Source organism: Dendrobates tinctorius, unplaced genomic scaffold, assembly GCF_039654945.1.
Source record: "Dendrobates tinctorius isolate UK_male_01 unplaced genomic scaffold, ASM3965494v1 ptg000098l, whole genome shotgun sequence".
Classification (NCBI taxonomy): Eukaryota; Metazoa; Chordata; class Amphibia; order Anura; family Dendrobatidae; genus Dendrobates; species Dendrobates tinctorius.
In genome coordinates this window covers 15273634-15561991 of record NW_027361766.1, presented here as the reverse complement: position 1 = coordinate 15561991, position 288358 = coordinate 15273634, and positions in this window count along the sequence as shown.

Here is a 288358-nt window from a genome sequence, read left to right as displayed (position 1 = left end):
TCTCTCATCACCTTGCTCATAAAAGGTGTCCCCTGGTCGGTCAGGATCTCCTTCAGCAAACCTGTCCGGGAAAACACATGGACCAGCTCACGGGCTATACTCTTCGCGGAGGAGTTTCTCAGGGGAATGGCCTCAGGATAGAGTGTGGCATAGTCCAGGATGACTAATATATACTGATGGCCTCGAGCAGATTTAACTAAGGGACCGACCAAGTCCATGGCAATTCTCTCAAATGGCACCTCGATAATGGGCAGTGGCACAAGAGGGTTCCGAAAATGAGATGTGGGGGCAGTTAACTGACATGTCGGGCAGGACCTGCAATAGTTTACTATTTCCCGGTGACACCCAGGCCAATAGAACCTCTGTACAATCCGCTCCTGGGATTTTTCCACCCCCAGGTGTCCCCCCAAGATGTGTGAATGGGCCATGTCCAACACTTTTCGTCTATAGGGGCCTGGTACTATTAACTGCTCTGCCACCTCCTCCCTTATTTTCGTGACCCGGTACAACAATTCCCCACTCAACATAAAATGGGGAAACCTTGTGTCTGCTCCCGGCTCTTGTGCAACCCCATTAATGACAGTGACATTGTTAAAGGCTTCCCTTAGTGTGGGGTCCCTATGTTGGGCAGTCCCAAAATTCTCCCCGGCCACCCCTAACTCCGGGATGTCAGGTACAGGGGACCCTTCCTCTTCATCCCCAACAAGGACACATAAAGGAAACTCGTCTGCCTCTGGTGGTGGCGATACCTCAGTGGGGTGGATTGGTTCCCTGCTCTTGCTAGCACACTCAGAACCCATCCCCCACAGATCCCAAAACAGACAGAAATCCCGGCCAATAATTATGGGATGCAAGAAGTCTCGAACAACGCCTACTTCATGCGACTCGGTGCCATGCGCCGTTTCAATCTTCACCCTAGCCATAGGGTAGTCCTTTGCATCGCCATGTATGCACCGAACACCAATCTTTTTACCTGGGAGTATGTTTAGAGGAAAACTGGCCCTCACAAGGGTCACCAAGCTCCCGGAGTCCAGAAGCGCCATTACTGCTCGACCGTTCACCTTCACGGGACACGCTTGTGGCCCCTTGTTAGGTAGCGAGTTCACACTGCAAGCTGGATATGCGTAGTATGAACTACGGCGTCCCATGCTGCAGTCCATCTGCTCGGTGGTCTGGGGACAATGGGCCGCTATATTTCCTGGCCCATGACACTTCCAGCAAATAACACCCGAGGGGACCTTGGGCACCGCCTCCCCCGCCCCTTTTGACCTTGGACGCACCACCCCTTTTTGTGACTCCACCCCCTACTGGGACCCCCAATACGGAATGGGCTGCTTCCCCAAGGAACCTTCCATCCCCTGGTATCTCTCGACCAGCCCAACCAGTTCATCAGCATTTTGGGGATCACCCTGGGCAACCCAAGTCTGTAGAGGTCTCGGCAGAGAATGCACAAACCGATCCATCACAACTCGCTCTACCATCTGTGCATGGGAAGCCGACTCTGGCTGCAGCCATTTCTGGACCAGGTGCAACAGGTCAAACATTTGGGAGTGCGGGGGTTTGTCCCGGTGATAGGCCCAATGATGAACTCTCTGTGCCCTGGTAGTCATTGTTACCCCCAAGCAGGCGAGAATTTCCGCTTTTAATTTGGGATATTCTGTGGCATCTTGTACCGTCAGGTCAAAGTACGCCTTCTGGGGCTCCCCCGTTAGGTATGGGGCCAGTACCTCCGCCCACCGCTCTGGCTGAAGTTTTTCCCTCTCAGCCACCCTTTCAAACACAGTCAGGAAGGCCTCAACATTATCCTCAGGGGTCATTTTTTGTAATGCGCATCTTACCGCCTTCTCGACGTCGGTGGGGTTGGGGCGCTCGTCCTGCCCTCCTGGATGGCGGTTGCCAGAAGCTGCATCTGCTACGGCTGCTCCTGCTGGCTCTGCTGGAACTGCTGCCGCTGCTCCTGCTGGCTTTGCTGGATCTGCTGTAACAACAGCTTGTTGGTTTCCTGCTGCAGTGCCTGGGACTGGACCAGGTGTTTCAGCAGGTCCTCCATGATTCCCAGCAGTGCTTGTTGCCCCGCTGCAAACTTCACCCAGGACATGCAGCAACTGTCTCAAGTCTCAGCTGGGACCGCTGCCCGCACGTGTACCACCAATTGTAGGGATGTGACTCACTAAGGTGCAGCGGGAGACAATCAGGAGACAGGTTCTTCCAAAGTTCATGAGGTTTATTTCTGTCATAAACCATAAAACAGCGTGTCACCAAAAATAGCCTCTAGCTTAGGCAAACAAAAACATAAACGTTATACTACATATATACTACATGCATGCAACATACATATATACTACATACAATACATTCATACAATACATACATATAGACATACAGTACATATAACATAGAGTACATACTCACCATCACTTGTCACTTTGATCCCCGAAGCCATTGTCATCTATGGAATAAATATTAAAATAACAAAGCACCAATATACTCACCCCTGATCCACAGAAGTCCACGGGTGTCCCACGACGATCTTGCGTGGAGAACAGCAGCATCAGCTGATGCTACCGTTCTCTACGGGCTCCAGGAAACCAGTGTCGGGAGGTAGGTATCCTTCCGCCCTGTATTCCTCCGCCACTGTAAAGAAAAAAAAAAAATTCCAGATGATGGGACTACTACTGTCCCATCATTGGCTAATGTGTCAATCACCGTCATGGTAGCAGGCATCGCCCGATGGGACTTGTAGTCCCATCGGATGATCCTGCACAGACCCCCGCAGCCTGCTCAGACCCCCGGACAGTCGGTATAGACCACTGGCAGGCCGGCACAGCCCCCCGGCAGGCCGGTACAGACCCCCGCAGCCTGCACAGACCCCCGCACAGCCGGTACAGACCACCGGCAGGCCGGCACAGCCCCCCGGCAGGCCGGTACAGACCACCGGCAGTCCGCTCAGACCCCCAGACAGTCGGCACAGACCCCTGGACAGTCGGCACAGCCCCCCGGCAGGCCGGCACAGCCCCCCCGGACAGTCGGTACAGACCACCGGCAGGCCGGCACAGCCCCCTGGCAGGCCGGTACAGACCCCCGCAGCCTGCACAGACCCCCGGCAGTCCGCACAGACCCCCGGGCAGTCGGCACAGCCCCCCGGCAGGCCGGTACAGACCCCCGGCAGTCCGCTCAGACCCCCGGACAGTCGGTACAGACCACCGACAGGCCAGCACAGCCCCCCGGCAGGCCGGTACAGACCCCCGCAGCCTACACAGACCCCCGGACAGTCGGTACAGACCACCGGCAGGCCAGCACAGCCCCCCGGCAGGCCGGTACAGACCCCCGGGCAGTCGGCACAGACCCCCGGTATATGTGGTATATATGTAGTATGCATGTAGTATATATGTAGTATGCATGTTGCATGCATGTGGTATGCATGTAGTATATATGTTGCATGTATGTAGTATGTATGTAGCATGTATGTAGTATGTATTTTTTTTTACTTACATTCAACACATAGGCCGTATGATGGGACTACTACTGTCCCATCATTGGCTAATGTGTCAATCACCATCATGGTAGCAGGCATCGCCCGATGGGACTTGTAGTCCCATCGGACGATGCCTGCACAGACCCCCGCAGCCTGCACAGCCCCCCGGCAGTCCAGCACAGCCCCCCGGCAGGCCGGTACAGACCCCCGGGCAGTCGGCACAGACCCCCGGGCAGTCGGCACAGCCCTCGGGCAGGCCGGTACAGACCCCCGGCAGTCCGCTCAGACCCCCGGACAGTCGGTACAGACCACCGGCAGGCCGGCACAGCCCCCCGGCAGGCCGGTACAGACCCCCGCAGCCTGCACAGACCCCCGGACAGTCCGGCACAGCCCCCCGCCAGGCCGGTACAGACCCCCGGCAGTCCGCTCAGACCCCCGGACAGTCGGTATAGGCCACCGGCAGGTCGGCACAGCCCTCCGGCAGGCCGGTACAGACCCCCGCTGCCTGCACAGACCCCCGCACTGTCGGTACAGACCACCGGCAGGCCAGCACAGCCCCCCGGCAGGCCGGTACAGACCCCCGGCAGTCCGCTCAGTCCCCCGGACAGTCGGTACAGACCACCGGCAGGCCGGCACAGCCCCCCGGCAGGCCAGTACAGACCCCCGGCAGTCCGCTCAGACCCCCGGATAGTCAGTACAGACCACCGGCAGGCCGGCACATACCCCCGGCAGGCCGGTACAGACCCCCGGACAGTCGGTACAGACCACCGGCAGGTCGGCACAGCCCGCCGGCAGGCCGGTACAGACCCCCGGGCAGTCGGCACAGCCCCCCGGTATATGTGATATATATGTAGTATGCATATAGTATATATGTGGCATTTATGCAGTATGCATGTTGCATGCATGTGGTATATATGCAGTATGTATGTATGTATGTATGTTGCATGCATGTAGTATGTATGTAGCATGTAGTATGTATTTTTTTTTTTTTTTTGTACATTCAACACATTAGCCGGATGATGGGACTACTACTGTCCCATTATTGGCTAATGTGTCAATCACCGTCATGGTAGCAGGCATCGCCCAATGGGACTTGTAGTCCCATCGGACGATCCTGCTCAGACCCCCGCAGTCTGCTCAGACCCCCGGACAGTCGGCACAGACCACCGGCAGGCCGGCACAGACCCCCCAGGCAGTCGGTACAGACCACCGGCAGGCCGGCACAGCCCCCCGGGCAGTCGGTGCCGACCATCGGCAGGCCAGCACAGCCCCCCGCAGCCTGCACAGACACCCGGACAGTCGGTACAGACCACCGGCAGGCCGGCACAGACCACCGGCAGGCCGGCACAGCCCCCCGGCAGTCCGCACAGACCCCCGGGCAGTCGGTACAGACCACCGGCAGGCCGGCACAGACCCCCGGCAGTCCGCACAGATGGCCGGCACAGACCCCCGGCAGTCCGCACAGACCCCCGGGCAGTAGGTGCAGACCACCGGCAGGCCGGCACAGCCCCTCGCAGCCTGCACAGACACCCTGACAGTCGGTACAGACCACCGGCAGGCCGGCACAGACCAGCGGCAGTCCGCACAGACCCCCGGGCAGTCGGCACAGACCCCCGGAAGGTCCGTACACCCCCCCGAGAGGCTGTACAAGGACAGAAAAGGGTTTTTCTTATTCCGATACCGGAAGTCCCATAGACTTGAATGGGACTTCCGGTATCGGAATCGGCGACCCCTGATACTTTTTTCGTATCGGGCCGATACCATCCGATCCGATATTTTAGGGTATCGGATGGTATCGCTCAACACTAGTTAAGATAGTATGCAAACTTGAACTTAAATTTTGAATTTTTTTTTAGTACTTCTTTTAGAATTTTGTTCTTGGTTTGGACTGACATTAAGCAAACTTAAACAATCAAATATTTTAATATAGTTCATCTTTTAAATTTAAATTTAATTTTTTGCATTAAAGGCATTGTCTTTTCTGAACCATGTCACAATATGGATTTCTTGTAAGTACTATGCTCTCTCAAGATCACTCAAGACCACTTTTTTCTGTTTCAGATAATGGTACAGAAAAGTATACATACTTGCCATATTTATTAATCTTTCCATAAAATAATCTAATCTTGGCAAATACTGAGCGTAATGTTCATTATTACATCATTGTAGTTTCAGCATGTAAAGCTGGTATCTAACATGAACTCGTATCAAAAGCCAGGGTGTACTGTGGTTACTGCCTGAGGCACATGTTTGGACAGATTAGTAATTACTAATGTGCCATTGACATCTTTATGCTCCACTTACACTTCCTACATAACTATTTGTATGGTAAACTACTTATTGTAATATATGGCTCTGTTCACATGTTCAGTTGTCATTCGTCTGTAATGGATCCAATAAAAAAAGGATTCGTTATTAAAGTGTAATGCCGCTGTGTTTGTACTCTGTTTACCTGGCGTTACTCTGCATATCTCTGCTTTAAACCTTCTAATGAGCTGGAATGCTGTTGTCAGTTACCTGTATGGAGGCTGCTCAGTTCTCGGCTCCACTGCGTAGCCGTACATGTGTGAATGTCTCCGCTGCGCTCCATGACCACCCGCGTGTGCGGTCCCTGGCTGCTGCTGTGGAAGCTACCCGTGGGTTGCGAGGTCCTTTGCAATTGTGCATGGCTTACCACGTGTGTCAAGGCTTGCAGCCACTGCCAGGTGTTCTTTGCTATGCTGATTTGTTTATCGCTGTGCTTAGGGTGCAAGTGGCCACACCTCCCCTGCTTTTATTTGGAATGGGTGTATGCTTGAATTGCTGTCCCCAGGCTATCATTGTGGGGCAGCTCCTATATAAAGTTCCCCTGCCCTGTGGGGCATTGCCTGAGCTTTGCATCAAGTTTCCGAGTCTTGCTATGTGTGTTTGGTGTTCTGCTCCTGTTCTGCCTGCCTGCAGTTCTAGGTGAGCTGATGCCTGCTTCCGCCTGCTCTGGGGGCTGAGTACCCAGAACTGCTTTTTCTGAAGTCTGCATATCCAAGCTTGTTTCCCCCTGCTCTGGGGGCTGAGTACCCAGATCCGCCTTTCCTGGAAGCTGCATTTCTGTCACAAGCGCTTCGGAGGTGACAGGCTATCATCCTGCGTCAGGCCTCAGAAGGTCTGAGCACCTGTCCATACAGACTGCTCCCTGAACCATCTGCCTCTAGGACCCAGCGTCGACCTCCTCCTGCCCTGAGAAGATTGGATCTATTTAGTTAGTGGCTCAGCTCTGACCCAGTGTGGGTAGTAGCTTCATTTCCACTTCTGCTTGCTCGAGTGTTGGACCTTCTCAGAGTGCTCCAGTTTGGTGTCTGGAATCCCTCTTCTGGGATCCCAATCTGGTGATTCAGCTAAGTGTTCCCCTGCTTGTCTTACCTTACCGTCTTTAGTTTAGCGGAGACTGCCTAGCGCGCATCTCCCTCCCGTTCCCTATTCAGGACAAGGCCCCAGGGAGATTCAGGGCCTCAGGTTTCGGCTCGGCGATTGGTGAAGAACCCTTCCCCAGTGTTTGGGCCCCCTTCCCCATTTCCCTTTATGTTACACTTGGTTTTCCCTCACCGTGCGTGACATTATTACCTGCCGCACTGTTTAGAGAAAAAAAAAAAACTGACACGTGGTTCATTTGTGCATGTGTTTTGTTAGTTTTGTGGGTTTTTTATTGTTTTTTTTTTTTCTCTCTCCCTTTGGACATGGATGCAGTCACTGAGTTGGCTGAGCGACTACGCTGTCTGTCTCTGGAAGTGACTGATATCCGTTGGGAGGTTCTGCAGCAGCAGCAGCTGCAGGTCGCCAGTGTTAGGGCCTCTGCTGCTGGGCCGGGTCGGCCTGAACCTAAGATTACTCTCTCTGACAGATTTTCAGTAGGCAGGGACAAGTTTTTTGTGTTTAAAGAGGCCTGTAAATTGTATTTCAAACTTCGTCCCTACTCATCTGGCAGTGAAGAGCAAAAAGTTGGGAATGTGATTTCTTTATTGCAGGGTGATCCACAATCCTGGGCTTTTTCCTTACCACAGGACTCTGTTTGTCTCCAGTCTGCGGAGAGATTTTTTTGGGCCATGGCCCTCATCTATGATGACCTTGACCGAGTTACCCTGGCGGAGTCTAGACTTCGCCGCCTCCTGCAGGGAAACCGGTCAGTAGAGTCATATAGCTCTGAATTCCGTAGGTGGGCAACTGACACAAAATGGAATGATGTGGCTCTTAAGAGCCAATTTTGTGAGGGTCTTTCTGAAAAACTAGAAGATGTTCTGGTTATGTATGAGGCTCCTGTGTCATTTGGAGCCGGCTATTTCGCTTGCTATACATGTGGATAGACGCCTTCAGGATCGGCGGGAAAGGCCACTTTCCCCAGGTCCCTCTGGTGGGAGTCGTTTTCCTGTGTCCGGGGATCAGCCTGGTGATGAAACTGTGTTGGGGGAGGAGGAATAACCCATGCAGTTAGGAGTGGCTGCCACCCTGTACTTCTCCTCTGAGAGTCGCAAGAAAAAAGATGTTTGCTTTTTCTGCAGGAAAAAGGGTCATTTTATTGGAGCCTGCCCTTTGTACCAAGGCAAAAGGGTACTCAGTTAACCCTTGGTGGTCTGGAGTTAGATAAGCAGGTCGTGCATTTTTCTTTTGCTTGCAGTTCCCGATTTGTCCTGTCAGCAGAGGTGGTGCTAGAGAGCAAGGCCGAGAACATTTTTGTTTGACAGTGGAGCTGGAGTCAGTATGGTGGACACTGAGTTTGTGAGAACTCATGGTCTTGCTTGCTGTACATTAGCTAAGCCTATTCCCATTTTCGTCATTGATTCAGGTCCACTTGCACATTAGACTCTCACACAAATTATTCATAATATAAAACTGAGGGTGGGGCTGACTCATTCTGGAATAATTCCATGCTATGTTTTAGAGGGGCTCCCCAGTCCAATTGTGTTGGGCCTACCCTGGCTGGTCAGACATAATCCAGTGGTGGATTCACAAGCCAGGGAAATCATTGAATGGGGAGATTACTGTCAGGAAAACTGTCTGAATGTTTCCCTCTCTGCAGTCTCTGCTGAAGTCTTCCCGGGATTTCTGCAGGGCTTTGAGGATGTCTTTTCGGAGAGGGGGAGTCAGGAGCTACCCCCGCACCATGCATACAATTGTCCCATTAACCTATTCCCCGGAGCTAAACTGCCCAAATCCAGACTGTATAATCTTTCTGGCCCTGAGAGACAGGCTATGAAGGAGTTCATTGCCGAAAGTCTGGAGAAGAGACACAATAGACCCTCATCTTCGCCCGTTGTGGCAGGGTTCTTCTTTGTGAAGAAGGATGGCGGCTTACGTCCCTGTGTAGATTTCCAGGAATTAAATCAAATCACCATCTAAGACCCATACCCTCTGCCTCTGATTCCAGATTTGTTCAGTCAGGTGGTGGGAGCTAAAGTGCTCTCCAAGTTGGACTTAATGGGAGCTTGCAATCTGGTTAGGATCAGAGAGGGGGATGAATGGAAAACTGCCTTCAACACCCCTGAGGGGCATTTTGAGAGCCTGGTTATGCCATTCGGTCTCACTACTGCCCCTGCAGTTTTCCAGCACTTCATCAATGACATATTTCATCACTTGGTGGGCAGGTTTGTGGTGGTCTATTTAGATAACAGTTTGTTTTATTCACCATATTTTGAAACACATCAGGGGCATGTTAAACAGGTATTACAGATCTTAAGAGATAACAAACTGTACGCCAGCTGGAGAAATGTGTTTTTGCCGAACAGGACATACAGTTTTTGGGATATTTGTTGTCATGTTCAGGGTTTCGGATGTATCCGGAGAAAGTCGGTGCTGTTCTGGACTGGGACCATCTTGAGAACCTGGAGGCCTTGCAGTGTTTTCTGGGCGTTACAAATTTTTACCGAAAATGTATTCAGAATTACTCTGCAATTGTTAAACCCCTTACTGACATGATAAGGAAGGGGTCGGATTTTTCTAATTGGTCAGAGGCCGCTCTGAATGCTTTTTCCTCCCTAAAAAACTTTTGCCAAGGCACCCCTTACTCAGTCAACCTGCTGCCTCTCAGCCATTTATTGTGGAGGTTGATGCATCGGAGGTGGGGGTGGGGGCTGTGTTGTCTCAGGGTCCGTCTTCTGGTAAATGGCACCCATATGCATTCTTTTCGAAAAAATTGTCCTCGGCCGAGAGGAACTATGACGTGGGCAACAGGGAGCTGTTGGCAATTAAATTGGCATTGGAAGAATGGTGCATTGGCTGGAGGGGGCTGCCCATCCTATTACAGTTATTACTGATCACAAAAATCTCGCATATCTGCAGTCGGCCAAGCGTCTGAACCCAAGACAAGCTAGGTGGTCGTTGTTTTTTACGAGGTTCAATTTCGTGGTCACTTTTCGCCCCAGGGTCAAAAATGTTAAGGCGGATGCTCTGTCTAGGAGCTTCCCGGGTGGGGGAGACCAAGAGAGTCCAGTACCGATATTGCAGGAGGGGGTAGTTGTTTTGGCACTATATCCTGAACTGGAGCCTGAGGTGTTGGAGGCACAGGGGGACATTCCTGTCTCCTGTCCTTCAGGGAAGCTATTTGTACTGCCCAATATGCACTGCAAGGTTATTAATGAACCCCACAACTCGGTGTTAGCAGGGCATCCAGGGGGTAAAGCAACTGCGGACCTTCTCTCTCGGCGTTTTTGGTGGCTGGGGTTGCAACGGGATGTGGTGGAACAGATGTCCGCAAGCAGTACTTGCGCTGGCTGTAAGGTATCGCGTATTCACCCATCTGGTACTCTCCTCCCATTACCCATTCCCTCCAGGCCTTGGACACATCTATCCATGGATTTCATCACGGACCTACCAGTATCTGCGGGTAAAAAGGTGGTGTTGGTGGTCGTGGATAGAGTTAGTAAAATGGTCCATTTCGTCGCATTACCAGCACTTCCTAATGCCAAGACTCTGGCCTGGGTTTTCATTAATGAGATTGTAAAACTTCACGGGGTTCCCTCCAATGTCGTGTCTGGTTGGGGAATACAATTTGTTTCCAAGTTCTGGAGGGCATTCTGTTCTTGACTGGGGGTACAGCTGTCCTTCTCTTCAGCCTTTCATCCCCAGTCGAATGGGCAGACAGAGCGGGTCAACCAGAATTTGGAGACATACCTCAGGTGTTTCATCTCTGAAACCAAGAGGATTGGTCATCTTACTTACCATTAGCTGAATTTGCAATTAATAATCGCCATCAAGAATCCACTGGCAGGTCACCTTTTTTCGGTGCGTATGGTTATCATTCACAGTTTGGTACCTTAAATGGGGGAGGGTCCTCAGGAGTTCCGGAGGAGGAGCATTTCGCGTCGTCGCTCTCTTCCATGTGACAGGGCGTCCTTAAGAATTTGAGAATTATGGGAGACAGGTACAATCGTATGGCTGACAGGAGATGTGTGCCAGGTCCGGACCTGAATGTGAATGACTTTGTGTGGTTGTCCACTAGGAATATTAAGTTGAAGGTTCCTTCTTGGAAGTTGGGACCCAGGTTTATTGGTCCTTATAGAATATCTGCTGTCCTAAACCCAGCGGCATTTCGTCTGGACTCTGGAGCTTCCTCAAGCTCTCAAAATCCACAATGTTTTTCATAGATTTCTTCTTAACAAATGTGTGAACCCCATTGAGTCCTCATCCCCACTGCCCCCCTCAATTTTGGTAGATGGCAATTTGGAGTTTGAGATTTTGAGGATTGTTGATTCTCATCTCCATCATCATTCCTTGCAGTACTTGGTGCACTGGAGGGGTTATGGTCCAGAGGAAAGGACGTGGGTGTCAGCGTCAGAGGTGAATGCCCCCCAGGTTGGTTAGGGCATTCCTTGCCTCACATCCTGAGAAACCGTGTCCTGAGTGTCTGAAGGCCACTCGTAGGAGGGGGGGTACTGTCACAAGTGCTTCGGAGGTGACAGGCTATAATCCTGTGTCAGGCCTCAGAAGGTCTGAGCGCCTGTCCATACAGACTGCTCCCTGAGCCATCTGCCTCTAGGACCCAGCGTCGACCTCCTCCTGCCCTGAGAAGTTTTGATCTATTTAGTAAGTGGCTCAGCTGTGACCCAGTGCGTGTAATAGCTTCATTTCCACTTCTGCTTGCTCGAGTGTTGGACCTTCTCAGAGTGCTCCAGTTTGGTGTCTGGAATCCCTCTTCTGGAATCCGTATCTAGCGATTCAGCTAAGTGTTCCCCTGCTTGTCTTACCTTACCGTCTTTAGTTTAGCGGAGACTGCCTAGCGCACATCTCCCTCCCGTTCCCTATTCAGGACAAGGCCCCAGGGAGATTCAGGGCCTCAGGTTCCGGCTCAGCGATTGGTGAGAAACCAATATAGGGACTCGGTAGGAGTTCTAGGGAGAGATTAGATCTAGCCTAGGGGTCTCCAAATCCCTTCCTTAGTGTCTGGGCACCCTTCCCCATTTCCCTTTATGTTACACTTGGTTTTCCCTCACCGTGCATGACAATATCCAAGCCCGTTTCCACCTGCTCTGGGGGCTGAGTACCCAGATCTGCTTTTCCTGGGGACTGCATATCCAGGCCTGAACCCTTGATCCTGTATCCGTTCCTGTACCTGACCCTGTCTGTGTCCTGTGTTATGTTCCTGAGGTCCCTATGTTTCTGGAACCCTGTACCCAGTGACTGACTTTTTGCTCACTGACTTTCTGTGAACATACCTGGGTTCATTTTGGAAGTTGGAGTCCGGTGTTTCTGCTGAGTCTCTTCTATGCTGTACTCAGCTAGTTATTCGGTGCAATCCCCGGCCGGCTCCAGTCCAACCCGGCGGTGCTTGCACCAGACCACTTGAGTTCCTTTTTAGGTCGCTGCCAGATGTCCGGAGCCTGACGACCGTGGCCTTGTATCCAGAGCCAGATGACCGCGGCCTGGTATCTGACGACCGATCCTAGATGTCCGGTGCCTGACGACCACTGCCAGATGTCCGGAGTCCGATGCCTGTGTTCTGATGTTCTATCCAAAATCCGAGCTCTGATGTCCAGCCTGTGACCTGAGTCCTGATGTACTGAGGTCCAGTCTGAGTCCTGATGTCCACCTGGTGCCCTGATGTCCAGATGTCTTGCCTGAGACCTGATGTCTTGATGTCCGGTTTGTGCCCGAGTCCAACATAGAGAAGCATCGAGCAGGGATGGGGCTCCCTGCGCTCTTCCTCAGCTCAAGGAGATGCGATCACATTGTTCTAATGGTCCCCAAGGAAACCCCTGGCCCCAAGATGGCTGCGGGGTCCTTCCAGGTCCTGGAGGGAAGGTGGCTTGTGAGTGCCAGAGTGTCAGACCAGCAATCTGATATAATACAGTAATGTCCCATACTGGGACAATGAAAAAAGGTTAAAAAAAATTAGCATGTGTAAAAATATTTTATTAAAAATCCCTAAATGAAGAAAAAAAAAAAAAAATATTTTTCCAATAAATACATTTATTTATGTAAATAAAAAAACAATAAAAGTACACATATTTGGTATTGCCGCATCCGTAAAAGACCCGCTCTATAAAATTGTCCCACTAGTTAACCTCTTCAGTGAACACGGTAAAAAAAAAATGAAAAATGAGGCAAAAACAATGCTTTATCATCATACTGCCAAACAAAAAGTGCAATAAAACGCACTAAAAAAGACGGATGTAAATAAAAATGGTACTGCTAAAAACGTCATCTTGTCCCGCTAAAAACAAGCCATGATACCGCTCCATCAGCAGAAAAATAAAAAAAGTTAACGCTCTCAGAATAAAGCAATGCAAAAATAATTATTTTTTTCTATAAAATAGTTTTTAATGTATAAAAGCACCAAAACATATAAAAGATATAAATTGGGTATCGCTGTAATCGTATTGACCCGAAAAATAAAACGGTTTTTCCAATTTTACTTCACACAGAATGGTATAAAAAAAACAAAAAGCAATTCCTGAATTGCTGGTTTTTGTTCATTCTGTCTCCCAAAAATCAGAATAGAAAGCGATCAAAAAATATCACATGCCCGAAAATTTTACTAATAAAATCATCAGCTCGTGCCGAATAAAACAAGCCCTAACATGACTGTCAGCCGAAATCTGAAAAAAATATAGCTCTCAAAATATGGTGATGCAAAAACTAGTTTTCACAATGAAAAGTGACTTTTAGTGTGTGACAGCAGAGAAACAGAAAAACCTGATATAAATCTGGTGTCGCTGTAATCACACCGACCTGAAGAATAAAGTCGCCTAATCACTTATACAGCACTAGTAACGGCGTAAAAAATAAACAAAACTAATTCTTCACCTATTGTTGATTTTTATCCTGCGCTCTGCACATAGCACTTGCACTGGGGTTTTTGTATATATCTGCAAAATATGTGATTCAGACAGAAACCCCCAACGGAAAATTCCCTATAAAGAGGCAGATGGAGTCACTGTGGACGCCATAGGACCTCTGATCTGGCGGTGTCCATCTTTTTAGGATTGCACAGTTTTGAGTACTTCTGAAAAGGACACAACTAAACAGAGGCCAGACGGAGTCCAGAGTACCTCTACTGCCTCTTTATAGTGAATGGATCCCTCTGGGGTTTCATCTGATACGTCACTTGGGATTTAGATGGAAACCCCAAATGAAGTGATCAGCGTAGAGTGACAGATGAATGTGATCCCAAAGGTTATGTAAAATGTTTTCAATAAAAGCTTCAACTCAATCCACAAAAAAGCGAGCTCTCACTCAGGTCTGTCATCTGTTAACGGAAATATAGAGGGCTAACTCGTTACTGGTAGCACAAAGGCTCAGGAAAAGCAAAATGGCTCCTTGCTACCTAAAAGAAATTTAGCAAATTCTCTGCTCCCAAATCGAAATGCCCCCCTCTCTTCTGAGCCCCAGTGTGCCTAAACAACATTTCGTGCCCACATGTTTGGCATTTCTGTAGTGACGAGAGCCTGCCTAAATTACAGGTGCATGTCTCCCGAAGCAAGAGCTGGAGATAAAGTACTGGTGACTGCAACGTACTGGTCATTACAGCATATTGGTCACTACAACGGCAGTTTGCAATTTTCACTCAGCAACATCCACTGCTGCCTGTTTCTGGAAAACACACATGGAGTCAAAATCATCACTACATCTGTAGATAAATTCTCAAAGGATTATAATTTCCAAAATGGGGTCACTTCAGGGGGGGATTCTGCATTTCTAGTGCTTAGGGGCTCTTTATATGGAATCCACAAACTACTCTAGGAAAGTCTGTGCTCCAGGAGGCAAATAGTGCTCCATTCCTCCCGAGCCTCTCTGTATGGCATACTAGTACTGTACTGCCACATATGTGGTATTTCTACATCCAGCAGAAATTGTGGGACAAATTTTGGTGCCATTTTTACCCATTTCCCAGTGTGAAAATGTAAAACTTATTAACTTAATGTTCACTTATGTCGGATTTGGCTGTTCTGGAACCTCAGTGGTTCTGTCAATGTAACATGGCACCCTAAAACAAGTGCAGCAAAACCTGCACTGTAATATGGTGCTACTTCTTTTCTGAGCTTTGCACTGTGCCTCAAAAGTAGTTTTCAACCACATTTGGGGTTTTGGTGAACTCAGGAGAAATTGCACAATAAACTTTGCGGTCCATTTTATCCTTCGCCCTTGTGAAAATACAAAATTTGTAGCTTGAAAAGATTTTTGTGGGAAAAATGTGATTTTTTTTTTTTCATGGCTTAATGTTATAATCTTTTGTGAAGCACCTGTGGGTTCCAGGTGCTCAATTCATAAGTTCCATAAGGGGTCTAGTTTCCGAAATGGTATCACTTGTGTGGGGTTTCCACTGTTTAGGCACATCAGGGGCTCTTCAAACGTGACATGGCGTCCGCTAATTATTCCATCAAATTTTGCACTCAAAAAGTCAAATGGCGCTCCTTCACTTCCAGGCTCTGCTGTGCACCCAAACTGTAGTATTCCCCCACATATTGGATATCTACGCACTCAGGAAAAATTGGACAACAAATTGTATGGAGCAATTACTCCTGCTACCCTTATGAAAATGCCAAATATGGAATTAAAATAGATTTATTTGGGAAAAATTAGATTTTTTTAATTTCCACGGCTCTACGTTATAAACTTCTATGAAGCACCTGTGGTTTTAACGTGCTCAATACACATCTAGTTAAATTCCATAATGGGTCTAGTTTCCAAAATGGTTTCCTTGTTCATGGTTTCAACTGTTTAGGCACATCATGGGCTCTCCAAACACGACATGGCAACCGCTAATTATTCCAGCAAATTTTACATTCAAAAAGTGAAATTGGGCTCCTTCCCTTCCGAGCCCTGCCGTGTGCCCATACAGTAGATTTCCCTCACATATGGGGTATCGGCATGCTCAGGAGAAATTGCACAGCAAAATATATGGTTCACTTTCCCCTGGTACCCTTGCAAAAGTAAAAATTTAGGTCTAAAGGAAATTTTTTGTGAAAGAAAAGTAAATGTTAATTTTTTTCTTCCACATTCCAAAAGTTCCTGTGATGTACCTGAAGGGTTATTAAACATCATGAATGTGGTTTTGACTACCTTGAGGAGTGAAGTTTTTGGAATGGTGTTATTTTTGGGTATATTCTGTCATATAGGCCCCTCAAAGTCACTTCAAATATGAGGTGGTACCTAAAAAAATGGTTTTGCAAATTTTGCTGGAAAAATGAGAAATCACTGGTCAAATTTGAACCCTTATAACTTACTATAAAAAAATTATGTTTCCAAAATTGTGCTGACGTAAACTAGACATGTGGGAAATATTACTTAATTATTTTGTGCAATATGACTCTACTTTAAGGGCATAAAAATTAAAATTTTGAACTTGCAAAATTTTCACCAAATGTATTTGTTTTTTTTTCACAAATAAACGCAAGTCGTATCAAAGAAATTTTACCACTATCATAAAGTACAATATGTCACAAGAAATTATATTCACTAAAGGGTTGAAACAAAAGCGCAATAGGGTCTTATCCGGGTAAAATGTACAAATACTGAAAGTATTATACTCACCTTCTCAAAGAGAAAGTAAAGCCTGCATAGTAAGTCAGCCTGCTGCACGTCCAACGGTCCACAGCGGAACCGCACCACAGTTCAATAAGGAATAAATTCTTGGACTTTAAGTGCGCTGCCAGACAGATTCAATAACCACACAAGGTTAAAAAAGTTAACCCTTTAATCCCTACGCGTTTCGAAGCATAACGCTTCTTCTTCAGGGGTTGATACATGACTACAGAGAGCTGTCATCGCATTTATACATACAAGATTCAAATTTGGCGCCCTCAAAGACACGAGCTGCGCCGCAAAGGTCAAAGATCAAAGTAATTCAAGCGTCAAGAGTTCATAAAGGTTAAACATTCCCTAATTAAAAAATAAATCTTTATTATATTTTGCAGATAAAAGAAGAAAAAAAGGAAAGAAAAAAAGGAAAAAGATGATAAAAAATGAGGAGGAACGGGAAGAAAATGAACCCACGACGTGAGGGCAAGAAAAAAGATCAAAGTCCAGCGAACACGCCACTACACCAAGGAGAGTGCTCGAATTTAAAAAAGAAAATATAATCCAACAATCGGAATGAATCTCCGAAATAAATATTTGTAAGAGTGATAATTAAATGCTACATGCATATGTATGATTAAAAATACGCTAAAAGGAATTAATGTATAGATAATAAATAAAAATAAAAATAAAATTATAAAATGTGTCACCTATTATTTTATTTCAAATTCCATGAGAAATCAGTGGCGTGGGTCAATGGGCAAAAAAACCACAATATCAAGAATTTTGTAGCCCCCAGTCGTTTAAAAAATAAGACAGAAACCCGAGTAATTACCAATAATTCACCAAGGGGCATTTTCCGTTGTGGAAAGAAAAATTGTGCTTGTTGCAGTAACATTACACATAGAATGAAATATTTCAGGTCCACTACTACAGATGAATCTTTTCCTATCCGTGATTTCCTTAATTGCACTTCTGAATATGTTATTTATTTAATTGAGTGTGACTGTGGGAGACAATATGTTGGCAGAACCACACAACCGCTACATCTTAGAATGAACTCCCATAGACACAATATTAAAAAGGGCTTTCTTTTGCATGGTCTATCTAGACATTTCTTATTGAAACATGACAAAAACCCTCAAGGATTAAAGATTAGTCCCATCGAACAGATTCCCTTTAACCATCCTGACAGGATGGGACAACTAAACAGGAAAGAAATCTTCTGGATTTATAGGTTGAACACTCTGAAACCTAATGGGTTAAATGAAATTTCTGAAGTGTTTCTTTGATATTCTCTTTTTTTCTGTTATCTGTAACTTTCACTAATTGTTTAATCCATTTATTGTCTTCTGTAATCAGATATATTTATGAGTTTTATAATTCATTTTATTGTACAATTTTATTATATATTTTCATTGTACAATTTCATTATACAATTTTTGATTTCATGTCTTTCCATACACTGTGATTTTGGTGTGTATCCCTCTCCTTCATGTTTCACACACGTGGTCCTTTCCCTTCTTTTCATTTGGAGTGATGGGTTAATTTCCCCCACATTTTCGCCTTGTGCTATTTATTTTCGCTTATTCGGGTCTATGTTCCCCAATCTTTCTTCACATAGATACATTTTAATCTTTTTCGTTGTTTTTCCAATATATATATATATAATATAAAAAAATTTTTTCCTAACATTACGTATATATATTTTTTTCCCAGCACAATTTTTTACACCCACACAATGGGTTAATCTCACCCATACATACTATAACCTTTCATTAATTTATTTTGGTTAATCGGGTATATGCTTTTTAAATCCTGTCTTCTTTTGAATAATTCCACCAATTACACGTTTTTTTGCATATTATAATAATATTTTTATCTATTCATGTATGCACATTGACGCAATTTTTATTTATACACATTGTGCTTTTCTTTTATATTTAATGCAATGTGTCATTTTTCTGGAAACTAAGGTGTTAATTTTCTCTATACTTTCCCTTGGTTTTATGATCATTATTTTTCATTTTTTCGTTTCGTACAATTTTTTTCTGTTGGTCTGGTTCATGCTATTAGAACCTCGTATCCCAAATAGACTTCTGAAATAAAATCAGTAATGCGTTTTTCTGTTCTTAATTTTTGCTTGCATACAGATTTTCTTTTTCTATATTAATTAATTCATGTTTAAGTGGACCTCGTTATATAGTTTCTCATTTTTAATATATATACAATATAAAATATATTTTTAATCCTTTAAAGTATTGCTTCTTTTTTTGTTTTTTCCCTTTTTTTTCCCCTTCTGCGGTATGCGATCTTGGTTTCTTCTGCTTGTGGTTTTTTTGCCCATTGACCCACGCCACTGATTTCTCATGGAATTTGAAATAAAATAATAGGTGACACATTTTATAATTTTATTTTTATTTATTATCTATACATTAATTCCTTTTAGCGTATTTTTAATCATACATATGCATGTAGCATTTAATTATCACTCTTACAAATATTTATTTCGGAGATTCATTCCGATTGTTGGATTATATTTTCTTTTTTAAATTCGAGCACTCTCCTTGGTGTAGTGGCGTGTTCGCTGGACTTTGATCTTTTTTCTTGCCCTCACGTCGTGGGTTCATTTTCTTCCCGTTCCTCCTCATTTTTTATCATCTTTTTCCTTTTTTTCTTTCCTTTTTTTCTTCTTTTATCTGCAAAATATAATAAAGATTTATTTTTTAATTAGGGAATGTTTAACTTTTATGAACTCTTGACGCTTGAATTACTTTGATCTTTGACCTTTGCGGCGCACCTCGTGTCTTTGAGGGCGCCAAATTTGAATCTTGTATGTATAAATGCGATGACAGCTCTCTGTAGTCATGTATCAACCCCTGAAGAAGAAGCGTTATGCTTCGAAACGCGTAGGGATTAAAGGGTTAACTTTTTTAACCTTGTGTGGTTATTGAATCTGTCTGGCAGCGCACTTAAAGTCCAAGAATTTATTCCTTATTGAAATATGTCACAAGAAAGCATTCTCAGAATCACCAGGATTTGTTGAAGCGTTCCAGAGTTATTATCTCATAAAATGACAGTGGTCAGAATTGTATAAATTGGCCTGGTCAGGAAGATGAAAACAGGCTTCGGGGCGAAGGGGTTAAAATAATCCTTGGAGGCAGATTTTCGTGCAGACAGTGTCCGACCCATAGCCTGGAACAGCTCATTTACATATACAAAATAGCAGATTTTTCTGGGATAAAACATTAGATAGCAGATATTAATGTATTATTTTAGTCATCTTCCTATGCACTGCATGCCCATATAAATGGCTTAGAAGGGTTGATCTTACTGACATATTCCCTTTAATTCCTTGGCCTGAAATTGTCATGATCCATGCTGGATCATGACAGATAAAATGCACTAGTAACCTTTTTTTTTTCTTGCACTGTGGTGGTTTCAGTTCTAGTTTTGCCCCCGGTGGCCATTAGGGTCATTGCATGCTGGTGGTTTCAATTCTAGTTTTGCCCCCGGTGGCCATTAGGGTCATTGCATGCTGGTGGTTTCAGTTCTAGTTTTGCCCCCGGTGGCCGTTAGGGTCATTGCACGTGATGTTTTCTTTGCTTTGCCTTTTGCCTCCGGTGGTCACTGGGATTATAGCAGCCTTTAGCCCATGATCATTTGACCATTCCCTTTAACTATATAGGGTCACATGGTCTATTAGCAGGTGTTGGTGATAGCATCTATTTGGGATTCCAACCACGGTGAAGGGAGCAGCTGGCTGAGGTGTGAAGCCACTGCAGAAACCTGTGAAGTTAGCAGCTGGCTTGAAGGTTGGAGCCACTGCTGAAATTGGTGTTGAACTCTAGCTGCCCAGAGTGAGATGGTGAAGGTGGCATCTGGCTCTGAGGTGTTGACCCACTGCGAAAAGTTAATTCGGTGATGCACTCTGCTGCCTAGGGCTGCAGCAGAGCAAGATAAGTCTTTTTGATGTTTCCCCTGTTTGTATTTTTCCCTGGTGTGTATTAGTACAGTGGTGGGGCCAGTGCCTGCACCACCCAGCTCTCTAGCAAGGGATAGGTGTATGGTGTGCTAGGGTGACAGGTATCCTGATCGGCACCTGGTGCGGAACCGGCCTAGGGATCATTAGGAGTGGAGGGACACTGACTCAGGGGAGTGCAGGAGGTCTCCACGTCCCCGTTCGCTATCGCAGGGCCCACCATTGTAGCTGATTCCCCTTCCCTCGCGTCTTGTTGTTTTAGTTACCGGCCTGCGGGTCACGTCAAACAGGACGGGTCCACATGACAGAAATGTAACTAGTACTCATACTCGGCCAGGCTCTTGTAGCCAGTCTTCTTTGCAGCAAACTGTTCACTGTGTAAGATAAAGGTTTTCAGTGCAAGAGAATGACATCAGACAAAAAAAAGCAAGTCCTCTGAAAGTTTGCTTATATTTATGCTGTTTAACTAACTATACCAATCTCATAGCATGCAAATACCGCACTCACTCCAAACATCTACCATACATGTACGGCACAAGTTGGAAGTGGCGCACACCCCATACTTGTCAGAAGATGGCCACAATTGTTAACCTGTTAAATGCTGCTGTCAAACTCTGACAACAGCATTTAACACATGCTGGCATGGGGGTGCATTATTCCATGCGTGTCCATGATGTGATTGCACGTTGTTGATGCATTGCTATGACAATTGGGGGTCTGTTGAAGACCTCTGTGCTTGTCATTATGATGCTCCTTTGAAAATTTACCTGTGGACAGGCTTCAAAGGAGACAATGATTTTTACTATATGCAGCAATGCTACATTGCAGTATATACCACAAACAATTAGACGATCGTAGCTTACATCACAGCTCCAGCATTTTTTTTAATTTTACTGCTGGAGTGGTGCTTTAAATGTAGTTCCCCTGCCCTCTGACTCATACTCATTTGCTGCTGGCTTCATTGTTTTCCTGCATTGCTCCCATCGGTATCCTTTAAAAAGTGACCTGTCGACAGCTCCAGTGTTTCATAGAGCGGCGCAGAGGTCACTTTAAAATACAATTCTACGAGAGTCTCATTCTGGCTCTCATAAACTTGTAATGACAGGTTGAGATGTAGCGTGTCACTTTCAGTCTATCAGAAGCTGTGCTCACAAGATGGCGTCGTGGGACCGGAGTAACGCCAAAAATGGCAAAGACACTGGAGGTTAAGTATATGACTGGGGGCAGGGGGCTTACATTTAAAGAACCACTTCAGTGCTTGAAAAAAAAAACACTAGAGTGGTGCTTTAAGAATCATATTTCGAGGTCATTTTTATCACAAAATGTACACCGTAAAAACAATTCCCAAAAAACAACGCCAAAATTGCAGGTTTTTCACAATTTCTCCCAACTTTATTTTTTTCCCTATTTTCCAATACATTATGTGGTAACATTAATAATGTCATTCAAAACTACAACTCATTCTGCAAAAAACAAGCCCTCATATGTCTATTCAAACGAGAAAAATTATAGCCAGCTCACCCAGTTAGACGTCCTTAGTGGTTCTGCTCACTGCCAGGAAGCCGCACGGAGTTGTAATGGGAGAGGCACACCCATGTTGCAATAGAAACAAAAAAACAGCAATAATTCCAGCGGATGCTTCCTACTTGGCCATAAAATCCATTTTATTTTTATCTTTTAAAATAGTTCCATGTGGCAGAAACCCAAATATATACAGGGGGTCAGAAGAAAAAAAGGGGCACACTGCTGCTTTATGCGTGCAGACTACGCGTTTCGACCTTACTAGGTCTTCTTCTAGGTCTTAAGTGTGAGCAGTGTTCAAGATAGTAATATACCCTGCTTCCAGGAACTTGATCCAATTACAAAATTTGGCTTAATTAAAATAGGGTGTATACCCTTACACAGGGATAAAACTTTGTTAAATACAAAATATACTACATATTTAAGCATATCGCTACAAAGTGCCCTTATTTTTCTCTAATACATTATTATTCACATCTTATATTTATTCTTAGATATCACAAAATTTACCATATGAACAAAAAAAAAAAAAAAAAAAAAAAAAAAAAATTAAATTAAATAAATAAAAAAATTATTTAAAAAAAAAAAAAGGAAATTCAAGTGTTTTTATATATATATGTATATTTACCACTGGAAAACCTGCCATTTAGAATTGACTGATTAAGTCCAACCTATTATTCAGTCCATTAGGTATACGGCTTTCCAGTGTAAAAATCCAATAACTTTCACGATTTAATAAAGTCCTTCTATTATTACCTCCCCGTAAGGATTTCTTTACTTTCTCTAAACCATAGAAGGACAAATCATTCAAATTTCCTTTATGTTCATACCAGAAATGTCTAGAAACTGCAGAGCCTCCTATCATATTCTCTTTTACTGCATCAGATAAATGCCTACGGATTCTTTTTTTCAAAGAGCCCGTAGTACATCCAATATATTGTAATTTACAACTATTACATACAACAGAATAAACTACATTAGTAGTATTGCAATTGATAAAACTATTAATATTATATTCTTTACCATTTTTTACTGAAACTATTTTTTCTGTTTTATTTACAAATCTGCAACATTTACATTTTTTAGCTCCACATTTATAAAAGCCCTTTAAATCAAGCCAAGTATGAGATTTTTGTTGGTCAACAATGTTATATTCACTAGGTGACAGAATAGACTGAATCGAACGCGCTTTTTTAGCGACAAATCTGATTTTATTTCTTTCTAAAATTTTATCCAAATCTTTGTCTTGTTTTAGGATAGGTAGATATTTCTTTATTTTAATTATATCTGTGTATTGTGGTGTATATTCAGTACTAAAAGTAATACTTTGTTCACTATTTCTATTAGAAAATTTTTTATTCTTATTTTTACTTTTATTTTGCAATAATTTTTTCCTATCCACATTATCCACTATTGATATTGCTCTTGTTAAACTCCAATCTGGATAATGTCTATCACATAATCTCTGACATGTTTTAACTTTTTCACTTTCATAAATCTGCTTATTTGAGCTATTTCTATGTATTCTAATTAGTTCTCCCACTGGTATATTTTTGATAGTGTGTGCTGGATCACATGAATCAGCATGTAAAATTGTATTTGATGCTGTCTGTTTCCTAAATGGAGCAATATCTACTTTCTTAGTTTCTGCATTTCCTGAAAGAGTGATATCCAAAAAATCTATTTTATGACTATCATAAATACAAGTAAATTTTAGATTAAATTCATTACAGTTAATATATTCGTTGAAAACATCTAATGATTTTTTATCCCCATTCCATACAAATAACAGATCATCTATATAACGCCCCATCCAAATGATGCGATTTTTAAAAGGATTTTGTTCATTATATAGGTGTTTTTCTTCCCATCTTCCCATGACTAAATTAGCCAGGGATGGTGAGAACTTCGCACCCATACTAACTCCTTTTGTTTGGAGAAAATATCTGTCACAAAATCTGAAATAATTATGTTCCAATAAAAATTTAACTGCATCCAACAAAAAATCTTTTATCTCTTTTCTATAATTACTATAGATTTCCAAATAGTAATGTAAACTTGCCATTGCTACATTAAATGGTATCGAAGGGTATAAACCGATGACATCACAGGTGACCCAAGAATAAGTAGGTTGCCATTCAAATGATTCCATCATACCTACAACTGCTTTAGTATCCCGCATAAAGCTGGGAATATTTTTTACCAAAGGTTGCAAATAAAAATCCACCCACTCACCCAATCTTTCCCCCAAACTTCCTATACCTGCCACTATGGGCCTTAGTGGTGGGGGAAAAATGTTTTTGTGAACTTTCGGGAGTGAATGATATATAGGTACTATAGGAAACTCAATATACATATATTCTTTTAATTTATTACTAATGGCACCAGTGTATACACCTTCGTCTAGTAATTTTTTTATTAACAAATTAAATTTATTCGTTGGATCTTGTTTTAATTCAATAAAGGAATCCTCATTCTGTAATACCATTAAATTCAGTTTTTCATATAAACCTGCATTAATCAGGACTATCCCTCCTCCCTTGTCTGCTTTTCTTATTAATAAATCTTGATTTTTTTTCTAACTCCTCCAAACCTATCCTTTCTTTATAAGTCAAATTATCTCTTTTCTTGGTTTTTCCAATACCATTATTTAAATTGATCAACTCTTTCTCTATCAGTTCTTGAAAAATATCCAAAATAGGCGGCCGGGATTTCAGAGGGTAAAAGGAGGGATTAGATATAGGAAAGTCCTGATTCAGTGTGATTTCTTCTAAATTCCCACTTTTTTTCATCGCATTCATATTCATTAAGGCGATCTGTTCATCAAATAGGAACAAATTATCTGCTTCTATATCCTCATCAATGGAGATATTCTGTTCTACCATCTCCTGTTCTTTGAAATGGCATTTCAAGGTAAGGGATCTTGCTAAACGATTAACATCCAGTATTGTTCTGAAGACATTAAACTGATTAGTAGGAGCAAAATTGAGATCTTTGGAAAGCACTGAGATTTGGGCCTCTGTTAGCAAATAACTGGATAAATTCCAGATTGGTTTCATTGTTTCATACGATTTTTCTTCCGTGTGTTGTAGCCCTTTCTTGCAGTGCTTCCTCCCTCCCCGCTTCCTCCGTTTTTTGGAAATGCCGCCTTAGAAGAATTTTCCAGCATAGTCCTTCTTTCTTCTCCGGATTCATCAGAGGATTCCATGTTTTCCTCTGAGGAGTACACAGTGGTTTCCAATGTGGTATTTAACTCTCGAAAGGTAACTCTTGGTTCCTTCAATATGGTTTTTTTCTTTCCTTTTAAATTTTTATAACTACCATATGATGATCGCATTGGTTTAACCCATGTGTAAACCTTATTATTTTTATAATCCTCTAAATCTCTTTCATATTTTTTCTTTTTCAAATCCGTAATTTTGGTTTCCAATTTCATCAGATTATTTTTAAGTTTATTATTTAATAATTTGAATTCCTCAGTAGCTGTAAATCTTTGCATGCTGTTCTGTAAAGTTTTAATCTCTTTCTTTACTATTTCCAACTGTTTATTTTCTTCCTTAATTATTAGTTGTATCAACTTTAAGGAACAGTCACTGAGTATTCCATCCCAGTCTTTGTGAAAGTTTTCATCATATTGCTGTGTAACTCTTTTTTTTATACGGAGGCCTCTGGGGACCATATTTTTATCATAATAGGTTTGTAAGGTATTTTGATCCCACCAAATCTTTAATTCCTTACACATTTTCAATTCCAAGTCTTTCATTAAAGTGGTCAGTTCCACTGATGTACTCATTAGATGTCCTGGGTTCGATTTAGACCCCTGGAATATAGAGGCAGATTTGTTCAACCTTGCCTTGTAATCTTCAATGTCTTCAAAACTTTGACCTGTATTTTCAGTCATTTTGGTTTAATAAGATGTGAGTCCAAAAAACTTTACCCCCTGTATAAAAACTGGGATTTATGTGCACGGCTAAATGCCTCAAAATACAAATTCAAACAAGAAAAATTATAGCCAGCTCACCCAGTTAGACGTCCTTAGTGGTTCTGCTCACTGCCAGGAAGCCGCACGGAGTTGTAATGGGAGAGGCACACCCATGTTGCAATAGAAACAAAAAAACAGCAATAATTCCAGCGGATGCTTCCTACTTGGCCATAAAATCCATTTTATATTTATTTTTTTTAAAAATCCATCTTTTTTTTTTTTTTTTGTTCATATGGTAAATTTTGTGATATCTAAGAATAAATATAAGATGTGAATAATAATGTATTAGAGAAAAATAAGGGCACTTTGTAGCGATATGCTTTAAATATGTAGTATATTTTGTATTTAACAAAGTTTTATCCCTGTGTAAGGGTATACACCCTATTTTAATTAAGCCAAATTTTGTAATTGGATCAAGTTCCTGGAAGCAGGGTATATTACTATCTTGAACACTGCTCACACTTAAGACCTAGAAGAAGACCTAGTAAGGTCGAAACGCGTAGTCTGCACGCATAAAGCAGCAGTGTGCCCCTTTTTTTCTTCTGACCCCCTGTTTATATTTGGGTTTCTGCCACATGGAACTATTTTAAAAGATAAAAATAAAATGGATTTTATGGCCAAGTAGGAAGCATCCGCTGGAATTATTGCTGTTTTTTTGCTCATATGTCTATGTGGACAGAAAATTAAAAAAGTTAAGGCTCTGGGAAGAAAGGGAGGGAAAAACGAAGATGCACAAACAGAAATTGGCAGCGCAAGAAGGGGTTAAATATTTTACTATTGAGAGAACAAATAGCTAAGAAGCTTGTTGACTTATGGTTCTTTTTTGTTTGCCATGTTTTTTGTCATGTGTCTGTTGTTTCACAAAATGTCACTTTGGGAAAATGGAAATATATGAATAGCATACTTTGCCTGGCTGTGACTAATGCAAAACAGTTGTTATTACTTGTTTTGCACAAATGTCAAGAAAACTGAAAAAAAGCCTCAATAATTTATTATCAATTATTGCTTAGTTTGGAAAAGTTTGAATTTAAGCATAACTCCCATCACATGTGTTCAGTTCTTTACATTAGGTACATTTCTGCTTAAAGTCCACATGCATGTTTTCTTGTCTCTAAGGCTATGTGCACATGTTGAGAATTTGGATGCAGAAATTTCTGCACCATTTCTGCATCTTTTGGCAAAAAAAAAAATGCAGCAGCAAAAACAAGCATTTTTTTAACAGCAATGAATGCTATAGAGATAGATAATGTAGATAGACATATTGTTCTTCGTGATAGTGGCAAAATTTGTTCGATATGACTTGCGTTTATTAAACCAGAGAGTTATGTCACATAAAATAGCTAATAAATAACATTTCCCACATGTCTGCTTTACATGATCACAATTATTGATCACATTTTTTTATTAGCAAATTATAAGGGTTAAAAGTTGATCGGCAATTGCTCAATTTTCCACCAAAATTTACAAAACCATTTTTTAGGGACCACATCACAATTAAAGTGACTGAACGTAAAACCTGTCCATTTATAATGACCACGGACAACATAAATATCCCCAATTCAAATCAGGACTGCAAGATCCCATTCAGCTGCATCACATCTAATGTGGTGTACCCAATTATTTGTACTAAATGTCCAACTGGGGGTTTCTATGTGGGGGAGACAGGGCAAAAACTGAGAACAAGGATGAATTCTCATCGCCACACAATAAGAGAAAAAAGAATGGATCTACCTGTGACAAAATATTTTTGTATGCCTGATCACAACACCATGGACCTGAAATTACTTATGTTGAAAGGTAAATTCAAATCTCAGACAGGAGGGTCTGGGAATATAAATTTTTGACAATCTTTGACACACTTAGTGCAGGAATGAATGTGTCTCATGGATTTACATCTTTTACATCAATTAAGGAATTTGCTCCTCAGATCTTGTGGGGGCATCACACAACACAGAACCAGACCCCAATGAGAGGACAATAAAACTTTCACTCCTTATCTACGAACTGTTCCAATATTTATGGACACAACTGTTTAGCACTCTCCCATAATCACAGTTCTACTTCACATCACTTGTCTTATCTATTACATTATTTCTTTCTGTGCTGTGCTTAAATATGTGATTCTTCAGATTTTGTATTAGTCTATAGGCCTGATGAAGAGACCTGCGTAGTCTCGATACCTTGCAATTTGTTACCATCTTTACAGTTAGCCATTAAAATGTATCAACCACTGAGGACTCTCAATTCCAAATATTTTCTATCTACTGGCTAACACAATACAAAGATATATATCTTTCCTGTATCAGGTGTGACAGTCATACTGGATCTGGCCGTAGAAGGTCATTGTTATTAGCTCTACAAGCCCCTTCTTGATTTTTGCATCTCTGTTATGGAGTGATTTCCTTCTCCTTTTAAGACACAACAGCTACCTCCACCTACTTCAGTCTTTTCAGCAAAGTGCTGGTGTTAGCTCAATTTCCCTCTGTCTGGTTGGAAGTACTAGCAGTCGGCTACTGTCTTCTTGGAGTAATCTTGGAGGATTGCTGGCATGATATCTTGGTGGTCTTCTCAAGCTAAGTGTATCCCCTCATTTATCCACCCTCTCTGTCTTTAGTTGTAGTGGGGACTGACTAGCAGCTACCCCGTCCCCTCCCTATCCAGGGTGAGGCAGGGATTAGGTTCCTGCTCAGTGATAGGATAGGACCTATTTAGGGACGTCAAGTGAGACAGGGTGTTGTTAGATCTGCTTAGGGGTCTCCACTCCACCCTTCCCTATTGCTTGGGCTTCCCCTTCCTTCCACTATCTTTTTGCACCTTGCTTCTCTTTCACCCAGCATGACACATACAAGCTTGATACACCATGATCTTAGCATGGAGTAACAAGCTTGCTAGCTCTGGTAACCTGCATGTCGTCATGACGACATTGGGTGTTCATGGCAACAATTGGGCCCCCGCGATGACATAGGGGGTACTCAGAGAGCAGAGGGAGCACCTTTCCTCTGCCTGCCTTCTAAATGCTGTGATCTCCATCAATCACACTATTTAGTGGGTTAAACTGCTTACCTGTTAAACTTCTGGCAGTGAGTGTGGGGTGTCAGCTGTCATATCAGATGAACACCCGGCAGCGTTTTATGTACAGTATATAATGGGTTAGAGCATAATTTGAATATAGCATAATGATAAGATAAGCTTAAGAGTGCTGATAAGAAGGGGCCACTTCATGGTTAGAGGGAGTTCAGTGTCAGCCACTGAAGTGTGGAGTAAGTTCAACTTCATGTGAGGTGATGAGTGGCTAGGAGCAGCATGCACCAAACGTTCAGGGCAGTGGTCAGCCAAATGGATATCGCTGATGGACATTCCAACAGAGTCTGGAGCCTAGGGCTCGGGCCAGATACCAAGGAGCGGGCCTGGTCTTCTGAGATCAAAAGGTCAATGGATTTTGAGTTACATGGGGGGGTAGGTGGCTGGTCCCAGGTGCACTGCCAAAGTGAACAATGAAACTCTGGGACTGGTGAAGTCAGTGGGCTGGTAGTAGTCCAGAATGAAAGTGTGGCAGAACAGAAAAGGAGTTGTACTAAGGAGGACGGAAGCCTGCATTGCTGTGCCATATTCCTCCTGTATAAACCTGATGAATTTGGACTGTTTAATAAAAGTTTGAATGCTTCAAAGAACCTGGTGTCCCATGAATTGTGTGTGGTGGCTCCTGAAGATGGATGCCTGAAGGGAGCTGAGACCTGCAGCATACAAGTGAGTGTGATGCATCCTACACGCTACAGCACACTGGAACTGGGGCACCCTTTGTCTGTAAAGTGTTAGAGTGCAAACCGACAGCAGTTTGGTCAAAGCTAACACTCTTCAGAACTTTACCTGCACAGCTCCTGTGCGTGCAAAATCATCATGACGTGTCCAAGGTCGATAATTACTTACCAACCTGGACTTATGGTCCAAGGTCTTGAAGGGATTAAAGATGACACATTTTCATTATATTTTAGACCAAAAAATATACATCGTCATTTTTTACATTTTAAAAATGACAAAAAGTAAAATAGTCTGATTCAAATGTTTGGGCACCTTTGGAGATTTATGTGCTCAGATAACTTTGACCAAGGTTTAAGAGCTTAATTAGCCTGTTGGAGTTATGACTTGTTCACTATCATCCTTAGGAAAGGCCAGGAAATGTAAATTTCCCAGCGTAATAAAAACCCAACCTACTCTAACCTTGTGTCAAAACACAGCAGCCATGAGTTCTTCAAAGCAGCTGCCTAAGCCTAGCCCTCTGAAAATGATGGAGACCCACAAAGCAGGACAAGGCTATAGGAAGGTATCGAAGTGTTTTCAAGTTGCCCTTTCCTCAGTTTGAAATGTAATTTAGTAATGGCAGTTAATAGGAACACTGGAGGACAAGATAAGGTCTTGAAGACCTATTAAAATTACCCCTGCTTGAGTGCAAAAGACCTTCAGAAAGATTTATCAGACTCTGGAGTGGTGGTACATTGTTCTACTCTTCAGAGACACTTTCACAAATAAGGCCTTCATGGATGAGTCATCAGAATAAAACATCTCCTGCATCCTCCCCAAAATAATCAACATCAGAAGTATGCAAAAGAACATTTAAACAAGTAATGTCGATCAATGAAGTTAAAATAGAACTTTTTGGCCACAATGATCAAAGGTCTGTGTAGAGAAAAAATGGCACAGAGCTTCAGGAAAAGAATATCTTGGCAACCATTTAGCTTGAGTGGGTCAATAACGCTTGTGGTTGTGTTGCAGCAAGTGGCACGGGGAACATTTCACAGATAGGGGGAAGAATGAATTCAATGAAATTTCAACAAATTCTTTATACAAACATAACACCATTTGTTAAAAAGCTGAAGTTGGAAAGAGAATGATTTCTACAAATGGATAATGATCCTAAACACACGTGAAAATTCGCAATAGACTACCTCTAAAGGAGCAAGCTGAATGTTTCACAATGACCCCAACAGTTCCCTGATCTGAACATCATTGAAAGTCTGTTGCTAGACCCCAAAATAGCAGTGCATGCAAGATGACCCTGGAATCTCACAGAAGTGGAAGAATTTTCCAAGGAAGAATGAATGAAAATCCATCAAACAAGAATTGAAAGATTCTTGTCTGACTATAAAAAGTGTGTACAAGCTATGTAACTTTCAAAAGGGGGTGCTACTAGGTACTAATCATGCAGGTGCTCAAAATTTTGAATTTGTCAATTTTCCTTTTTGTAATTTTTAAAATGTTAACAATGAAAATCTATGTACATTTTTTTTGCCTAAAATACAAAGGAAATGTGTCATCTTTTACTTTGGGTCTTTTAGAGATTATTTCATCTTCAACTTGTTTAACTGTACACAATAACAGTAATTTTGATCATGGATGCCCAAACTTTAACATGCTCCTTTAAAGACATTGTGGAAGACTGGCTCACTTAGCTGCTTCCCGAGGTAGACACAAGAACACGTTTTGTTAAAGTTCCTCGGAGGTTTATTGCGTCATAAACCAATAAGCCCAATCTAGTAACAGAAAAACAGCCTTTCTGGCTCAAATGAAAGTAAAAAGTTCATATAAGGTCTTTCCCAGTATGGTTCCCTCCTTCTGAGACAACACATACGGCAGCTCTCCCAGGAGTTTCAGTCTGGAGGCTTCTTTACTCCGAACCACAGAGAAAAAAAACAGCTGTCACGCTGCTGTAATGCAGATAGAAGAAAGCTCCACTAGATGGCAATGGAATGGATGGAGGACTTCACACAGCAAGAGCAAACCTGCAGTGAAGTAGCAAAGCCACCACCAAGTGGCAGCAGAATAGTCAAACAAGCCGGGTCGATATTAGTCTGTAGAGCAGTACCAAAGGAATAGGCAAGCACAGAGTCAGAAACAAGCCAAAAGGGTCAGCATCGGTCAGGAGCAGAAATGCCAAAGACAAGAGACAAAACAGCAGGTCAGAGTCCAAGTCAAGTCAATTACCAGAGAGTCAAAACACGAGAAGAGGAACACCTAGTCGGAACTTTAAGAGGGGACTAAAGAGACAGGGGTACAATTAGCAAATCAGCAGGACAAATCAGGGCAAGCAGAGTCAGATACACACGCCATAGGCAGAAACTATAACTGACACCACCTGCAGGATGCAGTGGAGAGAAATAGCCAGCCAGAAGCAAGAATGAAGCAGAGAAAAGTTAACCCTTGATATGATCAGACCGGGAAAGAGAGACAGGATTCAAAACCCGGCCTGATTCATGACAACGGCTTTTCATTTATCTCCCTTCAGCCACACCCTGGAGTTAGAGATATGGTGGATAGGTGTCCCGCCCATCTCTGACTTACCCACCATGAAATCAAGATCCATATAGTGAATGGATTGCTCTCAGCTCTTATCATGCTGGAGGAAAATGCATGGCTTTCACATCACGTAGGATAGCAACCTTTGCGACACACATCTCTCCTCCCATACAGCACCAACGTCACAACATAGACAGACATTCATACATTGAGGAAAATAATTATTTGATCCATTGCTGATTTTGTAAGTTTGCCCACTGACAAAGACATGAACAGTATATAATTTTAAAGGTAGGTTAATTTTAACATTGAGAGATAGAATATCAAAAATAAAATCCAGAAATTCAAATTATATAAATTATATAAATGTATTTGCAATTTTGTAGTGAAAAATAAGTATTTGATCCCCTACCAATCATTAACGACCCAGCCTATTTTGACCTTAATGACCTGGCCATTTTTTGCAATTCTGACCAGTGTCCCTTTATGAGGTAATAACTCAGGAACGCTTCAACGTATCCTAGCGATTCTGAGAATGTTTTTCATGACATATTGGGCTTCATGTTAGTGGTAAATTTAGGTCAATAATTTTTGCATTTATTTGTGAAAAAAATGGAAATTTGGCAAAAATTTTGAAAATTTCGCAATTTTCAAACTTTGAATTTTTATTCTGTTAAACCAGAGAGTTATCTGACACAAAATAGTTAATAAATAACATTTCCCACATGTCTACTTTACATGAGCACAATTTTGGAAACAGCATTTTTTTGTTAGGAAGTTGTAAGGGTTAAAAGTTCACCAGCGATTTCTCATTTTTGCAACAAAATTTACAAAACCAAATTTTTAGGGACCACCTCACATTTGAAGTCATTTTGAGGGGTCTATATGGCAGAAAATACCCAAAAGTGATGCCATTCTAAAAACTGCACCCCACAAGCTACTCAAAACTACTTTCAAGAAGATTATTAACCCTTCAGGTGCTTCACAGGAACTAAAGCAACGTGGAGGGAAAAAATGGACATTTTAATTTTTCCAACATAAATTTTCTTTTAGCATCATTTTTTTTCATTTTCACATGGGAAATAGGATAAAATGGATCCTAAGTTTTGTTGGGCAATTTCTCCTGAGTACACTGTTACCTCTTATGTGGTCATAAACCACTGTTTGGGCGCACGGCAGGGCTCAGAAGGGAAGGAGCGCCATTTGACTTTTTGAATGGCAAATATTCTTGAATATTTAGCGGTTGCCATGTCGCGTTTGGAGAGCCACTGTACGCCTAAACATTGGAGCTCCCCCACAAGTGACCCCATTTTGGAAACTAGACCCTCCAAGGAAGTTATCTAGATGCATAGTGAGCACTTTGAACCCCCAGGTGCTTCACAGAAGTTTATAATGCAGAGCCGTGAAAATAAAAATATTTTTTTTCCTCAAAAAATGATTTTAGCCCTCTATTTTTTATTTTCACAAGGGTAACAGGATAAATTTGGCCCCCAAAAGTTGTTGTCCAGTTTGTCCTGAGTACGCTGGTACCCCATATGTGGGGGAGACCACTGTTTGGGCACACGTTGGGGCTCGGAAGGGAAGTAGTGACGTCTTGAAATGCCGACTTGATGGAATGGTCTGCGGGTGTCATGTTACATTTGCAGAGCCCCTGATGTACCTAAACAGTGGAAACCCCCCACAAGTGACCCCATTTTGGAAACTAGGCCACCCAAGGAACTAATCTAGATGTGTGGTGAGCACCTTGAGCCCCCAAGTGCTTCACAGAAGTTTATAAAGCAGAGCCGTGAAAATAAATAAAAAAATTTTTCCTCAAAAAATGATTTTTATTTTCCCAAGGGTAACAGGATAAATTTGGACCCCCAAATTTGTTGTGCAATTTTTCCTGAGTGAGCTGATACCCCATATGTGGGGGTAAACCACTGTTTGGGCGCATGTCAGGGCTTGAATTGAAGGGAGCACTGTTTAACTTTTTGAATGCAAAATTGGCTGGAATAAATGGTGGCGCCATGTTGCGTTTGGAGACCCCGTGAGGTGCCTAAACAGTGGAAACCCCTCAATTCTATCTCCAACCCTAACCCCAACACACCCCTAACCCTAATCCCAACCCTAACCACAAGCCTAACTGTAATGCCAACCCCAACCCACCCCTAACCCTAATCCCAACCCTAACCGTAATTCCAACCCTACCCTAATTCTAAGCCTAACCCTAATTCTAACCCTATCCCTATTTCTAATCCTAACCCTAATTCCAACTCTATTCCTATCCCTAGCCCTAACCCTAACCCTAGCCCTAACCCTAGCCCTAGCCCTAACCCTAACCCTATTGGAAAAATAAAAATATTTTCTTTATTTTATTATATGTCCCTACCTATGGGGGTGATAAGGGGGGCGATGATTTACTTTTTTTATTTTGATCACTGCGAAAGTGATCAAAATAAATGAATGAATCTGCAGGTCGCAGATTCCTGGCGGGCGCACTGTGCATGTGCCCGCCATTTTCCAAGATGGCGGCGCCCATCATCCGGGACGGCGGCAAACCGGAATGGCCAGAGGGACTTCGGAGCCACTGTGCAGGGTGAGAGGGGGTGATCGGAGGGTGGGGGGACTGGAGGGAAGGCGGGGGAACAGATTTTGACAGCGGCTGCTGATCGGCACCGTCAGATGGTGGCAGCAGCCGATCGGCGCTGTCAGTCAGTTGGGGGGGTCGGTTCAGTGTCTCCAGCCATGCCCGATGCTATTTCAGCATCGGCCATGGCTGGATTTGTAATATTTCATCAAATTTCATTGATGAAATATTACAATCGCTCTGGCAGTTTCACGTTTAACAGCCAATCAGAGCGATCGTAGGCACGTGGGGGCTAAGCCACGCCCCCTGTGGTTAACTGTAAGGTGTCCTCTGTGTGCGTCACCTTTCAGTGACCCCGGTCACCCGACCCGCAGGGGGGCAATCAATTCATGACGCCACATAGGCGTCATGGGTCGTTTTGGCATGACTTTTCATGACGCCTACGTGGCGTCAAAGGTTGTGAAGGGGTTAAGAGTTTTGGGTCCTACAGACCAGTTAGAAGCTCCTAATCAACTTGTTACCTGCATTAACCCCTTCCCGAAATGCACCGTACATGTACTGCTCTGCGGGAGATTCACCCAAAGAGCAGTATATCTACGGCGGCACGATTGCGCAAGCTAACACTGAGTGCTGCGGCAATCACGTGTGGGTGTCAGCTGTATGTGACCCCTCTAATGCCACTGTCAGTGGTGACAACAGCATAGAGTAGCATCGCGCAGGGAGTGAGCTCCCTACGTGCTTCCATCAATGCAATGCAATCATGTTGGCCTGATGGTTTCCAAGGAGACCCTCGGTACCAAGGTGGCCATGGGGTCCTGGAGGGTCCTGGAGGGAAGATGGCTTGTAAGCACATGCTCACGCTACTGTGCAGTGTCAGATCAGTGATCTGACATTATATAGTGATGTCCCATCTTGGGACAATGCAAAAAAGTTTAAAAAAAATGACAAAGCGTAAAAGTTTTTTTTTTAAAAATCCTTAAATAAAGAAAAAAATAAATATTTTTCCAATAAATACATTTATGTAAATAAAAAAACAAAAGTACACACATTTGGCATCGCTGCGTCCGTAATGACCCACTGTATAAAACTGTCCCACTAGTTAACCCCTTCAGTGCACACTGTAAAAAAAGGCAAAAAACAATGCTTTATCATCATACCATCGAACAAAAAGTGCAATAAAACACGATCAAAAAGACAGATGTAAATAAAAATGGTACCGCTGAAAACATCACCTTGCCCCGCAAAAAACAAGCTGCCATACAGCTCAATCAGCAGAAAAATAAAAAAGTTATAGCTCTCAGAATAAAGCCATGCAAAAATAATAATTTTTTTCTATAAAATAGTTGTAAAAGCGCCAAAACATAAAAAAAATAACAACAGCAGGGACTAGAGAGGGAGAGGAACGTGCAGTGTGTGCCCAGTGACTACAGAAAGAGTTGCAGTGTGCCGGTAACTACCAGAAAGCAAGGTGCAGAATGTTCCGTGTCCATGAGTACAACACACGTGCCCCATAAGAGTGACTGGGGACAGAACAGACACTTACACCCTGACTGTGCCACTAAATATTTGCCGAGCCACGTTGGGCTCATACAGGACTGTGGCCTGTACTCTTGTCAGACACTGCAGCAGGGACCAGTGAGGCCTACAGTCCCAGAGTATCCGTACAGCATAGGCCCACACCCAAGCATTGCCACCGCTGACAGAGATCGTGAGGAGAGACGTGCAGGGGCCACGTCGGGCTCAGACAGTGCCGTGACCCACGCTCCTCCGGCCACATCAGTATATGGACTCAGCACCGGAGACCGACCGCTGCCGCCAGAAGATGGGGCATTGATGCCCACAGGACCTTCCTGGAAAAGACACCGCGCCAGCCGTTGCTAGCGCTATTGAGTTCACAGCAGGAGTTACGGTTTGAGGAACTCCTGACACAAGGACAACTGAACTGCTGTTATCTGAACTGTTGATCTTCACCTCCCCATATCCTTTGCCATTTATACTGTTTAACCCTTTACCTCCCTTCATGGAGTATTCCCCTGTTAAATAAAACTGTTAACCCTTGCTCTGCCTCCTGTCTGTCACTGCATCCCGCATACCTGCTCACAATGTCACTCGGAGATTTAGATGGAAAGCCCAAAGTAAGTGGTCCGCGTATAGTGCCAGATAAATGTGATCCCAAACGTTATGTAAAATGTTCCCAATAAAAGCTTCAACTCAATGCACAAAAAAGCAAGCCCTTACTGTCTCAGGTCCATCATCTGTGAACGGAAATATTGGGGGCTTCCACGTTACTAGTAGCACAAAGGCTCTGGAAAAGCAAAATGGCTCCTCACTCCCCCCCAAAAATTCAGCAAATTCAGCAATTTTCCCAAATCCAAATGCCCCCCCCTCCCTTCTGAGCTCCAGTGTGCCGAAATAACATTAAGCCCCCATATGTTTGGCATTTCTGTAGTGATGAGAGCCCACTAAATTTACATTACTGTTTCTCCAGACGCATGGGCTGGGCATAACATAATGGTGATTGCAACATACTGGTCACTACAGCGTACAGGTCACTACAACGGCAGTTTGCAACTTTCACTCAGCAACATCCACTGCTGCCTGTTTCTGGAAAACACCCATGGAGTCAAAATCATCTTTACATCTGTAGATAAATTCCCAAAGAGTCATAATTTCCAAAATGGGGTCACTTGAGGGGAGATTCTGCTTTTCCAGCGCTTAGAGGCTCTTTATATGGAATCCACAAACTAGTCTAGGAAAATCTGCGCTCCAGGAGGCAAATAATGCCCCATCCCTCCCAAGTCACTCCTTATGGTACTGTACAGCCACATATGGGGTATTTCTACATTCAGCAGAAATTGTGGGACAAATTTTGGTGCCATTTTTACCCATTTCCCAGTGTGAAAATGTAAAACTTGGGGCCAGGGCTGCCACTAGGAATTTCGGGGCCCCATACTGGCAAAATATTCCTGTCCTGTGTCTCCGTTATGCCCCGTGTCTCCATTCTGCCCCTTGTCTCCATCCTGCCCCTGCCCCATGTCTCATTTCTGCTCCGTGTCTCAATTCTGCCCCTGTCTCCATTCTGTCCCATGTCTCCATTCTGCCCAGTGTCTCCATTCTGCTCCGTGTCTCCATTCTGCCCAGTATCTCCATTCTGCCCAGTATCTCCATTCTGCCCATGTCTACATCTTGTCCCGGGTCTCCATTCTGCCCCTTGTCTCCAATCTGCCCATGCCCCTTGTCTCCATTCTGCCCCGTGTCTCTATTCTGCCCCATGTCTCGGACGTAGGTTCAGTTTATGCACCGGCAGAATCCTGCCGCTAGGGCCCGGTGAGCAGATGAGATGGGGCATGATGCAGGCCCCCTCTGCTCATCGAGCCCCATATGTTCCCCAGTTATGACCTCGTAAAGTGACAGTGGTCAGAATTGTAAAAAATTGGCCTGGTCAGGAAGGTGAAAACAGGCTTTGGGGTGAAGGGGTTAAAGACTAATGTCTTACATAGTCACCTTTATAAAAGACTCCTGTCCAAAAACTTAATCAATCAGTCAGACTCTAACAACTACAACATGGGCAACACCAAAGAGCTTTCTAAGAATGTCAGGGACAAGATTATAGACCTGCACAAAGCTGGAATGGGCTACAAAACCATACGTAAGGTGCTGGGTGAGAAGGAGACAACTGTCGTGCAATAACAAGACAATGGAAGAAATACAAAATGACTGTCAATCGACATTGATCGGGGGCAACATGCAAAATCTCACCTTGTGTGGTATCCTTGATCATGAGGAAGGTGAGAGATTAGCCTAAAAACTACGCAGGGGGAACTTCTTAATGATCTCAAGGCAGCTGGGACCACAGTCACCTAGAAAACCATTGGTAACACATTGTGCTGTAAAGGTTTAAAATCCTGCAATGCCCGCAAGATCCCCCTGCTCAAGAAGGCACATATGCAGGCCCGACTGAAGTTTGCCAATGAACACCTGGATGATTCTATGTGCGATTAGGAGAAGGTGCTGTGGTCAGATAAGGCAAAATTGAGATCTTTGGCATGAGTAAAGGTACTGTCACACTTAGCGATGTACCAGCGATATGACGTGGTCAGGATCGCTGTTACATCTCTAAGTGGTCGCTAGTGAGCTGGGGACGGGGGTCGCTACTTACCTGTCACACCAGGCGATCCTGCGTCCTCCCGCCCGGCTCCACGTGTCGCTCGTCGTCACAGCAGGAAGCCCAGCAGGAAGCTGACGACGAGAAACAGTTCTGGACGTTCTCGCGCGATCAGCGATAAGCAGCAGGGGAGTGGGTTGTAGGTAAGTATCACACACAGCGCTATCGCTAGCAATATCGCTATAACGTCACAAGTTATAGCGATATTGCTAGCGATATCGCTAAGTGTGACAGGCCCTTAAATGAGTAAAAATTAAATTAACTCGCCGTGTTTGGAGGATGAGAAATGCTTCTTATGACCCAAATAACGCCATTCCCACTATCAAGCATGGAGGTGGAAACATTATGTTTTGGGGTGTTTCTCTGCTAAGGGCACAGGACAACTTCAATGCATCAATGGGAGAATGGATGGAGCCATGTACCGTAAAATCCTGAGTGACAACCTCCTTCCATCTGCCAGGACATTAAAAATGGATCATGGGTGGGTTTTTCAGCAAGACAATGACCCAAAACATATAGCCAGGGCAACAAAGGAGTGGCTCAAAAAAGAATCACATTAAAGTCATGGAGTGGCCTAGCCAGTTTCCAGACTTTGATCCCATAGAAAACTTATGGAGGGAGTTGAAGGTCCGAGTTGCCAAGCGACTGCCTCAAATTCTTAATGATTTAGACAAAATCTGCAAAGAGGAGTGGACCAAAATTCCTCCTGACATGTGTGCAAACCTCATCATTAACGACAAAAAAGTCTGACTGCTGTGCTTTGCAACAAGGATTTTGCCACCAAGTATTAAGTCTTGTTTGCCAGAGGGATCAAATAATTATTTCTCACTGGAAAATGCAAATAAATTTATATAATTTAGGCTAGTTTCACACTTGCTTTTTTTTGCAGCGCGTTTTTCCCGCAAAAAAACGCATTGAAAAAACGCATACAAAAGCATACAACTGCTGCGTTTTTTTCAAGCATTTTTATGAGCATGCATGAAAAAAACGCAGCGTTTTTATGCGTTTGTATGCGTTTTTAGTGCGTTTTTACCGCGTTTGCGTTTTTTTCCAACATAAGGGTGGCCCCTCACACTAACCCAAACCATGACTTTACTAACCCTAACCCTGACCCTAACCCTAACCCTGACCCTAACCCTAACCCTAACCCTGACCCTAACCCTTAACCAAATCATACTTAACCCTAACCCAAACCCTAAACCCTAACTAACCCAAACCCTAAACCCTAACTAACCCTAACCCTAACCCTAACCCTAACCCTGACCCTAACCCTAACCCTAACCCTGACCCTAACCCTTAACCAAACCATACTTAACCCTAATCCTGACCCTAACCCTGACCCTAACCCTTAACAAAACCATACTTAACCCTAACCCTGACCCTAACCCTAACCCTAACCCTGACCCTAACCCTAACCCTAACCCTGACCCTAACCCTTAACCAAACCATACTTAACCCTAATCCTGACCCTAACCCTGACCCTAACCCTTAACAAAACCATACTTAACCCTGACCCTGACCCTAACCCTAACCCTGACCCTAACCCTAACCCTAACCCTGACCCTAACCCTAACCCTAACCCTGACCCTAACCCTTAACCAAACCATACTTAACCCTAATCCTGACCCTAACCCTGACCCTAACCCTTAACCAAACCATACTTAACCCTAACCCTGACCCAAACCCCAACCCTAACCCTGACCCTGACCCTAACCCTAACCCTAAACCCCCTTAACTAACCCTAACTCTAACCCAAACCCCTAAATTCCATGGTTAAAAAAAAAAACGCATATGCAAAAAAACGCATACATGAGCATGCCAGTGCGCACATATGCGCATCCATAGGCTATAATGGCCATTTTTAGCGCAAAACGTGCGCATATGTGCGCATGCGCTTTTTTGCAGGGCCAAAAAATGCAACATGCTGCGTCTGGAAAATCCAAACGCACACCCCAAAAAAACGCAGCGCATGAAAATCGCATACATGCGCTTACAAGCGCGCAGGTATGCGCACCCATGTTAAATATAGGGGAAAAAACGCATGCGCACATATGCGTTTTTTTCCAGCGCTAAAAAACGCAAATGTGAAACCAGCCTTATAAATGTGATTTTCTTGATTTTATTTTTGATATTCTATCTCTTAATATTAAAAGTAATCTTCCCTTAAAAATATAGACTGTTCATGTCTTTGTCAGTGGACAAACTTACAAAATCAGCAATGGATCAAATAATTATTTCCTTCACTGTATAGACAGACCAATAAACATATAGGCAAATAATTGCACAACCCCTGACATATTGAGGAGCTTATTGGACAGCTTTTTATGATTAAATAAATAAATGACGTGGGTCCTCCCATTTTTTGTAACCAACAATGGTAAAGCAGACAGCTGAGAGATATTATCAGGCTGGGAAGGTCCATGCTTATTGGGTCCTTCCCAGCTTAAAAATATCAGTCTGCAGCTGACCCAGATGTGGCACATCACAGGAGATGCACCAATTTTGTCTCTTGCCAGGATCAATTGCCTTGGTACGTTGATAATCTGGGTAATGGGGCTTGGGGTTGATGTCAGTTGCAAATTGTGCATAAACACAGCTCACATGAAGCCCTGGTGTTAGCAATGGAGAGGTGTCTATCAGACTCCCCCATTACTAACCCAATAAGAAAAAGAAAATCTCACAAAGAGAAATATTTGTTATTCAAATAAGGACCCACATTTCCTCATTCACCATTTTATTGAAAAAAAAGATGTCACATAGTGTGACGGATCGCACAGGTAAAGGGGTGTGTCGCCTTCACTCACCTCTGGGGAGGAGAGAGAAGGACCCAGCAGGGTTCGGCTCTCTGGCACCACCACTTGCCCCAGGTCAGCCAAGGAACTGCACCGAGGGCAAATAGTTGCCGGAAAGGCTTCCCTCATAAGTATGAGTTATTGAGGTGCTCCCAACGAGGGGGATATACATCACCATCCAGGCTGAGGATATATATATATAAACCTCCCGGCCATCACTGTCAGGGCTCCTCACTAACACAGTATGGTATGCTGCCACCAGTTCCTCGTTCAATATAAACCCCGTCCGACAGCAAGCTTATATCAGGTCACAAACCAACCCAGGTAGTGTATAATATAACTAACTGAAGAGCTGGCTAATATCTCCTAGGCTGCTCCCTCCCACACTCTGCGCCCACCCCTGGGCTGGGCCGCCTCTCCCCTCCCATATCTGAGTGAATGCTTTTCCGACCAGAACCATTAATGCCCATAACTTTCTGCCCGAAGGTCCAAACGGTACTGCACCGGCGCCACTGGGTTCTGCTGGATTTTATCTGTGCCTAGAGACCAAATATGGCTATTGTATTTTTATTTCTGGCCAGCTATGCTTTGTAACTCAATAACGCAGAGTACTAGATGTGGCTGGATGTTATGGGCTCGTAGGCGAAGGAATGTAGATTCCGATAATGTGCTCGGCTAGGCTCAGAGATATTGCATTCTGTTATTATACGTCATTTTCCAGATTCAACAACTCAGAGCCTTGTTATGACCTGTGTTGCTTGAGTTAGATAAAGGAGTCCAGTTTGGTTGGTCCTGCAGGAGAGTTCACAGCCCTGTGATAATTGGTGGGGACACAGAGCTTCAAAGGGCTTGTTCCTGTAGTTAATTAAACTAAAACATTGGATTGCTCTTTATGGCCTGGGGGAATGCAAGGGTGGGGGCACATTTTAAGATTGGAGGGAGATCTCCTGAATCTTTTATCCAAAATGGAGTCTCCCTTACATGCAGTTCCACCAAGTCGATGTAGTCCAAGACACAGAATAATCAGGAATGTCTGAAGAGCAGAAACGTTACTGATATCACTGCTCTTTAGAGGGAGGCATGACTTGGCACTTCTGAAGAGTGGTAACATCAGTAATGTCAGTAATGTCACTGCACTTCAGACATTTCTAGTAACTCTGCAATCTGGACTACGTTGGATTCGGTGGACTACGGCAGATCGGTGTGGGAACTTTTCTTTCTAATTAGATAGCAAACGAGGGACAGTGTCTTGTGTTTATTTATCTCTGTTTATGTTTTTCAGGTTTCCACTGGACTATTGCGACCCCACGTTGAGTACCAAGCAGTGCTTGAGTGCTCTGATCCCTTAGCCTCGCAGTGCTGAATTTGGGAGAGTTCTCTTTGTCTCTGTCTATCTCTCCTCCCATTGATTAGTACCGATCTGCCGGAAAAATACTTGGTTGCTTCATTGACATACAATATGCTCCCCTCTCGTACTGAGCAGTCCAAAGTGCTCAACACGAGTACCAAGCACCTGAGCAGTTTACTACTCACTCATCACTAATCTCTATATATTATCTAACTCTATATCATTCACTGTTGTCTAAAAATACATGCAAAAATGCTGCAAAAACACAGCAAATATGCAGCAAATCCACAACCATTTTTAGACCTGCATTTTTATAGCGTTTTAACTGACTTCATTGAAGTCAATGGGTGAAAATACGTTGCAAAAAAAGATGAAAGAATTGACATGCTGCAGATTTCAATCAGCACCAAATATGCATGTCACAAATAACGTCATTGTGTATGTGTCGTTAACTCAGTGGCCTGCTAACGGCTCGAAGCAACGGTCTACAGTGAACACTGGACTGCAAATGTTAGGGTGATGGAGGCATGGTGGTCGGGGCAGTTAGCAGTGCTAGCAGCCACAGATGTCAGCGGTGAAACATTATTTTTTTTATTAATTATTATATTTTACAGAGTTTCCCTTTAAAATCTATTACTAACAGGCAAATTTGATTCAAATTTTGGCAGATTTGGTTATCTCTACTTTCTGGCATTAAACACCAGAAGAGCTTGTAGGTCCTTTAAATACATTTTTCATATGTGCTTTTTACAAAGTTCATTTCAGTATCAACACTTGCACCTGTTCTCAGCTTGATTGAAAAGATGTAGTGATATCACCCATGGACCAAGATCTCTGTAGCTATGTAAGGGTGTTACAAAGACTGTCCTGTACGAGCCCCTGAAGATAACAATTGTAAAGTATGTACTGTGGTATGTGGTTACATGTAGAGTTGAGCGAAACGGGTCGGTCATATTCAAAAGTCGTCAACTTTCACTGAAGTCGGGTTTCGTGAAACGAAATCTGACCATAGCATGAGGTCGGCCACGAGGTCGGTGACCAGAGCGCCAAAGTTGCATTTCAAAAGATGCTTCCAGCGCCCTTTTTCAGCCAATGATAGAGGATGCACACTGTGGGCAACGCGATGACATAGGCATCGGTCACCACCATCTTTGAGAAGGGCATGCAAGTGATTGGCTGGCTTTGTGTGGCGTGACAGGGGCTATAAAAGGGCGTGAACGCCGACCGCCATCTTACTTATGCCGATCTTAGCATAGGGAGAGCTGCTGCTGTTGATGATTCTGTAGAGAGAGCGTTAGGCAGGGAAGAAGAACCCAAAAACTGCTTCTGCTGTTAGCGATTTCCACTTACAACACAACACTTTGTGTGCAGTGACAGGGGAGGCTCTATTTTTGTGCATCAGCTCTGTTGGTTATTAGGCTGCCTTATAAGGCTCCCTGATAGCTGCATTGCTGTTTGCACACTGCTGTGCAAACTGCTTTTTTAAAAGCAAAAATACATTTCTTCCTCTTTTCTGCACAGTTACCAAGCGTTCATTTTTCCACCCTTTTGTGTGCACTGTGCAGCAGTCCTGCTTATTACACTGCCTTCGTCCATACTTGGACTGAGAGCATCATTGTCAGCATCCTCAAATATCTAGTGAGATCCAAATTCTCACCAATCCTATAGACACCCTTCACCTTGTCATACACCATCCAATTTAAGCCTGTTACATTGAGGTGTAATCTCTACTGGGCCAGAGACAATAGTTCAGCACCCTCAAATCTATAGTGAGATTCAAATTCTCACCAATACTACATACACCCTCCACCTTGTCATACACCATCGAATTTCAGCTTGTTACATTGAGGTGCAATCTCTCCTGGGCCAGAGACAATAGTTCAGCGTCCTCAAATGTCTAGTGAGATCCAAATTCTCACCAATCCTATAGACACCCTCCACCTTGTCATACACTATCCAATTTCAGCCTGTTACATTGAGGTCTAATCTCTCCTGGGCCAGAGACAATAGTTCTGCGTCCTCAAATCTATAGTGAGATTCAAATTCTCACCAATCCTATAGACACCCTACACCTTGTCATACACCATCCAATTTCAGTCTGTTACATTGAGGTGTAATCTCTCTTGGGCCAGAGACAATAGTTCTGCGTCCTCAAATCTATAATGAGATTCAAAATCTCACCAATCCTATAGACACCCTCCACCTTGTCATTCACCATCCAATTTCAGCCTGTTACATTGAGGTGTAATCTCTACTGAGCATGAGACAATAGTTCAGTGTCCTCAAATCTATAGTGACATTCAAATTCTCACCAATCCTATAGACACCCTACATCTTGTCATACACCATCCAATTTCAGTCTGTTACATTGAGGTGTAATCTCTCCTGAGCCAGAGACAATAGTTCTGCGTCCTCAAATCTATAGTGAGATTCAAATTCTCACCAATAGTAGATGCACCTTCTACCTTGTTTTACAGTACCATATAGCTGGTGGTATTTTGGGAATATTTTCACAAAAATTAGCAAGTATGGTGGAAGGTACCATGGAAGTGGGCGGGGGTTGCCAGCTGGTCCCGATAGTGGTGGTGGTGGTGTTGCATCTGTTGGTAGTGGCAAAAGCACAATAGCACCTAAGGCAGGAGGTTTTGAGCCTGCATCATCGTCTGGCTCCACAAGGCCTCAAAGGCTCTCTTTTCTACGAGTAGGTAAACCACTTTTAAAGCCGGAGCTTCAGGAACAAGTTTTGGCTTACATTGCTGACACAGCCTCCAGCTCTCTCTCCTCCTCTTCTGAAGTTTCAAAAAATAAAAGCACTAAGTTGTCATTGGAGGCTCTTGGTCAGGAACAACACCTTTCCTTGTGTCCTTCACCCCTACCAAAAGTGAAGGATGTGGCAGGCCACACTACCGATTACTCCATGGAGCTCTTCTCACATACTATGCCTGGGTTAGCAAGTCAAATCGTGAATTCCCCAATCCAAGATGAACCTGACATGGAGTGTACTGATGCACAGCCACTGCTAGATTTTTCTGCTGGTACATTAACTCAGAGCACTACATTGTCCTCGCAGTGCACTGAGGCAGAATCAGACCCTGTTGAAACTCAGGTGCCCCTTCTCGCATACTATACCACCTTACACGGTGACACAGAGGAAGGTGCACATGAAATTGAAGAGGAGGTGATGGATGACCCAGTTGTTGACCCAGATTGGCATCCATTGGGGGAAGAGGGTGCCACTGCCAATAGCTCAAAAGAGGAGGAGGAGGATCCGCAGCAGGCAACGACATCGCAACAGCTGTTATCTGGCATGACCGTAGCAGTCCAAAATTGTGTTACAAAAACCAAAGGAGTTGCAGGACAGCTTGGCCAGACAGTCAAATTAGCACAGCGTGCAAGGTGTCAAAATGTCTTCCATAGTAGGAAGAGTGCAGTGTGGCACTTTTTTGAACAAAATCCTAATGATCAGGCAAAAGTTATCTGTAAGTAGTGCACAAAGACCTTTATCCGAGGGAAAAATCTGAGAAATTTGAATACCAGTTGCATGCTTAGACATTTAACCACCATGCACTTGCAAGCGTGGACGGACTACCAAACCTCACGTACCACATGTGCACCTGCTCGAATGAAGATAGTCAGCAATGCTACATCGCTTCCCCCACTGTAAGCCCACCAGTTAGCACACCACCAGAAGAAAATGTCTAGGTGTCGTCGCAAGGGCAAAGCAGTCATGGAATCACAATGTTATTGCTACGAAAGACTGAATCTAGGCCATCAGCAACACCACCAACACCATCTCCATCACCAACCCTCCCTTAGTCCACCATGTCTACCGCTAGTTCCACCATATGCAGCTTTCAAGTCCAGCTCACCTTACCAGAGACTCTGAGTAGGACAAGAAAATACTCATCCTCTCATCTGCGTACACAGGCTTTGAACACCCACATTGCCAAACTAATCTCGTTAGAGATGATGCCCTACCGGTTGGTTGAAAGCAAAGCTTTCCGCGAGCTCATGGCCTACGCAGTACCACGCTATGACCTATCCAGTTGGCACTTTCTTTTGCGAAAAGTCATCCCAGCCCTCCACGTGCATGTGAAAGACCGCATTGTCCATGCACTCAAGCAGTCAGTGAGTGGAAAGGTGCACCTCACAACAGATGCATGGTCCAGTAGGCATGGCCAGGGCCGTTATGTGTCCATCACTGCGCACTGGATTAATGTGGTGGATGCAGGGTCCACAGGGGACAGCGGCGGTGGGACAGTGCTACCTAGCCCACGGTATAGGAAACAGTTGGCTGTAGGCGTTCGACCCTCCTCCTCCTCCTCCAGAAGCGAAAGCTCGTCCACAGAGCGCAGTCGCACGAGCACTCCATCCGCAGCTGCCAGTGTTGCACACGAGGTGTCCCACTATCGAACAGCTAGTGGTAAGCGTCAGAAGGCTGTGTTGAAGATCATGTGTTTGGGAGACAACAGACACACCGCGGAGGTACTGGCCGACTACTTGCAGCGACAAACTGAGTCATGGCTGGGCAGTCTACATCTTGAGGCAGGCAAGGTAGTTAGTGATAACGGACGGAATTTTATGGCAGCCATAGCCCTTTCAAAACTCAGACACATACCTTGCTTGGCTCACACCTTGAACCTGGTGGTGCAGTGCTACCTCAATAATTATCCGGAGTTAACACCCCTGCTCCATAAGGTGCGAAGACTGTGCTCGCACATCCGCCGGTTGCCCGTACACTCCAGTCGTATGCAGAAGCTGCAGCGATTGCTCCACCTTCCCAAGCACCGCCTAATTATTGACGTTGCAACAAGGTGGAACTAAACCCCGCACATGGTTCAGAGGCTGTGCGAACAGAGGCAGGCTGTAATTCATTTGTGGGAGGATACACGGGCAGGCAGTTTGCAGGCAGACATGGAGTTGTCTGGTGTGCAGTGGTCGAAGCTGAAAGACCTCTGTAAAGTCCTTCAGTGTTTTGAGGAATGCACACGGCTGGTAAGCGCAGATGACGCCATCATAAGCATGAGCATCCCACTTATGCGTCTGCTCATGCAAACTTTGACGCACATTAAGGAGCAGGCGTCTGCAGCCGAGGAGGAAGAGGAGGAGGGAAGCCTTGATGACAGTCAGCCATTGTCTGCTCAGGGAAGTCTCGTGGACAAGGTGGAGGAAGAAGAGGAGAAGGAGGAGGATGATGGGGATGATTATTTTGGGGAGGAGGATGCTTCTCAGGGGGCAAGAAAAAATGTTGGCGTGGCAAGGTCAGGTACAGGGTTTGTGCGTGACTGGAGGGATGTGGATTTGCCAGAAAGTGCTCCTCCACCCAGCACTCGCAGTGCATCATTGACACAAGGAACATTGGCCCACATGTCTGATTATGCCTTGCAGATCCTAAAAAGGGACCCCCGCATTGCCAAAATGATGAACGGTGACGACTACTGGTTGGCCAGCATCCTGGATCCATGCTATAAAGGCAAATTCCAAAACATCATGCCACACGAGAACCTTGACCTAATATTGGCTAATAAACAAGCAACTCTGGTAAACCGGTTGGTTGAGACATTCCCAGCACACAGCAGCGGTGATGGTTCTCACACGAGCCGTACGGGCTGGGGGCAGCTTGGCAGAGGTGTTCGTGGTGCACACAGCAGAAGTGGCGTTGGAGACGGGTTTCATGACAATGTTGTGGACTGATTTTTCCAGTACCGCTCACACAACTGGTAATACTGCATCGATGGAAAGTGACAGGAGACAGCAGTTGTCAACTATGGTTACAAACTACTTTTCCTCACATATCGATGTTCTCCCGCACAGGTCATTCCCCTTTGACTATTGGGCCGCTAACCTGGACACCTGGCCTGAATTGGCACAATATGCCTTACAGGAGCTCGCTTGCCCTGCTGCTAGTGTGTTATCTGAACGAGTCTTCAGTGCTGCTGGATCAATCCTGACAGAAAAAAGGACCCGTCTGTCGACCCAAAATGTTGATGATCTAACCTTCATTAAAATGAACCATGCATGGGTTTCAAAGAATTTTGTCCCACCATCCCCTGCTGACACGTAGTTTGCCAGAAAAATGTCTTGCTTTTGTCCTCCCCTTCCGTGGACTTCTCCAATTACTCCATTTGCAGCTGCTGAATGTCCAACTTCAACATTTGCCAATTTTTCCACCTCCCTAACTGGGCTGCCTCCCCACACAGGGCCGGGGTCACCACCTGGCACACGCACCAGTGTGAGTGCCGTTGCCCTGGACAGGTGGGTGGGCACACTCTTTGGCAATGGCACTGGCACAAGGTCCCTCCTAGTAGAATCAAGTGTCTGATGGTGGGGGTGCACACCCGCTGTCAGACACACCGGTGTACATGAGGGGCCCTGTGCCAGTACTGCCGCCCATGAGTGGGCCCTCCCTGCTTGCTCAGGGCACCAGCACTTGCAATACTTACCTCTCCCTGCTCCACCATTGTGTAGTCTGGCCTGTTAAATACTTCACTGGGACTGCCAATACAAATTTGGTGAAATGATAGATGATGGTTAAGACGTAGCTATGCCCTGTCCTGCTGGGCTCTATCTTCAGATGATCAATGGCTTCCATTTGTTATGGACGTCGACTCACACTGAGATGCAGTGGTGGTTTATCATCAGCTTTCACGGTTTTCCGACTCACAGACGTGTGACATTCCTGCCCACATTTTTAAATGTGTCCTCTCATGCTAATCCAAGAGAATCGCCTACGGCCTGTGGCTTGTGTCTTTTGCACTCCAAAGTTACCTGACAGATCATGATAGGCAGTGAGGACAATGTCTACATCTGTCCCTGTGATCACAATTTGATGGAGATGAGTAACGGTGATGGGTTCCACGGTACTGCGATACAGCAAAACTTTCTTCACAAGAACTGCTTTCGCTGTCTCCACAGACAAAGTAATTGAGGGTCAGCATCGCCTCTGAGAATTCTCCTGGGTGTTTTTACCGTGATTAGTAATTCCAAAATTTTTGCAATGACTCGACTTTCCGTCTGTACTTGTTTCCATCTCGTTTCCTCTTGCGGAGAGTCTGGACTGTGTTACTGAGACTGAATTAAATATGAAGATTGAAAAATACCCCAACAGTGTATACTGGTGTACGTTTCGAATACATAACCCTTTTTCTACTTTTTAGATTCTTGTCTAATCCATACTGAGGCTGTGAGTGTCTTTGTCGGACTCCGGAAATATACACGCAGATTTTTAATGTTTAAACTATGCTATATATACCTGCTATCCAGTGATACTGTGCCCTTTCTCAACTTTCTACAATCACGTCGAATCCATATTGAGCCTGAGACCGTCTGAGTCTGCCTCCTGATATACAGACATAGGTTTTTAATGTTTAAACTATGCTATATATACGTGTTATCCGGTGATACTGTACCCTTTCTCAACTTTGTACAATCACGTCAAATCCATACTGGTCCTGAGACCCTCTGAGTCTGCCTCCTGATATATAGACAAAGCTTTTTAATGTTTAAACTATGCTATATATACCTGGTATCTTGAAATACTGTACCCTTTCTGCCAAGAAGTCCTCCTCCACCCACCACTCTAAGTGTATCATTGACACCTGGAACATTGTCCCACATGTGTGATTATTTCTTGCGGCTCTTCTTGTTATATTGTGGTGTGATTCATCCTGAGCATGTGACAGTCTGTGGGTTACTCCTGCAATTTAGATGTACATTTAAAAATTACCCCAACACTAGTGTATACAGCTCTTCGCTTGTGATACATTACCCATTTACTGCTTTTTATATTCTGGTGTAATCCAAACTGACCAAGTGAGAGTTATTTTTTGACTGTGGAAATAAATACTGAGATTGACAACAATGACCCCCACACTGTGTACAGCTGTACTCTTCAGATCCATTACCATTTTACGGCTTTTTATATAGTGTTCAGGACGTTACAGGAATGTCCGTAGGAAATTTGGTACGACCTCATGCTGTCAGAATATTATGTGCTCCATGTGCCTCCAGCCCACTGCCACTTCAACCTGAACTTGATAGAACCTCACACACTAACACTGTCTTACTAAACTAAGGAAATACTCCTCCTTTTTGCTTGACCTTTCCCCTCCCATGCTGGACTGGTTCTGAACAATTAACTGTATCTGTTCCTGCTGTCTGTTGCTAACCTTTCACTCATATTCCAGCACACAGCTTGCATTACTTTTCTACATTAACACTATGCTATCAATATTTATACTAACACACTAATAGGCCGACCACTGCCTATCTAAATCTATCTAACTACTCTGGGTCCTAATGTTCCTGTCTATCACTTCCTGTTTACTAACTTATATCCTATTATTTCCCTAAACCTGAGCTGAGTGTACAGAGTTACCTTAGGCATTACCAATACAGTACCCACACAGCATCAGTACTTATAACCTTCCATTCCTTTCACAAAAGGCAGTGGTCGGCCTATTAGTGTGTTAGTATAAATATTGTTAGCATAGTGTTAATGTAGGAAAGTAATGCAAGCTGTGTGCTGGAATGTGAGTGAAAGGTTAGCAACAGACAGCAGGAACAGATACAGTTAATTGTTCAGAACCAGTCCAGCATGGGAGGGGAAAGGTCAAGCAAAAAAGGGAAGTATTTCCTTATTTTAGTAAGACAGTGTTAGTGTGTGAGGTTCTATCAAGTTCAGGTTGAAGTGGCAGTGGGCTGGAGGCACATGGAGCACATAATATTCTGACAGCATGAGGTCGTACCAAATTTCCTACGGACATTCCTGTAACGTCCTGAACTAGGCATTGGGAAGTGTGGGGTGGAGGCACATGGAACACATAACATTCTGACAGCATGATATCACACCAAATTTCCTACAGACATTCCTGCAACATCCTGAACTAGGCATTGGGAAGTGTGTCTTTTTACCTTTTATACACAGGAAGACGGACTGGGAAATGTTTGAGGGAAATATAACAGATCGCGAGAGAGCTATGGGGCCAGACGGAAAATCCATAGGACTCACAGGAGGATCAAGTGTAGGGATTGTCTGAGCTGAACATCAACCAAGGCTTGAAATCTATTACAGTGGGGCAAAAAAGTATTTAGTCAGTCAGCAATAGTGCAAGTTCCACCACTTAAAAAGATGAGAGGCGTCTATAATTTACATCATAGGTAGACCTCAACTATGGGAGACAAACTGAGAAAAAAAAATCCAGAAAATCACATTGTCTGTTTTTTTTTCATTTTATTTGCATATTATGGTGGAAAATAAGTATTTGGTCAGAAACAAGCAATCAAGATTTCTGGCTCTCACAGACCTGTAACTTCTTCTTTAAGAGTCTCCTCTTTCCTCCACTCATTACTTGTAGTAATGGCACCTGTTTAAACTTGTTATCAGTATAAAAAGACACCTGTGCACACCCTCAAACAGTCTGACTCCAAACTCCACTATGGTGAAGACCAAAGAGCTGTCAAAGGACACCAGAAACAAAATTGTAGCCCTGCACCAGGCTGGGAAGACTGAATCTGCAATAGCCAACCAGCTTGGAGTGAAGAAATCAACTGTGGGAGCAATAATTAGAAAATGGAAGACATACAAGACCACTGATAATCTCCCTCGATCTGGTGCTCCACGCAAAATCCCACCCCGTGGGGTCAGAATGATTACAAGAACGGTGAGCAAAAATCCCAGAACCACGCGGGGGGGCCTAATGAATGAACTGCAGAGAGCTGGGACCAATGTAACAAGGCCTACCATAAGTAACACACTACGCCACCATGGACTCAGATCCTGCAGTGCCAGACGTGTCCCACTGCTTAAGCCTGTACATGTCCGGGCCCATCTGAAGTTTGCTAGAGAGCATTTGGATGATCCAGAGGAGTTTTGGGAGAATGTCCTATGGTCTGATGAAACCAAACTGGAACTGTTTGGTAGAAACACAACTTGTCGTGTTTGGAGGAAAAAGAATACTGAGTTGCATCCATCAAACACCATACCTACTGTAAAGCATGGTGGTGGAAACATCATGCTTTGGGGCTGTTTCTCTGCAAAGGGGCCAGGACGACTGATCCGGGTACATGAAAGAATGAATGGGGCCATGTATCGTGAGATTTTGAGTGCAATCCTTCCATCAGCAAGGGCATTGATGATGAAACGTGGCTGGGTCTTTCAACATGACAATGATCCAAAGCACACCGCCAGGGCAACGAAGGAGTGGCTTCGTAAGAAGCATTTCAAGGTCCTGGAGTGGCCTAGCCAGTCTCCAGATCTCAACCCTATAGAAAACCTTTGGAGGGAGTTGAAAGTCCGTGTTGCCAAGCGAAAAGCCAAAAACATCACTGCTCTAGAGGAGATCTGCATGGAGGAATGGGCCAACATACCAACAACAGTGTGTGGCAACCTTGTGAAGACTTACAGAAAACGTTTGACCTCTGTCATTGCCAACAAAGGATATATCACAAAGTATTGAGATGAAATTTTGTTTCTGACCAAATACTTATTTTCCACCATAATATGCAAATAAAATGAAAAAAAAAAACAGACAATGTGATTTTCTGGATTTTTTTTTCTCAGTTTGTCTCCCATAGTTGAGGTCTACCTATGATGTAAATTATAGACGCCTCTCATCTTTTTAAGTGGTGGAACTTGCACTATTGCTGACTGACTAAATACTTTTTTGCCCCACTGTATATTATTTCTAAACACTTTTTCGGTGATTACTTTGTATCTCCGTTCATATTGCAGCCACACACACAAATGATACACCATTTGAAAGGTAAACTTGCCCCCTTCAGCAACAAAATAGCCAAATAAACCACACATCCACAATTTGATCACAAAATACAATTTAAACATTAATTTTCATAAACCTGCAGTAAGGAAAAATGACCTGCAGGTGGCACCACAGTACCCCAAAGCACACTACCACAAAGCTGCTTACAGACATCACAAACAAATCCAAACATTTGCCTTGGGGGCTTTCCAGCTTGCCGAACTGCTTGCCCAGTGTATTTCAGGCACATTGGAGGATTGCACACTTCATTACAGGTGAGTCACATATGCAAACACATTTGCATACATGCACTGCTTTTTCGGTGATTACTTCGCCCCACACACACACATGTTCAGTCACATATGCAAACACATTTGTATACATGCACTGCTTTTTCGCTGATTACTTTGCTCCACAAACACAAATGATGCACCATTTGAAAGGTAAACTTGCTCCCTTTAGCACGAAAAGAGCCAAACAAACCACACATTCATGATTTTATCACTAAATACAGTTTAAACATTAATTTTCATAAACCTGCAGAAAGACACAATGACCTGCAGGTGGCACCTCAACCGGAAGACGTTTTTTGGCCTCTACTTATCAAACCAATTTATTGTATTACCAATCTACATACATAAATACCTGTCTGTGTTCATCATCTCATGAAATACATTACATTTGACTAGCTTGCTTTTTCTGAAATTGACAGTGCCCCCGACGACAAATGTACCGAAAATTTCGCAAGGGCCAAGCTAGTAAGCTGTATTGATGAAGCTAGAACTGGAGGGTGCTGTGTCCAAAACTGTGTAATAAAAACTGTTGTATCTAAACTGTTCAGTAAAGTTGAAATTGTTATAATGGACCGGGTGTCCCCTGTTGTGTGTGACTGATCCTGGACCTAAGGACGTGGATGCAGTGAAGGCCTCCGGCCTGCAAGTGAGTAAAAAGCAAACTTCACAGCACACGATATATGGACTGGGACACTGTTTATTTTTGGGGTGCCAGGGTGTTGAAAAGCAGCAGTTCGCCAATGGCTATCGCTCTGGGCATCTTGCAACTATGCAGCAGCCTGAACACACACTGCAGCTCAATTGATGGCTCAAACAAATATATTTATTATGGAATTCCCCTTTAATATTTAATATTTCTACCTTACAAAAAAGGCCTCACACACAAAGCAGTATGTGTATGATTGTACAGCATACATAGTAACTGCTAACATACATACCAGTGTGGATACCTAAAAAAAATAATACTTGGAAAAAATTCTAGGCAGGTGGAAGAAATGCATCGCGTTAAGAATTCTTTAAAATAGACAAAGTACACTTGCACAAAGTTTTTGAAGGAACTCAGTGGTGAGGTTGTCCTAAACATCTTGGAGAACTACCCACAGATCTTCTCTGGATGTAGGCATATGTAAATTCTCCTGTCTCTTCTTATAATCCCAGACAGACTTGGTTATGTTGAAATTAGAGTTTTTTTGGTGCCATATCATCACTTTCAGGACTCATTATGAAGATAGTTTTTATTTACATCGGTTGTTTATTTGGGGTCATTGTTCTGCTACAAAATAAATTTGGAACCAGATGCCTCCCTGATGATATTGCATGATGGGTAAGTATCTGCCTTTTTTTTCTCAACATTGAGCAAATTATAAAAGATTGAGGAGCGAATTACCAAAACCTGTATTCTGTGAAATAGAATTCAATTCCACTTGTAGAACTTTACTCAACTCTTGAAAGAAGGCCAATCAACTCAACAGTGCACAAAACATAGGAATTGGAGTGCAGAATAGTGGCAACAGGGGACTCTTGACTGATGAGTAAAAGTTAGAAAAAATTGGCTGTATCAGAGGGTACTTTGTTTTTTTTAAAGGGCTGAAGAGTAAACTATAGAGCATACAGTGACTTGAAAAAGTATTCATATCCCGTGAACGTTTTCACATTTTTTACACTCAAACTTAAACGCATTTTAATGGTATTTTATGTGATATACCAACACTATATAGCATATAGTACTTTTGAAGTGTAAAAGAAATGATACATGGTTGTCACAATATTTTAAAAATATAACTCTGAAAATTGTGACCTGTATTTGTATTCAGCCCCCTGAGTCAATGCTTTGTAAAACCACCTTTCACTGCGATTACTGCTGTAAGTCTTTTGTACATCTAGAGCAGTGTTTCCCAAACTCCAGTCTTCACAGCCCTCAACAGATCATGCTTTTAGGATTTCCTTAGTATTAACATGTGGCAATTTCTGATGCCTTCATAATAATTCCATCACCTGTGCAAAACTAAGGAAATCCTGAAAATATTATTCGTTGCGTGGCTGGTCTTGAGGATTGGAATTTGAGAAACAATAATCTGGAGGATGAAATTTTTGCCCATTCTTATTTGCAAACTAATTCTAGGTCAGAGAAAATGGATAGAGAGCATCTGTAATTTTCAAGTCTTGCCACTAGAGTTGAGCGACTTTGGTCGGATCGGGTTCATGAAACAAAATTTGTTTCAAATGAAACTGGTCCGACTAGGGCAAAAAAAGGTCAGAGTTTCGTCCGAAACCCGACCCCAATGCAAGTCAATGGGAAATAGAAGTCGGCATTGAGCGGATGACATTCATCCACTCAATGCCGACTTTTATTCCCCATTGACTTGCATTGGGGTCGGGTTTCGGACGAAACTCCGACATTTTTTTGCTCTAGTCGGACCAGTTTCATCTGAAACAAATTTTGTTTCATGAAACCCGATCCGACCAAAGTCGCTCAACTCTACTTGCCACACATTCTCAATGAGATTTAGATCTGGACTGTGATACATGAATATGCTCTGAGCTAAACAAATCTATTGTAGCTCTGGCAGTATGTTTAGGGTCGTTGTCCTGCTGGAAGGAGAACTTATGCCTCAGTGTTAAGTCTTTTGAAGCCTCTAACAGGTTCTCCCCCAGGATCGGCACACATTCTCAGGCTAATTTCACACTTGCTTTTTTTTGCAGCGCGTTTTTCCCGCAAAAAAACGCATTGAAAAAACGCATACAAACGCATACAACTGCTGCGTTTTTTTCAAGCATTTTTATGAGCATGCATGAAAAAAACGCAGCGTTTTTATACGTTTGTATGCGTTTTTAGTGCGTTTTTACCGCGTTTGCATTTTTTTCCAACATTAGGTGGCCCCTCACACTAACCCAAACCATGACTTTACTAACCCTAACCCTAACCCTGACCCTAACCCTAACCCTAACCCTAACCCTGACCCTAACCCTAACCCTGACCCTAACCCTGACCCTAACCCTAACCCTGACCCTAACCCTAACCCTGACCCTAACCCTAACCCTTAACCAAACCATACTAACCCTAACCCTAACCCTGACCCTAACCCTAACCCTTAACCAAACCATACTAACCCTAACCCTAACCCTGACTCTAAACCCTAGCTAACCCTAACCCTAGCCCTAAACCCCCTTAACTAACCCTAACTCTAACCCAAACCCCTAAATTCCATTGTCCAACTAATGGTAAAAAAAAAAACGCATGCGCAAAAAAACGCATACATAAGCATGCCAATGCGCACATATGCGCACCCATAGACTTATAATGGGTGTCTTGCTGTAAAAAAACGCATTGTGCGCGCATGCGTTTTTTTGAGGCAAGTCGGACGCCCAAAAAATGCAACAGGATGCATTTTGTGCGCCCGAGCGCATACCGCAAAAAAACGCATGCGCGGAAAAACGCATACAAACGCATGTGTATGCGCACATAAGCGCATCCCATGCAAAGTATAGGAAAAAAAACGCATGCGTTTTTTAGCGCTAAAATCCCGCAAAAAAAACGCAAGTGTGAAACCAGCCTAAGAGACCTGTCAATCTTGGGTGGGGAGATGCTGCCATAGACCAAGACCACACTGTAGACTAGTCGAACAGGTGGGTCCCTGGTGGCTTCTAAGTAATGTTTTTTCCTTAAACTGATCTGGCAGTGGAGGATGAGGAACCTGAGGAGTGTGTTAGCTTTCCTGCACAGTATTCAGTGCAGCTGTTCTCCTCTTGATGCTCAGGAGGAACATGATGTGTTTCCGCAATAAGCCCTAATACATGGTGTGTCTCCAGCACTATACAATTAGCAGTAACTTCTCCAGCACAGTAATACCCAGTGCTAAAGAGATTAGGTAGTGCTGCTGTGTCAGCTGTATGGGTTTTAAGAACTGGCATAGCAGAATTACTTAATCTCATTAGTGCTGAGTACCACCATGCTAGAGAAGTTACTGCTGATGGTATAGGGGAGGTGACACATGATGCAGCATTGTTTATGCAGGACGCACAGTGTGATCCTCCTGAGCACTAAGAGGGTAATACCTTCACCGAATACCTTATAGAGAGCAACCAGAATCCCAAGGTGCTCCCCTCTGCTGCCAGAGCCCATATTCCTATGGCATAGTGATGGAGTATGGCTCTGATCTCAAAAGAGAACAGCCAGACAAGTAGACTAAGGAGTAAGCAGTGGTCGGGAGGTCACTTAGATATTTTTTTTTTTACAGCACTAAAGCCATATCGCTTTAATAAGTGATTTGCAAGGTTAAAAAACTTTCAAAGCTGGTTAGAATGAGAAAAACAAATGGGAAAGTCTAGATGCTCTTTAAGGAAACTACATTATATGAATAAGCTATAGTATTCTTCTTCTTCTTCTTCTTCTTCTTATTATTATTATTATTATTATTATTATTATTATTAAAGCTCCTTAAAATTAATATAAGAAAACAGCAAAATGCATATTCCATTTAAAAGGACAGATACTGTATATAAGTCAATACTGAGATCATCAAGTCAAGAATGCTGATTTATTTCATGTCCGTTTCCTATACATAGATCTGGCCTGTACAACGTACCAATGTCTCTCACAGAGGGAGGTGAAAACCAGCCAGGAGCATTAGTGCATAATGATTACAAGCTGTAGGCAGTGCACTTACTGGGCTAGCCCACTATTTGTAAACTGGAACATCTGTTCTCCATGTGGGACCTCAGATTTCAACTGACTTTTGTTTTACTTTTCTTTCTCGCACAATAAATATTAGAAACCTCTTTCTCCTTTGTTCAGGTTTTTTTGCTATAATGCCTTAAGAGACCTAAAGCCATTCTTTGGACTATGAAATGATAATCAGTTTTCTTATCTTTAGCAAAAGAAAATATATCTACTCATTTTTACAAGACACCACATCAGATGTTTAACTATGTGTCGGGCTTCCTTCCATCTTCAAAATATCTAAAGAATTGCCATAGCATCAAATTAATTAGAATTAGACCTCTAAAAATAATTCTATAAAACACTATATTCAGAGACATAGCTAGGGTGTTCAGCACAGGGTGAGGCGAAACATCTGAGTGGGCCTTAATCAGATATTCATATACAGTGGCGCATCCTAATCGCGGGTATAAGGCAATGTTTCCCACGTTGTCTCAGCCCTGCAACAGAACATAGTTTCAGGACTTCCTTAATATTGCAGAGGTAAGAGAACCTGCAGCAATGTCTGATGTCTTGAAAATAATTCCTTCATATTGGCAATACTAAAAAAATCTTGAAAACATTATTTGTTGGGGGGCCATGAGGACTGGATTTTCGGAAACATTAATATAGGGGGAACTCAGGAGACAATCATGCTGTTTCTGAAAAAATCACTTTACAAATGCCATGACTGATATTACTAGCATCTGGTGACTATATGGATCGCCCGCCAGGGAAGTGGGGATACTCGGTACTGGGCCACTCTTAAAGGGGCAGTGTCACGGCAGCAATGATCCGGTCTGTGGCCCTGGGCATCCAATAAAAGGGGAGATAGTGAAAAATTGATAAACAAAGTTTGTAATAAAGTGTTTGTGACGCCACCTGTGATATTTGGTCAGGGGACCGACGCTGCAATGCAGATCCTCTGGGATGATGATGGAGCAGCAGAGATGATTAAGCTTTCCATGGGTAGAGCTGTGTCCCAGGGCAGTTAGGATATTAAAGGTAATGTTAGTAGTGAGTGTGGTGCATGGGCAGGTGACGCAGGAAAGATTCAGAAGACACTGCAGGGTGCAGTTTCCTTTACCTTTTATTGAGCTGTGCAGGTACAGTCTGGGGCTCAGATTACAAATGGTTCTGGAGCCGGTCAGCCTGGAAGCAATTTGGGAATTTCCTTTGTCAAGTGGATTATGAGGCCTCTTTTCTAGCACTATTCTCTGAGGTACTTGCTGCTGTAAACTCTATTCAAGTCCCTCTTTTTGTCTGATGCTTAGGTAGAACTCCACTCGCATGACAGGCAGTTGTATCCTGCTTCAGAGGTCACTCCTGTCTGGCATCTCTGGCTCACATGTGCTGCATTGTCATCGAGTATCAGTTTGGGACAGAGGATCTATGGTGTTATGCCCTCAGATTCTGCTGCTGGGGCTTTAGTACCCACACATCCTCATGCTCGGGGACCCGGCCACTGGCACTCAAGCCTGGGGTGAGCTCAGATGGAGCGTTTATCCTCAGCTCCTCTCCACATGTCCTCTCTAAACCTTGTTCATGCTCTAACTCTCACTAAATTCCTCTTCCTGGCTAGAGAGAGCAGCTCCCCTGAAGTCAGGTTTAGAGCTCCCCCTGCTGGCCTGGAGCAGGAACTGTGTTGTATGCTGGAACTACCTGACAAGAGGATTCCTACATTGTTTCCAGGCATGACATCACTCCCCCCGTGGAGGTAGGCAAGGCCATTGTGGCAACTGGTCTCCTGGGGTGCCACACATACATACCAGGTGACATATACCCGTCCTGCAGAACATATAAGAGATTACAGGACACTTATAGTAACCCACAGGTGACATGCTTTGTGATGGAGTAGTTCACATTACCCATTTATTCCATCAGACCAAAACTGACATTCAATAACTTTTTCAACCCAGTACTCATGTGTAAATTTTACAACAAAGACATATTTGATTTGTAACATTTCCATTAGCATCACCATTTATTTCCAACCTGCACAAACTCCTCATCTTACTGTCATCCCAATGCTGAATCACTGCTGCTGTATGTGTCCCTGTTACTGGATCTCCTGTGTAGCACAGAAACAGGGCGCCTCTTAGTGTCCAACATATAATACCCACCTCTGCCTCTTACAAAATAAAATGCCTCCTTTGTGCCCTCTAGAATCTAGATGGTAAAATGTCCCCCATTGAAAATAACCATGCCATGTGCAAATGCCTTTGAAACAATGCTCACATTTTGCCCCCTAGAAAGTATTGACGACCCCTTCATTTACAGTCACAATACCATGAGTATCCCTATAACTATAATGCTTGTTAAGTGCCAACTAAACATGTAATAATGTTCTTTGACACCGCCATGTTAAAATATAATGTCCCCTGAGTGCTCTATGTGCAGTCATGATGTCATCTCAGTCCCCTACACATTCAGAAATAATATTTGAGTCCCTCCACTTATAGTTATAATGTCTCCTAAATCCCTCATGTGCAGCTCCCCTATACACAGTATGATGAACAATAGCTCGGCTATACACAGTATGATGGATCCACAACTCTCATTTACACAATATAATGTCTTCACAGCTCCCCTGCACACAGTATGATGTCCCCACAACTCTGCATATACTGTGTGATGCCTTCACAGCTCCCCTATGCATAATGTAATGCTCCCATGGCTCCCCAATGCACTGTATGATGTCAGTACAGCTTCACTATACACAGTATAATGCCACTACAGCTCCGCAATACACAGTCTGAAAGGTTTTCAGCTCACCTAAGTATAGTATAATGTCCTCACAGCTCCCCTATAAACAGTATGATATATACACTACATCTCTTCTATATGCTCACACAGCTCCCCCATACACAGTATGATGGACACACAGATCTACTATATACACTATGATAGGCCCACAGCTGTCCGATACACAGTATGATGAACTCACAGCTCTCCTACACACTGTATGATATATCCACAGCCTGTGCACAGTATTATGTCCCCAACAGCTCCCTATTATACAGTGTGATGCCCCCACAGCACCTTATGTACAGTTTAATGTCCCCAAAGTTCCACTATACACAGTATGATGTCTCTATAGCTTCCATATGTACAGTATAATGCCCCCATAGCTCGGCTATACAGAGTAATAAGCTTACAGCTCCCTTATATGTGGTGCCCCTGAGGGTTCAGTCACCACAGAGGTACTGCATCTCATCCAGAGGTGAGGTACCCCACTCTCAGGTAAGGAGGGAGCACCACCCAGGACTCTAACACCTACACCCAACACAGACTATAGCAGCAGGGCACCCTGGACGAACCCTAAGGAAGGATGGTCTCATCCCTGGCTGGGTAGAAAAGGTGTTGGGGTAGTGGGTGGAGAAGGTAGGAAAAGGGGAAGAGCTTAGAGAGCAGGAAAGAACAGTGCAGAGAGAGTGAGTCAGACAGGAGAAGAAAGTGAAAGTAAGCAGACCTGCTGTGAGGCAGCTCCCCTGTCAGAAGGAGCTGCAGACAGAAAGCTGAAAAGGACAGTTCAGAGAGTGGAAGGAAAGGAAGCAGATGTGCTGACAAGCAGCTCCCTGGGAGGCTTAGAGAAACAGACAGAAATAAGCTTCCAGAAGGCAGAAGGGGTCTTAGGTGCACGGGAAGTGCGGATGCCACCCATGGGGCCTGTTCCAGTATTGGAGAGACCAGGTTGCATGGGGGTGCCAGCCCCTAGCCTAGTGGAGAAATCATCAGACTCAACTAGCAAGAGGGAGGCAGAGGCACCTGTAGGTGTTTCAGCCACAAGCCACAGTTATCTTCGCCGGAAAGGCAGCCATAAGGGAGCAAGGGGACGCAGAGAGGACGTCACCTGACAAGGTCCGTGGCTGCTGGCCTGGGACACTGACTGTGAGGTGTTGGGCAGGAGAGGCGTTCAGCCAACACAGTGAGATGGCCAGGAGAGGCATATACTGAAAGGAGTCCTGGGAAGGTGAAGCCTGATCTACCTGGGAGGTTGCTGGACCCCTCACCTGGAGGACGCAGCACCAAGTGGGCATATGCGCACCAGAACAGTGAGTAAAGCTTTGGAACTGCACCTCACTTGTGTCCTATGATCATTCCTGCGTCACCTGCCTGCATCATATCTACCTACCTCACCTTTAACATCTACATCCAAACTGCCCTGGGATACAGCTCTACCTGTGGTGAGCTAGTCCATCTCTGCTGCCTTGTCACCATCCCAGAGGATCTGCATAGCAGCGTCAGTCCCCTGACCGAATACCACAGGTGGCGTCACAAACACTTTATTATAAACTTTATTTCCCTTGTAAATATCCCTTTAATTGGACGCTCAGGGCCATGGACCGGTTCACTGCCGCTGTGACACATCCCCTTTAAATACTGGCCTGGTATCGAGTATCCCCACTGCCCTGGCGGGCGAGCCAACTACACAGTATAATATCCTCACATCTCTCTTATACACAGTATGATGTCCCCATGGGTACTATATACACAGTATGATGCGCCCACAGCTCCCCTATTCACAGAACAATGTCTTCTCAACCTCTTATACACAGTATGACATACCCATGGCTCCAATACACTCATTATGATGGATCCACAACTCCAAAATACACAGAATAATATCTTCTCAGCTTCTTATACAAAGTATGATGGCCCCAAAGCCTTCCACACAGAATGACGTCCCTGCTGCTTCCCTATACACAGTGTGATGTCCCCACAGCTCCCGTATACACAGTATGATGCTCCAACAGGTCCCCTATACCAAGAATGATGGGACCACAGCTCCCTTATACATATTATAATGTTTATGTAGCTTTCCTATGCACAGTATAATGCTCTCACAGCTTCCCAATGCATAGCATAATGCCTCCCACAGTTCCCCTGTATGCAGTATGATGATCCCATGGCTCCCTTATACACAATATGATGTAGTATGATTGCCCAACAGTGCACCTATAAACAGTATGATGGATCCTGTGCTCCAAATACACAGTAGAATATTTCAACAGCTCCTCTGTGCACAGTGTAATGTCTTCTCAGCTCTATACCCACAGTATAATGGCCCCAAATCTCCAAAATCTCTTCTCCACTGCTCCCCTATACAAAGTATGTCCCACAGCTCCCCTATATCCCTATATACAGTGTGATTTCCCAACAGCTCCACTATACACTGTATGATACCCTCACAGCGCTTGTATTCACTGTTTAATACCCCCACAACTCGTCTATACACTATATGAGGACTTTATAGCTTCTCTATGCACAGGGCAATACCCCGACATTTCCCCGGTATACACTTCAATAGGCTCCAAGCTCTCCTAAGTACGAAATGATGTCCCCACAGATCCCCTAAACACAGAATGATAGGCCCACATCTTCACTATACACAGTATAAAGCCCCTGCAGCTCCTTTATGCACAGTATAATGCCCCCACAGGGCAGATTTACTGAAAAAATAAACCTTCATGGGAATGCTTCAGTAATGGTCTACTTTTCCTGTTAGTTGGTGTTTTTTCTTACCATTTGAAAATTACTCTATGGACAGCAGTTTTTTCTTAGTTTTAAGCTGCTATTTCTCTCAGATTGGCAGAGGATTTATCTAATATATAAAGCTCAAAGTGTGTATGTATGTGTGTGTGTATGTGTGTATGTCCGGGATAGGCATCCGCACCGTCGCAGCTACAGCGACAAAATTTGGCACAGTCACACGTCTGGACCCCGAGAGCGTCTTAAGCTATGTTGTGAGGTGAAATTTTAACCCCGCGCGTTCCAATTCACCAAACAATTTTGCCCCCGTCTACATACTGGGGAAAAAGTGTGTGCGCGACAAGCCCCGGCCCTCATTATGATGTCATAATGCCCCTATTTGCATACTGGGGAAGCAGTGTGTGCATATCAAGCCCTGCCCCTCATTATGATGTCACAATGGTTGCCATGGCGACGCTGATGTCATCATAGGTTGCAAGCCCTGCCGCCGCTCATTATGATGTCATAATGGTTGACTATGAGATGGAGGATGTGTGATGGGTAGTGTTGAGCATTCCGATACTGCAAGTATCGGGTATCGGCCGATACTTGCTGTATCGGAATTCCGATACCGACTTCCGATATTTTTTCAATATCGGAAGTCGGCATCGGAATCGGAAGTTCAAAGTTGATTGACAGCCTGACGTCATCATGATGCGCGGTGTGTGCGCATCATGATGCGCCGTCATTTCGGGCCTTCCGGGGGTCTCTGCCGGCCTGCCGGGGGGCTGTGCCGGCCTGCCGGGGGGCTGTGTGGACTGCCCGGGGTCTGTACCGGCCTGCCGGTGGTCTGTGCACCCTGTGGGGGTCTGTACCGGCCTGCCGGGGGGCTGTGCCGGCCTGCTGGTGGTCTGTGCACCCTGTGGGGGTCTGTGCCGGCCTGCCGGGGGGCTGTGCCGGCCTGCCGGGGGGCTGTGCCGGCCTGCCGGGGGGCTGTGCAAGCATCGTCCGATGGGACTACAAGTCCCATCTGGCGATGCCTGCTACCATGACAGTGATTGACACATTAGCCAATGATGGGACAGTAGTAGTCCCATCATCCGGCTAATGTGTTAACTTAAATGTTAAAAAAAAAAAAAAAAAAAATACTACATACATACTACATACATACTACATGCATGCTACATACATACTACATGCTACATACATACTACATACATACCACATACATACCACATATATACCACATACATACTACATACATACTACATACATACTACATACATAACACATATATACTACATACATACTACATGCTACATACATACTACATACAATACATTCATACAATACATATTCCTCCGCCACTTAAAAAAAAAAAGTCCCTAGTCTCACTTTATGCCATTGCTGCGTGGGAATTTCCCACACAGCAATGGCATAAAGTGAGACTAGGGACTTTTTTTTTTTTTTAAGTGGCGGAGGAATACAGTGCGGAAGGATACCTACCTTCCGTCATTGGATTCCTGCAGCCCGTAGAGAACGGCAGCAACAGCTGATGCTGCAGTTCTATACCCAAGATCGTCGTGGGACACACTCGTGGACTGCTTCGGATCGTGGGTGAGTATTTTTGTGGTTTGTTATGTTAATATTTATTCCGTAAAAGACAATGGCTTCGGGGAACAATGTGACAAGTATTGGTAAGTATGTTACTCTATGTTATATGTACTGTATGTCTATGTATGTATTGTATGAATGTATTGTATGTAGTATGTATGTAGTATATATGTGGTATGTATGTAGCATGTAGTATGTATGTAGTATGTATGTAGCATGCATGTAGCATGCAGTATGTATGTAGCATGCATGTAGTATATATGTAGTATGTATGTAGCATGTAGTATGTATGTAGTATATATGTGGTATGTATGTAGCATGTAGTATGTATGTAGCATGCATGTAGTATGTATGTAGCATGCATGTAGTATATATGTAGTATGTATGTAGCATGTAGTATGCATGTAGTATATATGTAGTATGTATGTAGCATGTAGTATGTATGTAGTATGTATATAGTATGTATGTGGTATGTATGTAGCATGTAGCATGCATGTAGTATGTATGTAGTATATATGTGGTATGTATGTAGCATGTAGTATGTATGTAGCATGCAGTATGTATGTTGCATGTAGTATATATGTAGTATGTATGTAGCATATATGTAGTATGTATGTAGTATGTATGTAGCATGCAGTATGTATGTAGCATGCATGTAGTATATATGTAGTATGTATGTAGCATATATGTAGTATGTATGTAGCATATAGTATATATGTAGTATGCATGTTGCATGCATGTAGTATATATGTAGTATGTATGTTGCATGTAGTATATATGTAGTATGTATGTAGTATGTATGTAGTATGTATGTAGTATGTATGTGGTATGTATGTAGCATGTAGCATGCATGTAGTATGTATGTAGTATATATGTGGTATGTATGTAGCATGTAGTATGTATGTAGCATGCAGTATGTATGTAGCATGCATGTAGTATATATGTAGTATGTATGTAGCATATATGTAGTATGTATGTAGTATGTATGTAGCATGCATGAATTTTATATGTAGTATGTATGTAGCATATATGTAGTATGTATGTAGCATGTAGTATATATGTAGTATGCATGTTGCATGCATGTAGTATATATGTAGTATGTATGTTGCATGTAGTATATATGTAGTATGTATGTTGCATGTAGTATATATGTAGTATGAATGTAGCATGTAATTTTTTTTTTTACATTCAACACATTAGCCGGATGATGGGACTACTACTGTCCCATCATTGGCTAATGTGTCAATCACTGTCATGGTAGCAGGCATCGCCCGATGGGACTTGTAGTCCCATCGGACGATGCCTGCACAGCCCCCCGGCAGGCCGGCACAGCCCCCCGGCAGGCCGGCACAGCCCACCGGAGCCTGCACAGCCCCCCGGCAGGCCGGCACAGACCACCGGAGCCTGCACAGCCCCCCGGCAGGCCGGCACAGCCCCCCGGCAGGCCGGCACAGCCCACCGGAGCCTGCACAGACCCCCTGGCAGGCCGGCACAGCCCCCCGAAAGGCCCGTACAGACCCCAGAGAGGCTGTACAAGGGAAAAACAGGATTTTTCTTATTCCGATACCGGAAGTCCCATAGACTTGAATGGGACTTCCGGTATCGGAATCGGCGATACCGATACTTTTTTTTAAGATCGGCCGATCCATTCCGATCCGATACTTTGAAGTATCGGACGGTATCGCTCAACTCTAGTGATGGGTATATGGGCACTGGACTATGGGATGGAGGATATGTATGATGGGTATATGGGCTCGGGACTATGGTATGGCGGATGTGTATGACGGGTATATGGGCACTGGACTATGGGATGGAGGATATGTATGACGGGTATATGGGCACGGGACTATGGGATGGAGGATATGTATGACGGGTATATGGGCACGGGACTATGGTATGGAGGATATGCATGATGGGTATATGGGCACGGGACTATGGTATGGAGGATATGTATGATGGGTATATGGGCACGGGACTGTGGGATGGAGGATATGTATGATGGGTATATGGGCACGGGACTATGGGATGGAGGATATGTATGATGGGTATATGGGCACGGGACTGTGGGATGGAGGATATGTATGACGAGTATATGGGCACGGGACTATGGGATGGAGGATATGTATGACGAGTATATGGGCATGGGACTATGGGATGGAGGCTATGTATGATGGGTATATGGGCACGGGACTATGGGATGGAGGCTATGTATGACGGGTATATGGGCACGGGACTATGGGATGGAGGCTATGTATGACGGGTATATGGGCACGGGACTATGGGATGGAGGATGTGTGATGGGTATATGGGCACTCGACTATGGGATGGAGGATGTATGATGGGTATATGGGCACTCGACTATGGGATGGAGGATATGTATGATGGGTATATGGGCATGGGACTATGGGATGGAGAATATGTATGATGGGTATATGGGCATGGGACTATTGGATGGAGGATGGGTATATGGGCACTCGACTATGGGATGGAGGATATGTATGATGGGTATATGGGCACGGGCCTATGGGATCGTGGATGTGTGATGGGTATATGGGCACGGGACTATGGGATGGAGGATTATTATAATTTGTTATAACTAACCACAGTTAGTTACTATGTCCGGGCAGCGCCGGGCTCTTCAGCTAGTATTATATATAGCTAGAGATGAGCGGCACATTGATCCACAGGGGACAAATTTGAGTCAAATTTCCTGAAATTTGCGATTTCATGGGAATTTTAACACAGAGAGATTTGATTTGTGGCTGGCAAAAAAAAAAGTATTTTCTTGTACTGTTTCTCACATTGCAGAAGCATCAGAGCGTGAGACTATGTCTTTTTGCATAGCAACGCGGGCTTCATGATAATGAGAAAATTCAGGGAAGGCAGCAAATTTGGATTTCAAAAGATCTTCTCTGTTATATCAGTTATCTTTAAAAATGTTCACAATATATGATATGTATGACTTTTGAGTGAATTAGCAAATATTTTTATGGTACAACAATATGATTTATTAATATAAGCAAGTTGTTCCTATAAGTTGGCTGTATAATGAAATAATAAACATGCTATTTTGGCTAATGAAAATGTAAACTGTATTCCTTGTGACGAAGTATTAGTTGTCTATCGCCTGAGGTCAAGTATTGTAAACTCGTAGGTGTGATTGTATGAATCTCACTCTAAGAAATTTCTGGTGGTTTCCAATAAATAAAGAGTAAATATAACCCATGTGAGTCACTGTGAGAAGAAAACTTTCTTTGTTTTAACATCACATTCTTTTCAAATAACTTGCACTATCACCAAACCAAACAGGTCTAGCCATGGCAGAGTCATTTAGTGCTCAGAAACCAACCTGTATTGGCCAAGGTGGTCAAATCAAGACTTACGCCATAATAATATGACTGGCAAAGTGGTGAATAAAAAAGAGGGAGCCTCATAGCAAAAATTCAAAGACTGCTTACCCTTCTGTTTAATCACCCTGAGACAGAAGGGTCTGACCTATGCCACTTTTGTCTACTTCTTTACAATCCTTAAAGCATAAAAGTTGTGGGGCTTTTTTTTTCTATTTCAAATGTGTTTATTGCATTTCATTGCATTTCATTGCATTTCATTTTAAAAAATTTTAAAAGAGTAAGGGAGGGAAATAAAAAGTTGTTTTAAAAGTTATTTTAACCCCTTAGTGACAGAGCCAATTTTGTACTCAATGACCAAGACAATTTTTACAATTCTGACCACTGTCACCTTATGTTGTTATAGCTCTGGAATGCTTCAATGGACCCCACTGCTTCTGAGATTGTTTTTTTGTGACATATTGTGCTTCATGTTAGTGGAAAAATTTCTACGATGTGACTTGCGTTTATTTATAAAAACAAATGGAAATTTTGCAAAAATTTTGACATTTTTGCAATTTTCAAACTTTTAATTTTTGTGCCCTTAATTCAGAGAGTCATATTTACATCAGCACAATTTTGGAAGCAAAATTGTTAGGATGTTATAAGGGTTAAAAGTGGACCAGCGATTTCTCATTTTTCTAACAAAATTTACAAAACCATTTTTTTTATGGATAACCTCACATTTGAAGTGACTTTGGGGGCATATATGACAGAAAATACCCAAAAGAGACAACATTCTAAAAACTGCACCCCTCATGCTGTTCAAAACCACATTCAAGAAGTTTACTAACCCTTCAGGTGCTTCACAAGATCTGAAGCAATGTGTAAGGAAAAAAATGAACATTTAACTTTTTTTTCACAAAAATTTTCCTTCGGACACAATTTTTATTATTTTCTCAAGGGTATCAGGTGAAAATGAACCACAATATTTGTTATGTAATATCTCCTGAATACACCAATACTCCATGTGTGGAGGAAGACCACTCTTTAGGCTCACGGCAGGGCTCAGAAGGGAAGAAGCACTACTGTATTTGAGGTTTTGAACGTAAAATTTGCTGGAATCAAGAGAGGATGCCATGTTGCGTTTGGAGAGCCCCTGATGTCCCTAAACAGTGGAAACCCCCACAAGTGAAGCCATTTAGGAAGCTAAACCCCTCAAGGGACCTATCTAGATGTTTGTGGAGCACCCTGAACCCGAAAGTGCTTCACATAAGCTTATAACGTAGATCCGTGAAAATTAAAAATCAGTTTTTCCACAAAAAACATATTCAGCACCAAATAAGGTAGCAGAAGAAAATGGACCCCAAAAAATGTTACATTTTTCCTGAGCACGTTGATACACCTTGTGTGGAGGAAGACCACTGTTTGGGAGAACGGCAGGGCTCAGAAGGGAAGGGAATCGAGAGCGGACGCCATGTCGCGTTTGGAGAGCCCCTGATGTGCCTAAACAGTAGAAACCCCCCACAAGTGGCCACATTTTGGAAACTAGACCACTAAAGGGACTTATCCAGATATTTGTTGAACACCTTGAAACCCCAGGTGCTTCACATAAGTATATAACGTAGAGCCATGAAAATTAAATATCACATTTTTTCCATAAGAATCATCTTTTAGCACCAAATTTTTTATTTTATCAAGGGTAACAGGAGAAAATGGCCCCCAAAATTTGTTGTGCAATTTCTCCTGAGTATACCAATAACCCATGTGTGGGTGAAAACTACTGTTGAGGCACAGTGTAAAGCTCAAATGGGAAGGAGCGCCATATTATTGATCAGATTTTACTATTATGGTTTGAAGGTTCCATTACCCTTTGGGAGAGCCATGAGGTGCCAGAATAGCAGGACTCCTCAAGTGAATCCATTTTACAAAATACACCTCTTTATGAATTAATCTAGTGTGCAGTGATCATTTTGTCACCATCGTTGGGTCACAGAATTTTATACCATTGGGCAGTGAAGAAAAAATAATTACATTTATACCACAAAAATTTGGTTTTAGCCCCTGATTTTATATTTTCACACAAGAGGTGGGTAAAATTGGCACCAGAATTTGTCCCAGAATTTCTGGTGAATATAGAAATACCGCATATGTGGCTGTACAGTACTGCATAGCCATACAGAGAGTCTTGGTAGGGATGGAGTGCTATTTGCCTCCTGGAGCGCAGATTTTCCTAGAATAGTTTGCAGACTCCATATACAGAGCCCCTAAGTGGTAGACAGCAGAATTACCCCTCAAGTGATCATAATTTGGAAATTATACCCCTGTCAAATGTGAATGCTAAAGGTGGTTTATGCACACTGTGGCTCAGAAGGGAGGGGGGCACTTGGATTTGGGAGTGCAGAGTTCTCTGAATTTCTTTTGGGGGGCAATAAGCCATTTTGCTTTTCCAGAGCCTTTGTGCTACTGTAAGGAGGAGGACCGCACCGTGATTACCTACTTGCTAGGGCTGGAAGTGTCGAGGCTGAATCCCTTGTTGCCTCGGGGAAGCAATAGTGAGCCAGATGAACCTCCTGACCTAGGGGGGTGGGAGGATATAAAGGAGAAAGTGCACGCAACTGCGAGCAGTTTGGCGCCAACCCAGGGCAGCACACAGTCAGGCGAGTGGCACGCCCTGGTTCCCAAACAGAGTACTGAAACTGTGACAGACCGCACTGAGAGGGTCCCCCTCCATCTGCAGAGGGACCGCTGCACTGAGGGGAGCCGTGCTCTCAGCAGCAGCCAGAGAGAGAAGTGCCCAGTCCTGCGAGCACCATCATTGTGCAGATCAGCGCCTGTTAATTCACCCCCACCAATAGTGGGGAATAGAGGGAGACAGAGAGAGGTGCAGTGTACCGGTGACTACAGAGAGCAAGATGCCAAATGCTTTGGGCCTGTGAGTACAGCGAACATGCCACATTAGAGGGACCGCGTACGGGACAGACACTTGCACCCTGATTTTGCCAGTGTATATATGCCAAGCCACATTGGGCTCGTACAGTGCTGTGGCCTGCACCTCGCAGCCACTGTCGCATATGGACTAGGGGCTCAGCGGAAGGTACCGGACACCAGCCGCTGCCACCAGAAAACGGACCATCTTTACTACAGGACCCCACCGGAAAAACCCTGCGCCAGCCTTTGTTGGCATTATCATCTGCTCCGTAATTGCCGCAGCCTGGAAGACGACTGACAGGCTAAGTTGATATAACATGAACTGCCACTATCTTTTCCTCTGTTTGCATTGACACTGCACATCTTTTTTGCATCTGAACTGTTTTTGTCCTCTCTTTAACTGTTTGCCTCCCTGCGTGGAGTATCCCTCTGTTAAGTAAAAATGTTAACCCTTGCTCTGCCTCCTGTCCGTCACTGCATCCCGCACCTGCTCACACTACCAGTAACATGGAAGCCCACTATATTTCTGTTAACAGATGACAGACCTGAGTGAGGGCTTGCTTTTTTGTGGATTGAGTTGAAGCTTTTATTAGATACATTTTTCCAAACATTTGGGATAACATTTACCTAGCGCTCTACGCTGAACACTTACTTTAGGGTTTCCATGTAAATCTCAGAGTGACTTGACAGATGAAACGCCAGAGGGATCCAATCACTGTAATGAGGCAGCAGAGTTATTCTGGACTCCGCCTGGCCTCTGTTCAGAGGTGTCCTTCCTTTCAGAGGTGCACAAAACTATGGTGGACACCGCCAGATCACAGGTCCTTTGGCATTCACAGTGCCTGCATCTGCCTAATTATAGGGAATCTTCCACCAGCGGTTCTGTATGAATCACGTATATTAGAGATGTACATGGAAACCCAGGTGTTAGCCCTCAGTGTAGAGTGCAGGATAAATGTGTGCTGAGCCTTAGGCTGGAGTAAGACACAACGTATAAAAATACGGACCTTATTTTACGGTCGTAATATGCAGAAATGTTCCCTGAACAGTGATCCGTATGTCATCCGATGTCAAGGTGTGGCTGCGTTTTTTGCACATGTAAGCATCTGTATGACATCCGTATTGCATCCGCATGATAAGATTTTCTCGCCGGCTTGCAAAATGGACATATAATGGAGCCCAATGACAGGTTAAAACACAAACAGAAGAATAGATATAGACACATGGAATACAGTACATATATATACAGTGGGGCAAAAAAGTATTTAGTCAGTCAGCAATAGTGCAAGTTCCACCACTTAAAAAGATGAGAGGCGTCTGTAATTTACATCATAGGTAGACCTCAACTATGGGAGACAAACTGAGAAAAAAAAATCCAGAAAATCACATTGTCTGTTTTTTTTTCATTTTATTTGCATATTATGGTGGAAAATAAGTATTTGGTCAGAAACAAAATTTCATCTCAATACTTTGTGATATATCCTTTGTTGGCAATGACAGAGGTCAAACGTTTTCTGTAAGTCTTCACAAGGTTGCCACACACTGTTGTTGGTATGTTGGCCCATTCCTCCATGCAGATCTCCTCTAGAGCAGTGATGTTTTTGGCTTTTCGCTTGGCAACACGGACTTTCAACTCCCTCCAAAGGTTTTCTATAGGGTTGAGATCTGGAGACTGGCTAGGCCACTCCAGGACCTTGAAATGCTTCTTACGAAGCCACTCCTTCGTTGCCCTGGCAGTGTGCTTTGGATCATTGTCATGTTGAAAGACCCAGCCACGTTTCATATTCAATGCCCTTGCTGATGGAAGGAGGTTTGCACTCAAAATCTCACGATACATGGCCCCATTCATTCTTTCATGTACCCAGATCAGTCGTCCTGGCCCCTTTGCAGAGAAACAGCCCCAAAGCATGATGTTTCCACCACCATGCTTTACAGTAGGTATGGTGTTTGATGGATGCAACTCAGTATTCTTTTTCCTCCAAACACGACAAGTTGTGTTTCTACCAAACAGTTCCAGTTTGGTTTCATCAGACCATAGGACATTCTCCCAAAACTCCTCTGGATCATCCAAATGCTCTCTAGCAAACTTCAGACGGGCCCGGACATGTACAGGCTTAAGCAGTGGGACACGTCTGGCACTGCGGGATATGAGTCCATGGTGGCGTAGTGTGTTACTTATGGTAGGCCTTGTTACATTGGTCCCAGCTCTCTGCAGTTCATTCACTAGGTCCCCCCGCGTGGTTCTGGGATTTTTGCTCACCGTTCTTGTGATCATTCTGACCCCACGGGGTGGGATTTTGCGTGGAGCACCAGATCGAGGGAGATTATCAGTGGTCTTGTATGTCTTCCATTTTCTAATTATTGCTCCCACAGTTGATTTCTTCACTCCAAGCTGGTTGGCTATTGCAGATTCAGTCTTCCCAGCCTGGTGCAGGGCTACAATTTTGTTTCTGGTGTCCTTTGACAGCTCTTTGGTCTTCACCATAGTGGAGTTTGGAGTCAGACTGTTTGAGGGTGTGCACAGGTGTCTTTTTATACTGATAACAAGTTTAAACAGGTGCCATTACTACAGGTAATGAGTGGAGGAAAGAGTAGACTCTTAAAGAAGAAGTTACAGGTCAGTGAGAGCCAGAAATCTTGATTGCTTGTTTCTGACCAAATACTTATTTTCCACCATAATATGCAAATAAAATGAAAAAAAAACAGACAATGTGATTTTCTGGATTTTTTTTTCTCAGTTTGTCTCCCATAGTTGAGGTCTACCTATGATGTAAATTACAGACGCCTCTCATCTTTTTAAGTGGTGGAACTTGCACTATTGCTGACTGACTAAATACTTTTTTGCCCCACTGTATACATGTCATTGAGACACAAACACATATATTTCATGGAGTTCTACATAGCAGAATAGTCACTAAATCAAATGCCGGCTTCTGCAAAATCAGTACAAAACACGACATAAAATGACACATGGTTTACATACTTACATTGCATTTCATTTATTTTTTTTATATGTCTTTGACTAATAATTAGATTAGGGTATGTGTGTAAAAAAATTGGGACATCTAGGTTTTAAATTAAGGGGTTAATTAGTTGATTGCACTAGCATTGCACTGCATTATACCTATACTGAAAGCTTCTGACACCATGCTGTGAGCATGGTCTTTCTTAGAACAGGGGTGGGCAATTAATTATTAATTTTCCTGAGGGGCCACATGAGAGACCATGACTGTTGTTGAGGCCCGAACCAATATGCCAAAATTAATTCTACTCAATATTAATATCAATATATTATAATTATATTATTGATAATTATATTATTAATTGTATCACTTAATATTGAGCAGAATTAAGTATGCTGACATCCTCCTAAATATCGTTTGAACCCAAGTACAGCCCCTTCTGTATATTGTATGAGCCCCCCTTACATACTGTAAGAGCCACACACAGCCTCCCTATATACAGCATGAGCCCTACACAGCCTCCCTATATATACTGCATGAGCTCCACACAGCCTCCCTATATATACTGCATGAGCTCCACACAGCCTCCTTATTTACAGCACGAGCCCCACACAGCCTCACCATATACTGCACAAGCCCCACACAGACTCCAAATGTGCTGCATGAGGCCCCCATGAAATGATGTCACACGCTGATAGGTGGAGGAAATGGCCAGAGGCCCCTCCTCCATCTATGCAGTTAGCGGCGCCTATGGAGGCAGTGAGCGGGTGAGCACGGTGCGGCCAGGGAACCGCAGTTTTCCAGCCCCTCGGCTGTCTCGGTCCGCGAAATGGACTGAGACAGCCAAAGGGCCGTATGTTGCACGCGGGCCGCACTTTTCCCAGGGCTGTCTTAGAAGATTCTGTCACGGGGACGCCGATCTGAAGGGAGAGGGAGCTCCTGTCCCTCTGCCTCCCTCCTGCATGCTGCGATCATGCTCAATCGTGGCATTTAGAGGTTTAACAGCCAGGGGCAGCACTGACACCGCTCCTGGCCATTAGTGGTGACGTTCAGCCACTGTCAGAGCTGATCTGCTGCACTGATTGGGCATGAGGTGCTGATATTTCAGTATCTCCTGTGCGATCATGTTGTGATAGCTCAGTCAGATTGACTGACCAATCACAGCGATCTGGGTGCAGGGACCGACGGCATGGGTCTCTGCACCCCTTCCCGAGCCTCTCAGCTGTCACAGACAGCTGTCGGCACTGAACTGTCACTGCGTGTTTACACGCACTGATAGTTTAAAGGGAATCTGTCACCTGGTTTTGGCTGGCTATTTAAGTGAGGTCTGACCGGTCCGATGGGCGGTGTTTCGGATCTTTGCTGCCTACCCCACCTTGGCCGCCGTCCGCAGTTTTTTCATGAATAGGAGTAGGTGTCCGCCATCTTTTGCACATGCGCTAAGCATTGGCTCGCGCACGCGCAGTATGCTTTGCCCAACTGCAGGCAAAGCCGAAAAGCCTTAGGCTACTTTCACACATCAGGTTTTCGGCGTCAGGCATGTTCCAGCGTCGTGCCGGAGCGCCGGATCCGGCAAATGTTTTGTAAAACCGGATGTGACGGATCCGGTTTTCTGCCGGATCCGTCTTGCGCATGACAGCCAAAACCGGATCCGATTCATCCGGTTCATCCGGTTTTCGATCCGTTTTTTGACGGATTACGCTGGATCCGGTTTTTAAAAACGCCCCTTGTGGCCTTCCGAACGGGATTGGCTACTGAAAAACTATATATACCGTGTTCCTACAGCCCTTCTTTGACAGGTTGTAGAGGAGAAAGTGCAGGTTGGAGAGAAGAGCAAGTGACTGGCGAAGATGGATGTTGTGATTGGAAATATTTTGAAGAATTTGGCGGATTTTACAGCGGAGGCGAATCGTTTGAGGGTGATTGTTCTGGAGAAGGAGAGAGCGAGACAGCAGCGCATCAGGCATCGTAGACGACGTTTGTGGATCCACCCCATCACAGCCAAGAGAATGACGTGTGGGGTCTATTCTACACTCTGCATGGACCTTAGACGAAACCCGGATAAATTTTTTGGATATGTTCGGATGAAAATGGAGAGTTTTGATTACTTGGTGGAGCGCATTGCACACCTCATAAGAAAATCGGACACCTATTGCCGCTTCTCTGTTTTACTCGCAGAGCATCTGATGGTGACTTTAAGGTAAGCCACATTTATTGGATATGCTCGCATCAGAGCACACTTTCACTGCAATCTTGTTGGTGGTAGTTTGTATCTCCAAGTGTTATAGCTGAGTTTTGGTATGTAATGCTGTTATTTTAAACTAATTGATTGTTTTTTAATTCCCCACAGATTTCTTGCAACTGGAGAATCCCTTTCGTCACTGCATTTCCAGTACAGACTCGGGATTTCCACCATATCTGGAATAGTGAAACACACATGCCGTGCACTGTGGGACTCCTTAGCTGAAGAGTTTTTACCAGAGCCCACAACAGAGAGGTGGATTGAAATTTCAGAAAAGTTTCAACAGATATGTTAGTTTCCGAACTGCTTGGGCGCTGTGGACGGGAAACATATCCGCATTGTAAAGCCAGCCGGATCGGGATCGGAATATTTCAATTACAAGAAATATTTTTCAATTGTCCTCATGGCCATCGCTGACACGGAATACAAATTTATTGCTGTTGATATTGGGGCCTATGGCCGCTCCAATGACTCTCAAGTTTTCAAACTGTCTGCCATGGGGTGTAAACTGTATGGAAACACCTTCCAGTTCCCATCCCCTAGACCGCTGCCACAAACATCTGGTCCACCTATGCCATTTGTCTGTGTAGGGGATGAAGCCTTCCAGCTGTCAGAACACCTTTTGAAACCGTACGGTAGCAGAGGATTGTCAAGAACAAAACGCATTTTTAATTACCGCCTCACAAGAGCAAGAAGAATGGTTGAATGTACCTTTGGTATTCTGACAGCCAAATGGCGGGTCCTATTGACTGCGATCAACCTCAATACAGAAACTGTGGACGAAGTGATCAAAGCTTGCGTGGTACTCCACAATTTTGTTATCTGCAAGGAACCCATTTCCATTGAGGACACCTCTGAAGAAACCACCTTGCAAGATTACCATGACATTACCACTAGAAGTTCTGTGACGGTTTCAGTAATGAGGGACAATTTTGCACTATACTTTATGTCACCTCAAGGCAGAATACACTGGCAGGATGAGAGAGTGTGAAAGATTTGTGCCCTTAACCAAACTTGTGTACCTTCTGTACCAACAGTATATACCTTTGCCAACCAAAGTTGGCTATCTTGTCATGGTCTTACTATTTTTACCTTTAGGCCACAGGTGTGTACCTGGTTGTGTTTTATGCAAAGTATTTCACCTTTTAACAAAAGTTGTGTACATTGTTAGGAAATCACCAACAATAAACACAACTTTTTAGGTGAAATACTTTGCTTCAAACACAACCAGGAACACAACTGTGGCAAAAAGCTAAAATTACCCACAGTTATATACCTGGTTTTGAATACCTTTTTACCTTTGTATTTAACCTTTTTTTTAAACATATTTCGCCGCAGAAAGAAATGACAGACAACCAGTGTAAACGATAATTTAACTTTTATTTAACATTTTTTTTTTTTGTAAACTGTTTTTAAAGTTAAAAAAACTTTTTTAATAAAGGTTTGAAACCAACTGGTCATTTTTATTACAAAACACACATTATAAATTGGTGTAGTGTTGGGTGGAAATACTGCTGGATGGGCTGCGGGACACTTCGACACTGGGAGTGTGGAGAGAGGACTAGGATCGTGGTGGGGAAGGAACAGTTAGAGGTGAAGGTGTGGAAAAAGCTACAGAATGTGTGGACATGTGGGAGGCAGAAGAGGTGGTGGGTGATGGAGTGGAGGGTTGGGCAGGGACTGTAGGAGCAGATGATGTTGATGGAAAGTTGTATGGGGAAGGAGTTTGGTACGGGGAAGGAGTTTGGTACGGGGCAGGTTGCAGGAAGTGGGGAGATGTCTGGTACTGGGGAGGTTGCTGGTACTGGGGAGGTTGCTGGTACTGGGGAGGTGGCTGGTATGTAATAGGAGGGGAAGGATGGAAAGTGGCTGGAGGGGGTGCAGGTGGAGGAACTACTGGGGTGGGAGGAGGAGGTTGGGAGGTAACGTGCTGGAGAGCACTGTGGCACAAATGCATTACATGCATCTGCTGGCTAGGAGAGAGCGTTTCCATGCACTCCACAACAGACCTGAAAAAGGTGTGGTTTGGCGAAGATCTTGCTTCTGAATGCATGGTTTGCAGAAGTGTCTTCACCTCCAGAATGCTGGAGTTGATCTGCTGAAAGCCTGCGGAGATTTGCTCTGACAAGACTTTTAGACAGTTCTGGAAAGATGCATTCAGATGCAAGAACTCTGGCGCATAAGTCTTTTCCTGACCCCTCTGCCGCTGCCGCCCAGTACCCGCAGGTGTACTAGAGGTGGCAGGGGCAGAAGGGTGGGGTAAAGGGAAAGCGATCTCCTCACCAGCAGCTTCATGTAATGTAGGCGGCCACGATGCTCCTGTGCTGGTGGATGGGACAGATGGGTCGATTGTGTGGGAAGGCTGGGAAGGTGCAGATGTACCGGGGCGGTCGAAGTGTCCCTCGGTGCCGGTCTCCTCAGGGATCGCCTCAGAAGGGTCCAATTGTGCAGGCTCCCGAGTGCTGCTCACCGTGCTGTGGAATAAAGAGAAAAAGAAACAATTAAAATAGTGACATGGCATGGCCCTGGCTGAAAAAAAATTGTTACATCTAAACATTTTTTTTTTACATGTGGTGTGTAATATTTACCTTCTGGTGACCATTGTATCCCGGAGGAACGACAGGGCTCGTGCGTACTTGTACTTGCTCCTGCATCCTCCAGATCCACTCGGGGCCCACATCTCTTTATTGAACTCCCTCTTGAAACGATCCCTCACAGACTGCCACCACTTCACAATTCTGTCCCCTGAAACGAGAAAGGACAAAGTGGTTAGTATACAACATCAGTGTTTCCCAAACTCCAGTCCTCATGGTCCCCAGGGGTCATGTTTTCATTATTTCCATAGTAAATAGAAATCCTGAACACATGATCCGTGGGGACCACGAGGACTGGAGTTCGGGAAACACTGGTTTACACCAAGCAACCGGTACTGTATATACTTACGCTCTTTAATCTGGGCCCGAGCATCGAGGTCCTCCCAGCGGTCCACAAGGAGCGAACAGATTTCCTCCCAGAGCCGTCGGGTAACAATCAGGTCAGCATGGCGGCGGTCAGCCATATTCCATAGCGGCTCCCTTTCTCTGACGAGATCGATGAGGTGGTCCACATCTATTCCTCCATCCTCACCGTCAGAGTCGGGAGCACGCTGTGAAGGCTATTAAAGTAAAATAGAAAAATAGCAAAATTAGTCACCACACTTTAAGACATGAAATAAAAAGTGTACCAAAATTTAACTTAAATATTATACTTACACGCTGGTGACCGCCGCGTTGCTGTCGCCGACGACCCTGGGAGGCACTGCGAGGACCTCTTGGCCAAGCACCAGATTGGGAAGATTAGAGAAGAAAAGAAAAAAATGTATGTGTTTGGATGTTGCCATATTTGTTTGATGTGTGATGTCTGCGGTACATTGTTTTCTATGTGTTGTGTGTAGTGTGATGTTGTGTTTCTGCGTTTGATGAAAAATTCTTACCAATTGTGAGCCCACTCCAGGTGTCTGTCCACCCCTTCATTCTTCTTCTGGGAGCTCCTCTTCAGCTTGTGATTCCTGTTTTGAAATAAAAGGCAATGAATAGACATATATTACAGAGATGATGGATTTTGGAAATAAAAACTTACCGTCAAATGCTGACGATGCGAGGGAGGGCTCCCAGAAGAAGATGTGGTGTCCTCTTGCTGGCCAGACTCCATGGCTGTGGGTGGTGCTGCTGCTGCCAGTGCTGCATCTCTTGGGTGGCTGTTGAATAAAGAGAAACAAAGGGCCAATGAATATCTTGATATTCCATGGCCCTAGTTTTGAGGAATGGGGGATTTGATAATTACCGTCTCTCATCTGCTGGTGGACTCCCCTCCCGTTGTTCGGCATTCTCCCTTTGCTGCTCCATTTGTGGTGGTGGTGGTGCTGATGGTGCTGCAGTGGTCTCCTGCCTTCTCCTGCGCCTGGTTCCTGTCTTGGGTGGCATGTTGGGTGTGGCTGAGGGTCCCACTGGCATGCTTTTATATATGTGTGCTGTGGGCAGAGCTACTGAGCATGCTCAGACCCAAAAAACCGGATCCGGCTTTCACCGGTTCCGGCGCATTGCGGCGCTCATAGACTTTCATTGTGTGAAAAAGCCGGACGCACCGGATCCGGCGGGTCCGGCTTTTTCGCCGGAGACAAAAAACATTACAGTAGCCGTTTTTTCCAGACGCCGGATTGCGACACATTGCCGGATCCGGCGAAAACCGGACGAAACGCATGGCCATCTGGCGCGATCCGGCGCAAATGCAAGTCAATGGGGGGGAAACCGGATCCGGCATTGATTTCGCCGGATCCGGTTTTTGTCAAAAGAGCCGAATCGCGCCTGACGGCGAAAACCTGATGTGTGAAAGAGGCCTTATTGCGCATGCGCCGGTTAACTAAGCCCCGGAAGTATTTTGCTGTGTTCCGGGGCCTAGTTAACCAGCACATGCGCAGTAAGGCTGACAGATTCCCTTTAAATGCATGACGGGCATAGCCCATCCAGGTGTGGGAACTGACATCCTGCCATGACGGGCTATGCCCATCATTAGACATTAAGGGGTTAGAGTGAGAGAGCTCCCTATCTGCTGCAATCAGCACAATGCGATTGCATTCGCATTGCACTCATGGTTTCCTTGGTGACCCCTGGACAAAACATAGCCACGGGGTCACACAGATACAGAGGCCTGTAAATTCTTGCTGAGAGCAGGAGCTGAAATGCCTCGTCCTGTGTGTGAGATGCTGATCTAATGCTCTGCAATGCAAAAGCATTACAGAATACTAGATCAGCAAATAAGCTGCTTTTTCAATTTTACCACCAGTTGAACAGCATTAAAACAAAAACACAATTCATGAATTGTTGGATTTTTGTCCATTCTGACTTCCAAAAATTGGAATAGAAAAAGATCGGAAAATGTTATGTGACCGAAAAAAGTACCAATAAAAGTACCCACAGAAAACAAGCTATCACATGACTGTGTCGGAAGTAATATATAAAAAAAGTACAAATCTCAAAATGTGGCTATACAAAAACTTAGTTTTACAAAAAACTAGTGTGTGACAGCAGCAAAACATAAGAAACCAAGATAAATCTGGTATCTCTGTAATTGCACCGATCCGAACAATAAAGTCGTCACATCACTTATAACGCATGAGTAATGGCGTAAAAAATAAATAAAACCAATTTTTAACCTGCTGTTGGTTTGTTCATTCTCTCTCTTAAAGATCGCAGTAAGGCTCGGCGCACATTTATCCTGCGCTGAACACTTATAACGGGGCTTCAGTGTAAATCTCTGAAATATGTGATTCAGATAGAAGATTCCCTATAATGAGGCAGATGGAGGCATATTGGACACCGTCTGGCCTATGATCCTACAGTGTCCGTCTTTTTAGGGGTGCATTAAAAGCAAGGTCTGCCACAGTTTTGTGCACCTCTGAAAAAAAGAAGTACGCAGCTGAATAGAGATCTTATGGAGTTCAGAAAAACTCTGCTGCCTCATTATTGTAAATGGATCCCTTTGGGAATTCATCTGATCAAAGTAAAAAGTAAAAAAGAAACATGTCCAACAGTGGGACTAAGTAAAAAAGTGAAAAGTAGTAAAATAAAACTTGACATGTAAAAAAGTAAAAATAAAAAACACACACACAAAAAATTACACACAAATCACGAAAATCCGTTTCGCCACTCAAAACGCAGCATTTGAAATAAAACAAAAATAACCAAAAAAGTACACATAAGGGCTCATACCCATATGTGAGAAAAAAAACGTTCCGATATCAGGACCGAAAAAACGGACGAGTGTCATGCAAGTGTCATGTGAGTACAATGCGATTTTCACACCCAGCATCTGATTTACATCCGATTGCAATGCGATTTTAACATGAGCTTTTACATAGAGCAGTTCTATGACACATACACATAAATATGTACTGTATATATATACATACATACACTGAATATGATAGATAGATAGATAGATAGATAGATAAAAGAAAAGCCGGCAATTTGTGTGTGCGCTCAGTAAAATCACACTGACAAGTTAGAAAAGAATAGGTACATACACATAGAATACATATATATATGTATTTATACTGAATAGAGAGATAGATAGAAGAAAAGCAGGTAATATATCTGCCGGCTTCTGTAAAATCATTGCAGGAGCCAACAAGATAGAAGAGATTGTTTACATACAGTAAAGACAAATGGAATAAGTAGATATATAGATGTCAGTGACAAATACAATTAGGCCAGTGTGTGTGCAAATTACTGTACATGTATTTAATTAAGATTATTTTTCTGAAAAAAATAGCATGGGCTCCAGCTCAATTTTCGTAATCGGCAGAAGGTAAGTCGACGGCTGGGGGCTAAAGTTTATAGCGTGGGAAGGGGTAATACGGCATGGGTCCCCCCTTTTTGACAACCAACCTTGCTAAAGCAAACAGTTGTGGGGCTGGTATTCTCAGGCTGGTAAGGGGAAATGGATATTGGCCCCCCAAGCCTAAAAATAGCAGCCCACAGCTGCCCAGAAATGGCAAATTTATTAGATGCACCAATTCTGGCACTTTGCCTCGCTCTTCCCACTGGCCCTGTAGCGGTGGCAAGTGGGGTAGCAGTGTGGGGGTTGATGTCACCTTTGTGACATCAAGCCCCAAGGTTAGTAATGGAGAGGCGTCAATAAGACGCCCCTAATTCTAACCCCATAGTCAAATTTTAATAAAAACACAGACACCCAGTAGAAAAATCCTTTAATTGAAATATAGACACAGAAGACTCCTTTAATATTCTTAATTAAATCATACGTACGACCTCACCTATTCCCGCAATGCCCTGATCTCCTGTAATAAAAGTAAAATAATAAACCAACAATATACCATACCTGTCCATCATTGTGTCCCACACCGTAATCCATATCTGGGGGAGAAATAGTTTTCAACCTAGACGGTGCTAAGATGCGACCGTTACAGCGGAAAACCACTGGTGAATGAGCTGCTGGGAGCGAAGCTTCAGTGACTAGCGGTAACATCACTGAAGCTGCTTTCCCTCACAGCCTGAACTGCGGTGACCTCTGGACCGTGGGAAAATGCCAGTGATGAGGGTACCGCAGTTCAGGCTCAGTGTATTCACAGCAGATCATTCCAAGATACATTCCTTAAGGGGTCTTGTTCCCAAAATGGATTCACTTGTGTGGGGTTTATACTGTTTAAGAACATCAAGGGCTCTCCAAACAAGACATGGCATCTGCTCTCAATTACAGCAATTTTTGTGCTATAAAAGTCAAACGGTGCACCTTCCCTTCTGAGACCTCCCGTCCTCCCAAACAGTGGATTTTCCCCACTCAGACTACTTTTACACTTGCCGGGTTTTTTGCAGCCGATTTTTCGCGCCGTTTTTGTGGGCCGTATTGCTGTGAATTTTGCTGTCTCCCACAAAAACGAGCCGCAAAAATCCTTTTCGGATCGTCGTTTTTCCCTGTTATAACAAATTGCAGAGAAAAAAACGGCGATCCGCAAATACGGTGTACCGCAAAAACAAGCTAACGTTATTTTTGCGGTACCATTGATTTAAAAGGAGGCCGTGTTTGTAAGCCATGAAAAATATCGCGCAATATCGATATTTTTTCAAGGCCGTATATACGGCCCTCACGGCCATATGGCGCACGTCGCTCCGATGTATTTTTGTGGGCCGTTTTTGCGGCCCCATAGAAATCTATTCTGGCTGCAAAAACAGGCCACAAAAAATGGCAAGTGTAAAAGAACCCTTATAGGGTATCGGCATACACAGGAAAAACATTAAAACAAATTTAATTTTAAATGTAATTTTATAATTATATATATGTTATATACTGTATAAGTTCCTGCTCTTGGTGAGTGACAGTCTCTCCTGCTCATACAGAGATAGTTATCAATCACTCAATAGGACCACCCAGTGGACTCCTAAGAATAGATACATCAAGGTTGTAATGGATACAATGCAAGATATATTCTTTTTTCTAAAATATACAAGTACTTCTCACTACATTAGAATATAATCAAAAAGTTAATTTATTTCAGTTCTTCAATACAAAAAGTGATACTCATATATTATATCAAAGGCTGCTATGAAAGCGACTTGGGCTCCCATAACACCTCAGCAGTGCCACAGGCTGATTGCCTCCATGCCATAACGCATTGATGCAGTAATTGATGCAGAAGGAGCCCCAACCAAGTATTGAGTGCATTTACTGAACATACATTTTAGTAGGCCAACTTTTTGGATTTTAAAATCATTTTTCAAGCTGGTGTTATAAAGTATTCTAATTTACTGAGATAATGACTTTTGGGTTTTCATTGGCTGTAAGCCATAATCATCATGAAGGAGATAGAAGATATTTTTGAACCCCTCTCCATAATCTTTGAAAATTCTTGGAGAACAGGAGAAGTCCCAGAAGACTGGAGAAGAGCAAATGTTGTTCCTATCTTCAAAAAGGGGAAGAAGGTGGACCCAGGCAACTATAGGCCGGTGAGTCTGACTTCTATACCAGGAAATATCTTTGAGCAAATTATTAAACAACATGTATGTCAGTACCTGGATAAGAATGAAGTGATTAAAGAGAGTCAGCATGGGTTTGTAACTAATAAGTCATGTCAGACTAACTTAATTTCCTTCTATGATGGAATCACTGATTGGGTGGTTCAAGGAAATGCTGTAGATATAGTATATCTTGACTTCAGCAAAGCATTTGACAAAGTATCTCATACAATCCTTATTGAAAAAATGACTAAGTATGGAATGGACAAGGCAACTGTTAGGTGGATTCATAACTGGCTTAGTGATCGGACCCAAAGAGTGGTCGTAAATGGCTGCACATCCAGTTGGAAGAATGTCTCAAGTGGGGTACCACAGGGCTCTGTCCTGGGCCCTGTATTGTTCAACATCTTTTTCAACGATTTAGATGAAGGAATTGAGGGTAAACTGATTAAATTTGCTGATGACACAAAGCTAGGAGGGATAGCTAATACTAGAGAAGAGAGAGAGAGGATTCAAAAATATATAAATAAACTGGAGAAGTGGGCAGCAACTAACAGAATGGTTTTTAACAGGGAAAAATGCAAAGTACTACATCTGGGCAATAAAAATGAAAAAAGCATATACAGAATGGGAGGAATAGGGCTAAGCAACAGCACATGTGAAAAAGACTTGGGTATACTAATAGATCACAGACTGAATATGAGTCAACAGTGTGATGCAGCAGCAAAAAAGGCAAATGCAATTCTAGGATGTATTAACAGAAGCATACAGTCTAGATCACGTGAAGTCATTATTTCCCTCTACTCCTCTTTGGTCAGACCTCATCTGGAATATTGTGTCCAGTTTTGGGCAGCACATTTTAAAAAAGACATCAACAAACTGGAGCAAGTTCAGAAAAGAGCGACCAGAATGGTGACCGGTCTGCAAACCCTGTCTTATGAGGAAAGGTTGCAGGATTTGGGAATGTTTAGTTTGCAAAAGAGAAGACTGAGAGGAGACTTAATAGCTGTCTACAAATATCTAAAGGGCTGTCACATTGTAGAAGGATCATCTTTATTCTCATTTGCACAAGGAAAGACTAGAAGCAAAGGGATGAAACTGAATGGGAGGAGACACAAATTAGATATTAGAAAAAACTTTTTGACAGAGTGATCAATGAGTGGAACAAGCTGCCACGAGAAGTGGTGAGTTCTCCTTCAATGGATGTCTTCAAACAGAGGCTGGACAGACATCTGACTGGGATGATTTAGCGAATCCTGCTTTGAGCAGGGGGTTGGACCAGATGGCCCAGGAGGTCCCTTCCAACTTTACGATTCTATGATTCTATAATTCTATGATTCTATCAACATTAACAGAAATAAACACTTGAAATCAGTAGCGTAGCTACTGGGGGGGCAGAGAGGGCCGTTGCCCCGGGTCCAGTCACATGCAGGGGGCCACTGGGAGACATGGCCAGTATCTGAGGTGTCAGGGAGAGAGCAGCACAATGCCGACTCTCCTGTCTCACGGACTGCACAGCGGCAAGCTACAGAGCCTGTCTGTGCACTGTAAGGTTCTGCAGTCTCACCCAAGGAGCTCCTTCCTGGCCAGCAGTTTCTGCCATGCAGGCTCTGGTTGTCTCAGCCACGCTGGGTCCTAGTGCCCTCTGTGTGCTTATACTGAACACTTCCTGGTCCTGCCTCAGTCGCTGCCTGCAAACTTCATGGTAAGTGGGGATGGAATTTATTAAATTCATTCAGCTTAGGCATATCATGGTCACTGTGGGTGAATGTGAGAGGATGGGGATATTTTGGGGGCTAGGGCACTGTAGGTTACTGTGAGAGGATGGGGTATTGTGCAGGCTGAAGAGGAGGAGGAGTGGAGCGCCCCCAGGGCAGGTGTGGGGATCACTCAGTACCGGGCCAGTGTCTTAAAGGGGAAGTTTCACGGTGGTGGTGACCCGGTCCATGGCCCTGGGTGTCCATGTAAAATAGGTGGAATGAAGCTGAATAAAGTTTATAGGTAGATAGTTCGTGATGCCACCTGTGGTAACTGGTAAGAAAGGGGACCAGCGCTGCAGTGCAGATCCTCTGGGACTGATGGTGTGGAGCAGCACAGATTTAATAGCTCTCCACAGGCAGAGCTGTAGTCCCAGGGCAGCCGTAGTAGATGTTGAGGTAGATGATATAGTGTTAGGCACAGAGATGTAGCAGTGCTGAGTGGGTTGGCACAGGACGAAGGCAATGACACAGCTGAATGCAATTCCGATACTTTACTCACGTTTCTGGCATAGACAGGTGCCCGCTTCAGTGCCGTGCTCTCCAGGTCAGGGGCTCAGCCAACTCCCAGGCAGATGGAATACGCCCTTCCAGCACTCCCTTTCAAATGTGCCCTTTCTGAACGTCTCCTTTCTAGAGCTAATCTGAAGTACTTGTAGTTCTGAATTACACTCAAGTTCCTCCTTGATGTTACTTATAACTCCACTCGCATGACAGGCAGCTGTAGCCTGCTTCGGGGACTCCTTACAATCATATCCTGGCTCATGCATGTTGCTGCTGTGTCTTTAAGTCTTAAGGGGCTTTTACACATAGCGATATCACTAGCGATATCGCTAAAGCGTCACCGATTTCGTGATGAAGCAGCGATATCGCTATGTGTGATACTTACCTCAGACCGGCTCCCCCGCCGTCTGTCATTGATCGCGCGAGATCGTCCATGTCCATTTCTCGCCGGGCGCTTCCTGCTGGGCTTCCTGCTGGCGCCGACGAGCGACGCGTGGACGCAGGCGGGAGAACGTCAGGATCGCCGCATCTGAAAGGTAAGTAACGACTGCTGCTGCGTCGCTACATTGCTGTGAGATCTGCCTGTGTGGCAGCTCACTAGCGACCATTTAGCGATGCACCAGCGATCCTAACCGGGTCATATCGTGGTCAGGATCGCTGGCGCATCGCTAAATGAAAAGGGGCCTTTAGGTGGGAATAAAGTGGTCACAACTTCTGTTCCTCCGGTTTCTGCTGTAGGATCATTAGTATCGCACACAGCCTCTGATACCGGCTCCCGGCCTTGGCGCATGAAACTTAGAGAAGGGATCCGTTCTAACCCTTGTCCCCAGTCTCTCTCCTCCTTACGTTCTGCTCTTATCTACCTTCCTTCTGAACAACTGATCTTTCTTTCTTCTTCTTTCCTTGCCAGCAGCTCCAGCTCACAGGAGGCCGCTGCAACTACATCCTTTCCCTCCTTTACCCAGTGGGGAACTGTCTTTCTCCCCTTCTATGGGGATTCCGACTGCAGAGAGATCCTCTCTCTGCTTCCCCCTGTGGAACTGACCTAACTTCCTGTCAGCTTTCCTCTCTAGTGTTTCTAAGCTCCACCCACCACCCAACACCCTTCATGAAAAAAAACAGCTGCCATAAAGTGTGCTCTGCTGTTCTAAGGTGTCTGTGCTGGATGTAGGTGCTGGGGTCTGGTCAAGTGTCACCATCTTACCTGGGGAGTGGGATACTACACCTCATGAGGAGGTGCAGTATCTCTGCGGTGACTGAACCCTCAGGGGCGCCACAGGGGCAATAGGGCACTCGGGGTGAATATGAGAGGATGGGGTATTGTGAGGCATGGGGGACAGAGCACTGGGAATGAATGTGATAAGATGGGGGTATTGGGGCTAGGGCATGGGGAGGTTAATGTGAGAGGATGGGGTATTGTGGGGGAGGAGGTACAGGGCACTGGGGGTGAATGTGAGATCTTGGGGATATTGTGGGGGCTAGGGCACTGGCAGGTTTCTGTGAGAGGATGGGGGTATTGTAAGGGCTGAAGTGGGGGAGGGGCAATAGGGCACTGGGGTGAATGTGAAAGGATGGAGGTATTTGTGACTGAGGGGGGACAGGGCACGGAAGGTGAATGTGAGACGATGGGAGTATTGTGGGGTCAAGGGGACAGAGCACTGAGGGATGCATGTGAGAGGATGGGGGTATTATGGGGTGGGGGGGCAGAGCACTGAGGGGTGCATGTGAGATGATGGGCTGTTGGGGTGTGGGAAGGGGACAGGAGGAGGTAGGGGGCATTTTTTTACTTGTGAGCTCATTAATACTTTAATAATAGATTAATATTTCAGTATTAGTATAACAAGGGCACAGACAGACGGCCGTATAACTCATGCGAGGATCGCACCGCAATCTTCGGACTGGCTGGTATCGCTCCTGACGTGAGCATGATGCATTACTATGCAGCTGTCACACTCAGGTGTGGAAAGCTGATGGTCAGTCCGAGGATTGCGATGCGATCCTCGCAGAAGTAGGTCCATCTGTCTGCCCTCGGACAAGTATAACCATACAGTAACCACAAGCTGCATTCTATGTAATAATTTAATAATAAGCTATTTATTTATTATTACTATAAAGTTATTAAAGGCTCGGGATAATTGTCTGTAGTCACTCAGACTACAGACCACAAAATCATGATGGGGTGCACCTGCCGTCATGAGACCCCAAGACTGCTGGTGCGATCAGGCGGTCATGCTACCACGTTTGCTATTTGCACATTTCAACTAGATACGTTTGACTTCACTCAATAGAAGAAAATTGGGAGAAGCCAAAAGAGTCGTCACATGACCCCCTGCTCACATCAGCAATGCTGGGCCATTACTACTGTACATAGGGTGACTCAGTTAAATATTACGTGGGCATTTAAGAAGCATTATTATTTATAGTGTCACAAGTAGGGTAACTACCGGGTGGCAGACGGTGCTGAGGCGGCTGTCAGTCAGCGCCAGGGTGAGGTTACAGCCACCAAGCTTTATAAAGTTAATTTCCTCCCGGCAGAGGGGCTATCAGTGCAGGTGCCGCCCGGTGTCAGAATACTATTAACTATTATACTCTGTATTGGAGGAGCAGTGGGGACAAAACTCTATGTATAGGGGAAACCTGGGGGAGATCATACTGTATGTGCAGGAGCTGCGGGTCCATCACACTGTATATAAGGGAGCTGTGGGCCTACCATACTGTGTATAGGGGAGCTGTGGGATCATTACACGGTGTAGAGGGGAGCTGTGGGATCATCATACTGTGTATAGGAGAGCTGTGGGATCATCATACTGTGTAGAGGGGAGCTATGGGTCCAGCATACTGTATATAGAGAAATTACACATGGGGAACTCAGGGGACATTATTAAATGTTAAGTGGGCACTTAAACATTATTGTTATAGGGGCTCTCAGTATTGCGACCATCAAAGTTGCACATGGAGTATTATTACTCTCTAGGGGCAAAATGTGGAGGGCACATGCACAGGAAATTAATATTTTCTAGGGGGAAATTTTACCATCTATAGAGCACAAAGGAGGCATTATTATGATGTAAGGGGCACAGTGATGGCATTTCTATGTGGGGCAGTAAGAGTTTCACTTTTTGTATTGAAGAATTGAAATAAATTAACTACCGTATTTGATGATATTCTAATTTAGTGAGAAGCACTTGTATATGTTGATGTGGTACTCTAAGAATGATTAACATGGCTGTTGTCACATATTTCTAGATGAAATCCATCTTTGGCAAGAGCTAAGAATAGTTGCAGCCTAAAGAAACACTCCTTAAGATGCATGATGGCTCAGTGGTTAGCTTTGCAGCGGGGTCCTGGGTTGCAATCCCACCATGGACAACATCTGCAAGGAGTTTGCATGTTCTCCCTGTGTTTGCGTGGGTTTCCTCCCACATTCCAAAGACATTCTGATAGGGAATTTAGATTGTGAGCCCTTCGGGGACAGTGATGATAATGTCTAAAACGTTGTGGAAATAATGGTGCTAAATAAATGTGTAAAATAAATAAAAATAAAATGTATCTCATCTGCAAGACTGAGGAGCAGCATCATGAACAAGCATAATTGATCTCCTCACTCAGCCATTGTGCAGGGCTGAAGCAGCTGACTGAGCAGAATGGGATTTTTTTTTCGTCCACTGCTCCAGTACTACATAATTAGTAAGAAGCTAAAAAATGATAGTGTTGGCCCCCTTAAAAATAGTCTGGGTGAAATGGTGGATGAGGAAAAAGCCAATATGCTAAATGACTTTTTTTCAACAGTATTTACACAAGGAAATCCCATGACGGATAACATGATCAGCGATAAAAATTCTCCATTAAATGTCACCTGCTTAACCCAGCAGGAAGTACGGCAGCGTCTAAAAATCACTAAAATTGACAGATCTCCGGGCCCGGATGGGATACACCCCCGAGTACTGTAGGAATTAAGCACAGTCAAAGATAGACCATTATTTTTAATCTTTAAAGAATCCATAATAACAGGGTCTGTACCACAGAACTGGCGTATGGCAAATGTGGTGCCAATATTCAAAAAGGGGACAAAAACTGAACTTGGAAATTATGGGCCAGTAAGTTTAACCTCAACTGTGGGCAAAATCCTGGAGGGTTTTCTAAGAGATACTATACTGGAGTATCTGAAGAAGAATAACCTCATGACCCAATATCAACATGGGTTTACAAAGGACCATTCCTGTCAGACTAATCTGGTAAGCTTTTATGAAGAGGTAAGTTCTGGACTGGACTAAGGGAATGAAGTGGACGTGGTGTACATGGACTTTTCAAAAGCTTTTGATACGGTGCCACACAAAAGGTTGATATATAAAATTAGAACAATGGGGATAGGAGAAAATATATGTAACTGGGTTAAGAGCTGGCTCAGGGATAGGAAACAAAGGGTAGTTATTAATGGAGCACACTCGGACTGGGTCACGGTTAGCAGTGGGGTACCACAGGGGTCAGTTTTGGGGCCCTCTTCTTTTTAACATATTTATTAATGACCTTGTAGGGGGCAGAGAGAGTAGAATTTCAATATTTGCAGATGGCACTAAACTCTGCAGGGTAATCAACACAGAGGAGGACAATTTTATATTACAGGAGGATTTATGTAAACTAGAAGCTTGGGCTGATAAATGGCAAATGAGCTTTAATGGGGATAAATGTGAGGTCATGCTCTTGGGTAGAATGAACAAGATGTATAATTATGTGCGTAATTGTAAAACACTGGGCAAAACTGTCACTGAAAAAGACCTGGGTGTATGGGTGGACGACAAACTCACATTTAGTGGCCAGTGTCAGGCAGCTGCTGCAAAGGCAAATAAAATAATGGGATGCAATAAAAGAGGCATAGATGCTAATGAGGAGAACATAATTTTACCTCTATATAAGTCACTAGTGCAACCACACTTAGAATACTGTGTACAGTTCTGGTCTCCGATGTATAAGAAAGACATAGCTGAACTGGAGCAGCTGCAGAGAAGAGCGACCAAGGTTATTAGGGAACTGGTGGGGTCTGCAATACCAAGACAGGTTATTGCACTTGGGGTTATTTAGTTTGGAAAATCGAATGCTTAGGGGTGATCTTATTACAATGTATAAATATATGCGGGGACAGTACAAAGACCTTTCTAATGATCTTTTTACTCTTAGACCTGTGACGGGGACAAGGGGGCATCCTCTACGTCTGGAGGAAAGAAGGTTTAAGCATACTCACAGACGCGAATTCTTTACTGTAAGAGCAGTGAGACTATGGAACTCTCTGCCATATGATGTTGTAATGAGTGATTCCCTACTAAAATTTAAGAAGGTACTGGATGCCTTTCTTGAAAAGTATAATATTACAGGGTGTATACACTAGTTTCCTTGATATTGCTTTGATCCAGGGAGCTAGTCTGATTGCCGTATGTGGAGTCGGGAAGGAATTTTTTTCCCCAATGTGAAGCTTACTGTTTGCCACATGGTTTTTTTTGCCTTCCTCTGGATAAACATGTTAGAGCAAGTTAGGATAGGATATGGGTTGAACTAGATGGACTTAAAGTCTTCCTTCAACATTAATAACTGTGTTACTATGTTACTTCATGGTCACTCAGTCTCTTTGCCCAGCTGTAAAGTTCTCAGACTGACTGAGCAGAACAGATTTACAAATTAGCCTGGCGCATGACTGAAAGTGAAGGAAAAACGGCACCCTGCTCTGTGGCTAAATGAGCAGATCAGTTATTCTTGTTCATTATTCTGCTCCTTATCTTACATAAGAGACACGTCTAAAATGTCATTACTTCAGGTTGCAACAAATCCTTGCACATGCGTAAGGGTATGTTCCCACGGTCAGTAAATGCTGCGGATTGGACTAACATCCGCAGCGTCTAACCCGAGCATCCATATGTTACAGCATAGTGCATGGGATTTCAAGAAATCCCATGCCCACTATGTGTGCAGGGAAATCTCCAGCTTCCCTGTGGAGATGCACATGCAGCGCATCTTTCCAGACCAGTGCAATGTATTTGATGCGATGATTCCACACGGTTCAATGAACACATGCGGAATCACCTGCATTCCAAAGCTGGCAGCGCTTTGGACGCAGCGGACATGTGCTGCGTTCAAAGCGCTGCCGGTTACTGACCTGGGAACATACCGTTAGATAAATGGCAGTCTAAAACATGTGACAACGCTTATTTTGATCACATTCTCAGAGAACCCCTTTAATCTCATTAGGTTTTTCTACTCTACAACATTTTGCCTACAGATAGAATTGTGTATTCAACGTGATAGAATCCCTTTAAAATTGGAATCTTAGAGCACAAACCTATAGGAAATAGGAAGAAAAAAAAATTGTAATATAAAAAAAAATGTAATATAATTTAAAATTTTAAAATTCTGCTCCATTCACGTACAGTTGCGTGAAAAAGTGTTTACCCCTGTCAGCTTTCCTATTCCTTTACATGCTTGTCACACTTAAATGTTTCAGATCATCAAAAAAATTTAAATATTAGACAAAGATAAGACAAGTGTGGTGCCCCTGAGGGTTCAGTTGCCACAGAGGTACTGCACCTCCTTCTGAGGTGTGGTACCCCACCATCCAGGTAAGTTGGAGGCTCCTGACCACATTCCAACACCTGCACCCATCATCACAAAGTAGTGTTACAAAGCCACATTGCGGCTCCCTGCTTGGAGTGTAGCAGAGCACCTTTGGTGGCTCCCTGCTTGGAACACAAAACATGCTGGGAGGCGGGTGGAGTTAGAATACATAAAAGAGTGGGAAGGTTTAGGAGCTGAGTTCAGTTGAGAGTTGAGTGGAGCAGAGGAGATCCCTGGGAGAGGGATGGAAGAAGGAAGTGCTGCAGCAGATCACAGTGACCTGGGTCTGCTGGCACGAGAAAGGAAAGAAGGAGACAGACATTGAAGAGAACCCTGATTTTCCATAAGAAGGAAAAGACTAGTACGGAACGTAGGAGTAAAAGGGAACAGAGGACGTAGGTTAGAAGAGAACCCTGCCTAGAAGTTCTAAGCGCAAGGCCGGGGCCTGGTCCCCGAGGTTGTATGGATACTAAGGGTCCTACAGCAGACACCGGTGGAGTAGTGAGCTATAAATGCACTACTCCCATCTAAGACTTGAGGGCACAACAGCAACTTGGATAGGGAGCCGGGACTTAGGAGTAAGGAGTCCCCGAAGCAGGCTACAGCTGTCTGCCGTACAAGTATAGTTCTTGGGAACATCTGACAGGAGGAACTCCAGTATAACTCAGTACTGGGAGTACTTCACTCAGAGGCACTATAGAGGAGATATTCAGAAAGGCACATGTTGGAGGAGTGTTGGAAGGGAGCATTCCATCTTGCTTGGAGGGTGACTGAGCCCCTGACCCGGAGGACACAGCACAGAGGCAGGCACCTGTTTGTACAACAGACTGTGAGTAAAGCTTTGGAACTACAAGCCCTTGTGTCCTCTATTCAATCTGGCACCAACACCCCCAACACCGCTACATTGCTGCACCATTCACGTCTCCCAACTATCATCTCCACTACACTGCCCTGGGACTACAGCTCCACCTGTGGGGAGCTTCAACATCTTTGCTGCACCACACCACCAGTCCCAGAGGATCTGCATGCAGCGTCGGCTTAACATCTCAATTGCCAAACACCACAGGTGGCATCACAAACTATTCATTTAATCCACTATATTCCACCATTCAATCTCCCCTATTAATTGGGCGCCCATGGCCACGGACCGGGTCACTGGGAGGGCGACCCAACTTTGGCATCACGAACAGGATGATGAGACCCGATGCCATCGGGTTCTGTATGCCTAAGGCCTGTTTCACACTTGCTTTTTTTTGCAGCGCGTTTTTCCCGCAAAAAAACGCATTGAAAAACGCATACAAAAGCATACAACTGCTGCATTTTTTTCAAGCATTTTTATGAGCATGCATGAAAAAAACGCAGCGTTTTTATGCGTTTGTATGCGTTTTTAGTGCGTTTTTACCGCGTTTGCGTTTTTTTTCAACATTAGGTGGCCCCTCACACTAACCCAAACCATGACTTTACTAACCCTAACCCTGACCCTAACCCTAACCCTAACCCTAACCCTGACCCTAACCCTAACCCTTAACCAAACCATACTTAACCCTAACCCTGACCCTAACCCTTAACCAAACCATACTTAACCCTAACCCAAACCCTAACTAACCTTAACCCTAACCCTAACCCTGACCCTAACCCTAACCCTAACCCTGACCCTAACCCTAACCCTGACCCTAACCCTTAACCAAACCATACTTAACCCTAACCCTGACCCTAACCCTGACCCTAACCCTTAACCAAACCATACTTAACCCTAACCCTGACCCTAACCCTGACCCTAACCCTAACCCTAACCCTGACCCTAACCCTTAACCAAACCATACTTAACCCTAACCCTGACCCTAACCCTGACCCTAACCCTAACCCTAACCCTAACCCTGACCCTAACCCTTAACCAAACCATACTTAACCCTAACCCTAACCCTAACCCTGACCCTAACCCTAACCCTAACCCTTAACCAAACCATACTTAACCCTAACCCTGACCCTAACCCTTAACCAAACCATACTTAACCCTAACCCTAACCCTGACCCTAACCCTAACCCTAACCCTAACCCTGACCCTAACCCTTAACCAAACCATACTTAACCCTAACCCTAACCCTGACCCTAACCCTAACCCTAACCCTGACCCTAACCCTTAACCAAACCATACTTAACCCTAACCCTGACCCTAACCCTTAACCAAACCATACTTAACCCTAACCCTGACCCTAACCCTTAACCAAACCATACTTAACCCTAACCCTAACCCTGACCCTAACCCTAACCCTAACCCTGACCCTAACCCTTAACCAAACCATACTTAACCCTAACCCTGACCCTAACCCTGACCCTAACCCTAACCCTAACCCTGAACCTAACCCTTAACCAAACCATACTTAACCCTAACCCTGACCCTAACCCTTAACCAAACCATACTTAACCCTAACCCTAACCCTGACCCTAACCCTAACCCTAACCCTGACCCTAACCCTTAACCAAACCATACTTAACCCTAACCCTGACCCTAACCCTGACCCTAACCCTAACCCTGACCCTAACCCTTAACCAAACCATACTTGACCCTAACCCTAACCCTAACCCTAACCCTGACCCTAACCCTTAACCAAACCATACTTAACCCTAACCCTGACCCTAACCCTAACCCTAACCCTGACCCTAACCCTAACCCTAAACTCCCTTAACTAACCCTAACTTTACCCAAACCCCTAAATTCCATTGTCTAAACTAATGGTAAAAAAAAAAATGCATGTGCAAAAAAACGCATACATAAGCATGCCAATGCGCACATATGCTCACCATAGACTTATAATGGGTGTCTTGCTGTAAAAAAACGCATTGCGCGCGCATGCGTTTTTTTGAGGCAAATCGGACGCACAAAAAATGCAACAAGTTGCATTTTGTGCGCCCGAGCGCATACCGCAAAAAAACGCATGCGCGGTAAAACGCGTACAAACGCATGTGTATGTGCACATAAGCGCATCCCATGCAAAGTATAGGAAAAAAAAACGCATGCGCTATTTAGCGCTAAATTACCGCGAAAAAAAACGCAAATGTGAAACCAGCCTAAGACTTAAAGTTTTTGAAAATGTGCAGAAGACCCAATTTAATAGACTGTAAAATGAACGCTAAAAATGGCCGCTGGCGCGGTGAAGAAGGGCGTGACAACAGGGGAGGGCCTAAGAAAAGACCGCTAACTGTCCTGGGCCTCCCCTGCCTGAATTACTATGCGATAGCAACAACGCCCACCCCCCGAGGGGTTCGTATGCTGGCTTGGCATGGAGGAGTTGGAAGAAGACGCCGCCCCCGAAGGAGGAGCGGAAGCCAGTGGCGGGAAAAGAGCTGAGACAGGAAGAAGAACACGAGAACGCCATCTTGGAGGGAGACGGGAGGAGGCCTGCGGAGCACGAGGAGGTTATGCTGGATCTCCCCGGCGCCATGGCTGAGGACTCCAACCCAATTCCCGAGATGAACCGCCAGCAGCTGGAAGAAGAGATTACCCGGCTGACGCACCATCTGCAGCTGAGGCAGGTGGCGTTATGGAGGATGAACTGGCAGCACACCCAGGAGGGACCTACACCGGCGGTACCCGCAACACCGATACCCGTCGCTGCTGCACCGGATCTTCCCCAGGTATACTCCAGGGAAATTGCAACCGCTGCCATACCACCAGCAGCACCCATAGCCCCCTCTCTGCCGCCACCACCGGAGGGGTTGTATGAGGCCTTGAGAGCCGAAGAGGAGTTTCCGTCTGGACCTGACGCAGCTGCGCAGGTCCCACCGGAGACCCCCGTGGACCGGGAGTCGCCAGCTACTGCCCCAACTGCCACCAGGAACTGCACCGTGCCTGCACCAGAGCAGAAACCACACCGCCAGGAAGCGCCAGGTAGGCCCGTTGCCCCTGCAGTTGGGGAAGCCACTGGGTGCTCGCCAGCTACTGCGGCCAGACAGATAGTGCTGGACTTGGTTTGGGACCGGGATATCAGCCCCTGGGGGAAACACCGGAACCCCTGACGGTGGTACCACGGTCCACGGTGGGCAGGAGCAGGTCCCGGGAGGAAGATAAAACATGGGCCTCTTGTCAGGAAACCCTCCGCCAGCTGGCAGCCGAGCAGAGGGAGCGGGAACAACAGAGGCTGGCTGTGCTGGGCCCTGATTTGGACCGGAAGCAGCAGGTCCGCGCCGGTCACTATGGTCCCCGGGACTCAGCAGGTTAGGGACATGTCCTAAATGTGAACCACGAGATGGGGTTCGGCTTTATCCATGACCCCAGCCGAGTCTCCAACCTATTCTTTAACCGGAGGGATGTGGAGTCCCACTTGAGGATAGGACACCCTGCCAGAGACCTATACCCGGGAGAACACGTCACTTTCACCCGGCATGAAGGGCTAAGAGGATGGTACGCCATGAACATAAGGCAAATCCCAGAGGATTTCATTGAGGTCCACAAGCAGAAGAAGCCCGCTGCCTCTCCGACTACAGTCATCGAAAAGACAGTGTTTGTACCTGTCCCCACAAGTCAGGCTACATCAGCACCAGTCCCACAACCGAGAGATGCCACCCTTGTTGTACCTCAGGTAGCAGTTACTTCCAAGGTTCCTGATGAACCCACCAACCCAGAAAAACACCCAAAGCATATCCCCTGGAAACAAATGTTTATTCAGCATTACAAAAATTTTGTATGTTCCTGTATTGTCAACTTTGTTTAACTTGCAGCCCACGGACGTGCTGTGTTTAATGGGGGAATGTGGCGCCCCTGAGGGTTCAGTTGCCACAGAGGTACTGCACCTCCTCCTGAGGTGTGGTATCCCACCATCTAGGTAAGTTGGAGGCTCCTGACCACATTCCAACACCTGCACCCATTATCACAAAGTAGTGTAGCAAAGCCACATTGTGGCTCCCTGCTTGGAGTGTAGCAGAGCACCTTTGGTGGCTCCCTGCTTGGAACATGAAACGTGCTGGGAGGCGGGTGCAGATAGAATACATAAAAGAGTGGGAAGGTTTAGGAGTTGAGTTCAGTTGAGAGTTCAGTTGAGAGTTGAGTGGAGGAGAGGAGATCCCTGGGAGAGGGATGGAAGAAGGAAGTGGAAGTGCTGCAGCAGATCACAGTGACCTGGGTCTGCTGGCAAGGGAAAGGAAAGAAGGAGACAGACATTGAAGGGAACCCTGATTTTCCATAAGAAGGAAAAGACTAGTACGGAACGTAGGAGTAAAAGGGAACAGAGGACGTGGGTTAGAAGAGAATCCTGCCTAGAAGTTCTAAGCACAAGGCCAGGGCCTGGTCCCCGAGGTTGTATGGATACTAAGGGTCCTACAGCAGACACCGGTGGAGTAGTGAGCTATAAATGCACTACTCCCATCTAAGACTTGAGGGCACAACAGCAACTTGGATAGGGAGCCGGGACTTAGGAGTAAGGAGTCCCCGAAGCAGGCTACAGCTGTCTGCCATACAAGTATAGTTCTTGGGAACATCTGACTGGAGGAACTCCAGTATAACTCAGTACTGGGAGTACTTCACTCAAAGGCGCTATAGAGGAGATATTCAGAAAGGCACATGTTGGAGGAGTGTTGGAAGGGAGCATTCCATCTTGCTTGGAGGGTGACTGAGCCCCTGACCCGGAGGACACAGCACAGAGGCAGGCACCTGTTTGTTCAACAGACTGTGAGTAAAGCTTTGGAACTACAAGCCCTTGTGTCCTCTATTCAATCTGGCACCAACACCCCCAACACCGCTACATTGCTGCACCATTCACGTCTCCCAACTATCATCTCCACTACACTGCCCTGGGACTACAGCTCCACCTGTGGGGAGCTTCAACATCTTTGCTGCACCACACCACCAGTCCCAGAGGATCTGCATGCAGCGTCGGCTTAACATCTCAATTGACGAACACCACAGGTGGCGTAACGAACCATTCATTTAATCCACTACATTCTACCATTCAATCTCCCCTATTAATTGGGTGCCCAGGGCCACGGATCGGGTCACTGCTGCCGTGACACATCCCGCTGATACCGGCCCGGTACCGAGTACCCCACAGCCCTGGGAGGGCGACCCACAAGCAACACAAAATACATTTTAATATGATAAATTAACAGTTGCTACCTCAAGAAAACCCATCAGGAGCAAAATATTATTCCCATTCTACATAATCTATAACTATAGCTTTTACTAGTGGTTCAGCCGCTCGATCGTTGTTCACATTCACGTCACTTGGCAAGTGAAAAGGTTTTAAATACTAGAGTAGGGACTGTCCCACAAGGGTTGCCATGATGTGGCAGGATGGCTTGTACATTATTTTGATCAAAATTATGTTTACTAAATACCCTTATTATTATTATTAACTCTATGCATTATTTGCAGTTTGTTTTTTACTTTTTAGTTCAGGATATTTGTGTTTTTTACTTTTTGCTTTCTCTGGTTAATGGTCATGTGTTAATATGCACTTACATTGTGCATACACATTAACTTACTTTTCTCAGTTCAGATTCGTTTTTTAGTCATTTCATTGTGCATTCAGTGCATATATGGGTGTGACCGCCCTCTTTCTGAGCTGGGAAAACCATCCTGTCTGGCCTAAGCTTTTACTAGTGGTTCAGCCGCTCGATCCTTGTTCACATTCACGTCACTTGGCAAGTGAAAAGGTTTTAAATACTAGAGTAGGGACTGTCCCACAAGGGTTGCCGTGACGTGGCGGGATGGCTTGTACATTATTTTGATCAAAATTATGTTTACTAAATACCCTTATTATTATTATTATTACCTCTATGCATTATTTGCAGTTTATTTTTTACTTTTTAGTTCAGGATATTTGTGTTTTTTGCTTTTTGCATAATCTATAACTCAGTAGCGTTGATGTCTCTTCACACCTGTCACGTGAAAAAATGCTATTAACCTGCAGATGTGGGGTTATTCTGCAGGGTAAAAGCAAAAGCATTCTGAACCTGCCCGGCACCAGCCATTAGAATCTCAGTGACAGTAGAAAATGGACTTTCAGTCACTGCTCTTAGGGCTCATACTCACATGCGAGTCTGTCGCATGAAAACCTGGCACTGCCACCGGCACTCGGACTGGAGCGTGCGGCTGCATAGAAATACATGTAGCCGCATGCTCCGGTCCCAGTGCCGGCGGCAGTGCCAGGTTTTCATGAGAGAGACTCGCACGAGAATTGTGCGAGTCTCTCGCAAGCGAGTATGAGCCCTTGTGCTGAGCTGCTGTCAGTCAGAGACGGGGCGCAGTTGCAGACTGAACCAGCACTGGTGCCACACCCATGCTACCAGGATGAATAAAGTCTATTTCCTCCCCATCAGCGAGAGTCTAAGGGTATGTGCACACATTGCGGATTTGGCTGCGGATTTTTCCGCGCGGTTTTAGCTTAATCCGTAGGTAAAATGACCTGCATTTTACCTGCGGATTTAGTGCAGATTTCCAGCGGATTTTCTGCAGATTTGGCATGCATTTTTACACCTGTGGATTCCTATAATGGAATAGGTGTAAAAACGCTTCGTATTCCGCACAAAGAATTGACATGCTGCGGAAAATAAACCGTAGCAAATCTGAGCGGAATTTACCGCAGCATGTGCAAAGCGAATTTAGTTTTCCATAGGTTTACATGGTACTGTACACCGCATGCGGATCCGCAGCCAAATCCTCAACGTGTGCACATACCCTAAATGCCGACCCCAGGCAGGTTCAGAACTCTATTATCCTGCAGGTTAACCCCATATCTGCAGGTTAATAGTGTTTTTTCACGTGACAGGTTCCCTTTAACATGGAATGACTCAAGAATGTAGCTGTATGAGGTGCAGATAGGAACACATGGTACGTGCGATATAAATATGTAAATGATTTTGTATTGGAGCCCAGAAGGGCATCATGTTATCAAAAAACTATTAGCATGATATTTAAATTTTTACAATTGACTTTTTTATGTTCACCAAAAGTAAAATATTTAGTAAACTAGAATGATCAATAAGATATTTTTAGCAGTGTATTAACATCAATTGATGTTTTAAATTTTAAAATATTTTTGTTTTTTTTCAAATTTTTAGATTTGACCTAAAATATAGACAGAAAACAATGGCATCTATTCTCCGAATGCACAAAAATAAAAATCTGACTTACAAATACGCAAGTACAAAGTTATAATGGTACATCCATCATTTTAAGTAATATCCTTGACAATGCAGGCATCAATCTTATTTACACTTCATAATGGGATTATTTAAAAGAAAAAATACTGACAAATACCATTATCAGTCACTTCAATAACTACAGCCATTTATATTAGACAGATAAGGACGTGTCTGGAAAAGCCAAACATATGGAGCAGTCAGAATTACAACAATCCTATAAAACTGCCTCAGTTCTTATCACATATAGAATGTCAGGCTTTGTGCTCAATGAATAAACATTAGATTGAAAACTCAATTTCCTTGTTTCTGAACTCAAACAAGGTCTAATAATTGGGCGGAAAGAACTTTTGGAAAACTTATCCTAGAAATGAAAGATTTAATTAAACAATGAGTAGAGTTGCCTTCACTCATTTTAAAGGCTCGCAAATCCGTATTTTCGGTCCTAGTGCTATCCATGAAAAAATGGACACCACATGGACAGCACTCAGACCAATGTACTTCTATAGAATAGAGGGTTTTTTGATGGATGAAATCTGCATATGAAAAAAACAGCATTCCCTAGTTTCTGCCATATTTTGGGATGAGATTTGTCTATTCAAGCAGAAAACAGATCTCACATGGAGCATCCATACGGTACAGTATTCCTTTTTTACAGGTACATTACAATTCTTTAACATGGGGAAACAATAAACGGGTTTGTAAATTGCTAATAATTGTTGCTGTAAAAAACAATCACAGCACATTTATTCCTTAAAGTCATCCAAGTTTTCTGATTACATTTTTTTATACGCTTGTGTGAACACAGCCTTAGAATGCAGCATATGTTACCTGGTGCTGAAGCAAACAGTCTTGCAGAAAAGAAACAGATTAATTTCCCATTACTGGCCTTAAATGTTTGGCACCCTTTTACTAAGTGGTGGTCCACGGCTGCAGGTTATTATACAGAAACTAAATGCACTGTACTCAGCCCTTCTCTAGGTCTACCGACAGGTCTCTGTCTGGCTCCCGGTGTCTGCTGTTGGCTGCAGCACTGATTTCACACCAACAGCGCATTAGCCAATCATTGAGCTCAGTTGCTCCAAGAGGAGCATTTCATTCACAATGGCAAAGCCACTGATCTCACTGATTGGCTGCCACGTCATCTACGTAATGTCAGCAAATGCCACAGACACTGTGAGACTGTGGGAGGGCCCTGCGGAAGGTGAATTCAGTGCGGCTTGCTCCTTTATAATTGCCTGCAGTCGAAGACCAACTTTTACTGAAAGGAAACAACCCCTTTAAAGATGTTGTTCACAACTTTATCATTGATGACCTATCTTAGGATAGGTCATCAATATCTAGCCGGTCAGGGTCTGACACGCAGCACCCGCCCCGACCAGCTGTTCTTGGTGTCGGTGGCGGCCTCTGGCCGGAAATGTTCATTTGTGGAACTGCTCGATTTTCTGATAGTGGCCGTGACCAGGTATTGCACATCTGCCTCCTATTGATTTGAATAGAATCAGAATATGGAGCAGCTCCGCAATGGAGTATTTCCGGAAGGCTGCCGCTGACACCAAGAGCAGCTAATTGGCGGGTGTGCTTGATGTCGGATAGGTCATCAATGATAAAGTAGTGGACAACCTCTTTAAGGAGGCATTACCTGTTCAAAAAGGTGAGGCGTAGCAGTAATTTGTAGACAGAACACTGGAATTAAGCACCTGCTGCAGCCAGTAGGCTTATAGCGAGACACAAGCCAGAGATGAAGAGGATGAAGGAGGAAACAATTGAGCTTCTAAGACATAGAGGGACAGTTTCTTCCCTTAATTGTAATATTAACCCCTTTCTGACATCGGGCATAATAATACACCGATGTAGGACCCCCTTTGATGTGGGCGCTGAGCCCACATCTTTCCTGGGACATCTCAGCTGTTTTAAACAGCTGATGTGCCCAGAACAGCCGGGGATGGAATCGCTATCCATCTGCGGCTATTAACTAGTTAAATGCCGCTGTCAAATGCTGACAGCGACATTTAACATGCCATTCCGGCAATTATGGCAATGATCCCGGAAGTCCGCCAACCGGTGAACTCCGTCACGTGATCGTTGGTCACCGGTGGGTTGGCATGACAACCAGAGGTCTCTTTGAGACCTCTATGGTTGTCAATGCTGGATTGCTATGAGCACCACCCGGTCGTTGGCGCTCATAGCAAATCAGTAAATCTGCTACATACAGGTGATCTGATCATCGCCTGTATGTAGCAGAACCGATGGAGAGTATTGAAGCATGCCAAAAGTAAAAATTTTTTTTTAAAAATATATAAAAGTTTAAATCACCCCCCTTTCTCAACATTCAAAATAAAACAATAAAAAAATCAAACATATATTTGATTTCGCCACATTCAGAATCGCCCGATTTATCAATAAAAAAAGGATTAACCTGATCGCTAAACAGCGTAGCAAGAAAAAAAGTCAAAACACCAGAATTACTTTTTTTGTTGAGGCGACATTGCATTAAAAAGTAATAACGGGCGATCAAAAGATTGCATCTGCGCCAAAACGGTATCATTAAAAATTTAGCTGAGCGTGCAAAAAATAAGCTCTCATCCAGCACCAGATCATGAAAAATGGAGACGCTACAGGTATCGGAAAATGGAGCAATCTTTTTTTAACAAAGTTTGGAATTTTTTCTCACCACTTAGATAAAAAAGAATGTAGACATGTTTGGTGTCTATGAACTCGTAAAGACCTGGAGAATCATAATGGCAGGTCAGTTTTAGCATTTAGTGAACCTAGTAAAAAAGCCAAACAAAAAACAAGTGTGGAATTGCACTTTGTTTTGGAATTTCACCGCACTGGGAATTTTTTTTCCTGTTTTCCAGTACAGTATATGGTAAAACCAATGATGTTGTTCAAAAGTTTTTCTCCACAGCAGCAAAGTAAACAACACCAGGTAAATAGGACTCCAGCAGTGGCTATACCACATCCAAAGGAAAACTCCACACACCTAGCTGGACTGCATAGAAGTAAACTCTATAAGGCTGAGTTCACACGTGGCGTTTTTTTCGCGTTTCCGCGGCGGTTTTAACCGCGCAATTTTGCCGCGAAAACGCGAAAAATAAGCATCCCATGCATTCCTATGGGATTCCGCAATGCTGTGCTAATGCTGCGGTTTTTACCGCGGCGGAATCGTTTCGAGGTAAAAACCGCAGCATGCTCATTAATTTTGAGGAATCGCGGCGATCCCGCACCCATAGGAATGCATTGTTCCGCTTACTTCCCGCATGTGGCTGTGCACACCATGCGGAAAGTAAGCAGAACATTTGCGGATGGTACCCACGGTCCGGAGGAGAGGAGACTGTCCTCTGGGCTTTGGGTACCATATCCCTGTAAAAAAATAGAATTTAAAATAAAAAATATTGTTATTCTTACCTTCCGACGTCCCGCGCAGCCGTTCCCAGTAAACCTTTGCGAAAATGCCCGCGATGACGTCCGTTCTCGCGGGATCGCGAAGTCTCACGGTCTTTCGCGCGATGTCTTCGCGAATTACCGTGAGACGTCGCGATCCCGCGAGAACGGACGTCATCGCGGGCATTTTCGCAAAGGATTATTGGGAACAGCTGTGCGGGATGTCGGAAGGTAAGAATAACACCATTTTTTATTTTTTTTTTACATTTTATCTTTTACTACTGATGCTGCATAGGCGGCCTCAATAGTAAAAAGTTGGTCACACTTGTCAAACACTATGTTTGACGAGTGTGACCAACCTGTCAATCAGTTCTCCAAGCGATGCTACAGATCACTTGGAAAACGCTAGCATTTTGCAAGCTAAATACGCTTGCAAAATGCTAGTCTTTCCGCGGGAAAATCGCGGGAATTTAAAATGCGATTTTCCCGCAGACTGGAATTCCGGAATTCTCGCGGTAATTTCCGCGAGAGTTCCGGTACGTGTGAACGTAGCCTAACCGCTGATTGGTCATGTGACTATTTAAAGGGAGGTGGGAGTGCTTACCAGCCAACATCGGCTGACCAGCCTAAAAAAAGCTGCCAGAAAGAGACTGACATTAACTCTTGCTGAACCAAAGGAAAAAAAAAACTATATTTAAATTCCAGCAGACCCAGAGCTGCTACAAATCCCACATTGATTCATGACTCAAATATACACTATATACACATTATTAGAAGCACTTCCCTGTACAGTTGCATACAGACTGTATATAAAGGAGAGTAGAATACTTTGTTTAGTGTTCAGGTGTAGCCACATGCAGATGAGAAATACACGACTGCAGGATCAGACTATATCATCAAAAAGATCTGGTTACTTTAGATTTGCGTCAAATTGATGCGTTCATGCACAAAGGCGTTCACAAACCTATAGGGAAATTTTAATCAAGAATATTTTATTTTATTTTTTTAGATGCTTCAATCTCAACAAAATTTATGGGACAATAATACTTACAGTATTCTACTGTATACAGCTGCCAGTTGTTTTCATCTTCTTTCCATATGATGAAATTGCACCTTTACAGTGCAGACGTTAATTTGTTGTAATAGTATTTTTTTTCTATTTTTTTGCAATAATGATTATCATTCTCGAAACTAGTAGAAACAGAATAAAGCTAAAGGTTGTGGCCTCTTGAGGTTTTGTGAGAACATCCGTTCCTTAACTGGAAAGCGTTCTCTAGTATTCACTGTGGATCTCATTTATATATAGACCATGTAATCAAAATATAACTGCAAGAAGATGTTCTTATCTCATTTCAAATATGAACAAAACTATCTCTAGACATTTACTTTAACTCTTGCCAAGGTCAGCTCATAATTGCAAACCAAAGATTAAATATCACACCTCTAGTTTAGTTTTCAGGGATCCTGATTACCCCAAGGTATGACAGTCACTTTCGTTACAATGACATGGCTGAATATGACTTTCCATTTTTCATAGCCTGTCATTAGAGGCTATTAGCTGCTTCCTCAAAGTTACTGTGACTTTCACACCAACACTTCCCTCCATAAGCCAATAATAATGTAAGGAAAGGTAAATTTTCATCTAATCTTTCAATATGCGTAATTATTAATCTATTATGGTATATCTTTATGAAAAGTCTATATGGTCGTCATGGCTCTTGTCACAGTTTCACCCTTCAGTGTGTCTGGGATGTACTTACTGACAGCTCAGCCATCCAGATTGGTATAGAGGCGTGCTGAAGCTTTCAGGACTTTGATTGACAGCTCATTCATCCAGTCTGGTGCAGGGGCATGCTGAGCTGTTAGTGTGTAAGGATCTCATTTCACATAGCGAAGCACCAGCGATCCCGACAATGATACGACCTGGTAAGAATCGCTGGTGCGTCGCTACATGGTCGCTAGTAAGCTGCCAAACAGGCAGCTCTCTTCAATGACACAGCAATTCAACGGCGATCTGTATGACGAACTCGGCGGTCGTTGGTACCTTGTCACACAGCAGATTTTTTGACAACTCCCGCCTGCGTCCCTGAGTTCTGCGTCGCTGAGGTCGCTCGTCGGCGTTAAACACAGCGATGCGCGCTGGCCAGTGGGACGCCGATGATGAAAAAATGGCCCAGGACATTCGAGCATGATCAGCGATATCCAGCGGGGGGTCGGTTGCCGCTATGTGTCATATGTAGCGAGATCGCTGGCGAGATGGCTGTTGCATCACAAAATCGGTGACTCTTCAGCGATCTCGCTAGCGATCTCGCTATGTGAGATGGGGCCTTTAATTGACAACTTGGCAGTCTAATCCAAGACTTGGAGGCGTTGGCTGTCTCCAGGTGTTCATTGTCCAAGGTGATTGCCAGGTTATTTATCAGAGCTGTTTCTCCCAGACCTCTGCCAGAGGTACATTCAGCTACTATGTGGTTTGTCTCTCTGTGCCTTTCTTTCTTTAATAGATTTTTCGTTGCCTGACCCTTGACCTTGTTCTGACATCCATCTGCTTAACCAACCCCTTATGCTCTAATCCTTTAGCCTCCCAGTATTCTGACCTTGGAATGTTACCTGACTACGCTTTTGTCTCTTCCTTCTTTTTATGACATACCCTCCTTGCTTCTGACCTTGGACTCCTTGACTACTTTCACTCATGACATGTCCATGAGAAGTGACTCAGTATCACAGCTCTGTGCTACATTCTTGAATTAATATCTACCAACATCAATGTTTTTAGAAAGAATTTTGTTTGATCTCTTTAATCATTGTTTGATTACTTAACAATAAATCAATGCCTGAATTTGCAATGTTCTTCATATATAAATCACAGAATACTCATCCTTCAAAGCAGCCCAGTAAATGTAAAAGACAATGTATTTAAATGCATATTTATGATTTCTCAATTTATGTTTGAGCACAGTCTATAACACATGCTTAATGTATGCATTACATATGCTGCAAGATTTATCATCACACATGGAGGTTAAGAAAAGCAGAAAGGCAAGTTCCCTCTCTTTCTGACAGAAGATTGAGGAAACCACAAAACCAGTATAGGAAGGTTTATCATATCCCTCTAAGGAGACTTCATGATCTTTTTCCAAGAAGGATGTTGGGGTCTTTCCAACATAAATACTTATGACCTTGGTTATATGGTATGTAATGTTTAAAGATAAACTATATAAATTATAGTCATCAACAACCCTCGCTGAAGCCATTTTTAATATATGATGTAATTTTTTAAAAAAAAGTATAAAAAGAGAAATAAAAACAAGACATTGTCCCTTCTTCACCAATTTATAAGAAAGCAAAGTTCCCATGCAGGTCCAGTGTTGTCCAGCGTTTCCCACAATGTTCCCCAATTTATCATTCAAAGCTTAAGGAGCCTTGTTCTGAAGAGCCAAAGGCTTTGAGCAGCAGCTACTGCCGGCTGTGAAGGGCAGTAACATTACTGATGTCACCACTCATCAGTCGCCGGGTCTTGCTATGCTCCTCGAGACCCAGTGTCAATTAGTGAGTAGGGACTGTGGGTGCCTACCTGATAGCTCTAAATAGGGGGCACCCTAGTCTATCCCTGTCCCTTGGATTACCCCAGATTGTGGAGATGCTGATACCTTGTTATGCTCCTATCTTAAGCCTGATATGTTCCCCCACTCCAGGGAGATGGGAGGTTAAAGTGTATAGGATTACACTAACGAAACAGACAAAGAAAGACAGGCAGGGATGAAAGCAAACTACCATCATACAAATATACTCACAAATCACAGAGTTGAATACAAGGAAGGGATAGGTAGGAGAAAGTAAACAGGACTGGATGAGGATACACATGCAAACCAAACAAACACAGAAATCTCTTGAACAACTATCCAACCGCCTACTACAACAACTGAATTACTCCTCCACTACCTAACAAGGAAGTAAGAATTATTACTGGCAATTTCCAAGTGCAGTGGCGAGCATATATACCAGAGGGGAGTGGCCAACAGAACAGCTGAGGCAATTCAGGATGAGAGCTCCAAGAGATCAAATGAACTGATTAACCCATGCACTGTTTAAAAGAATGGGGAAGCAGTTTTAATAAATGGATAGTTCTGTGTAACCAGATAAGGCGATAGTCTGGCCTGTTATGAATGGGTCACCGAGGAGGCTAGCAAGTCCAGACTAAGCCACAGAAAACCAGAGAGGTTGGTAACTAAGCAGATGCAGACCCCTGATCCTGTCCATACAACTAGCAGTAGCCGTGGAGTGTACCTACAATGGTCCTAGATGCCTCGGCACAGCCGGAGAGCTAACTAAGCCTAAAGCAAGAAAGGGGAAATCTAAACTGCCCCGGAGCAGACCCCAAAGGAATAGATAGCCACCAAACATATATTGTCGGTGAGACAAGATGAAAACACAAACGCAGGCAGAAAAATAGACTGAGCAAATGATGGGGCCCACACTGACTAGACAGGACAGGAAAGGAAAGACACTGTCTGCAATCACGCAAAAACCCTGCAAAAAGTCCAACACGTCTGATGCAAAAAACACTATATCAGCATTCTGGTATATTCTGAAAGCAAAGCAAAAAGAGATCAATATAAAAGGGAACAAAACAAACTGGCACATGCAGTAACATATGAGCGGTGATTCAGCACAGCCCCAGCCGGAGCTAGCTGACCCGCAAAAGCAGTGATAAACAAAACTAGATCACATGCAAACAGAATAACAAATGAACCACTTAGCTGAACATGCAGGGAAAGAGCAGGAGACATCAGACCTCAGGAGGCACAGGAAGAAAATCACCAGCAGGGATAGAGGGAGTCAGCTGTCTTAAACCTCAATCAGAAACCCCAGATCTCCAATCATTTTCCTCATTATCAGGTGACAAGTCTCTGTCAATCAAATCAGCTCCATTACCTCCAATAACCACCAGAGGGAGCCCAGAAAGACAACTCTCAATCTGACCAGCTCCACTATCTTCAGTAATCACCAGAGGGAAGCCAGAGAGAGAATTCACAACAGTACCCCCCTTGAGGAGGGGTCACCGAACCCTCATCCACGCCACCTGGCCGGTCAGGATGGGGCCGGTGAAAAGCACAAACCAATATTTTGGCATGAAAGTCAGAAGCAGAGATCCAAGAATTATCCTCCTGGCCATAACCCTTCCATTTGACCAGGTACTGGAGTCTCCGTCTAGCGAAACGAGAATCCAATATTTTCTCTACTTCATACTCCAAATTACCTTTAACCAATACAGGGTCAGGAGGCGCCGCCATGGGAACAACTGGCTCTACAAACCTCTTCAACAAGGATTTATGGAACACGTTATGAATCTTAAACGTAACTGGAAGAGTGAAATGGAAAGAAACGGGATTAAGGTTTTCCAAAATCTTATAAGGTCCAATGAATCTTGGCTTGAATTCTGGAGATGCAACCTTTGTAAGAATATTCTTTGAAGACAACCAAACCATATCACCCACTTTAAACCGGGGACCAATGGTTCTATGCCGGTTGGAAAACCGCTGGGCTTTTTCCTGAGAGTGGGACAACTTATCCACCACTTGTTCCCAAATCTGCTGCATTCTCTCTACCACAGAATCCATACTTGGGCAGGCCGAAGATTCCACCTGCCCTGAAAAAAATCGAGGATGAAACCCAAGGTTACAGAAAAAGGGCGACATCAAAGTGGCAGAACTAGCCTTATTGTGTAGTGCAAATTCGGCCAAGGGCAAAAATGAGACCCAGTCATCCTAATCAGCAGATATGAAAAATCTCATATAGGATTCCAAAGTCTGGTTTGTTCTCTTAGTCTGCCCATTGGTCTGAGGATGAAATGCAGAGGAGAAAGATAACTGAATTCCCAGTTTGGAACAAAAAGCTCTCCAAAATCAGGAAACAAACTGGAATCCTCTGTCCGACACAATGTTCACAGGAATCCTGTGCAACCGAACCACCTGTTGTAAAAACAAGGGCACCAACTCAGAAGAAGATGGCAACTTTGGGAGTGGTTCAAGATGGACTATCTTAGAAAATCTATCACAGATCACCCAGATAACAGTCATTCTCTGAGATACAGGAAGATCAGAAATAAAATCCATTGAGATATGAGTCCATGGCCTCCTGGGCACCAGCAGGGGCATCAACAACCCACTAGAACGAGAACAGGGCTTGGAACAATAACAAGTCCCACAGTACTGCACAAAATTCCTGACATCACGAGATAAGGCAGGCCACCAAAAAGACCGACTCACCAAATCTCTGGTACCAAAAATACCTGGATGACCAGCCAACGCGGAGCAATGAATTTCAGACATTACTCTTTTCCTCCACTGGTCAGGGACATACAATTTTCCCATAGGGTAACGTTCAGGTTTGTCCTACTGAAATTCCTCCAGGGCATGTCTCAAATCGGGTGAGATGGCGGAAAGAACTATATCCTCATTTAGAATGGTAGTAGGCTCGGTCACATCAAGAGAATCTGCAAAGAAACTTCTAGAAAGGGCGTCCGCCTTAACATTCTTAGTGCCCAGAAGAAAAGAGACCACAAAATTAAAACGTGTGAAAAACAAGGCCCACCTAGCCTGTCTAGGATTCAAGAGTTTGGCTGATTCAAGATGAATCAAATTCTTGTGGTCGGTGAGGACCACAACTTGATGTCTCGCTCCCTCCAACCAATGTCTCCACTCTTCAAATGCCCATTTCATGGCCAACAATTCCCGATTCCCCACGTAATAGTTACGTTCAGATGGGGAGAATTTTCGAGAAAAGAAGGCACAGGGATTCATCTTAGAAGTCACCGGATCTTTTTGGGACAAAACGGCTCCTGCACCAATCTCAGAAGCATCTACCTCCACCTGAAATGGGAGTGAGGAATCAGGTTACCGCAGAACCGGAGCAGAAGTGAATCTTCGCTTAAGCTCCTGAAATGCTGAAACTGCCTCTGGAGACCAATTCACCACATCAGCGCCCTTTTTGGTCTAATCAGTTAGTGGTTTAACAAAACTAGAAAAATTACTTGTAAATTTACGGTAGAAATCAGCAAAACCCAAAAACTTCTGGAGAGCCTTCAAAGAAGTGTGCTGAACCCAATCATAAATAGCCTGTATCTTGGCCAGGTCCATTTCAATAGCTGACGGGGAAAAAATGAATCCCAAAAATGAAATCCTCTGTACACTAAAGAGGCACATCGATTCCTTAACATACAGAGAATTTTCCCTCAAAATCCGGAACACGGTCCGGATATGTTCCACATGAGAATCCCAATCACTGAAAAGGATCAAAATATCATCCAGATAAAGGATCAAAAATTTGTCCACAATGTCCCGGAAAATATCATTCATAAAAGACTGGAAGACAGAAGGGGCATTAGTGAGCCCAAAAGGCATCACCAGGTACTCAAAATGTCCCTCTGGAGTATTAAATGCCGTCTTCAACTCATCCCCGTGCTTGATGCGAATGAGATTATATGCCCCCCTGAGGTCAAACTTGGTAAACCAACAGGTACTTTTAATTCTGGAAAATAAATCAGAAATCAGGGGTAACGGGTACTGATATTTGACAGTGATTGTGTTAAGGGAACGATAGTCAATACATGGCCTTAATGAACCATCTTTCTTGGTCACAAAAAAAAAAACAGCATCTAAAGGTGAAGAGGATGGTATAATATGACCCTTCTCCAATGACTCCTTGATATAAGATCGCATAGCATCTTATTCGGGTACCGATAAGTTGAAAAGCCGACCCTTGGGAAATTTACACCCGGTCATTAACACAATTGCACAGTCATAACTCCTATGAGGAGGCAAAGACGCAGATTTACTCTCACTGAATGCATGAGAAAAATCAGCCAAATAGTCAGGAATATCATGAGACTGGGGAGAGGTGGAGAAAACAGGAGTGTCACTAAGAACACATTGACAACCCCAGCTCACCACAGACACAGATTTCCAATCTAAAACAGGATTATGAGTTTGCAACCAAAGGAAACCCAGAACAATAGTATCATGCAGATTGTGCAACACCAAAAATTTACAATTTTCCTGGTTGTCCGGGGCGACCCGCATTATCACCTGGGTCCAAAACTGGGGTTTATTCTCCACCAAGGGAGTAGCATCAATACCCCTCAAAGGGATAGGAGTCCGCAGAGGTATCATGGGAAAACCACAACGTTTAGCAAAGCCCAAATCCATCAGATTCAAAGCTGCTCCTGAATCAACAAAAGCCTTAGCGGAAAATGTAGACAAGGAGCAGATCAGGGTAATCACCAAAAGGAACTTAGGCTGTACACTGCCCACCGAAAATGTGTGAGCAAAGCACTTTTCTCGTTTAGGGCAGACAGCAATAGTATGAGAGGCGTCCCCACAGAAAAAACACAACTTATTATGCCTTCTAAACTCCTGACATTGTGCCCTAGACAAAACCCTATCACATTGCATGGGTTCAGAAGTTCGTTCGAAAGGTGGCAACGCCTCTCATGTTGTTTTACGTTAACGTAAACGCTGATCAATTTGAATGGCCAATGACATAGAGTCATCAAGACCAGAGGGAACAGGAAATCCAACCATAACATCTTTTACGGTTTCTGCCAAACCCTTCCGAAAGAGAGCTGCTAGGGCATCGTCATTCCATTTAGTAAGGACAGCCCACTTTCAGAATTTTTGACAATTTAACTCTGCAGAATCCTGACCCTGGATCAATGCCAATAAAGTTTTCTCAGCTTGATCAATAGCATTAGGTTCATCATACAACAACCCCAAGGCTTGAAAAAACGCATCCATATTAGCCAGAATAGGATCTCTGGGTGTCAAAGAAAAGGCCCAATCCTGGGGATCGCCGCATAGCAGGGAGATGACAATTTTAGCCTGCTGCACAGAGCTCCCCGATGAATTAGGTTTCAAAGCAAAAAATAATTTACAATTATTCTTAAAATTCAAAAATTTAGACCGATCCCCAGAAAACATCAGGAGTAGGGATTTTTGGTTCAACAGCAGATGATTGAGCAAGATAGGCAGAAATTCCCCGCACTTCAGCAGCGAGCTGCTCAACACAATCAGACAATTGCTTAGTCTCCATTTAGACAAAAAATATCCTCCTACAGCCCCAGAAAAAAAAGAGGAAAAAATATATGAAAAAAAAATTGTGACACTTTTTTTTTTTTTTTAAATTCTTTCCTTCTTTAGAGTACCCTAGTGTCTACAGTTAGGCTGGTGATTCTGTTATGAATGGGTCACCGAAGAGGATAGCAGGCCCAGGCTAAGCCACAGAAAACCAGAGAGGTTGGTATCTAAGTGGATGCAGACCCCTGATCCTGTCCACACAACTAGCAGTAGCCGTGAAGCGTACCTACGATGCTCCTAGATGCCTCGGCACAGCCGGAGAGCTAACTAAGCCTAAAGCAAGAAAGGGGAAATCTAAACTGCGACGGAGCAGACCCCAAAGGAATAGATAGCCCCCAAACATATATTGTCGGTGAGACAAGATGAAAACACAAAAGCAGGCAGAAAAATAGACTGAGCAAACGATGGGGCCCATACAGACTAGACAGGACAGGAAAGGAAAGACACTGTCTGCAATCACGCAAAAACCCTGCAAAAAGTCCAACACGTCTGATGCAAAAAACACTGAAGTCACACGACTTCGCCCCCCACTATATCAGCACTCTGGTATATTCTGAAAGCAAAGCAAAAAGAGACCAATATAAAAGGGAACAAAACAAGCTGGCACATGCAGTAACATATGGGCGGTGATTCAGCACAGCCCCAGCCGGAGCTAGCTGACCCGCAAAAGCAGAGATAAACAAAACCAGATCAAATGCAAACAGAATAGCAAATGAACCACTTAGCTGAACATGCTAAATGAACCCCAGATCTCCAATCGTCTTCCCCATTATCAGGTGGCAAGCCTCTGTCAATCAGATCAGCTCCACTACCTCCAGTAACCACCAGAGGGATTCCAGAAGAGGACTCTCAATCTGACCAGCTCCACTATCTTCAGTAATCACCAGAGGGAAGCCAGAGAGAGAATTCACAACACTGGCGCCTCTCTGTTGCGGTATCACCATGACAGTGCCCCCCTTCTAAGAAGGACCTCCATAACCTTAGAACCAGATTTATCTAGGTTTGAAGTCTGAAAATACTGGACTGACCTGATTGCATGAAAATCAGATGCTGGTACCCACATTCTTTCTTCAGGACTGTAACCGCTCCAGTGTACCAAATATTGAAGAGACCAATGTACACAGCAAGAATCGATAATCTTCGTTATCTGGAATTAAAGAATCTCATCAACAATGAGTGGAAGTGGCAGTGGAAATGGTCAAGAGGAAGCAATGTATTTTTTGAAAAGTGATCAGTGAAACACATTATGAATCTTAAAAGTGGGTGGCAAAACAAGGCAAAACGCTACTGGATTAACAACCACAGCTATCTTATAGAAGCCAATAAATTTGAGTCACAGTTTCCAAAAAGGAGCCTTCAACTTAATGTTCTTTGAGGACAACTACACCAAATCATGAACACACAGGCCCACTTAACAAGCATATCCGATCAGCCATACTCATATATTTAGACCCTATCATCTTCAAATTATTAAGAACAACTTGCTATACTGATGTAAAAGATGAATAAAACCATTCCTCTTTTCTTATTGAAGGAACAGAATTGAGGATGAAAACCGTATGCCCCGAAAAAATGGTGATATGCCAGTAGATTCAAGACAATGATTATCCATAGTGAACTCAGCTAGAGGGAAATAAGAAACACAAACCTCCTGATTCTCGGACTCAGAGCATCTAAGGAATGTCTCAAGATTCTGGTTCAATTGTTCAGTTTGCCCATTAGATTGAAGATGAATGGAACCTCCTGGTCACAAACAATATCAGTTGGAATCCCATATAATTTCGCGATTTCCTTAGTTAAGACTTGTGCCAAAGTCTTGACACTCGGTCAAGCAATAAGTGCAATGAAATGAGTTATTTTGCTGAATCTGTCCACCATCACCAATATTATAATGCTACCTGCTGATATGGGTAGATCAGAGATAAAATCTACAGATACATCACGCTATGGTCTACAGGGAATCACCAAAAGGTTGAAGAGCCCCAGACGGACGAGTATTTGGCGTTATAGAATGCGCACAAGTACTGCAGGCAGTTACATACTCTCAAACATCCTGGTGCACACTAGACCACTAAAAATGACAAGTAAAAAGATCTGTTGTGGCTTTACTACCAGGATGTCCGGCCAAGACCGAATTATGATTCAAAATTTTAAGTTTGATCCCTTGCTGATTTTGTAAGTTTGCCCAATGACAAAGACATGAACAGTCTATAATTTTAAGGGTAGGTTAATTTTGACATTGAGATAAAGAATATCAAAACTAAAATCTAGAATATTACATTGTTTTAATTATATAAATTTATTTGCATTTTGCAGTGAGAAATATTTATATTAATAATAAATTTCTGGAAAAGATCTCATTGCCGAGATCTCTATCTGAGCATGCGCTGCCCCTGGAGGCAACCGCATCACAGCAATGGATGAGCGGGGCCTCCGGGCTTTCACAAAATGCTGGCGCAGCCCCCGCACCACAGAGCACTGCCAAACCTGATGCACCAGCCTGGGAAGGAAGTGTGATCATCACCCGGTGTCGGATCGCTGCAGAATTGCCAGACTCCTGCTGCCGCCACATTACTTGTAAGTATATTCTGTCTATAAGACGCACCCTCATTTTCCCCCCAAATTTTTGGGGAATAAAGTGCATTTTATAGTCAGAAAAATGTGGTATGTATTTGATCTCCTACCAACCATTATGCGTTCTGGCTCCTACAGACCAGTTAGACGCTCCTAATCAACTCATACCTGCATTAAAAGACAGCTGTCTTACATAATTAAATCACTTCTAGAATTGCCCCCATATTCAAGAAATAAATACCATAACTATTGATATAAATCACAATGTCCCACTGAAAAATTGAATCAGAATGAAGGACCAATAGGTATAAAAAGCTATATTTTTATTCAAAAAGAATTAGAAAACGTACAAATAGAGAGATGCACATATCAATAAAGGGACATTGTAAGCCCATTTTTTTCACATATATCAAACACCAAATAAATACACTATTATCAAAAATAGTAATAGGTGATAAGTAAACAATAGCTGCAAAATCCCTTAATCTATAAAAACATCCACAAAAAATGTGAAAAAGTGCAATTTGTTATAATAAATATCTATAAATTAGTACAATGAGGATTCTCATCAGTGTGGGGGCTCTCAGGTTTATATTACCCCTATAAATTGCCAAAAACCGCAAGGAATCTGAACTGTGGCGATGCCCATGAATGAATATGAAACTGGGCCACCGTACTAAACATCCCTATGGCAATATCAGTCTTTGTTAGCGGCATTCAAGTCCGCTCTCACAATATGAATCCATGCAACTACATAACTGCATTAAACATGTAACAATGAAACAGAATAATGTCATGGAACAAAGCAGCTATTACCGATGGTTGATAAGGAGTCTCCTCGGGCGTCCCTCTGCCCCGACGCGCGTTTCGCTTTTGCTTCAACGTTGAAGCAAAAGCGAAACGCGCGTCGGGGCAGAGGGACGCCCGAGGAGACTCCTTATCAACCATCGGTAATAGCTGCTTTGTTCCATGACATTATTCTGTTTCATTGTTACATGTTTAATGCAGTTATGTAGTTGCATGGATTCATATTGTGAGAGCGGACTTGAATGCCGCTAACAAAGACTGATATTGCCATAGGGATGTTTAGTACGGTGGCCCAGTTTCATATTCATTCATGGGCATCGCCACAGTTCAGATTCCTTGCGGTTTTTGGCAATTTATAGGGGTAATATAAACCTGAGAGCCCCCACACTGATGAGAATCCTCATTGTACTAATTTATAGATATTTATTATAACAAATTGCACTTTTTCACATTTTTTGTGGATGTTTTTATAGATTAAGGGATTTTGCAGCTATTGTTTACTTATCACCTATTACTATTTTTGATAATAGTGTATTTATTTGGTGTTTGATATATGTGAAAAAAATGGGCTTACAATGTCCCTTTATTGATATGTGCATCTCTCTATTTGTACGTTTTCTAATTCTTTTTGAATAAAAATATAGCTTTTTATACCTATTGGTCCTTCATTCTGATTCAATTTTTCAGTGGGACATTGTGATTTATAGCTGTCTTACATAGTCACCTTTATAAAAGACTAATGTCCAAAGATTTAATTAATCCAGGAGATTAATTAGCCCTTGCAATGACAGAGCAAGGAAAATCTTCACTGTTTAATAGGATGGTGAAGCAATTATAATTAGTGCAGGGTTTTGTGTGACCAGACTCTATGATCTTCTGGCCCCAGTGTGTCGTGGTATGCCTGTGACACCCGACGACCGTGAAGACCGTATCATTACTGCTCTTCATAGTAAATGTAAATTTATTGTTTCACAGCAAATCAATTCCTCAATACTGGATAGCCTCTGATAGTTCATAATATATGTTTATAACATTCCCAGGAATGTAATGAACCTCTTTTGAGCACTTTTATGCAAAATAGAGCCTTGATAACATCCAAATGACATAAACTTATCTGTCTAGGGTCAAACAGATAGCAACCATTACACTGCAGTGGCAGACTTTTTAGGTTACTTAAATTATACAGATGGTCCAAAAATGTTCCCTTTTTGGGACAGATGCATGCCTTGCTGCTAACGTGTACGGGTGTAATATAGGACTATAATAAAAAGGAAATTTGCCAAAAAATTTATTATTTTACAACAAACATTTTGTGGTACATAGTTGTGTTTACACTTCTCAATTACTCTATTGTTACCATCCATCTTTCGTGTCTCCCCTATTTTCTCATAGATTGTAAGCTTGCGAGCAGGGCCCTCATTCCTCTTGGTATCTGTTGATTTATGTAATTATTGTCATGTCTTTTATTGTCTGTACAAGTCCCCTCTAAAATGTAAAGTGCTGGGAATTTGTTGACACTATAGAAATAAAATTCTCATTATTAAAAGTGGAGATTTTTCTTTTGTCTTTAAAAAAATTAAAAAATGATTTACCTATCTCAAAAGCCAGGAAACACACTTTATCTGACACTTTCTTGGACTGTTGACTAGCAAATGTGATGCTAAAACTTAAAGAACTGAGCCTGGAAATTACAAGCTGGTAAATTTAACCTCTTCTGTTGGCAAAATCCTTGAGTTTTCTAAGAGATGCTATCCTGTGAGATACATTCCTTCTATTCTATCTCAACAAAAATATACTTTTGACCCAACATCAATATAGGCTTATGAGAGATCAGTCGCTCTCTCCGCTTGTCTCTCAAGGTTTTGTGTTTCTATTTTATTTTCAATTAATATGTTTTATTTCTTTTTTTCATATTCTTAAAGCAATATGTTACATTTAACCTCTTAACGACTGCAACTTTTCACGGCAGCAGTTAAGGGTACTTAAACCACAACGCCACTTTTTAACGGCACGGAGGTTTAAGTGTATAGCGCCCCGATTCAAGTCATTTTTGCTGACCCCGGTTTTGTGATTGCTGTTATTAACTGTATAATGGCGACAGCAAAAAAAAAAAAGTCTGATGGTCTGATGTGCCATTTAATTTCTCTTTCCTCTGATGTGATCGAACATCAGAGGAGAGAGAAATAGGGTCCCCGATCACTCCTCTTACTTCCCGCTGCTCCTCAGCCCTCCTGCTTCCCCCAGTGGGTGCCACCATCTTCTTTCGGGAAGAAAATGGTGGCTGCATGCACAGTGCGCCTGTTCGGCCCATTCATGTGCAGCAAGACATTTCTTAAGTGCTGTTCCAGCTATGGCCATTAGATGTCATAGTTGCCCTTTTTTCCTATTCATGGATGTAAAATCCTTTCCCTTTAATTGTTGTTCTGTTCAGAACCACCCCTTCTGGTTTCCCTGGCTTGAAGCTTGTAGCCATTTCTCCCGGATCTCTCAGCTACTCTTTTAAGAATAGGTCACCGAGGAGGATGGCAGGAATAGGCTAGGCCACCAGGAAACCGGAAAGGTTGGTAACTTAGTAGACGTGGGGCGTACCTATGATGCCCTAGATGCCTCGGCACAGCCGGATAACTAACTAAGCTTAAAGCAAGAAAGGTGAAATCTAAATTGCCCCGGAGTAGAACCCCAAAGAACTACATAACACCCAAACATATATTGTCAATGAGACAAGATGAGGCACAAACACAGGCAGAAAATAGACTGAGCAAATGATGGGGCCCAAACTGTCTAGATAGGATAGGAAAGGAAAGCCACTGTCTGCAGTCACGCAAAAGCACTAAAAAATCCCACACGTCTGATGTGCAAAAAACACTGAGGTCTCACGACGTCTCCCCCACTATATCAGCATTCTGGTGTGAACTGGCAGCAAAGCAAAAGAGACTAATATAACAGTGGACTGAACAAACTGACACAAGTTGTAACATATGGAGCGGGGTCCAGCACTACCCCAGCAAGGAGCACGCTGAACCCTCACAGCAAAGCAGAAAGAGGCAAAACCAGATCAGATGCAAAGGATTAGCAAATAAACAACTTAACTGAAAAATGCAGGATCGGGCAGGAGACAGCAGACCTCAAAATGCACAGGAAGAAACTAATCACCAGCTGCAACTGAGGGAAGCCTGCTCACTTATATCCTCCCAGTCAGTAACCCCTGATTTCCAATCATCATCGTCAGGTGGAAGACTTCTGTCAACCCGGCCAGCTCCACTACCCGCAGTAACCACCAGAGGGAGCCCCGACTCAAAAGTCAGATCAAGAGAATTCACAACAGTACCCCCCCTTGAGGAGGGGGTCACTGAACCCTTATCCAAGCCACCAGGCCAATCAGGATGGGCACAGTGAAAAGCATAAACCAATCTTTTGGCATGAATGTCAGAAGCATAGATCCAAGAATTATCCTCCTGGCCATAACCCTTCCATTTGACCAGGTACTGGAGTCTCCGTCTAGCGAAACGAGAATCCAATATTTTCTCTACCTCATACTCCAAATTACCTTTAACCAATACAGGGTCAGGAGGCGCCGCCATGGGAACAACTGGCTCTACAAACCTCTTCAACAAGGATTTATGGAACACGTTATGAATCTTAAACGTAACTGGAAGAGCGAAATGGAAAGAAACGGGATTAAGGATTTCCAAAATCTTATAAGGTCCAATGAATCTTGGCTTGAATTCTGGAGATGCAACCTTCGTAAGAATATTCTTTGAAGACAACCAAATCATATCACCCACTTTAAACCGGGGACCAATGGTTCTATGCCAGTTGGAAAACCACTGGGCTTTTTCCTGAGAGTGGGACAACTTATCCACCACTTGTTCCCAAATCTGCTGCATTCTCTCTACCACAGAATCCATACTTGGGCAGGCCGAAGATTCCACCTGCCCTGAAAAAAATCGAGGATGAAACCCAAAGTTACAGAAAAAGGGTGATATCAAAGTGGCAGAACTAGTCTTATTGTGTAGTGCAGATTCGGCCAAGGGCAAAAATGATACCCAGTCATCCTAATCAGCAGATATGAAACATCTCAAATAAGATTCCAAAGTCTGGTTTGTTCTTTTAGTCTGCCCATTGGTCTGAGGATGAAATGCAGAGGAGAAAGATAACTGAATTCCCAGTTTGGAACAAAAAGCTCTCCAAAATATGGAAATAAACTGGACTCCTCTGTCCGACACAATGTTCTCTGGAATCCTGTGCAAATGAAACACCTGTTGTAAAAACAAGGGCACCACTTCCGGTTCCAGTGCCAACGTGGCTGCAGCGGGGTGAAGGAGCTCCGCACTTCAGCCTGACAACGAGCGACTTAACTTGACCAACGGCCCATGCTACTCACAGGAAAGGTGACCGCTGACATCACTGCATAACGGAGGCACCATGGACCACTGGCTCCAAAGCACGGGCCGCGAGAGCAGAGCCGTGGGAGCACGTGAGATGGCAGGAGAAATCACCAAAATGGCGGCAGCCACAGCAGCGCCACAAAGCGGGAAGCACAGGGGTAAGGGAAACCCAGAGGCGCAGTTGAAAACAACCACATCAGAGCGGGGAGAGACAGGGGGAACCCGCATTAGTCCCAAAGGAGATCGCCGGCCGGAATCACAGGGCGGGGAAGGCCCTGTGACAGGGACACTTATACAGGGAGACCGCAGGGAGCTGGCAAGAGCGGTGGCTGGATATCTCATGGGGGACATAAAAATCACAGTGAAGGAGGCAGTAAAAGACGCTCTAGAAGAGATTCATGAAATATCAGCGGAGCATGCCAGCAGGCTGGAGCACTTGGAGCAGAGGGTGTCAGATATGGAAGATAGGATAATTCAGCTTGAACAGGAGCTGGAAGTGTCCCGAAAACAGGGCACATGGCTGAAAGACAAACTTGAGGACCTAGAAAATAGGTCCCGAAGAAATAACTTGCGGTTAGTGGGGCTGCCCGAATCTGTCACATATCAACAACTCAATGACATTTTTGAACAAGAACTGCCTACAGCCCTAGGTGTATAAGCTAAGTGCAGGGTTGAAAGAGCACACAAAGTGGGCCCGCCTAGAGGGAACCCGGCGAGAGACACGCATCTAAGTGGAATGGAACGCAATGATCAACGCACCTAGAAGCCTCGCCAGGCTATTGCGAAATATTTGGACTTTAAGGATAAGGATAAAATTCTGTGCCTTTTTAGAACCAGGCAATAACCACTCATACTTCAAGGGCATAAAGTTGTCATCATTGAGGATTTTTCACCCGAAGTTACTATAAAACACAGGGCCTTCAGTGAGGTCTGCAGCCTTCTTTACAAGAAAGGCATCCAGTTCCAGCTACTTTACCCTGCTGTCCTCAAAATGAGGCACACGGACGGCTCCTTTAAAATTTGGGGGGACTCCAGCGAAGCCATGAGGGAGCTCATGCCATCATCCACGAGATCTCTCAATGGACACCATGACGAGGAAAGTGAAAGTGAGGAAAGCGGCAACCATTTAGTTCGCCTGAAGAAATGAGAGTTTCACTGGGAAGACTTATCTACAAGGACATCTCCAGACAGGAGGATCTCACTGGCGTTTTCTGCTGATGCTGCACTTTAAACGCTGCATGATTACTCGAAAGGGAAGAAGGACTAACGAACTTTTGAGAGTTGTTACAGCACGCTCATCCGGACACGTAGATATACGTTGATTGCACTCTATTTGTTTCCAATTTTTATGTCTTTTATATTTCCAAAGTTTATTTTTCTCTTTTTCTTTTTATATCTATTGCAATTCTGCCAAGTTGGTCAGGCTGAGGAGAAGGTAGTGGAGGGTCACGTTGGAAAAAATGGAAGTACTAGTGATATACATGGCAAGGGGGAGGGATGGGTGGGGAAGGGAATGTTGAAACTGTTTCACATGTTGGGGTATTCAGTTTGGGGACCAGGTGGATTTGGCTTGGTATGTGCTGTAACATTTCAGATGCTTTCGGCAAGATTTGGTTCACTCCTCATAACACACCTGAGGGCGGACTTTGGTCAACCTGCCCAGTATTTTATACACAGGCAGACCGCTTGTTATTGAGCCACATCTCTATCACGAATGGTTAAGAGCATAACATGGAATGTTAAGGGTCTCAAGACCCCAGAAAAAAGGTCCTTGGTACTCAGGCACCTGAAAAGGTTACGTGGTGACATAATCCTGCTCCAGGAGACACATTTGCCTCAACATGACATGTTCCGCATGCACAAACTTTGGGTGGGTGAGGTTTATGGGTCTGGAGCCAAGGGAAGACAGGCAGGGGTGATCATTCTGGTCAATAAAACTTTTCCACACAAATTGGTAACATATCAACATGATGATTAAGGAAGGCATGTCAGAGTGGTCATAGAAGCTCCTAGCGGAACATTAGATATTCATAATGTTTATGCCCCCAACTCGGCTAGGAATGTGTTTTTCTGAACCCTTTGCACCTCAATTATGACTTCTGATGCGCATAACTTTATAATTGGAGGAGACATGAATGAGGTCATGCTGGATTATTTGGATAGATCGAGATGTGATCGAGAGGTGGAAGTAGCTCTACCATGGGGGGGAGCTCTCCTCTATGCAATTTTGCAACTGACCTAATGACCAGAGATGTGTGGAGGCAACAACACCTGGTTGAGCGGCAATACACCCACTACTCACACCCACACAACTCATGGTCCCGTATTGACATGTTCCTGGTTAGTGAGATCCTAAATCCCAAGGTTAAAGAGGCTGAGATAGGTGATCTAGTAATTTCCGATCATGCCCCAGTTGTCCTGACTTTATTCGATGTGCACCCAAAAGGCTCGGACATAATATGGAGGTTCCCTCATTTCTGAAAAAAAGAAAAAGACTTTGCCAAACTGTTGGGAGAGTGGTGGTCAGAGTACTTGCACCACAACCACCAATCTGCAACGGACCACACACTACTCTGGGAGGTGGCTAAAGCCGTTCTCAGAGGTAAAATCATAGCATACACTTTAGTGATAAAGAGGAGAGTGACTGACCAATATATAGGGACAAGTAACTTTGTCAGACAAGCGTACAATAAGTTCCAAGAGCACCCCATTGAGGTCAATAAAAGAGCTTGGTTGGAAGCGAAGTCAGAATTTGACACGGGGGCTAGAAAGAAGGAGATGTTGGGGAAGTCATTGAGGGATGCTGAGTTCCATAGGTTTGGTGACAAAGCTGGATGCATGATGGCTAACCTAGCCAAAGGTAGATGCCCAGGGACTTAAATAGCAGCACTTAAAAAGGCAGGATGACTCCATAACGACTAACCCGCGAGAAATAAACAGCATTTTGGGGAGGTTTTACGCTTTTCTGTACGAACCCCGACGGTCTGATCAGGCGCAAGGAAGGAGATGGCTGGAGGGTATGGAAATCCCATCAATCTCTGAAACTGATTTATCAGAGCTAAACAAGGAAATGACAGATTAAGCGATCTCTAGGGTTATCAGGGATCTAAATATTCATAAGGCCCCTGGGCCGGACGGGTTTGACGCCAGCCTCTATAAAATTTTGAAGGACCAGATTGCCCCGCATTTTAAAAATCTTTACAATGATTTTCTAAGAGGCCGAACCATTTCTGATCATATGAACACAGCTTATATTAAACTCATCCCAAAAGGCGATAAACCCACGGATAACCCAGCCAACTTTCGCCCTATCTCTTTGATCAACCAGGATCTAAAAATCATGGCAAAGATTATGGCAGACAGACTGGCAGGGATTCTTCCTAAACTATTAGGACCTGAACAAGCGGGATTTGTGAGGGGGAAATTGGCGGTAGTGAACATAAGACTTTCAATGATGGTGCTGGAGGCAGTGAGGTTGGGAGACCAACAGGGAGGAGCTCCGGCCATGGTCATGCTAGATGCAGAAAAAGCATTTGATAGTGTGGGGTGGCCATGGTTGGAGCAGGTGCTGGACAAGTTCAGCGTGAAGGGAGGATTCAGAAAATTCTTGTCATCGATCTACTCTAATCCCAAAGCCAGAGTTCACACACCGGGGTTTTTGTCAGACATAATATCATTGGGGAGAGGCACAAGACAGGGCTGCCCCATTTCGCCACTACTGTTTAATTTGGCCATTGAACCACTTGCCAAGTTTATTAATGCGGGCCCCAGCTTTCAGGGGATTAAATTGGGTGAAAGAGAGATAAAATCTAGTTTCTTTGCGGATGATATTGTCCTTTATATGGCAGACCCAAATAGATACCTTCCTAGATTGATGAGGGAGCTGGATACCTTTGGAGAGATATCGGGGTTTAGACTTCATATAACTAAGTGTGAAGCTTTGTTTCTTACTCATAGGCCTCAAGGAGTTGGCCAACTAGAACGGGGCCATGCTTCCATACATGTCATACCAATAGCAAGCAGGATGATAAAATACTTGGGGATCTTTTTGAGAAAAGACACTAGAGACATCTACAGACTTAACTTTGCCCCCATTATAAATAAAATAATACAAGAACTAACAACAAGATGGAAAGATTTGCCACTGTCGCTCTTGGGAAGGAACTATTTGATCAAGATGATCAGCTTTTCCTGCTTACTATATCCCCTGCAAACACTGCCCCTCCTTTTAAGACACGTAGATATAAATAAGCTCAACAAAGCCTTTTCTGTCTTTCTATGGAGAGGGAGAAAAAGTAGAATTAGCAAACGTACATTGATGCTACCAAGGGATGAGGGGGGATAGCAATGCCCAACATTAGAGGGTACAATCTGGCCTGCATCGCCAGACACATTCTTGATTGGCTAAGACACGCTAGCAAACATTCAGATTACACATTGGAGTCCAACTAGTGTAAGCCCTGAGACCTCACAGCGATTTTGCACTCCTCAAGCGTGACATTAGACCCGAGGGTGAGAGACTCAGTGATCCTTCGGCTTGGAAAGCCATAAGATGCAAACTAGGTATGTCATGGAGGATATCTAAATATTTGACACCATGGGGACATCCTGACTTTCATCAGGGAAAAGATAATGCTCTGTTTAAAATCTGGAGGGAAAAAGGAATTAGAACTATGGGGGACCTGATGCAGATTTCAGAGAATAGATGGTTAACGGCAGATGAGATTTTTTCCCGGGTGGGGACTTGACCCTTCCCATATCTTACAATATGCTCAGCTGCGACATCACTTATTCCCCAAATTACGGGACATACATAAAGAATGTTGTTCTTCTGAACTCGACAATCTTCTCTCAAGACACATATCTGACGTGAATATCTCAACCATCTACCGGACCATGGGGAGGGCCTTACTACCATCAGGCCCACAAGAGCTGTTCAAGAGTTGGGAAACGACTGCAGGAACTGGGGGTGGGGGAATCGATCCTGTCTGCGTAAGCATGTAAGCAATGAAAGGTGGAGGGATACTCACTTCCGAATGATGCACAGAGCCATATTAGGCTTCAATCTACCGGTTACACAAACTCACAAGGAGAGACGACAAGCTTGCCCAAAATGTGACACCCCCAGGACAGCTATGTTCCACAGTATATGGGAATGCGATCTCGTACACACTCAGTGGGAGGAAGTTAGGACTTGGGCGAGTGGCTTGATGAACATACACTTCCCACTAGACAGGTTGTTATGGATTTTCCATAAGAGCACTGATTTAATGCTGACTAAGTCAAACACACAGCTATTGCATACAGTTGCAATCTGGTATAAAAGACTTATTTTAAGACAATGGTTGGAGGGGAGCACGCCGGGTCTCGGTCAGTTGTTGGTGGAATTAAAGAGGGTAATGACTCTAGAGAAAGTAGAAGCAGAGAGCGACAAAGGCAATAAAATGACAAAATTTTTCTCAAAATGGAAGGATTTCATTCTTCAACAATTCTCCAGAGAGGACATTCATGTCCTGGTTTCACCCTTCCGGAACACTTCCTGGTACAACCTAGAGGACCTGCAGGGCATGTTGGGTGGCTTGAGATTGGGGGTAGATCCGCGGTAATGAAACAGGGGGCAGGAAAAGTAGAGGGAGAACCAGGTCGAGATATGTAAAGTTCATTTTTGATTCAGAAAGCATTACTTGAATAAACTAGAGGGAAGGGGGGAGGAGTTATAATGTTGTGATATTTGGCAATTTCTACCAGCAATTCTGTAGTGTTCATATTAAGCGGGTATTTGTAAAGCCACTTATGAGATGTACTACTAATGTTTGATTTTTTTTTGTACTTATATGTTTTGTCTTTATTTGAAAACTCAATAAAAAGGATGTATGAAAAAAAAACAAGGGCACCAACTCAGAAGAAGATGGCAACTTTTGGAGTGGTACAAGATGGACCATCTTAGAAAATCTATCACAGATCACCCAGATAACAGTCATTCTCTGAGAGACAGGGAGATCAGAAATAAAATCCATTGAGACATGGGTCCATGGCCTCCTGGGCATCGGCAGGGGCATCTACAACAAACTAGAACGAGAACAGGGCTTGGACCGAGAACAAGTCCCACAGGACTGCACAAAATTCCTGACATCACGAGAAAAGGCAGGCCACCAAAAAGACCGACTCACCCAATCTCTGGTACCAAAAATACCTGGATGACCAGCCAACACGGAGCAATGAATTTCAGACATTACTCTTTTGGTCCACTGGTCAGGGACATACAATTTTCCCATAGGGCAACATTCAGATTTGTCCTCCTGAAATTCCCCCAGGGCACGTCTCAAATTGGGTGAGATGGCGGAAAGAACTACACCCTCATTTAGAATGATAGTAGTCTCGGTCACATCAAGAGAATCCGCAAAGAAACTCATAGAAAGGACGTCCGCCTTAAAATTCTTAGTGCCCGGAACAAAGGAGACCACAAAATTAAAACGCATGAAAAACAAAGCCCACCTAGCCTGTTTAGGATTCAAGCGCTTGGCTGATTCAAGATAAATCAAATTCTTGTGGTTGGTGAGAACCACATTTTGATGTCTAGCTCCCTCCAACCAATGTCTCCACTCTTCAAATGCCCACTTCATGGCCAACAATTCCTGATTTCCCACGTCATAATTACATTCAGATGGAGAACATTTTCGAGAAAAGAAGGCACAGGGATTCATCTTAGAGGTTACAGGATCTCTTTGAGACAAATTGGCTCCTGCACCAATCTCAGAAGCATCTATCTCCACCTGAAATGGGAGTGAAACATCAGGTTACCATAGAACCGGAGCAGAAGTGAATTTCCGCTTAAGCTCCTGAAATGCTGAGACAGTCTCTGGAGACCAATTCACCACATCAGCGCCCTTTTTGGTCAAATCCATCAGTGGCTTAACAATACCAGAAAAATTGCTTATAAATTTACTATAGAAATTAGCAAAACCCAAAAACTTCTGGAGAGCCTTCAGAGAAGTGGGCTGAACCCAATCATAAATGGCCTGTACCTTGGCCCGGGTCCATTTCAATAGCCCCTGTGATCTGTCATGGTTGCCGCCAGTCCGGTCACCTTGCCAACCGGTGCCTCAGTGGCTGGGAAAACACTCACACCTCGTGGCCGTAGGAAGCGGCTCACTAGAATCCGCAGCGTTTTCCTCCAAGTTATCCTTCAAGGGAGCACTTGAGTTTGGTTCTTCCACGCAGGCGGTGGAGGTTTGCATGGATTCCGGAGCAGAGGGCAATTTTATGTCATCTGTCTTCGCTCAATGGCACGCAATACCACTGGTTATGATGTCTAAGGCTACTTTCACACATCAGGTTTTCGGCGTCAGGCGCGATCCGGCGTCGTGCCGGAATGCCGGATCCGGCAAATGTTTTGTAAAACCTGATGTGCCGGATCCGGTTTTCTGCCGGATCCGTCTTGTTCTTGACAGACAAAACCGGATCCGTCTCATCCGGTTCATCCATTTTTCTATCCGTTTTTCGACGGATTACACCGGATCCGGTTTTTAAAATTGACCCTTGTGGCCCCTCAAGGCAGAGTACACTGGCAGGATGACAGAGTGTGAAAGATTTGTGCCCTAACCAAACTTGTGTACCTTCTAGATCAACAGTATATACCTTTGTCAACCAAAGTTGGCTATCTTGTCATGGTCTACTATTTTTAGCTTTAGGCCACAGGTGTGTACCTGGTTGTGTTTTATGCAAAGTATTTCACCTTTTAACAAAAGTTGTGTACATTGTTAGGAAATCACCAACAATAAACACAACTTTTTAGGTGAAATACTTTGCTTCAAACACAACCAGGAACACAACTGTGGCAAAAAGCTAAAATTTACCCACAGTTATATACCTGGTTTTGAATACCTTTTTACCTTTGAAATACCCTGTATTTAACCTTTTTTTTAAACATAGTTCGCCGCAGAAAGAAAAGACAGACAACCATTGTGAAACGATAATTTAACTTTTATTTAAAATTTTTTTTTTTTTGTAAAATGTTTTTAAAGTGCAAAAAACTTTTTTAATAAAGGTTTTAAACCCAATGGGCATTTTTATTAAAAAACACACATTACAAATCTGTGTAGTGTGGGGTGGAAATACTGCTGGAGGGGCTGCGGGACACTTCGACACTGGGTGTGTGGAGAGAGGACTGGGATCGTGGTGGGGAAGGAACAGTTAGAGGTGAAGGTGTGGAAAAAGCTACAGAATGGGTGGACATGTTGGAGGCAGAAGAGGTGGTGGGCGGTGGAGTGGAGGGTTGGGCAGGGACTGTAGGAGCAGATGATGTTGATGGAAAGTTGTATGGGGAAGGAGTTTGGTACGGGGAAGGAGTTTGGTACGGGGAAGGAGTTTGGTACGGGGCAGGTTGCTGGAAGTGGGGAGATGTCTGGTACTGGGGAGGTTGCTGGTACTGGTGAGGTTGCTGGTATGTAATAGGAGGGGGAGGATGGAAAGTGGCTGGAGGGGGTGCAGATGTAATAGGAGGGGGAGGATGGAAAGTGGCTGGAGGGGGTGCAGATGTAATAGGAGGGGGAGGATGGAAAGTGGCTGGAGGGGGTGCAGGTGGAGGAACTACAGTGGTGGGAGGTGGAGGTTGGGAGGTAACCTGCTGTAGAGCACCGTGGCACGAATGCATTACATGCATCTGCTGGGTAGGAGATAGTGTTGCCATGCGCTCCACAACAGACCTGAAAAAGGTGTGGTTTGGCGAAGATCTTGCTTCTGAATGCATGGTTTGCAGAAGTGTCTTCACCTCCAGAATGCTGGAGTTGATCTGCTGAAAGCCTGCGGAGATTTGCTCTGACAAGACTTTTAGACAGTTCTGGAAAGATGCATTCAGATGCAAGAACTCTTGCGCATAACTCTTTTCCTGACCCCTCTGCCGCTGCCGCCCAGTACCCGCAGGTGTACTAGAGGTGGCAGGGGCAGAAGGGTGGGGTAAAGGGAAAGCGATCTCCTCACCAGCAGCTTCATGTAATGTAGGCGGCCACGATGCTCCTGTGCTGGTGGATGGGACAGATGGGTCGAATGTGTGGGAAGGCTGGGAAGGTGCAGATGTACCGGGGCGGTCGAAGTGTCCCTCGGTGCCGGTCTCCTCAGGGATCGCCTCAGAAGGGTCCAATCGTGCAGGCTCCCGAGTGCTGCTCACCGTGCTGTGGAATAAAGAGAAAAAAAAACAATTAAAATACTGACATGGTATGGCCCTGGCTGAAAGAAAAAAGTTACATCTAACATTTTTTTTCACATGTGGTGTGTAATATTTACCTTCTGGTGAGCATTGTTTCCCGGAGGAACGACAGGGCTTGTGCGTACTTGTACTTGCTATTGCGTCCTCCAGATCCACTCGGGGCCCGCATCTCTTTATTTAACTCCTTCTTGAAACGATCCCTCACAGACCGCCACCGATTCACAATTCTGTTCCCTGAAACGAGAAAGGAGTGGTTAGTATACAACATCAGTGTTTCCCAAACTCCAGTCCTCATGGTCCCCAGGGGTCATGTTTTCAGGATTTCCATAGTAAATAGAAATCCTGAACACATGATCCGTGGGGACCACGAGGACTGGAGTTCGGGAAACACTGGTTTACATCAAGCAACCGGTACTGTATATACTTACGCTCTTTAATCTGGGCCCGAACATCGAGGTCCTCCCAGCGGCCCACAAGGAGCGAACAGATTTCCTCCCAGAGTTGTCGGGTAACGATAAGGTCAGCGTGGCGGCGGTCAGCCATATTCCAGAGCGGCTCCCTTTGTCTGACGAGATCGATGAGGTGGTCCACATCGAGTCCTCCATCCTCAACGTCAGAGTCGGGAGCACGCTGTGAAGGCTGTTAAAGAAAAAGACAAAAATAACATTAGCCTCCACAAAAGAAATGAAATAAAAAGTGCAAAAAAACAAAGCAAAAATATTTATACTTACACGCTGGTGACCGCCGCGTTGCTGTCGCCGACGACCCTGGGAGGCACTGCGAGGACCTCTTGGCCGAGCACCAGATTGGGAAGACTAGAGAAGAAAACAAAAAATGTTATGTCTTTGGATGTAGGCATTTGTTTGCTGTGTGTGGTCTGCAGAACATTGTTTTCTATGTGTTGTGTGTAGTGTGATGTTGTGTTTCTGAGTTTGATGCAAAAAACTTACCAATTGTGAGCCCACTCCAGGTGTCTGTCCACCCCTTCCTTCTTCTTCTGGGAGCTCCTCTTCATCTTGTGATTCCTGTTTTGAAATAAAAGGCAATGAATAGACATATATTACAGAGATGATGGATTTTGGAAATAAAAACTTACCGTCAAACGCTGACGATGCGAGGGAGGGCTCCCAGAAGAAGATGTGCTGTCCTGTTGATGGCCAGACTCCATGGCTGTGGGTATTGCTGCTGCTGTTGCTGCTGCCAGTGATGCCATTTCTGCTGCTGCTGCTGCATCTCTTTGGCGGCTGTTGAATAAAGAGAAACAAAGGGCCAATGAATATCTTGATATTCCATGGCCCTAGTTTGGAGGAATGGGGGATTTGATAATTACCGTCTCTCATCTGCTGCTGGACTCCCCTCCTCAGCATGTTCCATTTGCTGCTCCATTTGGGGTGGTGCTGATAGTGCTGCTGCTGCAGATGTCTGCTGCCTTCTCCTGCTCCTGGTTCTTGGCTTGGGTGGCATGTTGGGTGTGGCTGAGGGTCCCATTGTCTTGCTTTTATATATCTCCTGTGGGCAGAGCTACTGAGCATGCTCAGACCAAAAAACCGGATCTGGCCGCCGGATCCGGCTTTCGCCGGATCCGGCGCATTGCGGCGCTCATAGGCTTTCATTGTGTGAAAAAGCCGGACGCGCCGGATCCGGCGTGTCCGGCTTTTTCGCCGGAGACAAAAAACGTTACAGTAGCCGTTTTTTCCAGACGCCGGATCGCGACACATTGCCGGATCCGGCGAAAACCGGATGAAACGCATGGCCATCCGTCGCGATCCGGCGCAAATGCAAGTCAATGGGGGGGAAACCGGATCCGGCATTGCATTTCGCCGGATCCGGTTTCTGTCAAAAGCGCCAGATCGCGCCTGACGGCGAAAACCTGATGTGTGAAAGAGGCCTTAGCCAGTCACTGTCAGAGTACTGAACGGCGTGACTCTGCCCTCACAGATTACCCACCAAACGGCTCCACTGATACTCTCGGTGTCTCCATCTCATCAGGAGACAATATCCTTTCTCGTCATTTCCGAGGGTATCGAACAGGTCCTTCTAGGGGTCCCCTGGTTGCGGTATCACTCTCCCCATATAGAGTGGTCCTCGGGGAGAATTCTTGGTTGGAGTAAGTCATGTGAGGGTAGACGTATGAGGGAGTGCATCCAGGTTGCCTCCACTGAGGTCCCCGCAGATCTTTCCTCGCTCCCCAAACACTATCGACAGCATGCAGACGTGTTCTCCAAAAAGGTGGCGGAGACCCTTCCACCGCATCGCCCCTATGACTGTCTTATTGACCTCTTGCCAGGTGCTGAGCCTCCCCGGGGTTGAGTCTACCCCTTATCTGTCCCGGAGACAGAGGCCATGTCTGAACACATCAGGGAGAATCTGGCAAGAGGATTCATTAGGAAGTCAGTGTCACCAGCAGGGGTGGGATTCTTCTTCGTCCAGAAGAAGAATGGTGAACTGCGTCCCTGCATCGATTACAGGGGTCTTAACGCTATTACCATTAAGAACAAGTATCGTTTGCTCCTGTTATCGGAACTGTTCGATAGACTACGGGGATCGAGAGTGTTTACTAAACTTGATCTGCGGGGGGCTAACAACCTGATTCGCATCCGTGAGGTGGATGAATGGAATATGGCCTTTAACACCAGGAACGGGCACTATGAATACCTGGTGATGCCCTTTGGGCTCTGTAATGCCCTGCCGTCTTCCAAGACTTTGTGAACAACATCTTCTGGGGTATGCTCACCTCCACAGTTGTATTCTATCTGGATGATATCCTCATCTACTCTCCAGATATTGACTCCCACCGGAGAGATGTTTGCAAAGTTTTCGACCTCCTACGGGTGAACTCCCTCTATGCCAAGTTGGAGAAGTGTGTGCTTGAGCAGGAGTCCTTGCCTTTCCTGGGCTATATTATCTCGGCCCAGGGATTGGCCATGGATCCTGCCAAACTACAGGCAGTGATGGATTGACAGGATCCCCATTCGCTCAAAGCGGTGCAGCGCTTTATGGGGTTCATAAATCATTATCGCCAATTCATTCCCCACTTCTCGACTTTGGTAGCCCCCTTGGTGGCTCTCACCAAGAAGGGTGCAAATCCCAAGTTGTGGTCAGAACCTGTCCCTAGGCCTTCTCCTCCATTAAGACCCATTTCGCTAGCGCTCCCATTCTACATTTCCCCGATGTAGATAAACCCTTCATTCTGGAGGTGCATGCCTCTTCCGTCAGTGCTGAAGCGGTCCTGTTTCAGAAGGACTCACAAGGTCGGAAGCACCCATGCTTCTTCTTCTCCAAGACCTTCACCTCGGCTGAGAGGAACGATTCCATCGGTGACAGGGAGTTTCTAGAGGTTGGCCTTCTCGGAGTGGAGACACCTACTGGAGGGGGCTCGCCACCATTTCCAGGTGTTCACTGACCACAAGAACCTGGTGTATTTGCAGGCGACCCAGCAACTAAATTCTCGCCAAGCCAGATGGCCCTTGTTCTTCTCCCGGTTCCATTTCAGCCTCCATTTCCTATCCAGTGAGAACATCAGGGCCAATGCTCTCTTCCACTCCGTGGTGCCATCGGAGGAGCCTCGGCTGATCGTCCCGTCCGAGAGCCTGAGGACCGTGGCTTCGGTTGCGCTTGAGTCAGTACCTCCAGGCAAGACATTTGTCCCTGCCTGTCTGTGACCGGAGGTCCTCTCTTGGGCTCATTCGTCCAGGGTGGGTGGACATTTCAGGACAAAACGAACCTCTGAGCTTCTGGCGAGGATGTACTGGTGGCCGCATATGGCCCATGACGTCAGGGACTATATTCAAGCGTGCGTCTCTTGCTCCCAGAATAGGTCCTCTCAGCAGCGGCCCGCTGGGCTACTTTACCCTCTGCCGGTAGCGGACAGCCCTGAGAGATGGTCGGTTTGGACTTTATGGTGGGACTGCCCAAGTCCAGTGGCAGCACGGTCATTTGGGTTGTCACCGACCATTTCTCCAAGATGGTGCACCTGGTACCTCTCTCCCGGTTACCTACTGCACGGGGCCTGGCAGCGATGTTTATTAAGCACGTTTTCCGCCTGCACGGCACGCCGGACAAGATTGTCAGCGACCGGGACCCCCAGTTTGCGTCTCCGTTCTGGAGAGAGCTCTGTAGCCTGCTCAGAATTGAGCTAAATCTCTCCTCGGCCTATCATCCCGAGACGAATGGGTTGGTAGAGAGAGCCAACCAGAACCTGGTCACATATCTATGACATTTTGTCTCGGCCAGGCAGGATGACTGGGCATCCTTGCTACCGTGGGCGGAGTTTGCTTTGAACAACGCTGTGGCCGACTCCACCGGCCAGACCACATTCCTCCTAAATTACGGCCAGCATCTGCGCATCCCTGTGCCCATGCCCATGTCCTCCACCGATTCCAGGGTGGAAGACTGGGCGGTGGAGGCACGTGACATTTGGGATCGCACTCAGGATGCTATCAGGGCCTCCAAGGAGAGAATGAGGGCCTCCGCTGACACGCACTGGCACCCCGCTCCGACCTTTGCTCCTGGCGATTTAGTGTGGCTCTCCTACCGTAATATCAGACTGCGGGTCGAGTCCGCAAAATTTGCACCTCGCTACATTGGCCCCTTCAAGGTCCTTGAGCAGATCAACCCTGTGGTCTACCGTCTGGCCCTGCCACCACACTTGGCTATCTCTGTCACCTTCCACGTGTCCCTCCTTAATCCTGTCCACATGTCCCGGTTCTCCGAGTCATCTGCCGGGACATCAGACCTATCCTTGGATGAGTTTGAGGTTAATGCCATCATGGGATGCAGGATGATGCGTGGTAAAAGGTTTTATTTGGTGGACTGGAAGGGCCATGGTCCAGAGGCTCGGACCTGGAAACCAGTGGAGAACATCCGCGCCCCACTTCTCATTGCGGCATTTGAGCGTAGCGAGGCTCAGAGGGGAGGGGGCCCTAGGAGGGGGGGTAATGTTAGGCTTGGGGTTCCTGTCACTGCACAGCAGGAATCCCGAGCCTTGCATTCGGCAGTCTCCCATTCCTCTCCGGCCACAGAGGAGGCTGCTCAGCAGACTCGTCGATCCAGGTGCTCTGCTCAGACCAGCGCTGTAGGTTTTGTTGCTGCTACCACCTCTGGTCCAGCTATAGCAACGCATGCTGGTCAGCAGCGAGCTAATCCAGGGACTAAGTCCTCCTTTTGGTCCACTGAGCATTCCCGTGGGACAATCTCTCATTGGAGATCAGAGGTCACATGCTCAGGTCCTTCTCCAGCTCAGATTGGACCATCAGGAAGGTGAGGAAGGTCACGGAAGGACGCGGCTATAAAAGTTTCGCATGGTCGCCCGGCCATGCCCTAATATAGACTGCATTACCAGACTATGAGGAGTGAGTGTTGTATGCATGTATGAATGTCTCTTGTTGTGAATTCGCTTTCTGGCCTACCTCTGGTTACTAGTGAAGGTAGTGGATCTGATTGTATTGACAGAGAGGTCACGAGTTCTCTTTCTGGGCTCCCTCTGGTGGTGACTGGAGATAATGGAGCTGATCTGATTAACAGAGGCTTGCCACCTGATAATGAGGAGGACGATTGGAGATCTGGAGTTTCTGACTGGATTTAAAACAGCCGACTCCCTCTATGCCTGTTGGTGATTTTTTCCTGCCTCCTGAGGTCTTTGTTTCCAGCTCAGTCCCTGCATGCTCAGCTAAGGGTTCTTTTGCTATTGTTCATATTTGATCTGGTTTTGTCTATTTCAGTTTTGTATGGTCAGTCAGCTCCGGCTGGGGCTGTGCTGAATCTCCATCCATATGTTACTGCTTGTGCCAGTTTGTTTTTGTCCCTTATTAGATTGGCCTCTTTTTTGCTCTGCTTTCAGAATATACCAGAGTGCTGATATAGTGGGCGAAGTCGTGCGACTTCAGTATTTTTCTATCAGACGTGTTCTCATTTTTTGCAGGGTTTTTTGTGTGATGGCAGACAGTGTCTTTCCTTTCCTGTCCTCTCTAGTTAGTGTGGGCCCCATCGTTTGCTCATTCTATTTTCCTACCTGCGGATGTGTTGGCAGAGTCTGAGACTGGCATCAGTGTCCACTGGTGGCTCTGCACGCCACGGTGCACTTGCTCGACACTCCACCATAGTCAGCGTCTATAGTGGCATCCGCAGGTGCGACGCCACGTGCTCAGAAGGTCTAGAGGGACTCTGACCCAGTGTCCTTGGGGCAGAGTTCTGTGACTGCATTCTGTGTGCTCTGTCGCCGAGCTGTGTGAGCTAAACAGGCTCCAGCATTTATGTTCTGCGGTAGTGTGGCTCTGTGAGGTAACAGAGGTCGTCCTGTACACACCGGATGACGTTAACCTGCGTGTGTTCTTCCTTTATACCGCCATATAGCGTCCGCCATTACCGAGCAGCAGTTACCATCTCTGCATGGTGGACCTCGGGCTGTGAACGCACCTAAACCCCTTCTTTATTATTTGGTGCGTTCCGCCAGCCCGTAACAAGGGGTGTGTTGGAGTTAGGGTTGTAGTTAGGATTTTGGTTAGTGTTGGGATTAGGGTTAGGGGTGTGTTGGGGTTAGGGTTGTGATTAGGTTTATGGTTAGGGCTGGGATTAGGGTTAGGGATGTATTGGGGTTAAGGTTGGAGATAGAATTGGGGGGTTTCCACTGTTTAGATACATCAGGTGGTCTCCAAACGTGACATGGCACCACCATTGATTCCAGCCAATTTTGCGTTCAAAAAGTCAAACTATGCTCCCTCCCTTCTGAGCTCTGCTGTGCGCCCAAACAGTGGTTTACCCCCCACATATGCGGTATCAGTGTACTCAGAACAAATTGCACAACAAATCTGATGTTCTAATTTCTCGCTGTTACCCTTGGGAAAATAAAATATTGTGGACTAAAAAATCATTTTTGTGGAAAAAATGTTTTTTTATTTTCATGGCTCCATGTTATAAACTTCTGTAAAGCACATGGGGGTTCAAAGTGCTCACCACACATCTAGATAAGTTCCATGGGGGTCTAGTTTCTAAAAATGGGTCACTTCTGGGGGGTTTCTACTGTTTAGGCACATCAAGGGCTCTGCTAATGCAACAAGACGCTTGCAGACCATTTCATCAAAGTCTGCATTCCAAAACGTCAATACTTCCCTTTCGAGCCCTGACATGTGCCCAAACAGTGGTTCCCCCCACATATGGGGTACCAGTGTACTCAGGACAAATTGGACAACTTTTGGGGTCCAATTTCTCCTGTTATCATTGTGAAAATAAAAAATTGCGGGCTAAAAAATCATTTTTGTAGAAAAAAATTATTTTTTTATTTTCATGGCTCTGCACTTTAGTGAAGCACTTGGGGGTTCAAAGTTCTCCCAGCACATCTAGATAAGTTCCTTGATGGGTCTAGTTTCCAAAATGGAGTCAATTGTGGGGGGAACCACTGTTTAGGCACATCAGGGGCTCTCCAAATGCGACATGACGTCCGATCTCTATTCCAGCAAATTCTGCATTGAAAAAGTCAAACGTCTCTCCTTCCCTTCCAAGCTCTGCCGTGTGCCCAAACAGTGGTTTACCCCCACCTATGGGGTATTTGTTTCTCAACAAATTTTGTGGCTCATTTTCTCTTTTTACACTTGTGAAAATAAAAAAAAAATTGGTTCTGAAGTAAAATGTTTGTAAAAAAAAGTTAAATATTAATTTTTTTCTTCCATATTGCTTCAGTTCCTGTGAGGCACATAAAGGGTTAATAAACTTCTTGAATGTGGTTTTGAGCACCTTAAGGGGTACAGTTTTTAGAATGGTGTCACTTTTGGGTATTTTCTGTCATGTACACCACTAAAAGTGACTTTAAATGTGATGTGGTCCCTAAAAAATGGTTTTGTAAGTTTTCTTGTAAAAATGAGAAATCGTTGGTCAAATTTTAACCCTTATAAGTTCCTAACAAAAAAATTTTTTTTCCAAAATTGTGCTGATGTAAAGTAGACATGTAGGAATTGTTATTTATTTACTATTTTGTGTGACATCTCTCTCTGATTGAAGGGCATAAATATTAAAAGTTTGAAAATTGCAAAATTTGAAAAATTTTCACCATATTTCCATTTTTTTCGTAAATAAACGCAAGCTATATTGAAGAAGTTTTACCACTAACATGAAGTACAGTATGTCACGAAAAAACATTCTCCGAATCAGCGGGATCCGTTGAAATGTTCTAGAGTTATTACCTCATAAAAGGACAGTGGTCAGAATTGTAAAAACTGGCCTTGTTTATTAAGCTGCAAATTGGCTTTGTCACTGAGGGGTTAAAATAAAAACTTGTACCCTACTTGTCTTTGTAGTTCCTCAATAATGTACATTCTTTTCATCTAGCTAGGATGATCCTTTTTCCTTTGTTACATGCACACCTGCTTTTTTCCACCATTTATGACTGTGAACATACTTCAGTTCCCAACAAAGGGTTTGTTTGTAGCTAGTAACCATAGTAAAGCAGATGCCACATCACCATGCAAGTAGGTTTGATGCTTTAAAAATTTTATATTTTTTATCAAACTTATTTTCAACTTGCTTCACTTTTTACCTGGAAGAGTTAAATAAAATTTACATTACTGAAAATTAGTGCAAACACAGCGATATACAATGGACCGATTCATCAAAGCTTTTACACCAGTATGTTGTAATAGCTTTGAAAGTCATATCATTTTGGAGCAACTGGTTGCTGCGTTAAAATGATGCTACTTTTGGTTTTGTCCCACCAATTTCTCCCAGCTAAGACAAAATAAGTGGAGATGGGGCAGGACAGGGGTTTGGCTAAGCCACAAATCTTCTTTTAGCAGGAAATGAAATAGGATTTGTGGAGAGGTACACACAAAAGTGTTCGCCACTAGTCCAACGCTACTGCTTCATGGAGCGGCTGACTTCAGCCCATCTTCTCATCATGACCAGCGTGAACAATGCCAGTATTGGGCCTAATAAGTCTTAGTACTGCCATTTTCTGGCATTGAGTGCTTGATTAATCCTTTGCAGGGTTTTTTTTAACCTATTCATGACATGGCAATTTTCTGTTTTTTCGTATTCGTTTTTTACTCCTCCTCTTCCAAGAGCCATAACTTTTTTATTTTTATGTCCACATAGCAGTATGAGGGCTTGATTTTTGGGTAACGAGTTGTAGTTTTTAATGAATGCCAATTGCGTAGAAATTGCAAGAAAAGTGCAATTCCACAATAGTTTTTTTTTTTTATTTACAATGTTAACAATATGTGATTTTGGGCAGTAAGGAGATGATGTCGGTTCCAGATAGGTAGAGATGATACTGCAAACCGTATGATTCTATCAGTTGTCCCAGGCCGAAGGAATAGATGGAGAAGAGTAGGGGTCCTAGAACTGAGCCTTGGGGAACACGACAAACAGAGGGCAAGGTGCGGAGGTGATATGGGAGAGGGAGACACTGAATGTCCGGTCTGTTAGATATGACGAGATCCAGGATAGGGCCAAATCTGTAATGTCAAGAAATGAGAGAATCTGCAACAAGAGGGAATAGTCTACAGTATCAAAGACAGAAGACAGGTCCAGGAGGAGAAGGAAAGAGTAGTGTTGCTTGTTGTTGGCTTGGTTTCAGTTGAGTGATGCAGTCGGAAGCCAGATTGTAACTGGTCAAAGATGGAGCAGTAGCAGAGGTGGACATGTTCTAGTAGTTTTGAGGCATAAGGGAGAAGTGATATTGGGTGATAGCTAGGCACAGAGGATGGGTCGAGGGAGGGCTTTTTGAGGATGGGTGTGATTGAGGCATGTTTGAAGGATGAGGGGAAGTCACAATTTGTAAGCGAAAGGTTGAAGAGATGTGTTAGGGTTGCGATGAAGACTGGCGAGGTTAGGGATGAGAATGGGTCAAGCATGCAAGTGGTGACATGTGATCAGCGTCGGACTGGAGCACCTTGGGCCCACAAGAGAAAATCATTCTTGGGGCCCACTATGCAGCTACATAGAAATAAATACAAGGCCACCAACTGTGCGATATAACACGCTAATATCAGGGTATAACATAAGGTAGAACACGTCTTAATGACGGGTTGGCGCCCACATTTTGGTTCAAACTCAATGATAAATGTTCCCTGGTGTTTATTAACCACTAGGCCAATGTGTTATAGCACCAGTATAGTGGAGGGGATTTTATGACATCTCATCTATACGCTGAGAAAATCCACGGTGGGAATTGACCTATGCAGTTTTAAACGGGATCTGTCACCCCATTTTAGCCCTATCAGCTGCCGGCACTGCCATCAGGGGCTTATCTACAGCATTCTGTAATGCATTTTGTAATGCTGTAGATAAGCCCCCGAAATAACATGAAAGATAAGAAAAAAAGAGTTAGATTATACTCACCCCGGCGTTCGGTCCGGTCCAATGGGTGTTGCGGTCCGGTCTGGCGCCTCCCCATCTTCATACGATGATGTCCTCCTCCTTGCTTCTTCCTCTGCTCCTGCGCAGGCATACTTTCTGTGCCCTATTGAGGGCACAGCCTAATACTGCAGTGCGCAGGTGCCAGACCTCTCTGACCTTTCCCGGCGCCTGCGCACTGTAGTACTTTACTCTGCCCTCAATAAGGCAGATATAGTATGCCTGCGCAGGAGCCGAGGGAGAAGCAAGAAGGAGGACATCATCACATGAAGATGTGAGGCGCCGGACTGCGACACCCACCGCCGCCACCCTCGGTGAGTATAATCTAACATGTTTTTCCTATCTTTGAGGTTACATCTGGGGCTTATCTACAGCATTACAAAGTGCATTACAGAATGCTGTAGATAAGCCCCTGATGGCTGTGGCCACAGCTTATGGAGCTAAAATGGGGTGACAGATTCCCTTTAACAAATTCACCACCGATTTCATCCTTTGCAATACAAAGAATCAGGTCAGTGGTAAAGGTGCGACATTACATAGTAGTAAATGCAGCAATATCTGCACAATGTCTGTGTGGATGTTTTTGCTGTCAATTTGCTGTTTGATTTCTGCAGAAAATACATTATGTGAATGCCCCCTGTTCTAGTGGTGGGGGGTCCTATATCACTTATATCTGACATTGGAATAATATCAAAAGAGTTTTCCCTCAAATCCCCCTATATACTTTTTACAGAAATCTCTCTGCCACCTATAAGGCCATAACTAGTGTTGAGCGATACTTTCCGATATCGGGAAATATCGGATCGGATTGGATCGGACCGATACCCCAAAAATATCTGATATTGCCGATTCCGATACAGGAAAACAATGCAAGTCAATGGGACAGAAATATCGGAATGAAAATAAACCCATACTTTCCTTGTAGGTTAATTCTACATGAAGGAAAACAACTAAGAATATTGTAGAATGTATTGGGGGAGGTGGAGGAGACCTTAAAGGCATAGAGGTTTAGCCAAATCAAATGGAATAGCAGGAATTATTTTTTGTTTTTTTAAGACGTTCGGAGTTACAAAGATATTGACTATGTTAAGCTTTTTTAAATTTTGTCAGATATTTATGTTTCACTACTTCCATGCTCATCACCTTCTTTTTTACTTCTCCCACACTTTCTCCTTCATCATCCTCAGTAGCAGCATCTTTTTCATCAACTTCTTCTTCACCTTATTCATCTTCTTCTTCTTCACCTTCTTCCTATTATTCTTTTTTTTTACATTCTTCATATTCTTCTTATTCAACTATTATTCTTCTTCATATTCTACTTCTTCATCTTCTTCATATTCTTCTTCTTCATCATATTCTTATTTGTGATAGGCATTCCTGTAGTTGTTATCTATAAAAGTTTGAAGATTACACCTTCTGTTCTGCCTGTCACAAAAGATTTACAACAGGATTTGTCCGCGTTCAGTTTTGTCTGCAGCAACAGGTATTTTCCAGGGGCACCACGAGGAGGAACGGACTCACCCCCATACACTGCTTAGTCTTCTTCTGCTTATAATTTAGACAATATCTTTTGCTCTGATTTTTAGTCTTATGCTTAATGTTCTTCTGCTTTTTGTTCTGCAGCTTCTTGTTCTTCTGCTTCTTGGTCTTCTGTCTCTTGTTCTTCTGTATCTTGGTGGTTGTCTTCTTGTTCTTTGTCCTCTTGGTCATCTTCTTCAGGGTCATCTTCTTGGTCTTCTTCTGGGTGGTCTTCAGGGTCGTCATCTTCGGGGTCGTCCTCTTCTTCGGGGTGGTCTTCAGGGTCGTCGTCTTTAGGGTCGTCGTCAGGGAGATCCAGAGTGATTACCAAAAACCATTTCAAAAAGCTTGAACTTGGAAATGTAGCAGAAGGTACAAGAAGGCTGAGGAACTGCTGAGAACCAGCTGACGGTACTGGAACCTGGCTGAGTAGCTGAAGGTACAAGAGCCATTGGAACTACCGAGGACCAGCTGATGGTACTGGAACCCGGTTACTAAGCAGGAGGTACCTGTGCCAGAAAGCACTACCAATGACCAGCAGACGTTGGTAGAACTCGGATACCGAGAAGGTGGCACCTAAGCCAAAGACTCTGCCTGGAACCAGCTGACATTACTGGAACCCAGGGGGACATATTCAAGATTGACTTCCAAAGACCCAGCTAATGGTACTGGAACTCAGATAGGCAGCAGAAGGTACACATGAAAAAAAAAGTTGCAAGGCCGGACAGAGTTACCGAAACCCTAGTGTCCTATTGGCACTACGGAACCAGCCTTCGTTGCCAGATCCCGCAGCCCACATAGGAAGCACCTAAACTGCAGGCACCATAGAGTCGGCTAACCCGACCGCAACACGACAGGACAATGTATTGGAGGCAAAGTGACGTTGACACAAACCCGAAAACAGCTGGCATGCTCGAACCAGGCTGGGCAGGAGGGAGTACCTGTGCCAAAGACACTTCTGAGCAGCAACTGGCGGTGTTGGAGCCCAGGGTAAATACTAGAAACAGAGTGGAGGCAGAGGCGTAATTGGAGCAAGTTTAAAATCTGTAGTAGTGTGAATGTGGACAGAGCAGGCGAAATTGCTGGACACACAGCAGGGGATCAGCTGATGTTACTGAACCCCAATAGCACTGGAGCATGTGTTGACTGTGCAGACGGCACTTCTGATCAGCAACTGGTGGTGTTGGAGCCCAGGGATTACAGTAGAAACAGAGTGGAGGCAGAGGCGTAATTGGAACAAGTTTAAAATCTATAGTAGTGTGAATGTGGACAGAGCAGGTGAAATTGCCGGACACACATCAGGGGATCAGCTGACGTTACTGAACCCCAATAACACAGGAGCAAGTGTTGACTGTGCAGACGGCACTTCTGAGCAGCAACTGGCGGTGTTGGAGCCCAGGGATTACAGGAGAAACAGGTGGTAGAAACATGAACACAACAGGAGACCTGGATACTGTTGCCAACCAATTATTTAATCTGGAAGAGGACTGGCAAATTCCTGCGAGATCCAGGCCTTGTTCATTTTCAGAAAAGTAAGCCGGTCAACGTTATCAGAGGATAGTCGCATGCGACGGTCTGTTAGTGCACCACCTGCGGCACTAAAGACGCGTTCCGATAATACACTAGCAGCATGGCAAGCCAGCACCTCCAATGCATACTGGCTAAGCTCTGGCCATGTATCCAGCTTAGAGACCCAAAACTAGAAGTGGGAAGAGCCGTGTGGGAGAACACTGAGAGGGAAAGACATGTAGTCTGTCACCTTCTGATGGAAACGTTGCCTCCTGCTGACTGGAGCTATCTGTGATGGTGTAGACACTTGTGGTGGGGACACAAAACTTTGCCACATTTGGGCCATACAGGTCTTGCCTTGTGCTGAGGTGCTGCTTCTGCTCCCTCTTTGTGCAAAGCTTCCTCCACTGCCTCGATTCACTGAGCTGCTTTGTAAAGCACTAGCAGAACTGCTCTCGGGTGGAATGGAGAACATGATAGAATGCACCAGTGTGTCTTGGTACTCCCGCATTTTACGCTTCCGGTTCAACGGTGTTATGAGGCTTTGTGAGTTGTCCTGGTAGCGAGGATCTAGGAGGGTGTACACCAAATAATCAGCCATGTTGAGAATGTGGGCGATGCGGCGGTTGTTCCTCAGGCATTGCAGCATGAAATCAACCATGTGCTGCAGACTGCCAACTGGCCAAGAAACGCTGTCCCCTGCGTGAGGCGTCATCTTTGCCTGCTCTGCATCACCCCACCCTCGCTCTACATACTGACTACTAGAGCATTGTGTACCTCCCTCCTCTGGACAGATGTCTTCCTCCTCCATTGACTCCTCCTCATCCTCCTCACAAAGTGTCCCCTGCCTAGGCCTTTGTGAGGAACCACGTTGTGCAGACTGTCCAGAAGCAGATGGCGTTTGTGACTCCTCATCCTCCACCTCTTCCACAACCTTGTCCCTTAGTGCTTGCAGTGTTTTTTCAAGCAGGCAGATAAGTGGGATAGTCATGCTGACTAGTGCATCATCTGCACTCACCATCCGCATGGAATCATTGAAGGCACACAAAACGTGGCAGATGTCCTTCATAGAGGCCCACTCAGTGGTGGTGAAGTGTGAACGGCGCGCAGTGCGACTTGTGTGCACCTGATGCAGCTGGTACTCCATTACTGCTGCCTGCTGCTCACACAACCTCTCCAACATATGTAACATTGAATTCCACCTGGTGGGTAGGTCACATATGATGCGATGTTCCGGAAGGCGGAATCGGCGCTGCAGAGCTGCAATGCGCGATCTTGCCATGCTGGAACGCCGCAAGTGAGCGAACTCTATGCGGACCTTGTGCAGCAGTGCATCAAGATCCGGATAGTCCCCAAAAAACTATGCACGACCAAGTTGAGCAAATGTGCCAGACATGGGATGTGAGGTAGCCTAGGCCCAGAGCTGCCACCAGATTTCGGCCATTGTCACACACTACCATGCCTGGCTGGAGATACGCTGGCACAAACCACACGTCGCTCTCCTGCTTGATGGCATTCCAGAGCTCCTGCCCTGTACAGACTGGATTCCTGCAATCCGTGGATATGGCAGAACACGTACAGCGCCACTCTCAAGATCTGTACCCGGCTCCACAACATTTACCCAATGGGCAGTGAGGGAAAGATATCGTCCCTGTCCATGGTTACTGGTCCACGCATCGGTGGTCAGGTGGACCTTGCTACTGACGGCGTTTAGTAGTGCATGTTTAATTTTTCCCTCCACATGCTTTCGCAGGGCAGGGACGGATTGCCTGCTGAAATAAAAGCGGCTGGGCACGTTGTATTGTGGGACTGCCAATGCCATGACGTTACGGAAGGTGTCAGTCTCCACCAGCCTGAATGAGAGCATTTCAAGGGACAGTAGTTTTGCAATGCCAGCATTCAGAGCCTGTGCTCGGGGGTGGTTTGCCGAGTATGGGCGCCTTTTCTCCCATGCCTGTGCTACCGATGGCTGTAGACTGGCCTGGGAGTGTGAGGATGACAGGGAACATGGTGCTGTGGGTGGAATGACACTTTGTCTCTGTACAACAGTGCCAGAGGTTCTTCCATGGCGATCCTGTGAGAAAGCCGAACCAGCTGTGTGTGAGCTGGAGGAAGAGGCTACAACACGAGCTGAAGAGGTGGTACGTGGCACTGTAGGTTGGCCTAGGTCTTCAGTGTGTCTTTGTAACTCCACCACGTGCTTTGTCCGCACATGTTTCCACATATTTGTAGTATTGAGGTTGCTGACACTTTTCCCTCTTTTCACTTTCTGATTACACAGCTTGCATTTTACAAAGCAAATGTCATCTGCAACTGTGTCAAGAAAGGACCAGGCACTGCAAGTCTTGGGAGCGCCGTTTTGGGTTTTGGAAGAGGCATGCTCCTAATGGGTGCCAAAGTGGAGGCTACAGGCAACCGAGTCTGCCCCCTCCCTCTCCCTCCTTTTTTGGCCGTTCGGGGAATCTCTTCCTCAGAGCTGCTCCCACCACCTTCCTGTACCTCACGCCATGATGGGTCAAGGGCCTCATCATCTACACTACCCTCTTCAAACGACTGCTTCTCCTGGGTAGTCTCGACAGCATAGTATGCACCAGAAAGTGGCACCTGAGTCTCATCATCAGATGCGTACTGAGGTGTGCTGACCATAGGCACTGGCCCACCCGCCTCTTCAGATTCAGAGAGACAAAGCTGTTACGCATTACTGCATACTACCTCTTCTTCAAATTCTCGAATGCTGCTTGGCTGGCCCCCTCTTTCCAAGCCAACAGATTCAGAGAACAGAAGTAGAGATGGCTCCTGTCCAGGGCTCTCTGATTGCCTGGGCAATTTGGCAGGTGGTGAAGAGACAGATGGGTGCTCTTCAGAACTCTGGACATGAGAGGATGTGGAAGTCATTGAAGTCGATGTGTTAGCTGCCATCCATCCGACAGCGACTTCAATTTGTTCATCCCGCAGCAGTGGGGTACGGCGAGCTCCTACAAAGCTGTGCATAAAGGACTGTTCCCTGGTAAAACTGGGGGATGCTGTGTCACTGGTGCCCACAGCAGGCACAGAATCCCCACGTCCTCTCCCTGCAGAAACTCCATGCCCAAGACCACGTGCCTTACTCCCTGCCTTCTTCATCTTGGTAGACTGATAAAGATAGGCAGAAAAGTATGGGCTTACTGTGCTTATTCCTGAACAGCTGCTAACAGGTATAAGAAACACTAATTTTATAAAGTGTGGACTAGACTTTAATATGAGCTAATGTGGCCTACACAACTGTAAAGTGGAGTGTTTGGTGAACTTTATTAACTTTTTTTTTTTCACAAAAAGACACTGGATGTGCCCAAATATGTAAAACCGATGGTATCACAAACTTTTTGTAGCTATTACAATGCAGGAAGGTAACCTACAATGCAATAGGTGAGGCTCCAAAAAATAGGCTAATACTAATCTGGCTGGGGCTGCAGGGCACAAGCCAGCAGAAAGGCTCCTCTATCTACTCCTATATAGTGTTTGCAAATATTCTAGCTGGATACAGATGGAACCACACTAATAGGAGAAATCAGGAAAAATGAGCTGCACTAATTCAAAAAAGGACAATGTATGAGGCAGTGACGCACGCAGAGCGGACTACAACCGGAGGTGGCTGCAGAACACACTACAGCGTGAGCTGCACTCACACACAGAGACCTCGCAGACAGCCGTGAACAGCGCTGCAAGGCAAAAGAAAGCTTCTCACACAGCGGTTGCTAAAGTACCCTGGGTAAAGCACAATAAAGCAAATCGCTAGCTCAAACTGTCCCTCAGAGTCAGAACATCAACGTCCTGTCCCTAAGTAAATTCACAGTAGAGTGAACCCAAAATAGCGGCGGCGGCTTTTATAGTGCATCATGACATCATTTCAGCAGCCAATCACAGCCATGCCATTAATTAGCATGCCTAACATGCATAACAGAATGTGCCCACACTTCTTCGGATTCCTCATTGGCTGAATAAAATCAAACTGGCTCATTGCATTATGGGAACTTCTGATTCCGGTATTCGATATTCTAAAAGTATCGGAACTCAGTATCAGAACTCCGATACTGCGAATATCGGCCGATACCCGATATTGCAGTATCGGAATGCTCAACACTAACCATAATGTTTCATGAAGAGCCTCATTTTGTTAGTAGTAGGGAAAGAAAAGTTTTAGTCAGGGGTGATAAAGGGGGAGAAGGGCTCAATCAGGGTAATACAGGGGGAGGTGGCACAGTCTGGGGTGATAAAGTGGGAGAGGGGCTCAATCAGGGTTATACAGGGGGAGGTGGTGCAGTCAGTCAGGGGTAATACAGTGAGAGAGGGGCTCAGTCATGGTGATACAGAAGGAGGTGGCGCAGTCAGGGTGATACAGGGGGAGGTGGCACAGTCAGGGTGATACAGAGGGAGGTGACACAGTCAGGGTGATAAAGGGGGAGGTGGCGCAGTCAGGGTGATACAGAGGGAGGTGGTGCAGTCAGGGTGATACAGAGGGAGGTGGCGCAGTCAGGGTGATACAGAGGTAGGTGGCACAGTCAGGGTGCTACAGAGGGAGGTGGCGCAGTCAGGGTTATACAGGTGCGAGTGGGTGCAGTCAGGGGTGATTCCAGGGCGACGGGCTGCAGTCAGGGGTGATTCCAGGGTGAGGGGCTGCAGTCAGGGGTGATTCCAGGGGAGGGGGTACAGTCAGGGTGATTCAGGGGTGATTCTGGGGCAAGGGGGTGCAGTCGGGTGATTCCAGGGTGAGGGGGTGCAGTCAGGGGTGTTTCCCGGGCGAGGGGGTGCAGTCATGGGTGATTCCGGGGGAGGTGATAAGTCAGGGTGATTCAGGGGCGAGGGGGTGCAGTCAGGGGTGATTCCGGGGAGAGGGGGTGTAGTCAGGGTTGATTCTGGGGCGAGGGGGTGCAGTCAGGGGTGATTCCGGGGTGAGGGGGTGCAGTCAGGGGTGATTCCGGGGGAGGGGGTAAAGTCAGGGTGATTCAGGGGCGAGGGGGTGCAGTCAGGGGTGATTCCAGGGTAAAGGGGTGCAGTCAGGGGTGATTCTGGGGTGAGGGGGTGCAGTCAGGGGTGATATAGAGTGAGGGGTGCAGTCAGTCAGGAGTGAAAGGAGAGATGAGGTAATGGGGCCCTGATTTATCCCTAAGTAACTTAGCCCCTCCCCCTCTCTCACCCCAGACTAAAGCCCCCCCCATTTACACTTACTTTTAGGCTGGCATGGGGCCCTCCTTCAACCATTGCAGCTGTAATCGGGAGTCATCTATCTCCCTCTGCTGCTTACACTGTGGGGAAGGGGCATTATAGGTGACAGCAGCTCATTACCTGAGCTGTGCTGTACGGCTGGGGAGAAGAGGACACAAACTTAAGCTAACACTGATTGGCTGTGCTGTGGCCAATCAGTGTTAGCCTTGCCAAGAGCTGCTCCACTCTCACTGCTTGCTCATCGCAGGGAAGAGCAGTAACATTAAAAGTCATCAGGACACAAGAGCGCTCACTACTTACAAATAGTGCTCCCCAGTCTGCAGCAGCCGAACATGTAACGCCCGCCCGCATTGCTCACTGAGCAGCTCTGAGCAGTGAGCATGGAGCTGGGAGTAGTGGTGGTGATGTCACGCTGGAAGGAGTCCTGCTCTTGGCTCCTCCCACAGAGCAGTGAATATTAATTTTTCTTTAGTAGCGGGGACAGCAGAAGCCGGCTTCTGCTTCCTGGCACCCCCTGTTACTCCGCTGGCACCGGGGGGCCCCATAGCAGCTGCCCACTGACTGGGGGCCCCTGGAGCAGTGGGGGCCCTAGACAACTGCTGGCCGGTATGCCATCAGCGGCCTATGCTTGGGCCCACCAGAGAATCCTCCGGTTCTCCGGTGGGCCAGTCCGACCCTGCATGTGATCTTGACAGAAGGGTGGAGAGCTGATCTTCTGTCATAGTGGGGAACCTGGTTTTGGAAGAACTGGGCTGAGCAGTTACGAGGAGGGGTATTGGGGCTGTTGTCCAAAGCTTTCTCTGATGTTATCAATCTTCTGCTTAAAGAAAGAGGCAAAGTCTTCAGCAGAAATGAGAGGACTGGGAGGAGGTGCTGGGGGATGGAGTAGAGAATTGAAAGTGTTGAAAAGCTTTTTAGGGTTGTGAAACAGGGAAGATATGAGAGATGAGAAGTAAGTTTGTTTTGCAGCAGTGAGCGTGGACTTGAAGCTGGTGAAGGACACTGTCACGATCCATGCTGGATTGTGACAGATAAAAGCATATGCAACCTTTTTTTTCCTTTAAGCTATTTGCTTAAAGTTAGTTTTGCCCCCGGTGGCCATTAGGGTCATTACACAGTGGTGTCTTTAGTTCTAGATTGCCCCCGGTGGTGGCTAGCGTTATTACACGGGAATCACTAGCAGGTGTTATTGCTCTTGCTTTCCTATAAAGGAGTGTCAGGTGTGTTCACTTACTGTTGGTGATATTGGTCATTTCCAACCATCCTTGGTGAAGGAAGGAGCTTGAGAAGAGTTCCTTGCAGCTTACTCAGAGTCCTGGTGTGGAAGGAGCTACAGAGTGGAGTTCCTTGCAGCTCTGACAAAGCTTTGGAGAAGTAGCAGCTATTCAGGAGAAAAGCTGTACTCAGGTGCTGGACTCTGTTGCTGGGAGCAATAGCAACAGAGCAAAGCTAAGTGGTGTTTCCCTGTTTGTATCTTTCCTTATGTGTGTTTTAGTGCAGCGGTGGGATTAGTCTCTGCACCATCCAGCTCATTAGTAAGGGATAGGTGCAGGGTGAGCTAGGGTTTAAAGGTATCTTGCTCGGCGACAGGTGAGGAGCCTGTATAGAGAACGTGAGCAGTGCAGGGACACTGGCTCAAGGGAGTGCAGGAGGTCTCCACGTCCCCATTCCCAAGAGCAGGGCCCACCGTTGTAACTGTTTTCCCCGGTGTTCTCCTTTACTCTGTAAATTCGCCCTGCTGGAGGCAGTGTATCCTTCTGCACGTGACATTGTTTAAATTCACCCTGCTGGAGGCGGTGTATTCAGGGTCACGAGTGTCTTAGAAATTCGCCCTGCTGGAGGCGGGGTATCCAGTCACACGTGACATCACAGACTGCTTGTATGCAAAAAAGTGCTCGGCATAACGGGATCTCTTCCATCTCCGCTCAGCAATCCCAGAAGCTCGTCTCAGTTTTTTGGTCAGGCTGGTCAGCCACAATTGCCTGTTGATTGTACGAGTTTTGCTGTGCATGAGGGGGTGGCCAAATCGAGTGTTACTGTTATTGTGGTGTTATAAAAAGTGGCATCAGCATTTGTGTCATGTAAGGAAGCTATGTCTGTAAGAGGGAGAAGGGACTCAGAGAGTGAGTGTAAATTGAGGTGTTTGAGATTTCTGTGAGGGTGAGTGAGTTTGTGAAGTGGGGGTTGTGCACTAGGAGAGGAGAGGGAAGAGAATGTCAGTAGGTTGTGGTCAGACAGGGGGAGGGGTGAGTTAGTGAGATTAGTAAGGGAACAGAAGATAAGGTCCAGCATCTGGTCATCTTTGTGAGTGGCCGCAGAGGACCATTGAGTGAGGCCAAAGGAGGCAGTCAGTGATAAAAGTTTAGAGGCAACTGAGGTGGAAGTATCGATGGGGATGATTAAGTCACCCATTATGATAGTGGAGATGTTAGCACAAAGGAAATGAAGTTGCTAGGTGGTGAAGTGGTTGAGGAAGGTGGAGATGGCTAGTTCTGGGGGGTGGTAGATGACAGCCAGCTGGAGGTTGGAGGAGTAGATGCGAATGGATTGCACCTCAAAAGAGGGTAGAGTAGCAGAAGGTGGAATTGGGATAAAGGAACAGGTATCAGACATGAGCAAGCCAACTCCTTCACCACATTTGTTTCAGGGGCAAGGGGTGTGAGATAGATGGAATCTGCCATAAGTAAGTGCAGCTGGAGAGGCTAAGTCAGAGGGTGTGAGCCAGGTTTCAGTGATGCCAAGGAAGGAGAGTGTGTTAGTGATAAAGAGGTCATGGATATACGACAGTTTGTTGCAGAGAGAGCGTGCGTTCCATAGTCCTCCAGGTAGGGGAACCGGGGGAGTGGGGCTGGATGTATGGGTATGAGGTTATCATGGTTGCGAAAACTTGTGGAGGATCATGACAGGGTGTTAGAAATGAGTGTGGAGATGTGTTGAGGAGGGGAAGGATTTGGGGATATGTCACCAGCAGTGGCGAGTATCAGACAGAGCGTTAGAAGGTGGGAGCAGGATAGGACATGATGCGGCTGTGTGTGTCTAGAGAAAAAGGATTGTATGTGGAGGAACAGTTGTGAGGAGGAGTTAAGATGGCTGGGGAGGATGGAGGGAGATATGACTACTTCCTTACTAGGTGGAGGGAATACAGGAGATAGTAAGAAAGAAAGTAGTATGGGGATGAAAGTGAAAAGAAACAGAAACATTGTAGTGGTCTTCTATTCCATTATTTTACAGTTCATTGCAGTCCAATTCGAGTCTAATTCAAAATATTGTGCTTAAAAATATGTAATTTGAAAGATGCGTGGATCAGACTAATGTCTGGACCAGACTCACTGGTCTGAATATATCTTCAGCTAAGGGCAATCAGGTGTGAGGGGGTAGGTGGATTGAAATGGTCAGACCAAATGCACAGTTAGACAAAGGTCATAAAAGAGAGGGAGGGGTAGGAGTGTTCTAGAACAAAAAGAGGAATAAAAAGATCATGGCAAAATAAATGATAGGTAAGAAAAGCATGCCAGAGAGAGATTGTATGTACTTCACACAGTCAGATGCCAGGGAAAGTTGAGGACATTGAAATTCTTCTGTTCTATCATTGACAATTCTTTCCTTCTGAACATCCAGCCACTGGATTTTCCTACCCTCTTTCTGAGTCCATTAAAATCTGCCTTTCTGAAGTCCAAGCTTAGAGTCTGATTCCTCGCTGGTCCTCCTCTTGTAATGCAAAATTTAAGGATAGTAAGATTGCTGCCTCCTAAATTCAAAGCCACTTTTACTTACCATTTTCTCCCTGTTTGTAAGAATTAGGTCCAAGATTGCAGATCCTCTTTTGCTCTCTTCTACCTTTTGAAAGATAAAGTTGTCAGGAAGAGAAGATAAGAATTTTCTGGACCCATTACTCTTGCCAGAGAGAGATTTCCAACAAATATCTGGATGGTTAAAATCTCCCATGATCACTATGTTGTTCTTTTTTGAGATCAGAGACACCTGACATAAAAATAGTTTATCCATGTCTTCAGTCTGTCCAGGTGGCCTATAGTAAACACCTACAATAGTGTACTTTCTGTTCTTCTCTCCTTGTATTCTTACCCAAACAGTTTCTGCAGAGCTATCAATCTCTGAAGCTTGGATCTCTGTGGAGACGTTTTCCTAACATACAATGCAACACCTCCTCCCTGTCATGATCAACATGTGGCTGGACACACCGCCTCCAGCAGGGCAAATTTATGACACACGCAACCCTGGATACACCGCCTCCAGCAGGGCGAATTTAAATAATAAGACGTGCAGCCGGATACACCGCCTCCAGCAGGCAATTTCAGAAATACACGTAAAACCGGATACACCGCCTCCAGCCAGGCAAATTTAAATAATAAGGGGAAACACCAGGGACACAATAACAATGGTGGGCCCTGCGATAGGGAACAGGGATATGGAGACCTCCTGCACTCCCCTGTTATGAATGAGTCACCGTAGGAGGCAAAAACAGAAATACTATCTTAGACCAGAAAACCAGAGAAGTTGGCAGCTATCGGATTGCAGACCCCTGAACCTAACAACAACAACTAGCAGTAGCCGTGGGTGGTTCCTATGGTGCCCTAGACCCCTCGATCACAGCCGGAGAACTACATAGCCTAAAGACAGAAAGGGAAATCTAAACTGCACCAGAGCAGACCCCTAAGCAATAGGCAGCCCTCAACATATAATGACGGTGAAGCAAGATGAAAAAACACTCACACAGATAGAAAGATAGGCTGAGCAAATGATGGGGCCCAAGCTAAGTAAATAGGACAGAATAGAAAAGCTACTGTCTGCAATCTGCCAAAACCCTCTCAAAAACAAGAGCCAACAGACTGATAGGGAAAAAAACCCTGAAGACGCTAGGCTTCAAAAAGACTATATCAGTACTCAGTTATTATCTGAAGACAGAGCAAAAAGGAAATCAGCTCACCCAGCAGGGAAAGGCAGAAATCCAGAAAAACAAGGCAAAACAAAACCAAAACACAAATGCAAAAAGTAGAGCAGAAAACTTAGCTTTTGAGGAGCAGGAATCAGACTGGTCTCCAAGAATCCCTCAGAGTAATCACCCGCAAGGCAGAAGGGCGTCGGCTGCCTTATATCCAGTCAGCAATCCCAGTCACCCAGTCATCTTCATTCAGCTCAGGTGCTTTGTAATCAGCCTCACTACCTTCCTTCACCAGAAGAGGGAGTTCATCAGACCTCAATGGTGAAGGGGAAAATGAACTCACAACACTCCCCTGAGTCAGTGTCTCTACACTCCTACCGATCCCTAGGCCGGTTCCGCACCGGGCGCCGCTCAGGATACCTTTAAACCCTAGCTCGCCCTGCACCTACCCCTTTCTAGTGAAATGGCCGGTGCAGAGACTAATCCCACCACTGCACTGAAACACACATAAAGGAAAGGCACAAACAGGGAAACACCACTTATCTTTACTCTGTTGCACTAGCTCCTGGCAACAGAGTCCACCACCAGAATGCAGCTCTCCTCCTGAAACGCTGCCACCAAGCTCTCTCAGAGTTGCAAGGAAATCCTCTCTGACTCCTTCCACACTAGGGCTCTGACCGTGCTGCAAGGAGCTCTCTCCAGCTCCTTCCTCCACCAGGAATGGTTGGAAATGAATACTATCACCAACGCTGATTGCAACACCTGTGACTCTTTTATAGCAGAGCCAGCAATCACACCTGCATTACAATCATGTGCACTAAACTAAAGAAACAGAGTGCAATCACGCTCACCACCACCGGGGGCAAACTTAGAACAAAGGACACCACAGTGCAATAATCCCAATGGCCACCGGGGGGCAAAAACCACGCTTAAGCACACAGCTTAAAGAAAAAAGTTTGCATGTGCTTTTAACTGTCATCATCCAACCTGGATCATGACACTCCCCTCTTGTTAATCCTGTTTCTAATAAATGAGTTGTAGCCTTCAAGGTTTGTATTCCAATCATGTGTATCATCCCACCATGTTTCAGTGATGCTTATGACATCATATCTCTTTCCCTGTGTTAGCAGTTCAAATTCTCCTTGTTTGTTTCCGATGCTCTGTGTATTTGTATAGACACATTTTGGTTTGTAGTCAGTTTATGTTGCTGCTCTATTTTCATTCACGATTTGTAATTTTTGTTTCTTCATTTCCACTTCTAATAACAGGCTAAGAATTCATTAGCTCCTTTTTTTTTTAATTAAGTAATGGCAAGTTGAATATGCGCTACTATGTTCTTATAGCCTTCTCATGCTTTGTGGGCCTTGTGGTGTAGTGACCACTGTGTCCGCTAGGGGGCGCTGTGTGGGCGTCCTAAGAGAGAGGATGAATGGCAGAATACTGGATGACCGTTGTGCATCTTTGAGAAGTCTCCAGGTAGCTGATGAGTCGGGCGTGACTAGTTACCTACAAATCCACTCAGCGGTGTGGTTAAGGGCGATAGTGTAAAGAGTGTGAGAATGGTTCAAGGACCTGTGATGAGGTCATAGCCATGTGACCCAGTGGGCTTGGCTACGGACCATATAAGGTGGCCAGGGTAGGTCACATGATTGGATGCTGGGACCCGGTTGGTCCGTTGTGGAAGGTCCCACTGGGAGATGTGTCTCCTTTCCGGACAGCACATGAATGCTGGGTTGAATGGCTGCACGTGCCTGATGATTCCCTGGAGGGAATGGATGTCTGCAGCATGATGAAGGAACAATGAGGAAACCCTAACGTGGGTGAGATATCAGAGGCTAAAGAGCCTGCATATGCATAACCTGTGTGACCACAGGGATTACAGAGCTAAACTCTGTCATGGATGCTGATTCTATGAACTGTATGTTACTGGTGTGGGTTTAGGTTGCTCAATAAACCGCATGGACTATAATTGTTTTATGAAAAACCCGTGCCGGATCTGGTGTTGTGGCGGCTAAGCGAGTATCCCCTACCCGAATGACAGCGCTACCTCACAGCCTCCATAATTTTCATTTCCAGAGTGCTAGGTAGCTGATGGACAGCTGATAGAATCACACGGTTTGCAGTATCATCTCTACGCCGATGTCACGCAAATCTACCTATCTGGACCTGACATCATCTCCTTACTGACCAAAATCCTACAATGTCTGTCCACTATTTCATCTTTCTTTTCTGCTCGCTTTCTAAAACTGAACATGGACAAAACAGAATTCATCATTCCCCATCTCAGTCTATCCTTTCATCAGACCTATACATCAACGTCAATGTCTGCTCACTTTTCCCAGACCTGTGTGCTCGCTGCCTCGGGGTGATCCTCGACTCTACACTCTCTTTCAAGCCACATATCCAAGCCCTTGCCTCCACCTGCCGACTCCAAATCAAAAATATTTCCTGGATCCGCACATTCCTTGACTAAGAAACTATGAAAAACTCTCATGCATGCCCTCATCATCTCCCACGTCGACTATTGCAACCTCCTACTCTCTGGCCTCCCTTCTAGGACTCTTGCACTACTACAATCTATCCTAAACTCTGCTGCCCGACTAATGCACTTGTCTCCCCATTATTCCCCAGCCTCTCCTCTCTGCAAAGCCCTTCACTGGTTTCCTATTGTCCAGAGCTCCAGTTCAAAACCCTATGACATACAAAGACAACCACAACCTGTCTCCTCCATACATCTGTGACATGGTTTCCCTGTATTTACCTACACAAAACCTTTGATCTTCTCAAGATCTCCTTCTCTACTCCCCTCTTATCTCTTTTTCCCACAACCGCATATAATACCTCGCTCATGCTTCCCCTATACTCTAGAATTCTCTACCCCAAATACATCAGACTTTCGCCTACCACTGACACCTTCCAAAAGAACCTGAAGACCTACCTATTCTGGAAAGCCTAAAACCTGCAGTGATCCTCAGTCTACTGAACCGCCGCACAACCGGCTCTACCCTCTCCTAGTGTATCCTCACCCATCTCCTGTAGACTGTGAGCCCTCGCTGGCAGTGTCCTCTTTCCTTTTGTACTTGTGTGTGTCTTGTATTGCTCATGTTTATTGTGCTTGTCTTTGTATGCCCCTTTTTCACATGTAAAGTGCCATGGAATAAATGAGTAATAATAATGTCCAAGAAGAATGGGTGATTTTTCCAAATCAAATTCTCACTGCACAATCAGTAACAATCCTGAAAAGAAGGAAGAATTGGACGTATTTAACCCCTTCCTGACATATGATGTACTATCCTGTCCAGGTGAATCGGGCCCGTATGATCGCAGATGGGATAGTACGTCATAGCGATCAGCTATGCTCACGGGGGGAGCGCAGCTGATTGCGGCCGGGTGTCAGCTGATTATCACAGCTGACACCCGGCACTATGTGCCATGAGCGGTCACGGACCGCTCCCGACACATTTACCCCAGCACACTGTGATCAAACATGATCGCAGTGTTCTGGGGGCATAGGGAAGAATCGCAAAAGGAGGGGGCTCCCTGCGTGGTTCTATGAGACCCTCGTAACAACACGATTTGCTCACGTTGTTCCAAGGGCCTTCTCCCTGCAGGCCTCCGGATCCAAGATGGCTGCAGGGGCCTTCGGAGTTCTGCAGAGAGGTGGCTTCTCAGTACCTGCTGCCAGCTGGTGCTGAGAAGCCGCCTGCACTGCCTATCAGATCGCTGATGTGACACAGTGCAGTGCAAAGTGTCAGATAAGCAATCTGACACTATATAGTAATGTCCCCCCTGAGACAATGTAATAAAGTAAAAAAATGTGTAAAAATACTTTTTAAAAAATTCCTAAATAATTAAAAAAAAAATCCCTAATAAAATCTTTATTTTGTAAATAAAAAAACAATAAAAGTACACATTTAGTATCGCCTTGTCCGTAACGACCCGCCCTATAAAACTGTCCCACTAGTTAACCCCTTTAGTGAACCCCTTCACAAAAAAAACAAGGCAAAAAACAAATGCTTTATCATCATACCGCCAAACAAAAATTGCAATAACACGTGATCAAAAGACGGATATAAATAATCATGGTACCGCTGAAAACGTCATCTTGTCCCGCAAAAAATGAGCTGCCATACAGCATCATCAGAAAAAAAATAAAGAAGTTATAGATCGCAGAATAAAGTGATGCAAAAATAATTATTTTTTTGTATAAAATAGTTTTTATTGTATAAAAGCGCCAAAACATAAAAAAAGATATAAATGAGGTATCGCTGTCATCATACTGACCCGAAGAATAAAACCGCTTTGTCAATTTTACCACATGCAGAACGGTGTAAATGCCTCCCCCAAAAGAAATTCATGAATTGCTGGATTTTTAGGGTTCCAGATCGCACTAAATATAAAATATAATAAAGTGCGATCACAACCAGGAGTCCACCGTGCAGAGATGGTAAACTGCTACTCAGTAATGGCGAACACTAGCTGAACACCGGCGGAGTAACTGCTGACTCGGTGTGCGCAGGAGCAAACTCTGCTACAGCACAGAGTCGCAGAACGCGACACCGAAGCCTGTTACCTCACAGACTACTGCTTAGGGAACTGCTACTGCGGTGCCAGGGATTAACCCTAGAGAAACGCTGTGCCCTGTTAGCAGTCACAGGGTGCAGCCGACATTTGTGTTACCGCATTGCGTGCGTACAGCTCCCCACTGGCGGATGCCACTAGCCAGCCTAAGCTTAGCGCTGGAAAGCACAGTAACTGCGCACGGTACCGTTGAGACGGACACTGCAGTGTATGCGGTACAGAGGTGTCTCGTGCAGATGACACTCTCTGCCATAATGTATGAGAGAAGCTGGAAGCATTGCGGTGCTATGCAGTGCCACCGCTCGGCGCTGGACTCAGGACTCTAAACCCTACCAACATGGGTATCAAAGGGAAGGGGTTTCATAATGAGTCATTCAGCGGTCCACAAGCATCCATCATCACACACATCACTACCAATTACTGTCTATACTAGAGCATGGCCGAGCGGCCACGCGAACCTTTTATAGCAGCATCCTTCCGGGACCTTCCTGATAGTCCAATCAGAGCTGGAGAAGGACCTGAGCATGTGACCTCCGATCTCCAATGAAAGATCATCCCACGGGCATGCTCAGTAGACCAAAAGGGGGACTTTGTCCCTGGAGTAGCTCGCTGCTGACCAGCATGCGTTGCTATAGCTGGACCAGAGGTAGCAGCAACCAAACCCACAGTGCTAGTCTAAGAAGAGTGTGGGGATCGATGAGTCTGCTGAGCAGTTTCCTCTGTGGCCAGAGAAGAATGGGAGACCGCGCAAGGCAAGGCTTGGGATTCCTGCTGGGCAGCAACCCGACGCCTGACAGGTTTTTGTTCATTCTGCATTCCAAAAATCGGAATAAAAAGCGACCAAAAAATGTCATGTGCCCAAAAATGGTACCAATAAAAATGTCAACTTGTCTCGCAAAAAATAAGACCTCACATGACTCTGTGGGTCAAAATATGGAAAAAGTATAGCTCTCAAAATGTGGTGATGCAAAACCTATTTTTTGCAATAAAAAGCAACTTTTAGCGTGTGACAGCTGCCAAACATAAAAACCCGCTATAAATAGTAAATCAAACCCCCTTTGTCACTCCCTTAGTTAGGGAAAAATAATAAAATAAAAAAATGTATTTATTTCCATTTTCCCATTAGGGTTAGGGTTAGGGCTAGGGTTAGGGTTGGGATTAGGGTTAAGGGTTTGTTAGGGTTAGGGCTGTAGTTAGAATTGGGGGGTTTCCACTTTTTAGGCACATCAGGGGCTCTCCAAATGCGACATGGCATCTGATCTCAATTCCAGCCAATTCTATGTTGAAAAAGTCAAACGGTGCTCCTTCCCTTCCAAGATCTGCCATGCACTCAAACAGTGGTTTACCTCCACTTACGGGGTATCAGCTTACTCAGTACAAATTGCACAACAACTTTTGGGGTCCAATTTCTCCTGTTAACCTTGGGAAAATAAAAAAATTGTGGCAAAAAGATCAGTTTTGTGGAATGATATTTTTTTATTTTTATGGCTCTATGTTAGCTTCTGTGGAGCACTTGGGGGTTCAAAGTGCTTACCACACATCTAGATAAGATGCTTGGGGGATCTATTTTCCAAAATGGGGTCAAATGTGGGTTTTTTTAACTGTTTAAGCTCTCCAAAAGCAACATGACTCCCGCAGAACATTCTATCAAAGGCTGCATTCCAAAATGTCACTACTTCCTTTCCAAGTCCCAACGTGTGCCCGTGCAGTAGTTTTCTCCCACATATGGGGTATCAGCGTACTCAGGACAAATTGGACAACAACTTTTGGGGTCCAATTTCTCCTGTTACCATTGGGAAAATAAAAATTGGGGGTGAAAAGATCATTTTTGTGGAAAAAAATATGATTTTTTAATTTTACTGCTGTACATTATAAACGTCTGTGAAGCCCATGGGGGTTCAAACTTCTCACTACACACCTAGATAAGTTCCTTGGGGGGTCTAGTTTCCAAAATGGTGTCATTTGTGGGTGGTTTCCACTGTCTAGGCACATCAGGGGCTCGCCAAACGCAACATGGCTTCCGATCTCAATTCCAGACAAAAAAGTAAAATGCGCTGCATCCCTTCTGAACTCTGCCATGCGCCCAAATAGTGGTTTACCCCACATATAGGGTATCAGTATACTCAGGACAAATTGCACAATAACTTTTGCGGTCCTGATACCCTTGGGAAAATAAAAATTGGGGGTGAAAAGATCATTTTTGTGGAAAAAATAAGATTTTTTAATTGTACAGCTGTACATTATGAACTTCTGTGAAGCCCTTGGGGGTTCAAAGTTCTCACCACATATCTAGATAAGTTCCTTGGGGGGGGTTAGTTTCCAAAATGGGGTCACCTGTGGGTGGATTGCACTGTTTAGGCACATCAGGGACTCTCCAGACGTGACATGGCGTCCGATCTGAATTCCAGCCAATTTTGTGTGGAAAAAGTCAAACGGCGCTCATTCCCTTCCGAGCTCTGCCATGCGCTGAAACAGTGGTTCCCCCACATATCAGGTATCAGTGCACTCAGGACAAATTGCACAGTCCAATTTCTCTGTTACCCTTGGTAAAATAAAAAAAAATTAGACCTGAAGTAATTTTTTTGCGAAGAAAAGTTAAATGCTCATTTTTTTTAAACATTCAAAAAATTCCTGTGAAGCACCTGAAGGGTTAATAAACTTTTTGAATGTGGTTTGAATGGTGTCACTTTTGGGTATTTTCTATCATATAGACCCCTCAAAGTGACTTCAAATGTGATGTGGTCCCTAAAAAAAATGATGTTGTAAAAATGAGAAATCATTGGTCATCTTTTAACCCTTATAACTTCCTAAAAAAATGTTTGTTCCAAAATTGTGCTGATGTAAAGTAAACATGTGGGAAATGTTACTTATTAAGCTTTTTGTGTGCCATATCTCTGTGATTTAAGGGCATAAAAATTCAAAGTTGGGAAATTGCGAAATTTTCAAAATTTTAACCAAATTTCCGTTTTTTTCACAAATAAATGCAAGTTATATTAATGAAATTTTACCACTAGCATGAAGTACAATATGTCACAAGAAAACTTTGTCAGAATTACTGGGATCCATGAAAGCGTTCCAGAGTTATGTCCTCATAAATGGTCAGTGGTCAGAATTGTAAGGCTGTGTGCACACGCTGCGGATTTTGCTGCGGTTCCGCAGCGGTTTTGGCCGCTGCGAACCCGCAGCAGTTTCTGCTGCGGTGTACAGTACCATGATTCCCTATGGGAATCAAAAACCGCAGTGCAGACGGTGCGGAATTTTCCGCGCGGATTATCTGCGGTTTTCAATCCGCAGAAAGAATTGACATGTCAATTCTTTCTGCGGATTCTCCTGCGGTTTGCCATCTCCTCTATTGAGGAGATGAAAAACCGCAGGACAAAACCGCAGAGCAATCCGCAGGTAAAACCGCAGGTCTTTTGACCTGTGGTTTCACCTGCGGATTTTGCAAAATCCGCGCGGATGAATCCGCACCTAATCCGCAGCGTGTGCACACAGCCTAAAAATTGGCCTGATCATTAACGTGCAAACCACCCTTGGGGGTAAAGGGGTTAATATACTGCTGAAACAGTTAGAATTCAAGATGTGCAAAGAAAGCAGAATTTGGTGGGATGCAACAACTATCAAATCATACATTTCCAAGACTATGATACCGCTTGGTTTAAGAATTAATAAGGAATGTACAAATACTTATTCTGAAGAATTTTAAAAAGAATGGGACATTATACTTTCCACCTGTTCCATTAAATTGATGGCGGCCACAATGATTCAATGATGTTCCCTACCAATTGCAAGTTTGGATTTTAGAAAAAAAAAAAGTAAAGGATAGATGTCCCACAATAGATAATGTAGAATCAGCAAGGAGTGGGAATTTAACTCTTTAATGACCGCCGATACGCCTTGTAACTGTCATGATCCCAGTGCAGGTTTTTGAGCTGCACACCGGGGGTTAATGTCTGGAGCTCTGTGCAGGTTTTGACCTGCACACTTGGGGTTAATGATTGTGGCCTCTTTCTGGTTCTGGGAGAGCTTCATAAACCCCTTGGTAGCTTCAATCCCTGCCAGTTATACTTTTGCCTTTGGCCTAGTGTGCTGACCCCCGTGTGCCTGTTTGTTGCTATTGCTTGTTTATATGGTTCTGACCCAATTCTGTTTCCCGTTGTGAGTTTGCCTGTTGATTTTGTACTGCGTTATTATCTGTGTATGACTCATTGCCTGTGACCTGACTACTCTCTGCTCACCCCTCTGGTACCTTGCAGCTATCTCTGTGTGTGACTCATTGGCTACGTCCTGACTATTCTCCCTGTCTATGCCCCTTGGTAACTTTGTCTCGCAGTTACTCTGCTAGGAATTGTCTTGCAGCTCCCAGCTCTGTGGAGTTTAAGCCACGCCTCTAGCAGTCACGTGCTTCAGGTCCTGCGGCTCTGAAGTACACATCTATTCGGTTGCTGCCCGCTCCACAGGTAGCTTTGAGCACTGTTCGCTTTACTCAGGACATGTGCACTGGCTCAGTGAGCAAGTTCAGTGCGGTGTCTTTGACATTATAACTGGCCTACCATTTTTTTTTTCTCTCCTCACTTCTGCAGCATGGACCCAATGTGTGCTTTATCTGAGCAGGTGAAAAGCTTGACTCAGTCACTGCAGAAGCTTAGTTTGGAACACCAAGCTCTGGCCCTGTCCCAACAGCAGGTGGAGGACTCAGTTCAGGGGGTACTTTCAGCAGGCTTCCAGCAGGTGGGGAATAGAGATGTCATTTTAGTCCCACCTGAATCCCCGGTTAAATTGCCAGATATATTTTCTGGTAACAAGGATGATTTCAGGGCATTTAAGGAGGGCTGTAAGCTTTTTTTTTCTTTGAGACCCTGCTCCTCTGGGGATGAGAAACAGAGGGTGGAAGTGGTGATGTCCCTGCTTAGGGGGTCCCCACAAGCCTGGGCATTCTCGCTTTCCTCTTCTGCCCCTGAGAGAATGTCTGTGGATGCATTTTTTGAAGCCTTAGGGCTTATTTATGATGAGCCTGATAGTGTGGTTGGCTGAGGACAAAGTGATGAGTGTCTGTCAGGGGGAGCACTCGGCCGAATGGTTCTGTACTGAATTCAGACGTTGGGCAGCGGAGATTTCCTGGAGTGATGCCGCCCTTCGGGGGCTGTTCCACAGAGGCCTGTGTGAACGTCTGAAGGATGCTTTGGCACTCCATCCTCCGCCTGACTCCCTGGAGGATGCCATGGTCCAAGCGGTTCGCATGGATCGCAGGCTGCGGGCTAGAGGCATTATGCAATGGGAATCGCCCTTATTCTTCAGTGGAGATGAGACCCAGACTCTTCCTATGGCTATGGAGGTGAGCGCTGTCACCTGTGAGGGAAAGGAAAGAAGACACCGCCGGGAAAAGCAGTTGTGCTTCTATTGTGGGAAATCTGGACATTGGACGAAGGACTGCCCCTCCTGTTCGTCATCCTCCAAGATGGCGGGAAACGACTAGGTCTGGGTAGTAATCGAGGAGGCTACCCAGACCTTCAGGTACAATTTTCCTCGTGCAAAAATGGTGCTGCAGGTGGAACTGGAACTTGGTTATGGTCCTGTTCAGACTACTGCTTTTATTGACTGCAGTTCGGCTGTGAACCTGATTGATACCAAGGTTATGACTCTTAATAAGATAGGGACAGTCAGGCTTCATGATCCTGTTAAACTTGTGGCAATTGACTCATCTCCTCTTACCCAAGATGGTATCTGTTGCAGGTCTGAACTGTTTTCTCTAAAAGTGGGTTCCACTCATGTGGAGAAACTAAGTTGTCTGGTGCTAGATAACTTGTCTGCAGGACTGGTACTGGGGATGCCTTGGCTTCAACGCCATAATTCTACCATTGATTGGGTTACAGGGGAAATCACTCAATGGGGATGCAATAATAAATGTGGTAACCGGGGACATCTTGTTAATGCTGTTAAATCCGTGTCTGTGTCGTCTGTCGATCTGGAAGGTATTCCGGAGTACCTGAAAGATTTCGAAGACGTTTTTTCCGAAAGTGAGGCTGAGGCGCTGCCACCACATAGACCCTATGATTGTGCCATTGATTTAGTACCCGGAGCCAAGTTACCTAAGGCTTGATTGTTCAATTTGTCTGGGCCTGAGCGCCAAGCCATGAAGGAGTACATAGCTGAGAGTCTCCGCAAAGGGCATATCAGGCCTTCTGTGTCACCTGTGGCAGCAGGGTTCTTCTTTGTGAAGAAAAAAGATGGTGGTTTGCGGCCGTGCCTCGACTTTCGGGAACTGAACAAGATAACGGTTAGGAACTCTTACCCGCTTCCCCTCATCCCCGACTTATGCAACCAGTTAGCTGGGGCCCAATGGTTCTCCAAGTTAGATCTGCGGGGGGCCTACAATCTGATAAGGGTTCGGGAAGGGGACGAGTGGAAAACGGCATTCCTCACAACAGAAGGACTCTTTGAGAACCTGGTAATGCCATTTTGGTTAACTAATGCACCCGCTATTTTCCAAAATTTCATCAATGTTGTGTTTTCCTGATCTGATAGGCCGTTTTATTATTATTTATTTGGATGATATTTTGGTGTATTCCCCGGACAGTCAATCTCACTTGCAACATCTAAAGACAGTTCTCCAGAGACTCAGAGAACCAATTGTTCGCCAAATTGGAAAAATGTTCGTTTTTTGTACAGGAGCTGTCTTTTTTGGGGTTGATTGTGTCCTGTGAGGGGTTTCGTATGGATCCTAAGAAGGTGCTGGCGATCGCTGACTGGGTTCAGCCTCGAGATCTCAAGGGGCTCCAGCGCTTCTTAGGATTTGCGAACTATTACCGGAGATTCATTAAAGGTTTCTCACAAGTGGTGAAACCACTCACGGATCTTACCCAGAAGGGAGCTGATGTAAAAAATTGGTCTGTACTCACTAAGGAATCCTTCTCAGCGATTAAGAAATGTTTTATGTCTGCCCCGGTGTTGGTGCAACCTGACCCGTCCAAACCATTCATTGTGGAGGTGGATGCTTCTGAAGTGGGGGTGGGGGCTGTGCTGTCCCAGGGTCCGGCCACCCTTACCAATCTCAAACCCTGTGCCTTCTTCTCCAAGAAGTTCTCTTCAGCTGAGAAAAACTATGATGTAGGCAATAGAGAACTTCTTGCGGTCAAGCTGGCGTTTGAGGAATGGAGGCACTTTTTGGAAGGGGCGGCTCACCCTATCACGGTTGTCATGGATCACAAAAATTTGGCATACCTTGAATCTGCTAAGAGGCTTACTCCTAGACAGGCCCGTTGGTCACTTTTTTTTTCACGATTTCAGTTCTCAATTACTTTTCGACCGGGGTCCAAAAATGTTAAAGCGGATGCCCTGTCCAGAAGTTTTGATCCAGTGTCTCCCCCTGAGCCGCCGTCCTCCATTCTTCCCCCAGGGGTGGTAGTGGCGGGGGTCTCAACTGAGTTGGAACAAGAAATCCTAAGGGCTCAGGCCCTAGCTCCGGCAACCAGGCCAAGCGATAAACTGTTTGTTCCAGATTCATTGCGGCCTAGACTTCTGCAGGAGTTTCATGATTCTAGGCTGAGTGCTCATCCAGGTATCACGGCCACTAGAGAGGCAGTTGCCAGGGGTTTTTGGTGGCCTTCATTAAGGTCCGATGTCAAGGAATTTGTTTCTGCTTGTGACATATGTGCCCGTTCCAAAAGCTCGCATAACCGACCGGCTGGGGAACTCATACCTTTACCGGTTCCTGATAAGCCATGGACTCATCTTTCCATGGATTTTATTACCGGTCTTCCACCTTCCAGGGGCAATACCGTGATCTGGGTGGTGGTGGATAGGTTTTCTAAACAGGCCCATTTCATTCCCTTGGCAGCATTACCTTCAGCAGAAACGTTGTCAAGATTGTTTGTGCAGCATGTGGTCCGATTGCATGGGGTACCCCTGAATGTTGTGTCTGACAGAGGTGTGCAGTTTGTGGCCAAACTTTGGAGGGCGTTCTGTATGAAATTGGGCATCTCACTCTCCTTCTCGTCGGCATATCACCCGGAGAGTAATGGTCAGACAGAACGCACCAATCAATCCCTGGAACAAATTCTCAGGTGTCTGACCTCCACCAGACAGGAGGATTGGTGTGATGCGTTACCGTTGGCTGAATTCGCTTTTAACAACCGGGTGAGTCAGTCCACCAACATGTCCCCATTCCTGATTAACTATGGCTTTAATCCGCATTTTGGGGAGTTTTCTCGGGTGGATTCCGGTTGTCCAGGAGCAGAGGGGTCCATTCAACGGTTAAAAAACCTCTGGGCTGAAGTCCGGCGTAATATCTCTCGAGCCCAGGGGAGATACAAATATTTTGCGGACAAAAAGAGAGCCTCGGGAGACATGTTTCAGGTGGGAGAGAAGGTTTGGCTCTCCACGTGTAACATCAACTTAAAGGTACCATCAGTTAAGTTGGGACCAAAGTTCATTGGTCCGTACAAGATTATGGAGATAGTCAACCCTGTGGCATATAGGTTGCGTCTCCCCGCCTCCTTAAAAATATCTAATGTGTTCCATAAGTCTTTGTTGAAACCAGCAGGATCTGTCAAAGAGAACTCTGAGACTGTTGCTCCTCCAGTGCTGGTGGAGGGTCAATTGGAGTATGAGGTCGGACATATTGTGGACTCTCGGCGGGTGCGCCGCTCTTTGCAGTACCTGGTCCACTGGAAGGGATATGGACCAGAAGAGCGCTCATGCGTCCCTGCTTGCTCGGTACATGCAGATCGCCTGGTTCAGGTGTTCCATGCCAAGTACCCGGGGAAGCCTGGGGGTCCAGAGGCCCCCCGTTGAGAGGGGGGGTACTGTCATGATCCCAGTGCAGGTTTTTGACCTGCACACCGGGGGTTAATGTCTGGAGCTCTGTGCAGGTTTTGACCTGCACACTTGGGGTTAATGATTGTGGCCTCTTTCTGGTTCTGGGAGAGCTTCATAAACCCCTGGGTAGCTTCAATCCCTGCCAGTTATACTTTTGCCTTTGGCCTAGTGTGCTGACCCCCGTGTGCCTGTTTGTTGCTATTGCTTGTTTATATGGTTCTGACCCGATTCTGTTTCCCGTTGTGAGTTTGCCTGTTGATTTTGTACTGTGTTATTATCTGTGTATGACTCATTGCCTGTGACCTGACTGCTCTCTGCTCGCCCCTCTGGTACCTTGCAGCTATCTCTGTGTGTGACTCATTGGCTACGTCCTGACTATTCTCCCTGTCTATGCCCCTTGGTAACTTTGTCCCGCAGTTACTCTGCTAGGAATTGTCTTGCAGCTCCTAGCTCTGTGGAGTTTAAGCCACGCCTCTAGCAGTCACGTGCTTCAGGTCCTGCGGCTCTGAAGTACACATCTATTCGGCTGCTGCCCGCTCCACAGGTAGCTTTGAGCACTGTTCGCTTTACTCAGGACATGCGCACTGGCTCAGTGAGCAAGTTCAGTGCGGTGTCTCTGACAGTAACGGCAGCAGTTAAAGGTACTTATGCCTCAGAGCCACTTTTTAGCTGCGCTGAGAAATAAGTGAAAATCGCCCCCCAGCTGCAGTATTCTGACTGGATCTGCTACATACAGATGATGATCAGATCTCCTGTATGTAGCAGGAATTATCACTTGCTATGAGCGCCGACCACCAGGCGACTCTCATAGCAATCTGGCTATGACAACCATAGAGGTCTGCTGGAGACCTCTGGTTTTCATGCCAACCCATCAGAGACAAGCGATCACACGACGGGGTCACCGATGGGTGGGATTTCCAGCATGCTTGCCGGAAGTCCCATGTTGTGAGTTCTCTCTCTGGCTTCCCTCTGGTGATTACTGAAGGTAGTGGCGCTGGTCATATTGACAGAGGGGTTGCAAGCTCTCTTTCTGGACTCCCTCTGGTGGTTACTGGAGGCAGTGGAACTGATCTGATTGACAGAGGCTTGCCACCTGATAATGAGGAAGACAATTGGAGATCTGGGGTTTCTGATTGGGATTTAAGACAGCAGACTCCCTCTATCCGTGCTGGTGATTTTCTTCCTGTGCCTTCTAGGTCTGATGTCTCCTGCTCTTTCCCTGCATGGTTCAGCTAAGTGGTTCATTTGTTATTCTGTTTGCATTTGATCTGGTTTTGTTTATCTCTGATTTGTGCGGGTCAGCCAGCTCTGGATGGGGCTGCGCTGAAACACTGCCCATATGTTACTGCATGTGCCAGTTTGTTTTGTTCCCTGTTATTATGGTCTCTTTTTGCTTTGCTTTCAGAATATACCAGAGTGCTGATATAGTGGGGGCGAAGTCATGCGACTTCATTGTTTTTTGTGCATCAGACGTTTTGGACTTTTTGCAGGGTTTTTTTGCGTGATTGCAGACAGTGTCTTTCCTTTCCTGTCCTGTCTTGTCAGTGTGGGCCCAATCCTTTGCTCAGTCTTTTTTTCTGCCTTCGTTTGTGTTTTCATCTTGTCTCACCGACAATATATGTTTGGGGGCTATCTATTCCTTTTTTGGTCTGCTCCGGGGCAGTTTAGATTTCCCTTTCTTGCTTTAGGCTTAGTTAGCACTCCGGCTGTGCCGAGGTGTCTAGAATCATCGTAGGCACGCTCCATGGTTACTGTTAGTTGTGTGGACAGGATCAGGGGTCTGCATCAGCTTAATTACCAACCTCTCTGGTTTTCTGTGGCTTAGCTTGGGCCTGCTATCCTCCTCAGTGCCCATTCATAACAGAATCACCAGCCTAACTGTAGACTCTAGGGTACTCTAAAGAAGGAAAGAATTTAAAAAAAAAAAGTGTCAGAATTTTTTTTTTATATATTTATTCCTCTTTTTTTTCTGGGGCTGTACGAGGATATTTTTTGTCTAAATGGAGACTAAGCAATTGTCTGATCGTCTTGAGCAGCTCGCTGCTGAAGTGCGGGGAATTTCTGCCTATCTTGCTCAATAATCTGCTGTTGAACCAAAAATCCCTACTCCTGATGTGTTTTCTGGGGATCGGTCTAAGTTTTTAAACTTTAAGAATAATTGTAAACTATTTTTTGCTTTGAAACCTAACTCATCGGTAAGCTCTGTGCAGCAGGTTAAAATTGTCATCTCCCTGCTACGTGACGATCACCAGGATTGGGCCTTTTCTTTAACACCCGGAGATCCTATTCTGGCTAACGCGTTTTTTTCACGCCTTGGGGTTGTTGTATGATAAACCTAATGCTATTGATCAAGCTGAGAAAACTTTATTGGCATTGAACCAAGGTCAGGATTCTGCAGAGTTATATTGTCAAAATTTCCGAAAGTGGGCAGTCCTTACTAAATGGAATGACGATACCCTAGTTGTGATCTTTTTGTGGGGACGCCTCTCATACTATTGCTGTCTGCCCTAAACAAGAAAAGCGTTTTGCTCACATATTTGCGGTGGGCAGTGTACAGCCTAAGTTCCTTTTGGCAATTACCCTGATCTGCTCCTTGTCTACATTTTCCGCTAAGACTTTTGTTGATTCAGGAGCAGCTTTGAATCTGATGGATTTGGACTTTGCTAAACGTTGTGGTTTTCCCATGATACCTCTGCGGACTTCTATCCCTTTGAGGGGTATTGATGCTACTCCTTTGGCAGAGAATAAACCCCAGTTTTGGACCCAGGTGATAATGCGGGTCGCCCCGGACCACCAAGAAAATTGTAAATTTTTGGTGTTGCACAATTTGCATGATACTATTGTTCTGGGTTTCCCTTGGTTGCAAACTCATAATCCTGTTTTAGATTGGAAATCTGTGTCTGTTGTGAGTTGGGGTTGTCAATGTGTTCTTAGTGACATTCCTTTTTTCTCCACCTCTCCCAAGTCTCATGATATTTCTGACTATTTGGCAGATTTTTCTGATGTATTCAGTGAGAGTAAGTCTGCGTCTTTGCCTCGTCATAGGAGTTAAGATTGTGCAATTGAGTTTATTCCCAGGTGTAAATTTCTCAAGGGTCGGCTTTTCAACTTATCGGTACCCGAACATGATACGCATTTCTTCTTGTGTAGAGCAAGACAGGGAGGGGGGGAGCAGTTGAATAAGCCCCGCCCAGCGGATCGGACAGCGGCAGTTTACATACATCTGAACTGATATGAAAAAGGTATTTATGCATGAAAGGTGCGGGGTCAGGGGGAAGCAAAAGTACTAAGAGAATCCTTATGTGACACACAATTGAATGATATCATTATATGATATCTCAAAAAAGGGGTGACAGATTCCCTTTAAGGCCATGTATTGACTATCCTTCCCTTAACAAAATCACTGTTAAATATCAGTACCCTATACCCCTGATTTCTGATTTATTTTCCAGAGTTAAAAGTGCCTGTTGGTTTACCAAGCTTGACCTCAGGGGGGTGTATAATCTTAGTCGCATTAAGCACGGGGATGAATGGAAGTCGGCGTTTAATACTCCGGAGGGACATTTTGAGCTCCTGGTGATGAGCTTTTGGGCTCACTAATGCCCCTTCTGTCTTCCAGTCTTTTATGAACGATATTTTCCGGGACTTTGTGGATAAGTTTTTGATCATTTATCTGGATGATATTTTGATCTTTTCCAGTGATTGGGATTCTCATGTGGAACATGTCCAGACTGTGTTCCAGATTTTGAGTGAAAATTCTCTGTATGTTAAGGGATCGAAGTGCCTCTTTGGTGTACAGGGGATTTCATTTTTGGGATTCATTTTGTCCCCGTCTGCTATTGAAATGGACCCGGACAAGATGCAGGTCATTTATGATTGGGTTCAGTCCACTTCTTTGAAGGCTCTCCAGAAGTTTTTTGGTTTTGCTAATTTCTACCGTAAATTTATAAGGAATTTTTCTGGTATTATTAAACCACTGACTGATTTGACCAAAAAGGGCGCTGATGTGGTGAATTGGTCTCCAGGGGCAGTTTCGGCATTTCAGGAGCTTAAGCAGAGATTTACTTCTGCTCCGGTTCTACGGCAACCTGATGCCTCACTCCCATTTCAGGTGGAGGTAGATGCTTCTGAGATTGGTGCAGGAGCCGTTTTGTCCCAAAGAGATCCGGTGACTTCTAAGATGAATCCCTGTGCCTTCTTTTCTCGAAAATTCTCCCAATCTGAACGTAACTATGATGTGGGGAATCAGGAATTGTTGGCCATGAAATGGGCATTTGAAGAGTGTAGACAATGGTTGGAGGGAGCTAGACATCAAGTTTGCATTTGATCTGGTTTTGTTTATCTCTGATTTGTGCGTGTCAGCCAGCTCCAGCTGGGGCTGTGCTGAAACACCGCCCATATGTTACTGCATGTGCCAGTTTGTTTTGTCCCCTGTTATATTGGTCTCTTTTTGCTTTGCTTTCAGAATATACCAGAGTGCTGATATAGTGGGGGCGAAGTCGTGTGACTTCAGTGTTTTTTGTGCATCAGACGTTTTGGACATTTTGCAGGGTTTTTTGCGTGATTGCAGACAGTGTCTTTCCTTTCCTGTCCTGTCTAGTCAGTGTGGGCCTCATCGTTTGCTTAGTCTATTTTTCTGCCTGCGTTTGTGTTTTCATCTTGTCTCACCGACAATATATGTTTGGGGGCTATCTATTCCTTTGGGGTCTGCTCCGGGGCAGTTTAGATTTCCCCTTTCTTACTTTAGGCTTAGTTAGCTCTCCAGCTGTGCCGAGGCATCTAGGATCATCGTAGGCACGCTCCATGGTTACTGCTAGTTGTGTGGACAGGATCAGGTGTCTGCATCCGCTTAGTTACCAACCTCTCTGGTTTTCTGTGGCTTAGCTTGGGCCTGCTATCCTCCTCAGTGCCCATTCATAACATCTCAGTTAAATACAGCTGTCAGAGATTGACAGTGGCATTTAACAGGTTATCAAGCACAGGTGGATCGCAATTCCACCAGCGACTTTTGCCGCACATGTCAGCTGTATAAATCAGCTGAGATATGCCCAGAAAGGCTTGGGCTGAGTGCCAGAGACCGCACCAAACAGGGGCCCAATGTAGGAAAGGGGTTAAAATATGAGAGATGAAAATACATTTTTTTTGCCTAAAATACAAAGGAAATGTGTTATGTCAAACTTTTAGGCTCTTTAACGATAATTTCATTTTCAACTTGATTAACTGTTCACAATAACTGTATTTTTGACCAAATTTTTACATGCCACTGTAGCACTGTGTACATACATTTTCTCACTTTGCATTTCTACCCAGTTAATTGCTCTGTTTTCCATTAGGTCTAGTATATCACCTGATTAAAAACTGACTATCTGAGTCCCTCTAAGCGCTACTTAGAAACAGGAAGTCAGTTTTCCTAGCATGACCCATGAATCAATGCAAACCTTCTGGGCAGGGGAGGAGTAGAGAAGCTGGGTCAGCCATTGAAGAGGAAAATGATTTTTTCAGGGAAAAGAGACTACCTGTTTCTACATAGAGGAGAGAATAGCTATGCTATGTATAGCTAAAATCACAACCTCCTATGAACGTAGGCTATAGACTGACTTTCACAGAAGTAACATAATGACAGACACGGGGTAATCAATAGACCCATGGTTATCATGACAACCCTTCCATGCACCACGATCACGTCATGGGTGCGAGGATGAATGTGTACCCCGTCGACGAATGTAAACTGCTGCTATCAGAGATTGACATAAGGATTCAACAGGTTAACAGCTGTGGGCAGAGCTTCACTCCACCTATGGCTTTTAAAAGCATATGATGGCTGTATAAATCAGTCATCATTTGCCAGGAAAAATAAAGGCTCAGCTTGAGAGCCCGCTTCAAAGGCAGGGACTCAACAGCTGACATACAAGTGCTTCCCACTAAATTAGAATATTATCAAAAAATGAATTTATTTCAGTTCTTCAATACAAAAAGTGAAACTCATATATTATATAGAGTCATTGCAAACAGAGTGATCTATGTCAAGCGTTTATTTCTGTTAATGTTGATGATTATGGCTTACAGCCAATGAAAACCCAAAAATCATTATCTTAGTAAATTAGAATAATTAACAAAAACCACCTGTAAAGGCTTTCTAAGCATTTAAAAAGGTCCCTTAGTCTGATTTGACAGATGTCCAGTCATTAACACACTCCACAATGAGGGTAAGTCACAAAAGGTCATTACTAGAGTTGAGCGAAACGTGTCGAAAAAGTTCAAAAGTCGCCGACTTTTGGCAAAGTCGGGTTTCATGAAACGAAACCCGACCCTAGGATGAGGTCGGCCACGAGGTCGGCGACTTACGCGCCAAAGTCGCGTTTCAAAAGTTTGTTTTGCGCTCTTTTTCAGCCAATCAGGATCCATGGACACTGTGGGCAACGTGATGACCTAGGCACGGGTCACCACCATCTTTCAGAAGGGCATGCAAGTGATTGGCTTGCTTTGGTGGGCGTCACAGGAGGTATAAAAAGGCGTGCACGCCGACCGCCATCTTACTTCTGCCGATCTTAGTATAGGGAGAGGTTGCTGCTGATTCTGTAGGGAGAGCGTTAGGCAGGGAAGAAGACAAAAAAACTGCTTCTGCTGCTAGCGATTTGGCCTGCACAACACACAAGTCACTGTGTGTGCAGTGCAAGGGGAGGCTATATTGTGGTGTATCAGTGGTGTTGGTTGTTGGGCTGCCTTTTAAGGCTTCCTGACACGCTGGCATTGCTGTTTACCCACTGCTCCGCAAACTGCTTTTTTAAAAGCAATCCAATCTCCCTTATCCTCTAGTCACTTTTGTCACAGCTGTGCCATCGAGCCTGTCACATAGCGCTCATATATCAGTGGGCCTCACACAATCCACAAGTGTCCAGTGTCCAAAAGTGTGCGCAGAGATTCAAAATCTCCATTATCCTCTCGTCACTTTGGTCACAGGCAGCTGTGCCATCGAGCGTGTCACATAGCGCTCAGATATCAGTGGGCCTCACACAATCCACAAGTGTCCAGTGTCAAAAAGTGTGCGCAGAGATTCAAAATCTCCATTATCCTCTCGTCACTTTGGTCACATGCAGCTGTGCCATCGAGCGTGTCACATAGCGCTCAGATATCAGTGGGCCTCACACAATCCACAAGTGTCCAGTGTCCAAAAGTGTGCGCAGAGATTCAAAATCTCCATTATCCTCTCGTCACTTTTGTCAGAGGCAGCTGTGCCATCGAGCCTGTCACATAGCGCTCAGATATCAGTGGGCCTCACACAATCCACAAGTGTCCAGTGTCCAAAAGTGTGCGCAGAGATTCAAAATCTCCATTATCCTCTCGTCACTTTGGTCACAGGCAGCTGTGCCATCGAGCGTGTCACATAGTGCTCAGATATCAGTGGGCCTCACACAATCCACAAGTGTCCAGTGTCCAAAAGTGTGCACAGAGATTCAAAACCTCCATTATCCTCTCGTCACTTTGGTCACAGGCAGCTGTGCCATCGAGCGTGTCACATAGCGCTCAGATATCAGTGGGCCTCACACAATCCACAAGTGTCCAGTGTCCAAAAGTGTGCGCAGAGATTCAAAATCTCCATTATCCTCTCGTCACTTTGGTCACAGGCAGCTGTGCCATCGAGCCTGTCACATAGCGCTCAGATATCAGTGGGCCTCACACAATCCACAAGTGTCCAGTGTCCAAAAGTGTGCGCAGAGATTCAAAATCTCCATTATCCTCTCGTCACTTTGGTCACAGGGAGCTGTGCCATCGAGCCTGTCACATAGCGCTCAGATATCAGTGGGCCTCACACAATCCAAAAGTGTCCACTGTCCACAAGTGTGTGCAGAAATTCTAAATCTCCCCTGTTCTATAGACACCTTGTACCTTGTTTTACATTACTATATAGTTTGTTGGATTTTGTCTACATTTCTACCAAAAATGAGGAAGGCTGGTGGAAGAGGCCGTGGCATTGAGTGGGGGTTGGCAGCTTGTAATGATGGTGTTGGTGGTGGATCTGATGGTAGTGGCAAGAGCAAAATAGGACCGAATGCAGGAGGTGCTGACCCTGCGTCATCGTCTGGCTACATAAGGCCTCGAACGCTTAGTTTTCTAGGAGTTGGCAAACCGCTTTTAAAGGCAGAGCATCAGGAAAAAGTTTTGTCTTACATTGCTGACTCAGCCTCCAGCTCTATCGCCTCCTCTTCTTCAGTTGTAAAAAGTAAAAGCACTGAGTCGTCATTGGAGGCTCATGTTCATGAACCACACCTTTCCTTGTGTCCTTCACCCCAACCAAGATTGAAGGATGACGCAGGCCATACTACTGATTACTCCATGGAGCTGTTTTCACATACCATGCCTGGATTATCAAGTGAAATGGTGAATTACCCAGGCCAAGATGAATCTGACATGGAGTGCACTGATGCACAGCCGCTGATGGATGATTCTGCTGGTACATTCACTCAGAGCACTACATTGTCCTCGCAGTGTACAGAGCCAGATTCTGACCCTGATGAGACTCAGGTGCCCCTTCCTGCACACTATACCACCATACACGGTGACACAGAGAAAGGTGCACATGACATAGAAGAGGAGGTGATGGATGACCCAGTTGTTGACCCAGATTGGCATCCATTGGGGGAAGAGGGTGCTGCTTCCAATAGCTCAGATGAGAAGCATCCACAGCAGACATCGACATCGCAACAGCTGTTATCTGGCAGGCCCGGAGCACTCCAAAGACAGGTTCCAAACATCAAAAGAGTTGCTGGACAGCTTGTCCAGAGGGTCAAAAGATCACAGCGTGCAAGGCCGCAAAATGTCTGCCAAAGTAGGAAGAGTGCAGTGTGGCACTTTTTTGAACAAAATCCTCATGATCAGGCCAAGGTTGTCTGTAAGAAGTGCGCAAAGACCTTTAGCCGAGGGAAAAATCTGAAAAATTTGAATACCAGTTGCATGCTTAGACATTTAACCAGCATGCACTTGCAAGCGTGGACACAACACCAAACCTCAAGTGCCACATGTGCAACTGATCACAACGAAGGTAGTCAGCAACGCTACATTGTTTCCCCCACTGTAAGCCCACCGGTTAGCACAGCAGCAAATGTTGAGGTGTCGTTGCAAGACCACAGCAGTCAGGGAATCCCACTGTTATATCAACTAAAGACTGATTCTAGGCCATCAGAAAGAACACCAACTCCATCACCATCATCAACCCTCTCTCAGTCCGCCCTGTCCACCGCTACTTCCACCATATGCAGCTCTCAAGTCCAGCTCACCCTCCCAGACACTATGAGTAGGTCAAGAAAGTACTCAGTCTCTCATCCGTGTACACTGGGTTTGAACGCCCACATTGCCAAACTAATCTCGTTTGAGATGATGCCCTTTCGGTTGGTGGAAAGCACAGCTTTCCGCGAACTCATGGCCTATGCAGTACCACGCTATGACCTACCCAGTCGCCACTTCTTCTCTCGCAAAGCCATCCCAGCCCTCCACCATCATGTGAAAGACCGCATTGTCCATGCACTCAAGCAGTCAGTGAGCGGAAAGGTGCACCTCACAACTGATGCATGGTCCAGTCGGCATGGCCAGGGCCGTTACGTGTCCATCACTGCGCACTAGGTTAATGTGGTGGATGCAGGCTCCACAGGGGACAGCGGTGGTGGGACAGTGCTGCCTAGCCCATGGTATAGGAAACAGTTGGCTGTAGGCGTTCGACCCTCCTCCAGAAGCGAAAGCTTGTCCACAGAGCGCAGTCATACGAGCACTCCATCTGCAGCTGCCACTGTTGCACACGATGTGTCCCCCTATCGAGCAGCTAGTGGAAAGCATCAGCAGGCTGTGTTGCAGATGATGTGTTTGGGCGACAGACACACCGCCGAGGTGCTGGCCGAGTACTTGAAGCGACAAACTGAGTCATGGCTGGGCAGTGTACATCTTGAGGCAGGCAAGGTAGTTAGTGATAACGGCCGTAATTTTGTGGCAGCCATAGCCCTTTCAAAACTCAGCCACATACCTTGCTTGGCTCACACCTTGAACCTGGTGGTGCAGTGCTTCCTCAAAAATTATCCGGAGTTAACAGCCCTGCTCCAGAAGGTGCGAAGACTGTGCGCGCACATCTGCCGGTCGCCTGTACACTCCGTTCGTATGCAGAAGCTGCAGCGATTGCTCCACCTTCCCAACCACCGCCTCATTATCGACATTGCAACAAGGTGGAACTCCACCCTGCACATGGTGGAGCGGCTGTGCGAGCAGAGGCAGGCCATAATGCATTTGTGGGAGGATACACGGCCAGGCACTTTGAGAGCAGACATGGAGTTGACAGGCGTGCAGTGGTCGAAGCTGAAAGACCTTTGTAAAGTCCTTCAGTGTTTTGAGGAATGCACACGGCTGGTAAGCGCAGACGACGCCATCCTAAGCATGAGCATCCCACTTATGCATCTGCTCATGCAAACTTTGACGCACCTTAAGGAGCAGGTGTCTGCAGCCAATGTTGATGAGGAGGAAGAGGAGGAGGGATTCCTTGATGACATTCAGCCATTGTCTGCTCAGGGACCTCTCCTGGACGAGGTGGAGGAAGAAGAGGAGGAGGAGGAGGAGGATGATGGGGATGATTACTTAGGGGAGGAGGATGCATCTCGTGGGGCAAGTGAAAATGTTGGCGTGGCAAGGTCTGGTACAGGGTTTGTGCGTGACTGGAGGGATGTGGATTTGCCAGAAAGTGCTCCTCCACCCAGCACTCGCAGTGCATCATTGACACCGGGAACATTGGCCCACATGTCAGATTATGCCTTGCGGATCCTAAAAAGGGACCCCCCGCATTGCCAAAATGATGAACGATGACGACTACTGGTTGGCCAGCATCCTGGATCCACGCTATAAAGGCAAATTACAAAACATCATGCCACAGGAGAACCTTGACCTAATATTGGCTAATAAACAAGCAACTCTGGTAAATCGGTTGCTTGAGGCATTCCCAGCACACAGCAGCGGTGATGGTTCTCACACGAGCCGTACGGGCCGGGGGCAGCTTGGCAGAGGTGTTCATGGTGCACACAGCAGAAGTGGCGTTGGAGACAGGGGTTTCATGACAATGTTGTGGACTGATTTTTCAAATACCGCTCACACAACTGGTAATACTGCATCGATGGAAAGTGACAGGAGACAGCAGTTGTCAACTATGGTTACAAACTACTTTTCCTCCCATATCGATGTTCTCCCACACAGGTCATTCCCCTTTGACTATTGGGCCGCTAAACTGGACACCTGGCCTGAATTGGCCCAATATGCCTTACAGGAGCTCGCTTGCCCAGCTGCAAGTGTGCTATCGGAAAGAGTCTTCAGTGCAGCTGGATCAATCCTGACAGAAAAAAGGACCCGTCTGTCAACCCAAAATGTGGATGATCTAACCTTCATTAAAATGAACCATGCATGGGTTTCCAAGGATTTTGTCCCACCTTCCCCTGATGACACATAGGGTGACAGAAAAATGGCTTGCTTTGGTCCACCTCTTCCTGGTACTTCACCTATTTCGCCTTTTGCATCAGCTGAATGTCCAACATCAACATATGCCACTTTCTAAAACTCCCTAACTGTGCTGCCTCCCCCCCATGGCCGGGTTCACCACCTACCGCACGACACCGTGCGAGTGCCGTTGCCCTGGACAGGTGGGTAGGCCGACTCTTGGGCGCGGGCACTGGCACAGGGTCCCTCATAGTGCAATCAAGTGTCTCTGACGGTGGTGGTGCACACCCGCCGTCAGACACACCGCTGTACTATGAGGGGCCCAGTGCCAGTACCGACGCCCACGAGTGGGCCCCCCTTGCTTGGGCAGGGCCCCAGCATTTGCAATCTTTACCTCTCCCTGCTCCTCCGCTGTGTAATCTGGGCCGTCAAATCCATACTGTTCCTGACACCGTCTGAGCCTGCCTCCTGAGACATATATTTTGAATGTGTACGCTATCCATACATGTTATCCAGGGATACGGTACCCTTTCTAACCTTTGTGCAATCACGTGCAATCCATACTGGGCCTAACACCGTCTGAGCCTGCCTCCTGAGACATATATTTTGAATGTGTACGCTATCCATACATGTTATCCAGGGATACGGTACCCTTTCTAACCTTTGTGCAATCACGTGCAATCCATACTGGGCGTGAGAACGGCTGGCGAGCTGTTAAGCAAGCTACAGCACCTGTCCAGACAAGTACAGGGATTCCCTAGCGAGGAGACTTATTTGATTGTTTTCAATGTTGGGACAGCAATTTTTGGGGAGCACTATACTCTGGAGAATGATAGATGGGGCCCACCATACACTGGAACATTCCAAAGGTGGACATCAGACACTGGAGCAGCATTTACAGGGCCCATTATACACTAGAGCATTAGAAATGGGGGCCATTATGTTTGGAGCATTATTTGGGCCCATAAGACAGTGGAGCTTCATCCATGGGGACCAACATATACTGTAGCATTATGTGGAGCTCATCATATACTGTTTCAAACATTATATGGGACCAATGATTCTGTATGGAGAAATAGATGGGCCTCGTCATGAGATGTAAAAAGTGAGGTATTTTTCATTGTACTATACCGCTATTTATCTGCCGTATCGGAGCATGATGAGTTGTGGTATGTGTTAAAGGGGCGCTCTTTCGCCCAGGGCACATGAAAACCTGCAGCCAGCCCTCCCCCCCCCCCACAACTTTAGCCAAATAACCCCCATTTTTCAGTGCGTAACTTGTATTATGAAGTTAATTAAGGTTGACAAGCTTAAGTAAAAAGAATTGATGCTTTTGGCATTCAAATGGGCACTGTAGGTGTGTTTCCTGTCCTCCTCTCACTGCCGACTTTTATTCCCCATTGACTTACATTGGGTTTCGTGTTTCGGGACGACCCCGACTTTTCCCTATAATCGGACGATCTTGCTCGACCCGACTTTTGGAAAAGTCGGGTTTCACGAAACGAAACGCGACCCTAAAAAACCAAAAGTCGCTCAACTCTAGTCATTACTAAAGAAGCTGGCTGTTCACAGAGTGCTGTATCCAAGCATATTAATGAAAAGTTGAGTGGAAGGAAAAAGTGTGGTAGAAAAAGGTGCTCAAACAACTGGGATAACCACAGCCTTGAACGGATTGTTAAGAAAAGGACATTCAAAAATTTGGAGGAGATTCACAAGGAGTGGACTGCTGCTGGAGTCATTGCTTCATGAGCCACCACACACAGACATATCCAGGACATGGTCTACACGTGTCGTATTCCTTGTGCCAAGCCACTCATGACCAATAGACAATGCCAGAAGCGTCTTATGCATTTCATTTGGAAATTAAGGTCCCATAGTATGGACAAAGAGTGGAGAGGCACACAATCCAAGCTTTTTGAGGTATAGTATAAAGTTTCCACAATCAGTGATGGTTTGGAGAGCTATGTCATCTGCTGGTGTAGGTCCACTGTGTTATATCAAAACCAAAGTCAGCACAGCTGTCTGCCAGGAAACTTTAGAGCACTTCATGCTTCCCTCTGCCGACAAGCTTTTTGGAGATCAAGATTTCAGTCTCCAGCAGGACTTGGCACCTATCCACACTGCCAAAAGTACCAATACCTGGTTTAAAAACAAATGTATCACTGTGCTTGATTGGCCAGCAAACTCATCTGACCTTAACCCCATAGAGAATCTATGGTGTATTGTCAAGAGGAAGATGAGAGACACCAGACCCAACAATGCCGATGAGCTGAAGGCTGCTACCAAAGCAACCTGGGCTTCCATAACACCTCAGCAGCTCCACAGGCTGATCACCTCTTTGCATTGATGCAGTAATTGATGCAAAAGGATCCTTGACCAAGTATTGAGTGTATCTACTGAACATACATTCCAATAGGCCAACAATTCGGATTTTAAAATTATTTTTCAGGCTGGTGTTATAAAGTATTCTAATTTACTGAGATAATGACTTTTGGGTTTTCATTGGCTATGAGCCATAATCATCAACATTAACAGAAATAAGCACTTGAAATAGATCACTCTGTTTGTAATGACTCTATATAATATATGAGATTCACTTTTTGTATTGAAGAACTAAAATAAATTAAATTTTTGATGATATTCTAATTTAGTGATAAGCACTTATGCATGTACTTCATTTGTCATAAAGTCAGAGGTATTCATTGATGGTTTCATGTGCCAAATTCTTCAGAGTAGGCATAATGCCCTACAACTTGGAGCCCCTGTGTGAGAAATGTGTCTGAACCCTCTTCCCTGCTCAGTATGACACTTATGATTAGGGAAATCTAGCAATGTGACCCACAGAGCCTCGGGCCACGAGCAACAGGTCAGATTGCCTTCATTATATATATATATATATATATATATATATATATATATATATATATATATATATATATATATATATATATATATTAGTACACACACACACGAAAAAAAATCAGCGCTTCCTAATGTGAACACGTGAAAGCTGCGAAAACTCCATAATATAGACAAAAAAGAACACTGCAGCACATGTGCATGAATCTAGGCCATGTGAAAACAGAAAAGCATTAAAAACATTAACTTAGATTATACTTCTCAAAATTTTCAAACCTTTTTTTCTACTTACAGTAATAGATGAAAATGAAGGTTCTTAGCGCACAAATTGGCCAATTCATTTATGCCCATCAACCACAGCAAGGTGACCTCCCTCTGATGGGTCCCTACTCTACAGTATAAGCCATTTCTGGGCCACCAGCCTACAATTTTGTACAAACATGTCACTATTGGGCTAAGCCTACAATTTATGAGCAGGCAGAGCTGATTGCAGCACCTGTAAGGCCAATGAGAGGAGTGCAAAGTCAGACTAGAGGCAGCCAGCATCCAGTAATTAAATAAGCAAAAAAAAAGATCAGCACTTCTTAATGTGAAAGTACAAGCTGCGAAAATTGCATAATATAGACAAAAAAGAACACAACACCACATGTGCATCTAGGCCATGTGAAAACACAGAAAAACATTCAATTTAGATTATACTTCACAAAATTAAAAAAAAAAAATTTGAAAAATTTTTTTTACTTACAGTAATAGATGAAAATGAAGGTATGAATATATACACACACAAACATCCTTTTCAATTCCTACACTCTGCGCACCACTCTTCCCGGCCTTGGGTATCAGAATGATTACAGGCAAAAGTGAGAGTGACTTGGCCCCTCTCACTCCCACCTGCAATCTTGACTGAGTGGCCCCATAGCAGCTGCGTGGTCTGCTGCAGTATACCCCTGTCTGTAAGGATTCCCCTCCACCTCCGGGCCAGGTGCAGTTGCACCGGATGCACCAACGGTATGTCCACTCCTGCCATGCAGCTATAAAATGTTACCTTATACAATGGTGGTCACTGGTCAGTACCTGGGCCATCAAAGATCAGTGGTTCCCAATTTGTATGGCAGAATTGTTTTCCATCTCACTAGGTCACTGGGTAAGCCTCTCTCTTCTGTAGAGTGTAAGCTGTTATGGTAAGCGGAGTCCTCTCTCCTGCAGTGTGTAAGCTGTTATGGTAAGCGGGGTCCTCTCTCTCTCCTGTAGAGTGTAAGCGCTTATAATTAGCCGTAACCTGTCTTTCTCTCCTATAAAGTGTAAGCCCTCATTGTCAGCATAGTTGTTTTCTTTTCCTCTCTCAGGGACTGACCTGATCAATCACTTTGCTCAGACCTGCAATATACTAATACAGCATCTTGTACAGTAAACCACATTCTCTGCAAACTGGTGGTAAACTATCCCTTTGCGGACAGCATACCTTATCTTCTATCTGTTTCTCAGAAAGCTCTTATTCCTTCATCCAGACACTGCAGAATCACATACAGTGGGGAAAAAAAGTATTTAGTCAGTCAGCAATAGTGCAAGTTCCACCACTTAAAAAGATGAGAGGCGTCTGTAATTTACATCATAGGTAGACCTCAACTATGGGAGACAAACTGCGAAAAAAAAATCCAGAAAATCACATTGTCTGTTTTTTTTTCATTTTATTTGCATATTATGGTGGAAAATAAGTATTTGGTCAGAAACAAGCAATCAAGATTTCTGGCTCTCACAGACCTGTAACTTCTTCTTTAAGAGTCTCCTCTTTCCTCCACTTATTACCTGTAGTAATGGCACCTGTTTAAACTTGTTATCAGTATAAAAAGACACCTGTGCACACCCTCAAACAGTCTGACTCCAAACTCCACTATGGTGAAGACCAAAGAGCTGTCAAAGGACACCAGAAACAAAATTGTAGCCCTGCACCAGGCTGGGAAGACTGAATCTGCAATAGCCAACCAGCTTGGAGTGAAGAAATCAACTGTGGGAGCAATAATTAGAAAATGGAAGATATACAAGACCACTGATAATCTCCCTCGATCTGGTGCTCCACGCAAAATCCCACCCCGTGGGGTCAGAATGATCACAAGAACGGTGAGCAAAAATCCCAGAACCACGCGGGGGGACCTAGTGAATGAACTGCAGAGAGCTGGGACCAATGTAACAAGGCCTACCATAAGTAACACACTACGCCACCATGGACTCAGATCCTGCAGTGCCAGACGTGTCCCACTGCTTAAGCCTGTACATGTCCGGGCCCGTCTGAAGTTTGCTAGAGAGCATTTGGATGATCCAGAGGAGTTTTGGGAGAATGTCCTATGGTCTGATGAAACCAAACTGGAACTGTTTGGTAGAAACACAACTTGTCGTGTTTGGAGGAAAAAGAATACTGAGTTGCATCCATCAAACACCATACCTACTGTAAAGCATGGTGGTGGAAACATCATGCTTTGGGGCTGTTTCTCTGCAAAGGGGCCAGGACGACTGATCCGGGTACATGAAAGAATGAATGGGGCCATGTATCGTGAGATTTTGCGTGCAAACCTCCTTCCATCAGCAAGGGCATTGAAGATGAAACGTGGCTGGGTCTTTCAACATGACAATGATCCAAAGCACACCGCCAGGGCAACGAAGGAGTGGCTTCGTAAGAAGCATTTCAAGGTCCTGGAGTGGCCTAGCCAGTCTCCAGATCTCAACCCTATAGAAAACCTTTGGAGGGAGTTGAAAGTCCGTGTTGCCAAGCAAAAAGCCAAAAACATCACTGCTCTAGAGGAGATCTGCATGGAGGAATGGGCCAACATACCAACAACAGTGTGTGGCAACCTTGTGAAGACTTACAGAAAACGTTTGACCTCTGTCATTGCCAACAAAGGATATATCACAAAGTATTGAGATGAAATTTTGTTTCTGACCAAATACTTATTTTCCACCATAATATGCAAATAAAATGAAAAAAAAACAGACAATGTGATTTTCTGGATTTTTTTTTCTCAGTTTGTCTCCCATAGTTGAGGTCTACCTATGATGTAAATTACAGACGCCTCTCATCTTTTTAAGTGGTGGAACTTGCACTATTGCTGACTGACTAAATACTTTTTTTCCCCACTGTACATTGATTCCGCAGAACATCTCAGTCCAAGCTTATTGGATTTTGCAAAGCATGAACATACAGAGCGTACAGAGCAACAAAACACATAAGCCGAAATGTACACAGTCTAAATTAGTACATTTTGATCAGTTTCTTAGCAAACACATAACAAAAAAAACAAACAAATAATAAAAAGATGGATTACAATAAAAAATACATGAGTTTCACTCCTTTCACATGGCATATTCATATAAAAAGAATTGGTAAGTCAATAATTTCAACCATGTATTGAAATTGAAGATAGGATACAGAGGGCAGTTTTTTTTCGCCAGTAGAACGGATTTAACAGAACGGATTTAAAGACTCACAATGAATTGAAATAATTTACAAGAGTTAATTCCAGCTGACAACTTTATATTTTAACAAATATATTATGCATTAGAGAAAGGTGAAGGTGTCAGACTTTGGCAGCCAAAATAAATAAATCAGTGAGTTTAGACCCCACACATCTTAAGGCATATATGCTAACTTTTCAAACACAAGTCAAAATATTGATGCCCTTCTTGACACCAGAAATGTTATATATACTGGAAATAAATGTGCTTTTCTTGGATCAGGCAGAAGTTGTATTTTGTCTTATTTATAGGCAGGCACAGGAAAAATTGCTTTGATGAATTTTCAAAGTGTTATGTTTTGGACAACATTTCTGGGTGAAATTAGGTAAATATGTAAGGCGCTTAATAGGACAGACAGGTCCTAAAATCAAGACTGTACAATATATTGAAATACAGATACAGACAGTTTGGGCATTAGAGAGGCACAGGGACTTCAATGATACAGCTTGAAATTATTTTCCCATACTTTGAAACTTGTTGTGTGGGTTGGGAAATTTAAACAAATCTGCACTCAATTCCTGAACTGGGCAACTCCTTTCCACTGGTAACTATTTCACCAGTTATTCTTCAGGCATAAGCTCAAGCCAATCAGCAGCCACTGTTTGGATGAAGCAATCAAGTGACAATATTTATACCAGGAGACCAGCGGGAGACAAAATCGCCAATGCAGAGGAGCGGAGCTAGTCCTGGAGGTGAGTGCAAGTTTTTTCTACTTTCTCATTCTTTCCATTAAAAGGTATCAACCACTGAGGACTCTCAATTCTAAATATTTTTCTATCTACTGGCTAACATGGTACGAAGATATATATCTTTCGCACGCAATATGTTTCAAAGTAGGAGGACACCACTTTAACCATAAAGGAGGTTTGTGAACTTTATGGCAATCATAGGTTCAGTAATAATTGTTTGACCTGAGGTCCCTCTGTATTCTCGCAGTTTTTTTACTTACATTTTTACTATGGTATCTGTGCTATATTAACATACAGTTGTGTGAAAAAGTGTTTGCCCCCTTTCTAATGGTTTGCATGTTTGTCACCCTTAAATGTTTCAGATCACCAAACAAACTTAAATATTAAGATACAAAGATAACATAAGTAAACCAAATGCAGTTTAGAAATGAAGGACTTTACTATTAAGGGAAAAAAATCCAAACCTACAGGGCCTTGTGTGAAAAAGTAATTTAAAAGTGTATTTATTTATTTAATTCCCAGCAACTCCCTGGCAGTCAAAGATGTTTCCTTGTGTCTTCCCCATGATATTCCCATTTCATTTCAGCTCAATTTCCATCCATTTCCATGAATTTCCTGCTCCCAGCCCTCCTGTTAGGGTCATCAAGGAAAATGTGCAAGTTTCCTATTGACTTCCAATATACTCGTTACTTGAGTCAAGCCCGTCCAAACATCTGATCTGCTCTACTTGAGCAACGAGCACTAGAGCATTTCAGTGCTTGATCATCACTATTGATTAATGATTTGGTGTAGCTGGACTCTGTCCTAATGCATTTTAATTACAATTACATATTTTTTTCTTCATTGTAAAATGCACTAGAAAGCATAAGTACGATAGCACAATAGAAAAATTATCTGTAATCAGTTTCAGATGATGTACTTGTTTCTCACAAGCAACTATACTGAATTTTTGCATTTCTTGTCCAATTGCTTTTGTGAAGGAAGAAATTATTCTTAAAAAATACCGAAGAAAATTTCCTAAAATCCAGATATTTAACTGCAATTGCCTACGTCACAAAGTGTGCGTGTTGCGATTCTTTTTGGCATATCTGTGTTACTAGGAAAATTTTACATTCTTTACCTACTATGCCAATACAGCGCCAACATGAGCCCAACTAAAGTTTCTTATTGCATCATTTTGTTGAAAAATATAAAGTAAATGTGTATATTTAACTGTGAATGTCAGTTTTTGCACATGAGTTTAATAGTCCAATTTGACAACCATACATGCCACACTTATACTGCAGCCTTTTGCAATATTTTGCCTTCTGTAGATTGTCAAACGTTAATTATAGTTTTGTTTAAAATGTACGGTTAAAGAAAAAGTGATAATGGCAAAAAACAAAGTAGAGTAGAAATAAAAACAATCTATGACTTATGATTTGGAAGTGACTAGCAGTAGAAGTACTATTATCACCACTGCCACCAGACATTCAGGCAGTAGCACTAGAAAAATCAGTCCACAAATGGCCTTGTTTGCCTTTGTCAAGCATATTAGTTAGGAGGCAGCAGATGACATTATGGAATATATTCTTAGGAGTAAATTCTTGGACTTTAGGTGCGCACAACCAACAGCAGGAGATGGAAGACTCCAGGGGGCTGAAGGACCTTCGGCTATGTCATAATCATGTGATCAGTCACATAGTAGGCTGTCCTACTATGTGACTGATCACATGATTATGACATAGCCGAAGGTCCTTCAGCCCCCTGGAGTCTTCCATCTCCTGCTGTTGGTTGTGCGCACCTAAAGTCCAAGAATTTACTCCTAAGAATCTTTGCTGCGATCACCGCTGTGGACCGTTGGATGTGCAGCAGGCTGACATACTGATTATACAGGCTTTACTCTCTCTTGGAAAGGGTGAGTATAAATACCTTTTTAATTCATACGATTCACCCAGATAAGACCCTATTGCGCTCTTGTCTCAACCCTTTAGTGTATACAACAATTATGGAATATATGGCAACTTACTTATCTCAGTTAGGGATGAGCGAGCATACTCGTGGGTGTTCGGTACTCGGCGAGTAATGTGGTACTCGCAGTACTCGGCGAGTAATGTGGTACTCGCAGTACTTGGTACATCGAGAGCATTTCACTACTCACCTCGCACTATTCGCTTCTCTCCCCCAGCAGTTGCCAATCACAATAATGCCACACCCTTATTGGTTGTATTAGGCATTACTATGATTGGCTGGCCGCCCAGCGTCCTATGAGTCATCATAGCCTGGCACTAAGCTCTGCCGCCGCCATTTTCTGCACATTGCATGTAGAACACAGCTAGTGTAGGGAGAGTGTGAGCAGCTGCTAGGGAGAGTTGTGTTTTTTGGTGCAAATCTTCCAGAAATCCTCTATGAAACCCAAAAGCTTTTTTCAGAGCTGAAAGTATAAGGTTACGGAATTAATAGTGACCGTGTTCCCAGCTTTTTTTGAGGTCACATTTATCCCTGCAGGGCAGTTTTTTTGTGCTGTTGCGGTGCTGTTTTCACATAATCACAGCGAATAGTACGCACGCACGGAACTGCACAACTGACACGCAGCCAGCATCACTGTCTTGTGCGGTGTCTGGGCTGTGTATTCTTGCCTTAAACCCCAGGGCAGTTTTTTGTGCAGTTGCGATGCTGTGTTCACAGCGAAGAGTACGCACGCACGGTACTGCACAATTGACACGCAGCTGTCTTGTGTGGTTTCTGGGCTGTGTATTCATGCCTTAAACCTCAGGGCAATTTTTGGCGGCAGCACTGCTCTCTTGTGTGTTTACTGGGGTGCATAATCTCACCATAAACCTCAGGGCAATTTTTTTCTGCTGCTGCGGTGCTGTTTGTAAAACACAAAGCAGTACTAGGCTGTAGTGCTACCTTCCACAAAGCACTAACTGCTCCTTGTTCCCCAATATCTGCATCTGAACATCTGCAACTATGACAGAAAAATCCAAAATTCCTAAAAAGGCTGTTGTTAAGGGACAGTGACGTGGACATGGGGTCGTTGGTGCCCAACAAGGCACAGAGTCTGGGAGATTGAAGAAGGTTGATGCATCTAGGTTCCTGGTGAAATTTCCCGGTCTGGAACGTAAGCGGGCCTGGAAGCCAGAAGAACAAGAGCAGATACTGTCTTGGATGGCTGAAAAGGCCTAAACGAAATGTTCTAGCAGCACCCAATCGTCCATGACAAAACAGTCTACTGTCCATACAGATAACGCTGGGTCATCCTATTCTCAACCTGTTCCTAGGTCATCACCTGGTCAGGAGTCACAGGAAACATTTGACCCCCACCTTGGTCACTCCGAGGATCTGTTTGATCCATTTCCTTGCATTTCCTCTGGCTTCTCACCGCACAACATTGAAGAGGAACGTGAGGGGGTATTGTCTGTTGAAAATGGCCAAATATTTGAAACCCCACATCCAGAAGAATGCCACTTTCATCCACTTGATATACCGGGTGAAGAGGTGGAGGCTGATGGTGATGACACACAGTTGCCATCCGGCCAATCACCAATATCAACACGGAAGGAGGATGACCTCTTCGATGAGGTGGTCGATGATGAGACCACTGATCCGACCTGGAACGTTGGCATTCATAGCCAGCACAACAGCACAGAGGATGAAGGTGGATACGTAGCACCAACAAAGGCACCAAGGGCTACTGGTTTGAGCAAAGTGCGAACTGTGTCAACTGTTGCCAAGAGCAATCCCTCTGTGCCCCAAGTCAAGGCAAGGGTGCGTTCAGCCGCTGTCTGGAAATTTTTTTTCGATAGTCCTTCTGAACCAAATGTTGTCATCTGTAGCATCTGCCATAGGGAGCTGAGCAGAGACCAGGGCAAAGGCAATGAAAGCACCACCAGTATGCGGAAAGACATGGCAGCCAAGCACCTTAGTTGGTGGGCTGAACAGCAGGGTACCAAATCAGTGTCTGCGACTGCGGGTCAAACCACTGCCATGTCGCCTGTGATACGTCCTTTGAAATCTGCTGGGCGGGAAGCAAATGATCATCATACCTCTTGCACACAAGCTGCAGTTGCACAGACACCACAAGCTCATCCACTTGTTTGTCCCAGTAAAGTGTCCAATTGTCTGTGCCCCAGATGTATGAAAGGATGCGGAAATACCAAGCCACACACCCACAAGCACAAATACTGAACGCGCACATTGCCAAGTTGCTAGCCATGGAGATGTTGCTGTTTAGGCTGCCCCACGATACTCAGTGTCCAGCCGGCACTATTTTTCCCGTTGTGCCGTCCACGCGTTACACCAGCACGTCTTAAACAATCTAAAGCAGGGTCCCCAACTGCCGGTCCGCGGCCCAGCACCGGGCCGTTGCAGTGCCCTTGCCGGTCCGCGGACACAAGGAGTCGGGGGGCGGTGCAGCAGCTGATACTCACCCTGCATCCCGCGGCGGCTTCATCCAGCGGCGGCTTCATCCAGCGCTGAGCGGTCACGTGCTACCGCTCATTTAAGGTCATGAATATGGACGCCACTCATCTCCCATAGGCGTGGCGTCCATATTCATGGACCTTAATGAGCGGTATCACGTGACCGCTCCGCATAGGAAGAAGCTGAAGCGCCGCGAGATGCAGGGACGTGCAGCGACGGGAAGGAAGTTCAGCGACGTGAGGGTAAGTATGATGGGGAGGATGGGGAAGCCGAGCGGAGCCATAAGGGAGGGAGAATGGGAGCGGAGCCATATACACAGGGGAGGGAGAATGGGAGCGGAGCCATATATACAGGTGAGGGAGAGTGGGAGCGGAGCCATATATACAGGGGAGGGAGAGTGGGAGCGGAGCCATATATACAGGGGAGGGAGAGTGGGAGCGGAGCCATATATACAGGGGAGGGAGAGTGGGAGCGGAGCCATATATACAGGGGAGGGAGAGTGGGAGCGGAGCCATATATACAGGGGAGGGAGAGTGGGAGCGGAGCCATATATACAGGGGAGGGAGAGTGGGAGCAGAGCCATATATACAAGGGAGGGAGAGTGGGAGCGGAGCCATATATACAGGGGAGGGAGAATCATAGATAGAATCATAGAATCGTAGAGTTGGAAGGGACCTCCTGGGCCATCTGGTCCAACCCCCTGCTCAAAGCAGGATTCGCTAAATCATCCCAGTCAGATGTCTGTCCAGCCTCTGTTTGAAGACTTCCATTGAAGGAGAACTCACCACTTCTCGTGGCAGCCTGTTCCACTCATTGATCACTCTAACTGTCAAAAAGATTTTTCTAATATCTAATCTGTGTCTCCTCCCATTCAGTTTCATCCCATTGCTTCTAGTCTTTCCTTGTGCAAATGAGAATAAAGTTGATCCTTCTACAATGTGACAGCCCTTTAGATATTTGTAGACAGCTATTAAGTCTCCTCTCAGTCTTCTCTTTTGCAAACTAAACATTCCCAAATCCTGCAACCTTTCCTCATAAGACAGGGTTTGCAGACCGGTCACCATTCTGGTCGCTCTTTTCTGAACTTGCTCCAGTTTGTTGATGTCTTTTTTAAAATGTGGTGCCCAAAACTGGACACAATATTCCAGATGAGGTCTGACCAAAGAGGAGTAGAGGGAAATAATGACTTCACGTGATCTAGACTGTATGCTTCTGTTAATACATCCTAGAATTGCATTTGCCTTTTTTGCTGCTGCATCACACTGTTGACTCATATTCAGTCTGTGATCTATTAGTATACCCAAGTCTTTTTCACATGTGCTGTCACTTAGCCCTATTCCTCCCATTCTATATATGCTTTTTCCATTTTTATTGCCCAGATGTAGTACTTTGCATTTCTCCCTGTTAAAAACCATTCTGTTAGTTGCTGCCCACTTCTCCAGTTTATTTAAATCTTTTTGAATCCTCTCTCTCTCTTCTCTAGTATTAGCTATCCCTCCTAGCTTTGTGTCATCAGCAAATTTAATCAGTTTACCCTCAATTCCTTCATCTAAATCGTTGATAAAGATGTTGAACAATACAGGGCCCAGGACAGAGCCCTGTGGTACCCCACTTGAGACATTCTTCCAACTGGATGTGCAGCCATTTACGACCACTCTTTGGGTCCGATCACTAAGCCAGTTATGAATCCACCTAACAGTTGCCTTGTCCATTCCATACTTAATCATTTTTTCAATAAGGATTGTATGAGAGACTTTGTCAAATGCTTTGCTGAAGTCAAGATATACTATATCTACAGCATTTCCTTGATCCACCCAATCAGTGATACCGTCATAGAAGGAAATTAAGTTAGTCTGACATGACTTATTAGTTACAAACCCATGCTGACTCTGTTTAATCACTTCATTCTTATCCAGGTATTGACATACATGTTGTTTAATAATTTGTTCAAAGATCTTTCCTGGTATAGAAGTCAGACTCACCGGCCTATAGTTACCTGGGTCCACCTTCTTCCCCTTTTTGAAGATAGGAACAACATTTGCTCTTCTCCAGTCTTCTGGCACTTCTCCTGTTCTCCAAGAATTTTCAAAGATTATAGAGAGGGGTTCAAAAATTTCTTCTGCTATCTCCTTCAGTACTCTGGGGTGTAATTCATCTGGACCTGGAGACTTGAATTCATTTAGGCTAGCTAAGTGTTTCCTCACTATCTTTCTGTTTATAGATATCCTGGATTCTTCTATTCCCTTAATAGGACAGTGAATAACAGTTGATGTTACATTTCCTTTCTGAGAGAAAACAGATGCAAAATAGGAATTTAAAAGTTCAGCCTTCTCAACATCCTGTCTTACCAATTCATCATTTTCATCCTGTAAAAATCCTATAGCATCTTTGACTTTTCTTTTACTTTTGACATATCCCCAAAATCCTTTATTATTGCTTTTGACATCTCTTGCAAGCCTCAATTCATTTTCAGCTTGAGATAATCTGATTTGTGCCCTGCAGGTTCTGCAGACAGCATTATATTCTTCTTTAGATATGCCTCCCTCTTTCCATTTTATAAACATTTTTTTCTTCCTTTTTAGCATGTGCTTAAGTTCTGTGTTCATCCATCCTGGTTTCCTTAACTGCTTCCTATTCTTCCCTCTTTTCGGAATTGTTAACAACTGTGCTTTGAGAATTTCATTTTTCAAGATTTCCCATCCTTCCTGGACATTTTTGTCTTTAAGGATATCCAGCCATTGGATCCCTCCAATTCTCTTTCTGAATCCCTTAAAATCTGCCTTTCTGAAATCTAACCTTGACGTCTGAGTCTTCACAGGTCTTCCGCCTCTAGTTATCCAAAATTCTAAAATAGCATGGTCGCTACCTCCTAGGGTCCCAGCCACTTTTACCTCCTCAACCATTTCCTCCCTGTTTATAAGGATTAGATCCAAGGTAGCAGTTCCCCTTGTTTTCTCCCTTACCTTTTGGAAGATAAAGTTGTCAGCAAGAGAGGATAAGAATTTCCTTGACCTGTTAGTTTTGCCTGAGAGAGATTCCCAACAAATGTCTGGATAGTTGAAATCTCCCATGACAACTATGTCATATTTTTTGGAGAACTTGGCCATTTGATGCATAAAGAGTTCATCCATAGCTTCAGCTTGCACAGGCGGCCTGTAGTAAATGCCTACAATGGTGTCCTTTCCATTGTTCTGTCCTCGTATTCTTACCCAAACAGTTTCCACAGAACTCCCAGTCTCTGAAGCTTCAATCTCTGTGCAGATATACGCGTTTCTAACATACAATGCGACACCCCCTCCTCGTTTATCAAGTCTGTTTCTTGCAAATAAGTTGTATCCTTCTAGTCTTGTATTCCAATCATGTGTATTGTCCCACCAAGTTTCAGTGATTCCAATGACATCATATTTCTTTTCCTGTGTTAGTAGTTCCAATTCTCCTTGTTTGTTGCCCATGCTTTGTGCATTAGTATAGAAACATTTTAGTTTGTGATTGGTTTCTCTTTCTCCAATATTTTTATTAATTAGATTCTTTCGTCTTTGTTCTTCCTTTCCACTTCTAATAGCAGAGTTCTCAATAGCATTTGTCAGGTGTATGGCTTTTTCTGGTCTTTTGCTTCCCTTCCCATGTTGTTCTAGTTTAAAGCTCTCCTTACAAGTGTAGCAAGGCGACTTCCAAATACCTGCTTTCCAGTCTTCGTAAGGTGCACCCCATCTCTAGCAAGTAGTCCATCGTATAAGTAGTTCACTCCGTGATCCAGAAATCCAAATCGTTGCTGACGGCACCATCGACGTAGCCAGTTGTTCACCTGCAGAATCTTATTCCACCTCCTTGTTCCATGGCCATCCACTGGGAGGATGGAAGAGAAGACCACCTGCGCTCCCAGTTCTTTCACTTTCTTGCCTAAGTCTTCAAAGTCTCTGCAGATGGTTTCCAGGTCGTTTCTTGCGGTGTCATTTGTTCCCACATGTAGTAGCAGGAATGGGTAGTCATCTGTAGGTCTGAAGAGTCCTGATATCCTGTCAGACACATCTTTAATTTTTGCACCTGGAAGACAACACATTTCTCTTGAAGTTATATCCGGTCTGCAGATAGCGGCCTCAGTTCCTCTCAACAGGGAATCCCCCATGACCACCACTCTCCGTTTCTTCTTCACAACATTTTTCTTTCTCCATCCAGGAGGACTCTGAAGGCGTACAAGGTTGCTGCTTGTTGGCAAAGTCTTATCCTGATGTATTTCTTCATTGTTTTCCTGCGTGAGAGCCTGGTACTGGTTTCTGAGCAGTATGGGTGCTGACTGCCTCCTGATCCTCCTGCTTCTCTGGGTCACATGTCTCCATTCCTCTGTTTCTTCAGGTGCACTTCGAATTTCTTCTCTTTCTGTAACATGAAGAGATAATTCTGCTCTGTCCAAGAACTCTTCACCTTCCTTAATGATCTTCAACGTAGCTAACCTCTCTTCGAGATTTTGCAACTTTTCCTCCAACAGGGACACAAGCTTGCATTTGTGGCATGTGAAGTTTGGCTTTTCCACTGGTAAGTCTGTGAACATGTAGCAAGAAATGCAGCTCACCAAATGGCTCCTGGCCTCTTCCATCTTGAGATTTCTTAAAAACGATGAAAGATGAGCCCAAATTCGCGCGCCGATAGGCGCGCGGTTTTTCCGATTTCCTCTTTTCAGCTGCAACGGCCAAAACCCAGTGATCGTTGAGCTCGCGGAGACTCTTCACTTATCCCAGAAGGCACTGGTAATATGCAAATGATCTCCTCAAGACTCTTCCCCTGGTTTTCCGATTTCCTCTTTTCAGCTGCAACGGCCAAAACCCAGTGATCGTTGAGCTCGCGGAGACTCTTCACTTATCCCAGAAGGCACTGGTAATATGCAAATGATCTCCTCAAGACTCTTCCCCTGGTTTTCCGATTTCCTCTTTTCAGCTGCAACGGCCAAAACCCAGTGATCGTTGAGCTCGCGGAGACTCTTCACTTATCCCAGAAGGCACTGGTAATATGCAAATGATCTCCTCAAGACTCTTCCCCTGGTTTTCCGATTTCCTCTTTTCAGCTGCAACGGCCAAAACCCAGTGATCGTTGAGCTCGCGGAGACTCTTCACTTATCCCAGAAGGCACTGGTAATATGCAAATGATCTCCTCAAGACTCTTCCCCTGGTTTTCCGATTTCCTCTTTTCAGCTGCAACGGCCAAAACCCAGTGATCGTTGAGCTCGCGGAGACTCTTCACTTATCCCAGAAGGCACTGGTAATATGCAAATGATCTCCTCAAGACTCTTCCCCTGGTTTTCCGATTTCCTCTTTTCAGCTGCAACGGCCAAAACCCAGTGATCGTTGAGCTCGCGGAGACTCTTCACTTATCCCAGAAGGCACTGGTAATATGCAAATGATCTCCTCAAGACTCTTCCCCTGGTTTTAGTGGGAGCGGAGCCATATATACAGGGGAGGGAGAGTGGGAGCGGAGCCATATATACAGGGGAGGGAGAGTGGGAGCGGAGCCATATATACAAGGGAGGGAGAGTGGGAGCGGAGCCATATATACAGGGGAGGGAGAGTGGGAGCGGAGCCATATACACAGGGGAGGGAGAGTGGGAGCGGAGCCATATACACAGGGGAGGGAGAGTGGGAGCGGAGCCATATATACAAGGGAGGGAGAGTGGGAGCGGAGCCATATATACAAGGGAGGGAGAGTGGGAGCGGAGCCATATATACAAGGGAGGGAGAGTGGGAGCAGAGCCATATATACAAGGGAGGGAGAGTGGGAGCAGAGCCATATATACAAGGGAGGGAGAGTGGGAGCGGAGCCATATATACAGGGGAGGGAGAGTGGGAACGGAGCCATATATACAAGGGAGGGAGAGTGGGAGCAGAGCCATGTATACAGGATGGGACAGAGGAGCCATGCATACAACAGGGGGATCCACACAGAGCTGGATGGGGGGGACCACACATACATTTTCTGATGATTAGAAAATAATCAGCATGTACAGTACTCCAGTACAATTGTTCTTAAATGCTCAATGCTCCATTTCCTTGTAGGTTCCAATCATCATTAGCAGTGACGGTCATCAGTAGAAGTAGCCCAGTGCTCCCACTGAAACAGAGAAACAAGCCAGGTGCTCCCACTCATTCAAAACCTATGGTGAGTTGAGTCACATTAAAAATGTTATAATTAAATGATAAATATGCACTGCTAAACTACAACCGCGTCCATAGCCCCGCCCCCTTATGACCAAAGCCCCGCCCCTGTCACACCTCCATCCCCGCCCTGCCGGGCCATGGAAGAATGGTCTTGGTTCAAGCCGGTCCCTGGTGCAAAAAAGGTTGGGGACCACTGATCTAAAGCGTGCTTTCACCAACGTCGTAACCAGGAAGGTCCATCTTACAACAGACATGTGGACAAGTACTTGTGGCCAGGGACAATACATCTCTGTCACGGCACACTGGCTCAACCTGGTGGAGGATGGGACAAAGTCTCAAACTGTACCTTCAACACATATCCTACCCACGCCACGAATAGCGGGCCCAACCTCAATCAGGGTTTCCGCCTCATCATATATGCTCAGTCTCCCCTCTTCCTCCTACTCCTCCTCGTCATCCTATGCTGAATCACCCTCACATCACTCCCAAGTTGGGAGCTGTGCAGCAGCGTATCGGCAAAGCGGCAAAACTGTTGTGAGTTCATTTTCCCCTTCGTCACTGAGGTCTGGTGAACTCCCTATTCTGGTGAAGGAAGGTAATGAGCCTGATTATCAGGCACCTGAACCTGATGAGGATGACTGGCTGAGTGGAGTCACGGACTGGATATAAGGCTGACGACGCCCTTCTGCCCTGCGGGTGATTTCTCTGTGGACTTCTAGGACACCAGTCTGATTCCTGCTCCTCTAATCTAAGTTTTTCTGCTTTGCCTGTTTGCTTTTGTGTTTTGTTTTTGTTTTCCTTGCTTTTTTGGATTCTGCCATTCCCTGCTGGGGTGAGCTGAATCTCCTTTTGCCTGTAGCTCTGTCTTCAGAATATTCCTGAGTACTGACATAGCTTTTTTGAAGCCTAGCGTCTTCAGGGCCTTTTTCTCTGTCAGTCTGTTGACTCTTATTTTCATAGGGTTTTTCACGGATTGCAGACAGCAGCCTTCCTGTCCTTTTCTATCTAGTTAGCTTGGGCCCCGTCTTTGCTCAGTCTATCTTTCTGCCTGTGTTAGTGTTTTCATCTTGCTTCACCGTCATTATATGTTGGGGGCTGCCTATTGCTTTGGGGTCTGCTCTGGGGCAGTTTAGTTTTCCCCTTTCTTTCTTTAGGCCTAGCTATTTCTCCGGCTGTGATCGAGGGGTCTAGGGCATTTTAGGAACCCCCCACGGCTACTGCTAGTTGTGTTGATAGGTTCAGGGGTCTGCAATCCGATAGCTGCCAACTTCTCTGGTTTTCTGGACTTAGCTAGCATTTCTGTTTTTGCCTCCTATGGTGACTCAATCATAACAGAATCACCCACCATACTGCAGATCCTAGGGTACTCAATAGCAGGAAAGAATTGTGTTAAAAAAAAAAAAAGGGGTGTGTGTATATTCTTTCCTCTATATCTCTGAGGCCGTAGGGGAAATTTTTTTTTCTCTCAATGGAGATAAAGCAATTGTCTGATCGTGTGGAGCAGCTTGATGTGGAAGTGCAGGGAATTTCCGCCTACCTTGCTCGTTCGCATGCTGTTGAACCAAAGATCCCTACACCTGATGTATTTTTTGGGGATCGATCTAAATTTTTGAGTTTCAAAAATAATTGTAAATTACTTTTTGCCTTGAAGCCTAACTCGTCAGGGAGCTCCGCGCAGCAGGGTAAATTGTCATCTCTTTGCTGCGTGGCGAAACCAGATGATCCTATTCTGACTAATGTGAACGCATTCTTTCAAGCTTTGGGGTTGTTGTATGAGGAACCTAATGCTATTGATCAGGCTGAAAAGACCCTGTTGGCATTGAACCAGGGTCGAGATTCTGCAGAGTTGTACTGTCAAAAGTTCCGAAAGTGGGCGGTCCTTACTACCTCGAATGATAATGCCTTGGCTGCTCTCTTTCGGAAGGGTTTGTCAGAAGCCGTAAAAGATACTATGGTGGGATTTCCTGTTCCCTCTGGTCTGGACGATTCTATGTCATTAGCCATTCAGGTTGATCGGCGTTTACGTGAACGCAGGATTGCACGAGAGGTGTTGCCACCGGTTGAACAGACGTCTGAACCTATGCAATGTGATAGAGTTTTGTCTAAGGCGCAACGTCAGGAGTTCAGAAGGCGTAATAAGCTGTGTTTTTTCTGTGGAGATGCCTCGCATATTATTTCTGTTTGTCCTAAATGAGAGAAACGCTTTGCACACACGTTTTCTGTTGGTGGTGTTCAACCTAAGTTTCTTCTGACAATTACTCTGATCTGCTCCCTGTCCACTTTTTCCGCCAAGGCTTTTGTGGATTCGGGAGCAGCGCTAAACCTAATGGACTTGGATTTTGCTAAACATTGTGGATTTCCGATGACACCTCTGCAGACGCCTATCCCTTTGAGGGGGATTGATGCTACTCCTTTGGCTAAAAATAAACCTCAGTTTTGGACCCAGGTGGTCATGCGGGTCGCCCCAGACCATCAAGAAAATTGCAGATTTTTGGTGTTGCATGGTCTGCATGATGCCGTTGTTCTGGGGTTTCCCTGGTTGCAAATTCATAATCCAGTTTTGGATTGGAAATCTGTGTCTGTGGTGAGTTGGGGTTGTCGGTGTACCTTTAGTGAGGCTCTGGTTTTTTCCACCTCTCCTCAGTCGCATGATGTTCCTGACTATTTGGCGGACTTTTATGATGTATTTAGTGAGAATGAGTCTGCGTCCTTGCCTCCTCATAGGAGTTATGACTGTGCAATTGAACTAAGCCCGGGGTGTAAATTTCCCAAGGGTCGGCTCTTCAATTTATCTGTACCCGAGCACGAGGCTATGCGGTCCTATATTAAGGAGGCGTTGGAGAAGGGTCATATTAGACCATCCTCTTCACCCTTAGGTGCCGGGTTTTTTTTGTGGCCAAAAAGGATGGTTCTTTAAGGCCTTATATTGATTATCGTGCCCTCAATATAATTACTATTAAATATCAGTATCCGTTACCCCTGATTTCGGATCTATTCTCTAGAGTTAGGCCGGTTTCACATTAGCGCTTTTTCAGCGCACGCACGGCCGGGGGTAGCTCCGCCCCCGAGCCGGCTCTCTGCCCGGCGTGCCCGCCCCTTGCTTGTAGCGCCGCCTACTAGCGGACAGCGGCGCCTGCGATCGGCGCACCCTATCTTTAGCATAGGGTGCGCAGATCGTGCGCAGGCCGTGCGCTAGTTGCGCTTTGACCTGCGCTGCGCACTTTTGATGGTGCGCCGTGCACGCCAAAATCCGAAAAGTTTGATTTTGGCGCGCACGGCGCACCGTCAAAAGTGCGCAGCGCAGGTCAAAGCGCAACTAGCGCACGGCCTGCGCACGATCTGCGCACCCTATGCTAAAGATAGGGTGCGCCGATCGCAGGCGCCGCTGTCCGCTAGTAGGCGGCGCTACAAGCAAGGGGCGGGCACGCCGGGCAGAGAGCCGGCTCGGGGGCGGAGCTACCCCCGGCCGTGCGTGCGCTGAAAAAGCGCTAATGTGAAACCGGCCTTAGAGGTGCTTGCTGGTTTACCAAGCTTGACCTCAGGGGGGCGTATAATCTTATCCGCATTAAGCAGGGGGATGAATGGAAGACGGCGTTTAATACTCCGGAGGGACATTTTGAGTACCTGGTGATGCCTTTTGGGCTCACTAATGCCCCTTCTGTCTTCCAGTGCTTCATGAACGATATTTTCCGAGACTTTGTCGATAAATTTTTGATTATCTATCTGGATGATATTTTGATCTTCTCCAAGGATTGGGATTCTCATGTGGAACATATTCGGACTGTGTTCCGGATCTTGAGGGAGAATTCCCTGTATGTCAAAGGATCGAAATGCCTTTTTGGAGTACAGAGGATTTCATTTTTGGGATTTATTTTGTCTCCGTCAACTATTGATATGGACCCGGCCAAGGTACAGGCCATTTATGATTGGGTTCAGCCCACTTCTTTGAAGGCCCTCCAGAAGTTTTTGGGTTTTGCTAATTTTTATCGGAAATTTATAGTAAAATGTTCTAGTATTGCCAAGCCATTGACTGATCTGACTAAGAAGGGTGCTGATGTGTTGAATTGGTCTCCGGAGGCTGTTGCTTCCTTTCAGGAGCTGAAGCGAAGATTTACCTCCGCCCCGGTTTTGCGGCAACCTGATGTCTCACTCCCGTTCCAGGTAGAGGTGGATGCTTCTGAGATTGGTGCAGGAGCTGTTTTGTCCCAAAAGCATCCTGTAACAGCTAAAATGAATCCCTGTGCTTTCTTTTCCCGAAAGTTCTCTCCATCTGAACGTAACTATGATGTGGGGAATAGGGAACTGTTGGAAATGAAATGGGCATTTGAGGAGTGGAGACATTGGTTGGAGGGAGCTAAACATCAAGTTGTGGTCCTCACTGACCACAAGAATTTGATTTACCTAGAGTCGGCTAAACGCTTGAACCCTAGACAGGCTAGGTGGGCCTTGTTTTTTACACGTTTTGATTTTGTGGTCTCTTCTCTTCCTGGAACTAAGAATGTCAAGGCAGACGCCCTCTCTAGGAGTTTCTTTGCTGATTCTCCTGTGGTGACCAAGCCTGCTACTATCTTAGGCGAAGGGGTAGTTCTTTCTGCCATCTCGCCCGATTTGAGACTTGCTCTGCAAGAGTTCCAGGAGGACAAACCTGAGCATTGTCCCAGTGGAAAGTTGTATGTTCCTGACCAGTGGAAGAAGAGAGTGATGTCTGAAGTTCATTGCTCTGCATTGGCTGGTCATCCAGGTATTTTTGGTACTAGAGATCTGGTGAGTCGCTCTTTTTGGTGGCCCACCTTGTCTCATGATGTCAGGAATTTTGTGCAGTCCTGTGGGACTTGCTCCCGGTCTAAATCTTGTTCTCGCTCTAGTGGGTTGTTGATGCCTTTGCCTGTCCCCAGGAGGCCATGGACCCATATTTCAATGGATTTCATCTCAGATATGCCGGTCTCTCAAAGAATGACTGTTATTTGGGTGATTTGTGATAGGTTCTCTAAGATGGTTCATCTTGTACCACTCCCTAAGTTGCCATCTTCCTCTGAGTTGGTGCCCCTGTTTTTGCAACAGGTGGATCGCTTACACGGGATTCCTGAGAACATTGTATCTGACAGAGGAGTTCAGTTTGTGTCTAGATTTTGGAGGACTTTCTGTTCCAAGCTGGGAATTCAGTTGTCCTTCTCCTCTGCTTTTCACCCTCAGACCAATGGGAAGACAGAGAGAACAAACCAGACCTTGGAGTCGTATTTGAGATGTTTTATGTCCGCTGATCAGGATGATTGGGTTTCATTTTTGCCCTTGGCCGAATTTGCTTTAAATAATAGAGCTAGTTCTGCCACTTTGATGTCACCTTTTTTTTGTAACTTTGGGTTTCATCCTCGATTTTCTTCAGGGCAGGTGGAGCCTTCTGCCTGCCCAGGTGTTGACTCTGTGGTGGAGAGAATGCACCAGATCTGGGACCAAGTGGTGGATAAGTTATCCCTCTCCCAGGAAAAGGCCCAGCGGTTTTCCAATCGACATAGGACCATTGGTCCCCAGTTTAAGATTGGTGATATGGTGTGGTTATCATCAAAAAATATTGCTATGAAGGTGGCTTCTCCTAAGTTTAAGCCTAGATTTATTGGACCTTACAAGATTTTGGAGATTATTAATCCGGTCTCTTTCCGTTTGGCTCTTCCTGCCACATTTAAAATCCATAATGTGTTCCATAAGTCCTTGTTGAAGAGGTTTGTTGAACCAGTTGTTCCTGGGGTGGCACCTCCGGACCCTGTATTGGTTGAAGGTAACATGGGATATGAGCTAGAGAAAATACTGGATTCCCGTCTGGCCAGACGGAGACTCCAGTATTTGGTTAAGTGGAAGGGTTATGGTCAGGAGGATAATTCCTGGGTCTCTGCCTCTGATATTCATGCCAAAAGATTGGTGCGTGCCTTTCATCGGGCTCACTCTGATCGCCCTGGTGGCGTGGATGAGGTTTCGGTGACCCCTCCTCAAGGGGGAGATAGTGTTGTGAGTTCATTTTCCCCTTCACCATTGAGGTCTGATGAACTCCCTCTTCTGGTGAAGGAAGGTAGTGAAGCTGATTACCAAGCACCTGTGCAGGATGATGACTGGGTGACTGGAATTGCTGACTGGATATAAGGCAGCCGACGCCCTTCTGCCTTGCTGGTGATCTCTCTGAGGGATTCTAGGAGACCAGTCTGATTCCTGCTCCTCAAAAGCTAAGTTTTCTGCTCTGCTTTTTGCATTTGTGTTTTGGTTTTGTTTTGCCTTTTTTTTTTCTGGATTTCTGCCATTCCCTGCTGGGGTGAGCTGAATTCCTTTTTGCTCTGTCTTCAGAAAATACCTGAGTACTGATATAATCTTTTTGAAGCCTAGCGTCTTCAGGGCTTTTTTCCCTATCAGTCTGTTGGCTCTTGTTTTGATAGGGTTTTGGCGGATTGCAGACAGCAGCTTTTCTATCCTTTCCTATTTAGTTAGCTTTGGCCCCATCAGCCTATCTTTCTATCTGTGTTAGTGTTTTTTCATCTTGCTTCACCGTCATTGTATGTTGGGGGCTGCCTATTGCTTTGGGGTCTGCTCTGGGGCACTTTAGATTTCCCTTTCTGTCTTTAGGCTATTTAGTTCTCCGGCTGTGATCGAGGGGTGTAGGGCACTGTAGGAACCCCCCACGGCTACTGCTAGTTGTTGTTGATAGGTTCAGGGGTCTGCAATCCGATAGCTGACAACTTCTCTGGTTTTCTGGACTTAGCTAGTATTTCTGTTTTTGCCTCCTACGGTGACTCATTCATAACAGTACGGCAAGTAAGGGTATGTTTTTATAAATTTCTGCTCCACCAGGTTCAGCATGTGAGCCATGCATGGCACGTGAACCAGCTTCCAGAGCTTTAAAGCTGCCACCAGGTTATGCCCATTGTTGCAGACAACCAGATCAGGTTAGAGTTGCAGTGGGGAGAGCCACTGATCGGTCTGTTGTTTTATTCCTTGCCACAGCTCTGCTGCAGTGTGTGGTGTTTCACCTAAGCAGATCAGCTTCAGCAGAGCGTTTTGTGTTATGATTGAGTCACCGTAGGAGGCAAAAACAGAAATGCTAGCTAAGTCCAGAAAGTCAGAGAAGTTGGCAGCTATCGGATTGCAGACCCCTGAACCCATCAACAACAACTAGCAGTAGCCGTGGGGAGTTCCTACAGTTCCTACGATGCCCTAGACCCCTCGACCACAGCCGGAGACCAGGGCGATCAGGGTGAGCTCGATGAAAGGCACGCACCAATCTTTTCGCATGAATATCAGAGGCAGAGACCCAGGAATTATCCTCCTGACCATAACCCTTCCACTTAACCAAATACTGGAGTCTCCGTCTAGCCAGATGGGAATCCAGTATCTTCTCTAACTCATATTCCATGTTACCTTCAACCAATACAGTGTCCGGAGGTGCCACCCCAGGAACGACTGGTTCAACAAACCTCTTCAACAAGGACATATGAAACACATTATGGATTTTAAATGTGACAGGAAGAGCCAAACGAAAAGAGAACGGATTAATAATCTCCAAAATCTTGTAAGGTCCAATAAATCTAGGCTTAAACTTAGGAGAAGCCACCTTCATAGCGATATGTTTTGATGATAACCAAACCATATCACCAACCTTAAACTGGGGACCAATGGTCCTATGTAGGTTGGAAAACCGCTGGGCCTTTTCCTGGGAGAGAGATAACTTATCCACCACTTGGTCCCAGATCTGGTGAATTCTCTCCACCAAAGTGTCAACACCTGGGCAGGCCGAAGGATCCACCTGCCCTGAAGAAAAATCGGGGATGAAACCAAAAGTTACAAAAAAAAGGTGACATCAAAGTGGCAGAACTAGCTCTATTATTTAAAGCAAATTCGGCCAAGGGCAAAAATGAAACCCAATCATCCTGATCAGTGGAAATAAAACATCTCAAATACGACTCCAAGGTCTGGTTTGTTCTCTCCGTCTGCCCATTGGTCTGAGGGTGAAAAGCAGAGGAGAAGGACAACTGAATTATCAGCTTGGAACAGAAAGTCCTCCAAAATCTAGACACAAACTGAACTCCTCTGTCAGATACAATGTTCTCAGGAATCCCATGCAAGCGAACCACCTGTTGCAAAAACAGGGGCACCAACTCAGAGGAAGATGGCAACTTAGGGTACAAGATGAACCATCTTAGAGAACCTATCACAAATCACCCAAATAACAGTCATTCTCTGAGAGACAGGCATATCAGAGATGAAATCCATTGAAATATGTGTCCATGGCCTCCTGGGGACCGGCAAAGGCATCAACAACCCACTAGAGCGAGAACAAGGTTTAGACCGGGAGCAAGTCCCACAGGACTGCACAAAATTCCTGACATCACGATACAAGGCGGACCACCAAAAAGACCGACTCACCAGATCTCTAGTACCAAAAATACCTGGATGACCAGCCAATGCAGAGCAATGAAATTCAGACATCACTCTCTTCTTCCACTGGTCAGGAACATACAATTTTCCACTGGGACAATGCTCAGGTTTGTCCTCCTGGAACTCTTCCAGAGCACGTCTCAAATCGGGCGAAATGGCAGAAAGAACTACCCCTTCGCCTAAGATGGTAGCAGGCTTGGTCACCACAGGAGAATCAGCAAAGAAGCTCCTAGAGAGAGTGTCAGCCTTGCCATTCTTAGTGCCAGGAAGAAAAGAGACCACAAAATCAAAACGTGTAAAAAACAAGGCCCACCTAGCCTGTCTAGGGTTCAAGCGTTTGGCCGACTCCAGGTAAGTCAAATTCTTGTGGTCAGTGAGGACCACGACTTGATGTTTAGCTCCCTCCAACCAATGTCTCCACTCCTCAAATGCCCACTTCATGGCTAACAGTTCCCGATTCCCGACATCATAGTTACGTTCAAATGGAGAGAACTTTCGGGAAAAGAAAGCACAGGGATTCATTTTAGATGTTACAGGATCCTTTTGGGACAAAACAGCTCCTGCACCAATCTCAGAAGCGTCCACCTCTACCTGGAACAGGAGTGAGACATCAGGTTGCCGCAAAATCGGTGCAGAAGTGAAACTTCGCTTCAGCTCCTGAAAGGAAGAAACAGCCTCCGGAGACCAATTCAACACATCAGCACCCTTCTTAGTCAGATCAGTCAATGGCTTGGCAATACTAGAAAATTTTGCTATAAATTTCCGATAAAAATTAGCAAAATCCAAAAACTTCTGGAGGGCCTTCAAAGAAGTGGGCTGAACCCAATCATAAATGGCCTGTACCTTGGCCGGGTCCATATCAATAGTGGACGGAGACAAAATAAATCCCAAAAATGAAATTCTCTGTACCCCAAAAAGGCATTTCGATCCTTTGACATACAGGGAATTCTCCCTCAAGATCCGGAACGCAGTTCGAACATGTTCCACATGAGAATCCCAATCCTTGGAGAAGATCAAAATATCATCCAGATAGATAATCAAAAATTTATCCACAAAGTCTCGGAAAATGTCGTTCATGAAGCACTGGAAGACAGAAGGGGCATTAGTGAGCCCAAAAGGCATCACCAGGTACTCAAAATGTCCCTCCGGAGTATTAAACGCCATCTTCCATTCATCCCCATGCTTAATGCGAATAAGATTATACGCCCCCTGAGGTCAAGCTTGGTAAACTAGCAAGCACCTTTAACTCTGGAGAATAGATCCGAATTCAGGGGTAACGGAAACTGATATTTAATAGTAATTTTGTTGAGGGCACGATAATCAAAAAAAGGCCTTAAAAAAAGGCCACGAAAAAAAAAAACGGCACCTAAGGGTGAAGAGGATGGTCTAATATGACCCTTCTCCAACGCCTCCTTAATATAGGATTGCATAGCCTCGTGCTCGGGTACAGATAAATTGAAGAGCCGACCCTTGGGAAATTTACACCCTGGGCTCAGTTCAATTGCACAGTCATAACTCCTATGAGGAGGCAAAGATGCAGACTCATTCTCACTAAATACATCACAAAAGTCCGCCAAATAGTCAGGAACATCATGCGACTGAGGAGAGGTGGAAAAAAACGGAGCCTCACTAAGGGCACACCGACAACCCCAACTCACCACAGACACAGATTTCCAATCCAAAACTGGATTATGAATTTGCAACCAGGGAAACCCCAGAACAATGGTATCATGCAAATTATGCAACACCAAAAATCTGCAATTTTCATGATGGTCTGGGGCGACCCGCATTACCACCTGGGTCCAAAACTGAGGTTTATTTTTCGCCAAAGGAGTAGCATCAATCCCCCTCAAAGGAATAGGCGTCCGCATAGGTGTCATCGGAAATCCAAAACGTTTAGCAAAATCCAAGTCCATAAGGTTCAGGGCTGCTCCCGAATCCACAAAAGCCTTGGCGGAAAATGTGGACAGGGAGCAGATCAGAGTAATTGCCAGAAGAAACTTAGGTTGAACACCACCCATAGAAAACGTGTGTGCAAAACGTTTCTCTCGTTTAGGACAGACAGAAATAATATGTGAGGCATCTCCACAAAAAAAACACAGCTTATTACGCCTTTTGAACTCCTGACGTTGCTCCCTGGACAAAACTCTATCACATTGCATAGGTTCAGACACTTGTTCAATAGGTGGCAACACCTCTCGTGCAGTCCTGCGTTCACGTAAACGCCGATCAACCTGAATGGCTAATCACATAGCATCATCCAAACCAGAGGGAACAGGAAATCCCACCATAGTATCTTTTACGGCTTCTGACAAACCCTTCCGAAAGAGAGCTGCCAAGGCATTATCATTCCAGGTAGTAAGGACCGCCCACTTTCGGAATTTTTGACAGTACAATTCTGCAGAATCTCGACCCTGGCTCAATGCCAACAGGGTCTTTTCAGCCTGATCAATAGCATTAGGTTCATCATACAACAACCCCAAGGCTTGAAAAAATGCGTTCACATTAGTCAGAATAGGATCATCTGGTTTCAAAGAAAACGCCCAATCCTGGGGATCGCCACGCAGCAAATTGATGAAAATTTTAACCTGCTGCACGGAGCTCCCTGACGAGTTAGGCTTCAAGGCAAAAAATAATTTACAATTATTTTTGAAATTCAAAAATTTAGACCGATCCCCAAAAAACACATCAGGAGTAGGGATCTTTGGTTCAGCAGCATGTGAATGAGCAAGGTAGGCGGAAATTCCCCGCACTTCCGCAGCGAGCTGCTCCACACGATCAGACAATTGCTTTATCTCCATTGAGAGAAAAAAAAATTCCCCCTACGGCCTCAGAGATATAGAGGAAAAAATATACACACTTTTTTTTTTTTTTTACAATTCTTTCCTGCTATTGAGTACCCTAGGATCTGCGGTATGGCGGGTGATTCTGTTATGAATGAGTCACCGTAGGAGGCAAAAACAGAAATACTAGCTAAGTCCAGAAAACCAGAGAAGTTGGCAGCTATCGGATTGCAGACCCCTGAACCTAACAACAACTACTAGCAGTAGCCATGGGGGGTTCCTGCGGTGCCCTAGACCCCTCGATCACAGCCGGAGAACTAAATAGCCTAAAGACAGAAAGGGAAATCTAAAGTGCCCCAGAGCAGACCCCAAAGCAATAGGCAGCCCCCAACATATAATGACGGTGAAGCAAGATGAAAACACTAACACAGATAAAAAGATAGGCTGAGCAAATCATGGGGCCAAAGCTAACTAAATAGGACAGGATAGAAAAACTGCTGTCTGCAATCTGCCAAAACCCTATCAAAACAAGAGCCAACAGACTGATAGGGAAAAAAGCCCTGAAGACGCTAGGCTTCAAAAAGACTATATCAGTACTCAGGTATTTTTTGAAGACAGAGCAAAAAGGAATTCAGCTCATCCCAGCAGGGAATGGCAGAAATCCAGAAAAACAAGGCAAAACAAAACCAAAACACAAATGCAAAAAGCAGAGCAGAAAACTTAGCTTTTGAGGAGCAGGAATCAGACTGGTCTCCTAGAATCCCTCAGGGAAATCACCAGCAAGGCAGAAGGGCGTCAGCTGCCTTATATCCAGTCAGCAATTCCAGTCACCCAGTCATCATCATCCAACTCAGGTGCTTGGTAATCAGCCTCACTACCTTCCTTCACCAGAAGAGCGAGTTCATCAGACCTCAATGGTGAAGGGGAAAATGAACTCACAACAGAACTTTGTGCCTGATCACAAAATACATGACGTCTGTCAATACCCTGTTTTTTAAAACGGCTGATGGTTACTACTGTGTTGCCATCTGCTTCCATGTTGAGAGCATTTTAACATCACTTAAGGCCCAGTCACACACAGCGATATCGGCAGCGAGATCGCTGATTTTGTGACACCACAGCAATCTTGCCAGCGACATCGCTGTGTGTGACATGTATCAGCGAACGGCCCCCCTGCTGGGTATCGCTGATCGTGCGCGAACGTCCTGGGCCGTTTTTTGATCATTGGTCTCCCGCTGGCAGCGCGCATCGCTGCGTATGGCAGCGAGAGACCAGCAATCAGCGACACTGGATGCTGGTTTCCAAGGTAAACAGCGGGTATCTAAGAGCCACGTGGCTCTTAGATACTTTCTGTTTACATTGGAAACCAGCTTGCTCACTGGTCCTGATCGCTGGTGGGTCTGTCTATGTGACAGCTCACCAGCGATCAGCTAACTATGTCCCAGCGATCCCATCCATGTGGGATTGATGGTGGGATCGCTGGGACATTGATACGTGTAATGGGGCCCTAAGGCTGCAATTGCATTTACGAGATTGACAGGGGTTAGGTGCAGCCCTAAGACACGTGTTATTCATATCCTTACAGGTCAATTGTAATACTTATGTTTCAAGGCAAATTTTTTAGATGTAAATCTTATTTTTTGGGGGAAAATTTGCCAAACCTGGTGACCTTGAATTTTGAAACATTCAGTCACTAGTAGTAGCTACACCTTCACAGGAAAATTATTGTAGTACAAAACTCTCCAGTATAATAATTTTTCTAAATCACTTTATTATTAGAAATATGTGCTACGGGCTACAGTAAACTAAACAGCTTCCTTTTCCAGCTGCTAGGCTACTGTCTTTGGTGCAGGAGCAAGCTGAGAGAGACAGTAGAATGCTGTTTAGTAAAGTGGTTATAATATAGCGTGGCACTACTGCAGGGTGCCCAAGTAGGTTACCCAAACCAAAGCTCAATAGTGAAAAGTATCTTGGTACTCAACTTAAGGGTCCATAGAATAAAATTTTATTATGCAGTTTGCAAAGTGTTTTGGCCTACATGGCCTTCATCAGTCTGATAAATCATAAACATAAGCATACAGTGAATATGTCCTGTACATAATATGTAGAAATCATATAATTCACGAACGTGATAATAATTGCAATAGTATGGTAAAAAAACATTATCAAGACAAAAAAATAATAACAAAAAAATTAAATACAGTAAAATAACCATATGTGCGGAGAACCACATGGGAAGACTAAAAAAAGTAAAAGAAAAAGAAATTGAATAATGAACCTACCTGACTGCTTAAAAGTATTGTGGAGAAATGGGGAACAAGCGTGAGATGGACATGGAGTTACAACGGTTCTACCACTCCTTAAGACTAAAAGTCTATTTCTCAAAAAGTAGTACAGTAGACCCGAGGCATCCATCTCCTCATATTGACCAGTGTCTTATATCTACAGCTAGTTTAGGTCTTCGCACAAAAAGCTAATTTATTCCCCCACATGGGTCACATGCATTAGAGACCTTTATTGATTTTGTGAATAAATCATTCAACAAACTGAGAGAGGATATTAATAATCACAAACTCCACTGGCCATCCAATCTGGACTCAACTGACTTTCAGGCTCTACAATCACTACAATCAGACAGGAATATAATTATCAAACCCGCCGATAAGGGAGGAGCCATTGTGGTGATGGATAATCCCATTACACAAAAGAAATTTATCGACAACTAAATGACTCAACGGTCTATACTAAACTAGAGAAAGACATTCTTCCAGCCACCAGAGACCAGATACAGAGTATTTTAACTGACCTCCTCGACCGCAAAATCATTGACACCAAGACGGTTGAGTTTTTAACTAAATCTAATCCTATTACTCCTGTCTTTTACATTTTACCAAAAGTCCACAAAAATTTGGAGAACCCCTGGGTTGTCCCATAGTGGCGTCTACGGACTCGATTTTGTCCCCGTTATCTATTTTTATTGAAAAAATTCTTACACCTTTGATCAAGAATACACCTTCATTTCTTTTAGATACAGGTGACTTTCTCAGTAAAATCAGAGGATTGGGCCCTCTACCCGAAGGAGCTATACTGGCCTCCTTTAATGTAAAGGACCTGTATACCTCCATTCCGAATGACAGAGGTATATGTTGTGTACAAGATTTACTGACCCAGATCGACACACGTCGACATTGTGGATTTGGTTCTGCAATTACTTAGAATGGTCTTAACAAGGAGTTTCTTTATGTTCGAAGATAATTTTTATCTTCAAACCAGAGGTACAGCAATGGGATCCAATATGGCGCCTCCTTACGCCAATAGCTATATGGCTATCTTTGAAGAAGAAATAGTCTACACCAAACCACTTTTCTGCACACATTGTTCAATATGGAAACGATACATCGATGATGTATTCTGCATTTGGACGGGTCCCTCGGAAACCCTAACATCCTTTTTTGAATTCCTTAACACAACCTGGACAGGTCTTTCCTTCACCATAACTAGTAGCGAATAGAGTTGAGCGACTTTTGTTTTTTTTATGGTCGAGTTTCATTTCGTGAAACCCGACTTTTCCAAAAGTCGGGTCGAGCAAGATCGGCCGATTATAGGGAAAAGTCGGGGTCGTCCCGAAACACGAAACCCAATGTAAGTGAATGGGGAATAAAAGTCGGCAGTGAGAGGAGGACAGGAAACACACCTACAGTGCTCATTTGAATTCCAAAAGCATCAATTCTTCTTACTTAAGCTGGTCAACCTTAATTAACTTCATAATACAAGTTACACACTGAAAAATGGGGGTTATTTGGCTAAAGTTGTGGGGGGTAGGGCTGGCTCCAGGTTTTCATGTGCCCTGGGCGAAAGAGCGCCCCTTTAACACATAATACCACAACTCATCATGCTCCGATACGGCAGAGAAATAGCGGTATAGTACAATGAAAAATACTTCACTTTTTACATCTCATGACGAGGCCCATCTATTTCTCCATACAGAATCATTGGTCCCATATAATGTTTGAAACAGTATATGATGAGCTCCACATAATGCTACAGTATATGTTGGTCCCCATGGATGAAGCTCCACTGTCTTATGGGCCCAAATAATGCTCCAAACATAATGGGCCCCATTTCTAATGCTCTAGTGTATAATGGGCCCTGTAAATGCTGCTCCAGTGTCTGATGTCCACCTTTGGAATGTTCCAGTGTATGGTGGGCCCCATCTATCATTCTCCAGAGTATAGTGCTCCCCAAAAATTGCTGTCCCAACATTGAAAACAATCAAATAAGTCTCCTCGCTAGGGAATCCCTGTACTAGTCTGGACTCCTCGTCGTCCCCATCTTCCATCTCACTGCACAGTATTTCAACCTTGCAAGTGCTGTGATCCTGAGCAAGCAGGGGGGGCCCACTCGTTGGCGACGGCACTGGCACAGGGCCCCTGATAGTATGGTGGTGTGTCTGATGGCGGGTGGGCCGAACCTGCACTTTCATCTGCAGCTTCCTCTTTGTCACCGTGTAAGATGGAACTGTATATGGGAAGGGTAACCTGAGTTTCATCAGGGTCAGATTCAGGCCGGGTAGCGTGCGAGGGGAATGTAGTGGTCTGGGTCAATGTACCAGCAGATTCATCGAGCAGTGGTTGGGCATCAGTGCACTTGTGTTGCCCCCAGGAGTACGGTCGCCACAGTGGCATTACCTTCCTCCTAGGGAGTGTGATGTCATGCTTGGGAGCAACGAAGGATATCTCTAGCAGGTTAACTGATTGGGCGGCGTTATTCCCACGAGTCATGACCCTCCAAACAGCGTTCATGAAGGCAAAGTGTTTGTTTTACGTGGGCAGTATGGTTGCAAAGCTGAACCTTAAAGGAATGTCCAGAAGGGCACCACCAGGAGTGGAGCCTACGGGGTAATTTGACTCAACACTGGCAACCTCAACCATGCCAGCTACAGAACAGATGCACACATTGCAAGCTTAATTCCGTTAACGAACGAGACTCCATCATGCCCCGCGGTCCGAGTCCAGCTTACTAGAGGGACACGTGAGGCTCTGGAACATGAGATTGGCCAATAACTGGTGTGTCATGCCCTTACATGTCCGTGGCTGCATGTGCGCTACACTGAAAAGGCCAGCGTTTGTCGCTTACAGGTGCAGATAACCCGCTGAACAACGTTAGTGATGGGGATCACTGATTGCAATTATTACTCGCGAATGATGATTTCCCAGTAAGTGCAGGTCAACCGCAGTTCCGGAATTAGGCCTAACCATCATTCCTGAAAAAAATGAAAAACTTACGTGTGCAAACCACAGGTGCTGTAGCTTGCTTAACAGCTCGCCAGTCGTTCTCACGCCCAGTATGGGTTACACGTGATTGCACAAAGGTGAGAAAGGGTACCGTATCCCCGGATAACATGTATGGATAGAGTACACATTCAAAAGATATGTCTATACATCAGGAGGCAGGCTCAGATGGTGTAAGGCCCAGTATGGCTTGCAAGTGATTGCACAAAGGTGAGAAAGGGTACCGTATCCCCGGATAACATGTATGGATAGCGTACACATTCAAAAGATATGTCTATACATCAGGAGGCAGGCTCAGACGGTGTAAGGCCCAGTATGGCTTGCAAGTGATTGCACAAAGGTGAGAAAGGGTACCGTATCCCCGGATAACATGTATGGATAGAATACACATTCAAAAGATATGTCTATACATCAGGAGGCAGGCTCAGATGGTGTAAGGCCCAGTATGGCTTGCAAGTGATTGCACAAAGGTGAGAAAGGGTACCGTATCCCCGGATAACAAGTATGGATAGCGTACACATTCAAAAGATATGTCTATACATCAGGAGGCAGGCTCAGACGGTGTAAGGCCCAGTATGGCTTGCAAGTGATTGCACAAAGGTGAGAAAGGGTACCGTATCCCCGGATAACATGTATGGATAGCGTACACATTCAAAAGATATGTCTATACATCAGGAGGCAGGCTCAGACGGTGTTAGGCCCAGTATGGCTTGCAAGTGATTGCACAAAGGTGAGAAAGGGTACCGTATCCCCGGATAACATGTATGGATAGCGTACACATTCAAAAGATATGTCTATACATCAGGAGGCAGGCTCAGACGGTGTCAGGCACAGTATGGATTTGACGGCCCAGACTACACAGCGGAGGAGCAGGGAGTGGTAAAGATTGCAAATGCTGGGGCCCTGCCCAAGCAAGGGGGGCCCACTCGTGGGCATCGGTACTGGCACTGGGCCCCTCATAGTACGGCGGTGTGTCTGACGGCGGGTGTGCACCACCACCGTCAGAGACACTTGATTGCACTATGAGGGACCCTGTGCCAGTGCCCGCGCCCAAGAGTCGGCCTACCCACCTGTCCAGAGCAATGGCACTCGCACGGTGTCGTGCGCTAGGTGGTGACTCCGGCCATGGGGGGGAGGCAGCACAGTTAGGGAGTTTTAGAAAGTGGCATATGTTGATGTTGGACATTCAGCTGATGCAAAAGGCAAAATAGGTCAAGTCCCAGGAAGAGGTGGACCAAAGCAAGCCATTTTTCTGTCACCCTATGTGTCATCAGGGGAAGGTGGGACAAAATCCTTGGAAACCCATGCATGGTTCATTTTAATGAAGGTTATATCATCCACATTTTGGGTTGACAGACGGGTCCTTTTTTCTGTCAGGATTGATCCAGCTGCACTGAAGACTCTTTCCGATAGCACACTTGCAGCTGGGCAAGCGAGCTCCTGTAAGGCATATTGTGCCAATTCAGGCCAGGTGTCCAGTTTAGCAGCCCAATAGTCAAAGGGGAATGACCTGTGTGGGAGAACATCGATATGGGAGGAAAAGTAGTTTGTAACCATAGTTGACAACTGCTGTCTCCTGTCACTTTCCATCGATGCTGTATTACCAGTTGTGTGAGCAGTACTTGAAAAATCAGCCCACAACATTGTCATGAAACCCCTGTCTCCAACGCCACTTCTGCTGTGTGCACCATGAACACCTCTGCCAAGCTGCCCCCGGCCCGTACGGCTCGTGTGAGAACCATCACCGCTGCTGTGTGCTGGGAATGCCTCAAGCAACCGATTTACCAGAGTTGCTTGTTTATTAGCCAATATTAGGTCAAGGTTCTCCTGTAGCATGATGTTTTGTAATTTGCCTTTATAGCGTGGATCCAGGATGCTGGCCAACCAGTAGTCGTCATCGTTCATCATTTTGGCAATGCGGGGGTCCCTTTTTAGGATCCGCAAGGCATAATCTGACATGTGGGCCAATGTTCCCGGTGTCAATGATGCACTGCGAGAGCTGGTTGGAGGAGCACTTTCTGGCAAATCCACATCCCTCCAGTCACGCACAAACCCTGTACCAGACCTTGCCACGCCAACATTTTCACTTGCCCCACGAGATGCATCCTCCTCCCCTAAGTAATCATCCCCATCATCATCCTCCTCCTCCTCTTCTTCCTCCAACTCGTCCAGGAGAGGTCCCTGAGCAGACAATGGCTGAATGTCATCAAGGATTCCCTCCACCTCTTCCTCCTCGTCAACATTGGCTGCAGACGCCTGCTCCTTAAGGTGCGTCAAAGTTTGCATGAGCAGACGCATAAGTGGGATGCTCATGCTTAGGATGGCGTCGTCTGCGCTTACCAGCCGTGTGCATTCCTCAAAACACTGAAGGACTTTACAGAGGTCTTTCAGCTTCGACCACTGCACACCTGTCAACTCCATGTCTGCTCTCAAAGTGCCTGGCCGTGTATCCTCCCACAAATGCATTATGGCCTGCCTCTGCTCGCACAGCCGCTCCACCATGTGCAGGGTGGAGTTCCACCTTGTTGCAATGTCGATAATGAGGCGGTGGTTGGGAAGGTGGAGCAATCGCTGCAGCTTCTGCATACGAACGGAGTGTACAGGCGACCGGCGGATGTGCGCGCACAGTCTTCGCACCTTATGGAGCAGGGCTGTTAACTCCGGATAATTTTTGAGGAAGCACTGCACCACCAGGTTCAAGGTGTGAGCCAAGCAAGGTATGTGGCTGAGTTTTCAAAGGGCTATGGCTGCCACAAAATTACGGCCGTTATCACAAACTACCTTGCCTGCCTCAAGATGTACACTGCCCAGCCATGACTCAGTTTGTCGCTTCAAGTACTCGGCCAGCACCTCGGCGGTGTGTCTGTCGCCCAAACACATCATCTGCAACACAGCCTGCTGACGCTTTCCACTAGCTGCTCGATAGGGGGACACCTCGTGTGCAACAGTGGCAGCTGCAGATGGAGTGCTCGTACGACTGCGCTCTGTGGACGAGCTTTCGCTTCTGGAGGAGGAGGAGGAGGGTGGAACGCCTACAGCCAACTGTTTCCTATACCGTGGGCTAGGCAGCACTGTCCCACCACTGCTGTCCCCTGTGGACCCTGCATCCACCACATTAACCCAGTGCGCAGTGATGGACACGTAACGGCCCTGGCCATGCCGACTGGACCATGCATCAGTTGTGAGGTGCACCTTTCCACTCACTGACTTTTTGAGTGCATGGACAATGCGGCGTTTCACATGATGGTGGAGGGCTGGGATGGCTTTGCGAGAAAAGAAGTGGCGACTGGGTAGGTCATAGCATGGTACTGCATAGGCCATGAGTTCGCGGAAAGCTGCGCTTTCCACCATCCAATAGGGCATCATCTCAAACGAGATTAGTTTGGCAATGTGGGCGTTCAAACCCAGTGTACGCGGATGAGAGACTGAGTACTTTCTTGACCTACTCATAGTGTCTGGGAGGGTGAGCTGGACTTGAGAGCTGCATATGGTGGAACTAGCGGTGGACAGGGCGGACTGAGAGAGGGTTGATGATGGTGATGGAGTTGGTGTTCTTTCTGATGGCCTAGATTCAGTATTTCGTTGATATAACAGTGGGATTCCCTGACTGCTGTGGCCTTGCAACGACACCTCAACATTTGCTGCTGTGCTAACCGGTGGGCTTACAGTGGGGGAAGCAATGTAGCGTTGCTGACTACCTTCTTTGTGATCAGTTGCACATGTGGCACTTGAGGTTTGGTGTTGTGTCCACGCTTGCAAGTGCATGCTGGTTAAATGTCTAAGCATGCAACTGGTATTCAAATTTTTCAGATTTTTCCCTCGGCTAAAGGTCTTTGCGCACTTCTTACAGATAACCTTGGCCTGATCATGAGGATTTTGTTCAAAAAAGTGCCACACTGCACTCTTCCTACTTTGGCAGACATTTTGCGGCCTAGCACGCTGTGATGTTTTGACCCTCTGGACAAGCTGTCCAGCAACTCTTTTGATTTTTGGAACCTGTCTTTGGAGTGCTCCGGGCCTGCCAGATAACAGCTGTTGCGATGTCGATGTCTGCTGTGGATGCTCCTCATCTGAGCTATTGGAAGCAGCACCCTCTTCCCCCAATGGATGCCAATCTGGGTCAACAACTGGGTCATCCATCACCTCCTCTTCAATGTCATGTGCACCTTCCTCTGTGTCACCGTGTATGGTGGTATAGTGTGCAGGAAGGGGCACCTGAGTCTCATCAGGGTCAGAATCTGGCTCTGTACACTGCGAGGACAATGTAGTGCTCTGAGTGAATGTACCAGCAGAATCATCTATCAGCGGCTGTGCATCAGTGCACTCCATGCCAGATTCATCTTGGCCTGGGTAATTCACCATTTCACTTGTTAATCCAGGCATGGTATGTGAAAACAGCTCCATGAAGTAATCAGTAGTATGGCCTGCGTCATCCTTCAATCTTGGTTGTGGTGAAAGACACAAGGAAAGGTGTGGTTCATGAACATGAGCCTCCAATGACGACTCAGTGCTTTTACTTTTTACAACTTCAGAAGAGGCGGCGATAGAGCTGGAGGCTGAGTCAGCAATGTAAGACAGAACTTTTTCCTGATGCTCTGGCATTAAAAGCGGTTTGCCAACTCCTAGAAAACTAAGCCTTCGAAGCCTTATGGAGCCAGACGATGACGCAGGCTCAACACCTCCTGCATTCGGTCCTATTTTGCTTTTGCCACTACCATCAGATCCACCACCAACACCATCATTACCAGCTGCCAACCCCCGCCCAATTCCACGGCCTCTTCCACCAGCCTTCCTCATTTTTGGTAGAAATGTAGACAAAATCCTACAAACTATATAGTAATGTAAAACAAGGTACAAGGTGTCTATAGGACAGGGGAGATTTAGATTTTCTGCAGACACTTGTGGACACTGGACACTTGGATTGTGTGAGGCCCACTGAATATCACAGCGCTATGTCACAGGCTCTATGGCACAGGTGTGAAAAAAGTGACTACAGGATAAGGGAGATTTTGAATTTCTGCAGACACTTGTGGACACTGGACACTTTTGGATTGTGTGAGGCCCACTGAATATCAGAGCGCTATGTCACAGGCTCAATGGCACAGGTGTGAAAAAAGTGAATTGTAGAATTTGGCAGAATAGGAATCTCCCTAGAGTGTAGGTCTGTAAGAACGGAACAAGTCCTCCACTTATCCTTCCACAGTGACACACAGATAGCTTCACTGTGGCTGTGATAACAGCCGTTACACGGTACTGTGTGAGGAGCGTACACCGCTGTATGGTGTGAATAAATGCACGCTCAGTACCTTAGCAGGACAAAAAAAAAATTGGGATTGCTTTTAAAAACGCAGTTTGCAGAGCAGTGGGGAAACAGCAATGCAGCTGTCAGGAAGCCTTAGAAAGCAGCCTAACAACCAACACCGCTGATCCACCACAATATAGCCTCCCCTTGCACTGCACACACAGTGACTGGTGTGTTGCACAGGCAAAATCGCTAGCAGCAGAAGCAGTTTTTTTTTCTTCTTCCCTGCCTAACGCTCTCCCTACAGAATCAGCAACCTCTCCCTATGCTAAGATCGGCAGAAGTAAGATGGCGGTCGGCGTGCACGCCCTTTTATAACCCCTGTGACGCCGACCAAAGCAAGCCAATCACTTGCATGCCCTTCTGAAAGATGGTGGCGACCCCTGCCTATGTCATCACGTTGCCCACAGTGTCCGTGGATCCTGATTGGCTGAAAAAGAGCGCTAAACAAACTTTTGAAACGCGACTTTGGCGCGTAAGTCGCCGACCTCGTGGCCGACCTCATCCTTGGGTCGGGTTTCGTTTCATGAAACCCGACTTTGCCAAAAGTCGGCGACTTTTGAAATTGTTCGTCCCGTTTCGCTCAACTCTAGTAGCGAACAACAAGTTAGTTTCTTAGATACCATGGTCATAAAAGACTACAGAGGTATATTAAGCACAGACCTATTCACCAAAGCTACAGATCACAACAGCCTTCTGCATTTCACTAGTCTACACCCACCAGCCATCAAGAAAGCTATTCCCAAATCACAGTTCAAAAGAGTACAAAGAATAGTTTCTGATTCAGACATATGTGAACTGCGGATGCAACAGATGCAATCAAAATTTAGGGAACGTGGCTATCCACATACAATTTTGACATGCACATTAAACGCAGAAGCTACACAACGATCACAAGTGAAGGAACGGGTACCTTTCTTTCACACTTACCATCCGTATGTCAATGTTCTACACAAAACTATAATGAAATATTGGGGTTTATTATCTTATGCTCACCCAGACATTCCAGAATTCCTTAACTCATTTCTTCCCTGTTTCAAAAGACCAAATACCATAAAGAATTCACTCAGTAGGGCTGACATTGGTCCGGTCAAAAGGACCACTGCGCAGAGGTTTCTACATACTCTTAAGACAGGTACTTACCCCTGTCTTCAATGCCATCAATGTAACAATGTTCAGAAAGGCGGCTCATTCTTCCATCCACATTCGGGTAAAAAGTAACCGATTAAGGATTTTGCTACTTGTGACAATAGCTATGTAATCTATTTGATCAAGTGCCCCTGCGGACTTCTCTATGTAGGCGAAACTACCCAGGCCATCAAGGACAGGATAAGCACACACAAGTCCACAATTAGGTGCAAAAATTTGCTTCTTCCTTTGTCCCATCATTTTCATGAATTTGGATGTAATGTGTCCCAGTTAAAATTCCAAGTCATTGAACATGTCCCAGCCCCATGACGTGGGGGTGACTGAATTAAAATATTAAAGAGACGGGAATCGTTCTGGATTCATGAGTTACAGACTTTAACCCCTATGGGCTTAAGCAGGGACTACGACTTATTATCTATCATGTAGGTATATGATTATTGCACTTTTATTGTTTCCATTTGGTCATATGACCTTTATTTAATGAACAATTACCGTACGTGGACAGCTTTGTCCTTTATAATGGGTTGTAATAAGCTGAACTTATCCATGTTCAATTGACTGGTCTTGTGTTATATAGTAACGTTATTTTCCTTTATTGCAGAGTCGTTTGTATTGATTGTTCCTGGCTAACTTCACGTTTCGGTCCGTCTGGACCTCTTACCACTAGCCTGCTTGACTGCAACTCTTTTCACAATGGGTACCAACATTTCATTACCCTTTAGGGTTAATTTCCTTTTTTTTTCTTTTTTAACTTTATTTTTATTTAATTGTATCCTTTTTTTCATTTCTTTCATTTTTTTCACTCTCACTTTCTGTATAACCACCTTATATGGTCTGCATAATTTATATCAACGTCATGTAGAATGCATATTCTCAGAACCCCATGATACTCCATTATTTAATATCTTTATTTCTTACTGACATCCATGGTCTACTCTATAAAATACAATAGGCATTGTTATTTGTTACATCTAGGCTAGGTTTGTTGCAAATAAGTCCTTTATTTGTTCCTCTCCCACTTGTGGAATGCTGCAGTATGCATTAATCGGCTACTGGAGTGCTCACAGGACTACTTCCTGCCTGTGGAACACAAACAATAGCATCTTCCTGTCTTTGGAACGCACGCTATCATCACTTCCTGTCCAGTCACTCGAGACACATGCATCATTAGTCCCGCCCCTTCCTTATTTAGTTTCCAGCGTTCTCTCTTGTGGCTTCACTCTGTGACAAGACAAGCGGCGGAAACCGCGTCCAGCCTGACGCCCATCACCACTGACCTCCCATGGTAAGAATCTTTGATATCACTATGCCCACATATTCTTTACCTGACATGGCACAGGCAGTACAATAGTTTTTGGTACCTTTGTTTTTAGCCTCATAAGGACCTGCTATACTACCACACGGCAACTAATTTAACTACAGGTAAAAGCGCTCCCTGTTATACATAACTCTTTATATGTAATGTTTCACTTTATACTCACCATATTCATTTATCTATATGAAATTCCAACAGAGAAACTGGTAACAAGCCTCCTTTTCAACGTAACAGGTATCCTCATGTACCACTTTTCACTCTCACGGACCAGTCACCTCCTAATTTTGTGGTTCTAATATTGACTATCTTATTTGTGGCCTCACAAGGTTCCTCCTACAACTATTCTGAATTAATATACGATACTAGGGAGCCGAACAGCTCACCTACAAGTTTTCCATTACAGGTATTTTTGCTTACATATATATATATATATATATATATATATATATATATATATATATATATATATATATATATATATATATATATTTATTTATTTTTTTTTACATTTATTTTCGTACATACTTACGTGATCCTACATGGCATTTCCAGTAGGAACTCACGCTTGTTCCCCATTTCTCCACAATACTTTTAATGGCCCGTTACACATAGCGATATCGCTGTAACGTCACTGGTTTTGTGATGTAGCAGCGGAGATATTGCTAGCGATATCGCTACATGTGATACTTACCTCCGACCGGCTCCCCCGCTGGCTATCGCTGATCGCGCGAGAACGTCCTGAACCATTTCTCGTCGGGCGCTTCCTGCTGGGCTTCCTGTGGCGCCGACGAGTGACGCATGGACGCGGGTGGGAGGACGTCAGGATCGCCGCGTCTAACAGGTAAGTAGCGACCCCCCGACCCCTGCTATGTTGTTGGTGAGATCTGCCTGTGTGGCAGCTCACTAGCGACCACTTAGCGATGCACCAGCGATCCATATCGTTGTCGGGATCGCTGGTGCATCGCTTAGTGTAACGGTACCCTTAAGCAGTCGGGTAGGTTCATTATTCGATTTCTTTTTTCTTTTACTTTTTTCAGTCTTCCCATCTGGTTCTCCGCACATATGGTTATTTTACTGTATTTATTTTTTTGTTATTATTTTTTACCATACTATTGTAATTATTATGTTCGTGAATTATATGATTTCTACATAGTATGAACAGGATATATTCACTGTATGCTTATGTTTATGGTTTATTGCAGACTGATGAAGGCCATGTAGGCCAAAACATTTTGAAGACTGCATAATAAAATTTTATTCTATGGACCCTTAAGTTGAGTGCCAAGTTACTTTTCACGGTTTAGTGAAGTGTAGACTTCCGTCGGTCTGTACTTCGAGTTATGGGCAAAAATCACTGTTAGAGTAATTTAGCAAAATTGCACTACAATAATATTGTTGTGATAGTGCACACTTTTAACATAACTTTCCTGAGTAATATAAAGCAGTTACGATAACACAGCAAATGTGCTTGTATGCAAATGGTACAATTACTTAATTTATGTAAATGCAATATAAAAAAAAACACAAAAATTGAGCTTGGTTTGAGTTGGTACACATGCAGCATATAAATGCATGTTCACATGGCCAAAAAGCATACAAAACCTACAAAAAATGTATATGCAATATTTAGTCTACTGTAGGACATCTACTGGGATAAATGAAAAAAGGACTTAATTATGAAAGTCGCACAAGTCTGTCTAAGCGTGCCACAAAAGGGTATTGCTGTCTACTTTGCCCTTCCTTGTACAAGATGTTCCTCATTAACATGTCAAGATATTTAAAACAATATTTTTGAGATATCTTTGAAGTTCCTGTTTCAACAGATTTCTCAGTCTACAATATTTTACAAAGAAGATTTGAGGGTGGAAAACATCCCTGTGAACACGTGCTGATATATAGAATTGTTTTTTAGGGACTTGGAAGAAAAAGTTCAACGTGATGTCACCTCATTGATGTCAGGTTTCCAAAGCTTGCCGAAACGAGGCACCCATCTGACAAGCTCATGAATATTTTGCTATTAAGACAAGGTCAGCAAAATGATAATGTTAAAAGAAACCACAAAAGCGCGCCCATAGGGCCTTACCAGTGCAGATATAATGAATATAAATTAAATTGTGCAGGGTACTCACCCTCAATAGTTGTGTAAAGCCACAACTACTGTATGCGCTTAGTCACATGCAATGGACCTGCAGCAGGATGGTGTAGACAGACAGCGTCTGCTTCCATTACTCAAAGAGGAGATCCCAAGAGGGAAAAAAAACACCAGATTCCCACGCTGCTATATTTCAGCCATCAAATAGAGGAAATTCAGTAGATTGTAGAAATTATCTCCAATATCAGTACTTTATTTATGGTACATACAGAGACAACGCGTTTCGAGGTCCATTCAGTGACCTCTTCAGGTCGAATGTGGACCTGAAGAAGAGGTCACTGAATGGACCTCGAAACGCGTTGTCTCTGTATGTACCATAAATAAAGTACTGATATTGGAACCAATTTCTCCAATCTACTGGATTTCCTCTGTTTGATGGTTGAAATATAACAGCGCAGGAATCTGGTGTTTTTTTCCCTCTTGGGATCTCCTCTTGGACAAAATGATAATGTAGAAGCAATGCCTCATGATCTTACATCTTTTTTCGAAACCATAAACACTCCTATAGACTGCCTGACAAGATCCTGCTACTGGGGTGTTCTAGGGTTACATATTTATAAAAAAAAGCCATATAATTTATCTATAAGAGTAAAATAAATCACTCAAGAGAATGGGATTTATTTATACTTACATAACATATAAACACAGCAGGCGGGTACTGTTTGTATATACATTAGCTTTTCTACACAAGTCAAAAGTATCATAGTACAAATAGTAGGTTTGCAAGGGGCCCATCTCCTACTGTTGATATACAATAGCTATGATGGACATAAAAGCACTATTTATTTAGGATATTTGTAGAACTCATTTGTGGTAACTCATATACACAGGTTCCTGAATCAAAGCAGAATGTTAAGAAAAGCAAAATTTTAAAACTAAAATGTTAGATAAAAGACAAGATTTTTCTGAGAAAAGACAAATTTTATTTATTTATATCATTACCTCCATTCACCCTTTAAAGACTTAAATGGACTCTGCCCCCAGGATTTTGAATCCCCATCTCAGAGCAGCATGATTTACCCTAATACCAGCAATGTGTCATTTACTGGGCTGATTGATACATTTTTGAGAAAATTACTGTTTTATCTGCTATAGAGATACCAGTTCTCTGAATGATTAGCTTTGATTCACAGCTGTTTGTGCATACTGTGCATAGGCAGAAAGCTGCCAATCAGTGGTGGGGGCATGGTTATACATGAATACAGAGAACTATTGCAGCAGGTTTAATAGTCCTCTAGTGATAATCTCTTACTGATAAAACATAAATTTTATCATAACCACAGAAAGCAGCCGGTAAGTGACACTGCTGAAATCAGGCTCCAATTCTACCCCTACATTAAGCTGCTCTAAGATTTGGTGGCAAAAACCTGATGACAGATTTCTTTTAAAGTTTTCAGGAAAACAATTGAAGGTTGTGGGATTAATTGTCCAGGGCCCATAGTCTATAAGCAAGAGCAGGAAGCTGATGTAATGAGCTTCTGTCACTGGTTGTCTGGTAGCTCTAAAAATGGCTACCATGGAAAAGCTTAGATCAAGTAATGACCAGGCCAAACGTTCCCTGCTATCCACCCCCACACGGTGTCCGCAGCTAAAGGAATTATGACACACACCGGTCTCGGGGATAACAGTTGCTTTTACTTCAGCAGAACGGGGAGCTATAACATGGAGTAATGGTAACAGTTCACGTGGGGAATCCACGGCCAATACAGTTGAGGATTGGATTCTGACACAGAATTGAGGTTCTGGAGCTTTAAGAACCTGTATTAGTTAGGAGTAGTGTTGAGCATTCCGATACTGCAAATATCGGGTATCGGCCGATATTCGCGGTATCGGAATTCCGATGCTAAGTTCCTATACTTTTTGCATATCGAATACCGGAATCGGAAGTTCCCAAAATGCTATGAGACAGTTTGATTTGATTCAGCCAATGACAATCCTCAGAAGTGTGGGCACATCCTGTTAGGCATGTGGGGCGCCCTCGCACACCCAGGGCAGCGGGGTACTCGGTACCGGGCCGGTGTCAAGGTGGGAATGTGTCACTGCATTGGTGACCCGGTCGGTGGCCTGGGGCGCCCAATATCAATGGCGGTGATGTTAATGGTGTTAAAGTTTATATGAATAGTTTGTGACGCCACCCCTGGTGTTTGGCAAGTAAGGTGTTGAGCCAACGCTGCATGCAGATCCGCTGGGACTGATGGTGTGGTGCAGCAGAGATGGTATAGCTCCCCACAGGTGGAGCTGTAGTCCCAGGGCAGTGTAGGTGCAATGGATGAGGAGAGGCGGAGAGTGGCACAGATGTGGTTACAACCACATGTGCTAGAATAACTGGAGGACACCAGAGTATGCGGTTCCAAAGCTTTACTCACTGTTTGCAGTTCACACAACTGCCTGCCTCCGTACTGTGTTCTCCAGGTCAGGGCTCCAGCCAACCTCCAGGCAGGATAGGATTCTCCCTTCCACACTCCGCCAACATGTACCTTACTGAACGACTCCTCCAATGCGCCTTTAAGTGCGAAGCACTCCAGTACTTAGTTACCCTGGAATGCCTCTCTCTAGGTGTTCCTAGTCTTTACTTGTATGACAGACAGCTGTAGCCTGCTTCGGGGACTCCTCACTGCGTCCTGGCTCTCTATTCAGTTGCTGTTGTGTCTATGATGGGAGCAAGGCGTTAGCGGCTCACTACTCCTCCGGTGTCTGTTGCCGGACATAAAGATCCAACCAACCTCTGGGATCGGGCCCCGGCCTTTGCGCTTTCTGGACTGGAAGGGTTCTCTATCTTTCTTCAACCAGCTTCCCACCGTCCTTCTATTCTCCTTCGTTCCGAACTGTTCTATCTCTCTTATGGAATCTATAGTCTCCAGTCTACATCTCTTTCTCCTTCTCTTCCTTCCCTAGGGAGCTCGTTCCACTAAGACCAGTCCTCAGCCTCTCCTGACTGACTGCCTTCCTCCACCTTGAGCTCCTCTCAGGCTTACCTGCTGTCAGCCTGCTCTCTCTCTCTCTCAGACCCTCGTCTGATTGACCTCCTTCTCTGGGACTCACCCCAGACTGACCTGAAATCCTACACCTTCCCTCTCTTTTATATCTAACTCCACCCGCCTCCCCAGCACCTCTCGTGTTACGAAGCCAGGGACCACAAAAGGCACTCTATGACCTTTCCAGCATAAAGCATAGATGGCTCCCTGCTGAACCATCCTGTGTGTGGGGTGTAGATGTTGGTATGCGGAAAGGAGTTCCCAGCCTACCTGGATGGTGGGGCACTACACCTTAGGAGAAGGTGCAGTACCTCTGTGGCGACTGAAGTCTCAGGGGCGCCACACATGTAGGCATGTTAACTAATGGCATGGCTGTGATTGGCTGCTGAAATGATGTCATGATGCACTATTAAAGCCGCCGCCATTTCGGGTTCACTCTACTGTGAATTCAGTTAGGGACAGGCTGCTGTTCAAGACTCTGAGGGACAGTTAGAGATAGCCATTTTCCAAATAATATTGTACTTTACCCAGGCTACATTATCAATCAGTGTAGCTTTCTTTTGCCATGCAGCACTGTTCACAGCTGTCTGCAAGGTCTGTGTGAGTGCAGCTCACGCTGTGTAGTGTGTCCTGCAGCCACGTCTGGTTGTAGGCCGCTCAGCGTGCATCACTGCCTCATACATATTTTTCTTTTTTTGCTGTTAATTTTTCATTAATTCTCCTATTAGTGTGCATCCATCTGTATCCATATACATTGGTTGCAAACACTATAGGAGTAGACAGCGGAGCCTTTCTGCAGCCTTTCAGTGCTAGTGCCCAGTTATCTGCACTGTTCACGGCTGTCTGAGAGGTCTCTGTGTGAGTGCAGCTCACGCTGTAGTGTGTCCTGCAGCCACGTCGGGTTGTAGGCCGCTCAGCGTGCGTCACTGCCTCACACATATTTTTCTTTTATTGTAGCTCATTTTTCATTAATTCTCCTATTAGTGTGCATCCATCCATATCCATATACATTGGTTGGTTGTAAACACTATATAGGAGTAGATAGAGGAGCTTTTTTTCTGGCTTGTGCCCTGCAGCCACAGCCAGATTAGTAGTACCCTATTTTTTGAAGCCTCATCTATTGCATTGTAGGTTACCTTCCTGCATTGTAATAGTTCCAAAAAGTTTGTGATACTATCGCTTTCACATCTTTGGTCACATCCTTTTTGTTTTTTTGAAAAAACAAAACAAAATAAAGTTCACCAAACACTCCACTTGACAGTTGTGTAGGCCACATTAGCTCATATTAAAGTGTAGTCCACACACTTTATAAAATTAGAGTTTCTTATACCTGTTAGCAGCTGTTCAGGAATAAGCACACTAAGCCCCCTCTTTGTACTTTTCTGCCTATCTTTATCAGTCTACCAAGATGAAGGAGGCAGGGAGTAAGGCACGTGGTCGTGGGGGTGGAGTTGCAGCAGGGAGAGGACGTGGGGATTCTGTGCCTGCTGCGGGCACCAGTGAGTCAGCATCCCCCTTTTTTACCAGGCAACAGTCCTTTATGCGCAGCTTTGTAGGACTTCGCCGTACCCCACTGCTGCGGGACGAACAAATTGAAGCAGTTGTCGGATGGATGGCAGCTAACGCATCGACTTCAAATACTTCCACATCCTCTCAGGGCCAGAGCACTGAAGAGCAACCATCTGTCTCTTCACCACCTGCCAAATTGCCCAGGCAATCAGAGAACCCTGTACAGGAGCCATCTCAGTCTCTACTACTGTTCTCTGAATCTGCTGGCTTGGAAAGAGGGGGCCAGCCAAGCAGCAATCAAGAATGTGAAGAAGAGGGAGTATGCAGTGATGCGCAACTGCTTTGTCCCTCTGAATCTGAAGAGGCGGGTGGGCCAGTGCCTATGGTCGGCACACCTCAGTACGCATCAGATGCCACTTTCTGGTGCGTACGGTGCTGGCGAGACTACCCAGGAGAAGCAGGTGTTTGAAGAGGGGAGTGTAGATGATGAGGTCCTTGACCCATCATGGCGTGTGGAACAGGAAGGTGGTGGGAGCAGCTCTGAGGAACAGATTCCCCGAACGGCCAAAACAGGAGGGAGAGTGAGGGGGCAGACTTGGTTGGCTGTAGCCTCCACTTTGGCACTCGTTAGGAGCATTCCTCTTCCAAAAGCCAAAACGGGCACTCCCAAGACTTGCAGTGCGTGGTCCTTTTTTGACACAGTTGCAGATGACATTTGCTTTGTCAAATGCAAGCTGTGTCACCAGAAAGTCAAAAGAGGGAAAAGTGTCAACAACCTCAATACCACAAATATGTGGAAACATGTGCAGACCAAGCACGTGGTGGAGTTACAAAGACACACTGAAGACGTAGGCCAACCTACAGCACCACCTACCACCTATTCAGCTCGTGTTGTAGCCTCTTCCTCCAGCTCACACACAGCTGGTTTGGCTTCCTCACAGGATCGCCATGGAAGAACCTCTGGCACTGTTGTCAAGAGACCCAGTGACATTCCACCCACAGCACCACGTTCCCGTTCATCCTCACACTCCCAGGCCACTCTACAGCCATCGGTAGCACAGGCATGGGAGAAAAGGCGGCCATGCTCGGCAAACCATCCCCGAGCACAGGCTCTGAATGCTGGCATTGCCAAACTACTGGCCCTTGAAATGCTCTCATTCAGGCTGGTGGAGACAGACACCTTCCAGAACTTCATAGCATTAGCAGCCTCACAATACACCATGCCCAGCCGCTTTTATTTCAGCAGGCAAGCCGTCCCTGCCTTGCAAAAGCATGTGGAGCGAAAAATTAAACATGTGCTACTAAACGCCGTCAGTAGCAAGGTCCACCTGACCACCGATGCGTGGACCAGTAACCATGGACAGGGACGATACCTTTCCCTCACTGCCCATTGGGTCAATGTTGTGGAGCTGGGTACACATCTAGAGAGTGGCGCTGTACGTGTTCTGCCAACTCCAAGGATTGCAGGAATCCAGTCTGCACACATTGACTTCTCCTCATACTCCAGTTCCTCAGAATCAGCGCTGCAGGAGCCTGTTACGACCGATGTGAGCACAGCCGTGGCCAAACGTCAACAGGCCGTACTGAAATTAATTTCTTTGGGGAATCGAAGCCACACAGCGCAGGATTTCTGGAATGCCATCAAGCAGGAGAGAGATGTGTGGTTTGTGCCAGCGAATCTCCATCCAGGCATGGTAGTGTGTGACAATGGCCTAAATCTGGTGGCAGCTCTTGGCCTAGGCAACCTCACTCACATCCCATGTCTGGCACATGTGCTCAACTTGGTCGTGCAGAGCTTTCTGAGGGACTATCCGGATCTTTATGCACTGCTGCACAAGGTCCGCATAGAGTGCGCTCACTTGCGGCGTTCCAGCATGGCAAGATCGCGTATTGCAGCTCTGCAGCGCCGATTACGCCTTCCGGAACATCGCATCATATGTGACCTACCCACCAGGTGGAATTCAACGTTACATATGTTGGAGCGGTTGTGTGAGCAGCAGGCAGCAATAATGGAGTACCAGCTGCATCAGGTGCAAACAAGTCGCACTGTGCGCTGGTCACACTTCAGCACCATTGGGTGGGCCTCTATGAAAGACATCTGCCTCGTTTTGCATGCCTTCGATGATTCCACGTGGATGGCGAGTGCAGATGATGCACTAGTCAGCATGACTGTCCCCCTTATCTGCCTGCTTCAAAAAACACTGCAAGCACTAAGGGAGGAGGTTTTGGAAGAGGTGGAGGATGAGGAGTCACAAATGCCATCTGCTTCTGGACAGTTTGCGCTATGTGGTTCCTCACAAAGGCCTAGGCATGGGACACTTTGTGAGGAGGATGAGGAGGAGTCAATGGAGGACGAAGACATCTCTCCAGAGGAGGGAGGTACACAATGCTCTAGTCCAGGGGTCCTCAAACTTTTTAAACAGGGGGCCAGATTACGGTCCCTCTGACCGTTGGAGGGCCGGAATATAGTTTAAAAAAAATTATGAATAAATTCCTCTGCACACAATAGGCAGCACAGGTCCCCATTAGGCAGCACAGGTCCCCATTAGGCAGGTAGATGTCCCCATTAGGCAGATAAATGTCCCCATTAGGCAGCACAGGTCCCCAATAGGCAGGTAAATGTCCCCATTAGGCAGGTAATTGTCCCCATTAGGCAGCACAGGTCCCCAATAGGCAGGTAAATGTCCCCATTAGGCAGGTAATTGTCCCCAATAGGCAACACAGGTCCCCAATAGACAGGTAAATGTCCCCAATAGGCAGCATAGGTCCCCAAAAGGCAGGTAAATGTCCCCAAAAGGCAGGTAAATGTCCCCAATAGGCAGCAAAGGTCCCCAATAGGCAGGTAAATGTCCCCAATAGGCAGCACAGGTCTCCATTAGGCAGGTAAATGTCCCCAATAGGCAGGTAAATGTCCCCATTAGGCAGCACAGGTCCCCAATAGGCAGGTAAATGTCCCCATTAGGCAGCACAGGTCCCCAATAGGCAGGTAAATGTCCCCATTAGGCAGCACAGGTCCCCATTAGGCAGGTAAATGTCCCCATTAGGCAGGTAACTGTCCCCATTAGGCGGCACAGGTCCCCATTAGGCAGCACAGGTCCCCAATAGGCAGGTAAATGTCCCCATTAGGCAGCACAGGTCCCCATTAGGCAGGTAAATGTCCCCATTAGGTCCCCATTAGGCAGGTAACTGTCCCCATTAGGCGGCACAGGTCCCCATTAGGCAGCACAGGTTCCCAATAGGCAGGTAAATGTCCCCATTAGGCAGCACAGGTCCCCATTAGGCAGCACAGGTCCCCAATTGGCAGGTAAATGTCCCCATTAGGCAGGTAAATGTCCCCATTAGGCAGGTAAATGACCCCATTAGGTCCCCATTAGGCAGGTAAATGTCCCCATTAGGCGGCACAGGTCCCCATTAGGCAGCACAGGTCCCCATTAGGCAGCACAGGTCCCCAATTGGCAGGTAAATGACCCCATTAGGCAGGTAAATGTCCCCATTAGGCAGCACAGGTCCCCATTAGGCAGGTAAATGTCCCCATTAGGCAGGTAAATGTCCCCATTAGGCAGGTAATTGTCCCCATTAGGCGGCACAGGTCCCCATTAGGCAGCACAGGTCCCCAATTAGCAGGTAAACGTCCCCATTAGGCAGGTAAATGACCCCATTAGGCAGGTAAATGTCCCCATTAGGCAGCACAGGTCCCCATTAGGCAGGTAAATGTCCCCATTAGGCAGGTAAATGTCCCCAATAGGCAGGTAAATGTCCCCATTAGGCAGCACAGGTCCCCAATAGGCAGGTAAATGTCCCCATTAGGCAGCACAGGTCCCCAATAGGCAGGTAAATGTCCCCATTAGGCAGCACAGGTCCCCATTAGGCAGGTAAATGTCCCCATTAGGCAGGTAACTGTCCCCATTAGGCGGCACAGGTCCCCATTAGGCAGCACAGGTCCCCAATAGGCAGGTAAATGTCCCCATTAGGCAGCACAGGTCCCCATTAGGCAGGTAAATGTCCCCATTAGGTCCCCATTAGGCAGGTAACTGTCCCCATTAGGCGGCACAGGTCCCCATTAGGCAGCACAGGTTCCCAATAGGCAGGTAAATGTCCCCATTAGGCAGCACAGGTCCCCATTAGGCAGCACAGGTCCCCAATTGGCAGGTAAATGTCCCCATTAGGCAGGTAAATGTCCCCATTAGGCAGGTAAATGACCCCATTAGGTCCCCATTAGGCAGGTAAATGTCCCCATTAGGCGGCACAGGTCCCCATTAGGCAGCACAGGTCCCCATTAGGCAGCACAGGTCCCCAATTGGCAGGTAAATGTCCCCATTAGGCAGGTAAATGACCCCATTAGGCAGGTAAATGTCCCCATTAGGCAGCACAGGTCCCCATTAGGCAGGTAAATGTCCACATTAGGCAGGTAATTGTCCCCATTAGGCAGGTAATTGTCCCCATTAGGCAGGTAATTGTCCCCATTAGGCAGCACAGGTCCCCATTAGGCAGCACAGGTCCCAATTAGCAGGTAAACGTCCCCATTAGGCAGGTAAATGACCCCATTAGGCAGGTAAATGTCCCCATTAGGCAGGTAAATGTCCCCATTAGGCAGGTAAATGTCCCCATTAGGCAGGTAAATGTCCCCATTAGGCAGGTAATTGTCCCCATTAGGCGGCACAGGTCCCCATTAGGCAGCACAGGTCCCCAATTAGCAGGTAAACGTCCCCATTAGGCAGGTAAATTACCTCAATAGGACCCGGCGTTAAAAAAAAAAAAAAAAAAAAAAAAAGTACTCACCTATGTCCCCCCGCTGCTCTGAAGAGGAGCCCGCTCATCTCAGTCTTCTTCCTGCACAGGCACACAGGCGGCGTGACGTCATCAGGCCGCGCAGGCGGCGTGATGACAATCACGCCGTCTGTGTGCACTGTGCTCTGCTGCATACGGAGGGCTGCGTAACGCCTTTCCTCGGCCCGCCCGCGATTACAGGGCCCGCCGGCATTGAACTGCAGTGCAGTTCATGAGTTCATTGTCGGCCTGGCGGGGGGCCCGATAAAAGTCCTTGGCGGGCCGCATGTGGCCCGCGGGCCATAGTTTGAGGACCCATGCTCTAGTCAGTATGTACAGCGAGGGTGGGGTGATGCAGAGCAGGCAGAGATGACGCCTCAAGCAGGGGACAGTGTTTCTTTGGCAGTTGGGAGTCTGCAGCACATGGTTGATTTCATGCTGCAGTGCCTGGGAAACGACCGCCGCATCGCCCACATTATCAACACGGCTGATTATTGGGTGTACACCCTCCTAGATCCTCGCTACCGGGACAACTTACAAAGCCTCATAACACCGTTGAACCGGGAGCGTAAAATGCGGGAGTGCGAAGAGACACTGGTGCATTCCATCATGTTCTCCATTCCACCCGAGAGCAGTGCTGCTAGTGCTTTACAAAGCTGCTCTGTGTGTCGAGGCAGTGGAGTAAGCTCTGCAGAAAGAGGGAGCAGAGGCAGCGCCTCAGCACAAGGCATGACCAGTATGGCCCAAATGTGGCAAAGTTTTGTGTGCCCGCCACAAATGTCTACACCATCACAGACGGCTCCAGTCAGCAAGAGGCAACGTTTCCGTCAGATGGTGACAGACTACATGTCTTGCCCTGTCAGTGTACTCCCAGACGGCTCTTCCCCCTTCAAGTTTTGGGTCTCTAAGCTGGATACATGGCCAGAGCTTAGCCAGTATGCATTGGAGGTGCTGGCTTTCCCTGCTGCTAGTGTATTATCAGAACGCATCTTTAGTGCCGCAGGTGGTGTACTAACAGACCGTCGCACGCGACTATCCTAACATAACGTTGACCGGCTTACTTTTCTGAAAATTAACAAGGCCTGGATCTCGCCAGAATTTGCCAGTCCTCTTCCAGAATAAATAATTGGTTGGCAACAGTATCCAGGTCTCCTGTTGTGTTCATGTTTCTACCACCTGAACTGTAATCCCTGGGCTCCAACACCGCCAGTTGTTGCTCAGAAGTGCTGTCTGCACAGAGAAAAACACATGCTCCAGTGTTAGTGGGGTTCAGTAACGCTAGCTGCTCCCCTGCCGTGTGTCCGGCAATGTCTACTGCTGCCTCCACATTCACACTACTACTGATTTCAAACTTGCTCCAATTAGGCCTCTGGCTCCACTCTGTCTATAGTTTTTCCCCTGGCCTCCAACACCGCCAGTTGCTACTCAGAAGTCAACAATCAACACTTGTTCCTGTGTTACTGGGGTTCAGTTCACTACTAGTAGTGGGAATGTGGCCAGAGCAGGAGACATTGCCGGACACACATCAGGGGATCAACTGACGTGACTGAACCCCAGTAACACAGGAACAAGTGTTGATTGTGCATACCGCACTTTTGAGCAGCAACTGGCGGTGTTGGAGGCCAGGGTAAATACTAGAGACAGTGGAGCCAGAGGCCTAATTGGAGCACGGTTAAAATCAGTAGTAGTCTACAACCGATATTAAACTTGATGAAATTAGGCCTCAGCCTACACCCTGATTGACCCTGGGTTCCAACATCGCCAGTTGCTGCTCAGAAGTGTCTTTGGCATGGGTACTCCCTCCTGCCCAGCCTGGTTCCAGCACGCCTGCTGTTTCCGGGTAGTATCAACGTCACTTCGCCACCAAAACGTTGTCCTGTCGTGTTGCGGGTTAGCCGACTCTATGGTGCCTGCAGTTTATGGGCTTCCTATGTGGGCTGCGGGATCTGGCAACAAAGGCTGGTTCCGTAGTGCCAATAGGACAAGCACCCCCTGTAGGACTGTGGATTTCGGTAACTGCGGCCAGTTCGCGGCCTTGCAACTTTGTTTTTCATGGGTACCTTCTGCTACCCCTCTGGGTTCCAGCATCATCAGCTGGTTCCAGGCAGAGCCTTTGGCCTAGGTGCCTCCTTCTCGGTATCCGAGTTCCAGCAACGTCTGCTGGTCCTTGGTAGTGCTTTCTAGCACAGGTACCTCCTGCTTAGTAACCGGGTTCCAGTACCATCAGCTGGTCCACGGTTGTGCCATTGGCTCTTGTTCCTTCTGCTGCCCCTCCGGGTTCCTGCACCATCAGCTGGTTCTCAGCAGTGTCTTTGGCATGGGTACTCCCTCCTGCCCAGCCTGGTTCCAGCACGCCAGCTGTTTCCGGGAAGTGTCAACGTCACTTTGTCACCAATACGTTGTCCTGTCGTGTTGCGGTCAGGTTAGCTGAGTCTATGGTGCCTGCAGTTTAGGTGCTTCCTATGTGGGCTGCTGGTTCTGGTAATAAAGGCTGGTTCCGTAGTGCCAATAGGACAAGCACCCCCTATAAGGACTGTGGGTTTCGGTAACTGCGGCCGGCTCGCGACCTTGCAACTTTGTTTTTCATGGGTACCTTCTGCTACCCATCCAGGTTCCAGTACCGTCAGCTTGTTCTCGGCAGTGCCTTTGGCTGAGGTGCCTCCTTCTCGGTATCCGAGTTCCAGCAATGTCTGCTGGTCCTTGGTAGTGCTTTCTAGCACAGGTACCTCCTGCTTAGTAACCGGGTTCCAGCACCTTCAGCTGGTCCTCGGTAGTGCCATTGGTTCTTGTTCCTTCTGCTGCCCCTCCGGGTTCCTGCACCATCAGCTGGTTCTCAGCAGTGTCTTTGGCATGGGTACTCCCTCCTGCCCAGCCTGGTTCCAGCACGCCAGCTGTTTCCGGGAAGTGTCAACGTCACTTTGTCACCAATACGTTGTCCTGTCGTGTTGCGGTCAGGTTAGCTGAGTCTATGGTGCCTGCAGTTTAGGTGCTTCCTATGTGGGCTGCTGGTTCTGGTAATAAAGGCTGGTTCCGTAGTGCCAATAGGACAAGCACCCCCTATAAGGACTGTGGGTTTCGGTAACTGCGGCCGGCTCGCGACCTTGCAACTTTGTTTTTCATGGGTACCTTCTGCTACCCATCCAGGTTCCAGTACCGTCAGCTGGTTCTCGGCAGTGCCTTTGGCTGAGGTGCCTCCTTCTCGGTATCTGAGTTCCAGCAATGTCTGCTGGTCCTTGGTAGGGCTTTCTAGCACAGGTACCTCCTGCTTAGTAACCGGGTTCCAGTACCATCAGCTGGTCCACGGTTGTGCCATTGGCTCTTGTTCCAGCACCGTCAGCTGGTTCTCGGCAGTGTCTTTGGCACAGGTACTCCCTCCTGCCCAGCCTGGTTCCAGCACGCCAGCTGTTTCCGGGAAGTGTCAACGTCACTTTGTCACCAATACATTGTCCTGTCGTGTTGCGGTCGGGTTAGCCGAGTCTATGGTGCCTGCAGTTTAGGTGCTTCCTATGTGGGCTGCGGGTTCTTGTAATAAAGGCTGGTTCCATAGTGCCAATAGGACGAGCACCCCCTGTAAGGACTGTGGGTTTCGGTAACAGCGGACAGCTCGCGGCCTTGCAACTTTGTTTTTTATGGGTACCTTCTGCTACCCATCCGGGTTCCAGTACCGTCAGCTTGTTCTCGGCAGTGCCTTTGGCTGAGGTGCCTCCTTCTCGTTATCCGAGTTCCAGCAATGTCTGCTGGTCCTTGGTAGTGCTTTCTAGCACAGGTACCTCCTGCTTAGTAACCGGGTTCCAGCACCGTCAGCTGGTCCTCGGTAGTGCCATTGGTTCTTGTTCCTTCTGCTGCCCCTCCGGGTTCCAGCACCGTCAGCTGGTCCTCGCTAGTTCCATTTGCTCTTGCAGCTTCTGCTACTCATCCGGTTTCCAGCACCATCAGCTGGTTCCAGGCAGAGCCTTTGGCCTAGGTGCCTCCTTCTCGGTATCCGAGTTCCAGCAATGTCTGCTGGTCCTTGGTAGTGCTTTCTAGCACAGGTACCTCCTGCTTAGTAACCGGGTTCCAGCACCGTCAGCTGGTCCTCGCTAGTTCCTTTGGCTCTTGCAGCTTCGGCTACTCATCCGGGTTCCAGCACCGTCAGCTGGTTCCTGGCAGTTCCTCAGCCTTCTTGTACCTTCTGCTACATTTCCAAGTTCAAGCTTTTGGAAATGGTTTTTGTTTATTATCACTCTGGATCTCCCTGACGACAACCCTGAAGACGACGACCCTGAAGACCACCCCGAAGAAGACGACGACCACGAAAATGATGACCCTGAAGACTGCAACCCTGAACACCACCCCGAAGAAGACCAAAAAGATGACCCTGAAGAAGATGACAAAGAGGACAAAGAACATGAAGACAACCACCAAGATACAGAACAACAAGAGACAGAAGACCAAGAAGCAGAAGACCAAGAAGCTGCAGAACAAAAAGCAGAAGAACATTAAGCATAAGACTAAAAATCAGAGCAAAAGATATTATCTAAAGTATAAGCAGAAGAAGACTAAGCAGTGTATGGGGGTGAGTCCGTTCCTCCTTGTGGTGCCCCTGGAAAATGCCTGATGCAGGCCAAACCGAACGTGGACAAATCCTGTTGTAAATCTTTTGTGACAGGCAGAACGGAAGGTGTAATCTTCAAACTTTTATAGATAACAACTACAGGAATGCCTGTCACAAATAAGAATATGATGAAGAAGAATAGGAAGAAGATGAAGAAGTAGAATATGAAGAAGAATAATAGTTGAATAAGAAGAATATGAAGAATGTAAAAAAAAGAATAGGAAGAAGGTGAAGAAGAAGAAGATGAATAAGGTGAAGAAGAAGTTGATGAAAAAGATGCTGTTGCTGCTGCTGCTGAGGATCATGAAGGAGAAAGTGTGGGAGAAGTAAAAAAGAAGGTGAAGAGCATGGAAGTAGTGAAACATACATATCTGTCAAAATATAAAAAGGTTAACATAGTAAATATCTTTGTAACTCCGAACGTCTTAAAAAAAAATGTATTCCTGCTATTCCATTTGATTGGGCTAAACCTCTATGCCTTTAATGTCTCCTCTACCTTCCCCAATACATTCTACATTATTCTTAGTTGTTTTTCTTCATGTAGAATTAACCTACAAGGAAAGAAAGGGTTTTTTTTAATTCCGATATTTCTGTCCCTTTGACTTGCATTGGTTTTCGGTATCAGAATCGGCGATACCCGATACTTTTTTGGTATCGGTCCGATCCAATCCGATCCGATATTTCATGATATCGGATGGTATCACTCAACACTAGTTAGGAGCAGTACTTTCAAGTAATTATAAGAGATTTCAAAGTCTCTTGGTGGCAAAAAGGCAGAAGAGGGAATATATGACAATATTTACAGACCTGAAATCCAGTATTCATTTTCTCAGTTGGTCATGGTACATGCAGAAATATACTTGAAGTAAATAAGGGATAATGTGTGGTGAGGCGGTGGACCTTCGATTTCCTCAACACGCAGAGCAATAGGTTCTTCTGTACACATTTAGTGCGACCTAATGCTGGAGAAGCATGCCTTAAACCGGACAGCAGGGATCCAGGGTTAAAAAAAAGTTTAAAAGTCTTCAGCCATTTTGGCTGTAGAAGTCAGGGGAAGATCCAAGGCATTAGGCCTGGCTGTAAGTCTTGAGATGAAGAGAAGGATGAACCTCCAGGCTTGGAGCCTGGAGGAGGTCAGGAGACCGCTCACATCAGGTCTGCTCTGGGTCACATCTTGAACCAGAATCCTCAGGGAACCTACCTGAACCCTGTCTTGTCTCCACAGAGACTAGAGGTTGCTCCTCCCATTGAACCTTGGTGACAGGGTCGCGACCAATAGGATAACTCTCAATTCTTGTGTCAGACTTCACATTGACATTAATATATAAATAATTAATACAGTGGGGCAAAAAAGTATTTTGTCAGTCAGCAATAGTGCAAGTTCCACCACTTAAAAAGATGAGAGGCGTCTGTAATTTACATCATAGGTAGACCTCAACTATGGGAGACAAACTGAGAAAAAAAAATCCAGAAAATCACATTGTCTGTTTTTTTTTTTCATTTTATTTGCATATTATGGTGGAAAATAAGTATTTGGTCAGAAACAAAATTTCATCTCAATACTTTGTGATATATCCTTTCTTGGCAATGACAGAGGTCAAACGTTTTCTGTAAGTCTTCACAAGGTTGCCACACACTGTTGTTGGTATGTTGGTCCATTCCTCCATGCAGATCTCCTCTAGAGCAGTGATGTTTTTGGCTTTTCGCTTGGCAACACGGACTTTCAACTCCCTCCAAAGGTTTTCTATAGGGTTGAGATCTGGAGACTGGCTAGGCCACTCCAGGACCTTGAAATGCTTCTTACGAAGCCACTCCTTCGTTGCCCTGGCGGTGTGCTTTGGATCATTGTCATGTTGAAAGACCCAGCCACATTTCATCTTCAATGCCCTTGCTGATGGAAGGAGGTTTGCACTCAAAATCTCACGATACATGGCCCCATTCATTCTTTCATGTACCCGGATCAGTCGTCCTGGCCCCTTTGCAGAGAAACAGCCCCAAAGCATGATGTTTCCACCACCATGCTTTACAGTAGGTATGGTGTTTGATGGATGCAACTCAGTATTCTTTTTCCTCCAAACACGACAAGTTGTGTTTCTACCAAACTGTCCTATGGTCTGATGAAACCAAACTAGAACTTTCTCCCAAAACTCCTCTGGATCATCCAAATGCTCTCTAGCAAACTTCAGATGGGCCCGGACATGTACAGGCTTAAGCAGTGGGACACGTCTGGCACTGCAGGATCTGAGTCCATGGTGGCGTAGTGTGTTACTTATGGTAGGCCTTGTTACATTGGTCCCAGCTCTCTGCAGTTCATTCACTAGGTCCCCCCGCGTGGTTCTGGGATTTTTGCTCACCGTTCTTGTGATCATTCTGACCCCACGGGGTGGGATTTTGCGTGGAGCACCAGATCGAGGGAGATTATCAGTGGTCTTGTATGTCTTCCATTTTCTAATTATTGCTCCCACAGTTGATTTCTTCACTCCAAGCTGGTTGGCTATTGCAGATTCAGTCTTCCCAGCCTGGTGCAGGGCTACAATTTTGTTTCTGGTGTCCTTTGACAGCTCTTTGGTCTTCACCATAGTGGAGTTTGGAGTCAGACTGTTTGAGGGTGTGCACAGGTGTCTTTTTATACTGATAACAAGTTTAAACAGGTGCCATTACTACAGGTAATGAGTGGAGGAAAGAGGAGACTCTTAAAGAAGAAGTTACAGGTCTGTGAGAGCCAGAAATCTTGATTGCTTGTTTCTGACCAAATACTTATTTTCCACCATAATATGCAAATAAAATGAAAAAAAAACAGACAATGTGATTTTCTGGATTTTTTTTTCAGTTTGTCTCCCATAGTTGAGGTCTACCTATGATGTAAATTACAGACGCCTCTCATCTTTTTAAGTGGTGGAACTTGCACTATTGCTGACTGACTAAATACTTTTTTGCCCCACTGTATATGAGTTTAGTGAGTAATGGATTCATTTAACCATATAACAGTAAAAGGATAACTTAGAGGTGAGGCGTACAAAAGTTAATCACGGTCCAGGGTTACTTAAAGGGACATACCCAGTCTGGACCGGGTCACTACACAGGAAGCTGATGTAATGAGCTTCTGTCAGTGGTTGTCTGGTAGCTCTAAAAATGGCTACCATGGAAAGGCTTAGAGCAAGCCACTCCAATAACCCTTCCCCTAGCCTTTGTAATGAACCCATCTACAGGGACCTGGACTTAAACAGGAATCCCTGGGCTCGTGCCAGAGAGTCAGCTGCGGTTGGGTGGAGCAGGCTGGCAGGAGTGGTTAGGTAGCCGGGTTAGAGCAAAGAGGGTACAGAAGATATAAAATTAGAAAATGAAAGAATAATCAGTAAAACAAGCCGAGGTCAAAACATGAAGCAAATATACTACACAGGAGCTGAACACACAGGACTTAACCATAAGAGCACAAGTCTAGATCTGGCAACTTTCAGCAATAAGATGGAAGCTTTAGTAGGATGTGATGCTTTTTTATTGGCTGCAGCAAGGAGCTGATGACTCCAGCTGGACAGCACACACACCCATACTGTTAACTGGACGACACTGCAGGTCTCAGCCTGCCTAACATTAGTGGCTGGACACAGCCCCAATTGTCCAGAACTTCTGGTTGAAACATCTCTTCTATCATCATCACCACTCACAGGATGAATATGGCAGACACAGAGATTGATATAGCAGGAACAGGTCCTGGTAGGGAGGTGCTAGCTTTCCACATTAGAGAACATGGCCTATGTGGTAATGTATGGCCAGCTGTGAATTCTATTTGTGGTAATAGCTGAGATATTTGGGGTAGAAAAGGAGAAAGACTTCATTAGAGAATATTTTTTTACTCCTTACTGACATGGTAATTTTCCATTTTCACATTTTTCATATTTTCCTCCCCTTCTTCCAGAAGCCATATTTTATTTTATTTTTCTGTCAACATAGCTATATGAGGGCATGTTTTTTTGTGGGATCAAATGTACTTTTTAATGACATCATCCATTTTATTATGGCATGTACTGGAAAACAGGAAAAAAAATTCAAGAGTTGCAAAATTGGGAAAAAAAAGCAATTCTGTGCTGGATTTTTTGTTTTTCTTTTCATGGTGTCCATTGTGCAGTAAAAATAACCTAGCATGATTTTTCAGGTCAATATGATTATGATAATTCCAAACATGCTGGGAAAACAAATCAGAAATTTGTAAAAAAAAAAAAAGGTTCATGCATCGCCATTTTTCGAGACTGGTAACATTTTCATATTCTGCCCAGTGAAGCTATTATTGATACCATTTTGTGGTAGACACAACATTTTGTTTCCTTTCTATTGCATTATATCGGAAATGGTAACAAGAAAATCTGAACTCACCTTATCCTTCTTTCAAGATGTGGTTTTAATCCATAAAAATGGCTACATTGATATTTGTGGAGGTGCAGGTGTCAGTGGACCCATAGAAGTGCCAGCGAGTGTGAAATGGCCGTAGTCTGACAGGTCTCACTGTTCATGAAAAAACTCCCCTGACACCTAAACCTCCGCATATATCAATGTAACCAATTTTATGGATTAAAACCACATCTTGAAAAAAGGATCGGCTGAATGCTGCTTTCCTTGTTACCTTTTCCCATATAAAACATTTATTATTATTATTATTTATTATTATAGCACCATTTATTCCATGGCGCTTTACATGTGAGAAGGGGTATACATAATACATACAAGTACAGTAATCTTAAACAATACAAGTCACGACTGGTACAGGATGAGAGAGGACCCTGCCTGCGAGGGCTCACAATCTACAACGGGATGGGTGAGGATACAGTAGGCGAGGGTAGAGCTGGTCGTGCAGCAGTTTGGTGGATCGGTGGTTACTGCAAGTTGTAGGCTTGTCAGAAGAGGTAGGTCTTCAAGTTCTTTTTGAAGGTTTGCGAGAGTCTGATATGTTGTGGTAGAGAGTTCCAGAGTAGAGGGGATGCGCGGGAGAAATCTTGTATGCGATTGTGAGAAGAGGAGATAAGAGGGGAGTACAGAAGGAGATCTTGTGAGGATCGGAGGTTTCGTGCAGGTAAGTACCGGGAGACTAGGTCACAGATATACGGAGGACTCTGGTTGTGGATGGCTTTGCATGTCATGGTTAGGGTTTTGAACTGGAGTCTTTGGGTAATGGGGAGCCAGTGCAGGGATTGACAGAGGGGAGAGGCCGGGGAATAGCGGTGGGACAGGTGGATTAGTTGGGCAGCAGAGTTAAGAATAGATTGGAGGGGTGCGAGAGTGTTAGAGGGGAGGCCACAGAGCAGGAGGTTGCAGTAGTCAAGGCGGGAGATGATGAGGGCATGGACTAGGGTTTTTGCAGATTCTTGGTTGAGGAATGTACGGATCCGTGAAATATTTTTGAGTTGAAGTCGGCAGGAAGTGGAAAGAGCTTGGATATGTGATTTGAAAGAGAGATCAGTGTCAAGGATAACCCCGAGGCAGCGAGCTTGTGGGACTGGAGAGAGTGGGCAGCCGTTTACCTTAATGGATAGGTCCGTTGGGGGGGGGTCACGTGAGATGGGCGAAAGATAATTAAAACATGTTCTTTATGCATGTACCACCCACAAGAGATCCGACAAGGCTATTTCTGAGAATTTGGGTTGAAATAACACAGAGGAAAAAAAGTGACTTGGTGCCTGGAATAACCCTTCATTTAAAAAAAAAAAAAATCTATTGCATTATTTGCTGTGCTGCAGTGGCTGAAAAATTGAATTTCTGGATTTTGACTTTACTTTTCTTTCCAATGTTAATTTTGAATTAATTTAATATTTTGATAGATTGGACTTGTGCGGACAGAGCGATGCCACGCTGTATCCCAAAAGTCGAATCTATGTTTGCTTTTATTTTTATTTATTTATTTCTAATGGAGGAACGAGGATGATTTTATATTGTACTTTTTTTTGTCCAGTATTTTTTATGCCTCTTAAAGGACTTGTGCATGTTACTGATGGATAGTTTGACTCCGGCATTTTAGGAGTTAATAGAAAAGCTCCACTTCACTCACTTCTGTTAGAGGCAGATGATTGCTAAACAGTATAGCCATCATCTGCCAGAAAAGATATGTATGTCAGTATGTCATGAGTTGTAAAGGGGTTAAGGGTAGGGAGAGGGTGTGAATATATTACAGAAACCTATATATACAAAGAAGAAATAAATAGAGCAATTCTGCAGAAACCCTCTCCTCTCTGCGACAAATGGAGGATCAAAGTGTGAAAATAATATACGTTTTTTAATTAACATTATTCACAGTATTCTACAGAACTCGATTAAGTATTTATAATAGTCAATAATGTTTATGTGATTTACTGTGGGAACTTTTAATGTTTTTTTTTTTATCTGACCCTCTTACTAAACACAGAAAAAAAAATCTATAGTTCCATTTTTAATTTCACTGCATTCCAAAATATTTCTTCTAAAATAACTTCAATAAAACAACTGGCATGAGTAAATTTTACAGCGGTTTGTCTGTTGCTCATTAGAACAGATTGAAGTCCAGAAACCCAGCATGCGTCATAATTTAATAATCTAAAAATAAAAGTCCTCCTTCCTGAATTAGTTTTGATTGAGTAAAGTCAATCCTTTCCCACTAGCATTTATGTACTATTGAAATGAAAATCTGTCCACTTTTTCCATTTTTATAGACTGAGACAACCTGCTGGTAATTTAGTTCCTGGGATTACCATGTCATAGGGCATATGTTTAGCATATAAAGGCTAGGTTCAAAACTGGTCAAAACAACCATTATTATCTTCATAAACAGCAACACAAGTACATTATCATATAAAAGAAATTGAAGGCAAACTGGCCACTAATCCAGCAACTCAAGCTGAAAATATGGAGGTCAGGCTAGTTTCACACTTGCGCCGTTTTGTGCAGCATTTCAAGCGCACATGAAATGCATGTGAAGTGCCCGAGGGGCCGTGGGATACTTGGTACTGGGCCCGTTAACTTCAATGGGAGATGTCACAGCGGCGGTGACCTGGTCCGTGACCCCAGGCGGTCATGTAAAAGGGGTAGAACTGGATGGGGATAAAGTTTATGTAGTGATTTGCGATGCAAGTTGGAGTGTTTGACTGTAATATAGCCGGTACTGCAGATGATCCCTGGGGGAGTAGATGGTGATGGCAGTGCAGATGCTAAAACCCTCTCCAACCAGGGCAGGACCCCCAGAGATTGTGATCCAAGTAGAAGGCACGAAGTAATAAGGCAGGAGGCAAGGAAAGTCACTTTATCATTTACTGTAGTTCAGGTGCAGTTCAGAGGAGATATTACAACTCTCACCAGGTTACAGTCTGCTCTGGAGAATGGGAGTTATTTTTCTCTTTGCTGTGATGCAGTGTAACTTCCTGCTATTCTAATCCCTTCTGGGACCAAGGCTTTCCGGAGTTTAGAACTTCCCAGTAGTGCCTCTACTCACTGTGTATTTCGCCTTCAGCAACTTGCAGTTTGAATCCTTTGTGACGCAGCTCAAGTTACCACTTGCACTGTCCTTCACTGATTCCAGGTTATTGCAGTATTTCTGATGGAAAACACTTTTCTGCTGGTTGAGTAATCCCACGCAGTCTCTCAGCTTACCACCCAGCTCTGAAAGCATGGATGATCTAGGGGCTGGTTCCCTGCTTTTTAGCTCTCACTCCTGGATCAGCCACATGTCATCATGGCGTCCAAGTGTACTTCCTCCTTCTTCACACTGAGAACAACTGCTCGGCCCCTCCCCCTCCCAATTAGGGTATGTCTGCAAAGCTCTCAGCTTCAGACAAATGAGGGAGTGGTGTAAATTGTGTGTGCTGTCTGTAGCAGAGAAAGCATAACTCCCATTACTCACAAAACACATACAACACAGTACATATTTAACCCTTTTGTGGCGGTAAAGACGTAGGGCCCCACATTTGCAAAAAACGCTTGCAAACGCTGCGATTTTTCATCGCATCATCGCACGCATTGCAACAAAAAACACAGCGTTTGTATGCGTTTTCAAGTGTTTTTCCATGTGTTTGCATTTTTTATGCGCATGGGTTGTCTAGGTGTCACATTTCACAGGAGGAAAATCCTTGAAAAATTTTGCAACAGACTCCACCAATAGGACATCAGTGGGCTTGTGTTATGGGAATTCTTTATATAGACCCTGTTTACAGCTGAATTCTTCACATTTGCTTGCATTTTCCTTTGTGAAACATGGATCTGCGCTGGAACAGTTTTCACTTCAACTTGGATCTGGATATCAGGATGGATGGCTCAGGCTTATGCAGTTGCTTGCCATCAACAAAGGGAGAGAGAGACAGCGAAGATGGCAGCGGCAGAGTTGTGGATACATCCGATTATTGAACTCCGGGAGAGCCGTGGAGCGTACCACACCCTCTACAGCGAGCTCCAGGCAAACCCGGAGAAATTTATAGACTATACCCAGATGTCCCAACAAAGCTTCAGGGATTTGCTTTGTTGTGTCCAAGAAGCCATCCAGAGACAGGACACACAGCTCCGTCGTGCTATTCCTCCTGAGGAACGGCTCCTGGTCACATTATAGTCGGTAATATTGCAAAACCAATGCCTGCATAATTTTCTTTGAAGTGACATCTACTATTCCAAAGCTCGCAGAATTATTGTTCTGCCATGTAGTAAACAAAAGGCTGCAGTATTATTTTTATGCCAAGTAGTAAACAAAAGGCTGCAGAATTATTTTTATGCCATGTATTTTTATTTTATTTTATTTTTTTGTGTTTTAAAAATTCATATACATAAATATTAATTTTTATTCTTTCTCAGTTTCCCAGATTCCTGGCTACTGGAGAGATCCTCTTTTCACTCTACTTCTAGTACTGGATTGGAATATCCACCTTGTCGGGAATTGTTGCGGACACCTGCCGGACTTTGCGGAATGTTCTCTGTCCTGAATTTATGCCCCTGCCCATCGCCGAAAAGTGGATGAAAATTGCAGAAAAATTCTGGACAGTCTGCAATTTCCCCAACTGTTTGGGAGCGGTTGATGGGAAACACATCCGGAATATCAAACCAAAAAGAACTGGATCTGAGTACTATAACTATAAAAAGTACTTTTCTACAGTACTCATGGCAATTGCGGATGCAGACTATATGTTTGTTGCAGTGGACATTGGGGCATTTGACCTTGGAAATGACTCCCAGGCTTTTAATCTATCCCTGTGTGGCACAGCCAAAAGTTTTTTACCATAACCAGGTACCCCGCATCATGTTCCCACACACTTAACTGTTGTGAGTTCATTTTCCCCTTCACCACTGAGGTCTGATGAACTCCCTCTTCTGGTGAAGGAAGGTAGTGAGGCTGATTATCAAGCACCTGTGCAGGATGATGATGACTGGGTGACTGGAATTGCTGACTGGATATAAGGCAGCCGACGCCCTTCTGCCTTGCGGGTGATTTCTCTGAGGGATTCTAGGAGACCAGTCTGATTCCTGCTCCTCAAAAGCTAAGTTTTCTGCTCTGCTTTTTGCATTTGTGTTTTGGTTTTGTTTTGCCTTGTTTTTCTGGATTTCTGCCATTCCCTGCTGGGGTGAGCTGAATTCCTTTTGCTCTGTCTTCAGAAAATACCTGAGTACTGAAATAGTCTTTTTGAAGCCTAGCATCTTCAGGGCTTTTTTCCCTATCAGTCTGTTGGCTCTTGTTTTGATAGGGTTTTGGGGGGATTGCAGACAGCAGCTTTTCTATCCTGTCCTATTTAGTTAGCTTGGGCCCCATCATTTGCTCAGCCTATCTTTCTATCTGTGTGAGTGTTTTTTCATCTTGCTTCACCGTCATTATATGTTGGGGGCTGCCTATTGCTTTGGGGTCTGCTCTGGGGCAGTTTAGATTTCCCTTTCTGTCTTTAGGCTATTTAGTTCTCCGGCTGTGATCGAGGTGTCTTGGGCACCGAAGGAACCCCCCACGGCTACTGCTAGTTGTTGATAGGTTCAGGGGTCTGCAATCCGATAGCTGCCAACATCTCTGGTTTTCTGGACTTAGCTAGTATTTCTGTTTTTGCCTCCTACGGTGACTCATTCATAACAGAATCACCCGCCATACCGCAGATCCTAGGGTACTCAATAGCAGGAAAGAATTGTAAAAAAAAAAAGTGTGTATATTTTTTCCTCTGTATCTCTGAGGCCGTAGGGGGAATTTTTTTTCTCTCAATGGAGATAAAGCAATTGTCTGATCATGTGGAGCAGCTCGCTGCGGAAGTGCGGGGAATTTCCGCCTACCTTGCTCATTCACATGCTGCTGAACCAAAGATCCCTACTCCTGATGTGTTTTTTGGGGATCGGTCTAAATTTTTGAATTTCAAAAATAATTGGAAATTATTTTTTGCCTTGAAGCCTAACTCGTCAGGGAGCTCCGCGCAGCAGGTTAAAATTGTCATCTCTTTGCTGCGTGGCGATCCCCAGGATTGGGCGTTTTCTTTGAAACCAGATGATCCTATTCTGACTAATGTGAACGCATTTTTTCAAGCCTTGGGGTTGTTGTATGACGAACCTAATGCTATTAATCAGGCTGAAAAGACCCTGTTGGCATTGAGCCAGGGTCGAGATTCTGCAGAATTGTACTGTCAAAAATTCCGAAAGTGGGCGGTCCTTACTACCTGGAATGATAATGCTTTGGCAGCTCTCTTTCGGAAGGGTTTGTCAGAAGCCGTAAAAGATACTATGGTGGGATTTCCTGTTCCCTCTGGTCTTGACGATTCTATGTCATTAGCCATTCAGGTTGATCGGCATTTACGTGAACGCAGGACTGCACGAGAGGTGTTGCCACCTGTTGAACATGTGTCTGAACCTATGCAATGTGATAGAGTTTTGTCCAGGGAGCAACGTCAGGAGTTCAGAAGGCGTAATAAGCTGGGTTTTTTTGTGGAGATGCCTCGCATATTTCTGTCTGTCCTAAATGAGGGAAACGTTTTGCACACATGTTTTCTGTGGGTGGTGTTCAACCTAAGTTTCTTATGGCAACTGCTCTGATCTTCTCCCTATCCACATTTTCCGCCAAGGCTTTTGTGGATTCGGGAGCAGCCCTGAACCTAATGGACTTGGATTTTGCTAAACGTTGTGGATTTCCTTTGACGCCTCTGCGGACGCCTATCCCTTTGAGGGGGATTGATGCTATTCCTTTGGCGAAAAATAAGCCTCAGTTTTGGACCCAGGTAGTAATGCGGGTCGCCCCAGACCATCAAGAAAATTGCAGATTTTTGGTGTTGCATAATTTGCATGATACCATTGTTCTGGGGTTTCCCTGGTTGCAAATTCATAATCCAGTTTTGGATTGGAAATCTGTGTCTGTGGTGAGTTGGGGTTGTCGGTGTGCCCTTAGTGAGGCTCCGGTTTTTTCCACCTCTCCTCAGTCGCATGTGTCAAAGACACCGCACTGAACTTGTTCACTGAGCCAGTGTGCGTGTCCTGAGTAAAGCGAAAGCGTGCTCAAAGCTACCTTTGGAGCGGGCAGCAACCGAATAGATGCGTACTTCAGAGCCGCAGGACCTGAAGCACGTGACTGCTAGAGGCGTGGCCTAAACTCCACAGAGCTAGGAGCTGCAAGACAATTCCTAGCAGAGTAACTGCGAGACAAAGTTACCAAGGGGCATAGACAGGGAGAATAGTCAGGACGTAGCCAATGAGTCACACACAGAGATAGCTGCAAGGTACCAGAGGGGTGAGCAGAGAGTAGTCAGGTCACAGGCAATGAGTCATACACAGATAGCTGCAAGGTACAAGAGGGGCGAGCAGAGAGTAGTCAGGTCACAGGCAATGAGTCATACACAGATAATAACGCAGTACAAAAACAACAGGCAAACTCACAACGGGAAACACAGCCGGGTCAGAGCCATATAAACAAGCTATAGCAACAAACTAGCACACAGGGGTCAGCACACTAGGCCAAAGGCAAAAGTATAACTGGCAGGGATTGAAGCTACCCAGAGGTTTATGAAGCTCTCCCAGAACCAGAAAGAGGCCACAATCATTAACCCCAAGTGTGCAGGTCAAAACCTGCACAGAGCTCCAGACATTAACCCCCGGTTTGCTGCTCAAAAACCTGCACTGGGATCATGACAGTACCCCTCTCTCAACGGGGGGCCTCTGGACCCCCAGGCTTCCCCGGGTACTTGGCATGGAATGCCTGAACCAGGCGATCTGCATGTACTGAACGAGCAGGGACCCATGAGCGCTCTTCTGGTCCATATCCCTTCCAATGGACCAGGTACTGCAAAGAGCGGCGCACCCGCCGAGAGTCCACAATATGTCCGACCTCATACTCCAATTGACCCTCCACCAGCACTGGAGGAACAACAGTTTTCTTTGACAGATCTTGCTGGTTTCAACAGAGACTTATGGAACACATTAGATATTTTTAAGGAGGCGGGGAGACGCAACCTATATGCCACAGGGTTGACTATCTCCATAATCTCATACGGACCAATGAACTTTGGTCCCAACTGAACTGATGGTACCTTTAAGTTGATGTTACGCGTGGAGAGCCAAACCTTCTCTCCCACCTGAAACATGTCTCCCGAGGCTCTCTTTTTGTCTGCAAAATATTTGTATCTCCCCTGGGCCCGAGAGATATTACGCCGGACTTCAGCCCAGAGGTTTTTTAACCGTTGAACGGACCCCTCTGCTCCTGGACAACCGGAATCCACCCGAGAAAACTCCCCAAAATGCGGATTAAAGCCATAGTTAATCAGGAATGGGGACATGTTGGTGGACTGACTCACTCGGTTGTTAAAAGCGAATTCAGCCAACGGTAACGCATCACACCAATCCTTCTGTCTGGCGGAGGTCAGACACCTGAAAATTTGTTCCAGGGATTGATTGGTGCGTTCCGTCAGACCATTGCTCTCCGGGTGATATGCCGACGAGAAGGAGAGTGAGATGCCCAATTTCATACAGAACGCCCTCCAAAATTTGGCCACAAACTGCACACCTCTGTCAGACACCACATTCAGGGGTACCCCATGCAATCGGACCACATGCTGCACAAACAACCTTGACAATGTTTCTGCTGAAGGTAATGCTGCCAAGGGAATGAAATGGGCCTGTTTAGAAAACCTATCCACCACCACCCAGATCACGGTATTGCCCCTGGAAGGTGGAAGGCCGGTAATAAAATCCATGGAAAGATGAGTCCATGGCCTATCAGGAAGCGGTAAAGGTATGAGTTCCCCAGCCGGTCGGTTATGCAAGCTTTTGGAGTGGGCACACATGCCACAAGCAGAAACAAATTCCTTGACATCGGACCTTAATGAAGGCCACCAAAAACCCCTGGTTACTGCCTCTCTAGTGGCCGTGATACCTGGATGAGCACTCAGCCTAGAATCATGAAACTCCTGCAGAAGTCTAGGCCGCAATGAATCTGGAACAAACAGTTTATCGCTTGGCCTGGTTGCCGGAGCTAGGGCCTGAGCCTTTAGGATTTCTTGTTCCAACTCAGTTGAGACCCCCGCCACTACCACCCCTGGGGGAAGAATGGAGGACGGCGGCTCAGGGGGAGACACTGGATCAAAACTTCTGGACAGGGCATCCGCTTTAACATTTTTGGACCCCGGTCGAAAAGTAATTGAGAACTGAAATTGGGAAAAAAAAAAAAGCGACCAACGGGCCTGTCTAGGAGTAAGCCTCTTAGCAGATTCAAGGTATGCCAAATTTTTGTGATCCGTGACAACCGTGATAGGGTGAGCCGCCCCTTCCAAAAAGTGCCTCCATTCCTCAAATGCCAGCTTGACCGCAAGAAGTTCTCTATTGCCTACATCATAGTTTTTCTCAGCTGAAGAGAACTTCTTGGAGAAGAAGGCACAGGGTTTGAGATTGGTAAGGGTGGCCGGACCCTGGGACAGCACAGCCCCCACCCCCACTTCAGAAGCATCCACCTCCACAATGAATGGTTTGGACTGGTCAGGTTGCACCAACACCGGGGCAGACATAAAACATTTCTTAATTGCTGAGAAGGATTCCTTAGCGAGTACAGACCAATTTTTTACATCAGCTCCCTTCTGGGTAAGATCCGTGAGTGGTTTCACCACTTGTGAGAAACCTTTAATGAATCTCCGGTAATAGTTCACAAATCCTAAGAAGCGCTGGAGCCCCTTGAGATCTCGAGGCTGAACCCAGTCAGTGATCGCCAGCACCTTCTTAGGATCCATACGAAACCCCTCACAGGACACAATCAACCCCAAAAAAGACAGCTCCTGTACAAAAAACGAACATTTTTTCCAAATTGGCGAACAATTGGTTCTCCCTGAGTCTCTGGAGAACAGTCTTTAGATGTTGCAAGTGAGATTGACTGTCCGGGGAATACACCAAAATATCATTCAAATAAATAATAACAAAATGGCCTATCAGATCAGAAAACACAACATTGATGAAATCTTGGAAAATAGCGGGTGCATTAGTTAACCCAAATGGCATTACCAGGTTCTCAAAGAGTCCTTCTGATGTGAGGAATGCCGTTTTCCACTCGTCCCCTTCCCGAACCCTTATCAGATTGTAGACCCCCTGCAGATCTAACTTGGAGAACCATTGGGCCCCAGCTAACTGGTTACATAAGTCTGGGATGAGGGGAAGCGGGTAAGAGTTCCTAACCGTTATCTTGTTCAGTTCCCGAAAGTCGAGGCACGGCCGCAAACCACCATCTTTTTTCTTCACAAAGAAGAACCCTGCTGCCACAGGTGACACAGAAGGCCTGATATGCCCTTTGCGGAGACTCTCAGCTATGTACTCCTTCATGGCTTGGCGCTCAGGCCCAGACAAATTGAACAATCGAGCCTTAGGTAACTTGGCTCCGGGTACTAAATCAATGGCACAATCATAGGGTCTATGTGGTGGCAGCGCCTCAGCCTCACTTTCGGAAAAAACGTCTTCGAAATCTTTCAGGTACTCCGGAATACCTTCCAGATCGACAGACGACAGACACAGATTTAACAGCGTTAACAAGATGTCCCCGGTTACCACATTTACCATTGCATCCCCATTGAGTGATTTCCCCTGTAACCCAATCAATGGTAGGATTATGGCGTTGAAGCCAAGGCATCCCCAGTACCAGTCCTGCAGGCAAGTTATCTACCACCAGACAACTTAGTTTCTCCACATGAGTGGAACCCACTTTTAGAGAAAAAAGTTCAGACCTGCAACAGATACCATCTTGGGTAAGAGGAGATGAGTCAATTGCCACAAGTTTAACAGGATCGTGAAGCCTGACTGTCCCTATCTTATAAAGAGTCATAACCTTGGTATCAATCAGGTACACAGCCGAACTGCAGTCAATAAAAGCAGTAGTCTGAACAGGACCATAACCAAGTTCCAGTTCCACCTGCAGCACCATTTTTGCACATGAGGAAAATTGTACCTGAAGGTCTGGGTAGCCTCCTCGATTACTACCCAGACCTAGTCGTTTCCCGCCATCTTGGAGGATGACGGACAGGAGGGGCAGTCCTTCTTCCAATGTCCAGATTTGCCACAATAGAAGCACAACTGCTTTTCCCGGCGGCGTCTTCTTTCCTTTCCCTCACAGGTGACAGCGCTCACCTCCATAGCCATCGGAAGAGTCTGGGTCTCATCTCCACTGAAGAATAAGGGCGTTTCCCGTTGCATAATGCCTCTAGCCCGCAGCCTGCGATCCATGCAAACCGCTTGGACCATGGCATCCTCCAGGGAGTCAGGCGGAGGATGAAATGCCAAAGCATCCTTCAGACGTTCACACAGGCCTCTGTGGAACAGCCCCCACAGGGCGGCGTCATTCCAGGAAATCTCCACTGCCCAACGTCTGAATTCAGTACAGAACCATTCGGCCGAGTGCTCCCCCTGACAGACACTCATCACTTTGTCCTCAGCCAACCGCACTCTATCAGGCTCATCATAAATAAGCCCTAAGGCTTCAAAAAATGCATCCACAGACATTCTCTCAGGGGCAGAAGAGGAAAGCGAGAATGCCCAGGCTTGTGGGGACCCCCTAAGCAGGGACATCACCACCCCCACCCTCTGTTTCTCATCCCCAGAGGAGCGGGGTCTCAAAGAAAAAAAAAGCTTACAGCCCTCCTTAAATGCCCTGAAATCATCCTTGTTACCAGAAAATATATCTGGCAATTTAACCGGGGATTCAGGTGGGACTAAAATGACATCTCTATTCCCCACCTGCTGGAAGCCAGCGGAAAATACCCCCTGAACTGAGTCCTCAACCCGCCATTGGGACTGGGCCAGAGCTTGGTGTTCCAAACTAAGCTTCTGCAGTGACTGAGTCAAGCTTTTCACCTGCTCAGATAAAGCACACATTGGGTCCATGCTGCAGAAGTGAGGAGAGAAAAAAAAAATTGTAGGCCAGTTATAATGTCAAAGACACCGCACTGAACTTGCTCACTGAGCCAGTGTGCGTGTCCTGAGTAAAGCGAAAGCGTGCTCAAAGCTACCTGTGGAGCGGGCAGCAACCGAATAGATGCGTACTTCAGAGCCGCAGGACCTGAAGCACGTGACTGCTAGACGCGTGGCCTAAACTCCACAGAGCTAGGAGCTGCAAGACAATTCCTAGCAGAGTAACTGCGAGACAAAGTTACCAAGGGGCATAGACAGGGAGAATAGTCAGGACGTAGCCAATGAGTCACACACAGAGATAGCTGCAAGGTACCAGAGGGGCGAGCAGAGAGTAGTCAGGTCACAGGCAATGAGTCATACACAGATAATAACGCAGTACAAAAACAACAGGCAAACTCACAACGGGAAACACAGCCGGGTCAGGACCATATAAACAAGCTATAGCAACAAACAAGCACACGGGGTCAGCACACTAGGCCAAAGGCAAAAGTATAACTGGCAGGGATTGAAGCTACCCAGAGGTTTATGAAGCTCTCCCAGAACCAGAAAGAGGCCACAATCATTAACCCCAAGTGTGCAGGTCAAAACCTGCACAGAGCTCCAGACATTAACCCCCGGTGTGCAGCTCAAAAACCTGCACTGGGATCATGACAGCATGATGTTCCTGACTATTTGGCGGACTTTTATGATGTATTTAGTGAGAATGAGTCTGCGTCTTTGCCTCCTCATAGGAGTTATGACTGTGCAATTGAACTGAGCCCGGGGTGTAAATTTCCCAAAGGTCGGCTCTTCAATTTATCTGTACCCGAGCACGAGGCTATGCGATCCTATATTAAGGAGGCATTGGAGAAGGGTCATATTAGTCCATCCTCTTCACCCTTAGGTGCCGTTTTTTTTTCGTGGCCAAAAAGGATGGTTCATTAAGGCCTTGTATTGATTATCGTGTCCTCAACAAAATTACTATTAAATATCAGTATCCGTTACCCCTGATCTCGGCTCTATTCTCCAGGGTTAAAGGTGCTTGCTGGTTTACCAAGCTTGACCTCAGGGGGGCGTATAATCTTATCCGCATTAAGCAGGGGGATGAATGGAAGATGGCGTTTAATACTCCGGAGGGACATTTTGAGTACCTGGTGATGCCTTTTGGGCTCACTAATGCCCCTTCTGTCTTCCAGTGCTTCATGAACGACATTTTCCGAGACTTTGTGGATAAATTTTTGATTATCTATCTGGATGATATTTTGATCTTCTCCAAGGATTGGGATTCTCATGTGGAACATGTTCGGACTGTGTTCCGGATCTTGAGGGAGAATTCCCTGTATGTCAAAGGATCGAAATGCCTTTTTGGGGTACAGAGGATTTCATTTTTGGGATTTATTTTGTCTCCGTCAACTATTGAAATAGACCCGGCCAAGGTACAGGCCATTTATGATTGGGTTCAGCCCACTTCTTTGAAGGCCCTCCAGAAGTTTTTGGGTTTTGCTAATTTTTATCGGAAATTTATAGCAAAATTTTCTAGTATTGCCAAGCCATTGACTGATCTGACTAAAAAGGGTGCTGATGTGTTGAATTGGTCTCCGGAGGCTGTTTCTTCCTTTCAGGAGCTGAAGCGAAGATTCACTTCTGCCCCGGTTTTGCGGCAACCTGATGTCTCACTCCCGTTCCAGGTAGAGGTGGACGCTTCTGAGATTGGTGCAGGAGCTGTTTTGTCCCAAAAGGATCCTGTAACATCTAAAATGAATCCCTGTGCTTTCTTTTCCCGAAAGTTCTCTCCATCTGAACGTAACTATGATGTGGGGAATCGGGAACTGTTAGCCATGAAATGGGCATTTGAGGAGTGGAGACATTGGTTGGAGGGAGCTAAACATCAAGTCATGGTCCTCACCGACCACAAGAATTTGATTTACCTGGAGTCGGCCAAACGCTTGAACCCTAGACAGGCTAGGTGGGCCTTGTTTTTTACACGTTTTGATTTTGTGGTCTCTTTTCTTCCTGGCACTAAGAATGTCAAGGCTGATGCTCTCTCTAGGAGCTTCTTTGCTGATTCTCCTGAGGTGACCAAGCCTGCTACCATCTTAGGTGAAGGGGTAGTTCTTTCTGCCATCTCGCCCGATTTAAGACGTGCTCTGTAAGAGTTCCAGGAGGACAAACCTGAGCGTTGTCCCATTGGAAAGTTGTATGTTCCTGACCAGTGGAAAAAGAGAGTGATGTCTGAAGTTCATTGCTCTGCATTGGCTGGTCATCCAGGTATTTTTGGTACTAGAGATCTGGTGAGTTGGTCTTTTTGGTGGCCCGCCTTGTCTCGTGATGTCAGGAATTTTGTGCAGTCCTGTGGGACTTGCTCCCGGTCTAAACCTTGTTCTCGCTCTAGTGGGTTGTTGATGCCTTTGCCGGTCCCCAGAAGGCCATGGACCCACATTTCAATGGATTTCATCTGATATGCCTATCTCTCAGAGAATGACTGTTATTTGGGTGATTTGTGATAGGTTCTCTAAGATGGTTCATCTTGTACCACTCCCTAAGTTGCCATCTTCCTCTGAGTTGGTGTCCCTGTTTTTGCAACAGGTGGTTCGCTTGCACGGGATTCCTGAGAACATTGTATCTGACAGAGGAGTTCAGTTTGTGTCTAGATTTTGGAGGACTTTCTGTTCCAAGCTGGGAATTCAGTTGTCTTTCTCCTCTGCTTTTCACCCTCAGACCAATGGGCAGACGGAGAGAACAAACCAGACCTTGGAGTCGTATTTGAGATGTTTTATTTCCGCTGATCAGGATGATTGGGTTTCATTTTTGCCCTTGGCCGAATTTGCTTTAAATAATAGAGCTAGCTCTGCCACTTTGATGTCACCTTTTTTTTGTAATTTTGGGTTTCATCCTCGATTTTCTTCAGGGCAGGTGGAGCCTTCTGCCTGCCCAGGTGTTGACACTGTGGTGGAGAGAATGCACCAGATCTGGGACCAAGTGGTGGATAAGTTATCTCTCTCCCAGGAAAAGGCCCAGCGGTTTTCCAACCGACATAGGACCATTGGTCCCCAGTTTAAGGTGGGTGATATGGTTTGGTTGTCATCAAAGAATATCGCTATGAAGGTGGCTTCTCCAAAGTTTAAGCCTAGATTTATTGGACCTTACAAGATTTTGGAGATTATTAATCTGGTCTCTTTTCGTTTGGCTCTTCCTGTCACATTTAAAATCCATAATGTGTTTCATAAGTCTTTGTTGAAGAGGTTTGTTGAACCAGTTGTTCCTGGGGTGGCACCTCCGGACCCTGTATTGGTTGAAGGTAACATGGAATATGAAGTAGAGAAGATACTGGATTCCCGTCTGGCTAGACGGAGACTCCAGTATTTGGTTAAGTGGAAGGGTTATGGTCAGGAGGATAATTCCTGGGTCTCTGCCTCTGATATTCATGCCAAAAGATTGGTGCGTGCCTTTCATCGGGCTCTCCCTGATCACCCTGGTGGCGTGGATGAGGGTTCGGTGACCCCTCCTCAAGGGGGAGGTAGTGTTGTGAGTTCATTTTCCCCTTCACCATTGAGGTCTGATGAACTCCCTCCTCTGGTGAAGGAAGGTAGTGAGGCTGATTATCAAGCACCTGTGCAGGATGATGATGACTGGGTGACTGGAATTGCTGACTGGATATAAGGCAGCCGACGCCCTTCTGCCTTGCGGGTGATTTCTCTGAGGGATTCTAGGAGACCAGTCTGATTCCTGCTCCTCAAAAGCTAAGTTTTCTGCTCTGCTTTTAGCATTTGTGTTTTGGTTTTGTTTTGCCTTGTTTTTCTGGATTTCTGCCATTCCCTGCTGGGATGAGCTGAATTCCTTTTGCTCTGTCTTCAGAAAATACCTGAGTACTGATATAGTCTTTTTGAAGCCTAGCGTCTTCAGGGCTTTTTTCCCTATCAGTCTGTTGGCTCTTGTTTTAATAGGGTTTTGGGCGGATTGCAGACAGCAGCTTTTCTAACCTGTCCTAGTTAGTTAGCTTGGGCCCCATCATTTGCTCAGCCTATCTTTCTATCTGTGTGAGTGTTTTTTCATCTTGCGTCACCGTCATTATATGTTGGGGGCTTCCTATTGCTTTGGGGTCTGCTCTGGGGCAGTTTAGATTTCCCTTTCTGTCTTTAGGCTATTTAGTTTTCCGGCTGTGATCGAGGGGTCTAGGGCATCGTAGGAACCCCCCACGGCTACTGCTAGTTGTTGTTGATAGGTTCAGGGGTCTGCAATCCGATAGCTGCCAACTTCTCTGGTTTTCTGGACTTAGCTAGTATTTCTGTTTTTGCCTCCTACGGTTACTCATTCATAACACTTAACATTATGGCTGGTCCATACAATCAGGGCAATTGTTACCACCCACCTTTTGTGCTACCTTTTTAACCTCCTAGATTGTAAGCTTGCGAGCAGGGTCCTCATTCCTCTTGGCATCTGTTATGAGCTATGTGATTATTGTTATGCTGTAATGTCTATTGTCTGTTCTGTACAAGTCCCCTCTGAAATTTAAAGTGCTTCGGAATATGTCGGCGCTATAGAAATAAAATTTCGGACATGGGCAGGAGGTTGTATGGCAACCATTTCAATTCCCTCATGCCGCGGCCTCTTTCCAACACCGAAGGTCCACCAAAGCCATTTGAAATGGTTGGGGATGAGGCATTCCAGATGTTCCAAAACCTGCTCAAACCCTACTCCAGCTGGGACTTAGACCACTCCAAAAAATTTTTTAATTACAGGCTGACCAGGACCTGAAGAACTGTAGAGTGTGCCTTTGGTATACTTGTCTCCAGAAGGCGCATTCTCGGCACAGCCATTAATCTGAAACTGGAAACAGTGGATGAGGTGGTGAAGGCCTGTGTGGTTCTACATAATTTTGTGATGGCTAAAGAGCACCCGAACTTTGAACTTGATGATGCAGCTCGTAACCCATTGCCTAAATACACTCAGCACCCTCTCAGGTCATCTGTTGAAGTTGGCCAAATGAGGGACCAATTTGCAGCCTACTTTATCTCAGATGTAGGACGGGTGGAATGGCAAGATCAAATGGTGTAAAAATGTTTTCTTGTGTGTATGTTAATAATAACTTGTTTTGATACCTGTACCAAGAGCACTCTGTGTTTTTACACTCCAATACAATAATCAACTGGCCAGGTGTACCAGTGAATTCATGATGCTGTGTTTTGTGCATCATGAATATACTAATGCTCCTGACCAGGTGACAATACATACACACACACAAGTTGTATGACCTTTATCATCTCTACAGTTTGTGTTCAATTTGCAGTGACGGTGGAGATAATGCAACTAATATTTGTGTCACCTGGCCTGATGTTACAAATAGTGATTTGTGGATACACTAGCATCCGTCACTCTTTATGACACCTGACCATGTGACTATAAATATTATTTGTAGTATCATCACTGTGGCTTGAGTTTGAATGCAGACTGGAGACATAATAAAGTTTATACAACTTCTACAATACCCAGGCCTGGGGTCATGCTGAAGTGAGGACGCCAAACTAACGCATCCTGACTTCAGAATGTTATCACACATGGGCAGGAGAATACACATATGAGTTAAACTGCAGCAATTCTACAGTCTGCTTGAAATAAATGCAGACTGAAGCGACGTTGCAGGTTAAAACTCATGTGTATTCACCTGCCCAGGTGTGATAGTTATGATACAAGGCCAGGGTATTGTACATATGACATGTATTTTCCTCAACATCTCCTCAGTTTATTCAACACACACTGAATAGAGGATGTGGTTAATTACAAGATATATCTAGAATCCCCTTGCCTTGTCTCACAAATAGTTAAATGATGATGGTAAAAACACACCATCCTCAATTAATTCTTTATGATACCTGGCAAGGTAACAATAGATATGCCTTGCACTCAACACCATCCTCTATTCCGTCTGTGCAATGCCAGCAGACTGAAGAGACAGGTGGTGAAAATACAAGTCATAGATTTGTGTTTTTGACTACACATATCTCCAGGACTGACACAAGAAACATGTGTCAGTAATAGAGCTAGGTGGTGTCAAAAACGCAAAGTGTACGGCGCAGTGTGTGTACGGCGCAGTGTGTGCCTGGACCGACTTCCACCGTGTAACCGCCTTACATTGCTCGACCGCCTTGAGCTGCTGGACCGTTGCCTTGATGGGTAAAAGAGGGAATGTGGGTCACCCCTCTGATGCTTGGTGGTGGTGGTGCTCCTAGAAGGAGAAGAAGTGGTGGCTGTGCTCCTAGAAGGAGAAGTTGTGGCAGTGCTCCTAGAAGGAGGAGAAGTTGTGTTGTTGGTCCTAGAAGGAGGAGTGGTGATTGTGCTCCTAGGTGGAGAAGTGGTGGCAGTGCTCCTAAGAGGATAAGTGGTGGCAGTGCTCCTAAAATGATGAGGAGTGGTGGCGGTGCTCCTAGAAGAAGAAGTGTTGGCGGAGCTCCTACAATGATGAGGAATGGTTGCGGTGCTCCTAGAATGATGAGGAGTGGTGGCGGTGCTCCTAGAAGGAGGAGAAGTGGTGGTGGTGCTCCTTTAATGCTGATGAGTGGTGGCGGTGCTCCTAGATGGAGAAGTGGTGGCAGTGCTCCTATAATGCTGAGTGGTGGCAGTGCTCCTAGACGGAGAAGTGGTGGCGGTGCTCCTATAATGCTGATGTGTGGTGGCGGTGCTCCTAGATGGAGAAATGGTGGCGGTACTCCGAACAGGAGAATAGGTGCCGGTGGTCCAAGCAGGTTCTGGGGTGGCGGTTCTCCAAGATGGTGGACCGATGGCGGTGGTGGTGCTCCAGACAGGAGCAGCGCTTGCCATGGTGGTGGCGGTGGAGTGTCCAGCAGCACTCGGCATTGGTGTGGTGTAGTGGTGTCCGGCTTGGAATGCAGGTGGCCGTGCAGTGTTATGCAGCAGAAGTCTTTAGTGAGGTGTAGCGAGTCAGTGGTGGCACAGTTGGAAATGACACCACTGACTGCTGCACTTACCGATTCTACTGCATAGCCTGCAAGTAAGCAGTGTTGCAGGCCTTCAACACATTCAGCTGTTGCTCAGGACTAAGGTGTTCCGCCATGCCCAGTTCAGTTTTACTGAAGAAATGGTGCGCTGGTCTGTTGAGGTCGGCCTCCAGTCGATCAAGGCGCTGGTTGACAAAGTGGAACCGCGTTCCATGAGTGAAAAACCGCTTTCCATTCTGTCTGACAGTGCCTTGAGGCTTGAATGAAAGGCCTTGCTGAAGTGCATGAACTCGGGCAAGACAGGCCTGTTCGAGGCCCTGTGCCGCTGGCGGGAAGTGCCCGCATAACCTGTGGCAGAGACCTGGGACAGGGGAACACCTGATTGACCAGCTTCCTGGTCACCAGCAGTCAGTGCTGCTGACCTGCAAGTTGCTTCCTGGCTGTCGGATGGCTGGGACGGGTCCGAGGTTGTCCGATGAAGGACCGCTCCAGGGATAGGTTGCAGTGTGCTGCTCCAGTTGCTGTGGAAAGAAAAGAAAAACATTACTATCATGCATTTAAAAGAAGCATCAGCTGTGGAATAGAAAAGCACAGGTTTAAAAAAAAAAAAATATATATATATATATATATATATATAAAATACTTATGCCCTGGTGGCAAGGACCGGTCTTAGGAACGCCAGCTTGCGATGGTAATGGTATTTTGTTCTGGTCCTTGCCGCTGAACCACTGTGAACCTGTCCCTCAGCACGAACATCAGTGTTGAAGCGGTCCTTCATCGAGCACCAACGTGTGCGGACTGTGTGCACACTGTTGGAAAAACAAAGAAAAAACATTATACAATGCACTGATGGAAACATCTGTATCATCACACACCTGAGTGAACTTGGCAAACAGTCAATGTGGCATCACAAAAGAATTCAATAGACAATGCAGTCACTGTTGATCCTGATGACACTGTTGTGTTTCCTGCTAGAATATATCTAGCAGTAAACACAACAGTATCATCAGGAACAAGAGTCAAAGCAGGAACAATACAGCAGTACAATATACAATGCAATCACTGTTGATCCTTATGACACTGTTGTGTTTCCTGATAGACTAATACACCTTTTTGGAAGTTGGAGAGGCGCTGTCCCAGCCATCCATCAACGCTGTGGCCACCTCATTCCAGAGCTGCCAGGTCACCACAGTATCCTTGTACTGCTGGTCACGGCTGTTCCACAACGGGACAAGCTACTGGACCAGGTGGATCAGGTGCTCATTGTCCAGATAGACGTCTTCGTCCCGTTGTGGAACCTAGAAAAAAAACATTATAATCTTGGAAATTTTTTTGAATGAAAAAGATAGAAAAATAGAAATAAAAGAAGCAAGATAGAAAATGAAAAACAGGACAGAAAAAAAGGAAGAGAAAAAATAAATTTAAAAAAAGGGACATTGAAAGACTTTATACTTACATTCCGTCTCCTCGCCGGGACTTGGCTAGGCTGCTCCCGCTGTTCGGCCTGACTTGCTGGGTCCGATGATAATGTCTGTAAAGAACAAAAATTATTACACATTTGTAGAGGCAGCTATACTTACCCGAAGGCAGCAAGATACTCACCTCACGCTCTGCTTGTGCCAGTTCTTGCTGGGATGGAGAGTATTCCGATCCAGAAGACATGCTGCAATAACAGTAGTACATTATAAATTTGAAAAAACAGGCAGACATTAGGTTTAAGAATACTCACATTTTGGCTGCTGCAGCTTGGATCCAAAGTTGGAAGGCTGTCTTGTCTCTTCAAGGCTGTCTTGTCTCTTCAAGGCTGTCTGTAGAGTAGTGGTCTAGCACTGCAGACACCTTCTTTTATGTACACTCCTCCCAAATAATGTTGCTTGTGTAGGGGGTGGTTTAAACATGTGTCTAGACATTGTTTACTCTAAAATCTCATGCGTGCAAAAAGCGCTGACGTGTACACGTCCATACGCATGCATGCAACCCCATAGACTGTAATGTTATTTTTTTGCGCATTCCGTGTGCACACGTGCGCATGCGATTTTTTTAACAAGGTTGGGCGGAACAAAAAATCCAACATGCAGCGTCTTGTGCGTCTGGGCGCACACCTGGAAAATGTGCAGCTCACGAAAATGCTGATAAAGGCGTGCAGGCACTACATCCTGCGCCCGCCATGTTAAATATAGGGGACCATTGTGCGTGTGCCCGATAGCGCACGATGCGCTGCGCGATAAAACGCTAGTGTGAAACCAGCCTTAGATGCACTTTTGCCCCTTTCTCCAAAAGCCAGGCTCTATTCATGCTTTTAGCGTCAACTAAAATTTAAATAACTGCCTTTTTTTCTGCCGCATAAACTCTGGTTACCTGGAATATGCCACTCTAGTATTTGCACATCTACAACACATATACATTTTACTGTACTGATCCCAAATTACAATTCTAATACATTCAATTCTCATTCATAGCTGCATTAGCATTCCCAACTGGCTCAATGTCTTCATAAAACTTTCTCCATCTGGTAATCTTGAAAATAGAGAGCTTATTTTTAACATTTATGTATAGCACAAATAGGTCCTTGAATTTGATGGTTATCTCTAGTGTCGGTGTGAATCCATTTACATGACTCACCCTATTGGCCACAACAGTGGTCTATGATCGCTGGATGGGAGCCAGGAAAACCTTTTGCCTGATAGCATTTTTCTGCTCTTCTTTTGATTAGCCGGCCTGGTGCAACATCACATGTGCCTCTCTGCAAAAAGTTGTGCCAAGACAGCTAAACATAATAAGATCCTCCTTAGGACAGAGGTGGTTCTCACGGCTTTCATCCAATGGTCACATATTACTGGCGTGGTCGATGGATGGCTCATGTGAATCAATTAACACACACTCTTCTCATCTTCTAATATTACTATTTCCCCTGTAGCTAATAGGGATTATTCGAACTAATGTTATTGTATACCCTAATGGTCTCATCTTCTTCACAGATGCCAATAAACATAATATGCTACAGAGGAAAGTAAAGGCTCCCATACATGTTAGCCTAACTTTAGGCAAATATGCTGTTATAGTCAGGCTCGACTGAAAGTCTATTTTGTATGTAGGCCCACCTGTTCTCCCAGACAAATTATGCCAGGGGAATAAAGATCCAGCATTTCCAATTTTTGACTGATGATTCTTTTGTTCTCGGCAAGATAGGATGCCACTCTCATAGCGAGCACAGGAGCTTTAACCCCTTTCTGACATCAGACGTACTGTCCCATCCATGGGACCCGGGCCCCTATGCCCATGGACGGGATAGCACGTCTACCGCGATCAGCGGCGCCCACGTGGTGAGCGCCGCTGATCGCGGCCGGGTGTCAGCTGATTATCACAGCTGACACCCGGCACAATGTGTCAGGGGCGGTCATGGACTGCCCCCGACACGTTAACCCCTTGCACACCGCGATCAAACACGATCGCGGTGTACCGGGGGTTAAAGGGAGGCATCGGCAGGGAGGGGGCTCCCTCAGTGCTTCCCTGAGCCCCCCACGGCAGCGCAATGTGCAGCGCTGCTGCGGGGGGCTCCTTTCCTGCAGGCCCCCGAATCCAAGATGGTGACGGGGGCCTGCAGGAAGCTGGCTTCCTCAGTGCCTGCAAAGGGCAGGCATGAGGAAGCCTTCGGCACTGCCTGTGACTGATCGCTGATCTGTCACAGTGATTTGTGATGTGACAGATCAGCGATCTGTCACAGGACAGTGATGTCCCACCTGGGACTATTTAATAAAGTTAAAAAAAATAAATAAAAGTGTTAAAATAATTAAAAAAAAATCGCCAAATAAATTAGAAAAAAAAAAAATATTCCCCCAAATAAATCCATTTTTTGGAAATAAAAAAAACAAAACAATAAAAGTACACATATTAGGTATCGCCGCGTCCGTAACGACCCGCCCTATAAAACTGTCCCATTAGTTAACCCCTTTAGCAAACCCCTTAAAAAATAAAAATAAAAAACGAAGCAAAAAATAATGATTTATTATCATACCGCCAAACAAAAAGTGTAATAACGCGCGATCAAAAAGACGCATATAAATATCCATGGTACCGCTGAAAACGTCATCTTGTCCCACAAAAAACGAGCCACCACACAGCATCATCAGCAAAAAAATAAAAAAGTTATAGCTCGCAGAATAAAGCGATGCAAAAAATAATTATTTTTTATATAAAATAGTTTTCATTGCAGAAAACCGACAAAACATAAAAAAACGACCTAAATGAGGTATCGCTGTAACCGTACTCACCTGAAGAATAAAACCGCTTTATCAATTTTACCGCACGCGGAACGGTGTAAACGCACTCCCCCAAAAGAAATTCATGAAACGCTGGTTTTTGTTCATTCTGCGTCACAAAAATCGGAATAAAAAGCGATCAAAAAATGTCACGTGCCCGAAAATAGTACCAATAAAAATGTCAACTCGTCCCGCAAAAAATAAGACCTCACATGACTCGGTGGGTCAAAATACGGAAAAATTATAGCTCTCAATATGTGGTGATGCAAAAACTATTTTTACAATAAAAAGCGTCTTTTAGCGTGCGACAGCTGCCAAACATAGAAACCGCCATAAATAGTAAATCAAACCCCCTGTTATCACCCCCTTAGTTAGGGAAAAATAATAAAATAAAAAAAAATGTATTTATTTCCATTTTTCCATTAGGGTTAGGGTTAGGGTTAGGGTAGGGTTAGGGTTAGGGCTAGGGTTAGGGTTAGGGCTAGGGTTAGGGCTAGGGTTAGGGTTAGGGCTGAGATTAGGGTTAGGGGTGTGTGGGGTTCGGGTTGGAGTTAGAATTGGAGGTTTCCACTGTTTGGGCACATCAGGGGCTCTCCAAATGCAACTTTGCGTCTGATCTCAATTCCAGCCAATTCTGAGTTGAAAAAGTCAAATGGTGCTCCTTCCCTTCCAAGCTCTGCCATGCGCCCAAACAGTGTTTTACCCCACATGTAGGGTATCAGCCTACTCAGGACAAATTGAAAAACAATTTTTGGGGTCCAATTTCTCCTGTTACCCTTAGGAAAATAAAAAATTGGGGGCAAAAATATCATTTTTGTGGAAAAAAATGATTTTTTTATTTTCACGTCCGAGCGTTATAAACTTCTGTGAAGCACTTGGGGGTTCAAAGTGCTCACCACACATCTAGATAAGTTCCGAGGGGGGTCTAGTGTCCAAAATGGGGTCACTTGTGGGGAGTTTCAATAGTTTAGGTACATCAGAGGCTCTCCAAACGCACATGACACCCGCAGACCATTCCATCAAAGTCTGCATTCCAAAACGTCACTGCTTCCCTTCCGAGCCCCGACGTGTGTCCATACAGTAGTTTTCTCCCACATATGGGGTGTCAGCGTACTCATGACAAATTGGACAACAACTTTTGGGGTCAAATTTCTCCTGTTACCCTTGGAAAAATGAAAAAATTGGGGACTAATTGATCATGTTTGTGGAAAAAATAAAAAAAATACGATTTTTTTATTTTCATGCGCGGGCATTATAAACTTCTGTGAAGCCCTTGGGGGTTCAAAGTGCTCACCACACATCTAGATAAGTTCCTTAGAGGCTCTCATTTCCAAAATGGGGTCATTTGTGGGGGGTTTCCACTGTTTAGGTACATTAGGGGCTCTCCAAAGGCAACATGACACCCGCAGAACATTCCCTCAAAGTCTGCATTCCAAAACGTCACTGCTTCCCTTCCGAGCCCCGACGTGTGTCCATACAGTAGTTTTCTCCCACATATGGGGTATCAGCATACTCAGGACAAACTGGACAACAACTTTTGGGGTCCAATTTCTCCTGTTACCCTTGGGAAAATAAAAAAATGGTGACTAAAAGATCATGTTTGTGGAAAAAATACGAATTTTTTATTTTCACGCCCGGGCATTATAAACTTCTGTGAAGCACTGGGGGGTTCAAAGTGCTCACCACACATCTAGATAAGTTCCTTGGAGGATCTAGTTTACAAAATGGTGTCATTTGTGGGGGGTTTCCACTGTTTAGGTACATCAGGGGTTTTCCAATAGCGACATGGTGTCCGATCTCAATTCCAGCCAAAAAACGTCAAATGGCGCTGCTTCCCTTCTGAGCTCTGCCATGCGCCCAAATAGTGGTTTACCCCCACATGTGGGGTATCAGCGTACTCAGGCCAAATTGCACAATAACTTTTAGGGTGCTGTTACCCTTGGAAAAATAAGAGTTGAGGGTGAAAAGATCATTTTTGTGGAAAAAATATGATTTTTTAATTGTACGGCTTTATGTTATAAACTTCTGTGAAGCCCTTGGGGGTTCAAAGTTCTCACCACACATCTAGATAAGTTCCTTAGGGGGTCTAGTTTCCAAAATGGTGTCATTTGTGGGGGGTTTCCACTGTTTTGGTACATCAGGGGTTTTCCAATCACGACATGGTGTCTGATCTCAATTCCAGCCAAAAATGTCAAATGGCGCTGCTTCCCTTCCGAGCTCTGCCATGCGCCCAATTAGTGGTTTACCCCCACATGTGGGGTATCAGCATACTCAGGACAAATTGCACTATAACTTTTAGGGTCCTGTTACCCTTGGGAAAATAAAAATTGGGGTGAAAAGATCATTTTTGTGGAAAAAATATGATGTTTTAATTGTACCGCTGTACGTTATAAACTTCTGTAAAGCCCTTGTGGGTTCAAAGTTCTCACCACATATCTAGATAAGTTCCTTGCAGGGTCTAGTTTCCAAAATGGGGTCACTTGTAGGGGGTTTCCACTGTTTAGGTACATCAGGGACTCTCCAAACGTGACATGGCGTCCGATCTGAATTCCAGCCAATTTTGCATTGAAAAAGTCAAACGGCGCTCCTTCCATTCTGAGCTCTGCCATGCGCCGAAACAGTCGTTCCCCCCACAAATCAGGTGCCAGCGTACTCAGGACAAATTGCACAATAACTTTTGCAGTCCAATTTCTCCTGTTACCCTTGGTAAAATAAAAAAAATTGAACCTGAAGTATTTTTTTTGTGAAAAAAAGTTAGATGTTCATTTTTTTTTTAAATATTCAAAAAAATTCCTGTGACGCACCTAAAGGGTTAATAAACTTCTTGAATGTGGTTTTGAGCACCTTAAGGGGTGCAGTTTTTAGAATGGTGTCACTTTTGGGTATTTTCTATCATATAGACCCCTCAAAGTGGCTTCAAATGTGATGTGGTCCTAAAAATAAAATGGTGTTGTAAAAATGAGAAATCGCTGGTCAATTTTGACCTTTATAACTTCCTAACAAAAAAAAATTTTGGTTCCAAAATTGTGCTGGGAAATGTTAGTTATCAAGTTTTTTGTGTGCCGTATCTCTGTGATTTAAGGGCATAAAAATTCAAAGTTGGAAAATTGCGAAATTTTCAAAATTTTTGCCAAATTTCCATTTTTTTCACAAATAAACGCAATTTATTTGAATGAAATTTTACCACTAACATGAAGTACAATATGTCACGAGAAAACAATGTCAGAATCACCGAGATCCATGGAAGCATTCCAGAGTTATGACCTCATAAAGGTACAGTGGTCAGAATTGTAAAAATTGGCCCGGTCATGAACGTGCAAACCACCCTTGGGGGTGAAGGGGTTAAGCAGCGCATGTGCTCCTATTTATAACGGATAGATAGCAATCGGCATCCCACACTTATTACTGGAGATAATATTTTATGCACTGTATGGTACTTTTTGTGGCAGTGTACTTTGGCTATAAGCTGATTGCATCAATGAGATATGAAGCCATTTTCAGCTCAATTAAGAAAGATGAGACTACAATTGTTATTCTATTGAAAACATATTGAAGATCAAAAAAGTGAAAACTTTCATGTGAATGTGTTGACAGACTGATCATAAAATAACTACTTGTGGTTCTGTTCAAGCAGTCATGGAATCTTCACTGCCAAGATAGTTCTACGTTGTAAGGAAATTTATTCCAGAGAACAGTTTGGCTCTTGTATTAGTGGTGTTATTTTTAGGCCACTTGAGCCATTCTACAAAAAAATGTTTTCGAGAAAACACTGATCCATTAGTCGAAATCAAAATATATTCAAGCATTAAAAATATATAATAGGAAGGATGAAAGAAGAAACGCATTAATCTTAGCTGGAATAATGGGAACATACTTCCCAAGTTGCCACCATTACGTTAAAGTGGACCTTTTGCCAAATTTTTATATTGAAATGGATACAGGACGCAATGGTGGCTGTAGAGCAGAATAAGATTTTTTTTTATTTCACCACTTCATGGTTAAAATATTAGGATTTAATATATTTGGCACCTACAGAGTTAACTTTCTTTTCATAAGATTCAAATGCATGTTATCAGTTTTCACTGGGTGAATTTACTTTTTTCTCTATGTATTGCTGACCAATCATAAGCAGGAAGCAACACTCAAAGGAAAGAAAAAAAAACCCACAATAAATTAAAGCAGTTTTCTCAGTGTTTGAGATGTAATGATACAGTCTTGTTCTCCTGGTCTCACCTTCTGCATGAGTGAGTCAGTATGGTGGGGAGTCAGTACAGCCGAGTTTAGCTGTGTCCTATTACAAACTCTTCTATCAACTCTCCTCCTCAGTCAGCTGTATTGTATTGTTCTTCTCCCATAACTCATATGCCAACTTGTGTCAGTATTACATGTATGTCTTTTGTGCTCAACTTGTAATCACTCTGCAATGAGATCAGTGCAGAGTGTCATTAGATTTCACACTGACCTCTCTGCAGAGCAATTACAAGTTTCCTGAGCACAGTAGACATTTTTAGGGGATACATGGTGGCTCAGTGGTTAGCATTGCAGCGCTGGGGTCCAGGGTTCAATTCCCATCAAAGACAACACCTACAAGGAGTTTGTTTGTTCTCCCTGTGTTTGCGTGGCACTCTGGTTTCCTCCCACACTCCAAAGACATACTGGGAATTTAGATTGTGAGCCCTATTGGGACCACAATAATAATGTATGTAATGTGCTGCGGAACATGATAGTGCTATATAAGCAAAACATTATAAACAATAAATAATAAATGTATCTCAAATTCATAGACTCTCTTGTAACAGGTTGGTGCCACAGGATTGGAGGATGGCTGATGTAGTACCAATATTTAAGAAAGGTAAGAAGGTGGATCCAGGTGACTACCATCTGTTAAGTCTGACATCAGTAGTGTGCAAAGTGTTTGAGGGCATCATAAGAGATGACCTGCAGAAATGTATTACAGAGAATAATATAATAACTGACAACCAGCACGGATTCATGAAAGATAGGTCGTGTCTAACCAACATGTTGGGTTTCTTTGAGGAGGAAAGTGCAAATCTGGATGTTGGTAATGTGACTGATGTGAATTATCTGGATTTTACAAAGGCATTTGATACTGTTCCACATAACAGCCTTATACTGAAGCTACTGAAGCAAGAACTGGGGAAAACTATATGAAGATGAATAAGGAATTGGCTAAATGACAGGAAACAAAGAGTTGTCATAAATGGTATGTTCTCTACATGGAATATAGTCAGCAGGGAGTACCGCAGGGATCTGTGCTAGGACCGATTCTTTTTAACTAATTTATTAATGACCTAGTGGATGGGATTGAGAGTAAAGTGTAAGTCTTTGCTGACGACACCAAACTATGCAGGATATAAAAACCTGACCTTGATGATACAATATGGCAAATGATCTAGATAAGATGACTGAATTGGGAAACACATGGCAAATTAGGTTTAATGTAGATAAATGTAGAGTAATGCACCTAGGATGGCGTAATCCCATAGCTGCATATATATTAAACATGAGTGTACTCGGGACTACAGAACAGGAGAAGGACTTGGGTATTTTGGTTACAAGTAAGCTGAGCAGCAGTACTCAATGTCAAGCAGCAGCCGCAAAAGCAAGCAAGATTTTGGGATATATAAAAAGAGAGAGAAAATCCTGCAATCCCACCGTATTGTTACATCTTTAAAAATCACTGGTGAGGCCACATCTAGAATATAGGATCCAGTTTTGGGTTCCACATTTTATAAAGGATATTCAGAAGTTACAGTCCGTTAAAAGGTGGGCAACTAGATTATTACAAGGGATGAAAGGCCTCTCATGCAATGAGAGGTTGGAAAAGTTGGGCTTGTTTAGCTTAGAAAAAAGACGCTTCAGAGGAGATCTCATTTACATGTATAAATACATGTGTGGTCAATACAGAGGACCTGCACAAAACTTATTCCCTCCAAAGACAATACTAATGACCAGGGGGCACTCATTACTGGTACACAAAACATGGTGGGTTATAGTTACATTAGTGCCAAGATATACAATTGGTGGAGAAAGGTTGAACTTGATGGACCTAGGTCTTTTTTCAATCTATGTAACTATGTAAAATATCTCACAGACCGAGAAAACTGCTCTATGATAGAATCATAGAATCATAGAATCGTAGAGTTGGAAGGGATCTCCTGGGCCATCTGGTCCAACCCCCTGCTCAAAGCAGGATTCGCTAAATCATCATCCCAGCAAATTTAATCAGTTTACCCTCAATTCCTTCATCTAAATCGTTGATAAAGATGTTGAACAATACAGGGCCCAGGACAGAGCCCTGTGGTACCGCACTTGAGACATTCTTCCAACTGGATGTGCAGCCATTTACGACCACTCTTTGGGTCCGATCACTAAGCCAGTTATGAATCCACCTAACAGTTGCCTTGTCCAATCCATACTTAGTCATTTTTTCAATAAGGATTGTATGAGATACTTTGTCAAATGCTTTGCTGAAGTCAAGATATACTATATCTACAGCATTTCCTTGATCCACCCAATCAGTGATTCCGTCATAGAAGGAAATTAAGTTAGTCTGACATGACTTATTAGTTACAAACCCATGCTGACTCTGTTTAATCACTTCATTCTTATCCAGTAACTGACATACATGTTGTTTAATAATTTGTTCAAAGATCTTTCCTGGTATAGAAGTCAGACTCACCGGCCAATAGTTGCCTGGGTCCACCTTCTTCCCCTTTTTGAATATAGGAACAACATTTCCTCTTCTCCAGTCTTCTGGGACTTCTCCTGTTCTCCAAGAATTTTCAAACATTATGGAGAGGGGTTCAAAAATTTCTTCTGCTATCTCCTTCAGTACTCTGGGCTGTAATTCATCTGGACCTGGAGACTTGAATTCATTTAGGTTAGCTAAGTGTTTCCTCACTATCTTTCTGTTTATAGATATCCTGGATTCTTCTATTCCCTTAATAGGACAGTGAAGAACAGTTGATGTTACATTTCCTTTCTGAGAGAAACAGATGCAAAATAGGAATTTAAAAGTTCGGCATTCTCAACATCCTGTCTTACCATTTCATCATTTTCATCCTGTAAAAATCCTATAGCATCTTTGACTTTTCTTTTACTTTTGACATATCCCCAAAATCCTTTATTATTGCTTTTGACATCTCTTGCAAGCCTCAATTCATTTTCAGCTTTAGTAATCTGATTTGTGCCCTGCAGGTTCTGCAGACAGCATTATATTCTTCTTTAGATATGCCTCCCCTTTTCCATTTTATAAACATTTTTTTCTTCCTTTTTAGCATGTGCTTAAGTTCTGTGTTCATCCATCCTGGCTTCCTTAAATGCTTCCTATTCTTCCCTCTTTTCGGAATTGTTAACAATTGTGCTTTGAGAATTTCATTTTTCAAGATTTCCCATCCTTCGTAGACATTTTTGTCTTTAAGGATATCCAGCCATTGGATCCCTCCAATTCTCTTTCTGAATCCCTTAAAATCAGCCTTTCTGAAATCTAACCTTGACGTCTGAGTCTTCACAGGTCTCCCTCCTCTAGTTATCCAAAATTCTAAAATAGCATGGTCGCTACCTCCTAGGGTCCCAGCCACTTTTACCTCCTCAACCATTTCCTCCCTGTTTATAAGGATTAGATCCAAGGCAGCAGTTCCCCTTGTTTTCTCCCCTACCTTTTGGAAGATAACGTTGTCAGCAAGAGAGGATAAGAATTTCCTTGACCTGTTAGTTTTGCCTGAGAGAGATTCCCAACAAATGTCAGGATAGTTGAAATCTCCCATAACAACTATGTCATATGTTTTGAAGATCTTGGCCATTTGATGCATAAAGAGTTCATCCATATCTTCAGCTTGCACAGGCGGCCTGTAGTAAATGCCTACAATGTTGTCCTTTGCATTGTTCTGTCCTTGTATTCTTACCCAAACAGTTTCCACAGAACTCCCAGTCTCTGAAGCTTCAATCTCTGTGCAGATATACGTGTTTCTAACATACAATGCGACACCTCCTCCTCGTTTATCAAGTCTGTTTCTTGCAAATAAGTTGTATCCTTCTAGTCTTGTATTCCAATCATGTGTATTGTCCCACCAAGTTTCAGTGATTCCAATGACATCATATTTCTTTTCCTGTGTTAGTAGTTCCAATTCTCCTTATTTGTTGCCCATGCTTTGTGCATTAGTATAGAAACATTTTAGTTTGTGATTGTTTTCTCTTTCTCCAATATTTTTATTAATTAGATTCTTTTGTCTTTGTTCTTCCTTTCCAATTCTAATAGCAGAGTTCTCAATAGCATTTGTCAGGTGTATGGCTTTTTCTGGTCTTTTGCTTCCCTTCCCATGTTGTTCTAGTTTAAAGCTCTCCTTACAAGTGTAGCAAGGCGACTTCCAAATACATGTTTTCCTGTCTTCGTAAGGTGCACCCCATCTCTAGCAAGTAGTCCATCGTAAAGGTAATTCACTCCGTGATCCAGAAATCCAAATCGCTGCTGACGGCATCATCGACGTAGCCAGTTGTTCACCTGCAGAATCTTATTCCACCTCCTTGTTCCATGGCCATCCACTGGGAGGATGGAAGAGAAGACCACCTGCGCTCCCAGTTCTTTCACTTTCTTGCCTAAGTCTTCAAAGTCTCTGCAGATGGTTTCCAGGTCATTTCTTGCGGTGTCATTTGTCCCCACATGTAGTAGCAGGAATGGGTAGTCATCTGTAGGTCTGAAGAGTCCTGATATCCTGTCAGACACATCTTTAATTTTTGCACCTGGAAGACAGCACATTTCTCTTGAAGTTATATCCGGTCTGCAGATAGCGGCCTCTGTTCCTCTCAACAGGGAATCCCCCATGACCACCACTCTCCGTTTCTTCTTCACAACATTTTTCTTTCTCCATCCAGGAGGACTCTGAAGGCGTACAAGGTTGCTGTTTGTGGGCAAAGTCTTATCCTGATGTATTTCTTCATCGTTTTCCTGCGTGAGAGCCTGGTACTGGTTCCTGAGAAGTATGGGTGCTGACTGCCTCCCGATCCTCCTGCTTCTCTGGGTCACATGCCTCCATTCCTCTGTTTCTTCAGGTGCACTTCGAATTTCTTCTCTTTCTGTAACATGAAATGATAATTCTGCTCTGTCTAAGAACTCTTCACCTTCCTTAATGATCTTCAACGTAGCTAATCTCTCTTCGAGACTTTGCAACTTTTTCTTCAACAGGGACACAAGCTTGCATTTGTGGCATGTGAAGTTTGGCTTTTCCACTGGTAAGTCTGTGAACATGTAGCAAGAAGTGCAGCTCACCAAATGGCTCCTGGCCTCTTCCATATTGAGATTTCTTAAAAATGATGAAAGATGAGCCAAAATTCGCGCGCCGATAGCTGCAACAGCCAAAACCCAGTGATCGTTGAGCTCGCAGAGACTCTTCACTTATCCCAGAAGGCACTGGGAATATGCAAATGATCTCCTCAAGACTCTTCCCCTGGTTTTCCGATTTCCTCTTTTCAGCTGCAACAGCCAAAACCCAATGATCGTTGAGCTCGCGGAGACTCTTCACTTATCCCAGAAGGCACTGGGAATTTGCAAATGATCTCCTCAAGACTCTTCCCCTGGTTTTCCGATTTCCTCTTTTCAGCTGCAACAGCCAAAACCCAGTGATCGTTGAGCTCGCGGAGACTTCACTTATCCCAGAAGGCACTGGGAATATGCAAATGATCTCCTCAAGACTCTTCCCCTGGTTTTTGAGGGTGTGAGGGCATGTTCTTTGCTTTTGAGCATTGCACCCTACGATTGGTCAGTGCCATACAGCGAGAAGAAGTACATCCCCCTGTGTAAACTGTCTGATAACAACAACTTGGTCAAAAAAGTTAACTATTTAGGTAGCAAATGCTTTGTATGCTTAGATCTCCGCAACAAAGAGGCAATATTAAAAAAAAGAAAAACTGAGTTAGACTAGCTGACAACCTTTTTAAATACATGGATTTAGGACTAAGACTAATTTTTGCTATTCAATTTCATCAAAAATGTTGCACTGTTTTTCTTTTACAGGCTCTTTTTTTTTCTTATGCACATTCAGCTTTGATGCAGACTGTGGTTTACTGAGAAAAGCTAACAAAAGTCTCTGCAGCCATTATTATATTTTGCGTCCAGTTTAACATGTAAAATTTGGCGAACGGAATGTTTAAATAGACTTATGAATAAAACAAAAATATGACAGTACTGTGAAAAAATCTGAGAGACCAGGGTGCTCCTATGGGTGGTATAGTGTGGGTAGTAGAAATTAATCAGAAATAAGAAATGGTCATCTTGTAAGCTATGCACCAAAGCTCACCAATGTTAGGACTACCGCCACTCCGGATTGTCAGATGAGTCCGCAGTAGAGCGTATACATTGAGTAGAAAAACTGGAGTCTCTGGCACTGATCTGTAGGAAGGCTAAAATGACTGGATTTATCTCACAATTATTTACAACTAAAACAAAGGACAATAGTTTATAACATTATTGTCCTGCCTAAAGCAAAGTCCTTCATGTGCTCAGTAATGATTTTTATATTTTAATACCTTTCCGACATCAGGCGTAATAGTACGCTGATGTCAGATTTCTTCCCTTTGATGTGGGCTGCGGCGGTGAGCCCACATTTTTCCAGGCACATGGCAGCTGTTTTGAACAGCTGACATGTGCCTGGAACAGCTGCGAGTGGAATATCGCTCCACCCACAGCTATTAACTCGTTAAATGCCGTTCTGAAATGCTGACAGCGGGATTTAACATGCGCTTCTGGTAATCGCGCCGGAAATCCGCCCACCGGATGTCACATCAAGTAATTCTGATTCTGACGAACTGATCATCACCTGTATGTAGCTGAGCCGATCGAGTTATGGCAACTTCTAGTCTCCCATGCCAAAAGTAAAAAAGAAAAGTTTTAACAAATATAAAAAAAATAAAAGTTTAAATCACCCCCCCTCACCCCATTCAAAATAAAACAATAAAAAATACACATATTTGGTATCGCCGAGTTTAGAATTGCCCAATCTATGAATTAAGAAAGGATTAACCTGATCGCTAAAAGGCGTAGAGAGAAAAAAAGTCAAAACGCCAGAATTACTGTTTTTGGTCACCATGATATTGCATTAAAATGCAATAACGGGCGATCAAAAGAACGTATCTGCACCAAAATATCATTAAAAACGTCAGGTGGCATGCAAAAAATAAGCCCTCACCCAACCCGAGATCACGAAAAATGGAGACGCTACGTGTATCAGAAAATGGCGCAAATTTTTTTTAACAAAGTTTGGAATTTCTTTTCACCACTTAGGCTAGCTTCACACTAGCGTTTATTTCCTGCGGCGCACGGCGCCATTAATCCCCGCCCCCTCCCGGCTCCCTGCCCGCCCCATCCGGTCATCGCCGCCTACTAGCGCACATGGGCGCTTGCGATCTGCGCACCCTATCTTTAGCATAGGGTGCGCAGATCGTGCGCTGGCCGTGCGCTAGCAGGATTTTGCCGTGCGCTGCGCACTTTTGAAGGTGCGCCCGTGTGCGCTGAATGCAGCATGTTGCATTTCGGCGCGCACCGCGCACCTTCAAAATTGCGCAGCGCACGGCAAAATCCTGCCAGCGCATGATCTGCGCACCCTATCCTAAAGATAGTGTCAGAGACACCGCACTGCACTTGCTCATAGAGCCAGTGCGCGTGTCCTGAGTACAGAAGCAGTGCTAAAAGATACCTGTGGAGAAGGGCAGCAGAGGTGACCATGCGTGCTTCAGGCTAATAGTGTCAGGGTCCAGTCAGCGCTGGAAAGTAAAGAGGCATAGGACCTGCGGACACTGAAAATGAATAATCTGGCACGGGACCTATGGTCAGGTGACTGCAAGGGGGCGGGGCTTAGCGTCCTGTTTTCAGATAGGACAGGACACCATACAACAACTCAGAGTCAGGCAAAACAGAGGTCACAGCAGTACGGGCGAACGAGGTACAGGAGGGACAAACAGACGGGTAGTCAGACAAAGCCAAAGGTCATACACAAGAGGGCGACGTGGTACCAAGGGGACAAGCAGAGAGAAGTCGGGTCACAAGCAGAGAGTCATACACGAGAGGTAGCGCAGTACAAGAGGGTCAGGCAGAACTCGTAACTGGGACAGAACTGGATCACACCGAACAAGCAAGCAAGATATCAGGCACAAGGCACACAGATACAAGAGGTCACTTAACTCAGCCGAGGGCAGGAGTATAACTGACACCGGACCCAGGTCCAGGGAGCACTAAATAGCCTCCTTCTGCCAGAGAGAGGCAGCACAATTAACCCATAGTCTAACCAGGACGGGTCAAAGCGAAATCCCGTCCTGGATCATGACAGTACCCTCCTCTCAATGGGGGGCCACCGGACCCCCAGGTCTCTCAGGGTACTTGGCGTGAAAGGCTCGGATCAACCGATCCGCATGAACTGATCGAGCAGGAACCCATGAGCGTTCCTCGGGACCGTAGCCCTTCCAATGTATCAGATACTGAAGGGCGCGACGGACCAACCTGGAGTCGACAATTCGTTCCACCTCGTACTCAGCCTGCCCATCTACCAAAACCGGTGTCGGGGAAGATGATGATCCCTCCCCACCAGACCTCACAGGTTTCAAAAGGGCCTTATGGAAAACATTAGGGATCCTTAGAGATGGCGGGAGCCACAACCGAAAAGCCACCGGGTTAACTGCTTCGGTAATTACATAGGGACCTATAAACTTGGGTCCAAGCTTCGCAGAGGGGACCTTGAGCCTTATATTTTTGGTGGATAACCATACCTTATCTCTGACCTGAAACACTGGACTCACGGATCGTTTTTTGTCCGCAAAAAATTTAAATTTGTCCTGGGCCTTCGTAATGTTATTCTGGACCTCCCGCCATACCTCCCCCAACTGCTGGATCGTCTCATCCGCCCCAGGACACCCAGAATTCAAGCGGGAAAATTCTCCAAAATGAGGATGAAACCCATAATTGCAAAAAAATTGAGATGTACCCGTAGACTGGTTAGTGCGGTTGTTAAATGCAAACTCAGCCAATGGTAACACAGAACACCAATCATCCTGTCGGGCTGAGGTCAAACAACGCAGAATTTGCTCCAGAGACTGATTGGTCCGCTCAGTCTGCCCATTAGTCTCTGGATGGTAGGCGGATGAAAAGGACAGACCAATTCCCAACCTCCTGCAAAAAGCTCTCCAAAATCTGGACACAAATTGCACTCCCCTATCAGACACCACATTCAGGGGTACCCCATGCAACCGCACCACATGCTCCACAAACAATCTGGACAATGTTTCCGCATTAGGTAGAGCGGCCAAAGGTACAAAATGTGCCTGCTTACTAAACCTGTCCACTAAGACCCAGACTACGGTATTACCCTTGGAAGGGGGAAGGTTGGTGATGAAATCCATGGACAGATGAGTCCATGGTCTCTCAGGAATTGGCAGTGGTACCAATTCCCCGGCCGGCCGGTTATGGGGATTTTTCGCATGGGCACAAACCTCACACGCAGACACATACTCCCCAACATCAGAGGCTAAAGAAGACCACCAGAATATTCTAGCAATGGCCTTCCGGGTCGCTGAGATCCCTGGATGTCCACCCAGAACTGAGTCATGGAACTCCTGGAGGACCTTGAGACGAAACTGAGCTGGCACAAAAAGTTTATCCACCGGCTTAGCTGGAGGTGCAAGAGCCTGGGCTTCTCGAATCTCCCGTTTCAACACATTAGAAACCTCTGCCACCACCACCCCAGGCTGAAGAATGGAGGATGGAGGTTCCGGGGGGGACACCGGATCTAGACTGCGTGACAATGCATCCGCTCTGATATTCTTGGATCCTAGTCGAAAAGTGATCGAGAAGTTGAATCGGGAAAAAAAAGTGACCATCTAGCCTGTCTGGGAGTCAACCTTTTAGCTGACTCAATGTAAGCTAGGTTTTTGTGGTCCGTGATTACTGTTATAGGATGAACAGCCCCCTCCAAAATATGCCTCCATTCTGCAAAAGCCAATTTTACAGCCAGAAGTTCCCGATTCCCCACATCATAGTTTCTCTCCGCAGGGGAGAACTTCTTTGAGAAAAAGGCGCAAGGTCTTAAATTGGTCAAAATGGCGGGTCCCTGGGACAATACCGCCCCCACCCCCACCTCTGAGGCGTCTACCTCAACAATAAATGGTTCAGAGGGGTCCGGTTGAATAAAAACCGGGGCCGACATGAAACATTTTTTCAAAAACTGAAATTCCGCTACCGCTGCGGTTGACCAATTCTTGATATCGGCCCCCTTTTGAGTCATGTCTGTGAGGGGTTTAACCACCTGTGAGAACCCCCTTATAAATTTCCGATAATAATTAGCGAACCCTAGGAAACGTTGCAGACCCTTCAAATCACACGGTTGAACCCACTCGAGAATGGCCTGCACCTTATTAGGATCCATGCGATACCCTTCAGCAGACACGATGAACCCCAGAAAGGACAGTTCCTGAACAAAAAATAAACATTTTTCAAGTTTAGCAAAAAGACAGTTCTCCCTGAGCCTTTGGAGAACTGCCCGAACATGACCAATGTGAGCCTGTTTATCAGGCGAGTAGATTAAAATGTCATCCAAATACACCACCATAAAACGTCCAATCAAATCGGAGAACACATGATTTATGAAATTTTGGAAGACCGCTGGAGCGTTGGTCAGGCTGAAGGGCATGACCAAATTTTCAAACAACCCTTCAGTAGTGAGAAAAGCGGTCTTCCACTCATCTCCGTACCGGACTCGGATAAGGTTATACGCTCCCCGTAGATCTAATTTCGAAAACCACTTAGCTCCGGACAACTGATTGTATAAATCAGGAATAAGTGGAAGGGGATAAGTATTCCTCACAGTTATTTTATTTAACTCACGAAAATCGAGGCATGGGCGCAAACCACCGCCTTTTTTTTTACAAAAAAGAACCCTGCCGCCACAGGAGAAACAGAAGGACGAATATGTCCCTTACGGAGGCTTTCGGAAATATATTCCTTCATCGCAGCCCGTTCCGGACCCGAGAGGTTATACAGGCGGGCTTTGGGCAATTTAGCACCTGGAACCAGGTCAATGGCACAATCAAATGGGCGGTGTAGTGGTAAAACCTCAGCCTCTTTTTCGGAGAAAACGTCTGTATAATCTATCAGGCACTCCGGAATGCCTTCTAGACCCACGGACGACACAGACACAGAAACAAGACATTTCTCAGAGCAATAAGGACCCCATTTAACAATATCCCGAGATTCCCAATTAATCACAGGATTATGCAGATTGTTATGATTGAGTCACCGTAGGAGGCAAAAATAAAAATGCTAGCTAAGTCCAGAAAACCAGAGAAGTTGGCAGCTATCGGATTGCAGACCCCTGAACCTATCAACACAACTAGCAGTAGCCGTGGGGGGCTCCTACGATGCCCTAGGCCCCTCGATCACAGCCAGAGGACTACATAGCCTAAAGGCAGAAAGGGAAATCTAAACTGCCCCAGAGCAGACCCCAAAGCAAAAGGCAGCCCCCCACATATAATGACTGTGAAGCAAGAAGAAAGAACAAAACACAGACAGAAAGATAGACTGAGCAAAGATGGGGCCCAAGCTAGCTAAGATAGGAAAGGACAGGAAGGCTGCTGTCTGCAATCCGTGAAAAAACCCTATGAAAATAAGAGCCAACAAACTGACAGTAAAAAAGGCCCTGAAGATGCTAGGCTTCAAAAAAGGCTATGTCAGTACTCAGGAATATTCTGAAGACAGAGCAACAGGCAAAAGGAGATTCAGCTCACCCCAGCAGGGAATGGCAGAATCCAGAAAAGCAAGGAAAACAAAACACTAATGCAAAAAGGCAAAGCAGAAATCTTAGCTTTAGATGAGCAGGAATCAGACTGGTTTCCTAGAAGTCCACAGAGAAATCACCCGCAGGCCAGAAGGGCGTCGGCAGCCTTATATCCAGTCACTAACTCCACTCAGCCAGTCATCATCATCAGCCCCAGGTGTTTGACAATCAGGCTCACTACCTTTCTCCACCAGAAGAGGGAGTTCCTCGGGCCTCAGTAGTGAAGGGGAAAATGAACTCACAACAGCAGATGTAACCAGGGGAACCCCAACACCAGTCCCGCAGGCAGGTTGTTCATTAAAAAACATGAAATACGTTCCTGGTGTAAGGAACTCACTTTAAGGAGAAACTCTTCAGTACAAAACACAATGTCATTCTTAACCAGTGGTGTTTTGTCAATAGCAACAAGGTGAATCGGAGTCTCCAACCTAACTGTCCCTAACTTACACCTGGCCACCACGTCCGAGTCAATGATGAACCGCAATCCACGAAGGCAGAAGTGGATGTGGAGACACCCCCACAACAAAGTTCCACTTGAAATGACATTTTAGAAAATGCAGAAAAGGGTACCTGAGAGCCTGGGTGACCTCCACGATAATCACCGGGCTCAGTCGCTTGTTGGTTAGTGGCCGGGAGGGGCAATCCTTTTTCCAATGTCCAGACTCGCCACTGTGAACACAGCATTTTCTCACATGCCGTTGTTTCCTTTCTTCCTCCTTAAGGTTGATGGTTCCCATCTCCGTGATTTTCAAAGAAGAACTGGCTCCCCTTTCTTGGGAGAATAATGATGTCTCGGTTTGTATCACTCCCCTTGCCCGTAACCTGCGATCCATTCAGACGGCCTGTGTCATAGCTTCCTCCAGGGCATCAGGTGGGGGGTGGAGAGCCGAGGCGTCTTTCAGATGCTCAGACAGGCCTCTACGGAACAGCCCCCGGAGGGCGGCGTCGTTCCAGCAGACCTCAGCAGCCCAGCGTCTGAACTCTGAGCAAAACCACTTGGCTGAGTGCTTCCCCTGGCAAACATTCATCAGCATGTCCTCAGCCATACGCACCCGATCAGGCTCATCATAAATATGCCCCAGGGCCTCAAAAAATGCATCCACAGTCATACGCTCAGGGGCCGTGGTAGGAAGGGAGAAAGCCCAAGCTTGGGGGGCTCCCCTTAACAGAGACATAATGACCCCCACTCTGACTTTCATCCCCAGAAGAGTGTGGTCTTAAGGAAAAAAAAAGCTTACAGCCCTCCTTGAAAACTCTGAAGTCATTTTTATCTCCAGAAAAGGTATCTGGTAACTTCACTGGAGACTCAGGGGAAATTAATGTAACATCCCGAGCCCCCAATGAAAGAACCCCCTGCATAGTGTCGGTGATCAGCTGCTGAGACTGAGCCAGGACTCTTTGTTCTCCAAAGAGTTTCTGAGACATCTGCGTCAGATGCTTAACCTGTTCAGAAAGAGTGTGCATAGGATCCATCACACACACAGGTGAATGGGAGCAGAGAAGAAAAAATGGTATGGGTCAGTTATAATGTCAGAGACACCTCACTGCACTTGCTCATAGAGCCAGTGCGCATGTCCTGAGTACAGAAGCAGTGCTAAAAGATACCTGTGGAGAAGGGCAGCAGAAGTGACCATGCGTGCTTCAGGCTAATAGTGTCAGGGCCCAGTCAGCGCTGGAAAGTAAAGAGGCATAGGACCTGCGGACACTGAAAATGAATAATCTGGCACGGGACCTATGGTCAGGTGACTGCAAGGGGGCGGGGCTTAGCGTCCTGTTTTCAGATAGGACAGGACACCATACAACAACTCAGAGTCAGGCAAAACAGAGGTCACAGCAGTACGGGCGAACGAGGTACAGGAGGGACAAACACGGGTAGTCAGACAAAGCCAAAGGTCATACACAAGAGGGCGACGTGGTACCAAGGGGACAAGCAGAGAGAAGTCGGGTCACAAGCAGAGAGTCATACACAAGAGGTAGCGCAATACAAGAGGGTCAGGCAGAACTCGTAACAGGGACAGAACTGGATCACAACCGAACAAGCAAGCAAGATATCAGGCACAAGGCACACGGATACAAGAGGTCACTTAACTCAGCCGAGGGCAGGAGTATAACTGACACTGGACCCAGGTCCAGTGAGCACTAAATAGCCTCCTTCTGCCAGAGAGAGGCAGCACAATTAACCCATAGTCTAACCAGGACGGGTCAAAGCGAAATCCCGTCCTGGATCATGACAGATAGGGTGCGCAGATCGCAAGCGCCCATGTGCGCTAGTAGGCGGCGATGACCGGATGGGGCGGGCAGGGAGCCGGGAGGGGGCGGGGCTTAGCGGCGCCGTGTGCTGCAGGAAATAAACACTAGTGTGAAACTAGCCTCAGATAACAAAGAACCTAGACATGATTGGTGTCCATGAACTCGTAATGACCTGGAGAATCATAATGGCAGGTCAGATTTAGTATTTAGTGAATCTAGTAAAATAGCCAAACAAAAACCAAGTGTGGGATTGAACTTTTTTTGCAATTTCACCCCACTTGGAATTTTTTTCCTGTTTTCTAGTACATGACATGGTAAAACCAATGGTGTCGTTCAAAATTACAACTTGTCCCTCAAAAAACAAGCCTTCATATGGCCATATTGACGGAAAAATAAAAAAGTTATGGCTCTGGGAAGAAGGGGAGCGAAAAGTGAAAGCGCAAAAACAAAAATACCTCTGGGGTTAAGGGGTTAAAGCTCCATTTGTCATGTGTTAATTTGCCAGAGCAAATGTAGCCATGGATCCTGGTATCCGGATGTCACAAGGCTGCTGTAATTCTCATGTATGTGCGCGATCTTTCATACTCCTTGGCTTATTTGAAGCATAGAAAACAGAAAGCAAAAAACACAAATATCCTGAACTAAAAAGTAAAAACTAAACTACAAATAATGCATAAAGGTAATAATAATAATAAGGGTATTTAGTTAAAATAATTTTGAGCAAAATAATGTACAAGCCATCCCACCACGTCACGGCAACCCTTGTGGGACAGTCCCTATTCTAGTATTTAAAACCTTTTCACTTGCCAAGTGACGTGAATGTGAACAAGGATCGAGCGGCTGAACCACTAGTAAAAGCTTAGGCCAGACAGGATGGTTTTCCCAGCTCAGAAAGAGGGCGGTCACACCCATATATGCACTGAATGCACAATGAAATGAATAAAAAACAAATCTGAATTGAGAAAAGTAAGTTAATGTGTATGCACAATGTAAGTGCATATTTACACATGACCATTAACCAGAGAAAACAGAAAGCAAAAAACACAAATATCCTGAACTAAAAAGTAAAAAATAAACAGCAAATAATGCATAAAGGTAATAATAATAATATGTATACTAAATACCCTTATTATGTTTATGTGGCCCGGCGTTTAAGTCCATTGCCATTACGTGAAGTATGCCCCCCTTGATGTGATTATGAGATCAAAGGCTCTACCAAGGAAGCAAAGCCACACCGTACTAGTCCTGCCTAATTTGCATATGAATAGCCAAGGTGTTAAATGTTGTTTAGCAAAAATTACAATATATAAATTGTGAAATTGGGTTGACAATGGGGACAGAAAAATAATTAAAATTTGGAGACCACATCCTCACCTATAAATGTTTGCCCACTTTTGAAATGTTATGAGTGATAACAAAAGTCCCTAATTTTTTCCCAATTTTGTCTTGCACCGTGGTTCTTTACTTTTTAGGTTGCAGTTTAATTCAAAATCTAGCCTAAATTGCTTGAAAAATGTGCATCAATGTTCATGCATGCTGACAATGTTGACTATCATGAATTAATCTTGGAGGTTATATCATAGATGTGTAATGCTTTATTGGCTTTACAAATGTTTTTTTTTTTTTTGCAGAAGATCCGGTACCGAAACATGTTATTGATTATGGATCTGCTAAAAAGAAGCCTGTGCTTCAAATATCTGTTAGAGCAGAACAAGTAGAAACACTGGAATACCTCCAAATCACATCTGGGGCAAGCATGAGGTGCGTTCTTAGTTTTTCTGGGCGCAGATTATGAAATGTGATGAATATTAAATGGAATCCTTAAAAATAAAAAGAAAAGATGTAAGAAAAAAAAGAATAAAATAAAGGCTAAATACACTTTTCCTGTATAACATACCAAGAATAAAAAGAAGCAGTGGCCTCAAATCCCTGAAATCTTATCTGTAGACGTTCATTATGAAATATATTCCATCTGGATCACCCCACAGCTTTGTAGCAGATGTTCTGTGTCAGCTTCAACAAATGTGGTAGAAACTATGCTTTTCTCTGAGGTCTTCCAGGTAGTTGTTTGACATAGCTTTTGCTACGAGATAGGCTGTTGGATAGAAAGTCTAGAAAGATGCATGAAGATGGTGAAATATCTTTTAAACAGACTTTAACAGAACATGGAATACACTTAGTACACTATATAACTCAGCAATACATAAACTAGCTACACAGAAATAAAACCGTTTTGCTTGGTTCAGAATTTACATTCTCTCAAAAATTTCTTGGAAATGTCTTCTGCAGAAAATATATTCCCAAAACCCTTATTTTACAAAATTTGCTCTCTTCCTCTTCTCCTTAAGTGCTCCAAGACATCTGCAAGGACAACCTCAATAACACATGAACCCTTGGAGAAGAGTAGACTGTTCTCCTCTCTTAATACCTGCAGTAATACAGTATATACTGTTAAAGATATAGAAGCAGTAGTGTAACGACCGTAGTTGCAGTAATGACCGCTGCGACTGGGACTGGCGGGTCAAAGGCATGCTGATGCAAGCCGAAACTTCAACTGGATGTGCGACCTCAGGTGTACATCCAGCTGACATGTATTGCGGCTCAAAGATCCACCTGGTCCATAGGCCACAATACACGCTGTCGGACTATCAAAGACCAGCAGCTAACGTCAGCGTGTACATGACTTGGGGTGAATGGCTATAACATCAGGTACTCCCATCGCATGATGAAGTCAGCTGCTGACTTCACAAGAGGACACTGTGTGGCGGGGGTGCACAGGAAAGGTGACTATTTATTTTAAACCAGTGGCCATAGTACTACATAGATGACTACGGGCTGTGCATTATACTACATGGATGACAATGGGCTGTTTAGTATATAACATGAATTACTATGGGCTGTGCAATATAATACATGAATGACTATGGTCTGTGTATTATATTTTATGGGTGACTATGAGATGTGCATTATACTTTATAGGTGACTATGGGATGTGCATTATACTTTATAGGTGACTATGGGATGTGCATTATACTTTATGGGTGAATGGGATGTACATTATACTTAATGGGTGACTATAGGATGTGCATTATATTCTATGGGTGACTGTTTTGTTATATGCATTATACTTTATGAAGGACTATAGACTGTGCATTTTACTTTATGGATGACTATGGGATGTCCATTATACTTTATGGGTGACTATTGGCTGTACATTATACTACATGAATGACTATGGGCTGTGTATTTTGTTTTATGGGTAACTATAGGATGTGCATTATACTTTATTGGTGAATGGGATGTACATTAGACTTTATGGGTGATTATGGGATGTGCATCATATTCTCTGGGAGACTATGTTATGCTATCTGCATTATACTTTATGAAGGACTATATGCTGTGCATTATACTTTATAGATGACTGGGATATGCATTATACTTTATTGGTGACAATGGTCTGTGCATTATACTTTTGGATGACTATGGGGCGCATTATACTATATGGATGACTATGGAGGTACATTATTCTATAGGGAAGATAATGGGGAATGCATTATATTATATAGAGGACTACGGGATGTGCATTATATTATATGCAAGACCATGAGGAGTGCATTATATCATAGGGAGGACTATGGCTGTACATTATATGACAGGGAAGACTATGGGCTGTGCATTATACTTTATGGAGGTTTAAGGTGAGTGTCTTATACTTCTGTTATGGGGCCCCATGACTTCTAAGCACGCTCCTGGTGAGTATAATAGTTTTTTTTTTTATGCATTAAAGAACAGCACCAGAACTGGGGACATATACTATAGCTTCCAGTACAGTGTCCGTTAAACATTCCATTTTACAGCATACACAGTCTCTTACTGACCAGCATTACTCACGGTTTATCACTCACAGGTTATCAGGGAAGCGGCCGCACTGGGATCACCGTTCCAGACAGTGCCTTGCTCACTAGGCCATCTACAGTTCCAGACCCACAGCCGGGCAGTAGCTCCCCTACATAGAGCCATCACAGACTCTAACAGGTCCAGGCCTTTCCATGTGCTCTCCAGGAAGTTCAGTCCCAGACACTTCCAACACACACAGGCCTTCCGGGACCTTGCACTCTGACCACTCAGGATCAAAACACACAACCCCATGTGACCCGAC